Genomic DNA, 250,982 nt, shown 5'->3' with positions numbered 1-250,982 from the left:
ACACTGAGCCATACATCAAGATAGCATGGCTCAGCTGCAGGGATTTTCAGTGTAAGAGAAGGGAAGAGGGGTTATGGGGATTACGTTGATTTAAGATCAAGACTCTGTCCTTATCCCGGAGCTAACCTGTGTCGCTAAAATCTTACTTTACACTGCTGTAGATTCTAGCAAAACTGCCTTTCCTCATGTCATCGTCTCAGCCTATGGTGTCCGCTCCTTTATTTTCTGTTAAGGCAAGACCTGTTCCTATCCCAGGGCTTTGGAACCTTCTCTGAATGCTCCGGCATGATTTCCCCTTCTTCTGAACTATATATAGTGCCTTATATACTTATATTTTAATATACTTCCGTATGTCATAGAGTTGATGAAATGATAGGAGTATGTTTTTGTATGGCGGTTCTATACTGAAGACCTTCAGGGGCTAAATACTGTGGTTACACTTGTTAATAGTGATGCCCAGAATCATTCTGGACTTTGCTCTGGGAAATAGAATAGTAAAAGGTGTGACTTTTGCCCTTAAGAAGTTCAGTAGCTCATATGATTAAAGGGAAGGACATCTCGTGAAACACTTGAAGACCTATTTAAGACGATATGAGTATAATAAGAATCCAAATAAGGGAACGAGGTAGCTAGCAAGGTTTCCTTTAACAAATCTGGTTTTAAAAATTGCAAGGAAGTTGTAACATTTAAACAAATAAGCATTCCCAGTTTGGAGGTTTCTGGGAGTGAGGTGGCAGGAGAAGCAGGAAGAAATGAAGATGAGATGGAATGAGCGTGAAATATTGCAGTTATTACAGGCATGGGCTTTGTGTTGAATATTATGAATTATGTAGCACCTGGCACAGTGCCACCCACATAGTAGACATTTATAGTAATCAGGACTCCTGGTTGCATTTGGCTTGTAACTGATTTAAGAGAGAAAAAAGTAAGTGAATTTATTGACTTGCATAACTAAAAAAGTTCAGGAGTAGTTTAGGTTTCAAGGATATCTGGTTACAGGTGATTACTTCAGGAATCACCTCTTTTTTGGTTTCTTTTCTGACTTGCCTTTTGAGGAGAGTAAGAATGTTTCTGTTTCAGTGATATAAAAAAAACAATTCTGACTGGCTTGAACAAAAAAAAATTTTGCCTATGTAAATCAAATTCAGGGGTTCTACATAATATGAGAACATTCAACAGGACATCGAATAGGCATCCCAAAAGAGAGAAGAGAGGCAAAATTCAAAGCAATAATGGTTTTATTATTCTAAGTCTAAAGCGTATAAAGGTTACTCTTTAGATTGAAAGAACACCAAGTCTTGAAAAATAACATATACATCATGGTGAATTTAAGCAAAGAGAAAAGTTAAACAATCTTAATAGTAATCAAAACATAAACTACTGACAAAGAAATATTTAGCTTGGAAGCCAAGTTTTCAAAAGTAAAAATAGGTGCTGAAGAGAGTAGAATGAATATATATATTACTGAGGAGAAATTACAACCTAGAACGTTATAACCAAGTAAACAATCACTCAAGAATGAAGATGTGATGTAATGCACTATGCCAATCCACATAACATACTGATAACCCCAGCCCCTTTCCATCACATTCAGCTAAGGACTGAAGTCTCAGGGATGTAGAAAGAGAAGTATTTATGACTCAAAAATATAAATGGATTCTGGAAAGATGATAGCACGTGAATTTTGAATCTCCATGGATCCCTACAAAGAAACTGACTAGATAGTGAAACCAAAAATGCATGAAACATTTACAGCAGAACTAACTGACGTATAACACCACAAACCCCAAAATATAAGAGGAGGAAGTCAAACCACAAATGCAAAACATGCAGTGTCAGTGCCAAAAAAATTGGATCAAAATTGTAAAGACGTTACACTGGGTATTATATGCAACTAATGAATCATCGATATTTATATCGGAAACCGGGGATGTACTGTATGGTGACTAACATAATAAAAATCATTTAAAAAAATTGTAAAGACGTTAAAATGATAAGTGAAAGAGCAAAATAAATCAGCGTAAGAAGAACTCAGAAATGAAGTAATAGAACTTGGGGAAGAATTAGAAATTAAAAAAAAAAGATATCTGAAAAGAAAACTAGGAGGAACACAGGTGTAAACAAACACAACAGATAGTGTCCAAAGAGAACTAGACTTTGAAATTGAGATTTTTTTTAAGTCCAAAAGAAATTTAGAGAAAGAAATGATTTTACAGAAATGATGGACATTGAAGATTGGCAAAGAAGATCTGATGTATGGATAAAGAAGCCCTGATAAAGAACATGGAAGGCAGTTAACAGAACAAATACAACACATCATTTAAGGGAACTTTTCCTGAAATACAAACATATTTTTGTATTTGTATATATTCACATATGTACCATAATATATATTCATATGTATATTCACGTATATTTTTAAAACCTCATATTGAAAGAGCATACTCTGAAAACAGTGAATAACAAGGTGTATTCTAGTAAAAATTACTGAACTTTACATTTTGGTCATTTAGGCCAACATTTTTTTTTAAAGGTTTTATTTATTTATTTGACAGAACAAGCAGGGGGAGCAGCATGCAGAGGGAGAGGGAGAAGTAGGTTCCCCGCTGAGCAAGGAGCCTGATGCAAGGTTCAATCCCAGGACCCTGAGATCATGACCTGAGCCGAAAGCAGACGCTGAACCGACTGAGCCACCCAGGCGCCCCTAGGCCAACATTTATGAGAGACAGAAAACTGGATTATCATAGGACTTCAACATTAACACCTCACACAAGAAGAAAATGGTGAAGCATTTTATTCAAAGAAAGAAGATGAGAACCAAGGACATTGTATCCAACAAAACTGACTTTCAAGTACAAACAGACAGTGACAGAAGGACAGTGGTGAGCATTAAATCTTTAATTACGTGTAGCACTAAGACTAAATGAGGGCGTGTTTCAGTCAGGGTACAGGCACGTGAGAGAAGCCACAGAATAATTTGAATGGAGAACGTTTGCTATAGAGTATTGTCGGTGGAATTGGAGTGAAGTGAAGTTGGCGAGTAAGAGGCAAAGAGAACTCCTACCACATAGGAACATAGAGCTGGGGGACAGCCACTGCTCCCAGCACTGCAATGGAGTGGCCAAGGAGGAGCTCCTCACCCCGCCTCACCCCCACACCCACCCCGGGGCTGAGGTCTGGACCTTGTTGGAGAGGACATGACTGTGGCTCACTGTTGGACGTAGAAGCCCACTGAAGTGTGGCCTCAGTGGGACTTGTTAGAAATCCTCGCTGTGGAGTGTGTGAGGAAGCTATCCACAGGGGGCTTATCTCAGGTGCCCAATCTCAGAATTCACTGCAAAATATCCACAGAAACCGCTCACAGGAAGGTGCTTTGCCAGCAGCTCGCCACTCTGAAGCCACCCGAGAAACGGTGTGGTGGGGAAAGCGGCCTGGGAAGCCGCTGCGTGCTTGTTGGCCACCGGGCGGTACTAAAAGGAACCGTGGCCTCTGCAGGAGCCCAGGGAGCTAAGCACATGAAAACCGGAAAGGGAAGCCTCTTCCTCCCCCCATGGCCCTCCAGTGCCTTCTACTAACCAAACCTAACATCTGACCAGCTGGCGTGAAGTATTTACAGAGCATTATTGCGGAGCAAGTGAAGATTCGGAGCTGAGAGTCCATAAACAGACATCTAATACAGGGTTAAAAGAGAGTATCATCTGAGATGGATTTCTACTCCGAAATACTGATACAAAATTACTATATTTTGGGGAGCATGAGGAGAACATAGGCAAAAAATTTTAAACTTTTCAGTATAATGGTGATAATTTTCGTATTTTGAGGATGTATGTGTAATGTTGCATAAAATGAGTGATTACCATTAGCCTGAACTCATCTATCTATTGTCTGGTTTTCTGGTTCTGTTCAGTAACAGTCATTGTTCTTATCGCCTGGACTGTGGTCTTGAAATACCATGTCTCACTAAAAGAAACAAGGGCTTCTTGGAGGGATGGATGATTCTAGATCTAGGGCGGGAACTGCATAGAATGAACATGATATATCTTGTCATACTAGACAGCAGAGGAACCATCAAAGCCTTCTAGGGTCATGTTCAGTGGACCCAGAAGCCAACCTCAGGTGGCTCCCTTTGGCCAAAGATGGGATAATTTGAGTTTCAGTAAGGGTAATAACTAGAATGAACTATAACACATTAAATATGTTTAAATACGTAAATTCATAATAACGTATAGTCTTACCAAAGGGATTAAACTGGAGTCTGATCAAGTGTCTGGATCTAACTGCCAGTTTGTAGGAAACAAAAGACAAAAAAGCATGTTGAAATACACCTTGGTGTGCAATCTGCAAAATCCAGACAGAAGACCTGTACAAGTCAGACCCCTGAGTTCTTTAATAGATACATTGTAGGAAAAAGAAAGAAATGGGGAGAACCATTAGATTAAAGGAGACTTAAAAGGCACCCAACTAAAGAAAGAGCAAGACTAAATTATAATATCTAGGGGGATACACTTAAATACCAAAAAGTTATTAAAGTCAAGGTAGTGATTACTTTTGGGAGAGGGAGTGGCTCGTGATTGGGATGGGGCGCAACAGGCTTCTGGTGTGGCTGACAAAATGCTGTTTCTTGATTTGGGAAGTGATTACAAGGATGTTCCCCTTCTAATAAACTGTCACATGGTTAAAGAAATTGACAGAAATGGAATTTTTTTCATTTACACCTTAAACTCCGAAGGGTATACTTCAGCAAGAAGGAAATGTAACTCAGGAACAAGGAGGGCAGTGTGAAGAAGAAATGGCTTTAAGAAAATTAGATCCTTGCACAGGTCTAATTGCCGAGTTAAATGAGATTGAGAAAAATCGTCTTAAGCGCAGTGAGCTGACCCCATGTACTCATCTCTTTTCCAGAACACCTCTTGAAATGAAACAAAGGAATACAGTTATAAACCTACAAGGTGGATGTGGTTGTGCGGATAGAAGGTCACTGACTTAAGGAGGAGAGGCTTGGAACTGGAGGGCTAAGGTACTTCGCAAACTGGAGGTGAAGCGCAGCGCTGACAGGAGGACGATGAAATAAAAGTCTTTACAGTGACTCCTCACCCCCAATTTTCCCCCCAGCCCACTTCTTGAAATTCCCATCAGCTAAACCCATGCCACCCACGCTAGAGGTGGGAGTATTCTTCTTTTGAGAAATTAAATGGTCCCAGAGAAAGCCTCTCTGTTGCCATTCACGGGTCCAAGAACAAAAAGTTTGGTTTGCCAGCTTATCACTTTACCCTGAAACCTACCAGTAGATAAAAATAAGAGTAGAAGTTTAGGGAAAGAGCTTTCCAAAAACAAAAGTGAAATCTATTAATATGTTAGAGTTGTGGAGAATAATATTGATGAACATTTGACGATGCAAAAAAATCCAGCTGGATAGATATAAAACCAAACATTTTAAAAAGAAAGACCATCTTTAATACCAGGAAAAACAAGCCTTTCCTTGCTACAGAAAGAGGTCCATCTGGTGGTGGTCTGAGTTGCTGTCATAACTTAAAGAGAAACTCTTACGATGTCTGGCGGTCTTGCTGTCCTGCAAAAGAAGGAGATGTCCTCAAATCCCTTGTGGCAGTACAGCTTACGTAACACCGACCTTGACTCCCAAATGGAACGGTTCATCTATGGAGGGAAAAGTGATAGCTACATCATACATCTGAAGAGGACCTGGGAGAAGCTTCTGCTGGCAGCTCCGGTCATTGTTTCCATTGAAAACCTGGCTGATGTCATGTACGCATCCTCTTGGAATCCTGGCTGGCCAGCTGGGCTGAAGTGTGCTGCTGCCACGGGAGCCACTCCTGTTGCTGGCCGCTTCCCTCCTGGGACCCTCCCCAGCTAGATCCGGGTCCCTTCCTGGGAATCACTCCTTCTGGTGGACAGTGATCCCAGGGCTAACCACCAGCCTCTCAGAGAAACGTCTTCTGATAACTTGTCTCCATTGCTCCATGAAACACAGACTCTCCTCTGCGCTGTGTGGATATGGCCATCCCTTGCACCTACAAGGGGCTCCCTCAGCGAGTCTGATGTGGTGGATGCTGGCCCTGGAAGTTCTGTGCATACATCACGCCCGGTCCCTGCTGCTACAGAGATCCTGAAGAGATTGAGAAGAGCTTGAAAATCACATTGCTGCCGAAAAGACTGCGGCCAGGGAGGAAGTCCACGTAAGTGGACTGCTGCAGGTCCCAAGTTTACCGCCACTCTGCCTGAGGTCAGAGGCCGGTGTGCAGCTGAGCTGGGGCCCTCTGTGCCTACCTAGCTGTTCCCTGCCGAAACCTGGAGCGGTCAGGCTGCCGGGCAAGACTGGTCTGCGGCTCCCACTGCCCACACTACCAGATGGGTAGGAATGACCACTGAGTAGTCTCAGGCTGTTCTTCAACAGACTTTTAAGCAGGAAATAGAAATAAGGGTGATGGAAAATGAACAGTTAAAAAAAATACCAGGGGAAAGAAAAGAAAAAAAAAAACAAAGGAAGGAAACATAGTCATAATTGCAACTTGGCTCATCATTGAATAATATTTACAAGAGTCATAATAATATCAATACTATCATTTTAGCCAAAATTGTGACATATTACTTTGAAAGGACGGGAAATAGAGGAGGTAGGGGAAGTTATAAGATCGCTAAGCACTCATCTCCTATATAAAAGAGTCAACAGACACCTAAATGACATGACCTCTAAAGCTGAGATAAAAGAAATTGAAGTAAACATATTATTTAGAAATATGGAAGCCAACGTCAGATGAAACAGCGGAAAGAATTGAAAGTACTCAGGGTCACCTTCAGGGAAATTAAATGAAAGCCCCCCTTTTTCAAGACACATAAGCCTGTTAGGAAGTGAATGGAATATTCTGATTTTGTAAAAGCAAAAACAAAAAACACTGCCACCAGCAAGAAAATAAACAATATCTGTGTTGTGAATACACCTGCTAGAGTTTTGCAGTGCACACCTTGCACCCCAGTGAGCTTGTTTCCAGGGAGCAGGACAGGGTGCCCAGAGTGGGGAAAGGGGGGGCAGAGTATTGCCATTTTCTTTCTACTGTTTGATTAAAAAAAAAAAAACAGAAACAACTGTATCTTTTATTCTGATGGCAAGGAAGGAAGGAAAGATGGACGAGAAAGAAAAAAAAAGAAGGTGGCAGCCGACTTCACGGCTGAATAGAGGGTTCAAATCATGTTCCCAGGATCTGGCTTCTGTGTTAGCAATGCAAGCTCTGCTGTTAGAATTTAAAAAATGGCTTCAGCGTTCACATTCTGTATTCCGAGTCTGGAGGAGGTGCACGCTTTCTATGGGTGAAAAGTCGTGTGCTAATAAAAGTTGTGTGCACATCAGTTAAGGGACAGGAGAGTCAGTGAAAGAAGACAACAATAGTGGGAAAGGACTTTACAGACTCAAATAGGAGTAGAAGGTTAAAAAAGAAAATGTTTAAAATGTAGCAAAAAAGGCTGGGAAAACAGAGATGGAGAAAAGAGCACAGAATTGTGAAGGGGACGTTGCTGACTTTGAGAGAACAGTACCATGGAACAGTGGAAGCCGAGTCAACCTATTGCAGTGGTTTACAAAGTCTGGCTCCTGGACCAGAAATAGCAGCAGCATCTGGGAATGTGCTAGAAATGCAAATACTTCGGTTGCACATTAGACCTTCTGAATCAAAGACTCTGGACCTGAGGGTCTACCAATCTGTATTTTAATAAGACTTCCAGTTGATTCTGAAGGACACTCAAGTTTGCCGGCAGTGTACAATCCCTAGGTGATTGATACTGGAAAAGACTATCCCTTTCCCTGTCCAGAACGTGCATTTGGAAACTCAGTAAAGTCTGCAGTAGCTGCCGGGGTAGAGTTGTGTACATCAAGTGTCAAGGGGGCCGTTTCATTTCTTCTTCTGTAGTTGTTATGAAATGTTTTGGATTTCGGATCCAGACTAGAAAATTTTGCTTTAAACACATTTGATATTTTTGGTTGATACAAGTAACAAGATTGCAGAAAGGTGGCTTTATCTTTATCTGATCCTTACTCTGGCCTCTGAGGTTTGGGAGGACAGCTGGTATCTGGGTGTGTGTGGCAAGAACACTCGACGTGAGATCTATTCTCTTCACAGATTTTTAAGTGTACAGTACAGTATCGGTAACTGTAGGTACCATACTGAACAGTGGATCTCTCGAACTATGCATCTTGCATAACAAACTTTATATCCATTAGCTTTGGGTTTTTACTACCAAGCATCCTTTTCCCCTCTGAGCAGCAGCATCCTGCTTATGATTTGGAAAACTGTCCCACCCCCATTCTTTCGATTCTTGTGGGAATGGGACTGTCAAGCACCATTCTACCAACCTACCCTCTCCTCCCCACAGCTGGGCCAATTGCGTTTCTGTCTCAGTAGAACTTGAATCTTCAGGGGCAGCTGCAGGTGGTTGGATACCCATCAGTCGAAACAGACTGTGAGCTTCTTTACTGGATCCTTAGATTATCCCTGGTTCCTGATCACTTTAGAGTCCTACTCACCTTTCCCTTTGCTTCTGTGAATCACCCATTATTCTTGTAATGCTTCTTTTTCCTTCTTAGCCAAAAGTATATAACCCAAAAACAATAACCATCGCAGGATAATACAAAATTCTGTACCGGTTGAGCCAAACAAAATAGACTCATTTTTCACTATTCAGCATTTCACTGGAGAACTGTGCCTCCTCCCATTCTTAATCTGTGGTTCTGATGAGACTGACCATGGCCGTCTGGCCCTACACATGAGAGTATCCCCTAGCCACAGGTTCAGGGATGGAGTCCTCTCTGGGATTTGCCATCCGAAAGGAGGTACCCGTGGTTCACTAGACTGCCAGCCGCATGCAAGGATGGTATGACCCTGTAGCTGCCAGGGGCCATTTTTGATGTCACATGAATGACTTTGCCTGAAAGTGAAACCAACATAGAGAAAGGTGGAACTGAGAGATGGAGAAACAAAGAAATGCTCTTGTGACCTGTTTCTCTCTTGGATCCAGTGATGTCTGAAACCATCTTGAATTTTAGAGTTGCTTGAGCTAATAAGTCCCTTTTTCCTTTGTGTCTGTTACCCACAACCAAAAGAATCCTAAAACAGGGTGGGCTTCGCATTTCCTTTTTTGTCTTTGTCAGTGAACTAAATAGCTTACAAGTTCTCTCCTGCAACATTTTCCATGAGGAGAAGGAAAGTTGATCACTGTTTATAGCTTTTTACATGTGTTCACTTTCAACAAACTTCCTTAGAGCTGGGTCATAAAATATTCAAGTGGTACCATATGATGTTGCTCTTGAAAGCATTTCTCCTCGTTGATTACAAACCGGTGCCCAGGTCAGAGACCAGTGATGACATGCTTTCCTTGGTGGGTAGCCCTTGGTCACCTGGGCATTCTACTCCTCTTTCTCCTGTAGTCTGGCTGTAGTCATTTCAGGAGTACTGTGCACCAGTGTGTCTCAGATCGGCTGCACACTATAATCTCTGAGGAGCCTTTAAAAACCACCCATGTCTGGGTCCCACCCCTAAAGATTCTAATATAATGGGTCTTGATTAGGGTCTAGCCATCCATGTTTTCTAAAAACTCCAAGGCAATTCTGTGCAACTACACTTGAAAGAGTCACTGACACACACGGCATCTCTAGATTGGCCTAGCTGATTCTAACTAAAATGTGTTGGTGATTCTGTTCTCCCTGGGTTCCTCAAGTGAGTATGTAGGTTTTCTTCACCGCCTCTAGCTAGAAGTTCATTTCCATACCCATCATCCTCAACTTACAATGGGGTTAGGTCCCAAGAAACCCAGCATAAGTGGGGAAAAGACATTTAAGACATATAATCTACAGAACATTGTACTCAGCCTAGCCTACCTTAAACGTGCTCAGAATTACCCCACAGTTGGGCAAAATCATCTAGCATGAAACCTACTTGATAATAAAGTGTGGAAGATCTCATGTAATTGATTGAACACCGTACTGAAAGTGAAACAGAATGGCTATATGGGACAGAGTGGTTGGTTGTCAGTGTGTTGGTGGTTCACCCTTCTGATCACGGGGCTGGCCAGGAGCGGCTGCTGCACTGCATCATGGGAGAGGATCGCACCACGCATTGCTAGCCCCAGAAAGATCCAGATTCAACATTCAAAGTACGGTTTCTTATTGAATGCCTATCACTTCTGCACCGTCAGAAAGTCAAAAACTGTCGAGTCACACCATTGTAAGTCAGGGACTGTTCATAGTCCTTTCCTGAGCATTTTAAGTTATGGATACTGTGGCAGGTGCGTATCAAGTCCAGTCTTTGTAGTTCAGGAGCTACGGCGTCGATGGGAGAGACTGGTAGGTAAATAAGTGGTAGGCCAAAGTGTGAGCCTAAGGAAGGGGTGGCCAGTTCTACTTGCCAGGAGACAGAGGTATGACTAGGGAAGGGCTTTATATAGGAGGCGACTTTGAGCCGAGCTAAGTCTTAAAAGTATTTATTATAAGAACCACTAAGGAAGGCTATTCCAGGGAGAGGGTACAACGTGAACAAAGTTCATGGAAATAGCTAAGCTAGTGTTTATGGTCTGGGATGGACTGAGTAGAGATAAATCTGGAAAAGTAGGGAGGAGCCAGATTAGGAAGGGCTTTTGTCCCATACAAGAGAGTTTGGGACTTTATCTGGTAGACAGCAGAAGGTATTGAAGGGAGATAAACTCAGTTGTATTTGTTTTTTCAGAAACATCTCTCCAATAGCCATGTGGGAGATGGGTTGTGATGGTGTAAGATGGAAAGCAGGGACTCCAGGTAGGAGACTGTCATTTAGATAAGATGGAGCGAGCCTCAGCCATGGCAGCAGCAGGGGGGTGTAAAGGAGAGGAGGCATTTGAGTGACATTAGGAAGCCCAGCTTGCGGAATTTGGTGACTGCATGGATTTGGGGAGCGTGAGAGCGGCAGCACAGTCTCTGGCTTAGATGCCTGAGTGAGTGGACTATGATGCCATTCATGGAAATAGAAGAAGGCAGAAGATGGTGAAGGGGACCCATGAGATGACGGTGGGATGTCCAAGGGGTACTGGCTGTTGACTATATTGTGTCTGTAAAGATACAGATTATGGAGTCAGAAGCATGCAGGTGGTCCTTCAAGTGATGAGTAGGTGGAAAACTCTCTGAAATGACAAGAAAAGAAAGCCAAGAACAGAGGCCAGGCTAATATTGAAGAAGGAAAAAAAAAAAAGACTGAGAAAAAATGGTGAGGTGGGAAGGAAAGTAGGATTGAGCAGGAGAGCCTTTCCTTGAGACGGGAGCTATACCTGATGTCGAAGCCATAAAAAAATCAAGGAGAATGGAAACGGTGGTGGGCCACCCTGCCTCTTTCTCCCTCCTTTGGTAATAGTACCCCAATCTCCTCTTACTCATGACCCCTCTCCCACTATGTGCAGCTCAGGCGAGGCTGTCAGGGCCTTCTGCTGGTGGGGTAGGCACGTCACCCAAACTCAGCCAACTGGGCTCTCCCACCTGGGGCTTGGAAACAAGAGCCAAGTGACAAGGGATGGTATACATTTCATATCAGCATCAATCCCTGATGAGACTGTTGATTAGCTCTTGCTTTCTACACTTCTTCTTTTAATTTTAGAGGCTGTGATAGCCTTCCAGTAAATGGTGTTAAAGATTTTTAAGTGTTCTCCACACCCAACATGGGGCTCAAACCTACAACGCCGAAATCAAGAGTCGCACGCACCCTCCCAATAATTTCTTCTTAAGTGTAGGTTAGCAAGTGCTGGTTTATGATTTTTTTTTAAAGATTTTATTTATTTATTTGATGGAGAGAGAGCCGGCCAGCAAGAGAGAGAACATAGGCAGGGGGAGTGGGAGAGGAAGAAGCAGGCTTCCAGCAGAGCAGGGAGCCCGATGTGGGGCTCGATCCCAGGACCCTGGGATCAGGCCCCGAGCTGAGGCAGACACTTAACAACTGAGCCACCCAGGCGCCCCTGGTTTATGATCTTTCTAACTAAAGAGACTTAACTGGATTTGGCGAGTAGGAGGTCACTGAGGGTTTGCTGGAATAGTTTCATGGGATGAAAGGTGAAAGGTTGGTTGAAGAGAGAAGAGAAGGGAAGGAAAGGAAGTAGAGGTAAGTGCACTCTTCAAGGAGTTTGTTTAGAACAGGGTAGAAGCTAATTACTTTTGCTATGTCTGAATCCATGTTTTGCTAGGACAACAGAAAAGAGCGTTCTTGAAAACCGAGCAGCCACGGATCTGTTTTAGTACTGATTTCTCTCATTTTTAGTGACATTTAGTTTATCAACCTATTTCACCTGTTCATACTAATTGTGTATGACAGAGTCACCCCGTGATGGTCAATTTCTCTTTAAAATGTCTACTTCAGAATAAAAGTTTGCCTGATTTGATACAGGGATAGAAAACAATTTGAAAAAAATAATAAAAACCACCACCAAAGTTTTCTTCCAAAAAGATGTGTAGAGCCCCAAATAAAAGATGACGTTTAAAAATAATTTGATTTCGGGGACACCTAGGTGGTTCAGTCCATTAAGCATCTCTCTCTTGATTTTGGCTCAGGTTATGATTGAGATCGTGAGATCAAGCCCCGGGTCTGGCTCTGCGCTGGGCCTGGGTGTGGAGCCTGCTTAGGATTCTCTCTCTCCTTCTCCCTCTGCCCCTCCCCCCTTAAAATAATAATGATGATAATAATAATAATAGTAATAGTGGTAATAGTAATAATTTGATTTGGGTACTAAATTTTAGAAATACGCATAAAATAAGGTACGTTTTTTCTCTAGCCGAACTCCAGACTTGGAGTGAGTATGATGCTTTTCTGCCCTCCAGTGGTTGTTAAAAGGCATTGAGAAATGTATCATCTGCTTTTAAATATTTTATAAGGATATATTTTCTTTATAACAGAATTTTTGATTTTAGGAATTCAAAGCGATTTATAAATCCATCAGCATTCACAAGACGCACGTGTTCTTAAAAACAGGCAGAAGTCATAAAGCAACCCAAGCCTCATAGAATGTAAACTGGCTTTAGGCAACCAGTAGGTGGAGGAATTTCCAAAGCTAAGAACTCTACCCCACTATCCAAACCCAACTCCAGAACCTGAGGATCTTAAAAATAATTGATCCCGTCTTCATTTGATCCCAAAGGAAGCCAAAGACTGTTGACTAGCTCCACGTTATATTGCATATACACACAGTGCCCATGGAATGCCTCAAAGGAAGGGCTATTTTAGGGTTAGAATTATATTTTACTTGGAAAATATGAGAATTGAGGGTGACATGGAAAGCTTGCAAGGTATGGATAGCATGAGATAAAAAGCTGAAAATAAGTAGATGTGTGAAGAAAGTGACATTGGGAGGAAAGAAGCCAACGGAACAATGCCCCAGCCACATGTCAGAGAGCAGTATGGTGCCCAGAAAGGTCAAGGTGGGAGGCTGAGTGCGGCTCCCACCCCGCCAGCACTGCAAAGCTATTATGACAGACAGAGGGCAAATAGTTCTAATGTCGAAAACATCCATTTGCTTCTGCTTGCTGTGCCTTGCAGCCAGTCCAGGGAAAAGCCACAGGAGGTCTTGGGCAGCCCGCTCAAGTTAGCCCTTTTATGCTCAACTCACAGTCCTCCCCTTGAGTTTCTTCCTTGGCCATTGCACCACTCCTTCCAGATTTCTCCCCGAACTCCCTCTAGGGCAGAGCCAACTAGCCTGGTGCCCCTCTCTCCCTTCTCATTATCATTTACCTTATTTACAGGATTTCCCCCCATTGTACTGTCCTTATCGTTAAGTAGGGTTCCACTGCCAGACGTGAACTGAAACTTCAACCCAACCTCATCTAGTTCCCACTCTGTTCTTGGCCTACTTGCTCTTGAGGTCAAAAGAATGAAAAATTCCACAATTCTGGTTGCTTCTTCATTTTCTCTTCCATCATAGAATTTTGTTGACCTGTACACTCTTCTAGATTTAGTATCCTAGCTCGCTTTATTCTCATCAGGGTAACTTACTCCCTCCCTTCCTTCCTTCCTTCCTTCCTTCCTTCCTTCCTTCCTTCCTTCCTCCCTCCCCCCTCCCCCTCCCCTCCCTCCCCCCTCCCTCCCCCCTTCCTTCCTTCCTTCTTTCCTTCCTTCCTCCCTCCCTCCCCCCTCCCTCCCCCCTTCCTTCCTTCCTTCTTTCCTTCCTTCCTCCCTCCCTCCCCTCCCCTCCCCTCCCCCTCTCCCTCCTTCCTTCCTTCCTTCCTTCCTTCCTTCCTTCCTTCCTTCCTTCCTAAAAGATTTCATTTGGGGGCAGAGGGGCAGAGGGAGAGGGACAAGCAGACTTCCTGCTGATTCTGACTCTGGGCTTGACCCCAGCACCCTGAGATCATGACCTGAGCCACAAGTCAGACACTCAACCAACTGAGCTACCCAGGCGCCCCACTTACCCTTTTTTTATACAATAAGCTTCCCCCCCTCACCTCCAATCAATTTTGTGTACTTAATAGGCCATGTCATGTTTTTGCCTATCAGACTGGAAAAATTACGAAGATTGATGGCACCCAGTGCTGGTGAGGTATAGAGAAATAGGTTCACTCATGCACGGTTGGAGGGAGTGTGAGTTTGCACAACTTTTTTGAAGGATAATTTGGTAGCATCCACCAACATTCGGAATGTCTGCACTTTGACTCATTAATTCCCCTTTTAGGAGTCTGCCTTTCAGAAATATGAGCACTTAAGGTACAAAGATACAAGGCAAACATAGTTCCTGTAGGATTCTTTGTAAAAGTAACACAATGAAAATAAATGAGATGTCCGTCAAAAATTAAAAGCTAGAAATCAGAACGGTAGTGTAATTTGTCAATAAAGTCAATAACTCGTTTTTTGAAGAAAAAACAATACAATAAAATTCTGGCAATGTTAAAAAACTATAGCCACAGACCATTAAGGAAGAACATATAGGGGCGCCTGGGCGGCTCAGTCGTTCAGTGCCTGCCTTCAGCCCAGGACCTGATTCCAGGGTCCTGGGATCGAGTCCGGCATCGGGCTCTGTGCTCTGCTGGGAGTCTGCTTCTTCCTCTCCCACTCCCCCTGCTTGTGTTCCCTCTCTCACTGGCTGTCTCTCTGTCAAATAAATAAATAAATAAAATCTTTGAAAAAAAAAAGGAAGAACATATAATTGAAAACACTAGAACAATTAAAAAAAACACTATATGATATTTAGTTTCATTCCAAATAAACCAAATGGATTTTTTTAAAGATTTTATTTATCTGTTAGAAAGAGAGAGCATGGAGGAGAAGGGCAGAGGGAGAGGGCGAAGCAGACTCCAGGTACCCCTCAAATGGATTATTTTTTAGAAAAAAAAAGTTGCTAAAATTGATTCAAAACCTAAAGATATTTATAACTGAAGAAAGTAAAAAAAGCAAAAAACTGTCTAATAATCTTTCAGTTATTTTTAAATTCTGGTTTTCTAGCCTCATTGTTTTGAGCTCAAAAACAATGCCTGTGTATTTTTTGCATTTTGAAATTTGGCACTAATTTTGAATTAATGATCATTTTTTAAATGTTTCATAAGATACTGGAAAAATCATCAATATAATTGGCACTTTCTAGCTAGCCTGCAAAAGTCAGAATATTCCTTCTTTGCCTACCGCTCATCTAATTTTAATTGCAAATGTAAAATATGCTTCTTATAATGAATTCAAGCCACAAAGAAATATCTTTGCACCCCAAAGGATTATCAAGTTGTCTGTATAGATCTTTCTACATTGTCTTCTTCTTTTTCCCAAACGTAAAAAATATTTTAATTGTTACAGTTCTTTAATATTTGCTTCATTAATTTATTTCTCCACTATTCCTTTAACATGCTTTGTTTCCTTTTCCCAACTTTTTTGCCAGAATGCTAATCGGTCTATAATCTTTCATATTCAGTTTTCTGTTGTCACTAATTTGTTATTGCAGTATTGCTTTCTTCTTTGATTCAAGAATTATTTAAACTTTTTCAGTGGTTGGACTACCTTGCTAAATCTTTTCTTCTCCATTTTAGCTTTACTGTCTTGCCCTCAAATATTCTGGCCCACATAATATTTCCTCTTCAGGCTCTTAAATTTTCATCTTACCCTAATAAGGGATTAAGTCCACAAGACACTGGAAAACAAGTATTTCCTTTATTTTTAGAGTCCTAAAGATCTTTCAAATCAATCTTATTAGTAATATAATTTCGATTTTCTTAATATCAGTATCATAGCTATTTTGCCTGCTCAATCTGTCCAAGACAGAAATACATATTGCCCACTACTTTTATGTTTAAAAAAAATTTATCTTTTTGTGTTTTTAACGGTTATTGCTGAACACGTTTTCATGAAAAACAACTCCACACTGTGGCAGGCAGAACTCCAAGGATGTTTCCAAAATCCCCGCCCCCTGGTGTACATACTGGGTGTAATGTCTCCCCTGGAGTGAGAGAGATCTGTGAATACGGTGAGCGATTACTCCCATGACTAGGTTACATTATATGCAAAGGTGAAGGGATTTTGCAGATAATATTGACGTACCTAATCAGTCAACTTGAATCAAAAGGTAGATTATCCTGAGTGGGCCTGACCAAATCAGGTGAGCCCTGTAAAAGAGAGTTTAAAGGTCAGACATGGAAGCAGTTGAGAGATGCGGAGAGGGGTCCTCACCCTGGCCTTGAAGAGGGAAACAGCCCTATTGGAACCACCTATGGAAGGGGCTCTGAAGCAATGAATTGAGGGCGGCTTCTGGAAGCAAAGAGGGATCCCCAGCAGATATCCAGCAAGGGAACAGAGACTTCAATCCTACAATTTCAAGGAATGGAATCCTGCTAATAATCTGCATGAGCTTAGAAGAGGACCCCAAGCCTTGGACGCGCTCTAGCTGAGAATACAGCTCTACGGCATCTTGTTGTGATCGCAGTTTTTTTAGACTCTGACCGGAGCCCTTACCGGAAGTCGTGGTCCGACTTCCGGCTGCAGAATCTGTGAGATAATGGTTAAGTCTAAGGTAAGGTGTTACGCAGCAATAGAAAACTAATACAACCACAGAAAGACTTCTGAGAGTTGCATTTTCTCCTCTTTCTTTTTTCTTTTTTTAAGATTTATTTATTTTTAGGGGGGAGGGGCAGAGGAAGAGGGAGAAAGAGAATCCACAAGCACACTGGTTGCTGAGTGCCCCCCCCTCCCCCCCAGCCCTTGGGGCTGGATCTCACGATCCTGAGATCGTGACCTGAGCTGAAATCGAGAATCAAGAGTCAGGCACTTAACTGACGTGAGCCACTCAGGTGCCCGGAGATGCTTTGTTTTAGATGTGGCTTTTAAAAAACTGTGTCTATTTGTTGAATCGAGTTTGTGTTCTTGTGCTGTAACGTGTCACATTTGTACCTATTTCTATAATACCTTTGGTCTGAGGTTTCGTCTTGTTCTATTCTCTCTCATTCTTTTATTATCGTTCTTTGGCATATGACTTTTTTGTTTTCTTCTCATGTTTTAGAAAGCATGCATCTATTTTTAAATAAATTTTTTAGAAATTAAAAAAAATTTAAGTTTTTCTAAAGAATCCGTATTTTTCCTCAAGGTAGGGACTGTGACACTTGTCCCCTTGCATCCTCAGTACCAATCACATAGAAGTGTTTAAAACAATGTTTAGGGGCGCCTGGGTGGCTCAGTCGATTAAGTGTCTGCCTTCAGCTCAGGTCATGATCTCAGGGTCCTGGGACTGAGTCCCGCATCGGGCTCCCTGCTCGCAGGGAAACTGCTTCTCCCATTCCTCCCTACTTGTGCTCTCTCTTGCCGTCTCTTTCTCTCTCTCGAATAAATAAAATCTTTAAAAGAATGTTTAATTTGCTGAATTGAAATCACTAGGTTCTAAGCAATTATGCTGGTTAAGTAACTTTTACTCCTTTTATCAAATAAGCACTTAACTATTTGATTTTTCCCTCTGGATTATATTTTTTCATGTTGATTACAAAACATTTTCTTCATATGTGCTCTTGTGAAACAGAAACCTGTAATCTGTAGCAGATAAAAAGAATCGATAAAGCAAAAGGTAATTATCTTCTTTTGAATGTGTTTTAAAAATTACTGGGTGTTTAGGGGCACCCGGCTGGCTCAGTCAGTGGAATGTGTGACTCTTCATCTCAGGGTCGTGAGTTCAAGCCCCCTGTTAGGTGTAGAGATTACTTAAAAATAAAATCTTGAAAAAAATTATTGAGTCTTTAGTAACGGAATTATGGAGATTTTCGTAATCAAATGCATATAATGCTTATTGTGAAAATTCAAACAATAAAGAAGAATAGAAAGGGAAAAGGTACTTCCCCCAGCCCCATACTCCAAAGATAGCCGTTGTTGCCATTTTGATATCTTTCCATATTTTTCTCGATGCTGTAATGATGATGATGATAATATTAACTAACACTTTATAAACTTTATTATGTGCTATATAAATATTAATTTAATCCTCAAAATAATCCGGTGAATAAATACTGTTATTATCATCATCTCTGTATTAAGGTCAATGAACAAACTGACATGCAGAGAAGTGAGTTTTCCCCCCAAATCATGCAGCCTGTGGTAAAATTATGATCCATGTTTTTTTTTTTTTTAAAGATTTTATTTATTTATTCAACAGAGATAGAGACAGCCAGTGAGAGAGGGAACACAAGCAGGGGGAGTGGGAGAGGAAGAAGCAGGCTCATAGCGGAGGAGCCTGATGTGGGGCTCGATCCCAGAACGCCGGGATCACACCCTGAGCCGAAGGCAGACGCTTAATGACTGCGCCACCCAGGCGCCCCATGATCTGTGTTTTAAACACTAAACAATTTCTTGTCAAATATATATTTATATACCTCTCTATAGAAACAAAACATAGTTCTTTTAATGAACATACATTTTATTTTATTTTTAAACATTTTAAAACTGATTTTACATTGTTTAACTGGGCTGTCAAAAGATTCTTTGGGTAAGCTTTATTTTGTTACTTAATTTTTTTTTTAAAAGATTTTTATTTATTTATTTGACAGAGATAGAGACAGCCAGCAAAAGAGGGAACACAAGCAGGGGGAGTGGGAGAGGAAGAAGCAGGCTCCCAGCGGAGGAGCCTGATGTGGGGCTCGATCCCATAACGCCGGGATCACGCTCTGAGCCCAAGGCAGACACTTAACCGCTGTGCCACCCAGGCGCCCCTGTTATTTAATTTTTTTAAAGGAAGTATAATTAACATACAGTGGTATATTAGTTTCAGGTGTACAATAGAATGATTCAACACTTCTATACATTACTCAGTGCTCACTGTAATGGATGTAGTCACTATTTGTCCCCAAACAACCTTTTTACAATACTACTGACTGTATTCCCTGTGCTGTGCTTTTCATCTCTGTGACTTATTTATTTTATAACATTTTAATAAAAATGTTCTTACAATCTGTTTTTCTCACTTAATGTGCACATCTTTCCAAATTACTTGAAGGTATTTCTGGTGATTGAACCAGTAAATCAAAGGGTTCATTAGGTGGCATATTAGTTTTGGTAGGCAAACTTTTGTGATAAGTAAATTCAAATATGTAATAGTTAAGCACAATACAAACATTTCCTTTTTTTAAATGATTGTCAAGAATTATTTTATGCCTTAATTTGCCATATATATATGTTTATATATATATTTAAAATTTTAATTCCAGTAGAGTTAACACACATTGTTGTATTAGTTTCAGGTGTACCATACAGTGATTCAACACTTCTGTACATTACTCAGTGTTCATTGTGGTTAAGTGCTCTCCTTAATCCCCATCATCTATTTTCCCCAAACCCCCACCTACCTCCCCTTGGGTAACATCAGTTTGTTCTCTATAGTTAAGAGTCTGTTTTTTGGTTTGTTTGCTTGTTTCTTTTGTTTCTTAAATTCCACATATGAGTGAAATCATATGGTATTTGTCTTTCTCTGACTGAATTATTTCTCTTAGCATTATACCCTCATTAGATCCATCCATGTTGTTGTAAATAGCAAGAGTTCATTCTTTTTCTGGCTGAGTAATATTCCATTGTATGTATGTGTATATATATATCCATCTATATTCCATCTATATTCCATCTCTATCTCTATCTATCATCTATCTATCTATCATCTATCTATCTATCTATCTATCTATCTATCATCTATCTATCATCTATCTATCTATCTATCTATCTATCTATCTATCTATCTATCACGTCTTCTTTCTCCATTCATCTATCAATGGACACTTGGGCTGAAATTTACTTCTCATTTAACTACCTGAAACAGGTTTGGGTCAGTGAGTGGCTGAATTCCTTATTGTGACTCAGGGACACAACTCTCTAACTTGTTATTTTTGCATATTCAGAGTATATTGTTGCCTGCATTGTTGAGGCCGGTTGCTGTGTCCAGGATCTGACAGGTGGAAGGGAAGGGGAACATGGAGAAAACACGCTGTTTTAAAAAACAGAGTCCTCAAGTGGGATTTGCATGACTCACCTTCCTTCAAGGAGAATCTAGACCGATGACCATTGGACTGCAAAGGAGGCTGGGAAATGTAGTCTACTAATGAAAGAATTGATTTTGGCAGCAAGGGACTCTGTCATAGGCAGTTTTGTTATATAACATTTGTTTAATCATGTCTGAAAAAACGTTAACACTTGATCTCATTTTTAAAGAATGACATGTCATTAAAGGTCACCAGCGTTTGTCAAATGGACAGACCTCAGTTTAGTAGCAGATCCCAAATGGAAACCAGATCTGACTCCCATGCCAAAGTTCCTTCTAATTGGTGTAAGATCTACTTTACTATCTTGGAGAGTTAGTGAAATATGAGCTTTTCCTTCCTTGGAAGATAAGCCCTATTGGAAATATGCCTATCTGGTGAGATGTTGAAGAGAGACTTATTTCTGAAAACTAGAGTATGGAATTAATTTAATTTGATAAAATAGTTGTATAGCCATTTGGTGGAAGCAGCGTGCAGAATGTAGACCATATTGCTGGTGTAGTTATTTTAGATGCTAGCACATGAGAGAACATTTTGATGACTTCTAAAGAACTAGATTTTAGTCGTTAATGATGGGACATCACTCCCTGAATTCCACATCCACTGAATGGGCTTATATTAAAATATTCCTTCTTTATTATTCAAATACCAGCATATCAGCAGTGATTGAGTGTATATGTAGGGAAGTTTTGACCACTTATTTAGTGAATGTGGGCAGATAATTTGGATTACTTAGGTTTTCAAATACTATTTTTTTCAATAGGCTTATACAATTGTGTTTTGCTTCAGTTAGAGAAATATCAAAATTTTTGTTTAAATTTACCATTGCAGTCAGGGCTAAAGAAGCAAGATCCGTAATAGTGGAGGAAAATTCCTGGTTATTCCATCCACTTTTTTTTCTATCCTAGGATACGGAGAATACATATAACTTACAACTCCTATAAATACCATATTGCCGTAAATGTATGTCCTTTTCCTGAAAATATATATCGTACATGGCTCTTGTAAAATATTTCTCTAGATCTCTGTACATTTTTCAGTAATGCTACAGGACTGTGTCTCTAAATATCCATAAAGGATCTAGATTTTATCGTGCTTGATTGCAGAAGCAAGTCGCTTCCCTGGAGCTAGCAGTGGGCACCTGCATAACTGGAATATTTCCTCCATGGTTTTTAAACTGGAGAAGAATGCCTGAAGCAGGGGGTGTCATAATATCGGCTCCCTGCAGGGCAGGCTGCTGGGGGACATGTGTCATTAGCTCACCCCTGCTAGGATATGTGTACCATTCATTATGTGTAAACAGGACGATGCCCCACAGGGACAATGAGCAGGGGAAAAAAAAGGTCTTTCCAAACAAATCTCATTTTCCCAAATAAATCTGCAAAATTGTTATGTTCACGAGAAGGCTTTCCATGATAAGTTTATTGATTTATGAGTTGAAGAAATGAGGCCATGTGGTTATTATTAAAAATAACAAAAAATACTTTTTAAATGCACACCTTCTGATTAGTTTCCAAGACGACTTATTGATATCAATGGAAATTATTAACTGAATTTGAATGAAAGAAACCTTTGTGATATTGGCGAATGGGATTTAAAAATGTACATCATGGTTCATTCAGTAAGTGTGGTCAATGATGCATTTCTTTCATCTGGAGCTTCCTGTCAGTATGTGATACCATTTTTTGATTATGATGGTCTTAAAAGGTATTGACGTAAAGTGGATTTAGAACTCAGATATTCCAAGTTGTACCTTTGGGCAAAAATCATCTTTTTTTACAGATTTTATTTATTTGAGAGAGAGAGTGAGCAGGAGCGAGAGGGAGAGAGCATGCAAAGCCGACTCCAGCGCAGAGCCCAGCTCGGGGCTCGGTCCCACCACTGCGAGATGATGACATGAGCTGAAACCATGAGTAGGACGCTCAAGGAACTGAGCCACCCAGGCGCCTCTAGGCAAAAATCATTTTTAAATATAAAGTGATAGATTGTACCAGAGGGAGCATGAAAGTAACTGTCTACTGACAGGCAAATGTTACCCTTTGTTAGTTGCAGCATATTCTGTGCCAAGTCACTAAACAAACAGTGGAAGAACAAAAAGCATTTGGAGAAATCTGGATGGATGATCACTGGTTAATTTGAGCTGGCTTACTTTTCACTTGTCGCACAGATATAAGCTGCATCATATACAGAAACACCGAAATGGTTAAACTTGCCAAAGAAGTCTGTGAATGCTATTAAATCAACTTGTCTCAGTTGAAGCAATTAAAGCCCTTAAGTTGTATCCGTATCTGAAGTGGTACAGAAAGTGCCAATGGTTTAAAAATAATTGTTTTGAAATGAACATGTTTAATGAAAGTCATTTTTGGAATATGCAACTTAGAAATGCTTCCTAAAGATTTCATGTCAGAGGCAATGGAAAGGACCCATATCCAACTGCGTACTCTTCATTTCCAATTAAATGTCACAAAGATATCCTGAATTAAACACGTTTAAGACTAAACGATGGTTCCTTCCAGATCTGGTTCTCCTTCAGCAGTTCCCATCGAGGGAAATGTCTGGTTGTAGATGTACGGTGACAACTGACCGCAGCTAGACAGGCAGAGGAGGAAAATACGGATACGTAGGGCGGATGTGTATTCATTTTCGCCATGTGGAATGCAGTTGGGACAGGCAGGTAGAAATACTCTCTGGGCAATTGGGAGTTAAGACTCCGGGGAGATGGATTCAGGCTGGGGATGTGGATTTGGCAGTCATCTACATAAGAGTGATAGATGAAGTTAAGGGCGACAAATGAGCATTTGACGGGGAGAAAAAGAAGGGACGGGAGCCAGAGAAGTTTACTGTGTATCACAAAACCAAAAGGAGTTTAACAAGGAAATGGAAGCATCCACAATCTCAGTGGATGAGGAATGACAGAAAGCCACTAGATTTATGTCCTTTGAGAGTTTCAGAAACATGGCGATATTCGAAGCCAAATTAGTTACAAAAAAGGGTGTGTGTGTGTGTGTGTGTGCACGCGCTAGTCCTTGTTTGCTTTAGACAAGTTGCTAATGTGACTAGACCTCAGCTCTGACCTCTTTAAAATGAAGGGATTCTTTAGATAAACTCATCTAGACTCTAAGAAGTTGAAGACATTTTCAGTGAACGAAAGAATAAGTGAATAAAACTATATATATTTCCTACCAGTTCTAGAAAGACTTTCTGTAGATAAGTGGTTAGTAGCCATCCTTCACTTTAAGATGTCTTGTTACTAAAGGAAAACTATCACTAATAGGTTATTTGGTGGAAACTGTATTACCAAGGAAAGGGTTTTCAAAACAACAGATTCTGGGTTATCATTCAATCCTACAAAATGATACTTTGTAACATTGCAAATCAGAGGGATGCAGGAGACCCTTGGCACTTAATGTTCTGACACTTACTTTTTTTTAATATAATTTTTTATTATGTTATGTTAGTTACCATGCAGTATATCCTTAGTTTTTGATGTAAAGTTCCGTGATTCATTATTTGCGTATAACACCCCATGCACCATGCAATACGTGCCCTCCTTTTTATTTTTTTTATTTTAATGTTTTTTTTGTTTTGATTTTCAGTGAATATACATGACACACAGTTCTGCTCCTGTGGGTTTCTTACCCCTTTGACAGTATTTTTTCGGTCATAGCACTGGTAACTTTGGAATTCAATGATGTGCAAGAAGGAAAGCATATTGCAGATGCAGCACCGTCTGGATAATCATTTTCCTATACATTGTCAAAGTTGTTTTTTCCCCACCTTTTTCAACAAATTCAATCTACTCATAAAACCAGTAGGTGACTTAAGGCCCCAGGGCTGATAAAATAATTGAACCTCAAGTCCAGATTTTTAATATCTGCAGTGAAGCATTTTGAAAGCCTGATGCAAGCCCAAGGCCAGTCGACAGAGTCTTTTTGAGTGAACTTTTTCAATATAAAATTATTACTATTTAATGGCTATGTAGCATGTCCTTTTTAGTGTCTTTTCTTCCCACTTACAGTTCTTCCTTCCTCCAGAAGTTTATTTACAAATTTATAATTTATTATTTTATTACATAAATTTATTTATAATTATACATTCAAGTACATGTATATGTATTATTGTATCCTATTAAAAACTAGGGGTGCCTGGGGGGCTCAGTGGTTGAGCGTCTGCCTTCGGCTCAGGTCATCCTAGGGTCTTGAGATGGAGCCCTGAGTCGGGCTCCCTGCTTAGCGGGGAGTCTGCTTCTCCCTCTCTCTCTGCTGCTCACCCTGCTTGTACTCTGTCAAATAAATAAGTAAAATCTTTGAAGAGGACTTGAATTATGCAACTCGATTCTAGAATTTTCTGACTGACAGTCATTCCAACTGCAAATGGCTTTATCTGATATCTATCTTGAAGAAGCCATTCTTCAGGGAAGCTGATGGCATGCTGGATACATTCTCCAAGCCAACCAGAAGGGCTCAGCTGTCTTTCCTGAATGTAACATATCTGACAGACGAGCAAGGGGCAAGTCAAAGCAGAAAAAAATATTTTTAACAATCAGAATTCATCACAGTATTTAAACAATTAAAATTTTACTTTATTTCAGAATAAGTTTACAGTTGAAAAAAAAGATATTTACTAAAGCCACATTATTCATATGAAGAAAACTTTTATAGCAAAACCTTGGTACATGAGCATTAGTAATTTGAATACTATATGGATATAGAAGATATTTAAAAAATGGAAATGACGTATTCCAAAGGCTGTAGTAGGCACAATATATATGCTTGTATTGGGTCTGCAAGCATTATACTAGAATTCATTACATGTGATCCAAGAAGTTGCAGATTTTTCAGCACTGTGTACTGAAAAGATACAAAGGGATATCATAGTTTCTCTTATATTGAAAAAGCATGTCCTTTCAATACTACAAAATAGGAGCAGCCAGTCAAACCAACAAACAATTCTTCAGGTTTTGGAAGAAGTATTACAGCTATGGCTTTTTAACATTCATTTTTTTTTTTTTTTTTTGAGACTGGTTAGAAGTCTGGCAAGTGAAAAAGAAAACAGTCTGTAATACAACATCAACGGCATAATTTACAAGGCATCTGATATTCAACAGGCTCAAAATTGGGAAACAAAAAATTGAGCTTGATCTTCGAGCAAAATTGCGAGGTACTACGCGCATCTGCTTCCTCCCACCAATCTTTTGGCATACAAATCTTTCTGCAGAAAAGTAAAAGTTTTCCATGTGACATGGCAAAAGAACATTTTAAGATAAATCATTAGAATCTACTTGTAGTTTTTAGTAACTGTGAAGAATACAAGTCTTCTAAGGACCAAGTAACTGGATATTGTCCTTAGGATGGAATTTTCTTATGTTTTTAAAAAATGGGTTGAAATATGTATTCATGCTGACGATGTATACGTGCTGATAAAGGTGAACATTTGGTAAAAATGAGAAAAAAAATGTTAGATTTTTCAGAGCATAACTACTACTACATCACATAGAAAATGCCTAAAGGTAAAAATGTACATCTTAGATTCTCAGAGGTTTTATTTTTCAACTAGCAGTTAAACATAAGTGTCAAATTGAATCATGCAGTATTTTTACCTATCAGCTACCATGTTAATGATATTAGGGGGACAGAATACTATTTTTACCCCCTTTAAATGTGTAATGCTCACAAGTCATCATGTGGAACTCAAATCACACACAAAGGCAAATCATGAAGACATGTTTAATACTTCAAAATGCCCACGAACGCATGCCAGAAATGATGCTGTTTCTAGAACAAAGAATTGTTGGAGGCCAAAACTAAAGCCGTAGGTGTTACTGCCACTTCTAGGTGTTTAATGCTGCCTTTTTTTTTTTTTTTAATGGGTTCAGGTCAGGGGGTTCGGTCTCTCCAGAGGTTAGCCCATAATTTCTGCAGGTTCGGTGACCAACTTGGATCCATCCCAGGCTGTCTTGAACTGTTCTGGAACAGGAAATTCTCTCTGGAAAAATGCAGAAGAACAAAGTTACTTAAACAAACAGACATAAGGCTGATTAGGGTCATATGGTGGACAATGACATTTAATGAAACCCAAACCTGTGTTGTAGAGGGGTCTTCTGGGTCCTGTGGAGACTTGCATAGTTGTGTCGCATCTGTGACTATCTGCTAGCATCATCATTAAAGCTAGAACCTACTAAAACCAGGCAGTCTTCTAGGTACTAGATATACGTGGACTCTCTTAGTCTACAGCCCTGTGAGCTAGGTGTTCTTGAGATGCCATCTACAGGGCGCAGGTCTGAGAGGTTGAACAGATGGCCGAAGATGGTATCGCAGTAAGCAGAGCAGCCGGACTTCAAGCCAGATAGCCTCTCTACCCACTCTCCGCCACATGCAAACCTGCACAGGATCACCTGGGGAGCCTGTTAAAATGCAGATTCTGATTCTGTAGATCGGGGGAAGAGAATGACAATCTGCATTTCCAACAAGTTCCGAGGGGACACTGAGGCTGCGGATCCCTAGTCACACCGACTGGCAAGGCTTTGCCCCGGCGTTCTCTGTATACTCTTCGATGAACCACGAAGATGTGCTCTGGGTTATACATCAATGTGTCACCCTGCATCCTGCCACCCTACTCCTCCCATTAGGAAATACACGCACGTGCACCACACAGGGAGAGAGGGCAGGGGTTGGCAGGGGTGGGGGGACACCGTGGGGAGGAGCCAAAATAAAAGTAGTTTGGACTCTCTCCTTTCCCCAGAAAGTGATTCTGCAGTCATTTCAGAAAAGGCTCGACAAGGAAGAAGAGAGGCAGTCCCCTTGGCCCCGGCTTCTGTGCCCTCCCGGGACGTCGTGTGCACACAGCATGGCTGTTAAACCCCAAGTGTCTGATAAGCTGATGCCTCTGCTCCTCCATCAATGAGACGCCATCTTTCAGTGGAACCCACCCATGAGTACATATACTCTTAGATGTGGGATCCACCTGCGTCTTCTGGAAGTAAACAAGGCTTGGTGCTTGCTCTCAAGTACCAGGCCAGGTAGAGAATGTTCCAGAGTGAAGGTGCTTCTTTGATAGTAAACTGTACTATATAGAGCCATCCCACATCTTTTTTGGGAGTGAAGGGATAGTAATATGATGACATTCTTCTCTGGGCATCGGACTTCCTTCGGGATGAATCATTCCCACCATCCATTCCCAGATTACAACATCCGTGGCAGGACCTCCGCCTCTCCCTACCACCTCCCACTAGAAAATGTGCTAAGAGGACCACGGAATGAGGGCACAAGATAACCTACCCATAGGGGTTAGAAGCTCGGGTTTAGCCCTATACTCATGCCTTAGGTCAGTGGATCTCCAGCTTGGCTCCACAGCGGAATCACCGAGAAGCTTTAACAAGTGCAGATGCCAGGTACCACGCCCAGGGATGCTAGCTCACTTAGTCTGGAATGCTGACCCAGACTCACCACTTTTCTTAGCAGATCCAGCTCCCACGCAGTGGAGCCTTCTGCTGGAACAGCTGCAAAGGCCAGGGAGCCCCCTAATTTTTTGGCTCTCCTGTCCCAAGCCGCTCTGTACCAGCTTTAGCTCCTCAGTGGTTTTTAGATAGAGAATGTGAGAGGGCTCTTCTCAAGCTTGGGGCGAGACTAGCCAGAGAGCCGTGAAGCATGGCCTGGTGCTGGCAGACCTTTGTTTTTCAGCCTTCCATGACGGATTCTAGGCTGCATTCTGTAGCACGTAGCTGGGTAGCGCTGAAGAATTTTATTGACAGGTGAGAGGAGAACATTCTGGCACGGTTGCTGTCTGCCTGAGGACACGGCTGGTGACTGACCCACAGGCTGATGGGGTGCCTTCGAAGTTACTTCTTCTCCCATCCTTCCCTGGGTCACTGTCCCCTTGCACAATTAGAATCAGAGGGCATCATCTCTGGATTTATCTGTACCTCCAAAAGCGACAACGAGAAGGAAGCAGTAACTTGCTTCCAAAGGGAAGGAGGTGCGAGTCCGCCACACTGCCTGATGCAGCACGTGTGTTCATCTGGACTTCCTTTTCAACGTGTGAGGATGTCTGCATGCTTCTCTTAGAGGCTGCTTTGTTGGGGGAGAGGAATGGTGGCCGAATCACTTAGGCTGGGTTTCTCGGAAGGGCTGGATGGACTGACCGCATCGGAATCACCCGAGATGCCTGTTAAAATACAGATGCCCCAGACCCCACCCGAAGCCTCCTGAATCCACTGTCCAGGCGCAGACTCTGGGAGCCTGTTCTCATGGAGCTTCTCGGCGGATCCTTCCGCTGGGTCTGAGAACCCCTGACATAAGTATCCCTAACAGCAATAGGTCTACTTATCATCATCCACTTCCCTCCCCCCCCCATTTCTCTCTCCTTTCTGTTTGCCTCCACCAGAGCAAAGGACAATATTTAGTCCTAAATACCATGAACTCAGACGCATGAGGTACTACTTGATAAAAGCTAATGCGTGAAGGTTAATTATTAGTAAACTGCCCACAGAATCACACATCGAAGAATGAGCACAGCCAAGACACGAATAGGGGAGAAGCAAGGCGAAAGGCAACTCTCGGAATTTCTCTCCTGCCTGTGAATTACTCCACAAACGAGCTCCTAGGTTGGGAGTTAATGAATCAATCTCTAAGATAGTTACTAAAGAAGGTTCAAGAAAAATTCTTTACCGTCTTTTGAAAGGTACTTACGTAATCACCATCCTGAGGAACGAGGACATTCATTTCAGACGACTTGGCACTCACGATCTCACAGTCCAGTGCGTCTTCGCTGAGGTATATGTGGCAGCCTTCTGTCTTATTAATGGAAATTGTTGGCACCTTCCCCATTACCTGAAATATTCAAAAGGACAAGCTGGCACCCACATAAATAAAAATTACAATGTCCTCGAATAAAGCACAATCCATGGGCTCCCCCCAGCTTGAGGAAGAGCTGGGTCAGGGCTGGAGAGGCTGGGTAGCGGCACCGTCTCCAGGTGAACCGGTGGGTGTCATCTGGGGACAGAATGAAAGGACCACACAAAGGGATTCAAGCCGCAGGGTCTCTTTTCCTGAGACAGATAAAGGGATGAATGTGAAAACAGCAGCTAAGTGTTCAGACGAAGTCTCACAACCCTCTAGTGGATTTGAAACATATATTTGATTTCACGATAAAAGTAACGAGATGCATTTGCTTTTATTTGCTTAAAATTTTAGTTCTGACAAATCTATGAGTCTTGGGTTAAAACAAATACTAATATTGTCATTTAAAAGTAAATACATGATTCCGTAATTGAGTGGATTTTTTCCTTGAACCTAAATAAGGAACACTACAATTCTTTTCACATAAATCTTTTGCTAGATAAAAATCTCACTGGCTGAACGCGAAGCCTGAGTAAGACAATGAGAGTCTAGGTATTCTGAAATGTATTAATTCCAGGAGCCAAAAGTGGGGACGTGGTTCAGGCCACACACTGTATAGATAAACAGGACCATACACAAGAGGGGGTGATTCTTTATATTGTTTACAAACATCTATGTGCTATAAAAATTCTGCTCAGTTTCAAATTTCTCTTTTAATGGGTTTCAGACATTCCCTCTCCTTCCAAATCTCTATAGGGCAGACTGTTCCCCCAATGACCATATTACAACTCTATAATTTTCCTTCCTGTAATGGTAATTGAAGTGATAAAGACATCTCCTCTTTCACCCTGAAGAAAAGGCTGGATCGCAAACCCAAGGGGCAACTCCCGTTGATGGCGCAGATGATGTAAAGAATTCCTTAGGGGGATTCTAGCCAGGGCACCACACTTCTCTGTTTTCCCCTCTCTCCATAGAAACTGGACACTGAGTTAGAAATGAGCCCCAGTGCCCCACCCCCCAAAAGCAGAGGTAGTTCGAGGTCAGGTAAGCACAGGGCTTTGCCATAAATACCCTACAGTAGTAATAACACATAGAGCTGTACTTCAAGAATGTGTGAGCGGTAATGTCTCGGTAGTTTCTAGATTTGTCTATCTTGGAGTGATGACAAACATCTACACGCTGCCCAGCACGGTATGGGGGGCGAGGCAAGTCGAGAGAAAGGATAAACTCTCAGGGGATCTTCGGTGATTTGTTCGTGAGGTAGAATGGGGACACGTGAGGCAAGCGCGTGGCGCTCATATACTTTATTTATAAGCTGCCATGTTATATTAAAAATGCTTGAATACCGCATGTATCTGAGAGTCTGAAAAAGCAACAGCAGACCTTAAAACATCACCCTGATACGGTAAGAATGGTCTTTTCCACGGTGTTTTGGTCACTGCCGCATTAGAGTAGATTGTCTGCACGCTTTTCCCCTGCAGGTCCGGGAACACTTTGAGAACAGAGACTGTGTCTTATCAAGAGAACAAGGCCAAAGAGTATCTCCTCTGCCGAGTGACAGGTGGTGGGTGACCTTGCCCAAGCCAGTGCTCTAGCATTTAATACGTTCTGGATTAGTTAGGGTTTTTATAAATTTGTTTCTCTATAAAAAGATTTTTAGGAGCGCCTGGGTGGCTCAGTTGGTTAAGCGTCTGCCTTCGGCTCAGGTCATGATCTCAGGGTCCTGGGATCAAGCCCCGCCTTGGGCTCTCTGCTCTGTGGGGAGTCTGCTTCTCCCTCTCCCTCTGCTGCTCCCCCTGCTTGTGCTCTGTCCCTTGCTCTGTGTCAAATAAATAAATAAATCTTTTTTTAAAAAGCGCTTTTAAAATATTTTATTTTTAAGTAATCTTTACACCCCAGTGTGAAGCTCGAACCCACAACCCTGAGATCAGGAGTGGTGTGCTCCATTGACCGAGCCAGCCAGGAGCCCCACTTTCTAAATCACTTTTAAAAATGGTTACATGTCAATTATTTTTGTGCAGAATTCAGCAGTTTAAATTTTTCAGTAGATATATCTTTTTGCATAATTTCTATTACTTCTCAATTTAGAATTATTTCTCCCTCCAAAAATTTCATGAATATTTAAAACTGTTTTCTTCTACTTTTCTATAGCTTCGTGTTTTGTACTTAATTCAACTGGTTTTTCATTTTGAACGTGATGTATTTTCATTGAAAAATGCTAACTCCCGGGGTGCCTGGGTGGCTCAGTCGGTTGAGCGTCCAACTCTTGATTTCAGCTCAGGTCATGATCTCAGGGTGTTGAGATCAAGCCCCACATTGGGCTCTGAGCTCAGTGGGGAGTCTGCTTGGGATTCTCTCCCTCTGCCCCTCCCCCTGCTCCTGTGCTCACTCACTCTCTTTCAAATAAATCCATCTTTTAAAAAATGCTAACTCCTTATATATGGTTTCATCAGTGCTACCCAATCCTATTTCTGTAAGAATAAAAGGACGCTTGAAATAAACTCTCTAAAATTAAGAGGAGATTAGATTAGATTAGATTATTTCCACGATACTTTTCACCTGGCTAAATATGTGTTCTCACCTCAGTCACAGAATATTATTTCTGAGACTTTTGTGGGTTAAAAAGTGGGAGAAAGCCTGGATCTTTATGTAGGAACTTCCACCATCCAAAAGAGTTTAGAAATTATGGTCTCATTGTTAGGTTTCCATGAGCACACTTCTTCTTGAGGAACTGGACTTCGGATGATGGTGAGTGACTTCCTTCTTTAAAATTTTCATGCATAATACTCTGGGAGAAGGAGCATTACTCAATAAACGGATAAATGTGGTTGTCAGAAATGCTAAGTTAGGGGGCGCCTGGGTGGCACAGCGGTTAAGCGTCTGCCTTCAGCTCAGGGCGTGATCCCAGTTAAGGATCGAGCCCCACATCAGGCTCCTCTGCTATGAGCCTGCTTCTTCCTCTCCCACTCCCCCTGCTTGTGTTCCCTCTCTCACTGGCTGTCTCTATCTCTGTTGAATAAATTAATAAAATCTTTAAAAAAAAAAAAGAAATGCAGAATCCTAGACCCACCCCAGCGTACTAGACCTGGTGAATCAGAATCTGCATTTAAAAAAAAAAAAAAGAAATGCTAAGTTAGGAGGTGGTATTACAGAATACAAACTTCGCGAGGGCAAGGATTTTTGTCTCATTTGCTTACTGGCATTAGTAGAGCCGAGAACAGTGCCCAGCATATCAGGTGTGTCCAGTAAACATTCGGCAAACGGATGATCGAGTGCGTGCTCTGTGCTGTGACTCACATTTTAGACCTAAAGTAGGACCCGAGGATGGTCAAGTCTCCCTGTTTATATGGCGAAGACGACCATATAGTAAGTGCCCGGGAGGAGTTGCTTGGCTGCTCTCTCCTGAAGTGATTCTCTATCAAGGAATGGAATTTATGACGCCGTGGAAGCAGAATGGTTAGGGGGAGGGGACGTACACAGACACACTGCAGAGAATACACAGAACTGGAATGTGGAAAAGATACACGGACCCACAGAGCCTATGCGGCAAGAATATTTGGACTTTGGGGTGAGGAGGACTTAGAATCCCTCCAGCTCACCTTGCGTTTCAGGGCAGGGAACTTGGGAGTCAGAGGTGAAGCCAATGGCCCAAGTGCACGTAGCGGGTGAGGACAGAGCCGGGGCTCGTGCCCAGGGCTCGGGTGCCCAGTGCAGGGCTCTTTCCATTAACCGGACACACACACAAAACCAACGTCTTAAATAGCAGTGAGTGAAATGTAAAATGTCCATTCAAATGTACTCTAATTGAAAGTGACAGTAAAAAGCCCAGTAAAACAAGAGAGAAAGATCTATAAAACCAGAATCCAAGGTTCACAAACATTATCAGGAAACATGGGATCATAAGGGGTTAATTAACAATACGAAGACAGGAGCGCCTGGCTGACTCAATGTGTACAGCATGTGACTCTTGACCTCGGGGTTGTGAGTTCGAGTCCCATGTTGAGTATAGAGATTACTTAAAAAAAAGTCTTAAAAAACAATATGACGAGAGTGTAATCAAAGGTGGAAGTTATAATTGGCCAAAGGCAGGAGGTCCTTTAGCTTTTGGCATATTGTAAAATCCCACTGGGTTAAATCAAAACTAATCAAAAGAGTGCATGTTTTTTCCTAGTTTGCAAATTCAATTCCAATCCTACTTTCCAGGTTGTTGGTCTGAATATCTCACTGACTTCAGAAAAATACTTCCTCCTCCTGACTTAGAACCAATGCTCCCTCAGCAAAGAAAATTCTCTTCAGAATGGTGCTGTTAGGCTGGGAGAATCTCTTAGTATCTGTGTTCATTCATTAGTTGATGCCTCCCAGTCACCACTCACCAAACATTTATTGGACACCGACTGTGTGCAGGGGCTGTGCCAGTTTCTGTGGCTGTAAAGACTAATTTGTGGCCCTGAACCAGGCATGGTAAACAGTGACGGCAGTGCCAGATAGGATGTGTTCTAAGAGACCGAAAAGGAGGAATTAACACCGTCCAAGAGAGGAGGGGATGACACAGCTGTGTCTGAAGGAAAGGCAAGAGGCGGTTCTCTAGATGGACATGGCCAGCCCCGTGCAGGCAGCTGGATGGTCTGAGCAAAGCTGCAAAGGGGGCAGAGGGCATGGCTGAAAAGGCGACTTATATGGGGGCACCTGGGTGGCTCAGTCGGTTGAGCATCTGACTCTTGGTTTTGGCTCAGGTCATGATCTCAAGGTCATGAGATCAAGCCCCGCATTGGGCTCATGCTCAGCAGAGAGTCTGCTTAAGAGTCTCTCTCTCTGCCCCTCCCCCAACTTGCTTGCGAGTAAATAAATAAAAAAAATCTTGAAAGAGAGAAAGGAAGGAAGAAAAGAAAAAAAGCAAGAAAAGAAAGGAAAGGAAAGAAAAGAAAAGCAAAGAAAAGAAAAAGGGAAAGAAAAGAAAGACAGGGCCCCTTACCTGCATTTGAATATCTTTGGAATTGATCACTTCCACAATGCCTACCGCGTTGTCAAACACGAGGCCAAACTTCTTACAGTTGTCTAGGAAAAACGAGACAAAGCAAAGCTCCGTGAAACACACCCCGCATGTTTATGCAGAGCAACCGGGCATAGGAAGCCCAGGGCCCCGGCTCTTCCCTACCGATTGTAATGGAATTGATTTTCCCCTTTATCCGTAGAGTGGACTTGTTGCATCTGAAAATGTAAGCCACTTGCTTCAGCTCCGTCTCGGAAATCACCAGGTCATTCCTGTCCTCGTGGTACTCCTACAATTAAAACACACGCAAACACTGACTCCAAGGATGTATGGACGGACGGCATCCATCACGTGCTGAAATCACTACGGGTTTCAACACTCATACAGCTTTTCAATATGTTCTTTCCAAACCACTTTTTTTTTTTTTTTTTTTACAGACCAAGCCCCAGGTCTTCCTCTATTCTTGTAATGATGGGAATGGATGGAACCACTGCCCGGGAGGGCGTCAGGGTCCATTTGCAAACAGTCAAATATCAGGCACCCAGGCTGGTGGGTGGGGGTGGGAGCTTTCTGTCAAGTCTGTATGCTGAATCTGGCCTTCACCCTGCAGCAAAATGTGCTGCATCAAATGCGAGTTGGGCAAATAGGCTGGTGACAATGGTGCTGTAAGCCCATGCGCACTGACAGCCCAACACTACCTCTCTGGGGACCTTGGTCCTGCACCGTTGGGGAAGCTCCCTGGACTGTCAGGAGGCACCAGCTTTCATGCACGTTTGAAGTCCCTTTGTCCTGTTCACACTACGGCTGCACGTGCTGGGTGGCTCGCTTACGTTACGTGGGTGCCTCCGTCAGTGGGACAGAACATCCTACAACCAGAACGGGGCACAGATTAAAAGTTTATGGAAAGAGTGGTCAAGTAGAGACAGCAAGTAGAAAGGTGGATGCCAGGGCTGAGGTGAGGGGGGGATGGGGAGCGGTTCTTTGAGGGGCTCAAGGTTCCAGTGTTCAAGATGGGAGCAGTTCTCTGGACGGATGGGCTGACGGCCACGCAGCAACACAAATGCACTTCTTGTCCGTGAGTCATTACATACACTTGGATGTTAAGATGGTAAATGTTATGTTCTGTGATTTTTACCATGATTTAAAAAAATAATTTTAAAACGTTGAGGAAAACAATGCATAACACGTAGTGAAAAACAGCAGAAGTTGACCGAAGCATTCAGAAATGCCCTGGTTTCTACTCTAAGCAGTGTCTTGTGCCTTTGTCACTTCACTCAGAAACCCTTAAGACCCTGGTAAACGGTTTAGCCTTAGTAACCCTTAGACCTTAGTCAACGGTTGAGCAACGGTCCTTTCACTGGAGCGCGTTGGGAATAAGGAGTAAAGGGCTTCACTCACCACTCTCCATTTCTTTCCCTCCAACTCGAACACAGGAGCGTGTTTCTGAGGAGGGTGGGGAGCCCTGAGGCCTGGAGCATGGCTTTTGGTAGGAGATGGAATTTGTCCTCCTTGAGCCCGTAGGCTGGGATTCTTGTATGTCTTCTGGTCATCTGTGACGTGCCGGAGCCCTGGGAAGGTAACATATAGCCACGTCTCTTTGTATTTTATGCAAAAGGAGATGTCCCTAACTTCTTAGATCAATGTGGTGTAAACAGCACAAGAAATTTTGATAATGCCATTGTCATAACAGTCTAGCGTTCTCTCAAGGTTTACAATAGGCAGAGTGTGAGGCCGTATAAATTTAGTGTTAATTAGAAGCACTGTAAATGTTTTTTAAATTGGAGGAACCTCTTCTTTAAGGAGGTATGATGATAGATAAAAATTCTACAAAAAGCAAAGCACTTGGCCAAAAAGGATCACATGATTTACTTCTTTTCTTGTGGCTATGTCATTCCCCAGGTGCCTACAAAGATACGGCATCCCAGCAAGTCTGTGTCAGAGTATGGAGTCAACGTTAGGGTTATGAATCCATTCCTCTACTTTGCAGATAAGGGGACAGCCCAGCCAGCTGGACCCAGAGAAAAATTTAGAATTTGGGGCTCTTAGCTTCTAGCCCCCAGTGCACAAGGACAACTATACAATAACTCCTATTACCTGTCTAAAGCAAAAATGCATTTGCATAAACTTTATTGTTTAGAATGCATGTACATCCTGATATATTTTAAATATCATATGATTTTAAAAAAACCTGTTCATCGTAAGGACAAAAGTACTTCAATGATATAATTATTTGGCAAGCCTGTACAGTGCTTGAGGACAGAGGTACGTTTGCTTGTCATTTTATTTCACTCAATCTTAATGCCTTGGTTGTAGATGGTGTCAGAGTATCAGAGGCTTAAGTGGTGGTGCAGTGCAGTGGTCCACTTAGAACCCAGAGTCTCTGAGTTCTTCTTGCTGGTCCACACAACAGCCCACTGAGCCCATCTGCCTCAAGATGAAGAACCTTGCAGGCTTCTGCTTTCCCAACAGCAGCTCCCTGTGTGTTGGGGATGGGGATGGAATGATGCATTGTGGGCTCTGGGGGATCTGTGTGCCTGGAACCAGAGGGAGCCAGCATCAAGTTTTCTCACCTTTCGTAATTCCTTCTCCTTGGTTAAGTTGGGCAAATAGAGCAGAGCGTGAAGGGGAGGACTCCTCTCTTTTGCCTTCATTCTCAAAGAGTGGAGGTGGCCCTGGGGGAGGTGGAGGAGGAGGGGGCGGAGGAAGGCCAGGCCCAGGGGAGAGGACGGACAGTGCTGATGCCGTTGATGCTACTGGACCCTGTGCGAGAGAGAAAACGGAAAGCATTGCCTTCAGACTGATGCCCTCACTGAGAGCTGGGATTCTGCTACCGTCACTCAGAACCTGTTACCAATGAGGAAGTAGGGTTCAACACAACGGGCACTGAGGGGGCACACCTGTGCATCACGGGTCTGTTTGGGAGGACCGGGACCGAGGTGGGGCTCGACCTTGGGAATGGGAGTGTGACTGAGCTGTACAGCCCTGTGGGTGGAAACTGGGTTCCTGCCGCCAACTCAGAGGCAAACAAAGCCACATTCACAGGGTCACGTCCAAAGCTCGGGGCTCGAATCAAACCAGCCTTGGCCAGTTGAGAATCATAAGAAAAATGTAGTCCAACTGATAAGAGGATTCGACTTTTTGGGCCCCTGGGAATTGCAACCACCAATGAGAGAGAGAGATGAGTGGAAAACACTCAGCGGTTATTAGGTGTTTTTGAACCTCTTTTGAGAAACTCAAGAAAGAGATACTCGAACTCTTCCTCTGGAACTCATTTTTTAACGCCTCAAACTGACCTCCGAGCAAGGGCCTTGTGTGACCTGGATGCCTGTCAAATCTGAACGTGACCAGAGTCCAGGACCCATCTGATGCTTTCGTTCATCTCATGCTGATGGTGAACCGACTAAAACCTGAATCCTTTCTGAGCAAGATCTATGCTTACGCTTACTTTTGCTGCTATGTGAAATTCAAATTTTTTTTAAAGATACTATTTATTTATTTTAGAGAGAGACAGCATGAGCAGGGGGAGGAGCAGAGGGAGATAATTTCCAGCAGACTCCCTGCTGAGCTCAGAACCCAATGACACAGGACTCGATCCCATGACCCTGACATCACGACCTGAGCCAAAACCAAGAGTTGGATGCTTAGCCGACTGAAAATTTTTAGAGTAATTCTACACTTCATAAGGATTATATAAGTACTTTGAAAATCAAATATTATTTCAGTATGAAGTTCTAACAAATTTATATGACAGTAAAAGGTGCTAGACAATACAGGAGTATCTTTTAAGGTTTTGAGACCCCCCCCAAACTTAAAACTTGTAGGACAGACGCGCACATATGCCACAAACTTGGGTGATATGCTATTTTACTTTAAAACCTGAAGTAGAACTGTATACCTATGATAAGGAATTACAAGTTAGATCAATTAAAAAATAGGAAAATTAGGGGCACCTGGGTGGCTCAGTCAGTTAAGTGTCCGACTTTTTAAAAAAATTTTTTAAAAGATTTATTTATTTGAGGAAGAGAGAGAAAGAGTGCAAGCAGGGGGAGGGACAGAGGGAGAGAGAGAACAAGAATCTCAGGCTGATTTCCCACTGAGCACGGAGCCCAGCGGCTGTTTGATCCCACAACGCAGAGATCCAGAGCGGCCACAAACCGACGGAGCCACCCGGGCGCCCCCAAGCGTCCGACTCTCTCTCTCTCTCAAATAAATAAATAAATCTTTAAAAAATGGTCAGGAAACTTAAAAAAATTTGAGAGTGATGGCAATGTGGTTTAGGCTCAGATATTTCCAATACCAAATACAAAATGTAGAGCATATGCGTGCTAAATATTAACAAAAACAGCAGATTCTCATTTTCAAAAACAACTCAGTGTTCCAAAGTGTCAGTATCGGGAAGTTTTAATCTGCAGTAGTTTCCAGTTGAAATAAAAAAAAAATATGCTATTTTCAAAGTACTTATATAATCCTTATGAAGTGTAGAATTACTCTAAAAATAAAAGATTCTTCTCTTATTCAGAATGCACGTCTTAAAAACGGAGTAGGTTGGCGGTCTCGTCTCCTGAAGCTATAATTTGTGATGGTTTCTTGTTTCTAAGGAAGACCAGCCTGACTCCATCAGGATCCTTGGGTCAAGCAGAGAATCACTGCCCAATTGTTGAGACTGGCCGATTTTTTTTTTTTTAAATATCTTAAATGTTTACTGTTATGCTGCTGGGGTGAAATCTGAGAATTTGCTCGGAATCATCAGTAGCGTATAAGCTAAGCTCTGCACATCAAACAATATTCCGGCGCTCACTTCCAGATGTTCAGAGCCCCAAGTATTACTTTTACCCATAAGCACATAATAACTCACACGGTGAGCGAGAGCCAGACCCCCTCCTCAGATCCGAAACACAGCAGCTTTCTAGTCCTATTTTGTGGAAAGGAGAGAGGATACTGGCTTCTATATCTTGGAATGATTTAGATGGTGCCCCACTCTCAGAATCCAGTCTCTTTCCAAGAGCCCATTAGAGGACAATGAAACCAATAAGCCCCATATTCAACTTTTTGGAACTTTGATCCCTTCAGACGGCTGACCTGGGAACACCAAACAAAGGATGTACTACAACAATGGCTGAATATAAAAGCTAAAAAATAAAGAGAGCTCAGGACCAGCTGAAACTCTCCACTCTTCTTTGTGGCTTTGGCTCACTCTTGCAGCAGCCCCAGAGAGAGCACAAAACTAGGCTCTGGTCTCCAAGCGGACTTGACAGTGAGCGTTCAGGCGCTTTACTGCAGACCTGTCCTCAAAAGCAAACGTGTTAGCCACTCCCTTCACAGGACTGGGGGCCGTCCCTTGTAGTGCAACCTGTCTTTGCCTCTTCCTCCTCTTCTCCTCCCCCTGGATACCACAGCCCAGCATGCATCTTCAGGCGTCCCAGTAGAAAGAGAGGGAAGATGGTCAGGGAAGGGAAGGGAGCCAAGAATTCTGGAAAGTCTCCTGCATGCCAAGTGCTGACTGCTTCCATTCATTTAACAGATATTTAATGCCCAGTAGAGGACAGGCTCTATGCCAGGGGTTCCCAAACCTGTGTGAACATTAGAATCATTCGGGGGATCTGTTCGAAATTCGAAAGCCCAGCCCTCATTCCAGAAACGCGCTCTGGGGAGGTGAGACACGGGCATCTGTATTGTTAGAAGCTCCCGAGGTGATTCCAATAGGCAGACAAGTTTGGGAAGAATCACCCCAGGCTACGTGCTCAGGTTAATCTTAGTTCTCATAATGGTATTACTAGGACTGTCTTGAAATCCCTCTGTAACAGAAAACAAAGCAGGAAATGAGAAAGACTGACCCAATAGTAAATGGCCAGTAAATGGCAGAGACGGAATTCGAGCACATATCTGCTTGATTCTAAAGCCTTCTTCAGTGAAATCTTGTATATTATATTCAGAATTAAAAAAAAAAAGTCACTAGTGTAATGAAAGAACCAGAGATTTGAGTTCCTCAACACATATGCAGTGTTGTTCTCGGGCCTCGGGCTCGAATATACGTGACGGAAGTATGGGGAGGTGGTGTCATACCTGGCTTAATTTGTATCTCCACTATGCCTTGCTCTGTTCCTCTAATGCCCCAGTGGCTGACCAAGCCCCTACAGCCAACTCTGGAACCAGGACCCCTATATCCTATGGAGACATTGGAAGTCTTGGGTTTGAAACCCACACCTCGGCATCAAGTCATTCTTCGTGCTGGTTTGTTGTGACTCTACGCCCCTGGTTCTAGAAACTGGCCTCTTGCCTTATTCATTTTTCCTGAGTACCTGCTGGTTCCAGTAATGGGGACTTTGCACCTGAATCTTGATTCCTTGCCTAGTGTTCAAGTCTTTCTGGGATAGGGACCGCCCGCCACCCGCCCCCCCCCCCCCCCCCCCCCCGGGGACTGGAGATGCAAGGACATCGCCTCTCCATGTGATTTCCTTTTAGAGCTAACGCACCAGGTTGTGTGGACTGAATGAGAAGCAGTGGATCAGCTCAGGGCCTAGAGCCTCCGTCGCTGTTGAGTGAGGCACTACGTCCTCCTGTCACGGGGATGGAGGCCCCGTGGGAAGCAGAGCACAGAGAAGGAAGGAGCACTGGAGGAGGACATGGTGGCTCTGTGAGCTGGGTCACTGCGGGGACAGAGAAGGACGGCTCCCAGATGGGCAAGCTTGCCTGGAATTAGCCTGCAGACCGCATTCATTTCTCTGAATAGAGGGTATGGGGTCAGATGTGCACACGTGGACTGAGATAAAGACATTTAGGGGCACCTGGCTGGCTCAGTCGATTAAGCGTCTGCTTTTATTTTATTTTTCTTTAAGATTTTATTTATTTATTTGAGAGAGCGAGAACAGAGGGAGAGGGAGAAGCAGACTCCAGGCTGAGCAGGGAGCCCAATGTGGGACATGATCCCAGGACCCCGAGATCATGACCTGAGCGGAAGGCAGACGCTTAACTGACTGGGCCACCCAGGCGCCCTGAGAGTCTGACTCTTGATCTCAGTTCAGGTCTTGATCTCAGGGTTGTGAGAGCGTGGAGCTTACTTAAATAAATAAAATAAAATAAAGTAAAATAAAGACATTTAATAAAAGATGTTGTTTATTTGCATATTATCTGAATATTTCTAATCCTTCTAAGAGAATACTCTTCTTAATAAAAAATTCTTTTTTTTTTTTTTAAAGATTTTATTTATTTATCTGACAGAGATAGAGAGACAGCCAGCGAGAGAGGGAACACAAGCAGGGGGAGTGGGAGAGGAAGAAGCGGGCTCATAGCAGAGGAGCCTGATGCGGGGCTCGATCCCAGGACTCTGGGATCACGCCCTGGGCCACAGACACTTAACGACTGAGCCACCCAGGTGCCCCCAAATTCTATTTTTAACCCAAACCTCATTCTTGACCATGACCTGAGCCGAAGGCAGATGCTTAACGACTGAGCCACCCAGGCACCCCAATAAAAAATTCTTTTACAGGGTGTTTTACCCAAATTTTTCTCTCTCCAGTGAAGAATCCTACATCTCAAAGCTCAGGGCCTACAGGACGATGATATCACGTGACTTGCACAAGGTCACACAGACTGGAAGTTGAAGGTGAGGACGGAAACGGAACGTGCTGGGAGAAAGGCTGAAAGTAAGCAGCTGTGACCCCACCACACACAAATGGTTTTAAAAATACTACTTTGAGGGGGGTGCCTGGGCGGCTCAGTCAGTTGAGTGTCCGATTCTTTTTTTTTTTTTTAAGATTTTATTTATTCATTTGAGACAGAGAGAAAAGCGTAAGTGCGGGGGAGGGCAGAAGGACAGGGAGAAACAGACTTCCCGCTGAGCAGGGAGCCAGACGTGGGACTCGATCCCAGGACCCTGGGATTAAGACCTGAGCCGAAGGCTGACACTTAACCAACTGAGCCACCCAGGCACCTGAGCATCTGATTCTTGATTTTAGCTCAGGTCATGATCTTGGGGTTGTGAGATCGAGCCCCAAGTGGGGGGCTCCGTGCTGCATGCTCAGTGGGGAGTCTGCTTGAGATTCTCTCTTTCCCTCTCTCTCTGCCCCCCCACTCGCTCACTCTCTCTCGAAAATAAATAAATAAATAAAATCTTTTAAAAAAAAATACTCCTTTGATATGTTGATGAAACAAGTCTCAAATATCTTAGAGCCCCAGACTGGAAACAACCGAAAAATACATTTTACTAAAGTCATTGTTTTTTTTTTTTTTTTTTTAAAGATTTTTTATTTATTTATTCGACAGAGACAGAGACAGCCAGCGAGAGAGGGAACACAAGCAGGGGGAGTGGGAGAGGAAGAAGCAGGCTCATAGCAGAGGAGCCTGATGTGGGGCTCGAACCCAGAACGCTGGGATCACGCCCTGAGCCGAAGGCAGACACTTAACCGCTGTGCCACCCAGGCGCCCCTACTAAAGTCATTGTTAACAATGACTTGAAACTTAAAGAAAAGCAGCGTATTTATGATTTTAAATGACCACATTCAAGGTGCAAAAAGTTCGCCTATGTTGCAGCAAAAGCACAGCACAAAACCTAGAAATGCTGCTTTTGAGACCCAGTAAGATTAATTTTGAGAGCAGACGTTTGATTATAACTTTTTTGGGGGGGTGGACAAAGACTTAAAAACATCTGCAAATCTCTTCCTCTAAATTAATTTCAACTGTCCTGGGAACAGCCGCCTCCTCTGATTTTAATATATACGAACTATAAAATAATGAAATCACTGTATGTGGCACGTGGAAAGCTTGTAATGTTTCGGTTATATATACTATATATATAACATAATATATGCACGGAAATTTTTTTCATTAAATGTTACTTGAACTAATTACTAACCATATTATTACTTTAGAATTTAGATTTTATTCTTTTTTCTTTTTTAAAATTTTATTTATTTATTTGACAGAGAGAGAGAGAGCGCACAAAAGCAGGGGCAGAGGCAGAGGGAGAAGCAGGCTTCCCACCGAGCAGGGAGCCCGCTGCGGGGCTCGATCCCAGAACGCTGGGATCATGACCTGAGCCGAAGGCAGATGCTTAAAGACTGAGCCACCCAGGCACCCCATAGAATTTAGAATTTATTCCGAAGAAGAAACTACTTCTTGTTCTTAAATGAAACCTCCTCATTGTTCTGCTGGGGTCACTTGCGGATGTAATTAACAACCCACTTCTATCCCTAAGGACAAACACCATTGCCACAGTTATCCAGTTAGTAAGGGTATAGTCTAGCTTTGGATCTAAATAATTTACAAAAAAGACTCCACTCCGATTATCCATTTTGCTGAGTTCGTAGAAAGTGGGTGTAATTGAGGTACTTTTAGACAGAGGTTTTGTATCTTTGTGAAAAATTAAGCAGAAAGTGAAACATAGCTGCTTAAGCAAAAAAAACCCTATCATCTCTGTCTGTCTGTCTGTCTAAGTTTTCCAACTAAGATTTTTCTGCTTAATAACTGATTAGTTTGGGGGTATCTGGGTGGCTCAGTCGCTTAAGCGTCTGCCTTCAGCTCAGGTCGTGGTCTCAGGGTCCTGGGATCAAGTCCTCATCAGGCTCCCTGCCCCTCAGGGAGCCTGCTTCTCCCTCTCCCTCTGTCCCTCCCCCTGCTCATGTTCTCTCTCTCTCTCTCAAATAAATAAACAAAATCTTTAAAAATAAATTAAACGGTTTGTTTGGAAATTTTCAACTCTTACATTTTGAATTCTAAGATTTTTCAAAGCCAACAATAAGGGTAGCAGATGATTTGGTCTCAATAGAACCTAACTCTTTAACAGATAGATTGAAAGTGAATTAGGACGAGTAGACTCATCTGTCAATCCATTCAGCAAACATTGGCCCAGTGCCTCCTTGCAAGGAACTGGATAGACGGTGAAGAAGTCCACATGCGTCCTGTTTGTTAAGAAGCTCGTAATTGGTGTCACATGCACAATAAGTAATCACAGACACAGTTTGTGCCACGTGTAACATGAATGGGGGCATGGAAGGCATAAAGGAGGGCATGACCAGCTCTCCCTAGGAGAGTGGAGTTAGGGGAGCCAGAGAAGAGCTGTTGTGGTCTACGCCTGGGCTGCACCATCCAATGTGTGTAGAGGACAGGGTCCTATAAAGACAGACACTGATGGAGAAATGTACATGCAGAGAACACGAGGCAGGATAACATCCACCTTTAAGAATGGGTCAGCCGACCTGTATCTTGGCCTGTGTTTTTACCAGTTTTTTAAAAAGCAGAGACCAAGAAAATAAAAATATGCAACACGCTCTTGGAACCAGCGGATTGTGTCCCATACAACACAACTTTTGTTACAATATTTCCTCTACGAAACTAGCTTAGTGAGAGTCATAATTTGAGCCACCTGTCTGGCCAAGTATTGGTGAAGATCATACATAAAGCTAAAAAATGAAACATCTGACATGCAGTGGTACTATTTATGGACCCCCACCCCCGCCCCACCCCCAGCCATCCTTCCCTTATGGCCACCACCCCAGCTCCCCTTCACCTGCACACACAGATAGCTGTCTTCTGATTCTTGGTCCGATTCTTTCTCTAGCTGCCCACCTCGGAGCCAACCTGACCCTTCCATCCCCTGGCTTACAGTTATGACCTCTAGGTAGCAGTGATGACGTACACGGGCCTAATAGTTTAAAAATCGCAAAGCCATTTTAATCGTAAATAAGCTTACATTAACATGGTACAGCTGTGTTTTACTAAAATTTTTGGTCAAATGCTTTTGTTAATTTACCCAATATGGCAATGGATAAAATTTGAAGGTGATGGGGGGCCTGGGTGGTTCAGTTGGTTAGGCATCTGACTTCGGCTCTGGTCATGATCTCAGGGTCCTGGGATTGAGCGTCGAGGTGGGCTCCCTGCTCAAGGGGGAGTCTGCTTCTCCCTCTGTCCCTCCCCCCTGCTTGTGCCCTCACTCTCTCTCTCTCCCTCTAAAATAAATAAATAAAATCTTTAAAAATAAAATACGAGGGTGATAAGCCACTCATATAGCACAAAAGGAGAGAGGGATTAAATAAAGGAAATGCCAGCTTCAGAACTAAAGACTTACTATACACATGACCAACTGTTCTCGCTGCAAAAAAACACTTCACAAATTCATGATTTAGGTTTGTTTACATTTTAGAATCAAAACTAATTTCTATTTTTTGCAAGATGTACTTTGATCAAGAACTTAGTGAAATTGATACATTTCCAAATTCGTCAATTTCTATAAGGGCTTGTGAATTTTACTTTCATATTTATACCACGCTTTTATTGGCAGACAACTATAATCAAGAAAAAAGATTGCACATAAACTAACAGATGATCACCCCATACAACATAAGTAGAAGCCAAAGGGAATTATGACTTTCGCCTCTATTTTCTTATTTTTATCACTTCCTATAATTTTGAGGCTTCTTCTGCCAATGAAAACAAAGTTTCTGGGGGCCCTTCCAAGAAAACAGTTAAAAATACTACAATGAAGTGCTGTATAATATTTTAAGCACATGTTTATTAACAATTTTTAAAAAGTCAATTTAGGGACTATTTCCTATTTCATCTTTGGTAACAGAACACTCCTTGGATTTTAGGTTTGAAGTACAAAGATGGTCCCCCGATCATGAAGGAAATGTGGGGCCCATTTTGATCACTTTTCTTCAGAGGCAAGATTCCACACACCCTCATCTCAAGAAGTACAAGAGGAAGGGGCATGAAACTACACCTCATGGTTTTGTCAATGACTTCTGACGGTTTCCATCTTGCCCATCCTTCCAACCTCACGTGATCTCTCGTCATTCCTTTGATGACCTCCTGGGATGTGAGCTATGCAGTAGATGAAGAGACAGAACAACAAAGTCCCTTCAAAGAAGGAATAACAGCGTTGGGTGGGAACACAGCCTGGGCATAAGACGCACAGTGTGTATGAGTTTGTGGAAACCAGTAACTTATGGTTTTTATGCCTGTCTTCTCCTAACTTATATATCCGGATGTGGCCCTTCAAAAAACCTAGGTGATGATTTCTGTTTTACATGTGCCAAGTAGAAATGCTTGGTGAAAGCAGACCAAGCCTTCAGAGCAGCAGATTCTAGAAGGATCTATTGAGCACAATCTAATTTGCTCAAGTGATCCAGCTATTTTGCATAAATTGTCTTGATAAGTAGCCTTAATTATTAGTTTGCCCTTGCTTTGCTACTGCTATCTGGAACAAATCTGGGATTTCCAGATTGTCTTTTCTTCTTGTTTGCCAGCACTGGCAGCTTGAAAATGTAATTTCTCATTAAAAAAAAAAAAAAAAAAAAGGAAAGATAAATTTTCCATGGGAAAATTTTCCAGAGTTAAAGATAGCGGAGTATATCCATCAAGGAGGCAAACTATAGATAGCCAATAGTTATAGGAAGACCAAGAGCCACATGTGGCTTGAATTATCTGGCCAACGACTTCATTTGGCCAGAAAATCCTAGGTCTGAACTGTCCCCGAATTAAAGGGTTTGCTTTTCTTTCAGATGTTAGGGTCTTCATGAAATGATCGCATTTCTTAAATTATCCATACCTGGTAAATGACAGAGGTGGTGGTGAGGGTTTGAGGGAAGTAAGAGTTGTTACAAAGATGCTTTACATTTGGCTCCATGTTATACATATTACTTACTTAAGAAAGATTAAAAAAAACATAGAAACATTAGCATCTCCAGAGCTTTACAGTAGAAACACACGGAGAGTAACTTTTGTCTCAACTGCAGGCTTCAAAATTCACAGGGAAGTTTAATTGGTGCTCAGGTCGGGGAAAGGGTCTGTGGGGAGCTCAGTTTGCATCAGAGATGAACCCCGACCGTGGTCTGCGAGGGGTTCTGTGCTACATTTGCTACATTCCATGCGGGGTTTGTCTTACCTGCAGAACACAGCCTGCACCTTCCTCCCTTCCCTTCCTAAGAAACCCTTCTGGCTTCGTCTAACATTAGCGTGCATTTACTGAGTTTATACCAGCTGGGAATTAGTGGCGAGCAGGTGGCCAGGGACAGGTGCAGGAGAGGCGTTTGTGACCAATATTCCGCTGCCTGTAATAAAATGCATTGTCCGTTTCTGTTACCACCCTCCGAGAGAAGAAGTAAAGAGATATTATTTGTGCGGGTCTTGAACAATGAACACAATCTGTAGCTAATGGAATAACATGCTGGGAATTTCATCCCAAAGAACTGTGCTTACAAATTAATGTGTTCAATTTCGCAAATGCCACTGGGCATGGTGTTTAAGGTCCCACACCAGTCCCTGCTGCGGATTCCAGGCAGAATGGGGAAAGAGCCCTGCTTTTATGAGCTCCCAGCCCCGGGAGAGAGAGAAGACACTTCTGTGTTCCCAGACAACAGGCTCTCTCGGCTCTTGGCCTTCGTGTCTTTGCTCAGGCTGGGCCTTTGTTTGGAAGGCTCTTCCCCAGTTTACAATCTGGAAGACCCTTGTCTATCCTTCAAGGCTCACCTCGAAGGTCTCTTCCCTTCTGTAGGTCGTCTCTCCTGAGCATGGATTTCCTGTTTCTCTGTTGCAAGGACCTGCGGAACCCCCTTCCTAGAACAGCTCATGTTATATCGTAGTTCTCCATCGGTGCATTCGGATTTGGTCATGAGCTGAGCCGTGGAGAGCCACTTATTTCTCATCTTGATGTCCCCGGTACTGTGGCCCAGTGCCAGGAAGGTGCTTCATAAATAGTTACTGAGGGGAATAAGTAGCTGCTTTATAAGGCAGAAATTTTAAGGGGTGCTATGGAGGTTCTGTTGCGGGGGCGGGGGGAGGAGAACTTCCAGCTTGGGGCAGGGCATGGAAATAAGCAGAGGAGACGGGAGAGGTTTTTGGGGAGAAGGCCATTTGAAATAGGCTTTGAAGGCTGGATGGATTGGATTTGGCACAAGGACGCAAGAGGAAGGGGGTTCCAGGAGCAGGGGACATGAGCCTTGTCAATACAACAAATAATTGCAACTGAAGTGTTAGCATCACGGAAGAACTTACAGATTCACGTGAGTAATGTCTTTCTAGATATTACCTCCCCCCCTTTTAAAAAGATTTTACTTATTTAAGAAACAGCAAGTGAGAGAGAGAGAGAGCGAGCAGGGGGAGGAGTGGAGGGGGAAGGAATGAGAATCTGAAGCAGATTCCATGTCAGCGAGGAGGCAGACGTGGGGCTTGATCCCACCATGACCTGAGCTGAAACCAAGAGTCAGACGCTTAACCCACTGAGTCACCCAGGCGCCCCTCTAGGCATTACCTTCTGATGTGACACATTTGTTTAAACAAACTATCTTTGCTCAAAACTATCTCTGAAGATTGCCTTCAGATATTTGTAAAAACATACAAACCAAGTAATCACCCATGCCTCTATCCTCTGTTCCTTTTGATTAAAAATAGTATTACTTGAATTAATCCCTCTCCAAAGAGGGTCTCAATGGCTTTTGGCCATTCAAAAAGATAAGATTCACTTTTAAAAGAAGGAGGATTTGCTACCATTTAATACCCTGAAAAGGATGGGCTGAAGGAAGGCTGTATCTGTCCTTGCCCTTTCTCACTGGGGGCAGGAAGGGCAGGGAGCTGGACAAAGCCATTCAACCATGGCAGTGATTAATAGAGGGCCTGGTCTCAGGAAGCCAGCAAGTCCTTGGGGATCGATGAGGGCTGAGCTTCGACCCAGAGGCGTGGCTCCTCGGTGATGAGTGAGAACCCAGGGGTGCCCAGCATGACTCAGCTCTGGGCTGGACTGACAGCCACGCTCGCTCAACGTCTCCTCCTGTTTGGGCACCCCCCCCACCACCCTGTTCTGGGGAACACCCCTGCCTAAACCGCCACCTTCTGATTTTCCTAAGAGGAGCTGGAGGAGAGGGTGGGGAACAGGACATCGCCAGTTACACCACTGCCTTCAACGTTACACAGGAAAGAATTTTAAATGCACACGCCTTAATTAAAATATTCCCAAAGTGATGGTTTAAATAAATTAGGAAGGTGTATTAACTTGCTGGCCCTCAGGTTAAGAGAGTTCAAAGTTCTTGGTTAGAAAAAAGTACTAATAAATAACATAACCTTTTTAAAAAAAAAAAAAGATTTATTTATTCATTTGAGAGAGAGAGTAAGCATAAGCAGGGGGAGGGGCAGTGGGAGAGCTGAGCAGGGAGCCCGATGTGGGGCTCAATCCCAGAACCCCGGGATCATGACCTGAACTGAAAGCAGATGCTTAGCTGACTGAGCCACTCAGGCATCCCCTAAAATAATCTTCATCATTAAGGTTGGCACTTTTAAAAGCTACTGCTCTTGATTTAGGAAGAGAAAAATTAAAAAACTACAAAACAATTATATATTTTTATCAACCACCAATAAAACTCAAATATATTTATGAGATAAACACTTTTAAATATGAAACACTTAGAGTGTCATAGTGCAGCCAATTCTAAACTATTGTGTATGAAATTGTAGATATTTATTTGTTTTATTTTTTTATTTCAGTAGGCTCCATGACCAGTGCGGAGAGCAATATGGGGCTCGAACGCACCACCATGAGATCAAGACCTGAGCTAAGATCAAGAATCGACGCTTCACTGACGAGCCACCCAGGCGCCCCGGTAGATGTTTATTTTTGACCTACACTTATCCTACCGAAGATACAGCTCAAGTACAAATAAAATCTTCAGATAATCCGCCAGCTTCAAAAGGCAGAAATCAAAGGGATAAGCAGTAACTCACCAAATCAGACACCTGGTCTGTAAATGATCAAGAGATTATTACACAAAGTCAGTCATACTCCCTCCTCCTATAAAGCTGCATCTGCCTCTAACCTCGCCTTCCCCCCGCGCCCCGAAGCTGCTTTCTAGAGGTCACTGATTCACCGCAGCATTCTTACAGCAACCAAGATACGGAAGCAACCTGAGTGTCCACGGGTAGATGAACGGATGAGGCAGGTGTGGTAAACACACACACACACACACACACACACACACACACGCACAAGAATATTACTGAGCCATAAAAAAGAAAAACGAGAGCTTGCCATTTGTGACGACATGGATGGTCCTAGACGGTATTAAACTAAAGGAAATAAGCCAGGCAGAGAGAGACAAATACATGTGAGTTCACTTACAGGCGGAATCTAAAAAACAAAGCAAATGAACAAACCAAACAGCAGAAACAGACTCATAAATACAAAGAAAAAGGAATAAATAAATAAATAAATAAATAAACAGACATACAGAGAACAACCTGATGGGTGTGGGCGTGAGATGAACAGAACGAGGGAAGGGTGAAGGGAACCAGGAGGTACAGGCTTCCAATGAGAAAGCAAGTCAGTCTTGGGAATGAAAAGCACAGCGTAGGGAACATGGTCAATAACGTCATAACTCTGTGTGGTGGCAGGTGGTCACTGGACATGGCGGTGATCACTTCGTAATGTACGTAAACACTGAATCATCACGGTGTCGTACACCCAAAACCAACAGAGTCCTGTGTGTCAACTCCACTTCAATAAAATCATAAAATAAAGACCACCAATACGGTGGATGATGGCGGCCTTCTCCCAGTCCTTACCCTTCTGACGTTGTCACAGCGGATAGTGGCAGCCAGCCCGTCCTCCTTTGAGTTTGGAGACCCTGGACTCTCTGGTTTTCTCCTCCTCCTCTCCTGTCTCCGTGACTGATTGACTCCATTCCCCAGACAACACTGCCCCCCAGGATTTTTTCTTCTACCATGTCCTCTTTATTTTGGTCTCTGTGTCCATTTAACTATGGTCTGTAGGCCTTCCTCTTAGCGACTTTACCTGCCTGCTACACTTCTCCATGCAGAGCGCCTCACCTGCACCCCAAACAAGGCATGGTGAAGGCCCCTTTCAAGGTTGTCTTGCCCCTCCACCGGCTCCTCCTGCGGATTTCCCTGTCTGTACTGATGTTGCCAAGACTCTCCCAGATTTCCAGATTGGACACTTGGTGTTTAGGTTTGAGCTCCCTCCCTCTCTCTCTCTCTCTCTCTCAGCTCTGTCCTCAACTTGGTGTCCACTCCATCTCTTTCTTTGCATTTCCACCTCCACCCTCCAGGTCACATAGTAATCGCCCCAGCTCCAGCCATCCATGAAAGCCTCCCCACATGGATCAGGACCTCCAATCTCCTCTCTTTCCCGTCTATCTTGCTATCTTGCACAATTCCTAAATCACCATCTATGGTGTGCTTGCTTTTTGCTCAAAAACCTATGGTGAAGGAAAAAACCCTGCATACCCCATATGGACCCATCTTGTTAGGGTAAGACATGCAGACAGATTTCACCACCTGGCCCCGGTCTGCCTTTCTGGCCTCAACTCTTGCTACGTTCAGCTTTGCAAAATTCACAGCTTCTCTCTCTCTCTCTTTTTTAAAGATTTTATTCATTTATTTGTCAGAGACAAAGACAGCACAAGCAGGGGGAGCGGCAGGCAGGGGGAGAAGCAGGCTCCCTGCTGAGCAAGGAGCCCGATGTGGGGCTCAATCCCAGGATCCCGGGATCATGACCTGAGCCAAAGGCAGATGCTTAACTGACTGAACCACCCAGGCGTCCCCACAGCTTTTCTCTCGAAGTATTTTGTTCGTATCCTAGGGGCATGCACTGAATTCCTAGCTAAGAACTGCCCTTTCCTTTACTGTCTACCTAGGGCTCTACGAACTCCTATTCATCCTTCACGACCCAAATCAAACATCAGCCCCTTTGTTGCCCATTCCGCCCACCCAGGAAGCTTAATTAGCAAGGTTTAGTTTCCAACAGAGCCTTGTATTATTGTTATTTATTTTCGCATCATAATCAGAACCTGTCACTTGATGGCAGACACTGTAGTGTAAATAGAAAGTCTGGTGTGTGCCTCGTACCTGGTAGGTAGCCAATACACGGCTCTTAAGTAAATGAATTGCTAAATAAATGAAAGAGTAAAAATTAAAGATCTCCCCCGAGCCTCCCTCAAGTTGGACTCTTTGGGTCCAACTCGAATATCCTAGAGCAGTGTTTTTCAAACCTTAACATGCATATAAGCCACTTGGGAAAATCTTGTTAAAAGGCAGGTTCTGATTTGAGAAGGTCTGAGGTGGGGCCTGGATCCTGCATTTCGAGCAATTTCCCAGATTGCTGCTGGCCCAGGAGCCACACTGCGCTGCAGGATTGCGTGCTCCCCCCACATTCCGTGCGAGCACCGTGCTTCATGTTTACTCCTAGCGTGATACCGTGGTATCACGCTGTATTTGTTTATATGTTCTTTAGCAAGAATCTGAGTTTCAGCAGACAGGAACGGTGTCGACTGCGTCTTATATCCATTTCTGCATTCCCGGCACCTTGCCCAGAACCTGGCGCATGGTAGGTGCTTAAGCTATGTTTGTTTAATTACTAGTTTCTTTCAGGCTGTTCAAAGCCAATTCCAAGCTTACTTCATTATCTGTGCATTTGGAACGACTTTGTTAGTCAATGATACTCCTAACTCTCTGAGCAGTCTGGATCTTTTCCATAGGAGAACAAAAGTAATTGGTTACCCAAAGCCCCAAAAGGGAGCTGAAAAGCCAGGAGCAATTAAGTCGACGGAACACAGCTGTGGTCAGGTAGACTGGAGCGAGCCACTCTCCATGGGCCATAGCCCTGTGGACGAGATCAAGGAATTTTTTGACCCAGACAAGCGACACGCCATCTGATCAATAAACCTGAGGCCCAGGTTTGGTACAAGTTCTAAATGAAAATACTGATACAGAAGATTGAGAACAGTTTCCTTCTGCAAAAATCAAGAGGGAGCCAGAGAGGCCAGAAGACAGGCAAACTTACAAGACATACATATTTAATGACACGCGACAGCGCCTACATTATTTATAAGCCAGAATACCCTCCGGCTGAGTTTTAATTTGCTCACAGAGAACTGTTACGCTTCTGCTTTGTCAACGGACATTTGCTCTTTACCCCGAGAAAGAGGCCGAAGGGAAAGATCTGCCCCCAGAAAAGGGAGCGATGAGAAAATGTTCTGCTTTGAGGAAAATAAAACCGCACCTCGCCTATCACTGTAACACTCCCAACTTACTTGTGTTGGGGGTAAGGTGCCTGTCAACCGGGTACCGCACAGCAGTCACGTCCCTGTTGCACAGGACCTCACGCACGGTCGTTTACGTGTACTTTTATTTCTCTCTACAACTCGTTACACCCTTGCGGCACCCAAAGCCAAAGCAACCCAGGACACATGAAAGGGCCAAAAGACGTCAACATGTTTAATACCAGAAAGCTAGGACAACCACCACATTTTATCCGATTCATGGAATCCTTTTCATGACCCTTTCCTGGCCAGAGCCACACAGAACACAGTAACAGCCTGAATGCTGATCTGGCCAGTGCACACACAGAAATCCATTATTTCGGATGATGAGGGCTTGGCCGTTCGGCTCTTGTCTGATCTATAGGAACTGCCAACGAGTATTACAAATCTGACCAACTGCAAGGGATGACAAATAACAGTGTCTCTACTGGGATCCTGCCAAAGGGCGATTTACCCGACAAAGCGCGTTTGGAACGCAGCGCCGAGGAAACCGTGTAAATTACTCTTGTAAAAGGGTCGCCAAGAATTAAACTGAAAACTGCAAGTTACTTCTGACGCAGTGTCCTTCTGGACCACTGTCCTGGTGAAGGAAAGCTTGCAGAAACGAGAAGATCTCATTTCCCACAGTAAGGGTAGCAAGAAGTTCTACAGAGATGACCCCCACAGCTGCTGCCCCCCCGCCCCACCCCCGATGCCCGCACACTTGTGCACAGACCCTCCTCACTCCAGTCTCGGGCCCCAAGAATCGCCAGCTTCCAAGTCTGATGTTTCGCCCCGACAACTGAAGGGAACTGCAGTTGCCTGGCACAGCTGCGGTCTGAGGGCGAATGTCAGGAGGTAGGAGCTGGCAAATCCCATCCCAACCACGAACTCAGGGGGAGCCATCACATCCGAAAGCGGGGAGCCCAGAGCCTCGAGCGGCCTGCTGCTGGTCCCCCAAGCCCTCAGAGGGCTCAAATCTCAACCTCTGATTTGAGAATGGAGAAAACACAAGGGTTACTCAAAATACTTGAGATGTTAAGTCACCATAAGCTTTCTGACTGGGTCCCTTAAAAAGGAATGTGTTTCTTCGACCTTCTGAACGTTGTGGTATCAGTGAACGCCAACACCGCATCGCGCTACATTCTCTCGGATCCTTATCTTCTTATAAATACATTCTGTTTGCATGGTTGTGATCAGTGGGCAAATACACGAAGTTATTTCTATTTACTTTTTCTTCCCCAAGGCCATCGGATCAGAGCATTCTATCAGCCCTTGCAAGAATGCTGTGATTCTGGCTAGAGACGTTTAGGGTTCATTTTGCTGCTACGTCGACAGACCATAGTAAGTGAAGAGAAATCAGTCTGATTTACGATATGGAGTATGTTTTGGAATCTTTTAAATAGTTTTCAGTCATTTAGATTTAAAATTAAAAACTATTTTTTTTAAGATTTATTTATCTGTGAGAGAGAGAGAGAGCGAGAGAGAGCTCACAAGCAGAGGGAGAAGCAGACTCCCCACTGAGCAGGGAGCCCGATGTGAGACTTGATCCCAGGACCCTGGGATCATGACCTGAGCCGAAGGCAGATGCTTAACTGACTGAGCCACCCAGGCGTTCCAAAATCTATGGTTTTCATAATATATCTTGTAATATATATATTTTTTACCCCAAACCTTAGAAGAAGAGGACCAAAATATTAGGAAATATATTTCTGTACATATGTCTTAAAGCTTGTTAAAAGATTTTGCACATAGGATGTTTTCTGAACCAACACTTTCTTACCATAATCCTTCTTCACTTTTAATATCTGGCCAAAACTTTACCATTAAAGAAGTGAAGTAGGTGCTCTGCTTTATAACAATTACCATTTCATTTATTTATTTAGTTAGTTATTTTGAGGGAGAGAAAGAGAGAGCACGCACGCACGCCTATATGAGCAGACAGTGGGGAGGGGCGAAGGGAGAGGGAGAGAGAGAATCTTAAGCAGGCTCCACGCCCAGCATGGAGCCGAAACAGGGCTCAATCTCATGACCCTGAGATCATGACCTGAGCCGAAATCAAGAGGTGGGTGCTTACCTGACTGAGCAACCCTAATATTTGATTCTTTTTTTATTTTTTTTTTCATGATTTTTTATTATATTATGTTAGTCACCATACAGTACATCCCCGGTTTTCGATGCACTAATATTTGATTCTTATATATTCAAAACACCATTACTCTGCTTCATACATTGTGGTAAAAGGTATTGAAACTATTTAAAAATAATTTCCTTTTCCATGGGTGCCATTAGAAAACTAACAGGCTAGCTTTTGTCTACATGATTATTTCCCACAAATGGGTTCTCTTTCCTTTTTCGTTTACCTACCATGAATATAATAATAAGACATCAAAGGACTCTTGCTGTTTAGTTTACTACTCTCTAGAGATGACAATCCCCCTTTATGACACGGCAAACACGTGACAATCCCCCTTTATGACAAACTCATCTATAACAAGACAGCATCTCACTGGAAGTGTATGAAAAATAATTCTAATCCATCCACCCAAACACCCACCGCATCCTTACACATCTTTCCATATTAAAGGCTTCAAGTGTTTACGAACTCATCTCAATATCAGAGGCAGAAGAAAAAAAATCAACTTATTTGTTGTACTTTGCAACTATGCATTTCTGCTTATGGAGAAAATAGGCAAAGCAGAAAATAAGAGGAAGCACCAGTCTATAGGGGTCAATGTTAACATTTGTATACAAGTGTTGAGGAGCAAAGGCAGTGGTTCCACACTCCTTTGAAAAGTCACAAACTTGGCGTTGGTATTAAGTTGACCTCACCGACATCAAAGTTCTGGATGAGGGTTAGGACCTGGATGGAGCATGGCCACCAGGAGAATGAGAGTTCTACCCCTGAATGGAATTCACAAATTCGCCACTTTATTTTCTCAGTATTAACTCCAGTTGGACTATCCACTTTGACCATTTAAAGGTAACATTCATTTCTAACAGAAGGAAGTTTCCATGGGAAGTCTTTCTATAACAAGTGCAGAGACTTAAGAGGGCAAGGAAGAGTCTAGCTTGGAGTCCCCTACCTCACACTTTAAAAAAATATTTTATTTATTTATTTTAGAGAAAGAGTGCGTGTGAGAGAGGGGCAGAGGGAGAAGGAGAGAGAGAATCTCTAGCAGACTGTGCACTGAGTGTGGAGCCCCACTCGGGGCTCGATCTCATGACCCTGAGATCATGACCTGAGCCAAAATCAACAATCAGATGCTTAACTGACTGAGCCACCCAGGCGTCCCCTCCCCAACCTTACAATTTAGTTCAAACCATTTATTCAGTACTTGCTCCGTGCCAGATACTGTGTTAGGGGCTGGAGACAGAGATGAATTTCCAATTGAGCGGGAGAGCCTCCAAAAAACACGCATACAAATGACAAGGGTATGAGCTGAGGCCTACGACTAAGCTATATTCAAGATATGAAGGAAGCACAGAGGAGAAACACCCATTCCAGGGAAGGTCATACAGCATGACATATGTTTGGGACATTGCAAAAAGGGCTAAACCATCTGAGATCTGCAAACTTTGAAACAACAACAATCTGATTTGGTTTGACCTAAACATTGCATGTGTTCAGGATTCCACAAGTAGTTTGGCGGTGCTGGGAAGCAGTGAGAGGTGGGAAGAGAGGACGGAACAGGCTGAAGATGAGGGCAGGGCAAAGGCCATGGTCAACATCTCAAAGGCTGGGATTTTATCCTACGACTAAGATACCATTCAAGGCACTAGGATTGCCCGAGTATTCAAAAATACTGTTAGAAAAATCTTGAACACCAAAAGAGAAATTTAAAACATCTAAAAAGACATTTTTATTAGTAATTCTATCTCCTTGAAATTGTAACTATTTTCAAACCTTCCTGTTTCCTTTAATTTTTATCACAGTTTCTTAATATATATGCCATCTTACTGCTCAAAACCTTTTGCACTCTATCACACTGGCTGGTAAATAATTTTCCATGTAGGCATCATATATGTTAGACGTTAAATATTTATTTACTTTAGTAATCTCTACACCCAACACAGGGCTTGAACACAGGACCCCAAGATCAAGAGTCACAAGTTCTGCGGACTGAGCCAGCCAGGTGTCCCTCATATATGTTACTTTTAACGGCTGAAGAATGTTTCGTTGGGTTCTTACCATGGACAGCTTAGCCATTTTCCTTCTGCATGTCCTACAGGCAATCTCTAGATTGCTCCATGACAAATGACGCTTGCATAAACAGTTTCTACATACCCATTTTATCGTATGCTTTCCTTGAGGTAAATCCTTAAGTGTGAAGTTCCTAGGCTACCGGGAACGAATATTTCTACGGCCTTTCTTTCCCTGGCTGGCAGAGCACTTGATACTTACGGTTTTGCTCCAAGTAAGGCCTGTGGTGTGGTGTTCCTTGATGTATGCCTGCAGCTCACTCCAAATGTTCAAATACGACTTCACCCAGTCCACATGGCGCAAATCGCTTTGTTATAAAAGGGGATGGAAGAAAGGAGAGTTAGGATCAAAAATAAAATTGGAAAAAGATGGGTGGGAACATGATAATCCAGTAACGAAGGCTCTGGATGACCCTGGACCAACTGTCTTTCCAGTTCAGTCACCATGAACCAGTTCTGAAAAGGACCCTGACAGGCCGCTGACCCAGGTCTCTCCTTTAAGGGGCCAAGTGCCCTCCCTGAGCTCCAGGCGTGGGGCAGAGAGGACCACGGGGAGTGGACCCAGCAATCTGGGCCATGTGTCCTCACGCGCTCTCTATCGGGGAGATGAACGTGGAGGGAGACCATTTCTTTCTGTACTGGTTCTGATGCAGAATGAAACACAACATGCTTTCAGAAAGGAGAATGGTATTCGGGGGAAAAGTCCTTTGGCTGGCTTTCTAATAATCTGATCGAATTATGTGGCCGTGAGTGTCATGAAATTAGAGAATTTTCGAGTGATAAGGAGGGTGCTGTTGCAAGGAGAATGCTCCCTACAAACAGGGAACACCCAGTCCCTAACACAGCATGCAGTTGCGGCACTGGGCGCGGTGCTCAACCAAACACACGTTTCCTGAACACAGAACGACTGAACTCTAGGAGGGGAGCTCAGCATTGTGGCTGGGTTTTTTTTGTTTTGTTTTAATGTAATAGCTTTATCGAGATGATAATTCGCGTCCCACACAATTCACGCACTTGAAGTGTATAACCCAATAGATTAGGTCAACAAAGTCATGCAACCATCGCCAGTCAATTTACATTACATCACCCCAAACGAGAAATCTCATATCCGTTAGCAGTTACTCCACATTTTCCTCAAAGCTTCCCCAGCCCCGGACAATTGCTAAGCTCCTTTATGTCTCTATGAATTTGCCTATTCTGGAATTTCATATAAATGGAATAATATAATATGTGGGTTTTTTTTTTTTTTTTTTTTGTATCTGACTTCTTTCTCTTAGGATCTTTCCAAGGTTCATCCGTGTTGCTCTTGTATCAATGTTTCATTTTCTTAATGGCTGAATAACAATACCATCGTGTGGATATATATTTTATCTATCTATTGCAGTTGACGAACATTTGAATTGGTTCCACTTTTTGGCTATTATAAATAATGCTGCTACCAAAATTTGTGTACAAGCTTTTGTGTGAACACGTTTCATTTCTTTTGGAAATATACCTAGGAGCGGAATTGCTGAGCATGTCTGTTTTTTGCAGTAAAAAATACCGGTACATATTTCTTATACTGAGTGGTGGATGTAGGAGTATTTTTTGTGCTGCAATTATATCTTCTATATATTTTATAAGTATTCTTTCATATCTACTCAGTGTTTGTTAAAACAAAAAATAACCTAGAAGAGAAATAGTTATGCAAATTTTGAATACGTAATATTGGTCAATGACCTGGTCCTCAAGTTTCTTTCCAACTGAACAGCCTGGGTCACTGAACGAGATGCGGAGTCCCCTGTATTTGCTGGCTGATGAGCACTTCTGCTTCTGCCACCCAAGGGCTCAGCAAGGGATCCACTCTTGAGCCCCGTGCCCAGGGAACGGAACTTTACTGCTCTTATTTTTGCCACGTCACATTTAGCCAGCTGTCTACAGGGCCAGCCGTGACGTTATCAGAGGGGAAGAAATCCTATGCCATCGCTTGAGTAGTTTAGAGACACTGATGGCATGTCTCCCTCCATTCGGTCCCATTTTCAGTTCCAACACCAGTTTAAGTGCCTCTAGGATCTATTAATTGTACTGTAGAATGTCATGTCTTTTTAAGCTAGTTCTCCAGCTTGGTTTGGACTCATCTGCACTGCTCTTTTTATAGATGTCTCTCTCTATTCACCCCAATTGTATTTCGTCTTAACGTGCTCGCTGGTTTTCCTCCCAGTGGCCTGGTTAATGGTCACATCTCCTTTCTGTTGCTCATTTACGCTTCATTTCCTGATTTCTCTTTTCTTCTCTCTGCTCGCGCAGCAGCTCTGTGTTGGGCAGTGTAAAGAGTTGTGACCCTCTAGGGCGGTCCATCACGAACCATCACAGAGCTCTCCGACTGTCGTGGGAACACATATGGGGCAACATAGACTCAAGTAGGGGGTTTATCATCACAAGAGAACTGAGGCAGATTTTCTAACGCACATACATTATCTGGATAACTGACCTCACTTTCCACTTTGCTTTAGCTGCAAAGGTGGGATAGTTCCTTAACATTGACCGCAACCTAGCCTTTGAAAGGAATCAGGAGTGAACTACATGAAGCTTTGGGACAAATGTCTAACAAGGAAGCAACCGAACATTTGGCTAGTAAAGGAAGATACATACCTGTGCTTGTAGTCCTTTAAGACCCTGTTAGTGTAAAAGGTGGCAGCATCATTCATCTCCTTGACGTAAGGACCGGGTTTGGGGGACTGAGAGAACAGGACCGTCACCCAAGCATAGAAGGAAAAAGAAATAGGATAAGAAAGAAAATGCCTTAAAGATGAAGAAAAGCCAGGGAAATGTTAAGTGAAAGTCGGAGGCAAACATTCTGCTCTGTAAGGGTGGGTGGGACATTCCTACATCTCAGAACACAAAGCCGCAACCCTGAACTGTAAACGGGGTAAGAAAGATCTGGGGCATTCATCCCGAGAGGAATTCCCTGCAGTGTCACAGACAGAGGAAGGAGCCCGAAGGTAGCTAGAAGTTCTCCATAACACTCCAAACAAGTGACAAGGGGCCGGGATGCCAGTCCCTGCAGACAGGACTCACCACAGCTATCCAGCCGAGGGCAGGGATGCTTTCGCTGACAGCCGAGAGATGATTAAACATTTTACTCCCCCGGTTTCTCTCTCGGAAAGTCTGGATTTCCTGAATCTTTTCTGATATTGGTTTCAGAAGCGCAGCCACGTCATTCTGCAAGCAAATATCAAGCACTGTTACTGAGGGCAGACCAGAAGCTCGGGCCTCTATCCAGGTTGGCCTCAGCCGGAGTACTCGGGACCTGTCATCTGTCAGGGGCTTTCAGAATAGGACGGATTGTTGTTGTTGCTGTTATGGTAATACCGTATTTTCATGCTTAGAAGTACGAAAATTGTACATGTTTTTAACATTATTAAAACTGTCCTTTGGAGGCCCGGACAAATCCTAGCCCGTTTTAGAGAACGCTGCAGGGACCACAGGGACACCGAGTGTGGTCAGCTATATTTCCAAATGGAACGCACAGATCACAGGCTGGAACGACCCAGGTCTAAAATCAGAGTGGCTGAGAGGTTAATCAAACCTGTGACCCTCTGTGAGAGAGGGTCCTCGGTTTGACCACGGTTCCCACAATCCCTGCAAAAAAGTGGAAATCTTCCACGGAGGCTCTTTTTACGAAAATGTGATTGTTTCTAATATTTACAGTTACTTTAGTCTGGTTTGGCTTTCTACATCATGGCCCGTGAACTTGGCCAACGACCACTGGTTACTCTCGCTTCCGATTAATTAATTCAACAACTAACGTCTCTAGCCACATAAAAAACGATTTTCAAAATTATGTGAGCTGAGTTAATGAAGTATCAGAGACAGAACCTAGAACACCCCCCCATATCCATCCCTTTAGCAATCTCTACTTTCTTTGGTTTTGACGTAGATACGAGGTTACCTGATTTTTTTTTTTTTTTAATGTGCTCCAAAGAACTAGAAACAGTTTGTACTTCAGCTTTGTAAAAGTAGTTGAAGACGTTTTGGTAATATTTTTACTAAATCTCATTTACTTCCCTGCAGGAAGAAAAATGGAAAAGCCCTTAAAACTCCTTAATTTCTTTAACTGAGACTTTAGAGCAAAGGTTCTCAACCTTGGCCACATTTGAAATTACCTGGGAGCTTTGAAACATAGAGGCCTGGGTCCCACCCCCAGTGATTTAACTGGTCTGGAGGTGGCCTGGGGTTGGGGGGGGGTGGGAAATGCTCCCCAGCTTCAGATTTTAATCACTGGTATAATCATGGTTTAGTATTCCAAAGGACCGTGGTTTCTGCCAGGGACAGGAGACCATTAGGGAAGACACTGCAGTCAGCTACAGCAGTTTCCAGACCTCATTTCTCCTTCTCGACCCCTTGAGACCCCTTCCCCTACAAGAAATGCACATAAGGGCTTTGGAGTTAGAATGACATCAGTTCAAATTTCAGCTCTGCCCCTTAACTACCTATGCGACCTTGAGCAAATTACTTAACCTGAGCCTTGGTCTCCTCATCTGTAAGTCAGAGATAATAATTCCTAGAGCCCGTAGCTACAGGATACACAGCATTTTAAGCCTCTGGCACATGGGAGGGACACAATAAATGGACGTGATTATTACTACTATTATGCAATTAGCTCAGACTGAAGGCAAAAGAGCTGTCCTCTGTAATATGTAATACTCGTTTGCTTCAAATAAATGTCTGTGCATTTAAGAGAGGCTCCAAAGGAACATCCATGTAGGCTAATAGGATTTTAGGATTACAGAAGTCCAAACTGGGGGGTCTAGTTCAGCTTTCGGCCGACTGATTTGAGTAGGTCACAATCCGTGTTTCCAAAAGCGACTGAAAGAGAAGAGAAACTATCAGAGGGCATTCGCTGTATTTCATGTGAGTGTGTGATTCATGAACATTTGTCTTAGTTATGCAACCCATGTATGCATGCATATGTACTGGTGTGTTTGCCTGTGTGTGCCCGTGTGTGTGTGTGTGTACTGGTGTGTGTGCATGTGTGTACTGAACTACACAGTACGATGTATTGCTCATCATGAATTTGCGTCTGAAAGTTTGAGAAGCGTGGATCGAATCCAATTCTCCCAGCTCACTAACTAGGAGACAAGATCAGCTAGTGAGCTTCCCTGAGCTGGGGCTAGAACAACTCTTTGCACTGGGTGCTCAGAAAAATACAGTTACCTCCCCACACAAAGGTTTCCTCCCTGCCAGCAACACTAGGGAAAGGTACGGTGAAGACATTAAGGGTTCAAGTCCTTGCTGGCAATGTACTAAGCCTTTCCATACATTACCAAATGTGTCTGTTTCCATGATCTCATCTGCAAAATAGTGTTGATAACGGTCCCCACTTCACAAGGCTGTTAGGAGTAAATGAGAGGACACATCTGCACTTGGTACAGAGTCAGGTATGTTGGGGTGCTCAACAAATGGGGGGTGATCTCAAGGTATCTGCCAGGGAAGCCTCTCATCGACCAGAGTCACTGACCAGCTCCTTATCACTTACATGCAAACAGGGAGACAGATATTCTACTTGGGATATGCAAAGGACAGAGGTGTGTTTTTGTCCGGGAGAAACAAAAAGAATTACAGGCAAAGAGAGCAAGGTGTTCTCAAAGTTCTCAGTGGACTTTTTAATTCTTCCATATTGAAGGAGGAGAAAAACAAAAAAAGTTGCTGCAGAAGCTGGCCAGGTCTTGTGGAAAATTCAAGAATACATTTCCACCTTCTTACTTCCCCTTAGAACCATTCCAAAGAAAAGGTCTTATAGATTTGTCAGGGAGACCCTGACTCAGGGTTGTGGGCTCAACCGTGTCCTTCACAAATTCAGATGTTGAAGTCCTAACCCCTGATATCTCAGGACACGTTTGTATTTGGAGGTAAGGTCTTGAAAGAGGTAATTAAGTTAAAATGAGGTACTAGGGTGGACCCTAACCCAACAGGACACAGATGTGTACGAGGGAAGATCAGGTGAAGGCACAGGGAGATGCCTGCCTTCTGTAAGCTGAGGAGAGAGGCTTCAGAAGAAATCAACTGCCATCTTGATTTCAGACTTCCAGCCTCCAGAACTGGGAGAAAGTAAATTTCTATTGCTTAAGCCACCCAGGCTGTGGTACTTCTTTCTGGCAGCTCTAGCAAACTAGTATAAGGGTGTAATGGCTTTACAGGAGAGGCAAACAAGCACCTCTGAACCCTCAACAGCAAACAAACCTCTAAATAAAACAACCCTTCCCCTCCCACCAGACATTCCCTGCCCAAACACAATTCTTCCATGTTTGTTTGTTAATGGCTGCCAAAAGTCAGGTTTAAATGCTCTCCTTGGAATTTCACTTTTTATTTATTTATTACAACATTTTTAAAATTAAGTAAAAACTACCCCCAACATGGGGCTCCAACTCACGACCTCAAGATCAAGAGTTGCACACTCTACCGAGTGAGCCATTCAGGCACCCCTAGAATTTCCCTCTTCCAGGGATTCTTTTAAGTCCAAATTCAACACCCGATCGAAGGTGTGTTATAGGTATTTCCAGAAGGCAGTTGATTTTTATTTATGGCAAAACTACTAAAAAACACCCTGATTTTGTCCAATTTGCTAAGCTGTAATATTCTTGCTGCAGTGACATTTTTGAGAAAGGCCAGAATGTCTGAATTGTTGGTGATATCTGGCCTCTTGCCCCAAAGCGAAAAATAACCAGAAACACTGTATTTACAATGTTAGATAGATTTATTAAGGCCGTCTTCATTTATCTCCAACTTCCCAAGAACAAACTCTAAGGTCTGAGGAGACAGGGTATTCTGGAAGATATTTTATATTGGTTATCTGATGAAAGCATCATAAAGATTGAGAAAGTTTTCTTTTGCCTCAGTTTGGCAACTGCACGAAGAATTGTCCTCATTAAAAAGAAAAACAAAGAAAAAGCCAGGCTCAGAGATCTAAGTACAACGGCTATTTGCATAACCGTAATAAACAGTATAGCTTTTATTCTGTGCCAGTGGATTTCTCCTGTACTTCAAACTAGGCTTACATTCTCCAGCTCATCCTGAACTTTCACAGCTGGAATCAAACACAGAGAGAACATTCGGGTGATGGTGTGATTTCTGTCAAGGTGGATGGCGTTGGGATGTCAAAGGAAAGGCAAATGGGAGAGGTGACGAGTTAGAGGTATTTGCACCTGTTTGAGTATTGAGCCTGTATTAGGTACACTCGATAATTGCAGGTTGAAAGGCAGATGTCAATCAACACCACAAAAGGGCTTTCCTCTTGTAGAAGGAGATACATTTACCAGGCCTCCTAGTTTTTCGTTTTTTGTTTTTTTTTAAATGGATGTCCTGGCGATGGCTCCTCAGAAATGTCTAGCAACGACTCTGCTTCAGGCAGACTTCGGATTGGCCAGTTTTACAAAGGTCTCATTCAGATTACTTATTTTAACACTGATCACTCAAGTTTCTTTTATTCTGAGAGACCTGTCCCTGAAAGAAAACCATTTTGCAAGGCTCAGAGGAAGAGTAACTGAACAGTCTTGCCTGCCCTTCCCCCAGGTTCCGTGGGCTTCCGCAGAAGGAGGGAGTATTGCAGGACTTCCATGTCTTTATGACCCTAGTTTCAGCTTTCAAGTAGAAGAATTGAGACCCATTATCAGCTTCATCTCAGTTTAGCTCCAGAAATAATTGTTTTGCAGAAAGTAAAATTAAAGAGCTTTATCAGCAAGCTCTGTAGAAACTTTACCCAAAAAGGAAAACCAAATTTCTACTCATGCTATTTTGTAAGGGATGGAACAAACTCTGGGACTTTGACCTCAAAGATGTGTCACTGAGTGAAAGGAAATAAGCCTACTTCTGGAATTCGGGGTTTTTATGTGGTTCTACATCAGGTAGAGAATGGATCAAGCTATCGTTACTTCTTTTGAAATACTTTTTTTTGGATTATAAAACTAATAGATGCTATTTGTGAAACACTGGGGAAAAAACCATGGGAAAACGTAAATGAACAATAAACATACTTAATTCCACCACATGAAAAAAGACTCTGCTAAATGTTTACTTTTTTTCTTGGTAGATTTGCTTATTAGAGATTTCTTCAAAAATAACAATAATTACTCTAAAAACAATGGCTATTAAGAACATAAAGAAGAGTCCTCAGAGCTGAATTTGAGCAGTTCAATTAAAACAAGCAAGCACACAAACAAATAAAATCCCATCAATATATTCTTGGCAAGTACTGTGAGAACTCTATAATTTTAGAAAGAATGTTTTAAATGTAAATACTATGAAAGCATTACTATTACAACTCAGGCAAACTTAAAAGCATTAAAGAAAAAATGGGATTTTAAATATCTGAATCCCACTTACATTTAAAATTCAAGAAAACTCACATCACCCAGTAATTTGTAGCCAACCGTACTACCAAATATCAGTCATTATTACTTTGGCTAGTGTGTTTTTGTGCAAAGTTTTACCAGGCGATCCCACTTTGATGCATGAGTGTACATGTGTATGAATTACAGCACAGAAGATATATATGGAAAGATACATATCAAAGAGTTAACATAAAATTTTTATTTAATTTTACTGACTTATTCATATATTCTACATTTTCTAATCTGTACACGTATTTCTTTTGTGACTAAGGGAAAAGTTTTAAAACATATTAACCAGTTTTGTACCTTTGGCGGCAGAAAAAATTTCAATAGGTATCATTAAATTTACATATATCAAAAAATATTAAGCCTTGTCCTTACTATCAGGAAAACATTCAGAAATTATCAGAATGAATTATGCAGATGAAGAACAGGCAAAGGTTACAGGCAAAGGTTGTCCAAATTAGGAACAGTATTTGCTTCTAAAAATGTATTATTTGGGCACGTGCTAATAAATGAAGCCATTGTTTTCACCATTTTAAGTCAGGAGCAAATATTTTTTCTCAGAAACATTAATTCAAGTTAACCCGCTTTGGTGCAACTGTAGACATTTCCCGAGGCCAGCTCCCCTTTGTGTTTTCTTACATAAAATTTTTTCCACTGTCCAGAACATTTTGGAGGTTTGAGACTATGCCTCGTGGAAAGACTTTTGCAAACATTTGTACATTTAAAACAACTTGTCAATTTGAAACATTTGCAAAACTGTCACAGAAGTCCATCTAAATAAACCAAACTCACCGAGCCCTGCAAATGTACACGATACCCTATTAGTCGTCATTATATTGCATCATGACGAACTCCTTGGAAAACATTTTTATATGTTCATCAGGATTTACGTTCCACACATATCTCATTTTAGGGTTTGCTAAACTCTCTTTAAAAATCCACTTAAGAATCCCAAAGGCTTTTGCTTACATTTCTTAAAAATCATCTTTAAAGAGTAAATCCATGAAGACTTGGTCTCCTCAGGGGAATGAATTGCTTTGGAGAGTTTCATTGTCCTAACACCTAAGAGAGAAGCTTCTAACATGCAAAAACACCTACTTAAATTTTTAATGCACATCTTTCAACAACCCATTATACTCATCAGCACTTTTCAGTATTTTTTTTTTTTAAAACAAACCATTTCAGACATACATAATAGCATAGAGACTAACAGACAGGCATCCATGTATATGAAACAGAATTTCATATTGCACGGGGCGGGTGCCTGGGTGGCTCAGTCAGTTAAGCGTCTGCCTTCAGCTCAGGTCATGATCCCGGGGTCCTGGGATCAAGCCCCACGCCAGGCTCCCTGCTCAGCAGGAAATCTGCTTCTCCCTCTCCTCCCTGCTCCTGCTCTCTAATAAATAAATAAATAAATAAATAAATACATAACCGAACTTCAGGGAAGGCACTGAAGCTTGATGTCAAACTGTTCCATTGTTCTCATAAAGGTAGAACAGCACACTTGCGGTTGCAAATTGAGCTCTTTCAAAATTGAGGTATAATTGACACGTACCATTATGTCAGTTTCAGGTGTATAACAGTGATTTGATACTTGTGTATATTGCTAAATAATCACCACAAGTCTGGCTCCTAACCACCACTGTACAGAGTCACCAAATATTTTTCTTGTGATGAGAGGTTTTAAGATTTACTCTCCTAGGAAATACGCAATGCAGTATTATTAACTACAGTCACCATGCTTTATGTTACAGGCCCAGAATTTATTTATTTTATAGCTGAAAGTTTGTACCTTTTAATCTCCTTTACCCCTTTTACCCTCCTCCCCTCCTCCCCACAACAGCAACTCCCAATGTATCCTCTCTATGAGCTTAGTGTTTTGGTTTTGGTTTTATGGGTTTTTTTTCTTTTTGATTCTACATATAAGTGAGATCATATGGTATTTGTCTCTGCCTGATTTATTTCGCTTAGCATATGCCCTCAAGGTCCATTCATGTCGTCACAAACGGCAAGATTTCATTCTTGTTTATGGCTGAATAATATTCCATTGTATACGTGTGTGTGTGTGTGTGTGTGTGTGTGTGTGTGTGTGTGTATTCTAATTCATTCATCCATCCTGACTGACACTCAGGCTGTTTGCAAGTCTTGACTATTGTAAATAATGCCACAGTGAACATGGGGGTGAAGATATCTCTTCATGTTAGTGTTTTTGTTTCCTTGGGAAAAACACCCGGAAGTGGGATTGCTGGATCATATGGTAGTTCTGTTTTTCATTTTTTGAGGAACCTCCACACTGTTCAGTGGCTGCACCAATTTACATTCCCACAAATTGGGCGTTTTTAATGTAAAGTCTTTTCTGCCAAAGCATTCAGCAAATCACAGGCTAATGAGCCTTCTTCAAAGTCACCTTTTTCACTGTTCAGATAATAATACAAATACAAATAATAGCTTATACTCTTGTTACCAATATATTTCAAGTTATATATTTTAACACTCAACGCCTTATTTAGGATTTCAGGGCCACTGACACGGAGCGGGTAGATACTTTGTCAATCCCCACTTACAATTTTTGTCTCTGCCACTGTTCATAGGTGTGAGCCTTAGCTCTCATCATCTCTAGTTTCTGTGCTGCAGTAGCTGGAGGAATCCTCACTTTAAAACCTACAATTTATTCATCAGAACAAGAACACAGTTCTGCTGACATGATATGTGGGCCACAATTTTCGCTAAGCTCTCGATGTTTGACACATCTCAGAAGAGGAGGGATGTGATACAGAAAGTGGAGTTCAGTGGAAATCTCAATGTTTACACAATGACCCACAACAGCTTGTGTCCTTATAATACCTTATATCCTGAATCCCGCTGCAAGAGTGGGAGTCAGAAGATGGAAACAACAACGAAAAAACCAAACAAAAACCCCTGTAACAGTAACTGTTCCATCAGGCTGAGATTTATTGTTTTCATTATAGTTGTTCTTTTTTTTTTTTTTTTAAGATTTTATTCATTTGACAGAGAGAAAGACAGCCAGTGAGAGAGGGAACACAAGCAGGGGGAGTGGGAGAGGAAGAAGCAGGCTCCCAGCAGGGGAGCCTGATGCGGGGCTCAATCCCAGGACCCTGGGATCACGCCCAGAGCTGAAGGCAGATGCTTAACGACCGAGCCACCCAGGTGCCCCATCGTTATAGTTGTTCTGATAGGTAGTCTTTCTTTCACTGGTAGTGCAAAAAGAGATTAGTGCAGCCAGAGAAGACACATCTTTTGCACTCACGCATGGGCGTGCAGGCTAACATATGAACGTGGGACACCTACGACGCTCTAGTATATCTCTCCAGTTCGACTGAATTTGACAAAATAGGCTCCTCGAAAATGCTGGGCTCATGGTAGGGACATGTGATTAGCTGGATTATTTGAGATCCAGAAAGAATGCAGTGGGTCAATAATGAGCAATAACAAAGACATGCTAAATCACGGCAGCAGGAAACCAGAAAAAAATATTAAGTTAAAAACCAACAACTTAAGCTGGTTATCCACAGCAAGCATGAGAGAGTAGACTGGGTGGCCGAGAAGGATCTCATCTTGCACTTTGTTATGCTTTCAGCTTATTTTATGGGCCCAGCTGAGAAGATATCAACTCTTAACCTATCTGGGGAGGTATCGCCTGGTTTCTGACAGTGATGAATTTTATAATCACCTACAGTTTTACTTTATGGGATACTGAACATTAAAGCTAACAGCAGATCTCATTTTGTGCTTTACTTAAATGCACAGGGACTTCACTAACAACCTCTAGGGGTATAAATTGGAGAAAATTCCCAAAACTGTCCGAATTCCCCAGCTTTATATAATCTAAAATATACGGTGATCAGAAATCAGTTCTTTGAAATGCAAAAACAAAAACATAAAAACCACACACATCCAATACTGTACTGCCATTAATTTGTTTTTCTACCAACATTTGTTGAGCACTGACTAATGCCACACACCAGTCACCACTTGCGTCCACTTTGTAATGATAAATCTCAGTTTTTAAAAAAATCTTTATTTTTTTTTAAAGATTTTATTTATTCATTTGGCAGAGAGAGCACGAGCAGGCAGAGCAGCAGGCAGAGGGAGAGGGAGAAGCAGGCTCCCTGCTGAGCTGGGAGCCAGATGCGAGGCTGGACCCCAGGACCCTGAGATCATGACCTGAGTGGAAAGCAGAAGCTTAACCGACTGAGCCATCCAGGCGCCCCTAAATCTCAGTCTAAACTACCAAAGCTCCATGTGAAAAATTCCAGCCCGGTCAACTGCATCTACAGGGTTGGATAAGTGGCCCGTGGTAGAAGGACAGCTAGATCTCCCTGAGATTCATTTATGCAGAATGTTGCTGAAATGACATAAATCTGTAGTTTCCATTTCAAACTCAGGAGGTGTGAAGAATTACAACAACTACCCTGTGAGTCTTAAGACAGCCCACAGGGTAGGTGAACCATTACTGTATCAAGCTACTGATGCTTAGCTCCAGTCATTCTTAATTAGAAACCTGCTTTTTCTTTTAAGATTAGCACAATCTCCATTAGATGCCACTGTTTGCTTTTATCAAGAACAATGCTTCCCACTGGGCATCCAACAGAACACCGGCCCCAGTTTGGTGAACAGCTCAGCCCAAATAGTGCTTCCTGGTCAATGGAGGTTGGGTGTATTCTGCATACAGTATCCCCCTTTTGGAGAGTCATGATTCACCTCAGTATTTTAAAGGAGTTACTAAAGAAATCTATTTAGCTTTGTTTAACCTGATGTTTCTGAAGCTTTTTTTTTTTTTTTTTGCCTACGGAACCTTTTCTCTCCCCCATGCCCAGTTTTCTAGGGATCTGATATTCTGTGGGACAGAGCATGGGAAATCCTGCTCCAGGAAGTCTGGGTGGGCGACTTCTGGGACTCCCAGAAGTCTGCGGGCTGCTCACTGGGTATCCATGGTCCCCCTCCTCTCCAGTCAGCCTTGCTCATTACCATGGAAACACTTCCAAGGGCATTTAATGGAAGTGAAGAAGCCTCTTCTCCTTCTCCCCCTCCAGCGTGCGCGTGCATACACACACACACACACACACACACACACACACACACACACGTGCAGTCTTCAGGAGCTATAATCATCTCTGGGAAGGTTGTTGATGCAGCCTGCCCCCTCCGCACTGAGATTGTGTCTTCTACTGCCATCCCCTCTGCCAGTCTTTTTTTGACCAGCCCCGCGCCCACTTCTAATCACTCCCACCATTTGCAGTTCCAGTTCAATTCCTCTCCCTTCTCATCGTCTTTGTTTTCTCTTTCTTCTCTCGCACACCAAACGGTGGTGTGGAAAAGCAGACTATTTAGAAACAACAGCATGCTTTTCCTTCTGCAGAGCAAATGCCTCTGGTCTTCACGTCTTGAGCTCTCTTTTCTCCCTGTGCTGCCCCATGGCCATGGGATGCTTCTTGGTATTCAACACGGATTTCTGGCTACTTCCAGGTCCAGAAAAGTCTCTGAGCTTTTCCTGACTTAAGGTTTCCTTATGCTGCAGATCACATGGGTTCAGTCTTACCCGTGCTTGTAGATTGCTGTGCCTGATTTTTCACACTGATCCCCAAGGGAAAGTGTGGCTGAGAGTGTGTGAAACTAGCATAAAACGTGGTATACACCCAGAATGGCTTTCTATGACGTATGTGCAGGAAGACCATTCTTTTATCTTTGACTCAGTTATTAGATATAAAGCCCATAGCTCTTGACTAGGTAATAAGATGGAGATGATTATGCATTCATTATACCTTTAGAGAGAGTCCTCTTGTTACCTGTTTGTTTCTTCATTTATTCAACAAATGTATACTGAGTCCCATCTATGTGGCCCAGGGCTAGTCAGAGTGCTGGGGTGGGCAGTAGAAAATACAGACAATTTACACAACAAACAATACAGGGACACTTCTGTCCCTGCCCGCTTTTGTTCAAGTGGGGCTGGCTCACACAATTTGGGAGGCTGACAAGTCCCAGATCTGCAGGGTGAGTTGGCAAGTCAGAGACCCAGGAGGACAAATGGCAGAATTCCAGTCTGAAGGCTGATGTTTAGTTCGAGTCCAAAGGCAGGAAAAAGCTGATGTCCCCGTTTGAAGGCCGACAGGGGGAATTCTGCCTGACTCAGGGGAGGGTCAGGCTTTTTGTTCCATTCAAGCCTTCAACTCATCGGATGGGGCCCACCCACACTAGGGTGCTTATTCAACCTACTGATTTAAATGTTAATCTCCTCCAAAAGCATCCTCACAGAAACAGCTCGAATAATGTTTGACCGAATATCTGGGTACCCCAGGGCCTCAGGAAGCTGACATATAAAATTAACCACGACAAGGGGAGCTAGACAACAGTAAACTCTGCAGGGAGCTAATAAATTCTGTGGGAAGCAGATTTCTGATTAACAATGATTGGAGAAAGTATCAATAAGAACAAAGAATAATAAATGACTAAATTATATAGTATGTTAGGTATGAAAAGCCACTGGGGAAAAAAACTGGAGTAGAGTGAGGGGGATCAGAAATACACATGGAGATGGGTTTCAATCTAAAATAGGATGACCAGGGGCACCACCTGGCTCAGTCACTTAGGTGTCTGCCTTCAGTTCAGGTCATGATCTCAGGGTCCTGGGATTGAGACCCACGTCAGGCTCCCTGCTCAGCAAGGCGTCTGCTTCTCCCTCTCTCCCCCTTAGCCCCTCCCCCCACCACTTGTGCTCTCCTGCTCTCTCTCTTCAAATAAATAAATAAATAAAATCTTTAAAAAATAATAGAATAGAATAGAATGACCAGAGTCAGTCTCATAAGGAAGGTGACATTTGAATAAATACTTGGAGAAGGTATTCACCATGGGGCTGTCTGGGGGAAGCAGATACAAGGGCTGCGAAAGGAAACCACAGCTGCAGGGGTCCGAGGCTGGAATGTGGTTCCAGTGTTCAAGGAACAGCCAGCAGCCCAGTGGAGCTGGAGCGAGTGGGAGGAAGGGGTGGGGCAAGAGGCGGAAGAGGAAATGGTGGGGAGCAGCGGAGCAGATCACGCAGGCTGTTGAAAGGACTCTGGCTTCTATCCTGAATGAAATGGAAATCACCACAGAGTTTTGAAGCAGAGGGATGACATGATGTGATTTTCTTTTCTAAGGATCACTCTGGCCGCTGTGCTGAGAATAGATGGGGAGGAGGGGGAAGATAGGAGCAGAGAGATCATATTTGAGGCTTTGCAATAATTTGGATGAGAGAAAGGAAGCAGCTGGGGCCAGGGTGACTGTAGGGAAGGCTGTGAGAACCAGATTCTGGACTGGATGTGGGCTACCCCAGCACAGAAGTAGTCAAGAATAACTCCTTGGTTTTTGACCTCAGCAACTAGGATGGCGTTGTGGTCACTTGAGAAGCGGACACTGAAGAAGGAAAAGATTTTAAGAGGAACACCGGGAGTTCAAATTTGACACATTGTTCAGTCTATCCTTAACCATGTTTTCCCAGGGGTCACAATTCACTGATATTGTCTGTAAAGTGGCTCTTGATGTCCTTAACTTCCCTCCCTGCTCCCAAGCTGGATCCCTGTCTGCTTTCCACTCAGCTTGCCTTTCTTTGCTTGGGAGTATGTTCTCCCATCTCAATACAGTGCAACACAGGGTGTAACTGTGCTGCTGCTCAGACACGAGGACGGTGCCTTTGGCTCCCAGTCAGCAGGTGGTGAGCTCTGTGCCGTTTCTCTCCTGGTGACGGTTCGTGCTGAGTCATCCACTCCGGCCAGCAGCAAGTGCTTGTGAGACAAGTAGCCGGGATAATGGGTACACGCTGTGGTTGGTGGTAAAATTATTTTTATTAATTTCCCAGGTCAATTACTCATTATATCCTGAAACTAGCTGGCCCACAGAGCGATCAAACCTTTGGACTTGGCTACATCAGTACCATATTTTAACTGATCAAAGTAATGGATGGAGACCTAGGGTTTAATATGGTTGATCTGGGGTAGACCCAATCATGTACAAGTGTGGGCTGGCAATCTAGCTTGCTTTCTTTTTTCTTTTTTTATGATTTTATTTTTATGTAATCTCTACACCCAACATGGGGCTCAATCTCACAACCCTGAGATCAACAGGTGCACCCTCTACCAACTGAGCCAGCCAGGCACCCCTAGCTTGCATTTTTATGCTACGGTGCTTGTCACATAACACGTATATGAATGAATAAACAAATTAATGTTGAAGTAGTAAATAAAAATGAACCTTCTGAGAAGTGAGATGTGATCTGGATAGTAGAAATAAACTTATCTACCTAAGATGGCAATAGTTTATCTTGTTTTGATATGCGCTTTTTTTTTTTTTTAAAGATTTTATTTATTTATTTGACATAGAGACAGCCAGCAAGAGAGGGGACACAAGCAGGGGGAGTGGGAGAGGAAGAAGCAGGCTCCCAGCGGAGGAGCCTGATGTGGGGCTCAATCCCAGGACTCCGGGATCACGCCCTGAGCCGAACGCAGACGCTTAAGGACTGAGCCACCCAGGCGCCCCTGGGGGACGCTATTTAAAACTGCAACTGCCTCATGCTGATCAGATCAAGGGAAACTGCTGGATCCCGTGAGCAGAACAGACACGGCACCCTCGGTCCACAGGAGCTCATCCTGCAAGCCAGAAGTGACCGTGACAATACGGCACGCAAGGACTTCCAGACATCCTGGCCTTTCTGCAGACCCGGCATGAGAATTCAAGCCCATCTTGCCTGAATCTTAAGGGGCAGGGTGACTTCAGCTGGCCTCTGGGTTATGGTCAAGAGTTGATAAAAGAAAATGATCCCTAGCCTTTCACGATCCCATGTGATGGAATTTGGGATTTAAAAAAAAAAGATTCTATTTATTTGAGAGAGAGAGCAAGAGCACGAGCAGGGGGAGAGGCAGAGGGAAGGAGAGAGCAGGCTCCCTGCTGAGCAGGAAGCCTGACCGGAGGGGGGCGGGGGGCTTGATCCCAGGACCCTGAGATCATGACCTGAGCCGAAGGCAGATGCTTAACTGACTGAGCCACCCAAACACCCGTTCAATTTGGGATCTTCTATAAGTAGTTCTAAACTGTTTTTATGATATCCTTGGCCATGCTCGAATATTATGTTGTTTACTTGGATTTCTCACCTGAAGAAATTTAAACTATAAACACTCACAAATTCCTCGGGTTTTATTTCCTATTATTTTGCAGGATTTTTTTCTAGTTTTTTGCTTCTTAGAACATGTTTGGCCACAAACATGGGACACTGTTGTAATATGAGGAATGTTTAAGTTCTCAGAACTGGTATACCCCATTTACACTCCTCTTTGAGCAGTGTGGCTCCGTGGATGGTGGGAAGATGCCTAGCTCAACCTCCCCCATTCCTTCTTCCCTTCTCCCTCTTCATCCTCAGAAGCCCTTGCACTATATGGGGGCACAGCAGAGCCTGCCATGGAGGTGGAGTTTGAGGGCTACTTCGGTAGAAGGTTCTAGAAGTCTCAGGTTCCTGACAATGAAGGCAAAGAACATTTGAAACAGGGAACAGGAGGTAAGACTGGGGAGACAATGGCTGCCATTTAGATTTTCCTTTCAAAATAAATATATTTTTTAGAAAAGTATGACTTTATTAATAATTACTAACCCCTTGGGGCGCCTGGGTGACTGAGTCAGTTAAGTGTCCAACTCTTGATTTCAGCTCAGGTCATGAGTCAGGCTCTGAGCTCAGCGAGGAGTCTGCTTGAGATTCTCTCTCTCCTCCTCTCAAATAAATAAATAAATTTTCCTGCCCCTCTCTCCACTCTCTCTCTCTCAAATAAATTAAATCTTTAAAAAAAATTGTTAGCTCTTTAGTTATCAATTAGCCCTTCTTCAGGGTCAGGGCAAACCAATCAAGAGCAACAAAGGAGTTGACAAGAAAAGAGGAAAAGTGATGGGAGGTAGGAGCTTGCATGGCAGGAGAAGGGTGCTGATGATGGGAGCTGCGAGGGGAGACCCACACTCACCATTCTCACTGTACCCCAGGGCTAGCCCTGGACCCTGTTCTCAGGACCAGCTCCCTTGCTGCCTTGCGCCAGAGTGTCACTGGCTATCAAGCCTGGCTGGGGAAAGCTGGTGGCACTGGTAACCAGAAGCGTGCGCCCTAGGCTGGTAAAAGCCTCATCGATCACTGCAGGTCTCTGGCAAGTTCTGTGACAGAACATCTGTGAGCTTTGGTGTCTCCATCTGTGGATGGAGTGTAACATTACCATGCATGCGCTCTGGCGTGACATTATGCAAACTAAGAGGTGATAAAAGGATTTTGAGATCCTTGAATTAAAAGGTTCCTTATAAACAGTCACACAGCAAGCCATCAGTATTTATGTGTTTATATTAGGACTGGGGGAGGGGAATCCCTCAGGCTTGGGAAATCTGTTTATTTTACTATTTCTATTTGCCGTTCTATTTCTCTCCAATTCTCTCGCTGCTGAACTCCCCCACTTCACGGAACAGGTACCGTCCCTGCTATGTCTGTACTCTCATGGTGAGCAGAGATATTGGACAATAGCATTTGGTCTTGCACTTGGGATTCATTTAGAAGAATCTTCACACCAGTAAATCAGAAAGAATGATTTTCAAAGGCAGTGAAAGCGAACCATCTTTGGTTAAGAACAGTCTGTGTCCTGGGGCGCCTGGGTGGCTCAGTCGGTTAAGAGTCTGACTCCTGATCTCAGCTCAGGTCTTGATCTCAGGGTCGGGAGTTCAAGCCCTAAGCTGGGCTCCATGCTGGGCATGGAGCTTACTTAAACAACAACAACAACAACAACAACAAAGAAACAAACAAAAAAAGAACAGTTTGTGTCCAGAGAAGCAACGAGGATGTGGATCCCTAGACAATGACATAATCCTCCTTCACCTGTACTAGGGAAAACTCCCGACGTCTCTAGGCAGCTATGGAGTGGTCTTAGAACCATTTTGTCTACTGAGTTTTCTGACTCGAGACAATTCTACGGTGCTGTCACAGTCAGATTTCCCGGTCAGGCACCTGTGTGTTGCATGCACGGGACCCCGTTCCCCACAGAGCTACCCCCACACTTGACTGATACTCACAACAACACCCCAGCCCCATATGTATTCTGTTTGATTTTTCCTTTGGTAAAACGCCTGGGAACACGTTAGATGCAGATGAAAAGCAAGGTGTTTACAAACTAGTGAAGAAATATGATATTTATCCTGTCAGCTGAAATGAGCCTGACAGATGTATTTTTGGTTAAAATGAAAATTGTGAGCCGGATCACATTACCCCCGGCGATGCCGCCAGATGCACAGCGTGTGTCTGACAAAGAGGCAGCCTGTGGTCATTTGAGCCAGGCTGCGGGTTCCAACAATTCAGGACGGGGGAGCTCATTACACGGGCTTGCCTCAGAGGGAGGCCCCACCCAACGGGCCGAAGGCACAGGAGCCGACTCTTGAAAGTGGTACAGAAAAGACTCTCTTCTATCTTTCCCTGTCTCCAAACCTCTTCACTGTCAGGGAAGAGTTCTGGGAAGAAAACCAATGGAGTCATCCTTTTCGATTTGGGTTTGCAAAAATGGTTCTCATCTGGGACTAGCAGACTAGACATGTCCTCAAGGACATAAACACAGACACGGGTCAGTGCTTCCCACTAGGCTCGCTGGGACTTCTTTTCCCACTGGACTTACACAACTCCAAACAGGAGCAACCTGTATGTGTCCAGAGGGCACAGAGGGGAGACACAGGAAGGAACCCAGAGAGCTATATTCTAGGGCAAGGTCCTCTGGTTCTTCTCAGGGACCCCTCGTCTGTGACAACACCATGAGCTGGTGGTTCCTGACATGAAACCAGTCTTCCTGGCAGTACAGGAAAGATCTCTAACCTGCCTGTAGGGCTGGCCTTCCCGAGGGCTTTGAGTTCTAGGGGCAAGAGCTGGGCATGTGACAAGGGCTGTATCAAAGGGTCCCAGGGCTCCATGCAGGCCCGAATTTCCACCCTTCCATGCCTTCCCTTTACGGAGCAGTATTTGGTTCTTTCGCACAGGGGCCTAAGCCCAACCATATCCATCGTAATAATGAATCCCAGTCAAACTAGATCCTTCATCACTGTGTTACCGACACTCTGTATAGTTAGTCTACTGCGGGCTGTGTCTCCCCGGGGTGTGGCCACCTGCACCCCAGCGAGGTCTCTCCTGCACACTTACAAGTGTTCCATGTGTACACATGACATCTTAGGAGTCACAAAGATTCTTATAGAACTCTCCAGAAAAATTAGAAAGGAAACCATGGAGGGGGAAAAAAATTAAAGAAAAGAGCTGCTTATTATGTATCCTGAACTTTCGAGAAGGAATTTTGAGGATGGTAGCATCCACCCACCCCAATAAAATGATTTGAAATAGAGAAACAAGACACAACAACTGCAATATAACGAGCTTCATAAATAATAAGTCAAACAGATAAAATTCACCAATTAGCAGCCTGAGTCCTATGTAACAGTTTTGCAATTTAAAGGGGGAGTAAGCAAAACTCCACAGACCTGAGGCTATCCGCCGAAACCTGCCTGAGTGAGCTAATGACAACAGCTCCCAGTGAGAGGTAGAAGACAGTTATCACTACAGAGGAATCAGGAGTGATAGGAAGCTTGGCAAAACTTGCAAATATTACGAACAAATAAAAACACAAAGAGGAGAACTGGTGCAGCCCAGATGGTCAGTGTTACCATCTGACATGCCAGAACAACTGGCCCAAATTACAGCTGCATTACACAGATAGTAATATTGGAACAGGACCTAAAAAGCGTTAACCACTGAATTATGTCTCCCCTAAATTCAGATGCTGAAGTTCTAACCAAAAGTACCTCAGAATGTGACCATATCTGGAAACGGGCGGGGTGGGGGGTTGCAGATGTAACTGGTTAAGATGAGGTCACAGTGGAGTAGGGTGGGCTCCTAATCCGTCATGACTGGTGTCCTTCTAAAAAGGGAAAATCTGGATACTGGGAGAATGCCATGTGAACATGAAGACATCAAGGTGATGTGTCGACAAGCTAAGGAATACCAGATCGCCGGCATAGCACCAGAAGCCAGGAGAAAGGTCTGGCAAAGATCCTTCCCTAGTGCCTTCAGAAGGAGCACGGCTCTGCCGACATCTTGATTTTGGACTTCGAGCCTCCAGGACTGTGAGACAATAAATTTCTGCTGTTGAAGACACTCAGCCTGTGGTACTTTATTACGGCGGCCCTGGCAGACTAATACACCCAGCAAATAGAGAGAGAATCTCAAGCTTTGAAGAAAAGGCACAGTCAGGAGGGGATTGTAATGAGCGCAAAATTAGGAGCAGAGATAACAAAATTTCCTGACTGGAAACAGACCTGTGGCATGGATATTATGAGAATCCAGACAAATCTACTCAGTAGTGAGTGACTTGCTGTGCCCAAATTTCCCTTCACGGGCTTGTCTATCACTTAAAAAATGTATGAAGACAAAGGCAAAGTATTAAAGCGACAGCAAATAAGGGAAGTTGGTACTTAGCGCTGTAAGGATAAGAAGCAATTCGATCTCCCGCCTTAGACTTTGGAGGAGAACAGGCTTGGGTGGAGAAACTATGACAAAGCCAAGAAAAAATACTTGACTAGGGTCACCTTGCTCTTTGAGGGCAGAGGAGAGTATTTTAAGATTTGGTGGACTTGAAACAATTGGCCAACTAAAAATAGAAACAGTGGGTCACAAAGACTCATACCCATTATGTCACTGCAGGGGATAATTAAGGCTAGACAGAGATTTAAAGATCTCTTTGAGAAACAAATGAATTAGAGTATTAAGCAAAGATTAATTAACACTCCTTTCACTTAGAATGAAAACAGTTGGTAAGTTAGCAAATAAATTCTTGGAACTATCAGGTATGAGCCGAACCTCAAAAGGATCTCACATAATAACTACAAAGTAGAGGGGGTACAAAAAGACTCCTTCTGGTTCCTAAAAGGGAATCAAAGTTTATTTAGTTAATAGTAGAAATAAATAGAAGCAATTAAAATGGTTTCTCTGAAATGCATTCATGTTAAAATGTTAACAAACCGACCACTTAAGGTTAGCCTTTGGCCTAGCTCAAAAAGAAAGAGTTTAAAATCCACGACAGAAAATGAAGCAAAGAAAAGAGAAAGCAGTAAATGACCAGTGACTTGGGCTTAAGGATACATAATGTCTCAAAGATAAATATGAACAGCCTGAACCTGCTTATGAAAACAAAAAAGTAGTTGATGAGCTCAAAAGATAAAATCCAACGATATGTTGTTGAAAAGAAATATATTTAGCACCAAGTCATTTTGATCAATGGGGTGGGGGAGAACCGCCTGAGATTTAACCCACTTAACCACAAGAGGCCAGATACTTTGGGCTTTTCTATTTGTTAGATGCAATTTCACACACTTGAATCCTGCCTGTCTTGCAAGACTGGGTTCAAGGGTCCCACTTCTCCGTGACCGAATCTCCAACTTCCCCAACCCCTAGGCAGGGCTCAAGTTTGCTCCCGAGGGGCCCCATCACCTCAGCACCACATCTGGACTGATCTTTGGCTCTCACTAGACCTTGAGCTCCTGGAGAAAGCAGCTCCTGGTGTCTCTAAGCAGAGCTAGTCAAATGATGGCTATGATATATCGATCAAAATAAAAACATAAATGGATTAGGAAGAGAAAGATGGACATTTCAGGCCTCTCATTGCTTTAACACAGGCATGAAAGTACACTGTTTTGGAGACCTCTGGTTGCCCAGTGTGATGGGGGTATTAAAATTGCTCGGGGAAGAGGCTTGGGGAGGGGAGGGACTCAGATGCTCGAACAGTAAGTTGCAAAGGGCCCTGAATGTAGTCCTATGGGATTGACTGCAGGATTCCAGACTAGTTTCTTTCCTGTTTGTTGTCTTTGTTTCATCACAGTGCCTGAGATGAAAGAGTGGGGCACAGACAGAGACAGTAGTTAGGAGAGTCCGTTCTTATGCTGTTTGTCAGTGAGCAATGGCATTTCTCTCTTCTTCTCCTGTCCTTTTTTCACAGTTGTTTAAAGAGCAAGCTTGGAATACCTTTATATTAAAATATTTAAAAGCCTCCTCTTTGTAAGCCCCGCCCCCCCCCCTCCTTTCTTCCTCTCTGCATTAGGACAATGGGAATGGAGCAAAGGTTTCAGATCCCGTAAACTCTTGTGGTCAGGGTGTTGTCAGGGCTGAGAGCTTGGTTAGATGTGGGGGCTGAAGGAAAAGGAGGAGAGTCCAAAGGACTTAGGAATTTCTAGTTTGAGGGGCGCCTGGGTGGCACAGCGGTTAAGCGTCTGCCTTTGGCTCAGGGCGTGATCCCGGCGTTATGGGATCGAGCCCCACATCAGGCTCCTCTGCTGGGAGCCTGCTTCTTCCTCTCCCACTCCCCCTGCTTGTGTTCCCTCTCTCGCTATCTCTATCTCTGTCAAATAAATAAATAAAATCTTTAAAAGAAAAAAAAAAGGAATTTCTAGTTTGAGGTTCCATCATTTGAGAGAAAGAATTGGGATGGGGGACAGTTTGGTTGAAGTGTGTATGTGTGGTTCTGGACAAGGTGTATTTGAGGTCCACGTGCAGCATCCAGACCTGGGGTTAAGGAGTAAGGGCCTTAGTTGGCACCATTACCACAGGGGTGACTGGTACCACCATGGAAACTGACGATATTGACCAGGGAGAGACTGGGTTCGAGAAAATCCTCTTCTGGTGATAAAGAATGTAATCTCGAGGGAATATATACAATTCAGGGGTAGAGTTAGAAAGATAAGTCAAAAAAGAAATTAAACGAAGTAGACAACTTACAAAGAATAGAGTTTCATTTGCAAGGGAAGAAAATACTTTGAGGAGGGTGACGGTGAGTGATAAAATTTCCTCAAGGACGTTGAACGGAATGAAGACAATCAGGAAGCTACCAGGGCACTGGGAAAGTCTTTTTTTTGGTAAAATGATAAGGAGGGAAGACAGATGACAGGAGACTGAAGAGTGACAGGGAAGTGAGGACATGAAATGAGGGAGGACAGAGTTCTCAAGAAGTTTGGCAGTGAATTCAGAAAAGGAAAGAGATAGGTGGTCAAGGATTTTGGCGGGGTTTTTTGTTGTTGTTTATTTGTTTTAAAAGAGAAAGAATCCTGATTTGATTTGTAGACCAAACAGAAGGAGTCAGTAGGGAGAAGAGGGGAATGACGGATTAGATAAGGTTCCAGAGAAATTAGGAGGTGGTCACACAAATAGGGTACCTAGGATGTTACCAGATTAAAGAGAGAATTCTGAATAAAAAAAAGGAGTCACTATAGGATTGCCATAGACACAACCTACCTAAAACAGTAAATGTTTATGTCCCAAGCAACATAAAAAAACGCACGTATGAGAAGTGGAGGGGAAAGTGAGAAGAAATAAGTGGATGAATAATTGCATAACAAACTCTATTCAGCACATGCCTGGACAAAGAATAGAGACAAAATCTAAAGTTACAAAAGTTAAGGAAAAACTAACAGACCTATGAAACAACCTAAATGACAGAATTAAAAATACTTCCTTTTCACTAAAATCAGAGCTCTCCCCACCATTTATTAAGTAAGAGAGACAAAGTCACTTTTAATAAACATATACCTACAATATTCTTCAACCATATTAGAAAAACAATATCAACTGAATCCTATTTAAGTAATACCATACAATTAGAAAATTTTTTTCTTAGCAATAATATCAATAAAGAAGCAAGCCACAGCTCAACCCCTGTGCCCTTATCTTTTTTTTTTTCCCCTGTCCCTTACATTTCTTCTAGAACCTGACTCCTTAAATCTTTTTTTTTTTTTTTTTTGGTCCCAATTCTCCAGGATTTCTCCCCAAGCTTGGCTGAGGGTATTGGGTGATGTTTGCTCTTTATAAAGTCTGATTTCTTTGATGGTTTTCTCTATTCAATCTTCTTTAAAAATATAAATATTGTTTTATATATATAGGCTCAAATTTCTTGGAGAATCCAAAAAGAGGATATGGATCATAAGAATTTATGATTAACCAAAAGTAAATCAAAAATAGAATGCCTAATCAAATCATGTCATATGTAATTACTGAATACAGAATGTCTACTACAATGACAAATACATGGATTAGGGTGATAAGAGAAAATGTAAGTATTTCGTTACATTATATACAAAGAGCAGAAAAAGTACTCTGACACAGAACTGAGGAGAATGCGGAATAATGTAAGTCCTTAGAGCATGGTGCTCATTACATTATTTCCTTTCGAATTTTTTCAGTTCACTTTTTTTTTAATAAAACCAAAAATCAGGGACAAAATGGAACAGTGGTCATCCTCTTTGAAGAGACAAGAAAACTGACAGGTTGTAGAAAATGTCAGCAAAAGCACTCTTTTTAAATGAGAGATATCCATCCCCAGGTTTCATCGATAGTAAAATAAATGTTCCACTTAGAAAAACCAAACAAGATTAAAACCACATAAAGCATCTCCGAGCAATTAAACAGCTCACTGGTGAAATTTGTAGTGATGTCTACCAGGGAGATCATATAAGCCAGTTATCTTGATGTTCAGGTGGGAAGAATAAAATTTAATTAGCATTTAAAGAAAAAAAAAAAGGACCAAAAACAAACCACAGGGAGATTGGGATGATACGTTCATGCTCAGAATTGGAAAACCTTGGCTTTCCACTTTTTTGCTCTCATTGAAGGATACCAGACAAATAATCTTTCTGTGCTTCATTTCTGATCTAAATGGGAATAAGTGTAACTTGTTCATAACGAACCCATAGCCAGGGATAATTATGCTAAGGCCTTTTTTTTTTAATAAGAATTTTTTATTATGTTATGTTAGTCACCATACAGTACATCCCAAGTTTCTGATGTAAAGTTCCATGATTCATTACTTGCATATAACACCCAGTGCACCAGCAATACGTGCCCTCCTTAATACCCATCACCGGCCTATCCCAATCCCCCACCCCCCTCCCCTCTAAAGCCCTCAGTTTGCTAAGGCCTTTCATGATGGTCTTGTTGAGTGTGAATCTCTTTTTTGCTAGAAAACACTCATTCCATAAATATGGAAAGAAGAAACTCCTCTTCCAAACTCCCTGATATTCTCCTACTGTAAAAAGTGACTGGGGTTGACTTTCTATGTACTTTTTCCACAAACACAAAGATAAGAGGAGGCTCCCAGAGGCTCATTTAATGGGACAAGGTTTTAATCACCTTGAATATCCGGGGCCTGGCTGGTTTTACATGGTTTACTCTGTTTCTTATTGAGCACCTACTATGGGCACTGGGCACAGGCTGGGCAGTCATTGCTCAGAACCACTGGATAATCACATTCTACTATCTTAGTGCCTCCCTGGGACCAAGCGATTACTCACTACCTATGTCAATAATCAAATGGATCTCGTGCCAGGGACAACATAAGAACATAAAGACTCAATCGATGTAGGGAAAACCACTAAGTGTGGGGTAACCTGACTCAAAAGAAAGACATTAAAAACAAATCAAAGGAAATTACAGTGTTCTGATGACATGTTGGAACAGCAGAGGTAGCCCCGTATTTCACAACTCCACCCCATCACCCCTGCCTTCTCATTGAGAAACACCTACGACTTCCTTTCCCCCATCTTGGAGGCTACAGATAGGGGACAAAGACACAAAGAAGAAAATGAGAGCCAAGTGGTTCAGAGGAATCATGGGCTAAAAAGCTCTAAGGTGTACAGCCATTGCTCGGCTCCTCACTCCCTCCCTGGCTTCTAACTGATCAACCATAGGGATATGGTTGTCTTTCTCTACCCTCTTTCTTCATTTCTTCATGTCCTTCCCATTGCTCTTCTCTGACTCCTTCCCACCCCCCTTAACTCTTTTATTTTAGAATTAAAAAAAAGATTTTATATTTATTTATTTATTTATTTATTTATTTATTTACTTATTTATTTATTTAATTTAGAAAGCATGAGCAGAGGGAGAAGCAGACTCCCCACTGAGCAGGGAGCCTGATGCAGGGCTCGATCCCAGGACCCTGGGATTATGACCTGAGCTGAAGGCAGACGCTTAACCAACTGAGCTAACCAGGTGCCCACCCCCTCTTAAATCTTGGGAGATGAAAGAACAAAGAAACGTTGACTGAGAAAACCAGGGCCAAAAGAACTGTCCCAAATGGACTTCTTGGTAAGGTCTCTGAAGGCTGTGATTCTTTGGTTGCTATTTTTGAAAAGGATACTTCTATCTCAAGTATTGTCCTAGAGAATTACAGAAGGTTTCTGAATGTCTCTGTCAGGGCCAGAAAAATGCTGTCAAGAGGGGAAAAGAAAAGGCAAGAGCTTTCACTTTCCCACAAAAAGTATTTTAAAGACATGGATTATCCAGCATACCAAAAAAAGGCCCTCCGAATTCTAAAAAGTCGAGTAAAATCATCAGTGATGAGTATCTACTCAAGCCGCCGTCAGTTTCAGATAGGTAAGTTATGATATGGACTTTTTTATGAGCGGTCTATGCAGTTAGAATTCATTAGGGGCTTGTAATTAAAGTGAGCAGTATATTTATGACCACTTGACGGGACTTGGAGCCACATTTTCCCTTTTTAAATAATTCTAACGTTTTAGTTGTAGCTTAGCTTTTATGATGTACAGTTTGTCCTGTCTGTGGTTTATTTGCTGTCAAGTTGGTAAAATACGAAGTTGCAAATTATATCCCTGTTCCTATGGGAAAATAGAATCCAATTTATGACTTTCCAAGAGGAATCCTGTACATAGTCAACTATAGGACATCAAGCCAAAGAGAATGATGGGACTCCTGTTGTTCGAATCACTTAAATCCAATTTGTGGGATGTGTGGCCCATTATTCTGTATAGAGAATCCATCTGGTCAGAAATGGGAGAAAGCCGGAAGTTCTTCTGTACCGCAGCCTCTGGTTCCAAATGCATCATTACCAGCTTCAAAGGGTTGAAAGTGGACACTCACGACAATTTCACAGCCTCAAGAAAGGACCGTTTTTCACAATTACATGAAAACTCTGCACAGGGAAGAAGCCATCTAATTGGAACATTTTTCAACAGCATTTAAATATCAGGCCAGCTGGATTTCCACAGCCCATGTGAATTTAATCAGCTCATTCTTCCCAGAACCTATATTCTAGAATCACTGAATGCCTGAGCTACATCTGTCACCCAAATCTGGTTGTGATCATTTCTTGTCATTAAATGCTCCACACACCAGGACGGAACCATTCTATGGTGCACCTCGAAGGCACTCATTTTGTGAAAGGGCACATCAAAGAAAAGGTATCTTTGAAATAAAATGCCTTACCGACACCATATCACCTGTTTTTCCTCTAACCTACCTTCCCCAAATTCCCATTAGGAATACCTTTTTTCAAGGCTAATTCTACATGGCTGACCCATGACTTATATTTTACCAATTATACCCTTCAGTGATATCTCAATCCCTACCAAACAGACCTCTAAATATCGAACTCTTTTTTGGGGAAAGGACAGATGTATCACTAAATGAAAGTGTCATTCCACTCTGTTCCCTCTTGTGCTCGTGCAATCCCTTAATCAAGCTTTTATTCCCCAAACCAAAGTTGATCAGGAGCCCTGAACCTCCCTTCTGAGCAAACTGGACAGCAAATAAAATATAGTTAGGACCACACTGTGTCCTAAAAGCAAAGATGCATCAACTCTAAAGCTCTCTGAAGCTCTTAGAATTTTGTTGAGGTATTAAGGAGGGCACGTGCTGTGATGAGCACTGGGTGTTATATGTAACTAATGAATCACTGAACACTACATCAAAAACTTACGATGTACTATATGCTGGCTAAGTGAACATAATAAAAAAATAAATTTATAAAACACTGCAAAAAATATCCTAAAAAGGCTTTAAAAAAAAGAATCTTGTTGAGGGGATGGAAAACATGCACAAAAAATAACAGGGGAAATGTTTCTGAAATAATACGTAAACAAGTTCCCTACAGGGGCGCCTGGGTGGCACAGCGTCTGCCTTCGGCTCAGGGCGTGATCCCCGCTTTATGGGATCGAGCCCCACATCAGGCTCCTCCCTGTGAGCCTGCTTCTTCCTCTCCCACTCCCCCTGCTTGTGTTCCCTCTCTCACTGGCTGTCTCTATCTCTGTCGAATAAATAAATAAAATCTTAAAAAAAAAACAAATAAAAATAAAACAAGTTCCCTATGCTTGACAAACTACTGTCCAGGTGCTCAGGGAGTTCAGGGCTACGAAGAGACCATCAGAAGGCACAGTTAAGACGTTTCCTAATAGAGAAGAGTGGGCAGAAAAGCTGGAACGGTGGTCATGGTGGGGGCAGGAGTGTGGTTACAGCTAAGACCAGCGCGAAGGACAGGAATCCGTGAATCGTGACAAGCAGACTTTCCGAAGTCTGTTTTCATAGAAAAGAGCTACTGATGGATACAGAAGTCCCAAATGCCATGACGGCTACAGAGCAGACATCCAGTAAACGCTGGGTTAAAAAAAAAAAAAAAAAGCCCAAAGAAATAAAAATTAAAGAAGGCTGGAGTACGGAAGGTGAACAGGCCCTAATGAAGATCGAAAGCAACTACTCAGAGGCCAATGTATGTAATAAGTGATTCCAGATACGAAAACACGAGTTCTCGCAGCAGCCAATCTGCCAAAGATGGACAAGAACATTTTTTCATGTTTAATTTGTACAAAGAAATAATCATCAAAGAAGAACATCCTTTTTTTTTTTTTTTTAAGATTTTTTTATTTATTTGAGAGAGAGAGCAAGCACGAGCATGAGTGGGGAGAGGGGACAGAGGGAGAAGCAGATTCCCCTGCTGAGCAGGGAGCCTGATGCCGGACTTGATCGCAGGACCCCGAGATCATGACCTGAGCCAAAGGCAGACGCTTAACCGACTGAACCACCCGGGCAGCCCCAGAAGAAGTACATTCTCTAGGTGTTTGCCACTGGAAACCCGACTATTTGTTAAACTGCAGTGGGGGAAACAAGGTGGGAAAGAGAAGGAAAAAAAGCCTGTGTGTGTTTTCTTTCTCTCCATAGCTGGGAAATGTATCTCCTTCAAAATAAACTGCCATTCATAAGATGCTCTCTTGCTCAAGTTAGGAGAGGGGCTAGAGGATGTAAACTGGTGAATTTTTAGCTTATGATTCCGGCAGGGTTGACTTGCTCGTGTTCAAAATGTATGTTTTACAACCTCTGGAAGGCACCGGGCACTTCAGCTAGAGTGGGCGGTAACCTGTCTTCTAAGGACAACTCCAACAACTTTATTCTGGATTATTTGTAGCATTAGTATTTAGGGAAGCGCCTGCATTTTCAATTAAGAGCTAACTGTACAAATTAAAAGTACTGCGCAGTGAAGCTGAAATCTAGCCCTCGCTCGTCCGTGCACATAAACACTAATATCAAATGATGGTTTTGTCATGTGACCCGTCCCCCGGCACATACAAATATAGAACATGACCATAAAAAGTAACGGCCCATGCCCTCTGCTAAGTAATTTATGACGGTGCATCCACACTGGAATGCTAGCTGCAGTTACCTTCTCCCTGTCTGTCTGTCCACACATACAGCCTGGCACATGTTGACAGAAGCGGGGTCCTGCAAAGAGGGTCCCCGCTAAGGCTCCCGAAACCCGGGAGCCACAGCAACTCTGAAGGCCGAGACACGTGTGGCTTTTTAAAAGATCTGTTGAATGACTCAACCACTTCTTTTTGAATTAATTTCTGATACAAGTCCTACAAGAAAAGCCTGTGACCTTTTTTTTTTTTTTTTTTTGCAGATTTATGGTGACTAGAAACCAAATATTTAGCTTCTCAATGCAGAATGGTAAATAGTAACTATTTTATTAAAGATGCAAAGTGATCCCGACGCTTGACGGAACGGAGAATGAAACATTTCCCTGGCCACATACAGAGTCCTAGCCTTGATGGGGAATATGCCTTCAAGGCAGTCTGGGATGGAACAAACTTCGTATGAAATAGTTGCTAAAACAAAGGACGTTATCCTTCTTTATTAACCTTTACCCCTCAGATAATCCCCCAAATCCCTTGTGTGTGATAACCACCTCACTTCCTTTGGGCAGCCACTCATTATCTAATTCGTGTCTTACACAAAGAGAGATGAGCTAATGTGCCTTATCAGATTAAAAAAAAAAAAAAGTCACCATGAGTGATGTCCAACCGGACAGGCTCTTAGCAAATCCTTTCTGCCTCCAAAGTCCTGGGTTTCTAAATACCTTTAAAGCTACTAACCCACGGTCACAGCTCACAGGCCCATTCACAGCTTTATGTCGCTAAAACAAACAGTCTGGGCAGAAGAATGACAGAATTACTCTCCTTTCTGATTACCCTCCTCTCTGCATCCTGATAAACGAATGATTAGCTTTCCTGTTGGCATTCAGCACTGACTGGGTAGCTTCAGGCTGTCAACTCAAGCAGACCCTGATGATATCACCCGAACCTCTTCCTCTCCTTCCTTCCCTGGTGCTTTTTTTTTCGTGAACCAGCATCTATATTCAGCCTTCACACGCGCGCGCTGGTGGGGGGAGGGGCGCGTGGGTAATTACCAGGGTAATTTTCTTGCCATGGAAAGGCTCCTATGGAAAGCAAAGGCTTCTTTTTGCCCCCACTTGTCTACCTACAACACGAAATCCAACTCAGAAAGCTGCTGGTTACAAGAAAGCAATCCTGCGGGTATCGGTAGGCAACCAAGTTTTACCCGCTCTTCAGAGTGAATGTAGAGTTAATTTGGAAAAGGCTCTAAAGTGAGCTGCTGGTTAGATTCTAAAGTGCTCCTCCACCCGGGTCACCGGGAGATGCCACTACTCAATGAAAACACAACTGAGGACGATACAAAGGCCAGAAACGTTAGATCTTTTATTTCTCTTCTGTTTTTTTTTTTTTCCTATTTTCAAGATAAATGTAGAATTGCATATTTAAAAGTCCATTTGAAATACTTGCTTGGCACATATTAACAGCGGTTACTCAGAAGAATATTTTCTTGATGTCTTGATTTCTAAATGTCCTCGGGGGAAAAAAACTCGATAGCAATATTTTAAAGCAGGCATTTTACATTAGGGCCAGAATTACTTTATTGCATTATGTTATCTGTCATATGCCCCCTAACAATAGAACTTTGCAGCACTAATCACGGCCAAATCTCTCAAGAAAATCCAGCAACTCTGATTGAGCAACGCGGTGACATTTTCTGGGCATGGATTTAGGGAACACTTGGGAGCTTGGCTTTGTTCACTCGTTTGCTTTTCCTTTACAATTTCCAGACCTGCCACCAGCACCACCTAATTCACCCAAGGCATGCTCTGAGATCAAAGTCACGCAACTGTTTTGTTTGGCATTTTAAAATATCGGACCATAATTTGACATCTTGTTGTTATGGTAAAACACTACAGAGGCAAAAAGGATGAAATCACTCTAATTTAAAAAAAAGCTTTAAGATATTTGTATACATGTATCTACATCTGTATATCTCTCTATATATCCAGGTACAATAAAAACAAATTCAGCTGTTGGATTTGAAGGTTTTCATGTCCTTCTCTGGATGGTTACTGGGGGATTAATTCAGAAAAACCCAAATAAGTGTTTAGAAAAATAATATTTTTCCACTGAGCTAGACCTCACGTTAGCCAAACCAAGTTACCTGTGCTGGCAGATTGGCTAGATGCCCGCCAAACCTGTGAATTCTTCCTTCCTGGCACACAGGCTGATGACATTTCCCAGCATCCCTTGCAGCTAGGAATGGCCATGAAACTGAATGAAGGTGGAGGTGACATATGCCACTTCCAGGCCTGGCCCATCAAACCTTCCCAGGAATGACCCAGCCTTCTCATTCCCAATTCAATGGTGGAGGACCTAGAGGAGGTGGGACCCCAAGATAAAAGAAACCTGGATCCCTGAATGACCGTGTAGAAGACTGTCAGCCAAAACACCAGAGCAGACCTCACATGAACAAGAAAAATATGTCCACTATGGTATGCCTCTGAGGTTTGCAGCTGGACTCTCTTGACTAACATCGAATTCATCTTTTCAGTCACCTGACACTCCCATGCTTTTTCTCATTTAATCTTCACAATACCTTTCTGAAGTAGGAACAATTGTCCTCATTTTATTTTCTATTTTTTTAAGTAGGCTCCACACCCAACGTGGGACTTGAACTCATACCCTGAGATCAAGAGTCCCATGTTCTACCAACAGAGCCAGCCAGGCGCCCCTCCCATTTTAAAGAGAAGGAAACATGGGCTGAGTCTAACTGTGTCTTTCCTCAAGTGGGCAACTTAACATATGGGTTTGGTTAGAATGGCTCAGTGTAAATGTAATGTGGGCTTTACCAGATTAGTTTGCTGGTGGTACTCAGAAAAAGAGAGTAGATTCTCCAATTTAAGGAGACACTGATGAATTTGTTTTTCTTGCATTTGGATTCGTATTGCTAATGAGTAGATCCAAGTCCAAAGTTTCTATTCCTGATGACCCTCACAAATTAATATGTTTTATAAAAGTCTCAACTATATTTATGCCCACTAGCAATCTGGATCTATTATGTGCCATGTAATTATCTAAAATCTTAAGGTTACTGCACTAAGCTTTCTTGCTTAGTTTAAGATGAACAAATTACTAATAAATTAGATTACTGCTCCATGCATTAGGAGGGGCACCTGGGTGGCTCAGTCAGTTAAACGTCTGCCTTCAGCTCTGGTCATGATCTGAGGGTCCTGGGATTGAGCCCCGTGTCAGGCTCCCTGCTGAGTGGGGAGTCTACTTTCCCCTCTCCCTTTGCCCCTCCCCCTGCTCATGCTCACTCTCTCTCAAATAAATAAATAAATAATTTAAAATATAAAAAAAGAAAATCCGTGAAATGAGTGCTTTGAGCAGAGCACCAGGTGGGGGTATGCGTATTCACTCATAGATGGAGGAATGGCCAGAGGAGTCTCTCATTTACCTTTCCTTCTAATTTTCAGACTGTATAAACAATGAAAGGACAAGCAATCAGTTCTAGATTCCTTCTCTATACACAGGAAGGTACTATTTCCTTTTAAAGTGCAAGTCCAAATAGAGATACAAAAGAAGAGCAATTAGAAGAAACTCCCTCTCTCTCTCTCTCTCTATTTCTGGAGGCATAAAAACCCCAGACTTCCTAGTCTTTTCAATAGAATAAAATCCACAGTGGCAGTCAATGACCATAAATCATCTTCCCTGACCTTGGAAACTTAGGGTTAATTTTTTCCTCCATGTACTGAGGTCCATTAATTCCATTTGAACACACACACACACACACACACACACACACACACACACACACATCATTTCATTGTCAGGTCTTGGTAGCATGAAAAACGTTGGAGAAAATAAGGAAAGTATACGGGCGAGGGAACAAGAATGCCAACTGTAATTACCCACAACCGCTGCAGTTAACCATACTGCTGCCTCCCACCTGCTCCTGCAAGTTAACCAGGGCTAGAGGTGGTGGGCCTGGGAGGGAAATCTCCTGGGAACCCCATGGTGATAGCCTTCCTTGGGGGTGATGTCAATACGTGGCTTCGGAGGCACTGGTCTACTGGAGATTACATTTTCAGCTCAGGGCAGAGTTTTGGGGTCACCCCGGCTGGAGATGATTAAAGATCATGTTTCACATCTCTCCCAGGTGATGTGAGATGTTTCAATAAAAAACATGTCTCCCAATTCAAGTGAATGCCTTCTAAGGTTTTATTTTGACTGGCATCTCCTATAAATGACTGCAGGGTGGCTCTTCTTGCATGTGGTGTCTGTGAAAAGGACTTTGCATGGTGAGGAAGGGAACAGGCCCACGTCTAGGTCTGGTGGCCAGGTCATTAAGGTGTCACTGAACTTTATTTTTCATGCTTGTGAGTTAGAAATAACATATTTTCCCTATAACCACCTGTTGTAAAAATAAATAAATAGTTGAGTGTGCCAGGTTCCCCGGAAAAATTCTGCACTTACAGAATGGGGGCTTGGCCATTTTCCATGTGAGAATCCTTCCCTCAACTGGGAAAAGGCAGGGTTGACAAATTGTCACTAAAATTCCTAGACAACAGTACTGTAAGGACTAGGCCATTCTTCTGCGTAAAGGTTATTTTTATAAATTACAACAAGGGGAGAGAAGAAAAGCATAAGATGTTCTGCCCATGTTTTATAACTTGTTCTGTATCATGAATGTTGGAATATATCAATGAGAGGAAGGCTTTCAAAGTGCAAGATGTGATGGTCCTTTACATTAGTCCATCGTGAAATTGGTGCTGTGGATCAAAAGAATGTACTAGAAGAAAAATATCAGAATGCAGTGCACCTGGTAAAGATAACTGTTGTTTTGTGAAACTGGTGGTGAAATAATATACTTTTTCTGTGGGTCATGGTTGAAAACTCTGAAAGCCCTAATGTTAGAGAATATAAGAAACATGTTTCTTAGTCCAAAGTAAGGGAGGGAATTTGAAAATGGATGTCATCATTGTCAATCAGGGCTGCAGACACACCTCTTATCCTGCTTTTCCCAGCAGAGATGGAGGGGTGAGGGTAGAGGTATAGGAGTATGGACAGGGAAGAGAAAGCAAATGGCAGGGAGGCTTCATGCTTTGGTCTGTGGCTCATGGCCTTATTAAAAAACCCAATTAATTATTTTAAAGTCTGGCAAGGAGAAGGGAATGAAGGCAATCCATATTAGTTTTCTATTTCTGTATAACAAATTACCACAAGCTAAGTGGCCTAAAACAACATCCATTTATTACTTCACAGTGTCTGTAGGTCAGAAATCTGGGCAAGGCCAAGCCGGGCTCTCTGCTCAGGGTCTCAGGGCTAAATCAAGGTGTCAGCGGTGTCCCATCTGGAGTTTGGGGTCTCCTCCTGGGCTCACATCGTTGTTGGTGGGATTCAGTTACTTCTGGTTGTAGGACTGAGATCCTTGTTTTATTTCTGGCTGTCGGCAGGAGTCACTGTCAGTGCCTAGAGGCTCTGACAACTTGGTAGCTCAGGTCTTCACAGCCAGCAAGAGAATGTCTCTCCAGCCACCATGACAGTCTTATATGACAGAACAATCACAGGAATGATACCCCATCACCCTGCTCGTAACCTAATCAAGGAATGCTGTTCCACATCTTCACAGGTGCCACTTACACTCAAGGGGAGGGGATTATACTGGGTGTGTCCATTAGGTGATGGGAATCTTAGGGTCATCTTAGAATTTTGATACTGCAGGGGCGCCTGGGTGGCACAGCGGTTAAAGCGTCTGCCTTCGGCTCAGGGCGTGATCCCAGCGTTCTGGGATCGAGTCCCACATCAGGCTCCTCCGCCATGAGCCTGCTTCTTCCTCTCCCACTCCCCCTGCTTGTGTTCCCTCTCTCGCTGGCTGTCTCTATCTCTGTCAAATAAATAAATAAAATCTTTAAAAAAAAAAAAAAAGAATTTTGATACTGCAGCCTCCCAATAGTTATAATCCACCTAAAGCAACAACCATCAAGCATCTCAAACAGCCTAAAAGAAATGTGCACATGCATTTCCCAAGCTGGTGTGTCAGCCTTCTGCAGGACATGAATATATGTTCCTCTTCAAAAAGTCTCCCTGGTCATTTAAGTTTGGGAAAATGTGGGTTTAATAATATTTAACATATTTCATTACCGAACAGAATATGGGATTTCCCCAAACATATTTAACCCAGAAATTTTTTTTGAGTTTGTGCTAAATTCACATTATTAATATTAATATTACTGTAATACTGATATTATATCAGAAGCAGTTCTATTATTGCTTTTGTATTGTATTTTATTTCCTCTGTGATGCCTTTCCTGATCACCTTTGTCTATGAGATCGCTTCTTCTCTGGATTTTGGTAACACCAATGGTTTACCTTGCTTGACTGGCAGTTTGCTTATAATTACTTATAATAAAATACTTTTATTTTCTGACAGTCACCCCCTACTAAATTTAGTCTCTTTGAAGGCTGGCACTCTGGCCACAGTATACAGCACTGGAGACAGATGTGCAGTGTGAAGCATCTGGGGGGGCAACTCATCAGCTTAGGGACTAATGAGCAAACCAGTTATCCTCTCTTTGAACCTCTCCTGGCTCACCTTCAAATTAAAAGTGTTGCAAGAGATGATTTCTAAGGTGTCTTCCCACCAAATAATCTGTATCTGCCTGTCTCCATGCTCTGCCCCAAGTCATGGGTGTCTTTATGGTGCCTGGCCCACGGTATGCACTTAGTCAATATTTGTTAACTGAATGCTTTCAAGCTTGCATTGTTGTGGGTTCCTGTATTTTATCAGTACTGTTCTGTGTTGTAGGAGATAGCTAGCTTCCAGCAGGCCAGGGTACTCACCTCTAATCTTGGGCATCTACCTTACACAATCCCCAGGCTACAACTGACCACTAATATTGCTTTGACCTTGCCTTACGCTTCTGCAACGTAAGTGTGGCCTCTTCATATGGGATAGAAGGCACCCCCCTGGGAGGTCCACCTGCCCCAAAATATCTTCCTTCCCAATGCCTGAAACTCCCATTAAAGATTCATTCTCTACCTTTTTCTCTTAGAGCCCTATTACAACTCTAAGGAAATAAATATAGGAGTCATTATTTAGTAACTCACCCAGTAAAAGTAAGCCACCTTCTAATAGCCACGTAGCGGGGGCAAGAAATAAACCACTGCTATTGTGAGTCACAAGGATTTTGGAGATGTCTGTTACAGCAGCATAACACTGCCCGTTTTGATACAGAAATGTCAGCAGGAAAGAACAGGGGTTTGATATTTGACTACTACAGGATTTTGTGCTTGTGAGGCTGTCTAAATTCTTGCTGCTCAGAGTTTAGCAACAGACCAGCAGCATTCCCATTACCCAGGAGCTGCAGACTCTCGGGCCCTAGCCCAGATCTACTGCACTGGACTCTGCACTCTAACAAGATCTCCAGGTGATTCCAAGGAAGATTAAAGTTTGAGAATCAGTGACCTAGAGGCAACTGGAAATGAGCGCCTGAAGCATCTAAAATAAATCTGAGCTAGAGGTGTAACTGAGTGCAATCCACATTCCGCAGGTTCTCGAGTGTGGTCCCCGGACCAGCGGCATCACCCTCCCATGGGAACTTTTTAAAGAAATGCAGATGCTTGGGACTCAACCAAGAGCTACTGAATCAGAAACTGTAGAAGGGCTCCAGAGATCTGGGTTTGAACAACCCTGGATGTGATTCTCATACACACTAAAGCTTGGGAGCCACTGCCATGAATTGAAATTACAAGAGTTATTCTCCTGAAAGAAGGAAGAGAGGAAGATGTGGATGGTTATAACATTGTTCCTATGAGAAATACCACCTGTTTCACGGCGATTTCCTCTATGCTATATCTTCTAGAACGTACACGAGGAAAATCAAGGCCTGGCTGTAGACTATTTTCACCACTGCACTGATGACCTCTTCAATCTGCTTTTCCATCTAGTGGAAGTACTAGGACAGTGCTGTGGGTAGAGATGTAGGGGACAGAAAGGGAGGTGGACATCCAAAAGCGTCTTTGGGTTGTGCCAATGTGAGCCTGCTGGGGCTTACTATGCTTGGAGCACTGTGATGAGTGCTACAGAAAACATTTCCTGGGTATGAGTCCCCCTTTTATCAAGAATGCAGTAGAGTAAGAAGGGGGAACTACAGTGGCTACACCCAAGAATCTGCCCAGCCACGGGCTAAGCCACACGTGTCCCCAGCTGCAGCTCATTTTGGGATGCCACGGTTCCACTGCATTCATTTGTGTGCTCGCTTGTCCCAATTCACCCAATATTTAATGAGTGTCTCTTATGTGCAAGGCCTGCAAGGCCAATGCAGAGCTCTTTTGTGTTTAAAAAGGGGATTGAGGAGGGCACCAGCCAGGAAAGTCACGGTTCTTGCCTCCATCTAAGACCCCCGGTGATGTGTTGAAGTCACTTCTCCTCCCATTTTAATCACAGAAAAACCAGGCTAAGGCTGTTATCTAGAAAGCATCGCATTGTGATTTTCCAGTTTCACTGCTCTCTTTTGCAAAAGGGGGGAGGGGGAAGCAGAGATTGAGGAGGCCAAAGAGGAAAATGCATCCACAACAGAACACACCATCTCTCCATCCTTACAAAGCTGCCTGCCTGGGCTGGGGGCTAACTCCCCATCTCACACCAGGGAAGTAATACATCCGTGGCAGCTCTGGCTGCAAGTCTGAATTACCTGATAAACCCACAAAACTCTCAAGGCTAAGACCACTCCTCAGACCAATTAAAACAGACCCTCCCGAAGTGACATCCACGCGCTGGTATTTTTTAAAATGTTCTGGGCAATTCCACTGCACGACAGCTGTTCCAGGAAGGGTTGAGGGTCTCAAGTCTTGGCCCTTTATGAAGCAGAGCTGCCTCCCCTGAAAGTCAAAGTCCTAGTTTCTCCAGATTCTTAGCAAAACTTTTTCAATTTCAGGAGTTTGTTTTAGAATTTAAAGTGAGCTATTAAATTTAAGCTATTATATTATAATGAATATCCAATTATCTTTTTTTAATTTATTTTTTTCCAAAGAAGATGTACTAATTTATCACCTATTACCAGCATAGCACGACACTTCCCATTTCCCACATGCTTAACATGTGACAGTGTCAGACTTTTCTGTGCTTGCCATCCTGGTAGGAATGCTGTGGTACTTCCCTGGGGCCTATATTAATTCTCTATTACTGTGCAACAAATAACCACAAACGTAGTGGCTTAATAACAACACAAGCATATTATTTTCCGGTTCTGAAAGACAGAAGTCCAAAATGCGTCTCAAAGCAAGGGGTCAACGGGCTGCATTCCTCTGAGGGGTTCTACAGGTGAATTTGCTTCCCTCTTTTTCTACCTTCTACAGGCTGCCTCATTCTTCGCCTTGTGGTCCCTTCCTCTGTCTTCAAAGTCAGCAGCATGACGTCAGATTTCTTTCTGACTCTACTGCTTGTGCTCTTCCTTGTATAAGGATCCTTATGATTACCTAAGGCCCACTCCAATAATCCAGGGTAATCTCCCCATCTCAAGGTCAGTTGATGAGCAAACTTAATTGCTCCTTTGCCTTGTAAAGGAACATAATTGTGCCTTCTGGGGACTCAAGTTTATCTTTCACATTTATACAGTTGTCACCAAACTTCAGATGCAGATTATTTAGTCAAAAGAACAATTCTTATTTTTTTTTCTTATTTAACCATGTATGCTGGTCGTAGATCTACTTTTTAATGAATAGTTTCATTCACTACACAATCCGCATGGTCAAAATATTGTTACTATTATAGGTAGAGAGCATGACGGTGTTATTTACATAATAAAATGTCTGCCGGGTTTGGGCCGGGTGGGGAGTGGGGGGCGCTGGGTTTAGAAAGTGGGATATTTATGATGGCCTGGGGAATGGGAAGGACTCCTGCCAACCACCACTTTGCTCTGAACATCCACTATTATGTTTATATTAAAGTTTGCCCTGGGCTTTGTGGCAGTGTCATGGTAGGTTAAACGTCGTTAGAAACCGCACTGATGCTCTGAGTGATCCACGTACATAATATATTTACGAAGCACTGACTTAGCCTATCCACGCCAACTACGAAATAGGAGCCCATCAGATTCATACATGCAATTTATAGATGACGACAGATGTGAATATGTTTTGATAACAAAATAGCACAAAATGTGAACTAAAAGTTAGGAGTTAAACGCTACATCAAAAACTAAGGATGTACTGTATGGAGACTAACATAACATAATAAAAAAATTAAAAATAAATAAATAAATAAATAAATAAATACTTTTTTGGTTATAAAATGGTTGTAAGACCAGTAAAAAGAACAGGCTGCATTCTCTTCTATGGCTAATATTCCATGGTGTGTGTCTGCCTGTCTGTCCATCCATCCATCCATCCATCCATCCATCCATCCATCCAGTTACCTATCTGATCACATCTTCTTTATCATGGTGACAGAGGGTAACTATACTTAATCGTGGTGAGTACCGCATATAGAATCGTCGATTCACTTTGTCATGCACCTGAAACTAACATAACATTGTGTATATCAACTATACTTCCATAAAAGGGAAAGAATAGGCTGCAGATGACATAAATAAATTGACCTTTTAAACTGGAGATGTCAACTGTCACAGTATGAATTTGGCCATGATAAGATGAGGAAGCAAAGGAAAGTTGCATCCCACGACCTGGATTAGAGACAGATCAACGTGCTACACATCTCATTTTGGGGATGTCTCTCAGAGTGAATGATTCTGTTGCCTCCTTGTTGTCTGGCTTACACTACCGCCCATTCTCTAGGCAGCTCTGCCTCTCAAAACACACTCTTACCTCTTGGGGTTGTTGGTACTGAGAAGCCATCACAAGGAAAGTCCGCTGGGCCTGGAAAGCGCTATGCACCATCTCCGCCTGCGAACCAAGAAGAAGAGGGAAATTCAGATGTTTGAGCTTCAGAATAAAGAGTGACCATATGATCCAGCGACTCTAGCCCAAGGTACGAACCCCAAATTGAAAACATAAGTCCACACAGAATCTTGCTACTGGATGTTCACAGCAGCATTACTCACAGTAGTCAAGACGTAGAGACAATCAGAATGTTCATCAAGGGGGGAATGGGTAAACAAACTGTGATACATCCATACAATGGGATATTATTCAGCATTAAAAAGAGATGAAGTGCTGATACATGCGACAATGTGGGTGACCCTTGAAAACATGCTGAGTGAAGGAAGCCGGTCAAAAAAAGACCACATGTGTATGATCCCATTGATATGAAATGTTCAGAATAAGCAAATCTACAGAGGCAGAAAGGACACTCGTGGTTGCCTGGGGGCTGGTGGGAGAGAGGAATGGAGTACGAGGTTTCTTTTGGGGGGTGATGCTGGAATCAGATAATGCTGATGGTTTCACAACTTGAGGAATCTACTAAAAAAACCACTGAATTGTTCACATTAAAAGAGCGAATGTTATTCTGTAGAAATGACATCTCAATAAAGTTGTTAAAAAATGTCTGAGCCCCAAATACAATTGTTTTCAAAAGGTATTTCCTTCTGTTTTTGTTTGCAGTGTGCCTAAACCTCTTCTATGATTTCTAGTGGAAAGCTGTCCCTTACGTCGTCCCCATAAACATATGTTCACTGTGAGCCAGTGGCTTCTACCACTATTCATTAAGACAGATCTAGAGATTTCAGCGCTACCTGGACTACAGCCCACTGCCCCACCACAGAAAGGAGTCATGCAGGAGGGAATGTTTCAAATACATGGCATCATATTCTCTATCCTCGCCCTCTACTTAGCCTTCACTATTAATTCTTTACTTTTTCAAATTTAAAAAGTTACAGAAGAGTACCAAGAAGAAAATAATTCCAAATTTTTGTATCACGCACAAATGACCATTTTGGCACACTTTTTCTAGCTCTTAAGAAAATTCACACAGCTGTTTTCATAAGACAAAGCATGATTTAGAATAATTTTTAAATGCAGAAAGTTACAAATATTAAGGTTTAAAAAATGTCTCACAATCTAGAAATAATCTGTATCAACGACGGGTGAACATCACTGTGCCACCTTTTAAGATACATATGCAGAGACTTTTAAAAGATGGGACTATACCCGAGGTACTATTTTTTTTTTTTAAGATTTTATTTATTTATTTGACAGAGATAGAGACAGCCAGCGAGAGAGGGAACACAAGCAGGGGGAGTGGGAGAGGAAGAAGCAGGCTCATAGCAGAGGAGCCTGATGTGGGGCTCGATCCCATAACGCCGGGATCACGCCCTGAGCCGAAGGCAGACGCTTAACCGCTGTGCCACCCAGGCGCCCCACCGAGGTACTATTTTTAAAAATAAAAAGTAAACATTGCAATTATGGTTGAATAGTAGAGATGAAAGAGAAGGAATTGGTAAACTTAAAAGTTTCTGCACTATAATATATTATTACGTTCTTAACGATCATTCTAAAGTAAAAAAATAGATAAAATATTAAGACATTGGAATAATTACGTATTTGCATTTTAAATTACATGGTACCATTTTTAGACAATGTTGATTGGCTCCTTACTGGCAAAGATGAGACTATAAGTACATTCCTACATTTTTTTTCTCTCTCTGACCCCCTATCTTCCATATTTTTTAGTTATTATTTTTACTTTGCTCAATTAATAGCATTCGTATTCAGGCTGTAACATGAATCCACAAACTTTAGGATAGGTTCTATATTTAAACACACCTCATGGTTCTTATCATTTTACCATGATTTCTCCATTTCTGGATTATTCTGATATTTTTTCATTGGCCAAACCTCATTATCAATTCTTTTCTTCAAAAAGATCTCAAAGCCGCTTTTAGTTCTTCAGGGTTGGACACCTCTCCCTGTCGTCTTTCTATTTTAACAGCATCTGGGCTGAATATTAAACTCCTTGAGTAACATTCTTCATCCATTTTCAGATAACATGGCACTAAATGTGCCAACAGAGAAATCTGAAGCCAGCTGGGTTTTTTTTTTTTCTCTTGCAGAAAATTGGCTTTTTCTAGTTTGACACCTGAAGAATTATTTCTTTATCCTTGGGGTTTAACAGCTTAACCAGTATGTGTTTGGGTTTTGAGCATTCTGTATTATATCTGCTGGAGTAGGTTTGGTCCTTCATTCACTTCTAGGAATATTTTCTTGTATCTTTCAAAATCCTTCTGCGCCATTTGTTAGACTCTCTACTCAGGGACTCTATTATCTTCAGATTGTGTAATATTTGAATGTCTTCATATCTTGTAGATTCTCTCTCTGCCTTCAATTTCTTTGTCTTTCATCTGTATTTACTGTGATCATATGAATACTGTTCTCTATTGTGAGTTAACAGATTTTCAACAGGATCTCTTATATACATTCACCTAATTTATATCATTTCTGTATGAATGTTTTTGTTCTTGGTTTGTTAGACCTTCAATTTCCTTTGTATTTCACTCTTATTGTTTTATCACCTTGTCTTTAAGCTATTTAAAAATACTTTTATACTCTTTTTAATTCTGAGAGTGTAAGTTATCCTCTTATTAAGCCATTGTGAAGAATCTGTTTCTGTTCCTTACGTCTCATTTTCTTTGAGTGTGAGTCCATGCCTGCCCTTTGCATGCAATGTTCCTTTCTGACACATTACTTCTAGTTGTCACAAAAGTGATTCCATGAGTCCTTTGTTACCATATTACAAGTTGGTTTATTTTCCCTTTCAATTAAGGGTTTGTGCTCTATCAAACTCTTTAAGAGCCTAATGGAATGGGACAGCAGAGGGACGGCTCAGTGAGGTGTATATCCAGTCTTTATTGAGAATTTGGGTGCTACTCAATCTTCTGGGAATATCTTGAATATCCTAAACCATGATTCGTTTCACATCTTAGCTATTATAAATAACGCTGTGATGAACATAGGGGTGAATATGTCTTTTTGAATTATTGTCTTCATTTCCTTTGGATAAATACCCAGACGTGAAATTTCTGGACCATATGACAGTTCTATTTTTAATTTTTTGAGGAATTGCCATACTGTTTCTCACGGTGGCTGCACCAATTTACATTCCCATCAGCAGTGCACAAGGGTTCCCTTTATATCCACATCCTTGCCAACACCTGTTATATCTTGTTTTTTTGGATAATAGCCATTCTGACAGGTGTGAGGTGGTATCTGGTGGTTTTGATTTGCATTCTACTCATGGCTAGTAATGTTGAGCATCTTTTCATATGCTTGTTGACCATCTGTATTTCTTTGGAAAATGACTATTCAAGACCTCTGCCCATTTTTTAATCAGATTGTTTTTTTGATATTAGGTTGCACAAGTTCTTTATATATTTTGGGTATTAACCCCTTGTTTGATACATCATTTGCAAAAATCTTCTCCCATTCAGTAGGTTGCTTCTCATTTTATTGATGGTTTCCTTCACTGTGCAAACCTTTTGAGTCTGATATAGTCCCACTAGCTTATTTTTACTTTTGTTGTCCTTCCCTGAGGAGACAAATCCAAAAGAATACTGCTACCACTGATGCCAAAGAGTTTACTACCTTTGTTTTCTTCTAGGAGTTTTATGTCCATTAACCCATTCAGTTCATTAATCCATTTTGAGTTTATTTTTGTGTGCAGTGTGAGGAAGTGGTCCAGTTTAATTCTTTTGCATGTAGCTGCCCATTTCCCCAGCACCATTTATTGAAGAGACTGTCTTCTCCCCACGGTATGTTCTTGCTTTCTTTGTCATAGATTAACTGACCATCTAAGTGTGGGTTTATTTCTGGGCTCCCCATTCTTTTCCATTGATCTATGTGTCCGGTTTTGTGTCAGTACCATCCTGTTTTGACTATGATAGCTTTGTGGTATAGTTTGAATTCTGGGGCTGTGATACCTCCATTTATCTCTTCTTTCTCCAGATCACTTTGGTTATTCAGGGTCTTTTGTGGTTCCATATAAATTTTAGAATTATTTGTTCTAGTTCTGTGAAAAATGTCATTGGTATTCTGATAGAAACTGCACTGAATCTGTACATTGCTTGAGATAGTATGGGTATTTTAACAATATTAATTCTTCCAATCCATGAGGACAGTATAGCTTTCCATTTATTCATGTCATCTTCAATTTCTTTCATCAGTGTCTTATAGTTTTCAGAGTACAGGTATTTCACCTCCTTGGTCAAATTTATTCCTGGGTATTTTATTCTTTTTGGTGCAGTTGTAAATGGAATTATTTTCTTAATTTCTCTTTCTGCTACTTCATTATTAGTGTACAGGAATGCAACAGATTTCTGTATATTGATTTTGTGTCCTGCAACTTTACTGAATTCATCTGTTAGATCTAATAGTGTTTTGGTGGAGTCCTTAGAGTTTTCTATGTCTTTCTATTTCTATCATCTGCAAATACTGACAGTTTTACTTCTTTTCAATTTGGATGCCTTTTATTTCTTTTTCTTGCCTAGTTGCTGTGGCTAGGATTTCCAATACTACGTTGAATAAAAGTGAATAAAGTGGGGGGAAGTGACTAGTTTTTTGTCATTCCACTTCATTGACATGTTCTGACATTTGACAAATTTTCCAAAATTTTTACTGAAATGAACACCTTAATCTTGTTTCTAACTTTTCTTATTATTTCTCATTCAAGGAATTTTTTTCTACTGAGAAAAAAAGCTTCAGATCAAACCAAGATCCTTAGACCATTTCAATTTAAAACAACAAATTCAATCATCAACATCATAGAATAAGTTTCATGAATATTTAAATGAGGGTGTATTTTCCACTTTGGTGTATACCATCTCCTTTTATTTGTTCTGGTACCCTGATTCCTAGGATTATATTGCTCAAAATCTCAAATTTTGGATGTTCCTTAGGGAGGAATAGAGGATTTTCAATATTTACTCTCCTGGAGGCCATTATGACCTTATGAATGTAAAGTTCTGAGCTGCGTGAATGTTCATCCATGCTTCAAAATGCGTATTTTCAGTGGTTCAGAAGGACTTTTGTCAGTCTCTAATGACCACATTTCCAAAAAGAAAGCTATGAGATACAACTTTCAACAGCGTGGATATAAACAAAATAACTGCACTTCTCCTGGCCACAATAATATAGAGGTGTTGTCCTCATTTATGATCAGCCTTGCAGAGTTGACTGAATTATAGTTGCTATGGAATAGTAATTTAGGATTTCCTGACTTCTGTAATTAAAACTGCCAGCTCTGAGGGGTATTGACAATATTTTTGTAGTTATCCTAAGATGAACATTATCCATAGCATTTTTTACTTTCCCTAGAAAGAATATTTAGCCTCGTGCTAGTAGAGTAATTCTCTGGTGGTCTGATTAGCAAAATGGCCAATTTCATTAATTAGAGTCCTTCCCCAAACAGCCTTTCACTCAACAAGAAGTGTGGAGGTTGGAGCAGAGATTGGCTCAATACCTAGATACCTGCTTCAACTCTCCCTTTCACTTTGCTTATGTAGACAAATCTACAGAATCTACAGAATCTTCAGAAAGATTTCTCCCTCCAGTTCCCTGGAATTCTGGACCTAATTAGCAGACTGTAAACCACATTCATGTTTAACCTCATAGGTCCATGTTTCAAAGGATTTTCATTCCACACTTGAGATATTCTGATCTACCTGCTTCTACGGGAAAGTGCTGTGAGTCCCCTCAACCAGACAGCATCCTATTTAGAAGCAATTTTACTAAACCTGCTGAGTTCTGATAACTTGAAAGGGAGAATTTGGCTCACTCAGGCAGTTCAAAACATTGTGAAAGAAAAAGCCAAACGTAGGGATTTTCAGTAACAACAAATAATTGACGGTTTTTGCTGAGTTTGTCCATCACATGTATGCAGGGCTCAAAGAGCCTCAGTGACCTTTGTGGGTGTATATGTGCATCTATCTGCCCGCGAGCACGTGTGTGCAGAGAGGAAAGGGAGACTTTGGTAAGAATCAAAGCTACACAGTTTATTTAAACTCGATCAATTATCACTTAGGTAACTGGTATTCTTAGATAGATGGAATGGTGCACCACCTTGTTTTGTGAATTTTGGTAATCAGTTTAAAGCAAACCTCGGGACTAGCAGACACTAGCAAATAGGACTTATTTCCACCTAATCCCCTCAAGAGAGAACTGGCTCCTGGAGGAAGCCCAAGTGATCTCTAAATACTCATCAGATCTTTGCATTGTTTCACTGGGAATGCTACAGGCTGCAAAGTACTATGTGGATGAAAAAATGAACAGGTGCAACTGGGGGAAAAGGTGTAGGAGACATGGAGGAGATGAAAAAGTACCCAGCCAGGGTACCTGTAATGAAGGGATTTCCAGATCTTCTGAAACAGTATCATCCTTCTTCTTGAGACCCAGACAGTGAAGGGAAGGGGGTCCTCCTCTTCTAAGGTTAGGGGAATGGGCATCTGCTCTTTGGGTGCAATATGTTGACTTTGAGAAGCTCATAGTCAATACCATCCCCACATTCCTTCCTAATTAATCTGCCAATGCCCTATACTTTACAATTAGAGATACTGTATTTTTAGATTTTATTCCTTAGGGAACTCTAATCAGAGGCCTCTCACTCTAAAGGAGAAGTTCCTTGAGTTTCTGCCAACGAAGAGATTAAGAGGGACCTGAGAGATGAAAGCAAGACAGGAAAATGGGCTGATGAAAAGAGGTAACAGGATGATGAAGACAAGTATCACCACTTCACAATTTTGCTTAAAACAAACTGAAGATGTCTAGTTTTGTAAAATCGAACATAGGCACCAACTCTATAAAGTCCGATTATGAAAAGCATCTGGGTTGACATAGTAAGAACCATAAAGAAGGTGTATACCAGTGCTTCTCAACCTTAAGTGTGCATTATATTCACCTGGATGGTTTGTTAAAACAGACTGTTGAGCCCTATACCCCAAGTTTCAGATTCAGTAGGTTTGAGTGAGCCTGAGAACTTATATTTATAACAAATTCTCTAACAAATGCTGCCTCCTGTAATTGCTTATTAATTCTAAGAGGTTTTGTGTTGATTCTCTTGGATTTTCTACATAGATGATGATCATGTCATCTGCAATAAAAGACAGTTTTATGTCTCTCTTCCCAATTTGTATACCTTTTTATTTCTTTTCTTGCCTACCTGCATTTCATGGACTTCCAGTCTGATTTGAAAAGTAATGCTGAGAGGGGACATCCTTGCCTTGTACCTGATCTTAGTGGGAAAGCCTTGAGTTTCTCACCATTAAGTATGATGTTAGCTGTTGGATTCTTATAGATAGCCTTTGTTAAGTTGAGAAAGTTCCCCTCTGGTCCTAGTTTATTGAGAGTTTTTATTATGAATGGGTGTGGATTTTGTCAAAAGCTTTATCTGCATCTATTGATATGACCATGTGATGTTTCTTTTTTAGTCTGTGATGGGATAGGTTACATTAATTATTTTTTTTATTTTTTTATTTTTTTATTTTTTTTATTTTTTTTTTTTAAAGATTTTATTTATTTATTCGACAGAGATAGAGACAGCCAGCGAGAGAGAGAACACAAGCAGGGGGAGTGGGAGAGGAAGAAGCAGGCTCATAGCGGAGGAGCCTGATGTGGGGCTCGATCCCATAACGCCAGGATCACGCCCTGAGCCGAAGGCAGACGCTTAACCACTGTGCCACCCAGGCGCCCCATTAATTAATTTTTAAAGATTTATTTATTTTAGAGAGAGTGCATGCACAAGGGGGGAGGGGCAGAGGGAGAGAATCTTCAAGCAGACCCCTGCTGAGTGTGGAGCCCGACATGGGGCTGGATCTCACTATCCTGAGATCATGGCCTGAGCCTAAACCAAGAGTCAGACACTTAACTGACTGAGCCACCCAGGCTCCCACATTAATTGTTTTTTGAATATTGAACCAGCCTTGCATATCTGGGGAAAATTCCACTTGACCATGGTGTATAATTCTTTCTATACTTTTTTGGATTCTATTTATTAATATTTTTTGAGGATCTCTGCACTTATATTCATGAGAGGTATTGGTCTATAGTTTTCTTTTCTTATAATACTTTTATTTAGGTATTAGGGTAGTATTGGGCTCATAGAAGGATTTAGGATGTACTCCCTCTGCTTCGATCTTTTGAGAGAGATTGTAGAAAATTGATATAACTTCTTCATTACTTGTTTGGTGGAATTCACCAATGAACCTACTGGACCTGGTGGTTTCTATTTTTTAAAGGTAATTAGTTATTAACTGAATTTCTTTAACAGATATGGGCCTATTCAAATTATCTGTTCTTGTATGAGTTTTGGCAGATGTGTCTTTCAAGAACTAGTCCACTTCATTTAGGTTATCAAATTTGTGGGCATGGAATTATTCACAGTATGACTTTATTATCCTTAGTTTCCATGGGATCTGCAGTGATATCCCCTCTTTCATTTCTGACATTAGTAATTAGTCTCCTCTATTTTTCCCCTTATTTAGCCTGGATAGAGGCGTTATCAATTTAATTGATCATTAAAAAAAAAACAGCTCTTGGTTTTGTTGATTTTCTTTATTGATTTCCTCTTTTCAATTTCAGCCATTTTCATTCTAATTCTTATTACTTTTGTCTTCTTTTTCTAGTTTCCTAAGGTGGAAACTTAAATTGGTGACTTCAGATCTTTCTTCTCCTCTAATATATTTATTCAATACTATAAATTTCCCTCTAAGCACTGTTTTTACAGTATTCCCCCAAATTTTGATTATGTCTTCATTTTCATTTAGTTCAAAATATTTTTAAGTGAGGTATAATCAACATATAACATGGTATTAGTTTCAAGTTACAACCTAACGATTCGATATTTGTATATATTGTGAAATGATCACCACAATAAATCTAGTTAACATTCGAGTTCAACTTCTTCTGACTATGTGTCATTTAGAAGTGTGTTGTTTAATTTCCATGTATTTGAGGATTTGCCAGTTATCTTTCCGTCATTAATTTCTAGTTTAATTCCACTGTGGTCTAAGAGCAGACGCTGTATGAATTCTATTCTTTTAAATTTGGTAAGGCGTATTTTATGTTTAGAATGTGATCTATTTTGGTGAATGTTACATATGAGCTTGGGAAAAATATGTATTCTGCTGTTGTTGGATAGTTTATAGACGTCTATTATATACAGTTGATTGATGGAGTTGTTGAGCTCAACTATGTCCTTACTGATTTTCTGCCTGCTAGATCTGTCCATTTCTGAGGGAGAGGTGTTAAAGTATCCAACTGTGACAGTGGGTTAACACTCCCATGCATAGTGGCTTTGCAGTTCTGTCAGTTTGATGCTCTGTTGTGCAGTGTGTACTGTTATGCCCTATTAAGAATTGTTATATCTTTGGGGATAATTAACCCTTTTACCATTATGCAATGCCCTTCTTTATTCCTGGTAGCTTTCCTTACTTGGAAATCTGCTCTGTCTGAAATTAATACAGGTACTCTTGCTTTCTTCTGATTAATGTTAGCATGGTATATTTTCTGCATCCATTTATTTTTAATCTGTATGTGTCTTTATGTTTAAAATGGCTTTCTTCAAGGAAACAGTCAAAAAAACTAAGAGGCAGCCCACGGAATGGGAGAATATATTTGCAAATGACACTACAGATAAAAGACTGGTATCCAAGATCTACAAAGAACTTCTCAAACTCAATACACAAGAAACAAATAAACAAATAAAAAAATGGACAGAAGATATGAACAGACACTTTTCCAATGAAGACATACAAATGGCTAACAGACACATGAAAAAATGTTCAAAATCATTAGCCATCAGGGAAATTCAAATCAAAACCACACTGAGATACCACCTTACGCCAGTTAGAATGGCAAAAATAGACAAGGCAAGAAACAACAATTGTTGGAGAGGATGTAGAGAAAGGGGATCCCTCTTACATTGTTGGTGGGAATGCAAGTTGGTACAGCCACTCTGGAAAACAATGTGGAGGTCCCTTAAAAAGTTAAAAATTGAGCTACCCTATGACCCAGCCATTTCACTACTGGGTGTTTACCCCAAAGATACAGACGTAGTGAAGAGAAGGGCCATATGCACCCCAATGTTCATAGCAGCATTGTCCACAATAGCTAAATCATGGAAGGAGCCGAGATGCCCTTCAACAGATGACTGGATTAAGAAGTTGTGGTTCATATATACAATGGAATATTACTCAGCTATCAGAAAGAACGAATTCTCAACATTTGCTGCAACATGGATAGCACTGGAGGAGATAATGCTAAGTGAAATAAGTCAAGCAGAAAAAGACAACTATCATATGATTTCTCTCATCTATGGAACATAAGAACTAGGATGATCGGTAGGGGAAGAAAGGGATAAAGAAAGGGGGGGTAATCAGAAGGGGGAATGAAACATGAGAGACTATGGACTATGAGAAACAAACTGAGGGCCTCAGAGGGGAGGGGGGTGGGGGAATGGGATAGACCAGTGATGGGTAGTAAGGAGGGCACGTATTGCATGGCGCACTGGGTGTTATACACAACTAATGAGTCATCGAACTTTATATCGGAAACCGGGGATGTACTGTATGGTGAATAACATAATATAATAAAAAATCATTAAAAAAAATAAAAAAAGAATAAAATGGCTTTCTTGTAGACAACATGTAGTTGGGTTGTGTTTTTTTAACCACTCTGACAATCTCTATCTTTTAATTGCTGCATTTAGACCACTGACATTCAAAGTGATTATTGCTATAGCTGGATTAATATCTACCATATTCATTACTGTTTTCCATTTGTTGCCCTTGTTATTTGTTCCTATTTTTGTCTTCTCTTTTTCTGCCTTTTGTGGTTTTAATTGAGCATTTTAGATGATTCTACTTTCTCTCCTTTCTAAGCAGATCACTTATAATTTTTTTTCCTTTTTAAGTGGTTGCCCAAGAGTTTGAAATATACAACCAATCCAAGTCCACTTTCAAATAGCATTATACCACTTCACAGTAGCATAAATACCTTATAATAACAAAATAATCTTAATCTCTTCATCTTGTCCTGAGTATCACTGCTGTCATTCATTTCATATATATATATGAACGTATGCATATATATGATATATATGTAAGCACACATAATTCAACACACTGTTTCTATTATTTTGAACAAATTGTTACATTAGATCAATCAAGAATATGTAACATAAGTTTTTATTTTACCTTCATTTATTCCTTGTTTGATGTTCCTCTTTATATAGATACAAGTTTCTGACCTAATTATATTATATTCCTTTTCTCTGAAAAACTTGTTTTAACATTTCCTGCAAGGCAAGTCTACTGGCAACAAGTTCCCTCAATTTTTGTCTGAGAAAGTACTTCTTCACTTTTGAAGGATAATTTTTCAGGGTACAAAATTCTAGGTTGGTAGGTTTTTTCTCTTAACACTTTAAATATTTCCCTCCACTCTCTTCTTGCTTGCATGGTTTCTGAGGAAAGGTCAGATATACCTCTTATCTTTGTTCCCCTACAGAAAATGTGTTTTCTTCTGGCTTCTTGCAGGATTATTTCATAATTTTTGATTTTCTATAATTTGAGAATGATATGCTGGGGTGTAGTTTTTTGGGTATTTATCATACTTGGTATTCCTTAAGCTTCCTGGATCTGTGGTTTGGTTTCTGGTATCAATTTGGAGGAAATTCTTGATTATCATTGTTTCAAATATTTCTCCTATTCCTTTCTCTCTTTAGTCTCCTTCTGGTATTCCCATTATACGTTTGTCATACCTTTTGTAGTTGTCCCACCGTCCTTGGATATTCTGTTCTGTTTTGTTTGGTCTTTGTTCTCTTTGGTTTTTGAAGATTCTACTGATATATCTTTTAGCTCAGAGATTCCTTCCTCAGTGGTGTGCAGTCTACTAATAAGACCATCAAAGTCATTCTTTGCTTCTGTTACAGTATTTTTTAATCTTTAGAATTTCTTTTTGATTCTTTCTTAGGATTTCTGTGTCTCTGCTTATTGTCCTATTTTGCATGTTTTTTCCACTATTGTCCTTTACAAATTAATCATAGTTATTTTAAGTTTGTTCTGATGTTTGCTTTGTCTCTCCAAATTCTGTTTTTTGCCTTTTGGTGTGCCTTGTAATTTTTTTTTTTGATAATTTTTTTTGATAGCCAAATATGATTTACTGAGTGAAAGAATCTGCTGTAAATAGGACTTTAGTAATGTAGTGGTGAGGCAAGATGAGGAAGGGTACTTTAATCCTACAGTTAGGTCTTAGTCTTTCAGTGAGCCTATGCCTCTGGACTGTGAACTTCACAAGTGTCTCTCACTTTTTTTCCTTCCTCCTTGGATGGGACAGGGTGGATACAGTGAGCTGGACTTGATTTCTCTTCCCTGTGTGGAAGATTAGAGCCAGCTGGAGTTGAGGATTTCTCTTTCCAAGGTTAGTAGGGCTCTGATAATACCTTAACAGGTTATGCTCTGGTTAACTAGTTTCCACTGAGGACAGGCCTTGTGAAGAACAGAGTGCTCTGGCTAATTGCATCATGCTTACTTTCCCCCCTCCCCTTTGCCAGAAGTCTGAGGGGACTTTTCTTCCATATTTACTGTGGGAACCTGGTTGAAATGCTATACATTTATCTCCCAATGATGCAGGGGACGCCAACAACTGGGTCCTCCTGGAGTTCTTAACTCTCAGAGCTGTCTGCACTGAGCTTGCAACAATCCATCAGTGACAGTTCAGGTTGTTTTCCTATCTGAGCACTGGTTCCCATGGCAGTTTCACTCTGGAGTCTTTGCTCCAATAGGCTGAAATTCTGTGTATCACCTGTTTCTCTGATCCTGGGGACAGCAGTTTGCCCTGTGTCCTCCCTTCTCTCGTAGATCCAAAAAGAGTTGCTGGTCTTTTAATCTGTTCATCTTTTTACTTGTTGTTAGGATGGTGTGGTGACGTCTAAGCTCCTTACTCACAGAACCAGAAACTAGAAGTCCTTCTTCCACTTTTTTTAAGTAAGAAAAAAATTTATTCTGTTTAAATTTTCAGACATTTTTGAGCTTCCATCCCATCTTCATCCTCTTGGTGACAGAGCATCTCTTCATCACCTGCTGTATTGATATTTACATGGAATTGCAGATATGGTGTGTGTGGGGGGGTTATGAACACAGAGGTGTTATGAACACCTATACGTGAAGGGCTTGGGGGATAGTTATGTGGTGGAAAGGGTGATAGAACGATGATGATGGGGGGTTACTAAGAGACTGGGATAAAAATTGTATTGTACTTGGATTGTTTCTGTTTGTTAAAATAGCAAAGTTTTATGCTTCTATCCTCATTACATGAGATTTTATTCTTTGTGCTTATTATTATTTTCTTTTTCATATTTATCTTGGGGTGCTTGGAGGTGCTTATGGAGATTTTGACACAGGGAACTAAAGCAACACTCAAACCGCCCCTTTATGTTGTCACAGCCAAGAATAAAGCATACAAGGATGGGACGTTTCTTCACTATGACTTCTTTAGTTCCCATGGGCCTTAGGTTATTCTGCATAAGTCTGGGGAACAGCCTTGCCTCTTCCCAATGTGCCATTAGGAAAAAGCATCAAGCAAGCCAGCCGAGTTGCCATTAATAAGGAAACATGTACATCTGTGTTTGTTAAAACCTGTTCTGAGGGCAAATCTGTTTGGCTAGTGATGTAGTTTAAAGCTAAAAATGAAGAATTGAGAAATCAGATTGACTATTTGTTGTTGAACCTCAAATTGCCACAGTGACATGGGAGAAGGGCCAAGCTTTGCTTGGACTATAATTGGCCCCATCATTTCAGTCAACATCCTAATGTCTCACCTGGACTACCTGTGCCATGTCAGTGCCTGGAGTGTGTCATTTGTCCTTACACATATGGCTGTCACAGATTACAGTGTTGATTCTAACTTACCGAGGAGAAAATAGGACTTTGAACAAAGTCCTTATGAAAAAAATATGCCATGATATTGATGGCAGTTATCTCTGAGTAGTGAAATTATGAGTGGCTTTTGTTCTCTTCTTCATACATTTGTTGTCAAATTTTTCTTCAACAAACATTAAAATTTTATTATCAGGAAAAATATGCAAAAGATATAACTGAGTAAAGCAGAAATGTATGAATGAATGTCTCAATCAAAATGTATTTTCTGAGTACCTACTAGGTGCCTGGGTGCTACCAAGTTTAAATGAGGGAAATGGGTCATGAATACACAGAATGATTAATGAACGTGACTGGTAAGCGTTAAGGTGCTAGATGTACAGAACAGACAACAAACATTCAATCCTGAAAGGAATGAATCATTGATATCACCAACCCACGACCAAAAAGGTAAGCTTGACAACAGTTGGCTAGCTTGACAACACACAGAAGCATTCTCACTAAAAGGAAATGTATTCTCTTTTGAAGAAAAGATTTCTTTCTAGAACCCAAGAAGCATACTGCTTCGAACCCACTCATTTCTAGCTATCATTCCCATTCCCCTTAACGTGGCTCTCCAGCCCTTCAAGACAACAGAGTTCCCTAAAGCCTATGACTCAGACACAGCTGCCTTTTTCAAGTATCCAGTGTGCATGCAATAAAATGGAGTCTAAATTTACAGTCTGACCAGGGGAAGGAAGCAGTAATGTCACACTCCACTTATTTAAAAATATGTTTGCAATGCTCCGTTAAATCATAAAGACAAGTTAATTTAAAGACTGGCCCACTCAAATACCAAACAAGTTCAGTCAATTTCAGGCTCTGCCTTTGTCAAAGTATATATCAAAAGGGCAATAATTTTATATTAGATAATTGTTATAAATTAGTATTTTTACTGCCCTTACAGTTGACTAATTTTTCCCCCAATAATTCCACTTTCATTGGCAGAGAAAGAAGGCATGCTTATTGAATAGAGCTAAATAATTTTGCAGTCTGGAAAGCAAAGATGAGTAGGTAGATTAAGAATGTCAATGTTAGACTACCAGGCACAGTTTATAAAAAAAGTAATCATTCAGGCACTGATAATAAAAGAGGTTTATTCTTCATTAATAGGATTGTTGCCTTGGCAACTTCCAACTCACATAAGTATTTACATAAACCCTGGTGCATAGTTCTGACACTAGGGAACAGCTCCAACGTGTCCCTTCTTACATCCATGCCTGAAATCTTTTATTATACGGTTCAGCTGCCTTAGTGGTCTCAGTGAAAGTGACTCAACACTCAACCAGCCCCACCCAAAACACATCATATCCAGTTCCAAAGAAGGAATTGAAATAAATTACTTGGTACGTCAAGTAATATGTAAAAGAACTGATAGATGGTTTTCTTTCGCAAAAAAAGAGATTATTTATATGGGGAAGAATAGCTTTGCTTTTATCTCCCTGCACATCCAGCAGAGGGCAAAGCATTTTTAAAGAGTCAATATCATGAATATTCATGTGCATTCAAATCATGCCTTGTTTCCCTAAAAATTCTTATTTTCCTAGTTCGTAATTATCGCCAAATCGCTTAAAGCACTTTAAGACACCGTGAGAGTATGAATCAGTACCATGTGTGTGTGTGCGGGGTGGGGGGAGAAAGGGCAGGAGGAACAGGAAGTATTAGGCAGTGTTTGCCACTGACCTAGTATCTCCAATTGTAGGAATTTTCTTTCGGAAAATAATTATACAATAATAAAATTATATTTGTATAAGGATATCCACTGAAATTTTGTTTCTAATGGGGAAAAATTGAAAACAAGTCAAATATTACTACTTTTCTAAATGATGATAAATGACACTGGATGCCCAGCCTTGCAGGGATGGGACCAGGGTGATGCTGGTGAGAAGCACAGGCATGCTCCCTCTCAGGGTCACACCCAAGGGTCTTACTTGTATCACCTTAATCTGGGCCCTGCGTTCTTTCTTTTTTTTTTAAGATTTTATTTTTATTTATTCACAGAGATAGAAACAGCCAGTGAGAGAGGGAACACAAGCAGGGGGAGTGGGAGAGGAAGAAGCAGGCTCATAGCGGAGGAGCCTGATGTGGGGCTTGATCCCAGAACGCCGGGATCACGCCCTGAGCCGAAGGCAGACGCTTAACCGCTGTGCCACCCAGGCGCTCCCGGGCCCTGCATTCTTGTATGTACATTATTTCACCTAGATACAATTTTGATTGTTTAAATCAATTATGGTGTAGCCATACAATGAAATACTACGCGGTCATTAAAAAAGACAATGCAGGCCCCAACATACTGACATGGAAAGAGGTCCAGAACATGTGGTCTAAATTAAACAAGCAGTGTACAAAAATAGAATATGCAGAAGACTTTGCAAAATCTCTAATATAAAAACAACCACTGTAGCTTAAGAAAACCCAACAAAAACTCTTCTAAATAATCCACTGTTGCCGTTTATATTAAAAAAGGCTGAAGACTTGAAAGAAAAACATTGAGTATTTCTCAAGGCATGGGAATATGGGAAAAAAGAAAACACTATTGTATGTTTAAATCCATTTGCTTTTCTGACAGGTATGAATATTGTTCCAAGTTTGTATTCTGCCCAAAACTATTCTCCTAAATTAACTTTATTTTCAAATTCAATCATTGTGTAGCTAAAAAATACTTGGCAGATTGGCCCTTCTCCAAATTTTCTAATTTGTTTTTCTAACATTTAAGGAATCTAATGCATTTTATCAACATGTTTAAACCAAATCTTCTGACTTGGTAAGCCAGAACCGCTTCATGGTTAACGAAACTTGGGTCTACACAAGTAAAGGACACTTGGTTGCTCCAAGATCACTCCAAAAAATTAGGGACAACAAGGTTCTCCTTATTCTAGAATGCACTGTGACACTAAGCATTGTTCTCTTACTCCTGTTATGTAAGCCATATTCTTATTTAACTTCCATGCATGAGTATATGCCTTATGTCTCCAAGTGGGTGATATGCTATTGAAGACGAGGCTAGTAGGTACCTACATAAAAAGGGTCTTCATTACAACAGAAGCTCAGTGACTACTGCTTAATAATGAATGACTTAAATTATTGGAAAGTGGGGTGGTATAGTGTAGAGATTGTGAGCTTTAGACCTCAGATAGGCCTGAGATAGAATCCAACTCTATCCTTTCCTAAATGCATGGCCATAAGCAAGTTACCCAACCTTTCTCCAATGTTATCCATCTTAAATGGTTCTCCTACTGACCAAGGAATGTTTGTCAGTCGCTGTGCAAAATGCCCAGCACCTAGCAGGCTCCTAACGAATGCTAGTTCTCGTTCTCCTTCTTTACGATTGCCTCTCTCACTAATATGGAAAATGAAAATAAGGCAGGGAAATAAGATTGATCTCTAGCAACTACAAAATTAGCTAAGAACCAGATTTTGTTCATTCATCGACCATATTCAGCCAACATCAATCCATCTAGACTGAGCTCTTACTATGAACACTCAACCCACGAAAGGTCTTTGATCGACACCTCTTCCCCAACTCCCCACGGATTCCCAGGCACCCTGGACCCTTGACCACAAGGGTGCCCTGCAGCCAAGTACTCAGGATCGGTGTCACCCCCTGGTGCCTGCATTTTCTCTTCATTTGTCTTTTGCGGCTCAGTGAACTTCCTTTCAGGCAAAACCCTGACTCCAAGATTTTTTTCTTCTACTATCAAATATTCCTTTCCCCTCTTTTGATGATAACAGTAACACATACATGATGTAAGAAGTTCAAAAGACATGAATGTTTAGGAAGCAAAAGTTTTCAGTAAGTCCACACCCCCCATCCCAATGACCATTGTCAGCAATTCAATGAATATCCTTTCAGGCATTATTTTTAATAAGGCAAATCTTTCTTAAGTGTATATACCACCTTTTTATTCTCCCCTCAATTTCTGCTTGGTTATCCTCAGAAAATTTCTCTTCCTGCCTTTGGAACTATTAACTATTTTGCAGTTCATGTTATGGTTTTCCTGCTTCATTTAACTAAAAGCACAGTGGAAGAATTTTTTTTCTGGCATTTTGCATTACATAAGTGCCACTCAAAAAACATTTGGTTAAAGGTTTTTCTTTTTAATTTCTCATCTGTCACAGACTGATACTTTTGTAAAATAAAAGAGCTGTACTAGAAAAATGAAATGAAAAACCAAAGTACAAGTCCTAGTTTTTTAAATTACCAGATTTAGCAGACTTAAAATTACTCTGTGGGATTGCTAGCAAAGTTTTCAAATCTTACAATTTCTGCCCTCTCTCATGACAGACCATTAGCAAAGAGCTTGTAGTTCTCAGTGGTCTGTGTACTGCACATGGGATAATGTTCTTCTGTGTCTTTGTGTAGGAATTGAACCCCGTTGGCTTACATTAGGTCTATGGACAAATGTCTCCCAAGTTTCTAGGAACTAATTTACAAGTGAACTTTGGGGTGAGAGTCCGCGTTTCAAAATTTGGGATGGTAAGTGTTTTGATATATCGAGACAATCTACTCAATTTTTTACTTTTCATCCAGATGTTTAAAATCATAAAAATCTGGCTAAAGACTCTTGGAACCCGGGAGAGTTGGTTATTGGAAATACACTATGAAGTCCCATATAAAAATTTAATGTCCCAACTGGCCCCCTCAGACTCCACAAAGTTATTTCTCACCTGATCGCTATCATTTTGAATGTTCATGACCAAAGGGGAAAGTAACGTGCCAAAACCCAACCCAAACAGAGAAAACAAACAAAATTCTATTGTTTTTTAAAATCTGGGCTTCAGTTTAAAATACTTATAGTAAAGTTCACAAAAATATCTTGTCTCAGATACAGCTCATGGTATTTCTATTGGCAGTGACTACAAGTGACCACGTTGATGGATTTTCACATCCTTATAAATTCTCATTTAGACCTTATACTTGTCAGAATAGCTAAAATAAAAAAGACAAGAAATAACAAGTGTTGGCGAGGATGTGCACTGCTGGTGGGAATGTAAATTGGTGCAGCCACTCTGGAAAAGAGCATGGACGTTCTTCAAAAAATTAAAAACAGAAATACTATATGCTTCAATAATTCCACCACTGGGTATTTACCCAAAGAAAACAAAACCACTAATTCGAAACGATACATGCACGCCTATGTTTATTGCAGCATTTACAATAAATAGCCAAGATATGGAAGCAACCTGTGTCTATTGATAGACGAATGGATAAAGAAGGCACACACACGTAGGAATGCTACACAACCATAAAAAAGGATGCGATCTTGCCATTTGTGACACGGATGGACCATGGATGGAAGATATAATGCTAAATGAAATAAGTCAGACTGAGAAAGACAAATACCATATAGGTTCACTCGTAGGTGGAATCCAAAAAGCAAAACAAATGAATACACAAACAGAAAGCAGAATCAGACCTGTAAATGCAGAGAACAAACTGATGGTTGCCAGAAGGAAGGGGGTTGGGGGGATGGGCAAGATGGGTGAAGCGGCGTGGGAGATACAGACTTCCAGTTATGGAATGAGTAAGTCACAGGAATAAAAAGCACAGCACAGGGGACACAGTCAATGATATTACAACATATCAGGACAGACGGTAGCTACACTTGCGGTGAGCACGGCTAACGAGTAGAGACACTGAATCACTAGGCTGTACACCTGAAACTACTGTAACATGTGTGTCCACTGTTCTCAAATAAATTTGAAAAAAGTTCTCATTTAGCTTTTCTGAATGAGAATGAAGAGAATGAGGGAGGTACTAGACAAATTGTCAGGTCTATGAGAAATTCAGGATGTGAGCGTGTGTGTGTGAGATGAACAAAAATCGACAGAGTCTATGTTTCTCCATATTTCACTTGCTAATTCATGATTTAAACTTGGCCTTGATATCTTTTCAACTGTTAGTCTAGGATATTGCTTAATCTAAACTTTCAGCCATGGTATGTTCATCCATTGTTGGTTCAGTAATTCATTAATGATTTGATACATTCACTCAAACATTCATTTTCAATCATTCATTTTTTTTATTCTGAAAATATTTTTATTAGTTTGTCAAAATTTTCACTTTTAACAATTTCATGTTCAGTCAATATAACTGAAAGTGACACCGCTTGCTCTTGGCAAATGCAAATGATTTTTGGTACTTTTTGGTACTTTTTCATTCCGAGTAGGATCTTTCTGCTTAGCAACTATTACTGGAATTGTTAAGAGTATTTTAAAGGCTGTGACAACACTGGGGGTAGAGTCTGATACTTTTTTTTAAATTTAAAATAATGTTTATTTTTAAAAGCAGGATTTGAAATAGTCTACAGATAAATATTTTTCTTAAAATGCACATATAAAAAGATCAGGAAGAAATATGGTAAATTGATAACCATGATTATCTGTGAGCAGAGTGAACATGTGAGGTATTCATTCATTCATTTAGCAAGCACTGATTAGCCACTCACTATGGGCACAGTGCTAGACACTGAGATGGTCAGAGGAAAGCAGCATACCTCTGGAACCTTGTAATAAACCCCAGCACCAATGACTGAGCCCCAAATTATCAGTAAACCACACTACCTTTCCTGTATATTAATCAGTTTTGACAAAATCAACTAACTGAAAGTCAAGTATCAATATTTCAAGTGCCTTAGGAAAGGGTTTTCCTAGGCTGCCTGGCTGGCTCAGTCAGTGGGGCATGTGACTCTTGATCTTGGGGTTATGAGTTTGAGATCCACGTTGGGTGTAGAGACTACTTAAAAATAAAATCTTAAAAAAAAAAAAAAAAAGAAGTGTTTTCTGAAAGGGAAAAGATTTCTACTGCAAACACGTATGAGTGATAAATGACTAATCTTTTGAAGAATAATGGAAATATAATATAGTATTAGTTTCAGGTGTACAACATAGTGATTTGATATCTATATACATGAGGAAATGGTCACTGCAATAAATTAGTTACCATCTGTCACCATATGAAGTTGTGACAATGTTACCGGCTGTATTCCCTATGTTGTACATTATAATCCCGTGTTTTACTTATTTTCTAACTGGAAGTTTGTACCTCTTAATCCCCTTCAACCAGTTTGCCCACCTCCCCAGGCCCCTCCACTCTGGCAACCACCAGTTTGTTCTCTGCATTTATGAGTCTGTTTCTCTTCTGTTTGTTTTGTTTTGTTTTTTAAATTTCACATGTAAGCAAATCATATGGTATTTGTCTTTCTGTCTTATTTCACTTAACATAATAGCCTTTAGGTCCATCTATGTTGTTGCAAATAGCAAGATTTCATTCTTTTTTATGACTGAGTATATATATGTATATGCACATATATATAATGGATTATTATATATATATATGCATCTTCTTTAAGGAACAATAAATTATTAATTCATTGAGTACCCTGTTTTCTTTTACATCACTAAAACTTTTTTTTTTTTATGATTTTTTATTATATTATGTTAGTCACCATACAGTACATCCCCGGTTTCCGATGTAAGGCTCGATGACATCACTAAAACATCTTATACTTGATACATTATAAAGAGTTGGGTTGTAATATGTTATAAAATGTATAAACTCTCGTATTTTGAAACTGACATTGGTAAAGCACAACCTAAATACTAAATACACTAATAAATAATAATCTACATACTACTACTAAAGGCGAGAAAGCATATTTTGTACTTGCCTTCCACACACTGACAAATCTGCAAACATATCTCCTACAATCTGAGCGAGTCTTGGGCCTGACATCCCATATATTTGCCTGAGACTGTTTTTTTTGTTTTGTTTTTTAAAAGATTTTATTTATTTATTTGACAGAGATAGAGACAGCCAGCGAGACAGGGAACACAAGCAGGGGGAGTGGGAGAGGAAGAAGCAGGCTCATAGCGGAAGAGCCTGACGTGGGGCTCGATCCCAGAACGCCAGGATCACGCCCTGAGCCGAAGGCAAACGCCCAACCGCTGTGCCACCCAGGCGCCCCCGAGACTGTTTTGTTTCTTCTGCGTAGCTCGTACAGCGCAATGAGGAATTCTTAGGCACACAGTGGACATGCACGCGTGTGTGTGCACGTGTTTTGTGGGGATGGGCGCATGGACAGAAATAACAAGATAATCTAAATGAAATCAGGCCATTACTTTTAGACAAAGTATTAATTTTCAGATGCTGAAGCAGCCTCCGGGCAGACAATTAAGTTATCCTGACGTCTAGAGAGAAAACAACCAACCAAGGTTTCAAATATTGGCATAGTTTTAGGAAGAAGGAAGGGCAGGAGAAAGAGAAGGGTGAGGACAAGGACACGTATTGTGACGGCGCTGGGTAGCCTGAGTCAATTCTGACATGGCAAGCAATCCTCTGAGAGGGTACTGCCGAGGAGAAAAATGGCCGGAGAGAAGTTGCTGGTTACCCTCGGGAACTCCTGGCACGGCCTGAGAGGCACACTCTTGCTTGGCTTCTACACGGAGCAATGCCGTCCGTGTGAGACTCAATCATCTACTTTGTTCCCAGGTGCAGGCCAAGTGGTGGCAGCTGGTGGGGGACACAGCGGCCCCCAGCCACAGCAGGCCCGGGCACGCTCAGAACGCATCCCTGCTCTTCGTGTGGTTCATACTAGTGAACACAGAACAGAATTCTGTAGTTCTCCTTCAAGAAGAAGAAGAAAAAAAAAAAGCATTCAGGCAAAAGTTTGGTAAAAGCAAATTTACTGTTTACCGTCCAGGAAGGAAAAAAAAAGGCAGAAAAAAAATCTTAACCTGCAAGATTCACGGCACCTAATTCATTGTTTCAGCAAAACATTTTGGTGACATTTTATTTTTGGTAGATGGGGAGATCCTGGGGGCAGGCGATGCCTGGTGGCCCTTCAAGAGATGTTCGGATTCTAGGACCAGTTCCTCAGCGTCTCCAAAGCTCCAAATGCGCCATGAAACGAGAATGTGCAAGGAAAGAGACAGGGATTACATGCTCTAAACCCTTAAGTTAAAAATGCCCTTAAGTTAAAAAGTGGTCCCGGGGAGGTCCCGCTCAGGCTAGCGACCTAGCAGGAAAGGGCTGTGCGTCAGAGCATGGGCTGGGTCGCAAAGTATGTGTCCGTCCGATGCTGAGAATAAAAATTCTTCACATTCTTGGGAAGAAATGATGACAGAGACTGATCTATCTGTGACCTTCTGGAATTCTGCAGATTTGATGCCAACAGCCCGTGAGTGAGGACCAGGCCGAGACAAGGCTGGTGTGATGGGCCAGGAGCCAAGGCCTGTGAGGGACACCGTGCACCAGTCCTGGAGGCCACCATCATCCCCATCATCGCCTCACTCAGCGCTGCTCTGAGGGGACAGTCGAAGCACATGAGCAGTGGTGACGTTCCACGCCCCCCCCCAGCCCTTGTCTGAGCCAGCGGTCCGACTGACCTTTCCTCGCACTGTAGAGATCGGGTAGGGGAAACGGGAACCGCTATGGAGTGCAGAAGCTGGGAGGAAGGTGGCAGTCAGTGCCACTTGCTTCTCACGAGGGATCCAGATCCCCACAAAGGTGATGGGGGACACAGCTGCCCAGAGGGTCAAAGGCAGGTGTCTCCCCACCCAAAGGATCACAGCTGGAGACACCAGACTCCCCCGCTCTGTACTAAGTCATGGTTCATCACTCAACTTGTCACCGATGTCACCTACCCTCTCTAGCGTGTGGAGGGAGAGAGGAAAAAAAGAAGGAAGGGTGAGAACGAGGGAAGGAGAAAGAAAAAGAAAAGGGATTATATTAGAAGGGATGATTTTAACGTATCTCCTTCTCTAATAATTCTGACAATCATAACTGGCTAAGCCAGTAAGAAAGGAAAGTCCTAACTCAAAGTCTGTATGAAATCTAGCGGCAGACTTCTTGCTACGAGTCATTCTGTGGATCTCTGCCATTTGGAGAATGTGAAAGACATACAGATCCTTTGGGCTTGAAATTGCCAAAGTGTTTGTGTACTTATAGTAAAAATAAATGTTTCAGATGAAGCAATTAGCAGGAAACTAGAAGTTAATGGGAGAAACAACTTGGTCGAAGGTGAGTCAGAGAGTGAGAGAGATGTAGGTAGAATGGGGTGTTGAGTCAACCCCAAACCTGTGCTTCTGATTTTTTTTTCTTTCTTTCTTTCTTTTTTTTTTTTTTTTTTTTTTTTTGGTGAGGGCAGGAGGGTCCCTATATGGACCCAGGTTATAAAGCATTTAAAATGCAAGTTTTTAAAAAGTAGGCTTCATGCCCAGTGCGGAGCCCAACATGGGGCTTCAATTCAGGACCCTGAGATCCAGCCCTGAGCTGAGATCAAGAGTCAGACGGCTAACCAACTGAGCCACCCAGGCGCCCCAAAATGATCACTTTTGAAGTGAGTACAAATTCAGGAGAAGAAGGACACAATTAGTAAAATAAATATGCACACATTTCGTGTTATTTTTTCCAAAGCCAGAGTTATTCAATATCTTCAGAGAAAAGGTCCAGAAAAAGGAATACCTGACAACCTCTAAGACAAGAAGGACAGACTCCTGGAGGCCTCGAGGTCTCTCTAAATGAAGGAGTCTGAGTATCTTCTCTATCATAGTAAAGCAGGATGATATTTTATCTGTCCCATGCATCCTTTTCCTGACGTGCTTCCTTCTGCTTGTTTCAGATGTTGAGATGACTGAAGTACTTTCCCTGGCATGGCCCACGATGCTTTTATATTCGTGATGATGCCCTACGACCAGCTCCGTTTGGACACCGACTAGCCCCTCCCTGACGCTCTGCGGACACAACAGGTGATCACTCGACCGGCTGCGAGAAAAGGAAGGCCCCTGCGAGTGAGGTCGTCCGCCTCATTACTGAGGAGGGTAAGGGACAGGCTCCAGGTTATGCTGTAAAAAGTACAGCCAGCTCTAAGGCCCAAATACAAGCTGCGAGTCCTAGTCAGCCACTCTTTGAACTTGTGACTCAAGCAGCATAGCAGAAAATGAACATAACATTTTGTAGGGGATTTAGATCAATGACAAAGGCTGGACACATCTTGAGCAGTGACTGTGACCCAAGAGGGCAGCTACCATAATTGTCTAAAAATGCTCATCCTTTATGAAGGCAGGGAAGGCAAGGTCCAAACACTGTGCAGCGAGAGTTAATCACACGATGCTTAAGTGTGTTATACTTCTTAATTGAATTTTATTGCCTTTTTGTTCAAATTATGGTTCTTTCATTTTTATGAAGCGATGAATAAAAGAGTGTTTCTTTCTTATCCATTTTAATCAAGGGCAGAAAATAAATGTTCCAGACTTCTAGAGACATTTTTAAAATGTAAATTCTATAAATTTCCAAAAAGGGTTTGCATTAAGAGGGGCTATATGATTTATCGCGGTTTCGTGACTGTCAAATCACTTAAAACTAGCCCGAGGTTGGGTCCACAGACCATGAATAACAACAGGACAGCTTTGTAAGAAACAATCACATTAGTCCAGTTAAGGATAAATGATGTCTGACCAAGGGCTTGGTATTACAGATGACCCTTTCCTTTGACATTGAAGACTACATTTAATCTAAACCTGTATTATAAAATCATGCACTGTGGATTCTTTCTTAAAAGGAGTGCAAGCTGCGTCAGTGTTCCCGGGTTGAAGAGTAGTTTAAATAAGCCCTTGGGTTTATGTTGCATCCAAGAAGGCTTTACAAGATCTAATCTTTTCGAAACCTGTTATGCTCTTTGGTTCAACAGAACTTCCTAATTGTAGCTATTAGTTCCCCTTTTTTGTGGTCTGTTCTGTCAATAGACTATTGAGTGATCAGTAAATTAAGCCCAACCAGCAGCCAACACATCGAAGCAGACGTTAAATCATAGCTTGGCTGCCCTTTTTCATTATTAGTATCTGTGAAATAGCTTTTAAACACAGGGCTAGGATTTAACATGATGCACATTTGTGTCATTCTCAAATTTCCATACTGTACGATCAGGTATGTGAGGGTTTTTTTTTTTTTTTTCCAGGCAACAGGTGTGTTCTTGGAACAAAGTTCAACCCCCAATTCTGGCTTATGTGAGACGCAGCAGCTGCAGGCTTAATGTCAATGACACATGCTTCTATAAGAGAGAAAAAATAAACCACTTGTTCAATGTATTAAACTCACGGGCAGATGGACAATAGCTCCCTGTACTCCCTTTGTGTTGCAGAATCAGAGTCTAAACTTTTGGATGACAGGCTTTTTTCTTTTTCTTTTTCTTTCTTTCTTTCTTTCTTTCTTTCTTTCTTTCTTTCCTCTCTTTCCTTCTTCTCCTTTCTTTCTTTCTTTTTTTCTTCTCCTCTCTCTTCCTCTCTCTTTTTTCTTTCCTTCTTTCTCCCCTATCTTCCTTCTTTCACTTTTTAAAAACCCACTAGGGAAAACATAAATTTCTTTAAGCACTGTGCATCTGTTATTGAGAACAGTCCTTCAACTGAGTCATACTATTTTCAGGCTGATGAGTGGAGAGAAGAAAAAACTTAATATAAATGAAGCTACACTTTATTTATAACTTGCTTTGTTCTGAAAAGAATTGAAAGGAACTGTTTACTATGGAATTTGAAGAGACTTACTTAGTATGCAAACTCCACATGTTTTTTTAATGCAAAATTAAATGTCTATTTATAGGCCTCTTTATTCTCTAGTAAAACACTTCTCTACATAGTTCTGTGAGATATTACTAATGGGAGTTATAATGTACTCTGTACCTCAGAAACACAAAGTCAACATTAACAAATAGTAACTATGATGAGGAGCGCCTGGGTGGTGCAGTTAAGCAGTTAAGTGGTTGACTCTTGATTTTGGCTCAGGTCATGATCTCAGGGTCGTGGGACCAAGCCCTGCGTCAGGCTCCCTGCTCAGTGCAGAGTCAGCTTGGGATTCACCCTCTCCCTCTGCCCGTCCCACTTGCTCGCTCTCTCTCTCTCTCAAATAAATAAATAAGATCTTAAAAAACAGTAACAATAATGATCCAATTATAATAGTGTTCAAGACAGTAAATGTTTGTCAATCACTCAAGAATCTCTTTTAGTGTATTGGCAGCAATAGTCCATTTTATGTGCTGGTTTTCAGGTACCATCACGTCTCAGAACAGAAGAAACTCAGCCACTATCTTCCTGTGTACAAAGTTTCTTATGAACAAACACATTAAAGCTCAAGAGCAGGCCAGAGCAATTACTGAGCCCTATGATACATCTGAAGTGACCACGTCTTATTACACAGACTTTTCTAGAACTCACGTACATCAGAGCTTCCCCTCTTTTGCCAATGGGCATTTCAATAGGTATATTTAATAAAAATGGAGGTCCTGGGGAGAATCTTCATTTTTCTCAGATGTGATGAACAAATTGCATTGCAAATGTGATAAGATAAGCACCTATTAATTACAATCCTGGAAACTCTGGTATAACCTGAGTCACCAGATCATGTGGAAGACCGGTATTGGGTGTTGCATGTAATGTCTAATTGGGGGACAAGTAAGAGAGAGTCCCTTTTTATGCTTTTGTTTTCCTTTTACCGCAAACCACAGCTTTATTCAAGAATCAGATTTTCTGTGAATCTACACTGAAAATGGTTTTGCCATTGCTGAGAAATCCGTAAGCAGATGGATTTGGAATTTAATCCTCTGTGAGAAACAAAGGCAAATAAAAAAGGAGAACCTGGTGATAAATTTCTTATAGGTTTTTAATTGGTTTGGCTTTTACATTGAATTTTCACTAAATGTATGCAAGTAATGACTACTCTCAAGGATGACGCTAAACATTTTTATATGTAAAAAAAAAATGTTTGAAACTGGGAGGATAGCGTAGATATCATTAAAGGTCTTTCCTAATCCAAAGATTATCAAATTCTATGGCTTTGCTTTTCCTCAGGCCACACTTTTTCATTGTGATAAAACACACATAAAACAACATTTACCATCTTAACCACTTTTAAGGGTCCAGGTTAGTAGCGTTAATTATATTCTCATTGTTGTGCAACAGATCTTCAGAACTTTTATCTGGAGTTTAGTTTTCATTGCAAAACTAAAACTCTGTGCCCATTAAACAAGTTCCCATTTCTCCCTTCCCCTTCTCCAAATACCTCATATAAATGAGATCATAGATACCTCATGGAAGTAGAATCCTACAATATTTGTTCTTTTGTGACTGGCTTATTTCACTGAGCGGAATAGCCTCAGGGTATATGGTAGCACATGTCAGAATTTCCTTCCTTTTTAAGGCTGAATAATATTCCCTTGTACATATATACCACACTGTGTTTACCCTTCATCCGCCAACAGACACTCGAGTGCTTCCACCTCTTGGCTATTGTGAATAATGCTGTTGTGAACAGGGGTGTACAAATACCTCTTCGAGATCCTGCTTTCAATTCTTCGGGTATCTGCCCAGAAGTGGGATTGTGGGAATTCCATACTTGGCTGCACCATTTTACATTCCCATCAGCAGTGCACCAGGGTCCCAAACTCCCCATATCCTCACCCGCCTCTGTCATTTTGTTTTTTTTAATAGTAGTCATCTTCTCCCCAGAGAACGAGAGAGGAAAGTACTCACGTGAGTCTCCACATCACCAGCAAGGATCCTGCTCTTCTTTAAAAACTCAGCCACCATGCTGTTCATCAGCTTATCAAAGGCTTCCACCGAGGGTGCCACACCTTTGGAAGAAGCACATTTTGTCAGGTCCTGAGAGTTTAATGAAAAGCTGGTATTGCTTGGCCATAGGAACTATGGAAGCTTAATATCACTCATTGTTGTTCTCATTCTTCTCACCAGCGCATTCATTCACTCAGTCAGTATTTATGAAACCCTTCTCAATGGCTCAAGAAAACAATGCTTTGCTATTCTTCATCCGCCTGAGTAAGCACTTTCACCTACATATTTATTTATTTCTGCCCCAAACTCATGAGGTAAGTAGCATCACAGTTTCACTGATGAAGAAGAAACGGAGATGCAATCAGAGCATGTGACTTGACCAAAGCTATAGGTCAAATAAGTGGCAGATCCAAGAACCGACACAAGCTTTATTGATCCAAAGCAGGTGTACTTTCTACTACACTGACCTGCCCAGGTGCTGTATGTCCTTGCAAACAGTTACCAAGATTACCCAGGGCAATTAAAAGGCAATAACAAACTATGGGCAAGTAGGAAGAGAACACCAGTGTCACACACTCTGTTCTGCCCTGTCCTTACTTCCTGAGGGGAGAGAAGTGGGGTTGGGCGGCATGAAAAGGACTGCTGAGCTAACTCAGATGAAGTTTTGATCTGACAACTTACTGTAAAAACCCAAGTGATATCAGCCCAACCTGGCATGCTCTGCCTCTCTTTTCCTGCCTTTTAACTAATAGAAAAACTGTGTCTTAATCCCAGATTTCAGGTCCCTAATATTGAGAAACTCAACCCTACAGAGAATTAAAATTCAAACCAGGCCCACCTGGGTGGCTCAGTCGGCTAAGCGTCTGACTTCAGCTCAGGTCATGATCTCAGGGTCCTGGGATCAAGCCCCACATCAAGCTCCTTGCTCAGTGGGGAGTCTGCTTCTCCCTCCCCCTCTGCCCCGCCCCTCACTCATGCTCTCTTTCTCTCTCTCTCAAATAAATTAATAAATTCTTAAAAAAAAAATCCAATCCCAAACCTAGGATTCCCTTCTCATACTGAAGTATCCATGCTCATGAACTTGTACGATAAAGCTTCCTTCCTTTCCCAGAGGCCTACTGCCACAGGCCCAGAGGGTGAAGGAACAGTTGTTGACAGTGCTGTGCACCTGCAGTCTAACTTCAACGCAGGCTATTGAAGCAGAGTTACCCTAACGTTCAAAATACAATACATGCCAACTTCTGGAACATAAAAGGGGGCAAGCCCAAAGATTCCTTACGGATCCATTTGGAAGCAGATAAACCCATTTGTTGCTGGGGAGACACCTCAGAGGTCTCCGCTACGTGTTTAAAGTGGGAGGGTTTTAGAAATGCCACAAAGCACTCTACATAGCAGAAGGAATGGAGATAAAAGGGAATATTTACCAATTTCCTTTCATCACTCAGCTCTGCTCACACCTCCTCTGGGCAGCCTTTAACGATCTGTCTTTCTCCCCAACCTGCACTTTGTGAGCATCCCTTAATCAAAGCATTTGTGGCCATGAATAGCAATGCATGGAGACCAAAGATTCTGGAAAATTCTGACTGTATATAATTCATCTTAGATTTCCTTGCACCTAACATAGTACTTGTCACTTGGTGGGCATGCAAAAATACTTCTTCAATTTGTTGAGCCAAACTTACCTGATTGTCAGGGGGAAAAAGAAAGAAAACACATTGTAAAACCCAACATAGCCCCAGTCGCATAAGAAGGCAGTTCTCTGATCTGTGCATATTACAGATTTGTAATGGATGGGGCTCCATCTAAAAGTTTCTTTTTACCTTAAAATTTTTTTAAAAACTTAAGTTATAACATCACTGTAATAATGATATTTATGTTTAAGGTAAGAGGTTGTCTTCAAGGATTTGTTAAAAATAGAATTTAGAAGGTCATCAAAGCTCACTAAATTAAGAAGCAATGAAAGCAGCACTGTTTAGGATTAGCAAACTGTGTCAAGGGTGGGTATCATTCAGATATTTTGCTAATTATCCTGCTTACCAATGATTCTACTTCATTTCAAGTAGGATAATAAATTGCTGGCTAAGTTGTTTTGCAAGAACTTACTTTAATAACTGGTTTAGAATGATTTGCTGTATTAGAAAATACCTGTTTAAAACATAAATAATTGAATTATTCACCTTCCAATTCTGTTTAGCCTGTTAATTTTCCCCCCAAATTATTTTTTTTAACAAAGAAAACACAAAGTGCAGTCTAATACCTCTTTTAAGTCTAGTGAGGTTCAAATTATTGAGGGTTTCCCCCCCCTTCATTCATCAACACTACACAGTCTCCTGAGAGCCGGATTTTAACTTTATTTTATGTATTCACAGGCTTTATATTTGTGGACAGCAATCGTACAGAAATGTCTTTCGATCACCTGATGCCGAAGACATAAGGAAACCAAGTTGCTGAAGCGAACGTGAAAAGAGTTTCTTACAAACAAGGTTGAATGAATCTCAGATACCAACTATATAGTTAACAAAAAGAGGCTTAAAACGAAATCATAGCTGTGTCTCAGCTGATGTGGAAGAAACTTACAGGCCCCTGGCAGCCTCCCTTTAAACAACACCCCCTTTCAATTCATTCAAAGCATTTTAATTTTCATTATGTTCCGGGGGGAAAAAAACCCAGCCTGTACATTTGTGCTCACACAGTAATTTTTGTCCCAAGGCATGCAATACAGGCACAGCTCCAAATATGCCTGAAATTCTAGAAGCACCAATGTGGATCTCGCCTGTGAGAGCTTTTTTTTGAAGCCCCCGTTTCCCAAGGCTTTTCCCAGCCCCCAAAGCCTGATAGGATTCAAAATGGGTCAGATAAGGAGGAAATGTACTTGACACAAGAATAGAGCTGCCAGATGAAATGCAGAGCCCCCAGTTACATTTGAATTTCAAATAAACAATGAATACATTTTTAGGATAAGTGTGTACCTTGCAGTATATCCCATGCAGTATTTGGAACCCACTTAAGCCAAAAAAAAAAAAAAAAAAAAAAAAAGTAGTTCATCTGAAATTCAAATGTAACTGGGTGTCCTGTATTTTTATTTTGCTAAATCTACAATCTCCGACAAGAAGGAACTGGGAAAATTTACTGTCGATAACTTAGGGAGTTTGCCATATATGGTATCCTTATAGTTAACTTCTTATGTTGTGTAGTTAACTTTTTATGTTTGAACATATAATATTTTAAAATCATTTTTTTTTTCAGATGTGGCATCAGCATATAATGTGAATGGCACATTTGATTAGAAATAGGCACAGGTAAAACAGTGCAATGTAATCATGTTACTTGAAACCAATGTTTGGCTTCTCATCAGACTCCCTTCCTTCCCAACTGTAGTTCTCAAATTTAATGACTTGTTCTCTTTAAAATTAAAATCTACAGAATGATAATTTCTTTCCATTTACACTGTAATTGAGAATGTGAATTTCTTCTTGATAATTGCTCAGATAATATATTTATAGTCCCTGTGGAATGCCGAACAACAGTATAAACACTAAAACAAAAGAATAATGACATTTGGCAGATAGATTGTGTTCTTAATAGGCACAGATAACTGGTTAATTTTTGTGGATTGTGGGTTGAAACATTTTTCCTTTCCCTTTAAGGGATGTCTTGCATCTGGTTAATGTCACGGTCACATATAAGGGAAGGGGCGCGGGAGCTGAAGAATATTTCTTGAGAACTAAGTGATGGGGACAATATTAAGTGACCCTCACAGAGACCAGCAACGACAACAGTTTGTGTCCCTACCTCCGTTGACACCATTAATCTCCCCGCAGTCCCCAGGAGGCCGGTGGGACCCTGCAGACAGCAACTCCAGTCGGCCGACCACCCGCTCCAGTCTCTCCATCAGTCCCTGCATTTCTGCCATTCTAGAAAAACACAGGCACAAATGGGAGTCCGTGTGAATGTCAGGGAGGATTAGCAAGCTGACACCAGTAAACTTAACAGCAGAAAGAAAGAAGAATTGCTCGGAATGGCTTTAACGACCTAGAGAGTATTTCTACACAGCAGGGAATACGTGAAATTCCAAAAAACATAAAACTTGGAACAACAACAACAACAAAAACCCCACAAAGTACATTGATCTTATTTTCCATTCAATTCAATGGCATTTATAAGCCCCATATGTAAGACACAAGAAATTCACTCCCTACGCCATTAACAAGTGTCTCCTTGGATGCTTCCATGTGCTATGATACAATCTATGTCTAGCATATACTTAAAGCCTGTGAACATATATCTCACAGTTAATATTGCCAACTTTTATCCTACTAAATGGTAGGAACATACTTTAACTATTTCCAAGGACTCTTTCTGTGCAATGTAACTCTCCAGGGGATACTAAACCCACTGATAATTATTGTTTATTTACTCTGTTACCTTAAGCCAAACAGCCCAGCGCGGAACTACGAGTTTATAAAACTACATCATTTACAGCAGGCAATTGGGTTTTTACCTCCAAGAGCTAGCTGTCTTCTCCTTATCACTATCTTTAGTGTTTCTGTTGCTGGATTATTTTAGATTACAATTATTCTGAACAGCGGGGATTTTAATTTAAAATATCAAAAATGTTTATTTTCTTTTGCTGCTGGTTATTTTTGGACAAGATTTGGGTCCAGGGAGGGTGGTTTCTGGAGACAGGGAGCTTTAGTAACCCAGCAGTCTCGGCTGGGATAAATTGAGTTTGACACTGAGTAAGGGAATGGAGGGTAAAAGTGGGGTTGGGTATCTATCTTTCCTGCTTCCAAGCACTCCTTAGAGAGCTACACTGAGTGTACACAGGTAAGTACCTTTAAACTGCTATAATCCTATAATGTAATGTTATGAAGGCAACCCCTGAGGAATGGCACCCAATCTAATTTGGCCAGGCTCATGAGATCCAGCTTAGAGCTACTATAGCTCCCACCGTACCAACCTATGACTGCTTTTGGCAAAATCAGGCTCCTGCCCCAGAGAGAGTAAAACACGCCTCATCTTAACCAGCGTCTGTAGTTCTCACTCTTGCAAACTTTCCAAGCATCATCTTGAGCCAAAGAGGACTGGCACGCTCCCATATCAGAGACAGTGCTGCCCCAGAGGGTGCGTAAATACTATTGCTCTAAGACGGGTAATATTTCTTATTTCTGCAAGGAACCAGGTAATGGTTTTTTTTTTTTTTTTTGCATTTTGTATTTTCATTAGTTTTGACCTTAAACATAATGACTTGCCACTGATATTTTTAAAAGCAAGGTTATAGTTATCAAAACACGTGGACAGCTCTGTAATTCTGCATTCAAATGTCAGATGGTCATCAGATACGGATGGGGGAGTTCACTGTCTATTTTGGAAAGTCATCTCCTCTGAAACTGCCAGCAGCTACTCTTTCAAAATATGGGGCAGTATTCTCTGCACGGCTGAAATCAGCATCTAATCCCAAGGGGATTCAAAATTAGAAGTTTCTCATCTATTCTTTTCCTCTTCACGTCAGAGCTTTTGCTTCTACTGCAACTGAAAAAAAAAAAAAGGAAGAAGAAATTTAATTGAATCCTTTACGTAATCTTGCAAGGAACTGGGTATCCTGTAGGTGGGTGAAGGCCATTTGAGAGATGATAAAAGCCCCTCAAATCTTTTAATAGTTGTCCATCTGTTCACAGTTATCTCTGTTCCCTGTTACTCAACTTGCCAAATGTTACCGCCATAGACCTAGCCCATGCTAGAAAAAAAAATGTGTTTGCTTTGTGAGCAAGCTCCCGATGCCCCAACAGAGAGGCACCCACCACCCCCAGAGGCTCACAGCGCTGCTTTGGAGGGCCTGTTACATTTCACACTTAGGACGACTGTCCCCAACGGTGGCTTAATCAGCCTCCCTGACAAGACTCAAACTCACACTATCTAATAGCGCTCCATATGTTGAGAGACAACAGGAGTTAGTCCACACACTGCAGGGCTGGGCTGACTGGTGTGGAATGCAGTCTAAAAGCGAATCAGATATCGCTTTGTGTAAAATCACCATGGACTGGAGTCCTGTCACAGCCTCTCAAGAGATCAAAATACAGCTCATGCAAGAAAGCTGGAAAGATGCCTCCGGGTTTAAAATTTTAGAACAGTTTCTAAGAGAAACAGAAGAACATATAAATGAAAGAATGCACCAGGATATCAGAAATATACATGATAGCGTTCCCAGGGAGAATGATGGGGCCCAAGATGGCTGTACCCTCTTCTCCCAAAACACACGCACATGCTTCTCCCCACATGTGCCCTCAGCTGCCATCCTGGCTCTCAAGAATGAAGAAAGAACAGAGTAGCAGATTCTCCAAATTCTTCCCAGGCAGTTCCATTTGCCTTGGTTTTTCAAAGTGGATTGAGCCAAGTTTTCATGAAGAGATGGGAGCCAGGAATTAAGAATTAGACTGAGGAAAGGGATAGGGTGGGGGACGGAGACAGCAAGGTGGGTAAGGAATGAGTCAGTGCCAGGTGGACAGACAGATGGGCTTAGACCAGGAAGCCAACAGAAGAGCAGGATACAAGACGGATGGACCTAAGATGTTCTAAGAATCGGATGAGAAGTGGAGAGAAGCCAGACACACAGCTGGACAATCAAGAACCTAGGTCAAGGGCACCTGGGTGGCTCACTTGGTTGAGTGTCTGACTCTTGGTTTTGGCTCAGGATGTGGTTTCAGAGTCTTGAGATAGAGCCCTGTGTTGGGTTCTGTGCTCCTCAGGGAGTCTGCTTGGGATTCTCTCTCCCTCCCTCTCTGTCCTCCCTCTCCCTATTCTCTCTCTCTCAAATAAATGAATTAATTCACAAATAGAACCTAGGAGAGATGACAAGGTTCAAACTTGGCCCCCACTGTCCAGTCCTATTTAGGCAGAAGCCAAACCCAAGATGAGGTCCCCTATAACCTCTGGCTTACAGCAGATAAACATAATCATCTGGCCGGGCACGAGGGTGGGTGGAAAGAAAAAGACAGAGGCACATAAAAGTCCACGACTTTCTCTTTTTAATGATCTGTTTTAGGAAATTACACTGGAGGTGAATCTTAATTCCTTGTTTTGTATTAATTTGGGAGTATTCTTTTTTGAGCTCCTTTATAATAGGAAGTATAACTCATCTTGTCATTTTTTTTTCTCATTTGAAGTCTCCCCTCCCTTTTCCCCTTTTAAAGTTTAGCTCTTTAAACATTCACAGAATTTAAAGAGTCACCAGTTCTACAAAGCTTATTACAAAAACACAATAGTCCCCCCACTGCCCCTTCTATTTTTGTAGTGAGACTCAACCGATTCCCACTAGTTGAGCTACTGCTTTCAGTAATTACCTCATCTGTATGCAACATGCTTCTACCTTTACGTCTTGTTTTCCTTCCATTCTAGGCATTATCCACTGAGTTCCCAGCAAAACCAAGACGGTTCACATTCTGCTTGCCTAATCCCCACCAGCACACGCGCACATGCTTTCTTGTACCCCAGCACTGTTGTGTCACAATGTCTGTGTGACCAATCATCAGTGTCAACACAATTATGACTATTCACAGCTGAGTCATGACGTCTCTTAAGATCAGTCTCCATTTTTTTTTTTTTGTTTGCACAACCCATTTTTCTGCGGCCATGTGGTTCAACTTCTCAGTTTTCTACATACTTAACAATTATTCACCTCCAAACACTTCCCCTGGTTGTGGAAGTCTCCTTGAGAGCTGGCCAAACACATCTGGAATGCCATTAGGTCTTTCTTCTCAGAGATAAGAGTCACTCTGAGAGCACGAGGGCTCTGTAGGCCTGCGGCGCCTCTGAGACCAGACATCTGCCTACACCTTCACCCCTGGGCCGTCTCCCCACTTCCTTTTATGTAGTATCACCTGCTTTTTGGATTCTGTATCCTCCTCTTTCTTGGTGTACTTCCTTAACTGTCTTCTGAATTTCAGAGCACTGTCTTCTGAAAAAGTACATGAAAGGACAATTGTTTTTTGGAGAACGTGCAAGTCAGAAAATATCTTTATTTTGCCTTCACACTTGGGTGGTGGTTTGGCTGAGTGTAGAATTCCAGGCTGGAAGGCTTCCTCAGAATTTTCAAGGCACGGCTCCATAGTGTTCTAGCTTCCTAGGTTACTGTGGACAGGTCCAAAGCCATTCTGATTCTCTGACTCTTCATCCTTTCGACATAACCTTTGTTTTCCCTTCTGGAGGAAGTTTCTGGGGTCTTTGTCCTCAGAGGTTTGGGCTTTCACAGTGATATACTTCGTGGTTGATCAAATGTTTTTTGTTTTTTGGTAGGCTCCATGCCCAACACGGAGACAAATGTGGGCCCCGAACTCATGACCCTGAGATCAAGACCTGAGCCAAAACTGAGTTGGATGCTTAACCGACTGAGCCACCCAGATGCCCCTCAAATGTTTTCTTTAAAAATGATTTTCCAGAGGTGTGGGAAAGATAGGAAAATGGGCATTGCATATTGTATCTCTCGGTGAGTTTAGAAACTACATTTTGGGTTTTTCTTTTTTCAAATAAAGTAGTTAGGATTCTAAACATTTAAACAATTTAAACTCCTTTCACAGCAATTGCACACATTTACAAATATTTCATACACTTCAGTAAGAACATAGCCAGTGAGTATTCTTTCATATGTCGTCTTGAAAGGCTAAGGTGTTCTGGAGGTATCTTCCTAGCAGAAAAGATAGTTGTCATCATTTAAAAATTATTTTTGCCTCACTGGTCATTTTATAAAACCCATCCTTAAAGTACAGATATTCAATTCCAAACACTAACTTTATGTCCAATATTCTGCCCATAGGCAATAACTACTTTAAAACAATAAAAGAAACAGCATTCCTATTCTTTCCCTCAGTAGTTTCTAGAAAGGGAGAGCTCCCCACACTTGCAAACATTGTATAAGGTCTCAATCATTTTGCCCATTTTTTTTTTTTAAGTAGGCTCCATGCCCATCATGGAGCCCAGTGCAGAGCCTGAACCCACGAACAAGACTTGAGCTGAGATCAAGAGTCAGACGTTTAACCAACTGAGCTACCCCCATTTTGTCCATTTTTAACCAGGGCTATTTAGAGGGGCCCTGGTTTTGGAATCACTAGCTGAAGGTCTTTGGGGAAGAGTTTAGTTTTGCTATGCGTTCGTTACTAGGGTTTGTAAGTAGGGTTGCTAGAAGTATGTGTAGGAAGGCATACAAAGTCTGTCACATGGTCAGTGACAAACGTGTTAGCTACTGTTATGAAGCCATTCCATTTGTTTTGCTCTCAGTGGAAACAGATCTATAAACCACTATATCAAGTCTTTGTGTATTTTAAATCCTGAGCAATCATCTAAAAGCCCTGGCCAACAGAGTTGTCGAATCACTAGGTTGGATACCTGAAACTAACTATACATCAATAAAAAATAAAATAATAATAATAAGTAAAATAAAATAACATAAAAAACCTGGCCAATAGAAATGACTAGCCAAAAATTTCAGGTCATACCTTATAATTATACCCTTAAAATTTTTTTTTCAGTGTTTCATTTTCCTCTGTTCACATACTTATTCCATGAAGATTTTTTTTTTCTTTTAGAGAGGGATTAAGAAAGAGAGAGAGGGAGAGAGAGAATCTTCAGCAGGCTCCACACCTAGCTCGGAGCCCAACACAGGCCTTGATCTCACCTCTCTGAGATTCATGACCTCAGCTGAAATCAAGAGTCAGACACTTAACCGACTGAGCCACCCAGGTACACTTCCACCAAGATTTCTAAAAGAGGTTTTCTCAAGTCCATGTGTAATGGTTACTATAAAATGAAAATTTTAGGGGCACCTGGTTGATTCAGTCGGTTAAACATCTGCCTTTGGCTAAGGTCATGATCCCGGGGTCCTGGGATCCAGTCGGGTGTCGGGGGGGGGGGGGTCCCTGCTCAGCGGGGAGTCTGCTTCTCTTTCTCTTTCTGCCCCTCCCCCCTACTGCTCTCTCTCTCTCAAATAAATCAATAAAATCTTAAATAAATAAATAAATAAATAAATAAATAAATAAAATGAAAATTTTGGTACGTAATTAGTAGTTTTGTAGTCACATATGTTTCCCCAAACATTCAAAAATTCAAAAATAATCAACAGATAGTATATTAGTTTTAAGTGCACTGCATAATGATTTGATACATGTATACAGTAGTCCTCCTTTATCCACCAGGGATACATTCAAGACCCTCAGTGGAAGCCTGGAATGGCAGATAGTGCCAAACCTTATCCATACTAGGTTTTTTCCTGTATGTACATACCTATGATGAAGTTTAATTCGTATCTGAGGCATAGTAAGAGATTAACAACAACAATAATAAAATAGAACAATTATAATGATATACTGCACTGTAATAAAAGTTATGTAACTATGACCTTTCTCTCTGAAAATATCTTCCCATATCATACCCACCCTCCCTCCTGCGATGACGTGAGGTGATAAAATGCCGACGTGACGAGATGAAGATGAAATGAGGTGGGTGACGTAGGCGTCGTGACAATGGCATGAGGTTACTACGGACCTTGCGGCATCAGAAAGAGAATCACCTGCTTTCCCACCGCAACTGAATGCAGGTAAACGAAACCGCAGATAAGGGGTGACCCCTGTCCGTTGCAAAATGATTCTCACAATAGGCTCAATGAACCCTCACCACACCTAGTTATAAGTTTTTGTCTTGGCGATAAGAACTTTCAAGATCTCCTCTCTTTCTTTCTTTTTTTTTTAATAATATTTTTTTTATTATATTATGTTAGTCACCATATAGTACATCCCTAGTTTTTGATGTAAAATTCCATGATTCATTACTTGCGTATAACACCCAGTGCTCCATGCAATACGTGCCCTCCTTAATACTCGATCTCCTCTCTTAGCAACTTTCAAATATACAACACCGTATTGTTAACTCCAGTCACCCTGCTGTACGTCACACCCCCCAGGACTTACTTATCTCATGACTGGAGACCCCTATGCATTTTTATAAGGACTTGTTTGCTTTTAAATAGTCCTCTGCTAAGGACATGAACCCAATCTCTGCGGATCACCTTTGGAAGACAACACTCCTTCATCCCCCATATTTTCTCATCCAAAGCATATTGTGCTCCTCGGTAAGGGGTCCGGTAAGACCTAACTACTTCGTCTGACCAGTTATAAAAAGCAGCATTCATAGCTGCTTTGAAAACCGACACCCCAGGGTACGGGGTAAATGGTGATAAGCCCAGAATAACAGCCTATTTGTCTGTGTTACATTCTCGGTATCTCTAAGACGTCCTGCTCAATTAAAATAGTGTCTTGTGCGATGTTTTCTGCTAGCACTGAACACCTTGCCTCCCAAGGAGATGAGTCTGAGCCCCTCATGGGCTGAGGTCCCACCTTTTATTCTTCTTGTATCTCCGGCTGAGCCCTGCCGGCTGCCGCGTACATAGAGAATTCTATAAATATTTTTTGATTGACTAATTAATTGGCTACCACTCACTGCCTTTCCCGTGCCTGCCCACTCACTGGCATAACCCCAATTCAGGTGGCAAGCCAGATTTTCACAGGAGCAGTCTCCATCTCAAAGAAGACACTGGGTTAGCTCTTTCCACTGAAAACCACAGTGGCTTCCTCCCAGGATTCACAAGAGCGCCCTTGTTCTCTGGAATGTGAACCTTGGGTTTTCCGTAATTGCTTTTTTCTTTGGGACTTCAAGAGGTTTAAAACTCCACATTGCCCAAAAGGTTTTGTAAATTCCTCACAGCAAGTTCATGAAACAAGCAAGGAAGAATCCTACTGTGGTAGAATTTGTGTATTCACAACAACTGGGTCTTCCAGGTTCCAGATTGCTGCTCGAGGTTCTCCTCACTACGGCAAAGGTGCAGAAATAATTGTGGTGAGCGTTTCTCCTCTGACTCTACAAGGGAGACCCAGATCCAAGGGCTTCCAAAGATCATGAGTCTAAGCTTACACAGAGATAGATTTGAAGAGACAAGGGGGTAGAAGACTGTCTCGCCTTTTCTTATGGTGAGACTAGGCTGCTGGCTTATAAGTGAGCTCTCTTGAAACTGTAGTCACAATAGACTACTTTCTCTATAAATCTGCCCAAATTAAAATATATATGTATATATTGGTTGAACTATCATCAAACCAAGCCGTCCTAGATGTTAATTTCTCTTTCTTGTGAGTATAACAATTACCTTCTTTCCTTTCTCCAGAAGCTACCAATCACTTGGGGGAAGGAATCGTGTGGTTCACCATTACTAATGGGGTAATAGTTATGTGTAGAAGAAAAAAACCATGGTCTTCACTCCTTCATTCATTGACTGGTTCATTCAAAATGCTGGTTTCATTCATACAGTTAGTTCCCACTATCTGCCAAACACAATGTGCATGGGTAGAAAATCAAGGGGGATTAAAATACATTTCTTGCCCAGCTGTCTTGGGACGGGGCTGGAAGCAGACCCTGCTGAGTCAAGCCAGGGAGTTGTTTTTCTAAGAGATACATTCGCATTGCCAAGGTGCCTTGCGTACTCTCCTACTGAACATTTCTGGGGCCAGCTTCTCACCAAATTGGGGTGGGGGGGGAAGCCATCATTTTGTTTTTATTGTAAAGAAGTTTCAAGAGTCTTTGAAATTTGAAACAGTAAAACCAGAATAGGAAAGATCAGAGAGTTACATAAATAAAAGAACACCTTAAATGTTTCACAAAACTGGAGAAAACGCAAGATCTTAATTCGTTAATGGATTCCTCCAAAGCCTCTAATAAGATCCCAGTGCAGAGAAAAAAAAGCAAACTGTTCAACTGGACTTGGGAAAGGACCTCACCCCAGCCCTCTACACCTTACCCGGTTCCTAAGACCCAGTCACAGGGACAAGTCATGCCTTCCCAAACATGCCCCTCCCCTATACCACCGTTCTGCTGTTCCCACTGCCTCGGGGTCCTTCCCAGCACTGCTGCACCCATACTCTGCATCTCAACTCCTCGAGGCCACCCACTGCTCCACAGGTCAGGGGTAACCTCTCTTTACCGCCTGCCATTTACTTCCCGTCATCACCATCAAATCCAGAGTGGGGTGTAGAAAGGCAAAATAAACAACCACATGTAGAAAGGATCTCCCCTTTCCATTTGCCCTCTGCACTCTGCTGGTATCACTTCTCAGGAGACTCCCTGATCAGTCTTGTGATACAAATATCTCTCCTCGAAGTTGGAATCTCTGAAGATTAGAAGCAAGGACTCATAGCTTTGATATCATGGAAAAAGTATTTTGGCATCAGAGAACCTTAATTTGAGATTCCAGCCCCTTAACTGACAGCCTCCATAACTCTAGACAATGACTTAACCCATGTGAGTCTCAATTTATTCACTTCTAATACATGACTTCATTCCTTCTTCTTCATTCACTGACTTAAGAGAATTGTATGCAACTGTGTTTTGAGATGTGTTCTGTGCCGGCTGCTGGGGCTACACAGATGGATGAGAAAGATTCCTCAGGAGGCCATGATCTCCTTCAGGAATGGATGGTTTGGCTGTCGGGGACAGTCCAGCACTCCAGGACGCCAGGCAGCAGGGAACTGGGCCATTTCGGCAGGAAAGAGCCCAGTGGGAACAGAGGCCATGGGGGAGGTCTAAGTATATCTCGAAGGCTGGCTCTGCGCCCTGACTTGGGGTGGTAGTGCTGGGTAAGGACAGAGCCATAAAATCCTAGGGTCTGAATGCTGAGTGGGACCAGGACAGATCCCTATTTCATTCTCCTATCATGAAGTGTGAACTCTCTGAGCTAAATGTGAGGCAAAGACCCTTCACTGAAAAGAAGTTCCCTCCCCAACTCACTCCACGATCCTTTCTAAGCGCCTATGGTGTTGGGGAAATCTTTCTTTCCTGTGTCTCCATGCTGCCCGTTTGCTCTTGTTTAGGCCATGGAGAAGGTGTAGGGCAAAAGGGTGTTTCTAGGGGCCCCTGGGTGGCTCAGTCGTTAAGCGTCTGCCTTCAGCTCAGGGCGTGATCCCGGAGTTCTGGGATCGAGCCCCACGTCAGGCTCGTCTGCTGGGAGCCTGCTTCTTCCTCTCCCACTCCCCCTGCTTGTGTTCCCTCTCTCACTGGCTATCTCTCTCTCTGTCAAATAAATCAATAAAATCTTAAAAAAAAAAAAAAAAAGGTGTTTCTAGGAGGTCCCCAAGAACCACATCCTGGCACTGGGAAAAGAGGAACCATGGAGACCCCACTAGGCTACCACAGCCTGGCAAGTGTTTCCAGTGACCTTCTGTCCCTCCATAAAATAAATGTATTGCCTTATGTGCAGAATATATAAAGAATTCTCACAACTCAAAAATAAGATAAAAACTCCAACTTAAAAATGGCCAAAATATTCGAATAGACATTTTTCCAAAGAAAATATGCAAATAGCCATTAGTATATGTGAACATGCTTGACATCAATAGTAATCAGGGAAATGCAAATCAAACCCACAATGAGATACCACTTCGCATCCACTAGGATGGCTATGACCAAGAAGACAGATGGTAACAAGTGCCAGCGAGGATGTGGGGAAATCAGAACCTTCCTACACTTCCGGTGGGAATGTAAAATGGTACAGCCACTATGGAAACAGCTTGGAAGTTTCTTAAAAAGTCAACTATACGTTTGCCATATGACCCAGCCATTCCACTCATAGTTACGTACTCAAGAGCAGTGAAAACATATGTCCACACGCACAAAGACTTGTACACAAATGTTCATGGCATCATCGTTCATAACAGCCAACACATGAAAGGAAACAGCCCATATGACCATCAGCTGATGAAGGGATAAGCAAAACGTATCCACACAACAGAATATTATTCAGCAAGAAAAAGGAAAGAAGTACTGGTACGTTCTAAAACATGGGTGAACCTCGAAAACATTATGCTAAGTGAAAGAGCCAGACACGGAAGACCAGGTATTGTACAATTCCACTTCTATGAATTTCCAGAGAAAGCAAATCTCCAGAGATTGAACATAGATTAGTGGTTGCCTAGGGCTTGGTATAGGAATGGGAAGTGAGTACAAACAGGCACAAAGTTTCTATTTGAAGTGAGGGAAATGATTTAAGACAGGGTCATGGTGGCAGGTGCACAATGCTGGAAAGATACTAATAATCACTGAATTGTGCACTTAAAATGGGTGGATTTTATGGTATGCAAGGTTGTACCTGAATAAAGCTTTCTAAAACAAACAAACAAGTACAATTGATCCTTGAACCACGCAGGGGCTAGGGGCACCAACACCTCCATGCAATCAAAAATCACATATAACTTTTGACTCTCCTCAACATTCCACTACTAATAGCCTGCTGTTGACTGGAAGCCTTACCAGTAACAAACACAGTCCATAACCCATATTTTGTATGCTATTTGCATTATATACTATATTCTTATAATCAAATAAGCTAGAGAAAAAAAAATTTTAGAAAATTGTGAAGAGAAACTACATTCACAACAGTGTACCGTATTTATTGAAAAAAAATCCGCGCCCAGTGGTCCTGCGAGGTTCAAACCTGTGCTATTCAATGGTCCGCGGCACCGCTCCTCTTTACAAGATGTAGCTGAAAACCAGTTAAATCTGAGTAACCTTGCTGTTCTCATCTCCCAGCTAAACCTAGGTGGTAATGAACCTTAACCAGAGACTGCTCTGAGAGGCCACAGCCTCGCTCCCGGAACTACCTGTAGGGTCCAGGATAGAGGGCAGAGGAGAGCAGTGGTTCCCACTGCATCAGAATCACTGGGGAGAAAAGGGGGGGGGGGCTCCAAAATGCAGATTCCTGGGCCCTGCACTCAGCAATACTCATTCAGTTGTTCTGGGTGTTCCCAGCGATCTGCATTTCTCAGAGGCACCCTTCAGAGTAAAAGGAGCCACACTTTGAGAAATCCTATAACAGAAGTGCACAGGAATGCTGCGGGAGCATGGGCGCCCGGGGCGAGGGAGGGGGGGTTGAGAAGGGTGGGTACTCAAGAGAGCCCCCGGGAAGTAAGGAGGCTCTTAAAGTTTAGTTAGGCGCTAAGCCGAATCTCAAAGGATGAAGAGACTTTATTGCCTTCTCAAAGCATTATTCGGAAGAAGAGAGGTAAGTAAGGAAAATCCATCCTGAGCCGATGCCCAGCACAGGCCACGGCACGGAGGCAGTACAGCTGGAAAATACCTATGGAGCATTCAGTACATGCCAGAAGTTATGTAAGAGCCCACGGCGGGGGGGGGGGGAGCAGATGAGTGGCTGGCAAGAGCGGCGGGTAAGGCTGAAGGGAGACGTGGGGATTTACTACAAGGTGCCAGAGGGTTGGAGAAGGTCTGGCAATGTCTGGGAATGCCGGAGATCTGAGACAGGACCACAGGGATCAGCAGGGCTGGGAGGGAAAGAGAGAAGGCAGGATGTCTCAGATGCCTTCCTGGGGCGGTGGGGGGGGGGGGGGGCGGTCGGCGTCGTTGGTGCTAACGGAAAGAAGGCTTGCAGGTGGCCGGCAAAGGGGCAGAGCTCAGTTTAGGACGCGGAGTTCAAAGTGCCTATGGGATGACAGCTGGTGGCTGCAGGCAGGGAAGGGAAAAGCCCAGAGGGGAATTGTTAAGTATGACCTACCTAATAATAACGATTGCCGCGGGATTTTTGGAGCTCAGAGGAGATGATGAGGTGGGCTTTGTGAACTAGAAAATGATGCCTGAGTGTCACTGTTACAATTCACCTCTGAATGCTCCCCAGCACTCCTCACAGGGACATGCATCCACTGTGTGTTCACGATTGCACGGGTCACCACGGCTCCGATCCCTGAAACACGATGACTGGGGAGCTCCCACCCACCACACTTCTAAGGCTCTGCCACAGCACATCTAAGCTGCAGAGACCCTTAGTGACTGAAAGCAGAAAAGGCGATACACCATTTCATATGGTCAGTTATTTCTCACAACCCGACTAAAAATATCTCACTTCCCTAAACCCTGTCGTGTCGGTGTTAAGAATACCAGGCCTCTCAGGAGTAATGAAGACCAGAAGGTTTGCTGAAATTCCTTCTGATCTCAAAACTTACTGGCATTCATTGAAAGATTTATAGATGGTTGAAGAAAAGATTCCGCAACTCTCTTCAAAGGAAAACTCCCAAGGATCAGTTCTCAAGAACTGGGCCAGTTTTGGGCATGGACATTTGTAACAAGTTAAGTGAGGGTGGTCATTTGACTTAGAAGAGCCAGGTGATGGATTTGGCCCCAACCCCCTTCTGCTTCTTCACGTGTCTCCAGCCCCGGGGTCTACTTTTATACTTGACTTTGATTTATTACTTGTAACAAATTTGGTGTTTTCAAATAGCGCTGTGGGCCACCAAAAGATTGCAGGTTCTTTCTTCTTTCTTTCTTTCTTTCTTTCTTTCTTTCTTTCTTTCTTTCTTTCTTTCTTCCTTTTCTTTTTCCTTCCTTCCTTCCTTCCTTCCTTCCTTCCTTCCTTCCTTCCTTCCTTCCTTCCTCTTTGGACCAGGAAGGTCAAAGTAAAGGGGATGCAGAGAAAGAGGACGACGCAGAATGAAGAGATGGTGGGGTGTGGGGGCCACGGGAAGGCATCAAAAGGAGGAGGGAAACTACCAGTGTCGGTCAAGAGAGAATCGCCCACTCCAACCTCTCTCTCAACTGCCTTCAACACTCAAAAAGCAGCTCCCTGACTCGGAAAGATCAGTGAGAGCGGGTGTGAATTGAGGAAAGCAATGAAAACCTGAAAAGGAGACTTATTTGGGAATGTGCTTCTGGGGTTGTTTTCTCTTTGTCTCCAGGGTTGACCCAAAGTTGGAACTAGGCAGGGGGATCAGGCAACAAAATTTCCGAAAGAACCCTCCTCTTGGCCAGGAGACCCGGAAAGGAGACCCTGTAATGGAAAGATGTATAGAAAGTCCAGGGGTTTGCAGGGGAATCGAGGGTTCATGTTCCTCTCCTCAGAGTGGCTGCGGGCACAGAGCTGCATCCAGCAGCAGCATAAGCAACTAGAAGCTTCTCTGACCTTACTGCCAGGGGAGGAGAGGAAAGAGGGCCCTGTAATCCAGGGCATGGAGAGAATCCCTATGAGTGCTTTCCTCCTCCTTTCTTCTCCCTGCTCAACCCTGAGGATGGCCCTGGTCTTGGGTAACTATCTTTACCACGGCAGTATGAGCAGCTAAAACCACAAGAGAAACCCAATCTTTCTGGCTAGAAGCTTAGGCAGGGGGCAAAGGCTCTTAGGGGCAGGACCGTGTGAGAGGAATCCCAGAGAAGACGGAGTTGGAGAAGGGGATCCCTTGATCCATGCATGAACCAGCACAAGCCCCAGTCTCGCCCTGGAGCTGCGCAGGTGTGGGAGGGGGCCAAAGGCTTTGAGATCTGAGCTGCAGCAGAAGCCACCGCTCAATTCCCGGACTAAGCCCTAAACAGCACTTCCACGGGACCCAAAGCTGCACAGCAAAGGTTTTTAAAACTGCAATGACGTTGGAACCACTGCCCACAGAATGCAAGACAGAACTGGGCTGATTGCCTGGTAAACAAAATGAAACAAATACACACACACACACACACACACATTTCAAAAGGACCCAGAGTCTCACAATACAATACCCAAAATGCCCAGAATTCAACCCCAAAATACCTGACATGCAAAGGACTGGGGAAATGTGATCAATTCTCAAGAGAAGAGATAATCCACAAATGGCAACCCTTCAATGACACAGGTGTTGGAATTATCAGACAGATTTCTAGGACCTGTTTCAACTATGCTCCAGGAGATAAAGGCAAACCCCCTTAAGATGAATGGGAAGACAGAAGTTCTCAGCAGAGGCACAGAACCTATAAAAAAAAGAAACAAGTGAGTATTTTAGAGCTGAAAAATACAATGCAAAGAACGCACAGGATGAGCCCAACAGCCAAGGGAAGTCACTGTGTACTTGGGGGTATGGGTATTATCCAATCCGAAGAACAGAGAGAAAAGGAATTGAATGAAAAAATGAACAGAGCTTAAGAGGCCTGTGGGACAATATTAAAAGGTTTAATATTAATGTCCTCTGGGATCCCAGGAGAGGACACAGAGACTGAGGCGGGAAATATACCTGAAGAAATAATGGGCACACATTTCCCAAACCTGATGAAGGCTGCACGCTGACAGATCCACACAGTGCTATCTGTCTGGTTATTATACACAGACACTCACACACACACAAGTTACAGCGAGTGTCTCCAAAGGGGAGATCGAGAAAGATGAGTAAAGTGAAGATGTAACTGCTTAAAAAGAAAGAAAATTTGACGGGCTATCATTCCCTTTTGAGAGGTGTCACAAGCATCAAGACCTTTAGTTCTGAAACGTCTTCCCTAAATCTAGCAGAACCAGGAGTTACTAGGACTCTGTCAATCAACAAATTGGTTCCTTCACCAACACTAAACGTGCAGAAAGCGTTTGCCATATTACTGACCCTTGATTTTTGGTCCAAAAACAGAGGAAGGATAAGCTATAAAAGGGATTTCCAAATTTTCACTTGTAAATATCCAGAAAGCATTTTGTAACACCCTCCTGCCCATTTTTGACTGACATGTAAAAAAAAATCTCACCAAAATGTGAATGGCTGCAAAGAATGTAACCGGTAGCATTGTTAATACTAATGCAGAAAAATAAAATTATTTCTCATTCTCATCCACTGAAATTCATACTCATTTCAAAAAATACAAGAACAGGCTGCTTTTTGATAGTTACGAATTTTACATAATTACATTTTCTCCTCATACTTAACGTTTCCATTCTTCTTGCCCTATAGAAATGTATCCTAGTTTTATTTATTTTATGCCTTAATGTCTTTTATTCATTACTCGATCATACTTTTCTGCATCAAAACTATGTTTATAAACTTAAATTTAAATTCAATGGCAAAAAAAATGCTCTTCTGATTGTTACCATCGTAACTCTGAATACCACTTATCAAAACAACACAAATACTACAAATGTTAACAAATAATTACTAAACGTACATAAAAAGTAATTTTTATTGGAAAACCCTCTCTTGAGCACTTTCACTTTTCAACTTTTTCCATGTATATATGGATGAGTATATTTATTACTAGAATGAGTCAAGGTTGAACATGAATTTCTCAATTTTTGTTTTTATTGGGGTAAATGCTGGGAAACTATGTTCACATACATGAGAAGATGGGAATGGGTGACACTTTGTAAGAGAAATGTCACTCCATTCTTTGAAATCCTGGGTATACTAAACATCACATGGTGAAGAAATATCACCAATTATTTGCATCATCAGTGTAAGGAGAAACTGGGAACACTGATTAGTCAGAACCCTACTTACTCACCCATCTGGGCCATTTACAACTCGGGAGATAGAGCAGTTAACGTGTAGAAAACTCATCAGAAAGCAGGTAATTATTGCCTATAAGCACGTAAGTAAGTTTTATCTTGTAGACATTCGATTGACTTTCCTCTCCCGCCGTGGAACAAGCCACTTTAATACCAATTAGGCAAATTCATTTCAACCTTCCTATCAATGGTTTTCTTTGAACTGACTGTAGACCTTTCCAGCTCTCTCATTTTTAAGCATGTTTAAAAATGTTCATTTGGAGGCGCCTGGGTGGCTCAGTCAGTTAAGCATCTGCCTTCGGCTCGGTCGTGATCTCAGGGTCCTGGGACCAGGGTCCAGGGTCCTGCTCAGCGGGGAGTCCGTTTCTTCCTCTCCCTCTGCCCCTTCCCCTGCTTGTGCTCTCTCTCTCTCTAATAAATAAATAAAATCTTTAAAAAATATTCATTTTTCATTTGTATGAGAGTCCTAATTTCATCCCTTTCTAAATATGTCCTTTAATATCAGTTTACAATTTGATTAGATTGTGTGTGTGTGTGTGTGTGTGTGTGTGTGTGTGTGTGTGTGTGTGTGTTTTAACAGAGATTTAGAAAACACGTAATTTGGGCATTGGAATCATTCACTTTCTCACCCCTAAAGCTGATATTCTGAAATGTCCCCCCTCTTCTGCCTTCCCCACTCCCTAGATGTTGATATCCTTGGACAGTGCAGTTTAGTTAAAAAAATGGGTTAGAAAGAGGCCTTTTTAGTAAAATGAATTAGGAAGATGGATTAGAGATACAGGTTTTCCTTCGGTAAAAGGAGAGAAAGGTGCTTATGGAAAAGAAGGTGGGAGAGAGGCCAGAATCTCTGTGGCACGCCTGCTCTCAAGAAGACTGGTCTCTGCAAAAAAGGACACGGGGGAGAGGAGGACTTGAAAATTTACTTTCTCTTTTTTTTTAAAGATTTATTTATTTATTTGACAGAGATAGAGACAGCCAGCGAGAGAGGGAACACAAGCAGGGGGAGTGGGAGAGGAAGAAGCAGGCTCATAGCGGAGGAGCCTGATGCGGGGCTCGATCCCATAACGCCGGGATCACGCCCTGAGCCGAAGGCAGACGCTTAACCGCTGTGCCACCCAGGCGCCCCTGGAAATTTACTTTCTCAAAACACCTGTGTGCATGTACCTTGGGGAAATCTTCAAATACAGTTAAAGTACACAGTTTGAAGACTGTTGGCCTAAAGTAAGAATGAGTTCCACCCCTAATTCTAGCCTACCTAGACTCATCGGTGTGAGCAAACCTCTTTTTCAAAGTTCTCAGTGACTGGAGAACTTTCATTAGATCATCATTCACCTTGCATTCAGAAGACACACTGAGGGAGGAGACGAAGGGAGCGGCGCTTCTAAAGCAGGGCGGAAGAAGGGGGGCTGGAGGGCCGTCCACAGAGGGAACTGTGCACGGCAGAGCGCACCACGAGAGTGCTGAGAAACAGAGAAGCAGCAATGGAAAAGAAGGAGGAATCAGAATCACAACTTTAAAAATTTTGGCTAAATACTTGTGAACCTGTATTGGACCCCTGAAAATCTCCAGCCATAGCTTCCAGCATGTTCGAAGATGGTACCAGGAGAAACTGTGTGTGGTCTACCGAACGCCAAGCAACCAACTGGATGGACTCTTCCCCCATCAACCTACTCGCAAGGCCGGATATCGGCGAGACCTGCAACCGGACGGGCGTGAGCACAAGCCCCAGACCGTGCTCAGTACATGAAAAGACCACCCTCATACCTCACCAATTCCTTACCTACACACTCTGGGCTTCCAACCTGAGAATGCATAGAACAGACAGCCTCCACGACACACCAGACTATCATCAGAGTAAATATGCTTTCACGGCTAGAAGCCTTTTGCGCCTGGTTCTGGAAAATCCAATTGACTGGTTTTCTCAGTGTGGTCCATTTTGACTGCTTCTTATTGCCTTAGAGTAAAATAATCAATTTATCTCATAAAAACCCAGTGATTCTGGAGGCACCAGATGGGCAAGGTTGGTTAAGCGTCTGACTCTTGTTTCAGCTCAGGTCATGACCTCAGGGTTGTGAGGTCGAGCCCCACGTCAGCCTCTATGTTGAGCACGGGGTCTGCTAAAGTTTCTCTCTCTCTCTCTCTCTCTCTCTCTCTCTCTCTCGCTCTGCCCCTCCCTGCACTCGCTTGTGCTCTCTCTCTCTCTAAAATAAATTCAAAAATCTTAAAAAAAAAATCCAGTGATTCTTCTCTGAATAAAATTAAATAGAAACAGGCTAGAGCTAATGGTGACTACAACCTTAGTAGCTCCTTTGAGACCTACGTGCACAACTTGGAGCACCTCCTGTTCCTCGTCTCTTCCTTCACTGATAGTCCTCTTTGCATCCCCAGGGACCTGAACATACAGCAGTCATCCGACATAAGGGAATGAAGAAATAATCAAAGGATCCCAGAGTTTCTCTGGATTTCCACGTGGACTGATACAAAGTAATAAGGGTTATTTTCACATTAGAGTGTGCACAAATATAGACACAAGACAACCAATGTCTCCTAGGCACTATTACAAGGCTTGTCTCTGCGGTCCCCAGCATCTAGCTTCTCTAGGGACCACTCCCCTCTTCAATGCTACCCTGGAGACCACCTGACATTACTTTCCAGACTCCCAGAACCCACCTGCTCTTTCTTTTTTTTTTTAAAGATTTTATTTATTTACTTGAGAGAGAGAGAGAGCACAAGGAGGGGGGAGCAGCAGAGGGAGAGGGAGTAGCAGACTCCCCGCCTAGCAGGGTGCCCGACACAGGGCTCGATCCCAGGACCCTGAGATCATGACCTGAGCTGAAGGCAGGCACGTTCAACCAACTGAGCCACCCAGGTGCCTTTCTCCTGCTCTTTAGTACCCTTTCAAAACTAGAATGATTTTAGATCAGACTTGTATATTGTAAAATGGCCTTTAAATTTTGAGAAGCTGGGAACTACAGGAATCTCAAGGTAACCTAATTTCTCCTTTCATTAGATAGATGTGAGTTTTTATCTTGGGACTACTGCACCTTCTCCAGTTGGTTAAGTGGTCAATGAGAAGCCAGGATTATTAGATGTCTAATTAATGAGAAAGGTCAGGTGAAATTATTATTATTAATCCATAATAATCAGAAGTTCTTCCTCGGGCTTTAGAACACTTGCTATGTCCATTCCTATATAGGGCTGTATCCTGAAAAGGAAACCCTCTCTTTACATAACTGCTCAGTAAAAGATGTTTCCCATAAGTGAGAAAAGGGTCTACTTAAGAAAATCAGAGCAATATGAAATTCCCCTGATATAAAACCTCATGTAAAAAGACAAATATTGTGTGATTTCATGGACATGAGGCCCTGAGAACAGGCAAATCCCTAGAGACAGAAAGTGGAATGGTGGGTGCCAGGGGCTGGGGAGGGAGGAATGGGGGGTTATCATCCGGTGGGGACTGAGTTTCAGTATGAGGTAATTAAAAAGTTCTGGAGATGGATGGTGGTAATGGTCATACAACTTTGTGAATGTACTGAATGCCGCTGAACTGTACGCTTAAAAATGATTAAAACGGTAAATTTTATGTTGTATATTTTACCATAATTAAAACAAAAAAAAAACCACCTTAGAAAATCCCTTATAATGGCCTGCTCTGACCTGACGGCGCTTCCTCTCTTGCTAAATACAAGAAGAAATACCCAGGATGAAGTCCAAAAGCTCGCAGCCTGGGTCAGGGCAGGCTTGGAAAGTGCCCCGGGATAGAATGCCATGTTTCCAACTGGCTCGTTGTTACCAGAATAACCAAACTAAGTCATGTTAGAAATACTGGCCAGCCCGGCAAGGATACACATACAAGGAAAATGTGAGCAAGGTTTAGAAACCACTTATGGACCTCGCAGAAAGTCATGTCCCTCTGACTCAATAAAATGGTTTTCTGTCCCATCCTTAACCCAAGTGACAAAAGGGAATGAAGACGCTCTTGGGGTATGTGGTCTTGCTGTGAAATTCAGCTGTAGAGTTTTAGATTCATGTCTTTGCACACTTCTGGGAACATCACATAATAGGTATTGCAATTAGAATCTTAATGGAACGAGAAGATAGGATCTCAGTTCTATTCACTTGGTTTGGGGGCAATGAAGAAGCTGGAGATACACCTTAATGTGTAAGCCAGAGAAAGAATCAACTTATTCTTTTCTTTTTGTCATTAAAATATATGATACAGTCACATTCACACAGAAGAGCTCTTGCACATCTGTGCCAAGACACGGAAAAAAGTCTTCACAGCAGCATGCTTCATAACAGCAAAACATGGGAACCAACCCAAATGCCCACCAATAAGAGAATGGATAAATACATTGGGGGATATTTGCCAACAAGGGCTATGTAGCCACCTGCTACGATAGGGACAAGCCTTAAAAACTTAATGTTGAGGTTTTTTTAAGTGAGACAATTATATACACCCCTTTTATAAGTCAAAAACCAAGAAAACCTAAACAGTCCATTGTTTAGGAATACATACATATGTCCTAAAATAGTTTTACAATAAAACCAGAGATCAGTTGACACAAAATTCAGAGTTGGAGGGACATGGAGAAGAGCACAACATGCAACAGTTTTTCCTCCTGGTTTCTGTGTATTCTCTTTTTTTTTTTTTTTTTAAGATTTTATTTATTTATTTGACAGAGAGAGAGAGAGAGACAGCCAGCGAGAGAGGGAACACAAGCAGGGGGAGTGGGAGAGGAAGAAGCAGGCTCATAGCGGATGAGCCTGACGTGGGGCTCGATCCCAGAACGCCGGGATCACACCCTGAGCCGAAGGCAGATGCTTAACCGCTGTGCCACCCAGGCGCCCCTCTGCGTATTCTCTTTAACAGCGTTATTGACATACAACACGTAGGAGATAATTCACCCATTTGAAGTGTACAATTCAATGATACGTGCAATTATCACCACGGTCAAACCTAGAACATTTTCACCAGCTCAAAGAAAAACCTTGTAGCCTGTAACTATCACCTCCCTGCCCTCAAACTCCAGCCCTAAGCATCCATTAAGCTACTTCTTGTCTCTATAGATTGCACTGTTTTGTACATTTTCATAGGAGCAGAATTAAACAATTTGTGGTCTACTGTGACTCACTTCTTTCACTTAGAATAATGGTTCATAAAAGGTTTAGCATGGACCGGTACTTCATTTCTTTTTATGGCCAACTACTATCCCATTCTATGGGTAGACCACATTATATGTATCCATTCATCAGTCGATGGACATTTGGATTATTTCCGCCTTTTAGCTATTACGTGCTGGTATAAATATTTGTGTGTAGGTTTTTGTGTAGACATATACTTTCACTTCTCTTGGATACATATACTGTGCGTGAAATTACTCTATCATATGGTAACTCAGTGTTTAACTTTCGAGGAATTGCCAAACTGTTTTCCAAAGCAGCTGCACCATTTGACATTCCACCACCAATGAGTAAGAGTTCCTGTTCCTCCACATCCTCACCAACACTTACCACATGATTTCCTTATTCTAGCCATCCTAGTGGGTGTGAAATGGTATCTCAGTGTGGCTTGATTTGCACTTCTTTGATGAATAATAGCGATGAGCATCTTTTCATTACTTACTGGCTATCTTCTTTGGCGAAATGTCTATTCAGATCCTTTGACAATTTTTATATTGGGTTATTCATCTTTTTATTATTGAGTTGTAAGAGCTCTTTATATATTTTGGATACAAGCCCCTTATCAGATATATAACTCTAAAGTACTTCCTCCCATTCTGTAGGCCATCTTTTCACAATTATTTGGTTCTTTTTTTTTTTTTTTAAGATTTTATTTATTTATTCGACAGAGATAGAGACAGCCAGCGAGAGGGAATACAAGCAGGGGGAGTGGGAGAGGAAGAAGCAGGCTCCCAGCGTAGGAGCCTGATGTGGGGCTCGATCCTGGAACGCTGGGACCACGCCCTGAGCCGAAGGCAGACACTTAACGACTGAGCCACCCAGGCGCCCCACACAATTATCTGGTTCTTAAATCCTAGTTTTTAATGCAGTGATGGTGGCCATTTGAACATAATGGCTATAGCTTACATACACTTAGCATATTATTTTTATGTATAAAGCGTTACATAATTAACAAAAACCAAAACTTAATATATGAAGATGTCCCTTAAGATATTCAAGACAAAATAAAAAGCTACAATACCCAAAGAAATTAATGCTACTTTTGAAGATATGTAACGACTCTTGATAGGACTCAGGCGCTTGGATTATCTGGCCCATTAATCACTTCAAAGGCTCTTCTCCAAACTATCACACTGCAGAGGAAAGTAGCAAAGGTCTACCAACAGGACAAACCTGCCCCATTTCCCTCCTATCTTTATGTCTCCCCCTCCTCTATCCAGCTAAGAATTATTTTTACATTTTTAAATGCCTGAAAAAACAAGAAGAATATTTCTTTACTGGTGAAAATTATATGAACTTCAAATTTGTTGATACAGTGTAAGATTGGGCAAATTTCTTGAGCTGAGGGCTAGAGGGTAAATATGTAGGTTTTGCAGGCCATGTGATCTCTTTAGGAGCTCCTCAACTCTAGTGTTGCAGCTTAAAAGCAGCCATAAACAATACACAAAGGAAAAGTGTGGCTGAAATTTATGGACACTGAAATTTGCAGTTCATACAATTTTCACCACTTCAACAATGAGCACCAAAAACCTATTTCCTACCAGTCACGGCCACTTCGATGGTCACCTTCCTGATTTCTCAATTACTTTTTCTCCTGAATAAATATGACACCTTGATTCTAATTTTATTAAGGATTTTTAGATATGGGAATTCACGGAATAGTCTTTCTTTGCAAAATACACTTTATCTTCAAGAAGTCATGATCTAGCAGGGGCCTGGGTGGCTCAGCCATTAAGCATCTGCCTTTGGCTCAGGTCATGATCCCAGGGTCCTGGGATCCAGCCCTGCATTGGGTTCCCTGCTGGGGGGGGGGGGAGGAGCCTGCTTCTCCCTCTCACACTCCCCTTGCTTGTGTTCCCTCTCTCGCTGTCTCTCTCTGTCAAATAAATAAATAAATAAATAAATAAATAAATAAATAAAATCTTAAAAAAAAAAAAAGAAGTCATGATCTAGCCACAGTCAAGCTATTGAATGAATCACTTTAAAAAGCTTTTACTCCCTGCTCATTACACATTGTAAGTCAAATACTGTTGGGGGCTGAAAGAAGTTCCAAAAACCCCACCCTTGCCCTCAAGTGGCTTATAGTCTGATTAGACTCTGGTAATTATAAGAACAATTTCCCCAAATATCACTCCACTGTCATAATCTTACATTAAGTGAGCTCAGCTATTTTACCAAAAATTCTAAGGCACGTTCCTTAAATTAAAAGAAATCTATATACGCAGTAAAGAAATAGTACCTGCAAACAATTCTGTAAACTATGGTGCCTGAGTCCCATAGGCTTCTGCATTCCCCAGACTTACTGAACCAAAGGTTCTTGATGCTTTGCTAAATGTTCAATCTCCCCTTTGGCCGTGTGGACCCAATCCTAGCCCCACATCCTAAACGCAGTCACCCATATTTCCAATCATTTCACAGAAGGCATCAATTCAAATGTTGCTAAAACTTGCAGCCTGTTTGTGATGCCTGACACCACTCCGATGGGAATAAAGGCAAGGCCATCTGCATAGGCAATTATTAGCCCAGAAAGTGATGATAACTCAGCTACTTGCGCAGACAGCTTTCCACCCAAAGCAGTCAGGGACCCAGCTGTGTGAGAGGCCCTATTTCGGGCTGTCCCTCACTGCCTCAGTTGCCTTTGCATTTTTTCAAAGTGACTCATTGCCTCTAGTCAGGTTCTGCAGAGAAGCCAGGTCCGTTCCTTTCCAGCACTTTCCAATCGAGGTGCCGTGGTCGGATCCAGCCCAGTCGCAGCCCTCCCCCTCTCCCCCCTCCCTACGCAGCCCCGTGGGGTGGGGAGGCTCGGAGCCCGGCGGGCGAGGACCCCCAAAGTTAAGACGGGCCTGGGGCGGCAGCGCGGGGCGGCTAGGCCCCGGCCGGCTCCCGCGCGCAGCCTGCTTCCCCGCGCCGGCCCGGGGCGCCCGCAGCGGGGACGGGGCGGGGGGCAGGGCGCCGCGGCGCTGACCCACACGGGGCGGCCCCCCCCGCCCCGCCCGCGTCCCCGCCCCGGGCCCCGGCCCCCGGCCCCGCAGGCGCCCGCGCCGCCTCCCCCGCTCGCGCGCCGCCGCCGCAGCCGCGTCCCGCCACCCTCCCCACCCCACCCTTTCGGCGCAACTTCCGAGCGGCCGGCCGCGGGGCGCCCCCCGCACCTGCCCCCGGCCCTCCGCAGCCGCGCCCGCCCGCAGCGCCCGCTTACCTGCTGGGGGGCCCGGGGTCCGGTCCCCGGCGCCGCAAATCCGAGTTCGGCCACTCGCACCCTCCTCCCGCTCCCTCCTCCCCCTCGAGTCGGAGCCGGTGTCAGTCACGCTGCTCCTGGGGAGAGTCGCCGGCGGCTTCCGGGAGCTCCAAATACAGACGAGCTGAGGGGGAGAGGGGGGGAGGGAGGGCAAAGCCCCGCGGGTGCCGAGTGGAATAAAGGGGAGCAGAGAGGAGAGGGGGCTGGAGGAAAGGAGGGGCAGATGGGCCGTGGGAGACAAGACTGGGACGCGGGGACGGCAGGGGAAGGGGGAGCGAGCCTGCCAGGCGCCCGGCTGTGAAAGAAATGAATTCACCGCATCAGGCAGCCTTGCAAGGAAGTCTGGAAAGATCCGGCAGACTCCTGGCTGAAAGAGCCACGGATAGGTTGGCTCCTCAAAGACTTCGCAGAGACATGATGGGTCCTTAGGAAGCAAGAGCCGGGCCTGTGTGTCCCCCGACCCCAATATGCGAAGAAGGGCCCTGGAGGGAGAGGGAGGTGGACATCTAACGCATTAGCCAGGCATCAAGCTCAGCAGCTTTCAGATCTTATAAGAACATTTTCTAATGTATTTTTTAAATGTGTCTTACATACAGCATCTTTAAAAGAGACTAAATGCCCAATTATTTAAAAACAAACCTATCCCAAAGCACTCCACTTTAATGTCTGTTTGTGGCCATTTCCCCTTTATATAGTGATTATAATTATAAAATTAGAGGCTTTTTACTGTTTTGTTAACATGCGTAGAAGGAAAACATTGATTTTCAATTTTCATCGTTTATTTCAATCTGAGAAAGTGGACTTGAAACTTTTTATTGAATAAATGCCAGGAAAATAATTACAGAGGAGAGAAGTGGGGGATGGTAATTGATACTTCTTAGAGCAAAATTTTCAAACAAATAAGAGGATGAATGTCTAAAAAGCTAATGGGTTCTGTGCCTTACCAGGCTTATTCTGACCCAATTGTCACAACTTACATGAAAGTCATTGCTATTACACATTGCATTTAGCCAACGAGGGGATGCCTCATTGGTCCCCTTTGTCTGAAAAGAAGGGAAAGAAAATGGCGTAAGCATTGATAAATAGGTGGAGGTCCTGCATTTAGCAGAGAGCCAAGGGCATCCCTATGGCGCCCATGCCTTGCATTTGGTAGGTATCTAATACATTTCTACTGAGTAATGAATAAAGGAATGAGTAGATGGACGAAGTATATATGTATTTAGAACATTTATTTACCAAGAATGTAAAAAGTCATATATCCATAAGAATCAGGCTGTGCAAGTCTGCAGGAAACATCCAAGGTTCCCATCTAGTATGACCTTCCCCCCCTAACATTAACATCAACAAAATACTCACAGAGCATTTCCTTTAGCTGAGTATATTTTGCCTTGGAGTATAAAGTATTATGGAGTATAAAGGTGAATAAGGCACAAATCCTGTCCTTAGGTTTATAAAAGAGTAGGAAGAAGAGAGTATAAAAATAACCACGGTGTAAAGAAGACTGTAAAAAAAAATGTCCCAAAAGAAACATGGTGGAAGGTCTGTGGTCGTGTAGAAGAGAGTGAAGTTGCTTCTAGTCCTGGGATCAGAGATTACATCCTGGTGGAAGTGAGAGTCGAACTTCCCAAGCAGAAATAAAACAATAAAAGTGAAGGGTCCAGGGAAGACACTCACGATGAAAGGAAGAGCAGGGACAAAAGTGAAGAGGTGGTAAAGGACAGGACAGGTCTGAAGGACAGGCAGTGACCTTAGCTGGGATGGAGAGTTGCAGGAGTCAGATAGAGAGGAAGGATAGATTCTCCGTGGTGGTGGCTTTCAGTCTTAACCTAAGATGGTTGACCCCCAAGGGGCAGGCATTGGGGAACTATTCACAGATTTGGAGCCGAGCCATGATAGTGGTTAATTTGGTAGTGTCATCTAGGATTGGAAAGAGATAAGAGGCAGGGAAATCCTCTAAGACGTAATTCACTAATTTGGAAGGAAAAGTAAATGAGCCTTAACCTGTTGCCTGAATTCTTCCTAGAACTAATTTCACCTAACAGAGCATATGTCTGCTGACGGATGCCACAATGGGGCTAACCCCCAGTGAACTCATCTTCCTAAACAACCCCCTAATGTTTGCTGTCCCTAGTGTCCAATTAGACCAGAAAGTTCCAGGAAAGCAAGGATCATGTCTGTTCAAGGTTTAAGGCTATGTCCCCAAAGCTGACACAGAAAGGTCATTGCGTACATATTTGCTGACACGTTTTTCCTTTACAGGAATTGTTCTGAAGGTTGTGGAATTGGAAAGAAGAGGATGGGAGCTAGGCTCTTCTAAATCTTTTCAGTCCTTCCTAAGATTCCAACCCAAACCTGCAGTTGTCCTTAGCCGATGATCTCATTATCTGCTCTAGGAAGAGGCTGATGCCATGTTAGCTTCTATGCCAACCACTTTTCTCCCTTCTGCCCCCAAATTTCTCCTCTCCTCTTCTCTGCTCATTATATTTCATTTGAATTAACTTCCCCTTCCTTGCCAAAGCTAATAATATTCTTTTCTTATTCCACTTTGGGCTCCATACTCTTGTGTCTGAGCTTCCTCCTCTCCATTGGATTTGTCCCCGGGATAAACACTCCTGTTGTCACCAGCCATGTCTGTATCTGAAAGCTGATAACGTGGTAGACACGTGGCGAAGCGGAGGGGCCCGTCGTTAGAATGATTCTACTGTTCTGCTTTTCTGTATATGGTGTCAAACTTTTACATTAATTATTTTAAGTGAAGGGATTTGCTAGAATCTCGATGGTGAGCAGGTGACTCAGAATCTCAAAATGCGTAGTCTATAAAGCTCATAAAATATCAGGCAGAATCCAGACCTCCATGCTCCTCTCCTAGAATCCACTCCCCAGGTCCAAATGTACCTGCATGTCAGTCTGACATGTAGGAGGCTAACCATCTGTGAATTTGATAAAAAGTCTCCCTAAAGTGGTGTTGTGGATGGAAACAAACGAACCCAGAGAGACCCTCTTTCCTGAGCAGCGTCCATGCTGGTGCACGAGAGAAAGAATGGGTGTCTGGATTCCAGGCGGGCCCTTTGTGAAGTTATGCTAGGGCCCCAGGTCTCTGCGAGCCCCACTCCACCCACGTGGCTGCTGAGACCGCTGGGACCAGATTGTTGCCCCCATGCTTATTTTGCCTTCCTCTCCTTACCCTGACTGGCAAATGGAAAGCATCCAGTGAACACCATGTCCTTTTGGGGAGCTTTTCTTGGTCCGTGAAAAGGAAAGGATTTTGAAGGTTGCCTCCCAACACCTGCCTTCTCAGAACTCAGAAGTTCTGAAGACCACATAACCGGGGTACCCCGCGAGTTTGTATTTTGATAACTCCCAAGTTGAAAGTTATCAATGGCAATTTTACCAGGGGTTGATTCACACATTGTGGGTGCTAAGAATGCAACGCTCTATGCAAACAGAGGGTTATCATCATGGCTAACTCTGAACACCTACCACGGACCGAGCTCTGTTCTCAGCATTTTATGCGGACTAACTCCCCAGCCTTGCGAAGTGGGTGCTGTTCTTATCCGCACTTTATAAATAAAGAACCAAGCGCAGAGAGCTTTGGCCATTTGTTCAGGATCAGAGAGGAACATTGGTAGTGGGATTTTGGATCCAGAAGTCTAGCTTTACCTTGTGTACTTAACCACTACGCTTTACATGAATAAATAGGAACAAATAGAAATGAATGGAAAACTACCCGTGGGGAGGTGCCTGGCTGGCTTAGTCAGAAGAGCCTGCAACCCTTGACCTCAGGGTTCTGAGTTTGAGCCCCACATTGGGCATAGAGATTACTAACTAACTAACTAAATAAATAAATAAACTTAAAAAAAAGAAAAGTAACAGTGGATCATAACACAAATGCTTACTGCAAGAGTAGACATCTGTACAGTTGTGATAGAAGTTAATGTCTATGCATCATCAAGAATATCTAGGAATAAAACTGATATCCTGCTTCCACTGAGCTGATGTATCAGGAATGAATAAACCCGACTAAGGAAATGATGGAACTTTATAGTATCACAGAGTGAGCTGTGCAGAGAAAGGGGTAGGTGAGTAATACTCCCTTGCGTTCGTGAGATACGGACAAAGATGAATTATATAAGTTAAATGTCGCCCCATTTCTGTGGCAGAGGTAACAGTGAGTCATCGACTGCTTCGGATGAATGGATTCTTTATCCTTTCTTCTCAAAGAGGAAACCAGGGTAGCTCAACTGTCATCCTGACCTTCTGTCTTTCCATTGGAGCATTGGAAGCTTGTGCCAGAGGAGTAAAAGACCCTGGAAACAAATCTTAAATATTCCAATCTTTTGCCATGTAAAGATCCTTAGTAAGGATTTCTCTCTTATCTACCCACCTATGTCCTGACCCAGCGTCTATGAAAGAGAGAGAACTCTTTGATGGCTATGCTACATGGTCTGATTTTCTCTGACATGGAGGAGTTATACGGAGCTTGGCTTTGATCCAGCAGCTACTGAGTATGGCAGAGCTGGCCACATCACATAGCCTTGGGGACATCACCTCCACGCCACCTTCCCCTCCACCATTAACCACACCCAGCCATCTTTCTTCCAATGTGAGGATTCTTAGTTATTATTTTGATGGTCTGTCCACCCACAGATGCGGGGGTGAGGGAAGGGTGAGCATGAAGTCGAGTGATGAACTATAAATAGAAGAAAGTGAAGGTGAACAGTATCAGTTTCCCTAGCACCACAGGCACCCAAAATGACCCTTGTTATATGTTCAGTGAACAGAGATTTTTTAACCTGGGATCTCTAGACAGGCTTCAGGAATCTGTGAGCTCCATGAACAAGATGTAATGTTTTAGGTTTCTGCATTTATCTGAGAAGACGATCCATAGCTTTTATCATATTTTTTTGGAGTCAGCTCTGAAAAAAATTCAGATCAGTGTCTAAACATTGATCAAAATATCAGTGATTTACAAAAGCGCAAAAGAGAGACAAATGGTTCCTCCCCGCCTTTGCTATCCGAGTCCCACAGCAAAGCCAACATCTCGATGTCAGGTGAACACAGGCTCTGGTTCTCTCCAGAGCCCAGGCCCAAAGCAGCTTCACTTAGCAGAATCATCCAGGCAGATCGTTTTTGGTAGGTTTAACCTTTTGGGAATAACTTCTTTTTTTAAAGAGCATCTTGTGATGGTCATACCTTAACTCAAAAGGATAATTGACTAATCCCAGGCAATGAGGCGGGCATGGGTGAGGTTCAGAGGCATTTGAGAAGGCGAAGGGGGCTGGTAGACGCCACTCCAACCACAGGGCATGCCTCTAATAACCCACTTTGTGGATAAGATGTCCCTGCATGAAAATTTTATGTAACTAGAAATAGAGAAGACCGCTGGTCTTAAACCTAAGGATTCTTTTTATATTCCTCTGACTTGTTGGAGCTATTCCTAAACCCTCCAGTCCATATTAATCTCTTCCTTCATTGAATACCTTTGAAATACGTAGTTTATTCATTAAATTAGAAAGAAATTTCCCTCTTAAATATTTTTTCTGCTGTCTACTTTCCAAGTCTTCTCTATCTGTATTTAAATGCCTAAAAGCAGAACCATACCTATCTCAAATTTATTTTTGTATCATTATGCAATGCTAAGGAAAAGGCTGCCCATAGCCTCTTCCTCTTGGCATGTGTTAACAAATAACCTCTATTTACCTGTTAGCAAGGTACCCTCGTGCCTGGCTCACCTGCGCCGCTATGCGCAGTGGCCCTAACCAAGGGCCGTGCAGTCAGTGGTCAGTACACAAGTTCATTGATCTGCTTACTGACACAAATCCGGACCTAAAATCAGAGCTCAGAGAAATTGACAAGTTTGTCCACGATAGTGTGGGGAAAAAAAAAACAGCAACCAAACTTTTGCAAAAAGTGTTTAGTGTATTTTTTTTAATTACAATTATTGTGAAGAAATAAGATAATGGCTTTGAAAACAGAATAAGAGAAAAGCCCGATTAAAAAGTCTAGAGACAGCCTAAGGGAGAGAGATTACCCAAGAGAACTTAAGAGATCCAGAGGCCCATTTGAACCCAGAGCGAGTAGGAAAAAAGTGCAATATGGTATTTAACTTTATACTCTGAGTAAAGAAGCTTTGAGAAGGTGAAATTGCCAGAGGCCAATGGTTAGAGGAGAGTTTATTAGTAAGAAGGCAAGCTTATTTATTCTTCCTTTTGATGTCATATCTTAAAATAATGAAAATAGAGAATAGATAAAAATAATCACACCATCCTAACACAATATGCAAGTATTTTTGTATTTTTTTCATTTCTTTTCATAACCTCTATGTGATATATGTTGCAGTTTGAAGTTAAAAGCGAAGCCATAATACGTAGCTATAATAGAGAATTAGATTTCAGTTTTTAAAATAAGATTTTGTTTATTAAGTGGCATATTCCTGCCTCTCATTTAATTATGGCAGAAGTAAGTACTTACACTATTGCTACACGATAGGCCAGTAGTGGCAAAGGAAGAAAAACTGAGGCGTCTGGAGAAGTCTAGCTAGAACTTAGCCAAAATTAACAGCCCCCTTTTAAGTAAAAAGAATGCTACATTATCCATCCACCTGGCACGTGGAAGGCTCTCGCTAGATATGGTTGGACTGCAAATTGCAGCGCCCAACACGAAGGGAACAATCTGGAAAGTGTGCATTGTCTAGAAGAAAGTTTCCTTGTTCAAAATAATTTTAAACAAGAAAATAATAATCAATGGTCCTTATGAATTTAATGTGATGTATATGTAATGCATATTTAGTGTGTATGAAATACAAAATATGATTAATACCTACAAAATAAAGAGTGGGTTGACCCACAATCTCATGGAATCTCCAAGTTGGCAAGTGGAAAATTCCAAAACAATAACTTTCCTTCCAAGGAGGCATATTCCTAGTCAGGGCACCTGAAAGCTTTTATTTATTTATTTATTTTTAAGATTTTATTGATTTATTTGAGAGAGAGTGAGCATGAGTGGGGCAGGGTGGGGGAGGGGAGAGAGGCAGAGGAGGAAGCAGACTCCCTGCTGAGTAGGGAGCCAGCAAAGGGGCTCTGATCCCAGGACCCTGAGAACATGACCTGAGCCCAAGGCAGACGCTTAACCGGCTGAGTCTCCCAGGCGCCCCTGAAAACTTTTTACAATGTACGACTGTAGATGTCCAAGTTTCTGCCTGTTTTGGTCCACTCCTCGTCAACAACACAGGAAGGATTAACTTCAAATAATTTTCCTGGCCAGATCTCACACTTGGAAAATAGCGTTCTATTGATTATCATGCATTCTTCAAGTTCTTTTGTATTGGTTTGTTTTTTGAAACAATGCAATCTGGATTAAGTATGTTGTCATGATCTTGAGAAAAATAATAAGGCTGATTTAAAGCCTGATCCTTCTTTCTGACCCCTCAAAGTGTCTGACATCGACAAAAATATGATCCAGTTGTTTCTCATCAGATGTAAGGGGTAGAGTCATGAGTTATTTCGGCATCTGATCTCCACGAAAGGAAGATCTATGAGCCATCTTGCCCAATTCTGCTCGGAGCAGCGAGCACTTGTCTCCTCCTTCTCTCCCCCACACTTCCCATCCTAGATTATCTCCATCATCCTGTGACTGAAGGAGAAAATAACTCCCCAGCTGTCGGCGGCTTTCTCAGCTGCCAACACAAGAGCCTGATCCTACAGAGGGAAATTCCTGAATTAAGGAAACAGTCACCATACACACTTTTGGTTACGCCATCTGGGCTTCTGGTGGTAGTAGTGGGGGCGGGGGGGAGGGGGTACCTCTGCCTGCACCCACCAAGGCTTCCGGAAGGATGTCTGAACCTTCAGGGAAGGCTTGGCTTCCTTAGGTTATTCTTTGAGCTTCCGCATGACTGTTCTTTTGAATGAGATCTTATGTGGGACTAAAACCATCAGCATCTGACTTACATATGATAGAGAGAGAGCATACCTGTTCATCTTACGCCATTTCTGAACTCCTCTGGGTCTTGTCGAATCTGTTAATAGTCAGTGATCTGGTGGTAGGAGGAAGGGGGCAGCTCTAAGTGAGGAGTGGGACCTTGCTTAGCCTTGGTTTTCTCAGCTTCTGCTTTTGAGGCATCAGTGGGGCTGGAGGCTGGAGAAAGTAGAGGTGCGGTGAATGACAGGGGAAGGCTAGGAGACCCATGGATCCATCTGGCAGTGCATGCATGGTGGAAGGCTCCGGAAGAGGCAGCAGGAAAGGGGTGGGGTGCTGTGCGTGGCAGAAGATGGACAGAGCCGGAGCCAGGGCCAGCCCATGCCACCGGCTGCATTGCAGGTGCTGCTGGGGGTGTGGAACCGAGACCTGGCTAGAAGGAACACTTTCCGCTCCCCCGTCTGTGACCACAGGGCAGGTCTCACTGAAAGTTGTCCTGAATTGAAACTGAAGGAACCTAGAGAGGCTACACTTTAGGTTTTCTGTTTTAAGAATAATAAAAGCATGAGTGGGTGAAAGTCTGCGTTTTTGGAACTTTAATAAGTATCTCACAACAATGTTGTGGATTTCTCCCAGTGGTGATGAAATAATAGTGAATGAAAAGAAAAATCAATGTAACCTGTGCAGATGCCATAAATGGGAAGGGAGAGAATTCTACAGTCCAGAGTGGGGCAGAGTTTCTATTTCCAGTTTTCTGACATGATGATGAAGAAGGAGAATACTGGGGTCTTAAATCTAAGTTGACTTTGAAAAAAAAAGTGGTGAACACCTTACTTCTCACAGATGCAGCAATGAAAATTCATCCTTCACTCAACAAAACTTGATCTTCAGACAAGTCTTGCATGATTTACTATAACCTCATAAAAAGTATCAAAGAGATCCATAAAATAAGACCAGGCTGCCCACATTTTTTAAAAAGTAACTACAGAAATTCTGAGTGACTGTGTGGTGCCGTCCAGACATATCTGACGGTTGATAAGCGCTCTGAAATTATAATTAGACACTTGAAATTAGTTTGTTAGGCTTAGGTGCATTTCTTCAGATGATTCAACTACAGAATGAAGCTCTTTTTAGAGGCACGAAAACCCATATTTTAAAATCTGATAACTGTATTTTTCTTTATTCTAACTTATTTAAAAAAAAGATTTATTTATTTATTTTAGAAAGAGCGAGAGTATGCATGTGCGCGTGCCCAGAGGGGAGGGGCAGATGGAGAGGAAGAGAGAGAATCTCAAGCAGATTCCTCACTGGGCACTGAGCCCAAAGTGGGCCTCAACCTCATAAACCCAAGGTCATGACCTGAGTCAAAACCAAGAGTTGGTCACCTAACGGGCTGTGTCTCCCAGGCACCCCTCTTTATTCTAATTTCTATAACTCAGAAGACATTCCTGTGTCTGATTTTTCCTGTATTCAGAAATTCTACATGAAGTCCAACGTGGTCATTAATAAGGATTGCAATGAAAAGTAACTCTAATTATAACTCTCTTACAGTCTAAAAACAATTGATGTCAGGAAGTCGCTGGTTACTGACGTGTTGAGCCATCATCTTCTGGATTACATCTAAACCAGAACCTGAATAAAACTTGCTAAGCACAGCAACACCACAAGCCTTTCATTTATTTTGATCTGATGCCAAATATCCATTGAGAGATCTGTGCCCTCCCACCTCCCCAAAGCCAGAGAACTGGTTGCAAATTGGAGCAAGTCCTGACATAGATTTGCATTTTTCAGGATTCTTCAAAGCACCAGTAAGAGCTCCATGGCCTCCCACAGAGTGGCCAAAAATAGCCAATTTTCCATGGTCCACTGGAAAATTGGCATTTATCAGTGAGGGAAGCTTATTCATTATGTAAGGGTACATTCTGTAGATGGTTTTTCAACCATCCACATAAAATCCAGCTCTAGTGCCAAGGTCCCAGAGCTCATCTTTCCCTCGTGTCTGGAGCAGTGATGACCAGGCTGTGTGCTGAGCCCATTTGACGAAGGCTGATTGACTAGCATTTGCTCTGTGAAGATCTGCAGTCAGTGGAATTCAGGGACTCTCCTCGTGTCTGGCTTTAGAAGCAGGCAGACAGCAAATTTCATTTTGCCTGTGAGTTCAAACCATGTTCAAACAGCTTCAGCAGCTCTCCAGAGAGCAGTGCTGTCCGAAAGAACTTTCTATATTCATGTAGGTGTCCATCTAAGATTGACTTGAGAAGTCTGGGTATTCTTCCCTCCTCTTCTCCTCCTGCTTCAGCTCCCAGAGCAGGAGCCTCCTCGACCACTGGCAGGCATCATCTTTATCAGTTACCTTTTGGTGAGGATGGAAAAATTCAGATGGTGATCAGACAGGGAAAGAATGACAATGAAACAGATCTGGAAGCAGCAAGTGCTGTAGAACCGCTCTGTTCAATATGGTAGCCACGAGACACACGCACTATTATAATTTCAAGTTAACGAAAATTATGAATTAATTAAAATAAAATGTACAATGTAGCTCTTCACTAGACACATTTCAAGTGTTTAATAGCCACATGTGGCTGGGGACTACCACTTTGGACAGTGCAGCACTTGGCCATTCGATAGGGGAGAAAGAGCTGAGAGGAGAAAAGCCATCCCTGATGACTTAAATGGCACGTCTCTGACATTCTTCCTCAACATCATCACCATCATCTGATGCTTCTAGGTCTGAAAATCCACAGGTCTACAGTCTAAACTCACCACCTTGGCTTCTTTTCTACATAATATGTTTATATGATAAGGAGGCTAAATGCTTTTCAGATATTGTTAGGGTAATTTTTTTAACAGCTTTTAAAGAAGGGTAATTGACTCAAAATAAATAGCACAGATTTCAACTGGGTAATTTGATACATTTGGACGTCTCTTTATGCCTGCAAAACCATCACCATAATCAAGATAATGAATGTATCCATCATCCCCAAGAGTTTCCTCTTGCTTCTTGTAATCTCTCTCTCCTGTCCCTCCACGTCACTTCTCTCATTTCCAGGCACCCATTGATTGACTTTCTGTTACTGTTGAGACTAGTCTCCAATTTCTAGAATTTTACATAAGTGAAATCATATACTTTATATATATATATATATATATAATTTTTTTACATAAGTGAAATCATATAGTATATATATAAATAATTTTTTTGGTCGAGCTTTTTTCACTCAGCAAAATTATTTTGAGAATTTTACATAATTGAAATCATATACATATATATATACATAATTTCTTTTGGTCGAGCTTTTTTCACTCAGCAAAATTATTTTGAGATTCATCCTGTTTATTATTTTTTATTGTTGAGTAGTATTCCGTTTTAGGGAAGCTCTCAATTTGTTTATCCATCTACATGTTGATGGACCTGTTTCCAGTCTGGAGCTATTACAAATGAAACCACTATGAATGTGTGCGTGTAGGTCTTCGTATGAACATATGCTTTCCTTTCTCTCAAGTAAACACCTAGAGTGGAATAATTGGGTCATAGGGCACATGTACTTTGAAACTTTTAAAGAAACCGCCAAAATGTTTTCCAGATTGCTTGTGCCATTGCATATTCCCATGAGAAGTGTATATGAATTCTGGGGCTTCTATATCTTCATCAATTCTTGGTATGTTTAGTCTTTCAAATTTGAAACACACTAATAGAGGTGTAGTGGTATCTCATGGTGAGATTTCAACTTTGAAATAAAAAGTCCATAGTGTTCACTTTTCAAGATTTACGTCTTCATTTGTCAGCCATGTTTTGAGTATAAGATACTGATTTCTTGTTACTTTTCTTATTAAATTTATCAAAGTGATGGGTTATTGATTTTTTTGGAAATATATGAAATAAATAACATCAATTTTTACCCCATGGTGAGATCTGAACTAGGGGAATTAAAAAGAAGGAATGGAGAAGAGAGATCTTTTTCTAGATCCAGAAACAATCCTCTTCATGTTCTGGATTACCCTGTGGTGTTTGGGTAATCTACTATCCTTATATTTCACATATGAAGCCCTCTAAGAGGACTCATAAAGCATAATGATGGTTTTGCATAAAGGAAAGAATTTGTTTGAAGTTAACTTTAAAAAGATTTAAAAAAAATAAACACACTCTTGACAAAATTTAAATACTACATAAAGAAGAATAAACATAAAAGTAAAAATCTTATCCCACACCAGCTACTGCAAATCCTTCCTGTTGTGGTACTGTGCATAATAGTGGTTAAGAATGTGTGTCTGGGGGCGCCTGGGTGGCACAGCAGTTAAGCGTCTGCCTTCGGCTCAGGGCGTGATCCCGGCGTTCTGGGATCGAGCCCCACATCAGGCTCCTCCGCTATGAGCCTGCTTCTTCCTCTCCCACTCCCCCTGCTTGTGTTCCCTCTCTCGCTGGCTGTCTCTATCTCTTCAAATAAATAAATAAAAATCTTAAAAAAAAAAAAAAAGAATGTGTGTCTGAATATTTTTCAAAAATGACTATACCTAAAATAAGCACAGCTAAAGATGTTCAATATCAGTCGTTAAGGAAAGTTAAATTGAAAACATAATGAAGCACCATCCCTGAGAATAGTAAAATAATAATAAAAAAATACTGACAATACCAAATCCTGGCAAACATGTGAGGCAGCTAGAACTCACCCATTGGTTATGAGAAAGCAAAACGGCATGGCCATTTTAGAAGTAAAATGTGGCCGTTTCTTATACGGTCAAGCACATACTTATAATATGGCCCATCAATCCTACCCCTAGATAGTCACCCAAATGAGACAAAAACTTACATTTACACAAAAACCTAATCATGGATGTTTCTAATGGTTTTATTTATAATTACTAAAATCTGGAAACATCCAAAGTCCTTCAACTAGAGAACGCATACACAAACTGTGGTCTATCCATATAATGAAATATTACTGAGTGATAAAAAGGAACAAACCACTGATACACCTATCAACACGGATACATCTAAATATGCTATACTCGCTTAAAGGAGCCAGATTCAAGAGGCTGTATAATACATAATTCCATTTGTACAACATTCTGGTGAAGATAAAAGTATATAAGACAAAAAACACATCACTGGTGGCCGGAGGTTAGGGTGAGAATTGGAGTGGACCACATGTGGCACAGGAGAGATTTTTGGACTGATACAGCTATTCTATTTTTCAACTGTGAGAGGATCACACAATTGTATGCATTTGTCAAAAATACTCAGAACTACACACTAAAAAGGGTGGATCTGGGGCGCCTGGGTGGCGCAGTCGTTAAGCGTCTGCCTTCGGCTCAGGGCGTGATCCCGGCGTTATGGGATCGAGCCCCACATCAGCCTCCTCTGCTGTGAGCCTGCTTCTTCCTCTCCCACTCGCTGTGCTTCTGTTCCCTCTCTCGCTGGCTGTCTCTCTCTGTCAAATAAATAAATAAAATCTTTAAAAAAAATAAAATAAAAAAAAATAAAAAGGGTAGATCTTATTTGTATGTAAATTATATTTTAATTTTTTAAATAGTGAAGAATACATTACCAAAAATGCCTATGCATATACAAGTATGTGTATTTATGTGTGTATCTTTTTTTGGTTTTGTTACACAAAATAAAATAATTGTATAAATTTAATCGCGCCACTTGCTTTTTTCATGAAACGGAGTATCTTAGACAGCTTGAGTGGGGGACATTTAGTCTATTTCCAAATTTTTCCTACTTGACAATATTGAAATAAATGTGCCTATATGTATGTCTTTTTTCAGGTGTTTAAGAAAAATTGTGCAATAGATTCTTTTAAACATAATTATTGAGCCAAAGAATATGCACACTAAAATTTATAATAGATACTGCCAATCACCCACCAAAAAAGTGAACCAAGAGATAAACTTTAAAGGAACAACCAATAAAATTAAATTATTATGTACAGAGGGCAAATAGCCAAAGAGATTGAAAACAAAATAAAACGGTGGGTTTTTTCCCCCAGTTTTGAAATCTGAAGGATTGAGAAAATTGTGACACCATTCACAGAAATAGAAAAAGTCATGAGGGCATGGAGGGGGATTAATGACAGGAAGGGAAGGCGATGAGTTGACTTTTAGACCTGTTGGATTTGTGGTGAGTGGAGAATAACCAAATGCACATGTTTGATGGGCGATTAGAAGAGTGTGTCTGAGCTCAGACAAGTGTTCTGGGACAGAAACAAAAGTCCCTTAGCTATTGCTGAATCTGTGATAATTGACATAACACCATATAAGATCTGGGTTTCCAGGATCAATGAGCTCTTCAAGCATAAAGGGAGGAAATGGAAATAACTGAGATTCAAACCTCGAGGAAGTCCCTCATTCAAGTCTGGCAGGTCAAAGAGGTAAAGGAAAAAGAAACACAAAGTTACAAGAGAAAAAGAACCAGGAGAGAATAGCCTTATAGGAACCAAGGACATAGAATTTCAAGGAAAAAGGAAGTGGTCCCCAGTACCTCAGACAGAGCAGCTCTCAGAATGAGAAAGTTGCACAGCATTCTTCTAACTGAACAAACCCTGTGAGGGACGAACGAGTACATTGCTTCACAATAGCATAGGTCTACTGAAAGTTAAGAAGAATGAGGACTGCGTGGGAAAAAGTTCTGTGATTTGTTAATTAATAGGTCACTTAATCACTCCCTGGCAAAGGTGAGATGAGAAGGTGGTGGAATCCAGCCTGTAGGGGGTTATGGAAAGTGACTTGCGAGAAAGTTGTAACAGGAGGCAAAAAGAACTCTGGAAAGAGGAAGGTGGAATGACCACTTGAGTGGTAAAAGGTGGTGATCTCAGAACAGTTATGCCTTTCCCACTGTGAGTCAGTGCAGAGCCTTGGCTTGTCTATGTCTTACTCAGGGAGAAGCCTTGGAGCAGCAGAAGTTGCAGAGGTGAAGGCTAAAACTTGGACTACCGAGATCTAGACACATTAGATGCTAAGTATAATCCCCAGGGTAAGCACAGAAAATAACTAAAAATATATAGTTTAAAAAGTACTAAAATAAAACACAAGAAAATGTCTATCGAATGCAAAAGAAGGCATAATGGATGAATCTAAGAACCAAAAATGGCATAAGACATACTCTGACAAAGGCAAATTGGCAGACATAAATCCTATCTTATCAGTAATTACGTTAAATATATACGGAGCAAAAGACAGATATTGGAAAAAATTTTTTTTTAAAGATTGTATTTATTTATTTGAAAGAGAGAGAGGGAACATGAGCAGAGGGAGGGGCAGAGGGAGAGGGAGAAGCAGACTCCCCACTGAGCAGGGAGCCCAACCGGAGGTCTCGATCCCAGGACCCCGAGATCATGACCTAAGCCAAATGCTGACATTTAAACTACCAAGCCACCCAAGTGCCACTGGAAAAATGGGCTTTAAAAATGATCCAAGTACATGTTTTCTACAAGAGGAACACTTAGATTCAAATACACAAGTACTTTGAAAATAAAAGAATGGAAAAAATAATACTGTGCAAACAGTAACCAAATGAGAGCTGTCATTGCTATACTAATAATAGGTAAAATAGGCTTTAAGACAAAAATAGTTACTAAAGAAAAAGAAGGGAATTTTCTTTTCTTTTAAGATTTTATTTATTCATTTGACAGAGAGAGAGACAGCCAGTGAGAGAGGAAACACAGGCAGGGGAAGAAGCAGGCTCTCAGCGGAAGAGCCCGACGTGGGGCTCGATCCCAGAACTCCAGCATCACACCCTGAGCCAAAGACAGACGCTTAACGACTGAGCCACCCAGGCGCCCCAAGAAGGGAATTTTCTAATGAGGAAGCATCAATCCAGGAAGAAGATAAAACCAAAGGAAACATACACACCTAGCAATAGAGCACCGAAACACGAGAAGCAAAAACTGACATTTTTTTTTAGAATGGAAGGGAGATAAATAACTCAACAATAACAGGTGGAGACTTCAATATTCCATTTTCAGTAAAAGAGAGAACAACTAGAAAACAACAAGGAAATAGAAGACTTGAACTGTACTGTAAACCAACTTCAGGGGCGCCTGGGTGGCTCAGTCAGTTAAGTGTCTGCCTTCAGCTCAGGTCATGATCCCGGGGTCCTGGGATCGGGGCCCATGTCAGGCTCCCCCACTCAGCAGGGAGTCTGATCTCCCTCTCACTCTGACGGCGCCCCCCTGCTTGTGCTCTAGCGTTCTTGCGCTTTGTCTCTCTCTCAAATGAATAAATTAAAAACAAAAACAACTTGATCTAACAAATACCTAAAGGACACTCTACTCCAAAATAGCAGAATAGAATAGACGTTCTTTTCAATTACACTTGGAACATGTTTCTAGAGAAAGCATTTTATCTAGGATAGAACCTATGTTAGGCCAAAAAAACCAAACCTTGATGAATTTAAATGAATTGAAATTATATAAGCTATGTTTTCTGGCCACAATGGAATGAAATTAGAAATTAATAACAGAAGGAATTTGTCACCTGCACATTGAAATTAAACTTTCCACTTCTTTTTTTTTTATTTTTAAGATTTTATTTATTTATTTGACAGAGATAGAGACAGCCAGTGAGAGAGGGAACACAAGCAGGGGGAGTGGGAGAGGAAGAAGCAGGCTCCTAGCAGAGGAGCCTGATGTGGGGCTCGATCCCATAACGCCGGGATCACGCCCTGAGCCGAAGGCAGACACTTAACCGCTGTGCCACCCAGGCGCCCCTAAACTTTCCACTTCTTTATAACCAATGAGTCAAAGAAGAAGTCATGAGGGAAACTAGAAAATACTTTGGGATGAAAGAAAAGAACACAAGACCAAAGTTAAAGGATATGGCCGATGAAGTTCTTAGAAGGAAATTTATAGCTGTACGTGTCCATAGGAAAAAGAAGCCATCAATCAATAACTGAATCTCTTCCTTAAGAAAGTAAAAAAAAAAAAAAAAAAAAAAAATCTTAGTGTAAAATAAGGAGAGAAAAGGAAATAATAAAGATTAGAACAGAAATAAATAAAATAGGGGCATCCGGATGGCACAGTCAATAGAGCATCCAACTCTTGATTGGGGCTCAGGTCATGATCTCAGGGTTGTGATTTTGAGCCCCTTGTGGGGCTCCCCGCTCAGCAGGGAGTCTGCTTGCGATTCCCTCTCTCCCTCTCCCTCTGACCATCCCCCTGCTCTCTCTCTTTTGCTCTCTCTCTGTCGAATAAATAAATAAAATCTTTTTTAAAAAAAGAAAGAAAGAAAAGAAAGAATAGAAAAACAAAAGGGGAAATCAACGAAACCAAAAGTAATTTCCTTGGAAAGATTAAAAAAGACAAGGTTCCAATGACTAAAATTAGGAAGGGAAGGGAGGATCTTATTATCAACCTTACAGAAATAAAACAGGATTATACAGAACTAGTGTGAGCAATTATATACCACCCAAATAAATAACCTAGATGAAATTGACAAGTTCCTAGAAAGACACAAGCAAAGCTGTGTCTAAAAATCTAAATTGATCTATAAAAAGAGATATTGAATTAGTATTTAAAATCTTCCCACAAAGAGAAGTCCAAGTCCTGATGGCTTCAATTGTGAATTTTATCAAATAGTTTTAAATGCAAATACAATATAAATACACACAATATAAATTCTTCACAAACTCTTTAAGAACATAGTGCTAGGTAGAGAACATTGGTCAATTCATTCTATGAGATCAGTATGAATTCGATACCAAAAGCAGAGAAAGACATTCCCCCCAAAAAAGAAAAAACAAAAGCATATGATCCTCTTTAGATGCAGGGGAAAAAATCTGACTAAATCCAACTCCACTGTGATACAAAAAACATTCAACAAACCAGGAATAGAAGAAATCCTTCTCAACCTGATAAAGGGCATCTACAAACAAGCAAACAAACAAAAAAACCACACACACACACCTAGCATCATACCTAATGATGAAGGGCTGAAAGCATTTTCTCTAAGGCCTGAGAAAAGACAAAGCTGTCTATTCTCACCATTTCTGTTCAACATTGTACTGGAGGTAATAACCAGGGCAATAAGACAAAAAGACATCTAGATTGATGGGAAGGAGTAGAAGGAAAGAGGCAAGTAGAAGTATCTCTACTTGAAGTAGAACTATCTCTATCTGAAGATGACATGATCTTGTATATAGAAAATCCTAAGAAAGGCACACACACACAAAAACTATTACAACTAATAAATACGTTCAGCGTGACTGAAGGATACAGTATTAACATACAAAAAATCCATTTTATTTTTAGCACTGGAAATTCTGAAAATGAAATTAAGGAATTAATTCCATTTACAATAGCATCAGAAACAATAAAATATTTAGAAATAAATTTAACTTAAAAAGTGCAAGATATGTACACTGAAAACGACAAAACATTATTTGAAGAATTTACAGAGGATCCAAGGAAATGGAAAGACATCCCATATTCATGGATTAAAAATCTCAATAGTGTTAAGATAACAATACCCCCAAATCAATCGACAGATTTAACATAATGAAACCACTTTGGAAAACAGTTTGGCAGTTCCTCATAATGCTAAATATAGATTTTCTGTATGCCCCAGCCATTCCACATTTAGGTATCTACTCAAGGGATATGAAAGCCCGTGGTCGTATAAAAAGTTGCATGTTAATGTTCATGGCAACAGTATTCATAATACCCCAAAAGTGGAAATGACCTAAATATCCATCAAAGGATGAATGGGTACACAAAATGTTATATATTCATACAACAGAATATTACTCAGCCCTAAAAGGAAATGAAGTATGGATATAGGATAAAATGTGGATAAACCTTGAAGACATTATGCTGAGTGAAAGAAGGCAGACACACAAACCACATAGTGTACAACTGCATTCATAGGAAATCTTCAGAATAGGCAAATCCATAGAGACAGAAATTAGACTGGTGATTGCCAGGGACTAGAGGAGGTCAAAATGGGGAATAATTATGAATGGGTATAGAGTTTATTTTGGGGCTTTCTAAGATTAGATTTTTTTTGAGTTAATTTTTGTATATGGAACAATGCAAAGATTTAACTTCATTTTTTTCTTCTGGATATCCAGTTTTCCCAGCACCCTCTGTTGAAAAGACTCTTCTTTCCCCTTTGAACGGTCTTGGTAACACTTTCTGATGTCGTTTGACCATATATATAATTTATTTCTGGGCTTTCTGTTCTCTTTCTATATACCTATCTTTATGTCAGTACCACCTTATATTTTTTTTAAAGTTTTTTTTAGTAATGTCTACACCCAACATGTGGCTCAAACTCATGACCCTAAGATCAAGAGTCACAGGCTCTCCCAAGTGAGCCAGCCAGGCACTCCCACACTGTTTGGATTACTGCAGCTTTGTAATAAGTTTTGAAACCAGAAAATATGAGATCAACTTTGTGTTTTTCAAGATGATTTTGGCTCTTCTAGCTCTCTTGAGTTTCCATACAAATTTTAAGATGGATTTTTCTATTTCTAGAAAAAATATCATGGGGATTTTGACAGGAATTGCATTGAGTTTTGATAGGAATTGCAAAGATCACTTTGGGTAGTATTGACAACATAAAAATAATAAGTTTTTCAATTCATGAACATAGGATGTGTTTCTATTTATTGGTGTTTTCTCTAATTTCTTTCAACAACATTTTGTAGCTTTTAGTGTACAATTCTTTTGGTTAAGCTTATTCCTGAGTATTTTTTTCTTTTTAATGATTATATACATTGAATTATTTCCTTAATTATCTTTTCAGATTGCCCACTGTTCGTGTATAGAAATATGACTGATTTTTGAGAGTTGATTTTGTATCCTGCAACTTTGCTGAATTTATTTACTCGTTCTAACAGTGTGTGTGTGTGTGTGTGTGTGTGTGTGTGATTGTTAGGGTTTTCTGTATACAAGATCACAATGTCTGTAAACAGGAATAATTTTACTTCTTCCTTTCAAATTTGGATGCCTTTTAATTCTTTTTCTTACCTTATTGCTCTGGCTAGGACTTCCAGTACCATGATGAATAGAAGTGACAAAAGTGGGCATCCTACCTGTGTTCCTGATCTTGGAGGAAAAGCTTTCAATATTTCATCATTGAGTACGATACTAGCTGTGGGTTTTCATAAATGGCCTTTATCATGTTGAGGTAATTTCCTCTTATTCCTAGAATGTTGAGTGTTTTTTTCACAAAAGGTGCTGAGTTTTGCCAAATGCTTTTGCTGTATCAGTTGAGGTGAGTTTTGTTTTTCACTCTATTAATGTGGTATATATAAGTTTTTGGTCGGCAGACTAGCTGATATTGAAGGGTGAGCTAGTACAATATTTACCATAATAAATAATTTAGACTACTTGAGAAATCATTCAGCTCTGTCTGTGTTTTTCTTGCTTATATTTTTTTTCTTGTAAGATTATTTTTAATGATTATGGAAGGCCATTTTTCTCATTTTATAAAACAATGTATTTTGGAAAGGCATAAAATGAACTGGTAATAAAAAACTAGAATGAACTATTTGGAGAAACTACTTATTACTTTAAAGAAAACTCTTGAGATGATTTCAAACTCGTGAAACAATGTAATTATATAACACTTTAATGGATCTATTCAATTGTGTGATAGATATGTAATTTTCTTATTCTGGAAATTTTTAAGCTTTTGATATTTTGAAATTTAACTTTCTCTTTAAAAGTCGTAAAGCTGGCATAGTTGTGTCAAGTGATGTCTTCAACAGTCCAACAAATGGTAGGAACAGTGAAGTGTGTCTTTGGAGCAGCAGTCCTCAAAACAAATACAAGCTAATAGACCCATAACTTACATTTTTCCAGTAGTCATGCTTTTAAAAGTAAAAAAGGGTGAAATTAATTTTAATGTTTTCTTTAAATCAATCTATTCTAAATATTACTTCAACATGTAATCATTTACTTTTCTGTGAAATTTATTTTTGAGGTTCTTATTTGTATGAAATCTTTAAAACACAGTATGCGCTTTACATTACAACACATCTCAAGCTGTACAGCGGCTTCTTGAGTGCTCAATAAAAACACATAGCTTGGGTCGTGGTACAACTTGAAAGTTCTACACTTACTGAATTTGTAATAGCAGAATTTTTGCAACCATGAAATCACATTACGGAATACTTGGCTATATCTTAGCATGATAATTGTGAAGACCCTCCAGGGAGGGCGAGACTGAGAGTCAATGAGAAATGGTTACATCATTATTTGCTTAGTATTTGGGGCCTATTGCCAGCCCTCAGAGTCCTTGGATAGACTGTTTACTTACAATCACAGGGTTTTTTTTCTGATTTTTTTCTTTTTTATCAGAAAAATAGGTTCACTTAGTAGTTGGCACTCATTTCCAATATAATATTTGCCCCAATTAAACACTGTAATTTTTAATAGGTACACAAATGCTCAAATGATAAAAAGGCATACTGTGGAAAGTCTCTCATTTCCAATATAATATTTTCCCCAATTAAACACTGTAATTTTTAATAGGTACACAAATGCTCAAATGATAAAGAGGCATACTGTGGAAAGTCTCTCTCTTACCCCTGTCCCCTCCCATCCCAGTCCCCAATCTCTAGTGCACACTCATTGTTATTTGTCTCTCATTTATCCTATATCATGGAGCTTAAGCTTTAGAACAGTTTTTTGAGTCCTTCCCAAGGCTCTGGGTAGGGTCCCCACAACGTGTTCACAAAGAAACGTATCTTTGTAAATGTTGCGAACATAAGATATTTTCAGCTGTGGCAAGAGCATTGTCTCTTTCCACTCCAACTTTTCCTCCATTACATCTTCCTTCATTTGGGTGGGGATAGAATGGTTGCAGGCAGTTCTGGAATGCAGCCAGAGAGAAGTTGAGTCAGGGATACATTTAATTTAGGTTTAGAAGGATATATTTATGTGGTTTATAACACTTTCATGTAGAGTTATTGATAGCTGCTGTGATATAATTTTAGGAGGATTTCTACTGTTTCATACTGAATCACTCCACTTTATGACACATAGGCGCACGGCCAGAGATTGTATCACTACATGGACACGTCGTAGTTTATACAACACTGGAAAAACATGTATAGTGGAAGAAAAACAAGATCTGAAAAACAAGACACCCAGGGGCGCCTGGGTGTCTCAGTCGGTTAAGCGTCTAAATCTTGGTTTCAACTCAGGTCATGATCTCAGGGTCAGGGATCGAGCGCCGAGTCAGGCTCTGCTCTCAGTGAAGAGTGTGCTTCAGATTCTTTGTCCCTCTCCCTCTGCCCCCCCCCACTTGTTCTCTCTTTCTCCCTCTCAAATAAATAAATAAATAAATAAATAAATAAATAAATAAAACCTTTAAAAAAGAATTTGAAATGTAGTGTCAAAAACAACCTGTGGAAGGGGGACCTGGGTGGCTCAGTTGGTTAAGTGACTGACTCTTGATTTTGGTTCAGCTCATGATCTTAGGGTCATAAGATCAAGCCCACACTGAGCATGGAGACTGCTTAAAACTCTCTCTCCTTCTCCCTCTGCCCCTCCCCACTCTCTCTCTCAAATAAATTAATTAATTAAAAAAAGAGTTTTACACCATCAACGACTGTGATTGTTTCAAGAACGCAAGGTTGATTTAACAATGAAAGTCACTTAATATAGAATATCATCTCAGTAGAATAGTAAGGAACAAAAATAATGTGATTATCTCAATTGTTTCAGAGGAAGCATGTGGAAAACACCAACACTCATTCTTGGTTTAAAAAATTTCAACAAGGGGCGCCTGGGTAGCGCAGTCGTTAAGCGTCTGCCTTTGGCCCAGGGCGTGATCCCAGGGTCCTGGGATCGAGTCCCACATCGGGCTCCTCGGCTGGGAGCCTGCTTCTTCCTCTCCCACTCCCCCTCCTTGTGTTCCCTCTCTCGCTGGCTGTCTCTCTGTCACATAAATAAAATAAAATCTTTAAAAAAATTTTTTTTCAACAAACTAGGAATAGGAAGAAAATTACTCAACCCTGTGAAGATAATCTATGCAAAACTTATAGCTAAAATCATACTTAATGGTGAAAGAGTCAAAGCTTTTCCACATATAAGATCGGGGGAAGAAAGGCAAGATGTCCACTATCAACGCTTTTGCTTAATATCAAATTAGAGGTTCTAATCAGTTTAAAAGTTTGAAAAAAACAAAAAAAAATCTAGTCCAGTTTGAGAAGGAAGAAATAAAATTGTGTTTATTTGCATATATCATGAGCCTACGTGTGGAAAAATTTTAAAAATCCACCAAAACATAAAAGAAGCAATAATTATTTAGCTAGTTCTTAGAATACAAGATCAGTGTGCGAAAATTAATTGTATATCTATATAGTAGCAAAGAAAAGCCCGAAAACGAAAAAAAGAAAACGATTTCATTTATAATAGCATCCCAAATAATAAAATACAGAGAAATACATTTGACAGAAGAAATCAAAGACTCGTATACTGCAAACCTATGGATTGAAAGACCCAATATTGTCAAGATGGTTGCTCTCCAGAAATTGATCTATAATTCAGCACAAGTCCTAGCATGATTTTTCAGAAATTGACAAGCTGATCCTAAAATTTATATGGAAATGCAAAGTACCTAGGGTAGCCAAAACAATTTCTATAAAACAATTTTGATCAATATGAACTAAGTTGGAAGACTTCTACGGTCTGATATCATGACTTACTGTAAAGCTACAGTGACCAAGAACATGGTATTGACATATGGATAGCATGGAGATCAGGGTTTGGCAAATTGTTTTTATAAAGTGCCATCTAGTAAATACTTGGAGACTTTAGGGTCTCTGTTGCAATGACTCAACAGAGCTGTCAATGCGAAAGCAGCTCAAACAAAATGTAAACACATGGGAATGGCTGTGTTCAATAAAACTTTATTAACAAAAAAAAAGGTGGTGGGCTGGATTTGGCTCACAGACCATAGTTTGTGACCCCAGTTATAAATCAGTGGAATAGAATTAAAAGTTTAAAAATTAACCTTAACATTTATGGTAAATTAATTTTCAACAAAGATGCCAAGACAATTAAATAGAGAAAGGATAGTCTTTCCAATAAGTAGTGACGAGGCCACTGGATATCCATATACAAAAAAAGAAAAAATGGAATAAATAAATAATATAAGCCAGTAAACATGGAACCTTACCACACTATGCTGAAAACTTAACTCCAAAGTACTTTTTTTAGTCCTAAAAGAAATGAAAAGGTTAAATGTCTATAGAAACACACAGGAGTTATTCTTCATGCCCTTGGGTCAGCAAAGAATCAGATAGGACACTAACAGCACAAGACATGAAAGAAAAGATGAATAAATTGGACTTCTTTTTTTTTTTTAAGATTTTTTATTTATTTTTCAGAGAGAGAGTGAGTGCACACAAGCAGGGGGAGCAGCAAGCAGGGGGAGAAGCGGGGTCCCCGCTGAGCAAGGAAACCAATGCAGGGCTCTAGCCCAGGACCCTGGGATCATGACCTGAGCCAAAGGTGAATGCTCAACCAACTTAGCCACCCAGGAGTCCCTGGACTTCTTTAAAATTAAAAACTTGTGTTTCAGAAGTGAAGATTAAGCAAAATGAAAAAAAAAAAAAAGCCATAGACTGAAAGAAATGTTTGCAAACCATATATCTGATAAAGAACATGTATGGAGAATTTATTTAAAAAAAAACAAAACTCTTACAACTGAGAAGAAAGATGATAAATAACCTAATTATTGGTGGACAAAAGACTTTAGACATTTTTACCAAAGAAATGAATGGCTTATTAGCATGAGAAAGTGCCCAACATTATTAGTTATTAGAGAAATAAAAGTTAAAGCCACAATAAGACGTCACTATACACTAAGAATGCTTATAATGAAAAATATTTTGGCGAGGATGTAGAGAGATGGGAACTCTTATACATGGCTGGTGGCAATGTAAATGGTACAGTCACTTGCGGAAACAATTTGTTAATTTCTTTAAAAGGGAGACATAAACTTAGTGTGGGACTCCCAGATTTCACTCCTAGGAGAAATGGAAACATAGATCCCCAAAAAGATTTCTATGTAAATGTTCTGATCAGCATTATTTATAATGGCCCCAAACTTAAAACAACCCAATTATCAATCAATAAACAAATGGATAAAAACAAACTGAGGTTTATCTATACACATAGAATGCAATTCAGCATTGACAAAGAATAAAATACCGGTAGGTGCCACGGCATGGCAACTTCAAAAGCATTATTGCAAATGAAAGAAGCCAGACACCAAAGATGGCAGATTGCAGGATTCTATTTATAGGAAATGCCCAGAAAAGGTAAGTTTAGACTCAGACAGTTGATCAGTGTTTGCCCAGGGCTAGTGCTAGGAATGGAGGCTGATCGAAAATAGGTTGAAGGGAAAAGTGGATTGTGATGGGACACCGCTCTGTTCATTTTTACTAACACTCACTGAACTGTGTATTTATGACAGCTGAAATCAATGCTATGTAAATTACGCTTCGGTGAAGCTGTAAAAAAATAATAGGGCCTTTTTCTCATATTAAGACATCAAGATGTAGATATTCCAGGTCCTGTCAGTGGTTCAACCATGTTGTCAAGATTCATCCAATCTCTCCATCCAATCTGCCATCTTTCCCATGTTGGCCTTCATCCTCTTGCGAGCTACCCCATGACATAGGTTGCCACTGATCTAGGCATTATGCTCTCACTCAACTCAGAAAGGAGGGAGGGGGAAGAAACAGAATTCTGGTAGTTGTGTCCGCTCCTTTTTTCCCATATGCTCTAAGTAGGTTTCACTTACACCTTATTGGACAGACCTCCATTGAGCATGGAGTTTTCCAGCCGAGCCACAAGGGAATCTGGGAAAGTGTTCATTTACTTGTCTCCTCTCTCTTCAGGAAGCAGAGGAAGAGGGATATTAGGGTATTCAGCCAAGAATTTCTGAGTCTTCTTTTCCACCAAAGAATATCAACCTTAAAAAATAGATTTCATTACATTGAACAGGATTGAAGCATTTATGTAGCTATTTTGTGGAGGAAAGGGGATATCACTTTAGAACAAATGAATTATTCTAAAGAGCTATAATTATGTTTCTTCTTACAACCACATAGCTTTAATTGTTATTGTTCTTTGATATGAAAATACAGATTAAACTTCACAATGATGGAAAGGACCTCAAGATAAATATTAGAGTAGCTGTAATTCTCGTTCTTAAAATACTTTTTAATAAGAAACAAATTTAGGCAGATGATCAAAACAGTTGGCGTAAGAACAGAAAAAAGAAACAAATCCTGCTTTATTTTCATGTGCCAGGCCCAAGCCAGCCTTAAATATGTCTGTAAGATCTTTCATGAAGAAAGATTCACATCGGGTATCAAATGTTACAGGCATTTGTTGTTTTCCTCTAAATACCCGACAAAATCTCCAGTTGAAGAGGCTTGCTTGACTTATCGGAGTTTATCAGTGTATCTCTTTCTGCGCCCAAGTCCAGTGGTGTCTATGTTGGTAGCTCGAAACCAACCACGGTGGGAGTATTTATACCATAGTAATTGGCTAATGCTACAGGTTAGTGTTTTTCTTCTTCCTGAAGAGCAGTTAAAAAACTCCTAGCATACTTCTGCCCCCCTGCATCAACTTTGGAGCGACAGCAACCCACGCACATACAGAAACAAGCCTCTCCCCTCCTGTAACAGGAAGCGAATCCCCAAATGGATCTATTTGCTTTTTCTTTGAGGGATCATTTTTTTCCTGACAACACTGACACCAACACCAGAATTAAGGTCATCAGGAACAATTTTCTGGCCTAAAAAAATTAAGCCATGAGGGGCTCTTGGGTGGCTCAGTCAGTCGAGTGACGGACTCATGATTTTGGCTCAAGTCGTGATCCCGGGATCATGGGATCGAGCCCCGTGTCTGGCTCCATACTCAGCGGGAGTCTGCTTTAAGATTCTCTCTCTCTCTCCTCCTTCCCCCTACTTTCGTGCTCTCTCTCTCTCTCAAATAAATAAATAAATCTTAAAAAAAAATTAAGCCATGAAAATATTGGGAGAAGTAATTGTGTGTGTGTGTGTGTGTGTGTGTGTGTGTGTGTGTAGGGTATACTTAAAAAATAAATTCATGGCACAGTTGTTTTGTGCAAGGGCAATAGGGAAATCTTTTGGCAGGAAAGCTCTGGTTAGCATTATCAAGTCAGCAGACTAGGCGGCTAGGTCCAGGGCAGAAAATCAGTCTGCAGCTCTGGTCCCCATTGCCTAGCAGTGAGGGATTTTGTTTCCTGAATATCATTAAAAACTACCATCAGAGCATGTAAATATGGTAGAGGAATTGTTCCCGCACTGCTCCTCGTATCTCAAATGGTGGCAGCCCTCGCTAACCCTAGATGCCTTTGACTGATTTGGGCCAGGGTAGAAGCTTGAAGGAGTGCAAAGCAGCTCTACTCATCACCCCTGGGGTGAGGCTGAAGTTGAGCACGGAGGATTCTGTCTACATCAGGCACGCAATTCTAGTTCATGTTCAATGAGATGTTTCTAGACTAGATGCTCCTCGTTTCCTCCAGGTTTGGAATTTAAGGAGGTACTTTTAATAAAGAAGTATGCCCCATATCCAGCAAGGCAGAAACCCCGCGGACCACCCATTATACTTCCTATGCTTATCAAAAGTCTCGTTCTTGGAAGAATGGATCCAATGAATAAAATTCTTTTGTTGGAGATATGATACCATACCCTGTTTTTAAACATTAAAGATCACAAGTTGATTATGACTTCATGTCATAAAAATGTACATTTTTAGAATCCCCGAAGTGGATTTTCAGGTCGTCTGCCTCATTCTTTTCCACTTGTCCAGCAAGACGTAGCTTGGTCCCTGCTGGAACATTTCCACAAATCAGGAATGCAAGATCTCAGGAAGCTATAAGTTCTGTTAGAAGGGCTAAAGGTGGGGCGCCTGGGTGGCACAGCGGTTAAGCGTCTGCCTCCGGCTCAGGGCGTGATCCCGGCGTTACAGGATCGAGCCCCAAGTCAGGCTCCTCCGCTATGAGCCTGCTTCTTCCTCTCCCACTCCCCCTGCTTGTGTTCCCTCTCTCGCTGGCTGTCTCTATCTCTGTCAAATAAATAAATAGAATCTTTAAAAAAAAAAAAAAAAAGAAGAAGAAGGGCTAAAGGTCTTCCTTATGTTGACCTGAAATTTATCTTCATGACTTCCCCTCTTTGGTCCTAGTTTGGATCTTAAGGAACATTTTTTTTTCAACTATCTAATCTTTGTTGTCTGTGACAACCACATTATATTCTCAGCTCATCTGGAGTGGCAATTAGCTAAACGCTCTAGTTTATCAAATGAGATTTGCTTCAGTCACGTTCCTCTCATTTTGCACTTGTGTGGTTGGATTTTTGATCTTAGTGGTAGGACTTCACATTTACCTCAAGTCAATTTCATTCTTTCAGTTTTGATCAATGTTTCCAGCCAGTTGAGATATTTTTGAATTCCTAGTTTTAACTTTCAAAGAATTCTTTTCACCCAGCCATACATCATTTTTGATTAAACGCCGTTTTCCCCTATGCAAGTCATAGGTTGACATTTTAAATGGACCAGAGCAGAGTCCTGGAGAACACCACAAGAGCCCTTTCTTCTTGGTGAATAGGATGTGGATTTGTTTTTTTTTCTAACAATTACAAATCCACTTACTTGTCCTTGAGTCCAATCCATCCATAAGGACATTGTGATGTTGTAATATAATGAGAAATATATATTTGGTTTTTGTCCCCAGATCCTGGCACAGAGAGTCTCAAATCCTTGCCATTTTTCTAAGCATAGAGTGATAAGAGCATCTTTTGTTAAAATATTTGGTTTTTATCCCCAGTTCCTGAAATAGCTCCAAAGCAAGAAAAGAGAAAGGAGTGTCTTTTGTTATTCGAAACAAGCCACACCTGAGTTTATGTTAATGAGGTGACTTTTGGAAAGCCCGTGAGCACGTGGGCTGGTTGCCGGAGGAACCAACCAGGAGATCAGAGGACTTGGAAATTAGAGCCCCACCTCCTGACCTCCAGGGAGGGGAGAGGGGTTGCCGGTTGAGTCAGTCATCAATGGCCAATGATTTAATCAATCACACTTACTTAGTGAATCCTCCATATAAAACCTGACCCGAGGGGTTTGGAGAGCTTCTGGGTTGGTGAACACACTTAGGTGCTGGCAGGGTGATGCCCCCAGAGAAAGCCTGGACGCGTCATACCTCTTCCACATCCCTTGTGCTTTGTACCTCTTACCCATCTGTCTGTTCCGGACACAGAGCCCTTAAAATAAACCAGTAAGAGTAAGTGCATTGTTTAGTAAGTACTGAGTTCTGTAAGTTGTTCCAGCAAATTAGCAAACCTGAGGAGGGGGTCTCGGGAACCCCTGATTTGTAGTCGGGAGTACTGGGGGCCTGTACTTGTGATCGCCAGTCTTGTGGGACTGAGCCCTTCCCCTGTGGGGTCTGATGCCAACTCCAGGCAGTCAGTGTCAGGATTGCTTGGATGGACGACCCACACATTCGGTGTCAGAAGTGGCATGAGGGGAGCCTGGGTGGCTCAGTGAGTTGAGCATCCGACTCTTGATTTTCGCTCAGGTCACGCTCTAGGGTCATGAGATCGACCCCCCACTTTGGACTCTGCATGCAGTGGGAGTCTGTTTCTCTCTCTCTCCCTCTGCCCCCCCTCAAATAAATATATCTTAAAAAAAAAAAGTGGTGCGAGCAGTAGTAGCAGTAGAGAAAACCAGAAGTTTTCTTTTAGACTTCATTCATGAGTATATTTCTAAACCCATGGCCACTTCCATTGCCCATCTCTTGTTTTTCTACTAAAAACAATCACACGGTTGTTAGTGTCGGTGTTAAAGCGTATAAAATACAGAAGGAGAAAGTCTGAAAAGTGAAGGTTTCCTTTTTATTTCCCTGCTCTGGTTTCATGTCTTTATGATGCAGGGAAGATGTTAGGGTTTGGCGCTGACGGCCAAGAAAGAACTCTTGAGATGTCCCTGGTGCAAAAAGGTGGTTTTATTAAAGCATGGGGACAGGACCCGTGGGCAGGAAGGGCTGCACCGTGGTCATGAGGAGGGGCTGATTATCTACTTTCAAGTTGGGAGGGGGTTCAGGAGAGCGTAAGTCTCTAAGGAATTTTGGAAGCAAGGTTTCCAGGACCTTGAGGTCACTAGCTATTGTTAGGAAAAGGTCGTTTATTACTGTCTAATAAAACCTTAGTCATGAGACCCTTCAGATGTATATCAGTGGGTCATATGCTTGGGGGATGGTTGTCAACATGTATGGGGGGGGTGGAGATGAAGTTTCCAAAGGAATTTTTTTTTAAGATTTTATTTATTTATTTGACAGACACAGAGAGAGAGAGAGCACAAGTAGGGGGAGCAGCAAAGGGAGAGAGAGAAAAGCAGCTCCTCGCTGAGCAGAGAGCCTGATGTGGGGCTCCATCCCAGGACCCTGGGATCATGACCTGAGCCGAAGGCAGACGCTTAACTGACTGAGCCACCCAGGCGCCCCTCCAAAGGAATTTTTCTATGTTAAAGTAGACTTACAGGGTCCTGGGGGTCGGACTATGATTGCCTTTGCCCTTAGCAAAGTATTAACAATTGAGTCAGCTGAGTTCCTAGAGGAAGGTCACTCTCTGTTTCAAGGACTTGTCAATGGGTTGTAGATAGTAAGGAAATTTAATTTTTCTTTTGCCTTTGTTTCCCACGTCATTTACTCAGAGGAAACCGCTGCGAAATCAATGTGTATCCTTCTGGATACTTTCTTATATGTTTACAAATATAAGCATTAATATACATGCTTTCTTAAATATATATTGAGTAGTGCTCTATATTACCTCACTTAAGTTCGTGAGGACCTTCCATGACGGTACACATTCTCTTTAATGGCTTCAAAATAGTCCTCAATTTACCACAATTTACTACTCCCCTACTATTGGAAATTTAGGTCGTTGCCAAATTTTTGCTTTAATAAACAGAGCTGCTATGGATACCCTTTTATCTTTAGGCAAATGAGAAAGAAATCGTGAAGTGTAGACTCCTAGAAATGGAATTGGTATCTTAAAAAGCATGCACACTGTATTTATTTTTATTTTATTTTACTTTATTTTATTCTATTTTATTTTTTTTATTATGATGTGTTAGTCACCATACAGTACATCATTAGCTTTTGATGTAGTGTCCATGATTCATTGTTTGCGTATAACACCCAGCACTCCATGCAATACGTGCCCTCCTTAATACCCATCACTGGGCTAGGCCACCCCCCCCACCCCCCTCCCTTCTAAAACCCTGTTTGTTTCCCGGAGTCCATAGTCTCTCATGGTTTGTCTCCCCCTCTGTTCCCCCCCCTTCATTTTTCCCTCCCTTCTCCTAATGATCTCCCTGCTATTCCTTATATTCCACAAATAAGTGAGACCATATGATAATTGCCTTTCTCTGCTCAACTTATTTCACTTAGCATAATCCCCTCCAGTTCTGTCCATGTTGATGCAAATGTTAGGTAATCATTCTTTCTGATGGCTGAGCAATATTCCATTGTATATATGGACCACATCTTCTTTATCCATTCGGTTCTTTCCACAGTTTGGCTATTGTGGACAATGCTGCTATGAGCATTGGGGTGCATATGGCCCTTCTTTTCACTACAACAAAAGCACACACACTTTAAAATCCTAATGAATACTACACATTTTCAACACTTCATATTTGTTTGCAGAGCCTAGCTCTGCAAAGTCTGGTCCTATGGCAAGCAGAATTGGCTGGCCTGGGAGCTTTTGGAAACATAGGCTCTCAGGCATATTGAGTCAGAATCCACCATTTCACCAGGTGACTCATATGGTCATTGAAGTTTGAAAAGCACTGTTCTATGCAGTCTTCTCTTCACTGAAATAAGATATCATCAATCTAGGGGTGCCTGGCTGGTTCAGTCAGGTAAGCGTCTGCCTTCTGCTCAGGTCATGATCCCAGGGCTCTGGGATGGAGCCCCGCATGGGGTTCCCCGCTCAGTGGGGAGTCTGCTTCTCCCTTTCCCTCTGACCCTCCCCCCTTGCTTGTGCTCTGTCTTTTGCAAATGAATAAATTTAAAAATCTTTTTTAAAAATATCATCAATCTCTTTAACTTTTACCTATTCTTCTTTATTTTCCAAGTACTTAAAAACTATTCAATAATATTCTGTAGAATTTTGTCTGGGATCTCTACTCAATGCAAAATTGATAATTTGCTGAATATACCCTTTATCAATATGAAGATAACATTTCCCCTTTCTCTTATCTTTTGGCATGTGTCTCGTTCTCCAAGATAACTTAAGGACAACTGACACTTCTTTAACAAATTCATCTGCTGGTGCCTCTTTTCTGGGACAAAATTGACCCACGTGGGAAGACCTAAGCTTGTGTAGAGCAGTAAGGTGCTCTCTTAAATTTTTCTCACTTGTGCTTAGGGAAGTAAGTTCATGGACCATCTAGAGGATATTTCAGGGTCATCAGAAATAGTGTGCCACCCCTGAGAGCTCCTGCTTCAGGGGAGCCTTTAACAAATACTCACGGGACTACTACCTTCCTTTTATTGGTTGGTTCTTTGGAGGGGTGCCCCCACCTCCCCTTCTACCTTCCACTAAGTCTCAAGGCAAAGAGCTCCTCTCTGCTTCCAGTCTTCTCTGGGAAGGAAGACAGAGCTGGGCTGATTGGAGTGGATTGTTCCTGGATTATTGCCCACAGTGACCTTGCATATACACTTTATGAGTCAGTCTTTGACTTTCATGCTGCTAATAAATGTTTATTGAGTGCTTACTGCATCCCAGATACCATGCTTTACACACATCAATTTTCTTAATCCTCAAAGCAAGCCCTCTAACATAGATACCATTATCAGTCATTTTCCAGAATGGGAATTTGGGGACTGACCAAACAAGAGGAAATGGTGGAATTTAACTTGACTCTAAATATCACCCATACCTCCTGCAGGTGACCCACAGAACTCCCGGTCAGAAAGGGACTCAGCAGGACCAAGCACCTTTCAGGCAAAGCATCATTTTGCTATTAAATAAAGAGTTTTATACAAAGTGTTGTCGTTTACGGCGTTAGTGACTATAACAAAGCAAGATTGCTTTATCTGTAAATGTAAGTCGCATTCTTGGGTCTGTTGGTTCCTACAAATACTCTCTTTCCTGGAGAGCTCAAGGATCAGAGTTGACAACAGTTCCTATTTCTACATTTCCTGAAAGAGCAAGTTAAAGAAAAAAATTAAACTCGTGATTGTCAACCCTTGTAGAGATTACCGTGGCTGCAAGGGGTGTCGGGTTCACTAGTAGGAGCAACTAACCTCCACAGTTGTCCTTGAGTCCCTCCCTCCTATGTCCCTTCAGTTGTAGGTTCCGTAAGACCAGTTTTAAAATGAATATAGAATAAAGATAGATAATGATAGAATAAAGTTCCATCACTACAAACAGCTGGTCTTCTGTCTCCTTCTGAGACTCAAATATTACAGACATGCCCAAAAGTTTCCATTCATTTCAAGGATGGGCTGATTTCAATTTTAGAGGAAGTCTCAGGGTGAAATCAACTTCGGTAAAAAATTCCTATTTCCTTCGCAGTACTTTTGGGATGAGGGCGTAGGTACATGTGACTATCATAATATATAAGATCTTCTGTGATTCTTGCTGAAAGATCTGTGATATTCATTTATTGAGGGATTTCCTGAAAGCTACAGGTCCTATTCTCTGAAATAGCCAATATACTCTCAGCAGTAACTTAGGCACCGGGAGAATCTGAACAAACCATGCAAGGCCTTTATTACTTAGAGGCCTCCTTGGAGACATTTCTTGAATTTGGGCCCCATCATAAACATACCCTCTACATAAATATTAGGTAGGTGCTCTATTGGCTCGGTTGGCTTACATATTGTAAAATAAAAAGAGAAAAGAAAGGGTAGCAATGATATATAAAGTATATGTGAAAAATTAACCCCCTGGGTGCCTGGGTGGCTCAGTCAGTTGAGCGTCCCATTCTTGATTTCGGCTCAAGCGGTGATCTCAGGGTCCTGAGATCTCAGGCTGTGTGCTCAGTGTGGAATTTGCTTGTCCCTCTCCCGCTGCTTCTCACCCCTGCTCACTCACACACTCTTTCTCTCTCTCTCTCAAACAAACAAATATTTTTTTTTAAAGATTTTGTTTATTTATTTGACAGAGATAGAGACAGCCAGTGAGAGAGGGAACACAAGCAGGGGGGAGTGGGAGAGGAAGAAGCAGGCTCACAGCAGAGGAGGCTGATGTGGGGCTCGATCCCATAACGCCGGGATCACGCCCTGAGCTGAAGGCAGACGCTTAACCACTGTGCCACCCGGGCGCCCCTCAAACAAACAAATATTTTTAATAAATAAATAAAAATTATCCCCAAAAAAGGAAAGAAAAAAAAAAAAGGAAAGCTATTTCACTAATGGAATGCCATAATGTTCATTCTTTGATGAGTTTTCCTGGCTTAAGGCCCCAAGGACGTCTGTGAGTGAAACATTTATAAAAGAAACAAAAGATCTTACAAAATTATGCAAGGAAAAATTCACTTGCAAGGTAAGGATGATGAGCAGAGCTGGCGGAAATAATACATTTTCATATTCTGTTCTTGGGGAAGAGAACCTAGAGATTCTCTCGCAAAGTCAAACGATGGCTTGGATAGTTTTAAACATCAATTACATGGGAATATACAGCAGTTTGTTCAATTTTTCAAAACAGTTTTCATAAAATGTAAAATCATGACTTTCTTATGCATATAAAATGCGTAAGTATCAAAGAGTTTACGTCATTAATGAATAAGGGAACCAATAAGATGCTACAACCAGTTCAAAGGAGCATTTAAAAAGTGGAGGCCTAGGTGAACCAAACTGGCTCTTTCTGCTGTCAGGGGAGAGAGAGCAATTGTCTTTCCCTTAACAAAATTTATTTGCAGGTCTACTGACCAAAAATACTTGCATTGTTTGTTACCTCCAACGTACTGAGTTGCAAAATAGCTCAAAGACAATAAAAGACACAAAGCCCAGAGACCTTCTACCCATAACCCAAAAGAATGTGCTCTAAGCAGAATGTAGTTTTCCAATGAAAACACCAGTAAACTCTTGGTATGGTTCAGAATCTTTCAATTATTACCTGCATAGATGATGTAAAACCAAACATAATTATCCCTATTCTTGTCTAAAGTTCTTAGTATTTCTTTTTTTTTTTTTTAAGATTTTTTAATTTATTTATTTGACAGGATAGAGACAGCCAGCGAGAGAGGGAACACAAGCAGGGGGAGTGGGAGAGGAAGAAGCAGGCTCCCAGCGGAGGAGCCTGATGTGGGGCTCGATCCCATAACGCCGGGATCACGCCCTGAGCCGAAGGCAGACGCTTAACCGCTGTGCCACCCAGGCGCCCCTAAAGTTCTTAGTATTTCTGATGTAGGCGTAGATGTAGCCTTGTCAGATTCCTTGTCCTTCCAGAAAGAGCGATGGTGTACATTTATTGTTTGAATGGTGAACATTCATCTATTATTTGCAGAAACAGAAGATTACGATGGCCGTAGGGAGCTCTAATTCCCTGGGGAAGTGTGCCTTGCCTGTGGTGGTATAATGAGATAGTGCTAGAGAGAAGGGAAGGCATCAGAGATGAAGGAGCGTCAGAACTGAGAGATGCAAGTGGGGGGACCCTTGGTGGGTCTAGCCTCTGGGGTCATCAAACGAAATAGCAAGAAGCCATTCAAAGATTTTCAATATTTCTGTAAATTTATCTGTAAATTCTTCTTCTAAACCTTGGAAAATGTGTTATCTTTTTTCCTTTTATCAGATCATTGAATTAATTTGTGTTTCCCAGAGGAGCCATGAATTTTCTGAATTTTTCTCTTTTGACTGCCTGATCCAAGAGTTGCAAATATGTGGCATAAACTCCCTCCCTTCATTGATTCTCTCTAATTTTTTCATCCTGAAGTTCAAATTGCCTGCCTACCACCAATAATAATTGTAAAGAAACTTCCGATGTAGCTTTCCTATTCTGATCAAAGCTAGTTCTCTCAAGGTGATTCGTATTCTCAGACTTTTCAAAAACAGTGCAAACATTTCTGTCATTGCTAATACACAAGCAAAGCTTCAGCTGTACCCAAGACTAGAAATAAAATTAGAGCAGTGAACTAATTAGCATTGTATGCACTAAGAGAAACTGGCAGTTAGTTTTTGTATTTACCACTTGAGAAAGGAAGGGTGGGGTTTGTCAAGTTTAAAACCGAAAGCATTGACAAGGTTCCCCTCAAATCTTGAGATTCAAATCGTATTACTACAGGCAGCGTGCAACATCATCTTTAAGAAATATGAAAATTGGCCCCAGAGAACCAATTGCTCTGCACCTGGGAGGAAGAATTGAGTGCGTTTTGGCTTTTGAGCTTTTCAGAGCAACGGAACCACTTCTCTTCTGACTGAGAAGCTATCATTGTCGCTCTGATAGAAAGATTTCTTGGGACAAATGCTTCTTTTAAAAAGTCTTGATCAGATTGTTTACCTTTCACTTAAAATCATGCACCGCAGTGAAGCTTTGTGCAAAAGCACGTTAGCATCTGTACTATTTTCCCGCAGGATTGAAAAGCTAGGCTCTTTGGGCTGTCGCTTCCCCTCTTGGTTGAAGTGACTTCTCTCTGCAGAGGAATTTATCACTTAGGACCCTTTGGTCTGTGTGCCTTTCAGAAAGCTTTGTAGAGGCCGTTGAGAATGAGCATGGGACAGGGGAACGGAAGAGGCTCTAGAAGCATTTTGTCGTCTATTTTTTCTCTTCTTTCTCATTTTTTTTCACATGCTAATGCTGGCTACTAACAGCATCTTTCACTCCTCATGCCTAGCAACTGATTTACTCCAGGAACAGGCAATGGCATTGAAGCGAAGGAGAGGCATTTCGATTCCCATCGGAGGCTAGCATGGATTCTTGAACCAGAAGAGCCTGGGTTTGAATCCAGCTCTGTCTTCAACAGCCCTGTGACCTGGGACAGGTCACTTCTCACTGTTCTGCTTCCTCATCTGTAAGACGGGGGTCATGACATGAGTGCCTACCTCAATGGGCTGTTTTATCATTTTTTTAATGGGTTATTTTAGAGATTCAATGAGCTGACTTCGGTAAAGCGCTTAGATCATGGTTTGGCACTTGGTCCATGTTATATATTTTGAATTAATTAATAAAGTTAAAATAATTGCTCTCAAGTGTGAAGTCTAGAAACAAGCTAAATGTCCATCAGTAGGATACGGGTTAAATCAGATATACTATGCTCGTACAGGAGTATACAACGAAAAGAGTGTGGCAAGTTCCCTTGTCTAATATGGGAAGATCTCCAAGAAAAAAAAATACCCGCATACATATAATATGTGCATAGAAAATGAGGTCTGGAAGAAGACACAGGTAACCATAATCAACAATTGTTCCTGAGTGGCAAAGAGAGACTTGGAAGGCCGGAAGGCTTCTATTTCATTACATACCCTTCGGTCTACTAAACCAATTTAATCCAGTTTCAGTTATTACTTTTTCAATAAAAATGTAGTTAATTATGATTTTATTCAGGAAAAAAAAGAGTAATTGTGAAAGAACTTAATGTGAACTTAAATTATTCACCTAAAAAAATAAAGACAAATATGTGATTCCAGACTACTTTGCTGGTTTTGTTTGCATTAAACACAACGTTAGTATTTTCTTTGGGAACTGGAAGTTGGCACTGGAAATCCTCAACCCTCATCCTCTTCTCCAAGGGATGATCTGGGGCTATGGCATAGTGAATAACTCACTATAATTGAGGTGCATTTGATTACTTATAAGCATGGAATTGAATGTGTTTCGATCTGTCTATCTTCCCTCAGGAGTTCTGTTCATTTATGCTCGATGTGGATCCTTGTTAAGAGGAAAACAACAGAACCAGAAAGGGAGGGGCTGCAGGGAAAACACATAAAGCTGGTGATTCCTTGTAAATTGATAGCCTGGTTGCTCCAGACATTTTCCCAGTCTATTGAGATGCCCATTAATTCTCACCAATAGTCAGCACTTCGGGTTAAGGCATAGACCCTATAAGCAAGGGTTTTAATGAAGAGGAAACCATTACGCATGGAAGGCAAAAGGTGAAGAAATTGAAGTGAAGGTTTGGGGAGCTACCGTGAGTGTGGACTTCAGAGATAGCAGCAAGCATTTCTGTGGTGAAAATGAGGTTTGGATCTTGGCTCTGACCCTTATCTGTTCACCTGGGGACTTAATTCACATCTTTCAGCCTCATTTTTCTACTCAGCAAGATGAGGATAATACTCGGTTGTATGATAATACAAAATACCTTATTTTGCTATATTTTCCCAGAGCCTAGAAGAGCACCTGGCCCCTAGGTGTTCAAAAATATCTGTTGAATAAACAAGTGAGGTGATATAAATAACAAATAAAAATCTATTTAATATTTTATATTTTATTATATATTTAATATTATATAAATAATACATAAAATACACAAATTTTAAAAAACCCCAAATGTAGGAGGTGACAAGTGTATATTAATTTTCTTTTTTGGCTCCTGTGGGGCATTGGACAAGGTTCTTCCTGATCTGGTCCCCAGGAAGATAGAGGATTATTGGCTGGAGGCAAGGATTATTATCTTCTTCACTGGCTATGATCAAGGGTAGATTAATAGGATACTGCCAGTCTGGAGATGGGTTTCAAGACAGACCGTGGGATTCTGCCCTTTCCACCTTATTAAACATTTTTGTCATTTACTTGAGTAAAAGTATAAAAGGTGTGGTTCATCATATACTTATGTATCTCCAAGCTTGTAAGAAAGGACATAGTAGAGCAAAGAATCAGGAAATTTTGATTGATTAACTTGAGGGACAGAATTAAATGAGATTTGACTGGATATATTTAAGTTCTTGCATTTGGTTCAAAAAAACCCTAACACACATGTACAGGAGGTGGGAGACTGTGTTTAATAGCTGTGTATGTGGACAAGCCACAGGAGTTTTTGTCTTCAATAAACTGGACATGCGGCAACTTCAAATATTGTTTGTATCAAACGCGTCATGCAATGTTGAGTTGCATTGGTGGAAGCACGGTGTCAGCTCAAGTTAGGCGTGGTCCCAATTTCCTCTATGATTCCTGGAAGGCTGCATTCTACTCTCAGAATCCCGGTTTCAAAAGCAACATATGAAAATTAATTTGAGATTAGAGATGAGTGATCAGGACCGTGAAGGGACTTGGCACTATGTGTGTGAGGTTTGATTGAAGAAAAGGAAAATTTAGCCTGAAGGAAAATCTTAAATGTGGGTAAGATATCACTAGGCTGTCATGTGGGAAAGAACTTAGATTTGATCTACAAGGTACTAACAGGTAAACTATCTTTTTTTTTTTTTAAGATTTATTTATTTATTTGAGAGAGAAAGAAAGAGAAAGAGAGTGTGTGTGTGTGTGTGTGTGTGTGCGCGTGCAGGAGCTGGGGGAAGGGCAGAGGAGGAGGGAGAGAAGCAGACTTCCCACTGAGCTCAGAGCCCAGCACAGCTCTGGGGCTGGATCCCAGGACCCTGAGATCATGCTCTCGGCTGAAATCAAGAGTGGGACACTTAACCACTGAGCCACTCTGGCGCCCCCAGGTAAAGTATATTTAATGGGGAGATTTAGCAGAGAGCTTTTTGTCTCAGTCTAAGGAAGAATTTTGATGGGTAAAAGCTAATGGGATAAATAATAGTGTTTTCTTTTTTCACTGTAAAAAGAATGCGTGTCCTTTTAAAAAATCAGAAAACAAAAAATGTTGGAATATAAACATTGTTAATATTTTTAAACCTCACCATCTGTTTAAACTCAAGCATGCTAGTACATTGTTGAAAAACGTTTTGAGTTTAATAGTTCACTAAACTTGGCAGACGTTCATACAGCGGTTGGTCCAGAGGTCCGCAGCGAAGTTAGAGACAGGATGGCACTTAGGTTCAATAACATTTTAGATTCTTTTCCAATCTGCGAGCCTTGTATCTTATTACCTTATAAGTGCGAGAAGCATCGATTCTATTGAGACCTAGCTCTGTCACTGACCTTGGCTCTAGGTCGCCTGTGAATATGGGAGTGTTAGCCCAATTCCTGGATTCTAACAGGCTTTATCCACTGCTGGTTAACTAGAATGGAAAGCTGATGCAGTTGCCAAGCAACCCAGATTTGGAGAAATATGCCTCCTTTCTCTAGTATACCAGATAAGTGGATAAACAAACATGCTTTTGAAATGACTCAATCTTCTCCGATGAGTATAGTTATAAAATGAATGGAAGAACCAAAGCAGATCTTTAGGTAACTCAGGGCAAAAGTTTCTCTAAATAAATAATCTAATAATTTAAATCCTAAATGGCTTGACCTATGGGAATAATTTCCTCAATCTTAACACCTTAACGTGAGAGCAGTAGAACGTCTCGGCAGCTCTGTGTTTCATCCGTGAGCGCACCGTGTATCGTGTAACAACAGACATGCGGAAAGAAGACAATAGAATCAGTGGTTCAGTGTGCAACTGTATTTATTCTATAATTTGGGGCTGGTTTGTGAGTTGGAATGTCTTTTTTTAGAATCTTGGACCACAGTCAGTAGCTGCTAGCAAGACAATGAGGTCAGTTTCTGGCAGCAATGAAATGGTTGCTTCCCCAACTAGACTGTGAGCTCTTTGAGGGCATTTATTTTTGTACCGTACGATGTCCAGAAAGCACAGAGTATTGGACCTTAATTTATTATGATTACAGATTGACAATGTCCTTGCCATAAGGTATACTCACGTTTTCCAAATTTATGGGCACGAAATACACGTCATACTAACCAGATATCCTAAAACACGAACCCATCAAGATACCTGAAATGATTCAAGCGAATCCTCTGAATATATTTACGATACTTGTGATACTTTAAAGCTTAAGCCGAGACAAGCAGTTCTCATGAAACAGTGGTAAAATATTGGGGGGGCGCCTGGGTGGCACAGCGGTTAAGCGTCTGCCTTTGGCTCAGGGCATGATCCCGGTGTTATGGGATCGAGCCCCACATCAGGCTCCTCCGCTATGAGCCTGCTTCTTCCTCTCCCACTCCCCCTGCTTGTGTTCCCTCTCTCGCTGGCTGTCTCTATCTCTGTCAAATAAATAAATAAAATCTTAAAAAAAAAAGATTTAAAAAAATATTAGGATTCATTTATCTAACCTTTTTTAAAAACAATTCACTGCCACCCTTGCGTTAAAAGATGGTAGAGTTTCAAAACATTAAGTGTTTACATATCAACATTTTTCTTTTTCTGTTAAAAATGACATGTATTGGGGCACCTGGGCGGCTCAGTTGGTTGAACCTCTGCCTTCGGCTTGGGTAATGGTTCTGGAGTCACGAAGGGAGCCCCGAGTCAGGCTCCCCACTCAGCCGGGAGGAGTCTGCTTCACCCCCTGCCCCTCCCCCGGCTCGTGCTCTCTCTCTCTCTCTCAAGTAAATAAATAAAATCCAAAATTAAAAAAAGCGACATGTATATTTTTGCAATGAAGACAACTGTCATGATTTTATAATTTAAGAAAACCAAGGAAGATTGCAACTAGTCCCTGTAGAGAGAGCGACATTTGTCTCAATCATGCTAATCTAGCCCCTGTCGGTGCCCACAGGGCAGGGGGAGGGAGTGAAAACCCTGAACACTGCGGCTAAAAGCCCCTCCCTGCTCATCGCCTGCTCTAGAGGTGACCTGGGTTGAAGGGCCCACAGCCCTCCTTCGGTCATGGCCCAGGAGCCTGTGGTGACCACACCACACAACCTGCCGAGCCATGCCCCCTCCCACCCCTACCCCACACTCCACTCTGGTGATTTCTAAGGGTTTTGCATTGCCAACAGCTTTGGAAGTCACCAGATCCCAGAGAAACAAGAGAAAGGGAATGGAGGGAAGTTTTGTCTCCTGGCCCAGAAAAACTAGGTGGGCTCTTTAAGAGCAAGATCGCATCTCAGTCCCTTTTGTATCCTCAGCACCCCAGCACAGTGCCTGAACCCAGCTGAGGGGGAGGAATGTAGCCCATGGGGAGAGGGCCATGGCCCTGTTATCTCCATAAAAGGGTGTGAGGGATTTTCAAGCTTATGAGGATCTGGGATGCAATTTTACTTCTGCCACTGGTTTATGGTCTTGGAAAAGTGAGCGGATCTGTGCTGTGATTCTCTGTGAGACATCTAAATAGGTTGAATTGTGTGTTCTTTCCAGTGCCTTTGCCCTTAACCTTTGGCGTCCACAGGAATCAGGCTTCTGTTTCCAGAGAGAAGAGCAGCATCCTACTGGACTATTCAGTTCATCTCATCAGGAACACCCATCAGGACGTTCAAAGCTCAAATCCGAGTTTCCTAATTTCCCACATGACAGGAACCTCATGGGCTCACGATGAGAAATTCAGGAAAGCACGCAGAAAACAAGGTGGTATCATTGACAAGTCATCCTGGGAACTGGGAAATCAACTTTTAGGTGAAAGTAGCTATTTACTATAATTTGGTGGAAGCCAGCTTGGAGGCCTACTAACAAGGATATAATGGGACTCTGTAATATGTAATAAGTAGCTTTCTCTTCGGAAGAAGGTCCTTTATCATGTTTAAAGGATTCTGCTTACTTACGGAGGTGTGAAAACGTTGCCGTTCAGAATTTAAAGACTGTATAGGTTGCTTTTAGGAAGATGGGCCAAGGCAAAAGGAGAAGCCCAATACCAGCATGGTTTGTGTGTGTGCAGAGAGAGGAGGATTTTAAAAATCCAATTAATTCTTAATTCAAGGCGTTGTCTTAGTAACTCCTATTTCAAGATGCTCAGAGCTTGCAACATAATTCATAGCTTCACCAAGGCAGGAGAAAAATAGAAGAAGACAGAACCTTAAAATACCTTTGCCAATTAAATCCTGAATTATTTTTGACTCGGAGAATAGTCAGTCATTTTATTTAAGCGGTTAAGGATGATAAAGAACACATTGATTCCTCATGCTTCCAGCTTACATTCCCATTACTTCACAATCTTCAATGCCTTTGGGGGTTTCACCTCATCTCTTTTACTTCCAAATCCAAGATGTTAAAAATAGTTACAAAGACCAGCTTACTATTTACCCTCAAGGCTAATGCCACCATAATGGAGTTCGTGACCCCAGTCACCAAATTCCCATAATCCCAGGATATTCTCAAGCAATATATAAGATGTGCAGGGCCAGGGATGTGGTAGGAGCCACAAACCATGCTCCCAAACCACCTAATGCTTTCTCGTTCATTCTCTGTAATGAGAAGTTCATTGTTGAGGGCACAAAGGTCAAGATGACTGCATAGGTTCAGAGCAAACCTCAAAGGCTTATCCAACATTCCAAAACCTACCCTTAATTAAGCCTTGTCTTATATGGCAGGTTCTTTTTCTTTTTCTTTTTAAAGATTTTTATGTATTTATTTGAGAGAGAGAGAGAGTGAGCTCAAGCGGGGGTGGGGCAGAAGGAGAAGCAGACGCCCTGCTGAGGAGGGAGCGTGATGCGGGGCTCCATCCCAGGACCCTGGGATATGACCTGAGCCAAAGGCAGACGCTCAACCGACTAAGCCACCCAAGCGCCCCAGTATGGTAGGTTCTTAGGGAAGGTTCTGTTCATTGGTTATTGAAAAGTTATTCCCAACTCATTTTTCCTGGACATCCCCACTACAGAGGCTTAAAAGCTGAACATTTGCTTTTTGGAGTTTTTGTCTAGCTAGGGATAGTATGATAGCTCAGATCCCATGTGACAAGGAGAATTCTGCTGGCATTTCTAGGTCAAACTTGCTGTCTATTCTTTTAAAGATAGATGTCCTAGCAAGACCTTTCTTCTTTCCCCGTCATTTCTGTCTTGAATGCAGGCATCATGTCCAGATCTTGACTGCTTATGTAGTCACCACGAGGCCACAATCATAAGAAAAGACAAGAAACTTTCAACAACATATGCTACTGGATGAATGCCAGCAGCCACCTATTTCCAGAACTTTAATATGAAAAAAAATTATTTGTTTAAGATACTGTAAATTGGGTTTATGTTGTTTGCAACCAAAGCACCCTTAGCGGATTGAGTGTTTTACATGAATCTTTTGTAATTTCTACAGCACCCTGCAAGAAAGCCATGATTATCCCTGTTTTATAAATGAGGAAACTGAGGTACAAACCGTTTAAATTGCTTGTCCAAGACTACATGATGGCCTCATCACTCTGCTAGTGTTTCCAAATAGATTTCGTTTGCTGACTAAGCATGAATGCTTTCAGGCACTTGTAAGTGTTCCTCTCTTCCTCTCTCTCTTTCTCTGTTGCATTGTTCCTACCAGAAAAATTAGGTTCTAGCCTGGTTCTACCACAGCCTGCCTTCAAGGACTCTCCTCCATTCAGTTTCCTCTTCTGTCAAATGATGGGCTGGCTTCAAGTTTGAAAGTCTCTTCCAGACCTAAAGTCCAGTGACGTGGTCATGTCCCCATATGACTGGGAGCTTCTCAACACCACGGATGGTGTCTTTGTCTGTTTTCAAGCCCGGATTGCTCTGCCCATGGCAGATAGGCAGTCATTTTATTGAGTACAGATGGTTTAATTAAATTCCTCTCTAAAGACCTATAAAAGAAGCATAAAAAGAATGGCCTACTGTACCATGGGGGAATGTTATGAGGAAATATTAATTCAAGCTCATAAACTGGAGACTGGAAACAATCCTTCTTAGAAGAAAGATACCACACGAGTGCAAGATTCATTCGTCTTCTCAAGGGATGTTTGTTGCATATCTCTCATGTGTCTGGTCTCTTATGAGCATGGAGCTGGTTGGGATTTTATAAAAAGGTGGCATTACAGTTGGGGGGATGTGCATAAAAAGTGACAGTGCAGCACAGTGAGTGTGAGGATACAAGGACACGGGGGAAGAGAAAAAACCTAGGCAGCTTCACAGTAGAAGCGGTAGCTAAGCTAAGTTTTGAAGGATAATTATGGATTTCAACAGCAAGCAAGAGGAGATGGGGCAGGGATAACTCTGGCTGAAGAAATGTGTCCAAAGCCACTCAGGCACATACCATGTTTGGGAACTGCAGAATGCTGAAGTATAAGAGCATGGGGGGGTTGGTGTTTGGGGAACAGTTTGGAGAATGAAGATGGTGCCTGGTTCTCAAGGGTGGCACAGCCAGGCTGAGGGGAATGAACTTCTTTTGGTAGGCAATGAAGCACCAGGGATAGGATCAGATTTGAAACTAGAAAGTTCACTTTGTAATATGAATCTTGGAAAATGGCCAAGACACAGTAGCCTCCCTGTTATTTGATGTCCATGAAATGATTCATGTGGGTATAGTCTATGACCGAGGGTGACAGAGGGCGGCAGAAGACCTGAAAGGAGAATGTTGAAGGTTCCAGGAATAAGATGATGAATTAAGACATGGCGATGGGGATAGAAGGGATGCTTGTAAGTGATGCCGAGGTGATAGGAGATAATACTTGATGACCATTTAGGTGAGGAAGCAGGGAAGATGACGCACAATACCATAATTTTGGGGAACTAAGCACAGGGAGGAAGTTTTGTCGAGCAGAGGATGAGATTTGCTTTGGACATGTTAAATTTAGAATGCCATGCCATATCTGAGGGCGAGACGCTTAGTAGAACATTGGACAAATATAGGGCTGGTGCTTAGAGCACAGAGAACCATGAGTACTTAGGACAGTGGTTCTCAATCCTTTGAAAACCAGCATCTCCTTTATACGACAAATAGTAATGTCCTTGCAATAAATAAATAGTATGCTTATATATATATTTCAAGAATCCAAATAATAAGGGTACCTGGGTGGCTCAGTCAGTTGAGCTTCTGACTCTTGGTTTCGGCTCAGGTCATGATCTCAGTTTCATGGGACTGAGCCCCGAGTCGGGATCTGTGTTCAGCCGGAAGACAGCTTCTCTCTTTCTCACCCTCTCCTTTTGCCCCTCCCCCCACTCATGCACTCTCTCTCTCTCTCTCTCTCAAATAAATAAATAAATAAATAAATAAATAAATCTTTTTTTAAAAAAGAATCCAAATAACACCAGGTAAAGGAAAAATAAAAGGAAGTCACTTTATTTTTTGAAATAAAAATTTAATATTTACAGAATCAGGCATGACTACGCTTACAGTGAACATATATATAAAATATGTAGATAAGATTAGTTCCTGCAGAACACATTCATTTGTTCATTCATTTAATAGCTCTTGACTGAGTGTCTCCTAGGTTACAAGCACAGTTTTAAGCACTGGGAAAACAGCAGTGAAACAAAGAGACCCAATCTCTGCTCTTACGGAATTTACATTCTCTCACAGGGCAAGACAGACAAGCAAATATGTAAGTAAATAATAATATGAATTTTTTTGAGAGAGAGAGACAGAGAGACAGAGAGAGAGAGAGTGCAAGCAGGAAGGGGCAGAGGGAGAAGAGTATCTTAAGCAGGAGCCCAACACAGGGCTCGATCTCAGGATCCTGAGAGTATAATCTGAGCTGAAATCAAGAGTCAGATGCTTAACCGAGTGAGCCAACCAGGCGCACTAATAGTAATATGATTTCCTGTGGTGATGAGAGCTATGAGGAAATAAGAGACTACTGGGAGGAAGGGTGATTGGTGGGGGAGGGGGACCACTTCAGATGGCAAAGTCAGGAAGGGTCTCTCTGAAACACTGAAGATGAGAAAGAGGAGGCCAGCGGAAGGTCTCAGGAGTGACCTAAGATGGAGTGAAGCTGGATGTGTTTGAGGACCACAAAGAAGGCCAATGTAGCAGGAATGTCACGTGTTATGGTGAAAACGTGGAAGGAAGCACATGTCATATCATGTAGGGCCCTGAAGGGCAAAATAGGAAGTTGAAGTTTTGTTCTGAGTGCCATACAAAACCACTGGAAAATTTTAATCAGAGGTGTGATGGGATCTGATTCACGTTTGAAAAAGTTATGTTCTGGAGACTTCCAGTTAGTGATAGCATGGCAGAGTTCCTAAATGAAATCTAATCTCATTAAAATGGGAAATGAATCCCTTCCATTAAAAACAACTAAAAATTCTGGATAATTTTATATTTCTAATATTTTAAAATCTTGCAAACAAGCAAGGAATTTGTAGATGCCAAAACGAAACGAAGACAGGAATCCTAGGAGGCACATCCCTGGAACGAGCTTTTATCGGAAGCTTGTTTGCTCAACTGTAATGAACTTTTAATCTTTGTTTTGCTTGATGCTCAAGGCACACAGAAGGAGATGATGTTTAGGGCCCACCCAAGCTGGGAGGGTAACAGGAACTCCCCATATAAAGCTCAGTTCCCAAAAGGATGGATCTTAAAGAATGAATAAGAAAAGAAATCACAATGCAGAAAGAGAAAGTAGGTGTTCCCATAGAATGTCGATGGGAATATAAAACAGTGCCATCACTTTGGATGATGGTCTGGAAGTTTCCTATAAAACTAAACATAATCCTATGCTATGACCCAGAAATTCTATTCCTGAGGTCTTTACCCAAGATAATGAAAACATATGTCCTAAAATTGACTTGTATGGGAATAGTCATAGAAGCTTTATTTATAATAGCCCCAAATTGGAAACAGCTCAAGTGTTCGCCAACACAAGAATGGATAAACAATTTGTGGTGTGTGTATACAATAGAATACTAGCTAGCAATAAAGAAAGAACAAACTACTGATACACTTCACAACACGAATAGATTTCAAAAACATTATGTTAAGTGATAGAAGCCTCCCACAAAGGAGCACAAAATGTATGATCCTATTTATATGAAATTCTAGAATGTCCTAAACTAATCTAAGAAGGAAAAAATCAAAACCACGCTTCTAGTTTTAGAGATAGGGAACATGGACTCATCGAGACGGGTGGAAGATGACTCTGGTGTTATGTTAATATTCTATATCTTGATAAAATGGAAACTCATAAAACAGAAAATTTTTAATCTGTGCATTTCATATAATTTAAACTTTATTCTCCAAAAAGAAAGAACTGCAAACAAATATTGACTCAATTAATAATATCTATGTATGCTGAAAGGTGGCCTGTACTTTCAGATACATCAAAAACATTATGGGGTGATGGACAAGTAAGGGAGTGGATGAGTAGGAAGATATGTAAATAAAACAGAGTGTAATAAAAGTGTTCATAATAAAATAATGGAAGAAGACAAGAAAGTACGAAAATGTGCCCATCTTGACTTTGATGTGCCCATCTTCCCAAGGGAAGAGTTTAATTTAAATGGCCCTAGGTTGTTAGCGTCCATAATACAACTGGGAGAAACAAACGAAGAAGAATCCTAGGTCAACCCAGGACTCAAAGGATTCTCTTAGATAAAGTTTTAAAAATGATGAGCTCATAAACAAAAATCTCTCAGAACACAAGGCCATAAGAGGCCTTGAGTGAGACCCAGCAGAAAAAAAACACATCTCAGAAACAGAGCATTTGACTGATCACATAGAGTATGCTTAATGTTTAATATGTTTAAAGAAGCATGAGAGGCTTACAGTTATGAGGACAGAACTCATAACTGAGTTCTGAGAAACTGTAAGATTTTATCAAGTAGGTTAGATAAAAGGATATCTAGAAATAAAAGGGAAAATAATAGATGGCTAAAACTCAGTGGAAGGAGTGACACAGACTAGGCAGAACTCAAGAGAGTATGAGCTAACCAGAAGGTATCTACATCTCAGCTTAGAAAGACTGAGACACACATAATACATAAAGGCATTAAGAATCAAGGAAGATAGAGAGGGAAGGTCCAACATATATCAAATTTGAGTTTTGTAAAAAGGCAGAGAGAGAACGAGAGGAGGAAATGGTTTGAGACAAATGCTGAGAACTGAGAACAGAATTATTAAAAGAGATCAATCCTTGGACTCAGAATACCCGAAGTATTACATGTAGGATAAATAAAAAGAAACGCTTACTTCACTATATCAAAGTAAAATCGCAGAAAGCCAAAGAGAAGAGGTGGGTTACCACAAAGAAATGGCAGTTAGATTTACAGGTGACTTCTCCACAGCAAGATTAGAAGCCAGGAGACAATAGAAACATACCTTGCATGTTTTTAAAACACAGTCGTAAACCTGAATTAATATATTTCAGGAAGAGCGTAAAATAAATACATTTCCAGCTGTGTCATTCTGCTCGCATTTCACTGACCAGATCAGTTTAGATGATTATGTCTCGGGGCACCTGGGTGGCTCAGTCGTTAAGCATCGGCCTTCGGCTCAGGGTGTGATCCCAGAGTCCTGGGATCGAGCCCCGCATTGGGCTCCCTGCTCTGCAGGGAGCCTGCTTCTTCCTCTCCCACTCCCCCTACTTGTGTTCCCTCTCTCACTGGCTGTCTCTTGCTCTGTCAAATAAATCAACAAAATCTTAAAAAAAAAATGATTATGCCTCATATCAAGGTTTCGGGTGCCCAGCAAGAGAGGAGAACCAGAAATCTTGATGAACGTTAGTTACCATACTATGTAGGGTAAATTACATACGTGGCAAAAACAGCAAAAAGCAAGGCAAATTAGGAACACAAAATTCAAGTGAATGCTACCTTTGGAGGAGAGAAGGGGATATGACTGAGGAAGGGCATATAGGGGGCTTCAAAAGTATTTATTGGTAATATTCTCTTTCCTAAGCTGAGTGACGGGTGCATCTGGTGTTTATTACATATACAATGTATAAATTCTGTGTTAAGAATTGTATATATGTTTATGTAATATTATAATTTATGAAATATAATATATTTATATTATAAATAAAAATATATATACACACACATATATATTTTTTTAAATAGGCTCCATACCCAGTGTGTAGCAACACACGGGACTTGAACTCATAATGCTGAGATCAAGACCTGAGCTGAGATCAAAAGTCAGACACTTGATGGACTGAGTCACCCAGGTACCCCTGGAATGATAAATTCATATTTAACGAGACATAGTAAATATATAAATAGATGACAAAAATATATCCTGAAATAAAATAAATTTAACAATATATAAATAAATATATGAAATATAAAAACAAATATAGTTTGACCAGTAGTATGTGTATATACATATACGGGTATTTGTGTGTTTATTTATTTATTTGGTTGTTTGATAATAAAAACAACACCAGACCACTCTGGCTACTTTGTGCGGTGGAAGCAGGGAAAGTAATGGGAGGCTGTTTCAATAAACCAAATGAAGCATGAGGAGAGCTTTGCCTGCAGCAACAGTAATGGGGATCTGAGAAAGTGGCTGAGTTCGTGATGTAGTCTGGAGCCGGATGAGAAATCAGATTTGAAATTTGAGGAAAAGATAGGACATAGGAAGGACCGCTACTATTTCAGTCTGTACGACTAGGTGGATAGAGATGTCATTAACTGAGAAGAGGTAGACTGGGAAAGGAAAATTGTGATGACTGCAGGCAAGAATTCTCTTTCTGACCACCACGGTTTTGATACCTACTAGATATTCAAAATGGAGATACCAAGTAGACAGGTAGTAGGACAATCTGGGGGAGAGGTCAGGGCTTGAGAGGTATGTTAGGGAGTCCTGAGCAAATAGCGATATTTCATCATTTGTGTTAAAAGATATGGAATGTTTAAATGTACATAATAGCTAGCTGCTTGTATAAGTTATGGTATCCATAATAGAATACCATTTAGCCATTGGACAGGGCACAGCTTCCCACAGATACAAAGGTGTTCAGGTTATAGCATTACATTAAAAAAGCCAATGACACACACATTGTATGATTTGGGTAAAAAATAATCACGTTTTTGTGCACAGGTGGCAAATTTCTGGAAGATACATAAGCAGGTGTCAACAGCGGTTACGTGTCCAGAAGTGGGGTAGAGGCAAGATACCAGGAGAATGGACTTTGCTTATCCTTTTCTATTATTTTAAATTTAACTTTGAATATGTAATTTATAAGTAAATACCTAGGTGGTGATGGTGGCGGTGGCTGTGTTTTCAAAAGGTGCTTCCGTTAATGATAGGAACAGAGCCAAACTGGGGCATGGAGCCCTGAGTTCCTCACTGGCTCTGTGTGTGATGTGGGACCACAGCCCTCTCTCACCCTTTGGCTTTAATTTTCTCATCAACAAAGCATCGTCACTGAGCAAACGGATCTTTGTATTCGAATTCCTATCTAGGCTAATTTCGCCTTACGCTACGTTCTAACCAGGCTTATTTATTTACACCACACATCAACACACGGATTCGAATACTCTGTTCCTCAACGTTCTGATCCAATCCATCTAATTCTGCTCAATTCATCCAATATCATTTAATCAATGGCGTGTCTACTATGTCCCAGGTACCGTGGAAATAACAAGACAATAAAAAGCATCCTAATTTTCACAGGGTCCCTGTAGTTGGGGAGGTAGCCACATGAGCAGTTATTACCCTCTGTGATAATACAGCAGTTCTGGAGGGCAAACAGAGAAAGCAGTGATGAGCCTTACCTGGGGAGACCAAGGAAGGGTTCTTTGGTAGACTCCATTACAGTTTTACCAATAATATCTGCTTGCCCTCCCTGGGGGAAAACTCCACTTTCCCAACTCATCGAAGGCACGCAGGGCCATGAGACTCGCTTCTGTCCCTGGAGTATGAGAAGCTATGTGTATCACATTCATGCAGAAGTTTCAGAACAGTTTGGGCTTTGCTACATTTCCTCCCTCCATCACTGAACATTCCAGAGGGTTTCGACCAGGTTATCCTGGTGTCAGCAGACCACGAGGGCCTTGTAGTTTGAGTGGGATTCAAACTTTGTGATGATAAGTCACTGAGATTTGAGGATCTATCCTCACTGCACACTTGTGAGGGCTGATCAATGATACTGGGCTGAGTCTTCCAAACCAAGAAATGCCAGGCCATAACCTTAATGTATGAGGGGCCAGGAGCACCCAAACCGTAGCCTTCGTGGGCCAGGAGTGTCAAGATAGACACCAGGAAGGAGAGCACATTACACTGGAAGCTCACCTTGGTCCAGGGGACGATGGAGTTCTACTTCAGCAAGTGATGAGGGAACAATTTCAGTCATATTCCCCCTTTTTTAGTTAGTTGCCATTAGCCATACTACAAACAAGACCTCGCCCTGTCGTCGACGTGGCTCCATCCTGAAAGGGGCAAACCCTCCACTTCATACAGAGAGAACCAAAGAGCTGTAAGTAGAGGCAGTGTCCTTCTGCTGTTCAGCCTTTTAAAGTAAGACTGGCAAAGTCTGTTCCTTGGTTCAGACGGTGCCTCTGAATCTCCTAAAAAGAAAACACTCCCATCTAATAGGAAATGGATGATGTGTACGTGGAAATGTATCTGGGAGCAAAGAAGTTAGCTAAGATACTAGGCTTGGGGGCTCTTAGCTTCTGCAACTCCATTTGCATGACAACCCAAAGCGTGTCGTTAGGGGTCTCTTGACTTTTTTCTTCTTACCTTTCCTTCTTTGCTCATGAAACCATTTTTTTTCCCCAGGTAGAAAAGATCATTGTAAATATTGGCATACTTAAGGAAAGATGGAGGGCTTTACATTCATGACACAGGCCTGGACAGATGCCTGGTGGTCCTATTCTGCTTTTCTCAACAATCCCACTCTTCTAGCCTTTTGTTATAGACCTTCTCCTCCTACATAAAGTTTTGGTACTCATGAAGCTTAAATTCTGGGGACACGGAAGGTCAAAAATGAATAAATAGGCAGATATACTTTTTCAGATAGGTAATAGAGGTAATGACGAAGAATAAAGTACGAAAGGGGACAGAGAATGATAGAGGTGGGTAGGAGGAAGCGGTGTTTTTGATTGGCTAGTATAGGAAGTTCCTCTGATAAGATGGCATTTAAGCAAAGAACAGGGGATATAAGGAAATTACCCATGTAGACATGCAAAGGAAGATCATTCTAGGCACAGGGAACTACACGTGCAAAGGTCCTGAGGCAGGAGTGTGCTTGCTGCGTTCAGGGAAGAACAAGGAAGAAAGTGCAGGGGAGAGTGGTAGGAGATGAGGTCAGAGGTGGCAGGGAGCAACCAGAACACAGAGAACTTTGTAGACCACCCTCATCTTCGTTATCCTCACTCTTAACTAATGACTTCACTTCTTACTTCACTGACAAAAATGGAACCAATCAAAAAAGAACTTTTACCTCACCACCCAGCCTACCAGCCTATCTGCATCTGTATCCTTACAGTTCTGCTTCTCTCTTCCTACCTTGGATAACTGCCCATATTCCAGTGTTTCTACTGGAATGCCTGATCCCTACCTCTGCCCGTCAATGATATCGCTCCCGCCGTTGTCCACTGTCCTGCATTGTTAATATTTTCCTATCTACCAGGTTATTCTTTCTTGCTATAATCTTCTATCTTGAAACACCCTCCTTCAACCCCTCCATTCTTTGCTTCTCTTCACAGACATATTTCCCTTGCCTGTCTTGTCTATTCGTCTCCATTCCTTTCATCACATCCATTCCTGAACCCAGAACAAGCTGCCATTTGCTCCCACCCCTTCACAGAATCTCTCCTGTCGGGGCCCCGGTAGCTGCCATGTTGTCAAACCCATTGTTCATTTCCTAAATCTCACCGTTCTTAGCTGATCAATAGCACTTGACATGGTCCATTACTTCCTCCCTCTTGAGGCATTTTCTTCCTGGGATCTCTTAATTCCCCTTAGCAGCTGCTCCTTCTCAGTCTCCTTTCCTGGAACCTCCTTTCCTTCCTCACCTCTCGGTGTCAGGACCCTACAGGGTTCAGCCCTCAGCCCTCGTCGCATTACCATTAACACTCATGCCATGGGTAGTCTTATCCAGTTCCATGGTTTAAAAACATTTTTAGCTTCATGCACAATTCTCAGAATAAGTTAGATTTTTCTGCAAACTACCCTCAAGTCTCGGTGGGTTAGAACAACAAAGATTTCTCTTTCATTGTCAATTTCCATCTTGAGTCAGCAGAGGCGTCTGTCACTCAGGGACCCAGGCTGACACACGTGTGCACAGTCCCCTAGTCAGGGAAAGGGCCACGGTGACTCACACTCGTGAAGCTTAAAGCTTCTGCCTGAAGTGATGTGATCATTTCTGCTCTCAAGTCATTGGCCATATCGAGGCACATGGCTCTGCCAAACTTTAAGGGGACAGAAAGCACGGGGCCACGGTGGGTCTAGGAATATTGGTGCATGGCTCTAATGGTTACAACGCCCCTCACAGTTTTCTCTCAGACCCTGACATCTCTGCTGATCTCTACACTGGTGGATCAAAGCAGCTACCTGACATCTTCTGGAGATACAGGAGACAATTCCAACTTCGTATATCCAAACCACAGTTCTTGGCTTCTCGCTCACCCCCACCTTGTACTGCCGAATTCGTCACTGCCTTTGACCGACTTCTTGATAGCTAACGACCCCATTCTATCTGCTACTCGGGCCAAACCTTGGCGTTTTCTTCGACTGCCTTGTTTCCCATACCCACACTTCATCTGCAAGTTCGTTGGCACTTCAATTAAAACATGTATAGAATATAACTTCTTCTCACCCATTTATTATGGCCATTCTAGTGTGAATTACCATCACCTCTTGTATTAACTGGTTTCCCCATTTCCCTGGTTGCCTCCCTATGTATATCCTGTATCCTTTCTGCAGAAGGGAGAGTAACCCTTCTGAAACAGTGTCTTATCTTGACTCTCCTGCGCTCAGAACCTGCCAGTGGCTCCCTAGCTCATTGCAGTAACATCCAAAGTCATCACGGTCTATAACGTCCGACAGCTGCTTTAGAGAAGATCCATTCAACATCTGACTCTCCTTTCAGGCAGCCTAATTTGTTAGGGTCAAAGTCTGGTCAGAAACACACTTGACCAATTTATCAATTATATGTCAGTTTTTACAAAAGGAAAGAAGGAAGGTCGATAATGTTATGCTTCCTGCCACCTCCCTGACCTCATCTCCTACCGCTGTCCCCTTACCGTCTCCACTCTAGCTGCTCTTCCTTGAACACACCAAGCACACGCTTGCCTCAGGGCCTTTGCACATGCACTTTTCTGTGCGCAGAATGATCTTCCCTCAAACGTCCGTGTGGCTTGCTCCCTTACATCCTCTTTTCCCTGTTAAATGTCCTCTTATCAGAGAAACTGATAATATGCTACTACCCCCCTTCCCACCTCTATTACTCTTAGTCCCCCTTTTTCCTTTATACTTTGTTACTACTTTTTTACCTCCTGGAAAGCTACATTCACTTGACTCTTTCTTTTGGTCTCCCTTGCTCCCAGAATGTAAGCTTCATGAGCACCGAAGCTGTGTCCTCCTATGTCCCCAATGCCTAAAACAATGCCTAGCACATATTAAACACTCAATAAATATTTGTTGGATGAGTAATTAAGAAAAACACCTGAAACATCTAACCTTTATTGAGGGCTTACTCCTTGCCTTGCTTTGGGCTTTACATTGTTGTGCTTCATGGGGCATCATCTCCACTTACAGAGGAGAAGGTAGAGACTTGGCGCAGGTATGTAACTTGCTTAAGGTCACTCAGGGGCACATCAGTCTGCCTCCGAGTCCATGCTCCTAGCTGTCGTAGGCTAATGACCTTGTCCTGCTGTGATTTTGGCAAACCCCCTAGTGAGCAATCTATTAATGCATGCTTAAATTAGAACCTACAAGTAAGGAAGGATTAATAATTAAATGTCACCATAAAAAAGAACTAGACAGACCTAGAAGATTATGAGCTTTAAATGGAATAAAAAATAGATTTGGGAATTCTGTTGATTCTCAGTCTTCATTTTGGATATAAAACCACCCAGATAATGTTTTCATACTTAGTGACCTGACATAAAGCCTAAGGCTCCAAAATAACTCAGGGCCCTTGACCAGTCTTAATGACAAACAAGAAAACTCTGGTCAGGTATCTTCCTTCCTCCCTCCCTCCCTCCCTTCTTAAGGAGGTATAATTGACAAATTGGTCAAGTGTGTTTCTGACCAGGCTTTGACCCTAACAAATTAGGCTGGCCGAAAGGAGAGTCGTATGTTGAATGCATCTTCTAAAATTGCTTCTGATCTAAGCTATCTGGTGATGTAACTGGAAAGTTCAGAGAGTGCTGTGTCAGTCTGAGCATATTCTGTTTCCCTGGAACAAGGGCATCATTGGCTCTGTCTTCTACCAACAGCCAACATTTCTTATTAATAGGGTTCTTTCTCCACAGGGCCATGGATTATTGATAGGGCTCATGGTTAGGCAAGGCCCCTGTCACCGTAGACCAACCTGACACAGCCCTTTAGCCTCAGTTTGGCCGGCACACATGTCCCCTCCCAGCAGCCCACGTGCATGCTCGTCCAAGGCAATGTGAGGGTGGCTGTTGTTCAAGCTACATGTCAACGGAAAAGCACCTTTCCTCTGGCTAAATGAAGAACAGAAAGGGGAGGGGAGGGACACTGGCAATTGTCATTGCCCTAAACAGACATTGTCACTGAACGTCTCTTAAGTTGACCAGGAAGCTCTCTCTGGACCCGGAATCTTAATTGTGACCCATTTGCACCAAAACGCCTTCCTTTCAAGCTCTTAGATCTTTCTTCTCTTAGTTCAGACATTTTTATGTAAATTTTTACATGTGAAAATGCACTGAAACGTGCAAAGTGCATGTAAGATAAAGTTGGTTACCAAAGGAATCGCTCAGTCAATTATTTTCCTATCTTCTTTTCATAGATATTTTAGGAGCTGCTCTGTGAAGAGCACAGTAGGAGGGACTTGAACCACATAGAGTTATTGTAACTGGAAGGAAGGGATCCTGAGGTGACCCAGCCAAATTCTCTACGGATGAGGAAACAAGACAGCGAAGTCAAGGGGCGTGCCCAAGCCCATCATGGTGGCTTGGAAGCCATGGACTGAACTTGCAGCTTCTGGCCTCCCAGGCCCGAGTCCTTCTAACTGGACAGCCTGCTGGCTTCCTCTGGACATGGATTCCTGCCCTCTATTGTTGTGCTCTTTAGGTCTTGCTCTATTTTCTCTGCCCTATATCCTGCCTCTAGGAATTTGGACTCATATCCTAACACCTGCCAAACTGGCTACCAAGTTCAGGAAAAGTGTTGGCCTCCTCAAAAGTTGGGTGATAAATTACATGTGATAACTATTTAACATGTCCTATTGACATCTACGTTTTTATTTTATTATCAAAACTAGTGATAACAGAAGTAACCTCTTAGAACTTTTCTTATATCCCTGGGGATATAAGATGCCGCTTATGACACACCAGTGGCTACTTTCAAAAAATGAACAAATACAGCTACGGGAAAAGGAAGAGAACTTATTATGGTGATTATTAATTTTACACATTAGATATTGGGATGAAAAAGGCATTAAAGATAAATGAATTCACACTGCAAATAAAAATGTTGTTAATGTGGCAGTTTTAAAGATTGCACGAAATACTTCTGATTCCTCCCCGTAGAGGTAGGGTCTAAGTCCCCTGCCACTGAGGCTGGATGGGCCGTCCTGACTCACCAGGAATCCACAGGATGTGGTAGAAGTGATGCTACTTAACTTCTCAGGCTAGGCCAGGAGAGGTCATACGGCCTCCATGTTGTTCACGGCAGTGTGGGGCTGTTGTGTAAGAAGCTAGACAGCCCCAAGACTTCCATGCTGGAGGCGCCATCTTGCAAGTAACCCACCAGGCTCCAGCTGTTGGGGCCAGCAGGCCTTCCAGTTGGCTTGGCCATTCTAATCATGGCTGCTGATTGTAGGGCAGAGAAGGGCTGTCACCGCTGTGCCTTTTCTGAATATCTGACCCATAGGCAGTGAGTATAAACAGACTGCTCTTTTTTATTTTATGCTGCAAAGTTTTTGGCGGGGGGGGGGGGGGGGGGGGCGTTCCTATTATACTGCCATTGGTCCTGAAGCCTTTAAATAGTTCAATGCTTCTCTTTGTTCAAATCCATAGTTCTTCACACTGTGGTGCACATTATTTCTATTTTGCCACCCTTAGAGAATACTGTGCCTCATTCTTCACTGCACTTGCACGCTCCTACAGTCTTTTTATAGCTTTCGTGCTTGGATTCGCGTCTGTGTTAACTGACATCTCCTCTGGGTCTGAAAAATCTATAAACAAGTCCGAGGTGTATGTAACTTGACATAAATGAAATCATGAAGATGATTGAAATGTTATGAGTACCACTGCAAATCATTTCTCTAGAATATTTATGAGGAAGATAATTGATCTATAAAACAGTGAAAAGTTTAATTTTAAGAAACCAGTTCCCACCATTGTAGTTACTCCTACTTTATTCTAGGAGGGATTTTAAAAAGCAATTTATTCAAAGATTCGGTAAAAATAATGTCAAGGGGATGTTAGCTGCTACATACCGGCTATTACCTAGAAACAAAACTGCAGAAACACGGATATTTAACATGCCTTATACATAAGAATGCCCAATAAAGAGTAGATTTTAGTGTTGACATCAGTGGACTAGAACATGAAAATGGAGTTCAATGATGACAAAAAAGAAAAAAAGTAAGAATGACTCCGGAAATGAAAAATAATTACAACTTTTCATTTTTAAATTGCCATTTGTAGCATCCACTACTTTCATGATTTGTCTGCCCAAAGCCTAAGAAGCACTGAGTTGATTCAGTTAAGTTATACATTTTTTGGAAATGCAGGATCCCAATTCATCTTTCAGAGTGATAGAGCTTCTATCCTTCCAACACAAACTATTTCTATCAAGACCCAAACTGTTATCCAGTTAGCACTGGCTAGAAAGAGCTTGCCCTTTGTAACCCGGAGATGTGTGTGTGCACGTGGGTATCAGTTCAACTGTTCTTTCTGGGAGACGATCATCGATGCAGACTTCTACAGAATCCATTCAGACACAGCAACTGATTCTGAAGGAGAAAGCAGTCAAAATGAGTAAAGCCAGCTTGGACAGACGTTGCCTGTTGATTTTCCTCTCACCCAAGAACCTGGACTTAATTAAGTATGTAACGTTCCCGTTTACTTCAGAGCACGGAGGGCATGTATGATCAAGAGATTTTCCTTCCACGCGGGTTGATATCATTCTTTGGAATCATGATCTTCACAGCGTACTTGCAACACAATGATCTTTTTGAAAAATTTGTCCACATTTCCTGGGTTAATGGAGAAGAGAGTGATACTGATTAACCTCAAAGGGAATTAGGGGATTACCCAAGACATCTGCATTTTTTGAGCATTTTTCTGAGTAGGAATAAAGGAGTGTCAAGTGCCAAGTGAGAATCTCCAAGCTGTGCCTAGCAGCGTGGCACCTGGAAGTTGTCCCTCTCTGCTTTGCAGAGGTCCTCAAGCCGTTATCATATAGTTTTAAAAAAAAAAATCCTCCCAAGGGGCACCTGGGTGACACAGTTGGTTAAGTGTCCTACTCTTGATGTCGCCTCAGGTCATGATCTCAGGGTCGTGGGATCGAGCCCCTCGCTGGGCTCCATGCTCGGCATGGAGTTTGCTTGAGTTTCTCTCTCTCTGCCCCTCCACTTCCCACCCCTGGCTCATGCTCTCTCTCTTTCAAAATAAATAAATACATCTTTTAAAAAAAATCCCCCCAAACTAAGATTATATTATCTTTCCTAATGACTCAGAATCCCTCATGTTAAGAAAATTTGGTAGCCCCACAGAACCACTAAAACTCTCTTACAAGGGTTACCCGGAGGAGAGACAATGACATTGATTATACAAGCTTGGAATCAACTAGAGGTGTTGGTAGTTGGCAAGTGAAGCCAAATAGTTTCCAATATGAAATGAAATTTCTCTCCAGCTTGTAGCATTTACACTTCTGTACACAGTGGGGATGCCAGTTAACATTTTATCCAACTGAGAGGGTGTTACATAAACTTGGTGAGGCTGCAGCCACAGAAAGTCTGCATTTCTTAGGGGAGAAATCTCCTGTTTGGGACAATTAAGAGCCCTGTGGTTCTCTCTCGCTTTTCTTTGTGCAATTCCCTGTGGCGTCTCGCATCCTTTCAGAAATGCACAAGTTGATTCATGGAGCACAGGTTGTACGAGAAAGTGGTGATGAAATTTTTTTTTTTCCTGATAGATGGCTGGGCTCATTTTGGAAATGCATTGTTAGGACCGTTTGGTCCCTTCCCCACATCAGCATGCTGAAATGTCTCATTCTGAGAGAACTGGAAGACAACCCCTGTGCCCAAAGTAGCAGCTGGGAAAGATTAAAAAAAACAGGCAGATAAAGGAAGCAAGGGCTGAGAGGTAAGAAAGACAGCTGGGAGATTTAAGGGACCGTGGCCTCGAAGCAGCTGAAAGAGACAGCAGTCCAGAGAGAGACGGTTTGTGAGATAAGAGGCTTTGTGCAAGCTGAAGAAATATGCCAAAGATGATAAGAAATGCAGCTGTTATGAGAGCGTGAATTGTCAAGATTCTCGGTACACCCTGGACATAAAGACGGGTCCCCATGTGCGCTTTTGGGGACAAACACAGTGACTTCTTTGACCAGCCAGCTTCCCCTCTCAAACTCTCTCCAAGTGAGGATGCTGTGCGTTCCTCTCGCTCAGCCATTCCCAAGATGCCCTGGCTCCTGTTTCTGGCACTATTTCCTCTTCAAGTTATCTTTTTCTCCTTCATCTCTTCTCAGTTTTCATTGAGACAGTTAGGCTCTTAATGGCACATGACTTGAACTATACCTGTTTGATAACGACATTCTGCATTGAAATCCAATGTGGTTGTTGTTAAAATTGGCAGTGTTCAAAGTTTGTAATTAATTGACATTCCTTGACATAGACTGTTATTCAATTTTATAGTAGTTCATAATAATAAATCACAGTACAATATCTTTCCCATAAAAGCCTGAGTGGATGGAGGTCAAGATAATAAATACTCAGTACAATCCTTAGCACTATGACTAAACAAATGTTGACCACAGAAATCAAATTTAAAATAGAAGCATGGAGACATTTATGTTCTACGACTCGTATGAAGGGTTTTAATCATGCATATAACTGGTCTTGGGGTCCTGACATTTGGTTTTAGCCCCACAGTCTACTGAACCCAAGGCATGTTCATGAAGCTTCCCTGAGAATTTCTGAGACAACTCCTCCAGACACAGAAAGAGATTGCAAAAATAGTCCAATGGTGGTGAGTTTTGGGCATCATCCAGACGCGGGACTCCTCTCGCAGCGCTATCACCTTCAGTTGTGACTCCTCTCGTAGCGCTATCACCTTCAGTTGTGACTTCGGGCAAATTATATTAGCCTCTTTGTCAAATGAAAATGGTAATGCCAAGCCTACCATGAGGTTGTGAGGAATAAGATAATGTATACAGTGTCTGCTTAAATGGATGGCCAGCCAGAATGCAGACATTTACAGCAAAGAAGTGAATGATGAGAATAAAGAGAAGAGTGTTCCATCTGATGTGGACTGTTACCAGTATTCCTTCTCGAATATGGATCCACGAGATGGAATGCCTCTTTATAAGAGAAAGCAAGGGCTACAGGGAAAGGATCAAACAAAGGTTCCATGCGGTCAAGGCTTTGCCCCCGTGGGACTTCGACACTTGCGTTAGCTTCCCATTTGCCAGTCACACTGTCCCAACACATTCTCTTTCCATCAGGCAGTGGTTTATGCCACCCGCATTGCCACACACGGTCAACGACAGAGCATACGGAGTGCTTTGGAAGTATTACTGATGAAGTAGGCATAGGGTGGAAACCGGGCATCAGAAGATTGTTTTTAATATGGTGCCCCGATGATAAGCAGGGTACACTAAGTACAGTTAGATGTCAGGTTGAAGGTCAAAAGAGCAGATTCAGCTGTGATTGGGAATGAATTAAAATGGGTTCAGGGCAATCCTGAAGGTTTTTTTCAGCTCCTCTGGAATCTTCTGTCCCTTTTGTTTCCAATAATTCATACCTACGTGCAGGGATTTTCCCTCCACTAACTCAGTGGTGGGTTGCTCACATGCAGCTGGAGATTGAGGACAGGGAAGCCGTGGCTCTGTCTCAGGAGCCCTGGGGTCAACGCAAAGGGTTTGCTAGGAAGGGAAGAGTCAGGAAGCAGCACGGTGAGGTGGTGCGCATACAGGACGCAGTTTCGGGCCCCCCCACCTTGAAATCCTGGTTGTGCACCATGCGACATCGTGACCTCGGGCAGGCTTCCTGCCTTTGCACTCTTCTCTTTGTCTGAGAAATGGGGCTGGTACTACCTTGCATTGCTACAAGGATTAAATACAAGTACCTGGTACGTGGTATGTGGTTTGTGCTGCAAGCCTGTTCCCTCGCAACCCCTTGCAAACTTGCCATTATCTCTAGAAAGGTCCACCATCAACGGGTACGGACCTGCATCAGGACGGAAGCAGCACAGCACAAGCAAATATCGACGTTGTGAGCTTGAGTTTCAGCCACATATGATGTTTTATGTTTTTCTAATTTTATTTTTAAGTAATCTCTACACCCAACGTGGGGCTCGAACTCACAGCCCTGAGATCAAGGGTCATACACTCTACTGACTGAGCCAGCCAGACGCCCCACAAATGAGGTTTTAATACATTGGAGGAAAGGATACTGGAGAGCAAGGTAAATACACTTTCTCGGATGTTCCTCCTTTCTCTTCTGACTCGCTTCTCGTCTTAAGGTGGGAAGTGATGACAAATAAAGAATGCCAGTGTTCATGTCTCTGGAGTGCAAGGCCCATGACAAAGCTCCGTCGAACCGTACCAGAGGCACCACATTTGCCTCTTTCTAAAAGTTTTCCGCTACAAAGAATATACTCCACTTTTTTAAATGTCTAAACCTTTCCAAGTTCAAAAACTCAGCTGTTATCCTAAATGTCTTTGATTTAACTAGAAAACAGAAAACCATATATCCAATTATTGTCCTTTTTTTAAGGGGGGGAGGGGCAGATGGAGAGGGAGAGAGAAAACCTTAAGCAGGCTCCACGCCCAGTGCGGAGCCCAGCTTGGGGCTTGATCCCAGGACCCTGAGATCATGCCATGAGTCAAAAACCAAGAGTCCGATGCTTAATGGACTGAGCCACCCACATGCCCCTAATTATTGTCTTTTAAATGATTTCCCCAGTCCCCATCCCCAGATGAAGTGTCCTGCCACCCAGCAAGCCACCTCTCCCTCCCTCCCCTGTGTGGCCCCTTTAGTGGTAAACCCTCGCCTCACGTAATCCAGCCCATGTGACTTGCACTCCATCATCTCATCCCCTTTCAGGGGTGCTTTTAGGAGATGCTTTTGACCTCTGTGCCATTTTTCTTCATTTTTTCCCCCTTCTACATCTTCACATCCCACTTTTCTCCAATGTTAAAATGTACATAGCGGAGTGCAGGATGGATATGCATACCCTAGTGCTCTCCAAAGGCACCCGCGGTACAAGGTGGCATACAGCCAGGGGTCAGAGGACTTAAACAAGTTCTTACCTGGTTGGGACTGTCAGATGAACATGGTTTTAAGAGAGAGCCAAAACACACTTTCTACTTGGCAAAACTGTATTTTTGTGTTTCAAACTCATTTGGGAAGTCAGATTCAGATATTAGCCCTTTTAAGAACACATTATCTGAGCTATTAAATGAGGGGGAAAAAAAGACTGGTACTCAGTCCCTATTGTAATGTAATCAGAATTCCCTCCAAGAGTGGCAAAATGGAAAAAAAGTTCACCCTCCAACTCACTTAAAGTGTATTAATAGCTCAGTGGTAGCATCTTGGATTGAAAGCAATGGCATCCATCTTCCAGGAGACGAGTGGCTGGAAAAGGGGGGGCTTTACAGACTTTCTCCCTGAAGAAGTTGGTCAAGGGTCAAGAATGACCAAATACTGTGCAATAAGACATAACTAATTTATGTTATCAAAGCTATAAATGTATATCACTTTCCTTATCTAAAATTTCTACAGTGCTCATACACGTCTTGTCTGGCTTCCTTCTCATCTTGATTTACAATTGGGGCTTCAAAGCCTGGAATTTAAAGGACTTGGCTAAAAACCATTATTGAACTTCTGAAATTCAACTCGGAACAAATACCCCAAATGAAACCTCTTCTGTACGAAGTGCTTAAGCAAAACAAGTTAGAATTTCCATGGCAACAGCCTGGAACTCTCGAAGGAGAAGAGAGGACAAAAGTAAGCATGAAAATGCATTTATTTATTTTTTGGTTCCTCTTCACCTCTGCCCCTCCAAACCTCGGGCTGTCATCTTAATGAATGCCTTCAAGCCTCAGAGGGAATTAAGAACAATATTTGACAGGAGTGAGGAAGGAGCTAAATATAACTCCCCTGTGAGAGAAATGTATTCCAGAATCTTCTTTTCTCCTCTTCCTTCCCCTGTCTGGGCAATCGTGCCATCGTTCAGTGTTATTTTTGTGCCGTTCCTGTTGCACAGCAATTTTAGCTGCTACTTGGTGGGGACCGAATAAAGATAACATCATGAGATACAATTTTGTCCTCCCTTGGAAGGGCCATTCAGTACGAGATGGCGGGGATCAATTTCCAAATGAATATTGTATATATTCCCTCAGTGTAATTTCCATTTGCCTAACACTTCAGAATTTTTAGAATGCTCTCATATATTTAATTCATTGAATCAACAATCTGAGAAGTAGACAGAGCCACTGTGTTGGCTACTATCAACTCAAATCTTACCAGGATAAAGTGCTTTGAGATCACCCTGACCGTAGGTAGAGGAACCAGGACTTGGCCGGCTCTTTGCTTCTCAGACCCATTGGTTTCTGTACCTTTACAAATATAACCGGCCTGCCTGACCACTGTGGGCGTGAGGCCACGGCTACCCTCCCTTATTAGATATTAACTTTTATGTCTAGAAATAGAGTATTATTATAAAAATCTTGCCCTCTTTCCAACTGCTAATATTGATATTAGTATAGTTCAGAAATACTCCCAAGGAAGGTATAGCCAAGGATGGGTGGGCTTTCGGCTTCCCTGAGTATGGCTATGTTTGACAAGCTTTTCCCAGAACTGTCTGACCTATTCTTCACTGATAAATCATGTTTCATTCTAGAATTCAGCAATCAATATATGCCTTATTGAGGACAAAAGTGACCTTTCGTAAATCTGAAAAATTAAATATAGAATATGTCTTTCGGAGTAAAATAATCCTTGATGCACTGACTGAATTAAGTAGCTTAGAAATTATTTTGCTGATCCAAGATAATACTTTGAAGTGCATAATATTTCTGCCTGGGAATGAGCTTGGTCTCTATTTTTCTTTGGAAAATTAGAGGCAATTAGCATTTGAGATTGTATTGGCTCTAAATAGGATACTGGTTATCTTAAAGTAGAAAGCAGATAGAATGTTATCACACCTTTCTGCTGCTCATAGTTTTTGCAAAGGAATGGAGTTCAATAAAAGACATTATATCACAGGTTTGGTAACTACTAAGACCAAGGGACCAACCAACAATCCATTCCATAACTAACATAACCTACACACTTTAAGACAATCAACGTGCCAGTCAAATGAATTTTGCCATCAAAATGAATCTGATGTTCTAATATGCGCATTATCAGACACTGCCACATCGATGTGCACAAGAATTTAAAAATGAAAACATCCCAAAAGGTGGACTTCCTTTTCGGTTAGCTTTTACTGTAGGAAATTACAACAACTACTACCAGTGATCATTTATCGAGAGCTTACTATATATTTGGCTTTGGGTCAAGTCGTTGATATACTTTAATATCTAAATAACTGTGTGAGACCAGTATTATTGTCCCAATATTATAGATATCAATGAAAACCTCACCCCAAAAGTGGATTACAAAAAGCAACCTACTCCATTCATATGGCTGGAAAGCGGTAGACTTCAACACCTAACCTCAGTTTACCCAACTCCAGCTTCGGATGGACCGGCCCCCTCTGCATCCCACTCTTTTGAGCGACCTTCAGGTAAGCAATTTTCAGTGACATGAATAGTCCTTTAGGGTTCACTGTTGGGGAGGACCTAGATCATTTGCTGAATATAAGAAAGATGGTGGGTTAATGAAATTTACTTAACAGGTATTAAAACAGGGCATCTGGGAAGCTTTCTGCTCACCGAAAATGTTACATTGTAAATCACGGCCATTAATGCGAGTTAAAAGGAGAAGCTGTCCTACCTTGATGACAAAATTAGAAACAATCGATGCAACAGAAGTTTTTAAAAATTATATTTAATACAAGTGAATAGATTAGAAGATCTGAAATGTTATAAAGCAATATACACAATGAATAAATAATTTGCACAGGAGAGTCATGTCTACATTACATAACACTGTCTAGTATGGGAATACTTAAAGTAAATCCAGTGATAATGGAGAAAGTCCATAAAAATGCTAACCTGTCTTCCCTTGTATGAAATTGTTCAAGTATAAAAATCCAATACAGTGTAAAATAGTATTCAATTTAGTTTAAGAATAAAAATTGCAAATATTGCAGTTTCGGAAGAAAAAAGTAAAGCAGCATTGTAAAACTACGTAAGAATAGTGTTGAACTAAGGAAGGACCAATAAATGAGATCTACACGAGCAAAACTTAGAGAAGGAAGCATGAAACTAGCAATACCTCTCGTTTAAAAAAAAAGAAAACCCTAAAAACTAAAATAAATTAAAATGTGTTAATGTAAGAGTATTCTCTTATACAGTGCACATATGAATTTAAATAAATCCAAGTCAACATCTTTCGTTGGATAGGTTAATATTTAATATGCTACATCTAGACCTCCTAAATAATTTATGCCATGAGATGAATACATAATTTTACAGTGTCACATCTAAAGTTCCTTTCTTTAGAGTGCAGCGTAGTAAAACTTAAAAATAAATATCTTAAATAGCATTACTATTAAGGCACAGTATAAACCACATTATCGTTAACCTTTGAAGAACTGTCGTCTCAGTCACCTTGTTGTCTCGTGTAGCGCGTTCACGAATAAATAGTTTTAAATATGACTCTGAAATAGATACTAAAAAGTGTAAAATTATTTTAAAAAGGGGGTGGGGCGGGGTGGGGGTCAAGAAACGTCCTGAAGACAGTTCTTAAGGGTTTAGAGTCTGCAAACTTTGCCTGCCTTTAATCGTAAGCCACGAGTCAACACAATCAATAGAAAGAGAAGGCTGTTGTAGTAAAAGCCTGATCCTATTTCAGAATCAGAACTGCTGACAGCAGCAGATACAAGTTTCCCAAAATTGAAACAGGATGGGGAGAGGGATTAGAATGTGACAAGCTCATCAAACAAGCACAAGTGATGTGTTCTTTCCAGAACCGTGTGTGTTATTGATTGTCTTGTACAGCTGCTGCACCCATTACTTCCACATCACTTGCCCCACAGTCCCGCTCATCCACAGGATAGACGAGAAAATCGCTTTGGTGCCTGTCCGCCATCTTACCCACTGCCACGCTCCCAGGTTGATTGTTCGATGCCCATTTTTTGAGAGAGTAAAGAACGTGATCTTCTTACCTGAAAAAGTTCTAGAGGCCATAGTGGCTGCTAAAAATGACAATCAGTGCTTTCACCATTGTGTGTGTGTGTGTGTGTGTGTGTGTGTATTTTAAAAAATCTGCTTTTAAAGGTAATTCAAGCTACATATTGCTCACTCTGTATTCCCTGGTTCGACTAGATTCAAATAGCATCTCCTAACTTGTAAAAGGCAGTTTGCTTCCCTGATACTATAAAAAGAGCAAAAATAAAAATCCCGTTATAAAAGTGAAGTTCCACTGTTTACTCCCACTTTCCTTGACTCAGGCTCTCTTTGGGATCGATTTCCAAAACTGCGCCCACTCCCCTCTCTCTCTCTCTCATCTACGACACTACCGGAGTATAAAAAAAATAAGAAGAAGAATTCTGCTTCACGATAGCATAGCTTTGCTTTTTTTTTTGCTTTTTTTTTTTTTTTTCTCCTGAAAGCTGTTAAGTCGATGTTAACTCGCCTTACCTACTACACATCGGGCAATGGGGGGGGGGGGGAGGAGGGGGGAACGGTCGACTCTGGTCACGTGGCCGCCCTACTGCATGCGGTCGGTCTGCAGCTGCTGCGGCTGGTACTGGCCGAAGGCGGCGGCCGCGGCGGCGGCGGCGGCGGCGGCGGCGGCCGTCCCGGGGGCGGCGGCGGTGATTGGCTGCTGCACGGCGTAGCCGTAGCCCCCCGCGGTGACGTAGCCGGCGGCGGCCGGCGAGGCCGCGTACGGGTACTGGTCGTAGGCGGCGGCGGCGGCGGCGGCAGCGGCGGCCGCCGAGTACTGCGCGTAGGCGGCGCCCGTGTAGTCGATGTAAGGGGTGGTGGAGGCGGCGGCGGCCGTGGGCTGCACGTGCGGGATGACCACGCCGGGCTGCACGAACGCCTGCGGGTACACGTAGTGGGCGGGGATCCTGCGGAGACACGGGACACCGAGTCAGGCGCCGCCGGCCTCGCGTCCGCAGCGCGGCTCGCTCAGAGATCAGACAGACTCAAATTTAGTGGTTATTACGAGCATAGGGTTGCCACAATATCTCCTCGCCAGGGGACCGTCGGAGCGCTCTGGCGGTAGCCGGAGTCGCGGAGCGCCCCGAAAGGAATTCAGCAACAGAAACGGGGGCATGCCCCCTCCCCCCTGCTGGGAGGTTGGATTTAGGATCGGTGAAGAGAGCCAATGCTTATCATTCAGCAGAAGTTTGGCCGATAAATCGAGGTTCAGGAGGGCCACGCACAGGAGAGGTAGTGAATACACGCTTCATCGATTTTAAGACTTTGGAAAATTTTGCAATGAGTTCATAAAACTGTGTAGCAAAGAGAAAAAATTCTCAGCGGTGAATATAATAGGACTCCGAAGGTAATCTGTGATCGGTCAATTCGGGGGGGGGAGGGGGGGCTGGCCGATTTCCCAAAACTAAAATAAATTTGCACAAAATCCATGTGTTTTATTATCATGGCAACCCTACTTGAAATTGCTATGCAGACTCGGCACACATTAATCTCTCTGCAACCTCAGTCACCCTTATTAAAAATAATGATGATAAAAGAAGCAGGCGACAAAATAAAAAAAAAGGAGTTTAAAAGTTCACAAGTGTGGTAAACACAGCAGAATCACACTTCTCAAACGAACTGTAGTGCACACGCACACTCTCTCACAAGAGGCTGTTGTGGGAAGCTACAGAAATGCTATTAACATTCATGGCAGTGATTCCCAAAGAGATGTGCAGCACGCTTTTTGCCTTTCTTTCTTTCTTTCTCCATAAAATTCATAAGGACACAAGGGTCAACCAAACCTGTTTGACTATCAGGCACCTGAAGGTCAGCCAGCTTGTTTATCTCTATGCAAGACAGACAGAAGGGGTTTTGGGGAAATGATGAGGTTGAGGGAAAAGGTAGGAATAGGAATATTTCTAAAATTCATATAAACTTAAAAGGTTTACATAACAAAATGAGTAAGGAAACATTTTTTTTTTTGGCGCAAATACTCTTGTTTTATCCTCCAAATCAACAAATAGATTATTAGCATGTTTAAGTCGGCCCTACTCATAGATATTTGATACATATCAATTGTATTATGTAAAAGTTCAAGAAACAAAATCAAGTACCTTTAAAAATTATACATTCAGGGATCACATACAAGACATATGCCAATGACCTTACTTAAAAGTTAATTTTGTTAAAAAAAAAAATCACAAGAGGTGTTTTAAAAAAAAAAAACCCATGCACTTCAGTTCTCACTCTTGCGATTCATGACTGCCCCTTTCAAATGCTACCATGAATATCTGATATATTTTCATCTTTCCTTACAGCAATCTCCATCAGAACCCCCTATATTTCTAAAAATATGACACTATAATGCCATCTGGTTGTTGGCAAAGCCAACTTAAAAGGAAGTACAAGCAACAAGTAACGATCCTTATTTTAAAGAATTTTAAAGAACTCAAGACCAAAAACTTCACATTTAGATTTCCGAAAACACAGATCCTTGCTTTGCCTTTTCAGAGTTTTACTGAAAGTCCTTATTAATGAGCACCCATGGAAAAGATGAATTTATCACAGAGGGTAGTGAACTTTGACCCCAATGATAAAAATACACTCGATTTTACTAGACTTGTAGATCTTTCCCAGTGCCAGGAGAAAAGACGTCATCAAGTGTTTCTGAGGACACAGAGCTATGTTCTTAATTGCTTGTCAGAAACCAGACGCGTGGTCATGCACATACTCCAAACTTCTCTCTAGGTCAGGTGACTGACTCACTCACAGCGACAGGTGTGGCTTTACGAAACCCGGTCCCTGGAGGCCGCCGCGTCCACAATGTGCAGACAAGGCAAGAGAGCCTCCACTCAAGCCCGTTTACATGTGGTGATGGACAGCAGGGGCTGCAGCCGGGCTATTTTTGATCCTGTCATGCGACAAGGGTTTCCAGCGGGTAAAATGTCTTTATAAGGCCAAAGTAAAACATCTATCAGCAGCGAAGTCCAGCCAGTATGAATCTCACTGATATGGAAACATTAACCCCTGTCCTCCCAAAGCTCTAAGGACAAGAGGATGGTTACCAGGTTTGTATCTTTGCATGAAGGTTGGTAACTGAAAATAAGTTTAGCCTACAAAAAGGCAGGCTGAGTGTGTGTGTGTGTGTGTGTGTGTAGAGAATGCACTAGAAGATAGGCAGGGCTGCTTACGGGACTCTTGTCTCTGCACTGATTTTACATTAATAGTTTTCATTTGATAATGCCAACCAATGACAGTGTAGAGTTCCCTGGCATATCAGAGAACCCTACATGAAGTCTGGCAAGGGTTAGGAATATGTTTGGAAGGCACATGAAACCTGAGCAGTGTTAGAGGCTCAGGGAAAGGAGAGCCCAGCAGACCATGGACAGCCTAAAATACCTTAGCTCAGGAAGGAAGGCAGGAAAGGACCAAACGCTGCGGTGGCGCTTCTAAAGCCATTCCTGCAACAGGAGGTCTTTTACTAGTTTAAAGAGCCCGTGAAGGCCATCTGGGAATCTGTCCCCTGCCACGAGATACCTACCAGTGTCCCTTCCCTCAATCACATAGGGGGTGTACCTAGCGGTCACAAAAGCACAGGAACAAGGCAGATACCTTGGGCAATTGTCAAAGAGCACTGACCACATTTTCCTTTTCTTTTTCAGGTCCCTCTATCTCTTTGTGACTTTTGACACCCTAACTGGTTTCCTCTTCCAGTCTATCACCAGACAGCTGGCAAAGTCTTCATTTTAGTCGCTTGTTCTAGTAACCTGTAGCCCCTTTGGCATGCGAGGCCTTTTATGCTTCTGGCTCCAAAACATTCCTTCCGGTATTTCTTTCCACCTTTCCTCGAACCCAGGTCAACTGGACTCCTCAGTGCTCCCTGGACAAGCCACACATTTCTAGATCCTCACCTTTGCTCATGCCATCCCTTTGCCAGGGAAGCCAATCCTCATTCCATCTCTACTTGTTGAAATCCCAATCCTATCCACCCTAGCTCTAGCACTCGCTATGCATAGAGCCTTCAGGAGTTTGCTTCACGTTCTGTTCTCACATTTCTCATACGTGACATGAATCCAATATTTCCAACCCTGAATTGCTGTGCGTTAAATAACATTATCTACGCACAGAGCCTACAATGATGACTAAAGTAGGCACCTGATACAAGAGTACCTTATCCTCCGCCATCCTTTAAAATCTAGGTCAGCTTCTACCTCTTTCATGAAGATGTCTTGGGTCCCACAAACCTGATGTCTCTCCTCCCTGTCTGAAGCCACAACCCTTCTGGGGGCATCTCAGTTTTCTTACTAAATTACAAGGGAGAATGGAATTGTGTCTTTCTGGCTATCACCTGACACAGAGGAATGAACATGGCTTTTGAGGTCAGGGAAATCATGACTCTGAACCTAGAATCAGACTCACTTACTAGCCCTGTGGCAAGTTAATTAACCTCTCTGTATCTGTTTTTTCACCATGGAAAGGACATTCACAGGCTGACATGGATAGCCTGAGTCCAATAAGTACTGTGAGAATTACATGATTTATGTAAATTTCTTACTAGCATCGGGCATGTAGGAGATGCTCACTTAATGTTACTGCCCCCCCCCCGCCCTCCTTAGTGGACGGTATGGTATCTAGCACAGTGTTAACACAACTAGCATAAAACTGAGCACTTAAGGGGCGCCTGGGTGGCTCAGTCAGTTAGGCGTCTGCCTTCGGCTCAGGTCATGATCTCCAGGTCCTGGGATAGAGCCCCGCATCGGGCTCCTCACTCAGCAGGGAGTCTGCTTCTTCCTCTCCCTCTGCCCCTCCCCACCGCTCGCTCACTGGCTCTCTCTCTTTGTCTCAAATAAACAAACAAACAAATAAATAAAATCTTTAAAAAAACCCAAAAAACCCCTGAGCACTTAAAGGTATACTGAATAAATGTTTAAGGGTATTTCAACCTGATCTAAACCAGCCTAGAACTTTCTACTCACAGATGCATAGTCTTTCTAAGGTTTCAATAAGAAAATGCTTCTCACAAGCAAAGTATTTCTAAGACACTGTTTAGCAAATGCACACGTATCTATAAACCTGCCCACTGTGTTACATGAGAAATTCCTTCAAGCCAAGATTTTCTCTTGAAAAGCCCAGAGTAATCTGGGGGCCATTTAAGGACCACATAAAAAAAAAACAAAACAAAACAACAACAACAATAACAACAAAAAACAGTTCAGTTACTAGAATTTCAAACAAGTCAAGTAAGATTAAAAATTCTCAAGCTTCTTTCCAGGCCTAAAATAAAAACGTGTGGCCAACAGAATTGAGGAAGACCAGGTGTGATTTGTTAGTACAGATTCTGGGAATTAGAGCAGTGTTAAGAATCCCGTAAAAAAGAAAAGAGAAGGCTCACTTGGTCCACCTGGAATGCTATCTATTTCTAATCAGAACCTCAAGTTCAAACAATTTACGCAAACAGTAATAATCAGCATCCTTTATAAAGACAGCTTAATATTAGCAGGGATGAACCACAAAAAGTTACCATCGAAGCATGCTTGATTTAAAATTTCCATAGGACATTTTTTTCTGGTGGTTCTTATTTTCCTCGTGCTACTTTCTTTCTCAAGGATTGATGCAGACTATCACAGCCTGTCCAAATTTCTATGTCTAACTCTTAGCATCCTCCCATAGACAGTCTGGTTTCTCCATGCACTAAATCTTTTCTCTTCTCTGCCTTTGCTTATGCTCGTCTCATCCTACAGCCCTCAGGCATGTTCCTTTCTCCTCTTACCTGTCCAGGACATACCCACTGGTCTAAGACTAGCTCAAGTCCCATGAAGCCTTGTCCAACCTCTCCAATTCACCTGTTTTCTTGCTATTCTGAATTCCTTTTGTCCTAAATACCACGTATTTTAGCAGTTAATAGTTCTCGATTGGTTTGTGTTAGTTTTGCAATCTCCTTATTTTGTATCACCTACTTAGCACAGAAAAACACTAACACATGCTAATGCCTGTTGATCGATTTAGTTTTATAACTGTTTCAAGATTATTATGTGAGATCATGACTAAGTTCATTGCCACTTTTTAGGATGTATGTTCTCCTCCCCAGTCCCGCCTTACACATGGTCTAGACCAGTGAGGAGAGGACCCACAGAAGTAGCTGGACCCATCAACCCACTCTGTTGTCGGTTCCCAGGATGGTTGGGATGGGGCACTGATGAATAGCTATGGAGAGATGAAGGCCCTTTCTAATCAGATTGGACAGAATACTCTCCACGGTTTAAAAGAGTAAGAGCTGGCGGTAAGTTGAAGAATCCCTATGTTAAAGGGAAGGTTCTAAGAAGGTATTCATGGAAAACAACTTGACCCTTCCAAGTCAAATGATAATTACTTTTTCTGGTCTATCCTTGGAGACACATAGGCAAGATTATCTATCTATCTATCTATCTATCTATCTATCTATCTATCTATCTATCATCGGACTTTCCAGGTTACACAGGTAGATGTTTAGGTGCTAAGCTAGAGAAGAAACTATGGCTGAGGATAAAACACTCCTTGAACAATTAGAATATTTAAAAAGGAAGCTGAATTCTCTGGCACAAGAGTTCTAGCAATGTCAATCAGGTAGCATATAGCCAAAACAGACTCTAAGTGGTCCAAGTCAATTTAGGTGATAGGGATCGCCCACGTATGGTGTCTGAATAGAAGCGAAAGAAGGGCACTCAGAGCAGGAAGGCTGGTAATCACAGAGCCAGCGGGAGCACAAAGATGAGTAGCCCATTCACCTGAGTTAGGTCTGAAAGGTGAAAGTTAGTGCCACTCAACTCAAAAAACTGGCCAGTGTCAGTGAAATCTGATGAGTGTTTGTTGGACTTTTAAATTAGAAGGCCTAAAAGTGGATACACATTGCAAAAGAAAGAACCCCATTCCCAGAAAACTCCCCAGTAAAACAGAAACTTAGGACATGCAAGCAATGAATCTGTATTCTCACAGAGGGAAATCACACAATTTAGCACTCACTACAAAAATATGGTTAAGTGGAAGTCACAGGCTACAGCTTAAAAGCAAGAAAAAAAAAGGCCCTTTGCTTCCCATGGCAAAGTCAAAAGTCAACACTCCTCAACACCACCACCAAAACCAAAAAACACAAAGAGCCCCTTCCCCGAGGAAAAGAAAACACTTTCACTACAGCTCTTTTCAATTAAGTAAAAAGCACACAGTTTAGCTATCAACACCACTTCATTACTGTAATAAATAAAATAAAGCACACGGAGGTCTATTGACTATTGTGAAAAATAAAACACCAACACCAACATCCATGCATCGTTAATCACCATCTGAGCTTGTGTGTCTGAGTCTACTGGTTACAGAGTTTAATTCCAAACAGAACTATTCCACCTCTTATCATCGTATCCTTCTGATCAGTTAGCTTAACTGTATACGAGCCCTGTCAGGTTAGAAAGAGATAAATAACATTGAGTCAAGTTGAACAGTAATCATGGTGCTGGGACACAATCGTCTCGTACACAAGTCATACCTGGTAGTTTTGTTTTGTTTTGTTTTGTTAATCATAAGCTCAAAATTTGTCTGGTTTGGAGGCTGCAAACTTGGTCAGTAACTTGACTCATCTAAAAATATTTATATTATCAGCATCAAAAAGGTACGCACATATATAAATATGTATCACAAGGAACATTCTGTGACATAATGGTCTTGTCTGTATATAACAAAGAGGCAGGTTAAGAGATGAAATCTATCACAACTTAGGAGGGCCTGATGAATTGACTTACCCAAAAGGTCTTTGTATAAGGGCTGGATGAAGTTGTTGAACACCGAAGGCAAAACCTAACAATAAAACACACCACATTCTCTATTTGTGCATGGTTAGGTATATATTACTCCTGCATATAAACTGCAATCACAACTTTCACTTAGAGAAGATCACCATTCTTTTGAGGCTTTGCAGAAAAAATTACAAATATTATATATATTATAAATATATATATTTAAAAGTTCTTTTTACTAATGTTATCATTATAAATCTATATCATAAATATAGATATGTTTCAAAGTTCTTTTTACTAATGTTATCATTGACCCAAGTGAAAATTTTAATAGGCTACAGGTGGAAACTAAAAATTATCTGCAAAGTTTAGTTGACAGTCATACAAGAAGACCTTAGAAAATTAGACCAGGGAAAAGTTCTTGTGGAAAGAAACCAGGAACAACAGGACTTGATAATGAAGTTACATGTCACAAATGTTTCCGCAATTCTGAATCACGATCTATAAAAAGTCTGTGTAATTTGGAACATGCCGGACAATGCTTTGGAAGATTATGGGTTTTACAGATTATGGTATTAAAAATTCACAAAACAAAGTCTCCTTTTCTGGATAGCACACACAAAAACACAAGTTTTTTTAATGTTCACAGATACGGGCACATGCACTCACTCTCTTGACAATCTAGTTTCCCAGTAAATCCACTTGGATGGAAGTGTCTGTCAACCTCTTTCCAAATTTCGGATGGAAACACTTGAGTGAAGAGTACAATGACTTAACAAAACAAAGTTGCTTACCCAAGTGAAAGATTGCCATTTGCTCAACAGTCAACTCTTAATTATTTGTGCTAATGCCAGGGGCAGTGTTGTAAATAATCCAAAAGGTCAAATTTTCATACAGACAAAAGCCTGCTTCCCTTTTGACGACTACTAGCTGCATGACTTTGGAGTAAAGCATTTCCCACCTCTAAGTGTCAGTTTCTTTATCTGACGGCCCAGGTGTACCTGAAATCTCCCCATTTTCTTTAAGGACTAATAGTCTGTGATTTTACATTAAAGCCTTACCATCCAGACACCGCCCCTCCCCCTAGGCTTCTCTTGGGTCAGGGTTCAAGTTGGATTGCCCGCTCTGAGCACAGGGCCACTGGTGGTAGAAGGAGAGACCACAGTATGTAGGGAAGTACAACCAGCGGGAGCTGACACCTTTGGGCCACATAATCAACATGTGAATGATCTACAGGTGGCTAAAAACTGGAAAATAAAAGAGTAGACTGACTGTATGTCATACCTGAAACAGATGAGTCAAGCCTAAGTCTGGGTGGGTACAAATTGTCCAGACCCCCAACATCTACTTTTGCACATAGGTACATTTCAAGTCCTGCAAGAGCCGGTGACAACGCTCATTTAATGTCTTGGTAGAATAACCAGCCATGGTTCAACTTTACTAAACATCTACAATGTCTTCTGATAAGGGATTCATTCTATTCAGATACTGGGGGTGGGGTGGGGGTCTGAAGATGGGGAGTGGGGCAGGTAGGAGAAACATTTCTCACCTGGTTGCATGATCCTTGGTTTTGCTCCCAAGTATGCCAGATTCACATTGGCCTTCCTGCCATCAATGATGGGGTTCGGATCCTTGCAGGCTCTCTCGGCAGCAGCTCGGTCAGCCATGGTGACCTTAGCAACACACACACACACACACACATACATACAAAGCTCTAAATTGGCCCTTGAAGGAAACTGAGAATTACACTGGAGAAGTCATTCATGAGAAAACTAAGTGGGTTCTGAAACTTTTTCTTTCTTTCTTTTCTTTCTTTCTTTCTTTCTCTCTCTCTCTTTCTTCCTTTCTCCTTTTTCTTTTGCTGGAACTTAACTCCTTGATCCCCCGTCAAAAAAAGAAAAGAAAAAACAGAGAGGAAGAAAGAAACAACCCCCTCCCCACACCCCCAAAGTCTTCAGGGCACTAGTTGGGCCTAGCAGGGAGTCGGAAGCCTGAATTCCGTCTTGGAACTCTAGATCCTCCCTCCCCCGACCTTCCCCCCCCCCCCCCCCCCGTCCCTACCCAGCCTAAGAGGCACTGTTTGCTTTAAAGAAAGTCCAGCCTCACATCCGCCCGGTGCTCCCCACCACCAGCAAGCACTCCCTAACGACAATAGCTATTGTCCTACTCTGGAGCTCCCGGCTCTCCGGCAGCTGAATTTGCACGCTTAAATCCCCAGGAGGCTTAATATGCTCTCTTTCAGTTCAGCATAGAGCCAGAGGGTCATCTTTTTAAAGAATCCATCTTTGCAATTTTAAATAAAAGTGTGTGTGTGGGGAGGTGGCATAAGGAGTAGAGCCCTAGACCTCCTGGGGTGTCCCCTCCCCGCCCCAGCCAGAACGCCTCAAGACACGCGCATTTTTACAAAGCAACAGCGCGCTTAACGACCGGCCTCCAACCCGGGAGTGCGATTCCGAGGGGCTGCGGCCCCTCCCTCCCAACCCTGCGCACCCGCAAATCCAGCAGTGGTTACTTCTCTCCTTCCACCCCCGCTCCGCCTGTCCCCCCCCCCCCCCGACACCGCAAGGCGCTGGGTCCCCTCGAAACCCCGCGAGGCAGCAGCCGGCCCTCCCTCCCCCAGCTCCGCCGCGCGCAAACTTTCAGTTCAGCCGGGAGCAAAGGGGCAGCGCCGCCCGCGTCCGCGGGGCTCCTCACGTTGTCACCCCGAGCCCCCCACTGCAAACCCCAACCCCCGAGGCCCTGCGCCGCCCCAAGCCTTCCCGCCCCCGCGGTCCTCGGTTTCCCCTCCGGGCCCTTTGTCGCCCCCACCTCTGCCTCCCCAACCCCACCCCAGCCCCCAGGCGCACGACTTACAAATCCGTAGCCCCGGGACTTGCCCGTCTGCCTGTCGGTGATGACCACCGCCTCCTCGATCTCGCCGAAGACCTCGAAGTACTTGCGCAGGCTGGCGTCGGTGGTGTGGTAGGGCAGCCCCCCGACGAAGATCTTGGTGTACGTCGTGTCCTTCTGGGTCGTGTGCATCTTCGCGCCCGCCCCGCGGCTCGGGCTCCGGCTGCGGCTGCGGCTGCGGCTGCGGCTTGGGCAGCGGCTGCGCCTCCTCCTCCGGCTCCGCGTCTCCCGCACCCTTTCGGGGCCGCTGGGGGCCAAGGGCGAGCCCGGGGGCGGGGGCGAGGGCGGCGGCGCGGCGGGGGCGAGCGGCCGGGGGCGGCCGAGGGCGCGGGGCGCGCGGCTTCCGAAGTCGCCAGCAGCCCCGGAGACTTGACTTCGCTCTCTCCTCCCGCCCCCCCTGCCGGTCACGGTACAAATTCTCCGGATCGTCTGGGTTAGGATCCTGTTCTATAGAATGTGCAAGCGGTTTCCACTCACCCGGCTGGGAGGCCAAAAATGAAAAGAGAGGGTGGTCCTCGAGCGAAGAAGCGGGCGCGTTTAGAGGTAGATTTTTTTTCTTTCTTGGAAATTAGGTAGGTGTCTTGGGTGGGGCGTGGGTAGGGTCGGCGGTGAGCGCGTCCGGGCGCGGAGGTGGGCGGGCGGGGGGCGCGGCGGCGGGGTCGGGGGTGGGAGACTCCGCGCCGCTTGGGCTCCGGTTCTGTCCCTCCCGCCGCGGAAGCTGGAAGACAAGTGGCGAGGACGGCTCTCCACCTCTCTGCTCCCTTCCCCCGCGGGCCGGGGGTCGGCGCCCGGCTGGGGAGGGGGCGGGCCGGACGCCTGCGATTGGCCGCGGCCGCACCTGGGGTGCCCGGCGCCGCCGCCCCCCAGCTGTTGGGAACAGCTGCTTCTCTCCCGGCGCGGCGCTGGGCCGCGGGGCTCGGGCGCTGGAGCCGGCGTTGGGGTAGGGCTGGGGATGGCCCGAGGCGGCCTTGCTCCCGGCGTCGCCTGCTCTAACCCGTCAAAGTCCTAGGGACTCGGCGCGGTCCTTGCCGGGACCCGGGGCGCACAGACTGCGTCCGAGGAGGGAGCAGCGTCGCTTTCCAAAACGACGACGCGAGCTCTTTGCGCTCGGCCACGGTGACAGGGCCGGCGACCTGGACTGACGAGCTGGGGGCCGGGAGGCCAGGGGCGGTTCGTAGAAAAGCCAGTTCCCTCCCGGGTGCGGAGGGCCGGCGAGCTCGGCCAGCGGCACCCGAGTCTGATAGTCTGGGGTCTGGAGAGGGAGAAGGAGGGTCCCCAACCTACCTTGACCCCCAAGAGCCAGTGCTGGGGAGAACCAGCGAGGCAGAGCCAGAAGGAAAAACAAACAAACAAACAAACAAAAACCCAGGTCTAGTGTTTGGGTGTGCTGGGGAAAACCATCAGCTTTAATTGGTCACGGCCCCAGCCAAGCTAAGTAACAGTAGACATCACCTTCTATTTCAGAGGACCATAAATTAGTACTTTAGCCCCTACAGTTATCAAATTTGTGTTTCCTCTCTACTTACTCCTCCTTAACTATTCGGGGAGATTGGTACAGATTTCTCATCATAAATCCTCTCTCTTTTTTTTTTAACCCGAGCAAAGAATTAATCAGTTTCCTTCCGTTTGAATTGCAAGAATGTTTAGTGACTTGACCTCAACTGTTTTACCAGAATGTACTGTAATTGTAAAAGGTGTAATTTTTGAAATCGACTTGTTACATAACCACCGGTTTCTACCAACAGATCTTTAAAACACTTGTAGAAAATACAGACTTTAGTGCAACCCGTATATATTTATTTTTTAATATCAGCTTTTTGCAACTTCTTTTTATCAAGAGTACATTCAATTAAGCATAAAATCCTTGTCATATTTGAGGTTTGGATGAAGATATTTAAAGTGAGTAGAATGTTCCACCCACTCCTGTTGGAGCATGATTTGGTTTTAAGTCATTTCCATCAGTAATGTCTACTGAAGTCCATACATTAATTGCCCCTGGGCTGCACCATTTATTCCCTTTAAAGCAGGTCAGTATGTTAACCTATTAGAGAAGCACACACTTGTGTTTCTCTTTCCAGGGCACCTTTGCAGGCAGCCCGGGAGGATGAGACACATTGCATTTGCCGAAGCAAAGGGGAATGCAAATATCCTCGAGCCTTTCACCTTGTTGCCTTCTGCGTGAAGTTGGCCTTTCGAGGTCATGAGTTTAAGTTTGAGCCCCAGTGGGGAATCTGGAGAAATAAGAAATCTAAAGGTTTTTGGAAAAGGTTTTAAAAATCCAACTGAAGCAAAACAAGGTACTTTATAGGCATATAAGAGCCAGAAAGGGAAATTGTAAATAGCACTCTCTCCTCATTGCTTAAGCAAAGTACAAGTTTAAAAGGGACTCTGTGTACTGGTATGATGAAAGGTAATTTTTAAAACTTAGAAAAACAAAGCAGCCTATGAAACAAAGGAGGCATGTTTTTTAATATTCAACATCCATCTTGCTGGGTCACTGAAGAATTACTATACTCAGATGAGGCTCCGGGCAAAACCTCTTTAGTGAGGGGGAAGCTATTACAGAGAAACCTGAAGGAGAAGAGTGACTTTGGCCATCTCACCTCTCTTCCTACCTGGATGAGGAGCCCACCCCGGAGGGGACTGTGATAATATCAGGGACGGAGGGTGTCTGGGAATGTAGCCAGCAGCTTGGACGTTCACTAAGTAAAGTGGTGAGATCTACAAGGAAATTCTGATCCCAGGTTGGGATAGCTGTGTCATAGAACTCGGCTTCTGGAAACAAGACGCTTCCCGGCCATCGTCCCAGAGAAAATAATGCAGCTACCCTCCCTGCACCCCATGCAGCCCCTGACTGGGGTGCTTTTATTCTTTCCATCGAGTGGTAAATATTTGATAGCTTGGTTTGAAACGTGATTCATTCCGTATGAAAGGATGCCTGAATATTCCCGATTTTGAATTCCACAGATAATTAAAACATTACTAATCATCTGGTGTTATGTGATTGACGGAGAACAAAGGTTAAGAGGAATAGAGATTCCTTATTTTCCATGCCTATTTAAATAGAAGCCGTAACTCATACCCAGTTCAGCCTGACAAACCGCAGAGCGCCCCCCACAGGCGGGCACCGTGCTAGGGCGAGGCATTTTTGATACTGGGTTTTGTCTTCCATGGGCACAAAGGTGGGTTCAGTTACAAAGGCAGGAACGGTTCTGGGTGGATTTGTGAACCTGAGCCATCAGACCATGTAGGCTTGGGGCCGTAAAACCTTCCTGAATTTAAACTCTCAAGGTTATTAAGTACCAAATATTTCTGTATAACTACCCATTACAAAGTCAAGTTTGAAAAACAATACTTGAGTAATCCTTTTGCTTTCTCAGCTGCTTTTGGCAGGGAAGAACACTTGTATATTCACAGACCTTGTGCAATATGATGTGTACTTCTTTGGAAAGAAAGAACCATAAAATACTTTAAAAGTTATAAATAGGTTCCAAGCTTGTCATATCCAAATTAGTACATATGGATGGCCCCGAATCCTTGGTTCCTACTCCATGGCAAGATCGATATTATTTTATTACTTACAGTAAATTATTGTCCACTCTGTTCAAACTCTTTATTTGGCTATTAAGGGGCAGAACCAAATGGACAAGTTTTATATTCTTTTTATCTATTTTCTCCCCCCGTCCCCTTAAATTAATCATGGACCTCAACTCCAGGGCCAAGGCTTATGAAGAATTTTGAGAAAAGAGAGTAATATTTCACAAAGGTAGAGAAGCACTCCTCCGGCTCATAGAGGTGCCTGCTCCAGAGAGAGCATTGCTTTGGATAGTAAGTCACCTGCGGGCAGGGTTGGCCCCTTGGATGTCACCGTATTTCCTGCAGGTCAGTGAGATTCTCCATGGAGTTCTACACATATAAACACAGAAGAAATATTTACTGAAGACACTTTGTATGTTAAAGCTATCTGCCTGCAGTCTTGATGGGGAAAAATACATTTTTTAAAAGAATTTATTTATTTGAGAGAGTGAGAGTGTGCGTGAGCACAAGCAGGGGTGAAGGGGCAGAGGGAGAAACAGACTCCCCGCCGAGCAAGGAGCCCGCCACGGGGTCTCCATTCCAGGACCCCGAGATCATGACCTGAGCTGAGCCAAAGGCAGACACTTAACCGACTGAGCCACCCAGGCGCCCCCAAACACATTCTTGAGTAGAGCTGACCACATGCAGCGTGGTTAGGCCAGATTACTCGTTGTTTTGGAAAAACAAAAATATGGCTTCAATGAGATTTTTCATTTTGGTTGTTTGGAAACATCTATCTTGAGACTGTGTGAGCATTCTGATGTAAAACCAACAGGTTTCCTGCCCTTTCGAGCAGTCCCATGATCAGCTGTATTTCTGTTTCTCTGGGTGGGTTGGTAATTTTCTCTTAGTAACAGATAACAAATGTGGTAATAGGTTATGCTGCTATTTTAGTGTGCAGAAGAATTGGCAGTCAGAAACCTAGTCAGTTCAGCTCACATCCTACCTCTGGGCAAATTCTGTTCATGCTGCATTAAACTACATCTAAGCCGGTAAGTAAAGTGAAATGGAAATTTGTAACTGTTATTCACTCATTAAAGTCATAATGCTTCTTTTACATCAACATCCGGAAGACAGAAAGCAGGATAGAGTTCCTTGGAGAACAAGAGAAGGGGGACAGAAAGAGCTCACTGCCAACTTCTCCTGACCAGCCGTGGCCCTCTGCCCTCCATACAAGTGGCATTAAGTGTATGCACACTTTAAAATCCTATTATAGAAGTCTGCAAGGCAGAGCAGAGAACGCAAACATTTAAAACCCACTCGGTGCTTCTTCACATTTTAAATTCAGGGAGTACTTTGGTTTTAAGTCTTTAAACAGTGAGCCTCAGAGCTGCCAAGTTATTTTTACGGAGCGGATGATACTCTCCAAATGTATTGAATGACTCTCTCTTCATGACAGATTCATTCTAATGATGTTGCTTGTATGCTGAGCAGAGGACTCAGTGTGGTGGAAATAGCCCCGGATCCCCAAACTTAGGAGACCTAGGGCCTAGCCCAGGCAGTCCTGAGCCAGCTTCAAGACCTTGTGTTGCTCACTCCATTAAAAGGTCTGAATGCAGTTAGAAAAACCTGCAACAGTCTTCCCTCCTAGAATGGAGGGCGTTAGTCCGACCCTTTATTTACGGATATGTTTAGAGGGTCACCTTCGATTTATGAGACAGCCCAATGCTACCCCCTCAAGCGTTATTTACTTTTTAGTTTGAACTACTTGAGATCATTTTGTAAGTCTGATGTTTTCTTTGCTAACAAAGGAAAGGCACATTCATGACAGAAAATTATAAAAACACGTAAGACATACGAAGAAGTAAATAAAACCCCCCACAATCCACAATTCTGTTCGGAATAATGTGACATTTTAGAGTGTCTAATATCAGGTCATTTCTTATACATAAATATCCACATATAAGTGTACAAATATGAGCAACCCTTTACATTCTGTTTTACTATAAGCTTTTATCAGATAATAGTCTATGGTGAATATTTCTATTATTAGTTTCTTCAATTCATTTTAAATGCCTAAATAGTGTTTTAGCATGTCAGTGACCCATGGTTTGTTTAAGCAATCCCCTTTTGTTGGGCATTTATGTTGTTTCCAAATTTCCCTCTTCTAAAGGGCTCTGAAATTAACATCTTATAGATAAATCTTTTTTTTTTTTGAAGATTTTATTTATTTATTTATTTGATAGAGAAAGACCAAGCAGGGTGGGGAGGGGCAGAGGGAGAGGGAGAAACAGACTCCCCCCTGAGCAGGGAGCCCGATGCGGGGTTTGATTCCAGGACCCTGAGATCATGACCTGAGCAGAAGTCAGACGCTTAACTGACTGAGCCATCCAGGAGCTCCTAGATAAATCCTTTTTTTTAAAAAAAAGATTATTTATGAGAGAGAGAGAGTGAGAGAGCATGGGGTGGGGAGGAGCAGAGGGAGAGAGAGAATCTCAAGCAGCCTCCACACCCAGTGGAGAGCCAGACAGGGCTTGATCTCATGAGCCTGAGATCATGACCTGAGCCAAAATCAAGAGTTGGATGGCTAACTGACTGAGTCACTCAGGCGCCCCTTTTTACACATTCTTGATGATTATTTCCTAAGGCTGGTTCTAAAGGGACTTTGTTTCGTCCACTGCTAAACCCCTGACTCCTAGAACAGTGTTTGGCGCATAAAGTGCTCAAATCTTTGTTGAACAAATGAATAAATTCTTACAAGTTGTTGTATTAGAGTGAAGGATGTGCCCATAGTTACATCATTTGATACATGTTGCCAAATTGCTTTACAAAAGGTAGTATCAAATTTTATTTCTACTAGCAGCATATTGATGTCAGTGTTCCCAGAATGCTCACTGACACTGCTTTATAAGAAGGAATATTTTTTTTTTTTGCAAGTAAGAAAAATCCTAAGTCATGCTAACTTAAGTAATAAGAAGGAATTTCCTGTCTCATAGAATTGAAAAGTCCAGAGGCAGGGCAGGCTTCAGGTGTGGATTGACCCCATGTCACCAAGACTATGACTCCATTTGTTGAGAGCCTCCTGTCTGGGTGGTCCTCTGGTGGTTGGCTTTAATTTTTAGCTGAAGCCCTCAAGGTAGCAAGTTGGTTGCATGGAGCTCCCGGAGCCATGAGCCTCCTTGTTCACCTGCAGAGGAAAACATATTCTTTTTGCACAGTTACCAAATAAAAGTCTGATCTTCTTTACATTGTCTCATCTGAGGGTGCAAGCTCACCTTTGAACCAATCTTAGAAGCCAAGGAATGTGATTTGCTAACTTGCTTAGGCCTGACTCCATTCTGGTTTCCCATCATGGAACAAATCCCTAGGGCACCGGGGTGAGATGACCCCAATTTGCTCAGATCCATGATGGCCCATCCCTGGAACTGGGGAACCCTGCCAAACCCCATCATTGTGAGATTCTGGGTTTTTTTGGGAAGAAGAAATGGTAGAGTGAATGCTTTGGAAACAATAAAAAATGATCATGAATATTGGCCTTTATTTTTTTAAATGTACGTATTTTCTAGAGTAAAAGTGCTCTTGTCACTTAATTTTTGTCCTCGTGTTTATGGACCATTTATTTTTCTTTTGAGAACTGCCTTTTTTTTAAAAAAAGGCTTTTGTCCTTTTTCTTTCAATTTCTAAGAACATTTTAAAGAGCTGATTTGAGGGGCACCTGGGTGGCTCAGTCGGTTAAGCAGTTAAGCTGTGGGCTCCTTGCCCAGCAGGGAGCCTGCTTCTCCCTCTCCCTCTGTCCCTCCCCCTGCTTGTGCTCTCTCTCTCTCTCTCTCAAATAAATAAATAAAACCTCAGGGGGGAAAAAAAAGAATTGTATTGATAGACCCATGCTATGTAACATTTTGGAATTGTGAGAAATGGCATTTTTTTGGAAAGGAAAGGACTCAACCAGGATTCAAATGAACTCTTTTGTACCTTTGAAAAAAATAGTTGTTAAATTTAGATATAACTTAGATAGAGTCAGTTGCATAAATTGAAATGTACGCATGAATACAGTCAGGTGATCGCTCCCCGGATCAAGACATAGAACATTTTCACCAATTCACCACCCCCACCCTACACACACACGCACACACGCACACACACGCACCATTCTGGCTTCTATCCTCATGGATTAGTTATGCCTGTTCTTGTCTTTCATGTGAGTGAAATGATAGAGTATTTATTCACACTTTTGTGTCTGGCTTCTTTTGCTCAATTCGAAAGCATAGTTGCAGGTGTGAACACTGCTTTCTCAGGAGTTTAGGGAAGCAGGATTCGGCACAGGGGCGGGAGGTGTTGAGCGGCAATGCAGTCTTGACAGAGTTTCAGCGAACCCGGAGTGGAGTTCTGAAGCTGGGGATGACCCTTCAGGGTTGAATGAGCTGGCTTTACACCTTTTCAGTGATTCAGTCATTGCGTGTACCCCCCACCCCCGAGAGGACCCATGACCTTGGGTGAAGCAGTCATCTTTAGCCAATGTATTTTCCTCATATGAGGTTGCCAGTTGGAGACTTCTCGGGGCGGCACTGCCAGTCCCTGGGAAAATGCAGGGAGCACGGGCAGTGCCTCACAGTGTCCTTTGCCGTCGAGCCTGTGCCTCTTGGATTTTCTTCATAGAGGTTATGGGAGCGGCAACTCCAGGCGTCTGGTGCTCCTTTTCCCGAAAGAACTTAGCAGTGGAAGGCTAGTGGGATGAACTACAGCCTCCGTGGCTCCAGGGGACCTTGGAGATGCGACTGATACTCATTTGCACCTTCTTCACTATTCTAGATTCCACTCAGCCTCAACCAGCATCCACGTAGTCGTGGCGGTTTGCTTAGAGTTTTCCGGAGAAACAGAACCAATAGGATATGGATATTGGATATACAGATATATGGGTGTGTGTGTGTGTGTGTGTGTGTGTGTGTGTGTGTGTGTATGCAGAGAAGGTGGGGGGACTTGGGTTATGTAATTAGGTGCAGGCAAGTGTGAAATCTGCAGCGCAGGCCAGCAGGCCATGAACTCAGGCTGGACTCCTGTATTACAGACCTGAGGCGGAATTCCTTCTCCAGGAAACCTCATATTTTGCTGTCTAGGCTTTCAAGTGACTGGATGAAGTCCACACGTGTTATCGAAAATCATCTCCTTTGAGCATATTTATTTATTTATTTTGTTCAGATTTTATTTATTTGAGAGAGAGAGAGAGAGCTCATGTGAGAGAGTGAGAGCGCAAGCTGGGGGTGGGGGAGGGACAGAGGGAGAGGGAGAAGCCGACTCCCCACCCAGCAGGGAGCCTGGTGTAGCTCAATCCCAGGACTCTGAGATCATGACCGGAGCTGAAGGCAGACACTTAACCGACTGAGCCACCCAGGTGCCCCTCCTTTGATCACATTTATAAAACACCGTCACAGCGACATCTAGATTAGTGTTCCACCAACAACTAGGCACCGTTGCTAAGCCAAGTTAACACATAAAAGTCACCATCACGGGGTGTGATCAAGAGCCTCAGTGCCTAAGGGGTTAAACCCCTGGTCACCATGCCCCTCTCGTGATGTGGCTGCTACCTTTGTCCATTCATTGTCCAAGTAAGGCAAGGTGGTATCAGGAGGCATCCAAGTTGATCATGTGCCCCTGTAGTATAAAGCAGTCCCATTTCCTCCTGATGACTACATCAATTACCCCCATCAGGGTGGTGACTTCCCTTCTTGTCTGCTGGTCCCTTGACATAAGGAGCTTAGGTGGCAACAGTTCTATGTGACTCTCGCTGTGTCTCCTGGCATAGGATTTCTCTTTGGAACTGGGACCTCTACACACACAGAGCCCAGAGTTGCAGGGGCAAGAAGGGTAAACCTCCTAGAGAGTCACTGGGGCGTGATGGGAATCGAGGCCCCTCTTGATTTACACGTTGGTTCCCACACTCACCTATTGGAAACTGTGGTAGAGTTAAAAAAAAAAAAAAGTATTTGGTCAGCTCGTAAACCCTTGGAATTTACAGTCTTTTGTATGCTAATGAGATGACCAGGGAAAAGAGACCCTATAGCTTCCAGATGGGGTTTAGTCACTAGAAAAACCTACCCTGTAAGGGTTGGAACTTTCGGCCCCACCCACCCTCCACCTCTGGGGAGGAGAGACGGCTGGAAATTGAGTTCAGTCACCACCAGCCAGTGATTTAACTAATCATGTTTATATAAGGAAACCTCCATAAAATTGTCTAAGCAACACGGTTCAGAGAGCTAGGAGACTGTCGCATCTAGAGAGGACATGAGACGTGGCACCACCGCCCTCCCCATACTTTGCTCCGTGCCTCTCTTCCTTGTGGCTGTTCCTGAGTTGTATCCTTTATAATAAATGAGTGGTCATCAGTAAAGCACTTTCCTGAGTTCTGTGAGCCTGAGGGGGTGATCATGAGAACCCCTGAATTGCAGCCAGTAAGGCAGAAGTGTGGGTCACCGCGGACCTCATTTGCTGCGGCTAAATGAGGTGGGGGCGGTGTTTGTGGAACTAAGACCTTGAACTGTGGGGTCTGCGTTAACTTGCTAGGCACTTACATTACTGATGGATCAATTCTGCCAATGTTTAAATTCAGAATTTTTTTTTAAGTTAGTGGTTTTTAATTATTTTCTTAGTCCAACAAAGTGGTCATCACTCTTCAGCAAGAATTTCTAGAGTCCCACCTGAATGAGGGGATTGTTCATTAAGGTCTTTTCAGTTTGAGTGAAGTAGAATGTTAAGATCTTTGTAGCATTTTGCAACCTCTGAAATCTTTGCTTATCAATTACTGCCCCCCTCGTGCCCCCCGCCCCCAACCAACAGCAGGTCTTTAAAAAAATAGAGCCTGTCTTCCTTTTTAAGCATGTCCATTAGCTTAGACTCCAAGGAGAATTTTTATGGAGATTTTTTAGGCTCTTTATCTTTACTTTTCCCTTATCTGCTACCTACCTCCCAAATCTCCACATTCTTAGCGGACCGAACTCTGATCTCTGTTTCTTCTGCCCAATGAAACTGACACTTAGTGCTTGGGCCCCATTTCCCTGTGCCAAGGACTGGAAAATAACTTCAGGGAGAAATCTGGAGTGAATGTAGGACTTATTTCAGGAATTCCCATTCTCTCGAGATCTGTACGCCTACATTGCTTGCGGTCCAACGCTTTCCAACACTTGTTTTATATATCGTGTTCAGTCTTTCTAGCTCTTACGTAGCGATGTGAGTTTAGTGGTACCAGTTCCTTTGTCATGGCCCACAACAAAATTCCTTTAAATCAATTATAAACATAGATACTTTTGGTGAAAACTCCCTTACACTAAAAATATTTACGTATTTCTTTATCTTTAAATTCATCAAACAAACATGGCTTGAGGCTTGTCTTATAGCAATTAGCATACTGATGTGGAGTTTGCCGCAAACTCTTACCAAAAACGCAAGAGATTTTCCTTTGTCCGTTTGGAAGGTACACATTCATACAGAAAAAATGTATCAGAGTACATAAATGTCTTCTCCACGCTAAACTTTTTGCCTTAGCCAAAAGACAAGAAGCTATGCATTTTCATGATCATGAAATACCAAAGCAATAAGAAAAATCATGGGCGTATCAAAGTCAGCTTCCGGACTGACTTCCTTTATCTATCACCTTCTGGGCAAGTTGTATAAAATTCATTTTCATAGAGCATATTGTTATTAATCACAATGCTCGGGAACAGCGTGGGTGAACTAAGATCAGCAATATAAAGAGACCAAGTTACAAGGCAAATACGTCTTTCAGGGCTCGAAGTGCAAATCTTCAGTGCCTCGGTCGTCTTTCTCCTTTCCGCATAGATACGTCGGTCTGTTCTCTGCCAGTGTAGCTTGTGGCCTCCAAGCACGGGGATTTTAGGCTCAGTGATACGCTGTGCATTTGCAACCTCTGCTTAGGCATACATATGTGAATTTTATAAGACAATGTGGGAGGGAGGGACCCGAAGTGTCTGGCAAGGTCATGTAGACGCCCCCCTCCCTGGTCAGTCAACGCTGAATTGAGGAGGGATACAAACATAGGGATGTATCTGTTTCTGGACATGGGGTTTTGCCAGGGAATGATAGCGCCCTTCCACTGGCTTGACTTTCTCTTTTTAGGGGAAGCTTTGTAGGCTTCGAAGCATCATTCCAGATGTTTTCTCGGACATCGTAATATCCATCTTTCCTCAACCTGCAAAATTCCAGCATAACCACAGGTATATGTCCTCGTGGTGAGAGGCGACTCGAGAAATTTGGAACTTGATGGGGAGAATGAGAAGAGCCGGCACAGCGATCAGTTGACGAGCTGCAGGAGTGTCAGTTAAGGAAAGCGGGCAGTCTCCCTATCTGCTCCAAGTCCTCCAATTAGAAAGTAATTCATCAGGCTGTGACAAAGAGACAGGTGCCAATAAATGAGCGGAAAAGCACGCTGAAGAGTCGAACACAATCAGGGTTTCTGTCAGATTCTCACAGTGATTCTGGGGAGAACCTTGTGCAAATCAAGATGCCTTTCTGCACTGTGCTTTATTTTTTTTTAATGTTTTTTTATTACATTATGTTAGTCACCATACAGTACATCCCTGGTTTCTGATGCAAGGTTCGATGATTCATTAGTTGCGTATAACACCCAGTGCACCATGCAATATGTGCCCTCCTTACTACCCATCATCAGTCTATCCCATTCCCCCATCCCCCTCCTGAGAAACAAACTGAGGGCTTCAGAGGGGAGGGGGGTGGGGGAATGGGATAGATTGCACTGTGCTTTAAATCACATAAACAGTAAAAGTAATGTGATGAAGATTAATATGCATGTATACGTATTTATGGTTATGATTAAGAGATCTCTTGTTTTCTGTGTACAAAGCAAAGCAATTTATCTAAGTATGTTCACAAAAACACAGTGAAATACCCCAAATATTTTATGAAAATAATTTATTTTGGTTTATCCTCTTCTGTGTCTATTTACATTACCGTATGAATGTCCTTGGCCCATTTGTATATGGAACAGTGACGTTTTCAACTTGCACCAAGACTCCATATCAATGTAGGATGTCATAATTAAAACAGTTTTCTTTTCACTTCAGAGGGCAGTTTAAGAGATGAATTGGTGGCATAAAACTTATTTACCTTAAGTAACTAATTACACAGTTGGTTATTTTTCTTATCTCTGGAAGATATTTATAAAATATTTTTCCTCGTGGCTTTAAAAACAGATCTTTTTTTTCTAATTGTATTTCTCTTACAGTTTCAACTTTCCTTTTCTTTTCTTGCGTATTTATGTATGAAACTATCACTATTTATTTATTTTATTTATTTTATTTATTTTTTTTTAAAGATTTTATTTATTTATTTAACAGAGATAGAGACAGCCAGCGAGAGAGGGAACACAAGCAGGGGGAGTGGGAGAGGAAGAAGCAGGCTCCCAGCGGAGGAGCCTGATGTGGGGCTCGATCCCACAACGCTGGGATCACGCCCTGAGCCGAAGGCAGACGCCCAACCGCTGTGCCACCCAGGCGCCCCTATCACTATTTTTTTAATTAGGAAAAAAGGACCAACGAGTAATTTCATGTGAAAAATGCAAATTAACATTTTCTTAGGATGCATTGTACTTTGCAAGCAATATCATAGTACCATGTACCAAAATAAATTAGCCTGGTCCAAATATTATATATATGTATGGGCATTAAATATTTACCGTTTTTTGAAAATATGTTTGTTAGTTATATATATACTTTCTATATACAGTGTACATATTTATATGTTGTAAATATTATATTATTAGTATAAAAACATACACATTTTTCCTGCTGATGTTGAGACATCATTATCTCAGCCATGTTGGTAAGTTTGGGAAGAACAAAATATTTATGACTAGTAAAATATTTCAGGTTTGGAGATTTTTAAAAAAATCTTAGAAAACCTGAATCTACCCTTTATTTTCCTGGAACCACCCTGGATTCTTTCCTCTAACCTCTCTACAGGCCAAAATGCATGAGTTAAGGATTTCCTGAACCACCCTCAAATCATACTGAGCCATAGACAAGATGGGTTAAAAAGATAGGTTACTCTATTTCATTTCTTATTGGTTTAAGGAAAAGAAGAACTTTCCTGAAACTGATTGGTGTGTATGGTTTCTCTGCCACTCTTTTATTAATATTAATTAGGGGTATGCACTTGTGTTATATTATCTCAGCTCAGCAAAACCTTGTTAAACTAGTCTAACCAGGAGGAAAGGGGAGAGAACATGAAGATTTCAAAAGAAATGAAATTTTAATTAACTATAAGTAGCAGCTAAAAAGCAGGAAGAAAGGACTGCTTTTTCCTCACTTTGAAATCAATGAGCTGCTCAGTGTTATCCATTTATACATGTCAGAACGAAAGGATGTGTCCCACATAAAAGGATTCTATCTGGAAAATTTCCTGTGATAGTGTAAAACTATAAAATATGCAAGGTACTAGGAGTGTTCAGAACTTCCTGAATATCATGTGTTTTTCTTGGTCAAGAGGAATCAAAGGGTCAAAACACCTAGTTTCAGAGCATATTCGTGGAGGAAAAGTACTTCAGCAATGGCAGAGTTAAGACCTTTGAAAATATGTTCTCGCGTAAAAGCAATGAGAATATTGGCAAAAAAAAATTCAAAATTAGTGTTTTCAGAATTCTGGAAATTTTCATCTTCTTTCCAGTTTCATAGTAATCTTGAAAACCAATAGTGTTGCGATCACAGCAGGTGTGAGTAATAGCAGCCTAGCAGCTACTGGAAGGGGTAAAATGGTGTTAGAGCATCCCCCCAAAGCACCATTCCCAGAAAATGGTCATTATTTGACCTTCCTGATGGCTCCCTGAAAATCTCCACTCCCAGAGCTTGTCTTGATTTGACCTCACCCAGAACTCACCCAGTGCAAACAGCCTTTTTCCTGGGGCACTTGTCAAAAAATGTCAGTGCCAGTTGTTTAACATGGTAGCTGCCTGAGGTCATGGTAACCAGCAATGACTAAAAAACCTCAAAGAAAAAGCCTCAGAATGAGATGTCCATAGGGAGTTTTGAAAAACTCTGCCATGTTCTTGAGAATCTAGGAGACCACATGCATAGGCAAGATTGTGCACGTGCCCAGGAAAAACCTGTGAAGACCCTAATCTCTCACTTTTTTTTAAAAGGTTTTATTTATTTTATTCGACAGAGATAGAGACAGCCAGTGAGAGAGGGAACACAAGCAGGGGGAGCGGGAGAAGAAGAAGCAGGCTTATAGCGGAGGAGCCTGATGTGGGGCTTGATCCCATAACGCCGAGATCACGCCCTGAGCCGAAGGCAGACGCTTAACCGCTGTGCCACCCAGGCGCCCCCTAATCTCTCACTTTTGGTTGACCTTGTGCAAGCAGGAAGTAAAGGCTAAACAGAGTTTTTGACTCCTGGAGCATTGAATGCCTACCTCAACAGGACACAAAGCTTCTTAGGAAAGGCTGGGAGACTTATTTGTTCAAAGCAGTTTGGGAACTTTGTATCCAATGGGTAGATGACAACAAAGCTAGCCAGACTGAGACTTTGGTTACACACAACAAATAATACACATTTTATGGAATTAGTTCAGCAAGTCACTCAACAAACAGCAGCAACAAAAACAATAATAAGCAACTACAAACACAGAGGTGGGGAAATCTGAATTCCAGAGTTGCTACATTGTATTATTTTAAAAGTCCAGTTTTAACAAATTCTAACAAAAAAATTATGGGTCATGCAAAGAAACAGGAAAGACCATGGGTGGGGGTGGGGTGAGAAGAAAAGCAGTCAAAAGAAACTGTCCCTGAGCAAGCCCACAAGTTGGACTTACTAGACAAAGACTTCAAATAAGCTATTATAAATATTTTCAAAGAATTTGAGGCGCCTGGGTGGCTCAGTCATTAAGCGTCTGCCTTCGGCTCAGGTCACGATCCCAGGGTCCTGGGATTGAGCCCTGCATCGGGCTCCCTGCTCTGCTGGGAGCCTGCCTCTTCCTCTCCCACTCCCCCTGCTTGTGTTCTCTCTCTCACTGGCTGTCTCTCTGTCAAATAAATAAAATCGTTTTTTTAAAAAAAATATTTTCAAAGAACTAAAAGAAGCCACATCTAAAAAAAAAAAAAAAAAAAAGTATGAGACTGACGTCTTACCAAATAGAGATTATCAGTAAAGAGGCAGAAATTATTTTCAAAGCATCAAACAGAAATTCTGGGTTGAAAAATACACTAACGAAAATGAAAAATTTGCGAAGGGGCTCAATAGCAGATTTGAGATGGTAGAAGAAAGAATCGCTGAATTTGAGGAGAGGGTGGAGATTGTCCAGCCTGAGATACAGAAGGAATAGTGAAATTTTTTAAAAAAGGAACACTCAGTGGGGTGCCTGGGTGACTTAGTCGTTAAGCGTCTGCCTTCGGCTCAGGGCGTGATCCCGGCGTTCTGGGATCAAGCCCCGCATCGGCCTCCATGCTCCTCTGGGAGCCTGCCTCTTCCTCTCCCACTCCCCCTGCCTGTGTTCCCTCTCTCGCTGGCTGTCTCTCTCTCTGTTAAATAAATAAATAAAATCTTAAAGAAAAAAAAAAAAGGAACACTCAGAGACCCATGGATACCACAAGCGTACAAATGTATTCCTGATGGGAGTCCCAGAAGGAAGAGAGAAAAAAAAGAATAGGAAGACTATCTAAAGAAATTATGGCTAAGAAGTTCCTAAATTTGTTGAGAAATATCAATCTGCACATCTAAGAAGCTCAATAGACTCCAGGCAGTAAAGCTCAATGACCCCTTAGGTATATGCATGTTGTAGTCAAACCGTCAAGAGCTAAAGCCAATTGTAACACACTACAAATATAACACACAATCAGTTGTGTTTCTATGCACATGCAATGAACTATCCAAGGATAAAATTAAGAACACAATTATATTTATGATAGTGTCAAAAATAAAATTTTTATGAATAAATTTAGCAAAACTAATGGAAGAATTGTACATTGAAAACTGCTAAACATCATTGAAAGAAATTAAGGAAGACTTACATAAGTGGAAAG

General features: G+C 42.0%; 2 protein-coding genes and 1 pseudogene across 3 annotated transcripts; 1 reads left to right on the top strand and 2 right to left on the bottom strand.

The window, feature by feature from the left end:
• The first annotated feature begins 5,548 nt into the window (after positions 1-5,548).
• LOC123001717 (40S ribosomal protein SA-like) lies at positions 5,549-6,341 on the top strand (annotated as a pseudogene).
• An 18,704-nt stretch (positions 6,342-25,045) lies between these two features.
• Positions 25,046-156,882, bottom strand: CAP2 (cyclase associated actin cytoskeleton regulatory protein 2). Its single transcript, XM_026511541.4, has 13 exons — positions 156,505-156,882; positions 131,600-131,721; positions 127,769-127,869; positions 99,219-99,296; positions 60,592-60,735; positions 60,166-60,251; positions 57,737-57,842; positions 36,883-37,072; positions 35,711-35,880; positions 34,478-34,601; positions 34,295-34,377; positions 29,173-29,313; positions 25,046-26,470 (listed from the first exon to the last, which is right to left on the bottom strand). The coding sequence occupies exons 2-13, from the start codon at positions 131,718-131,720 to the stop codon at positions 26,387-26,389; spliced, it is 1,428 nt and encodes a 475-aa protein (XP_026367326.1). The 5' UTR covers position 131,721; positions 156,505-156,882; the 3' UTR covers positions 25,046-26,386.
• A 65,609-nt stretch (positions 156,883-222,491) lies between these two features.
• RBM24 (RNA binding motif protein 24) lies at positions 222,492-234,869 on the bottom strand. Of its 2 annotated transcripts, XM_044388763.3 has the most exons (5): positions 234,389-234,869; positions 233,085-233,208; positions 232,820-232,909; positions 231,542-231,596; positions 222,492-224,698 (listed from the first exon to the last, which is right to left on the bottom strand). In XM_044388763.3, exons 1-5 carry the CDS (start codon positions 234,554-234,556, stop codon positions 224,335-224,337), a joined length of 801 nt encoding a protein of 266 aa, XP_044244698.1. In that variant the 5' UTR covers positions 234,557-234,869; the 3' UTR covers positions 222,492-224,334. The 2 variants fall into 2 exon arrangements, with proteins under 2 accessions (XP_044244698.1, XP_026367325.1); XM_026511540.4 differs by lacking the exon at positions 232,820-232,909 and having other exon boundaries at positions 234,389-234,868.
• Positions 234,870-250,982: the final 16,113 nt, after the last annotated feature.

The sequence above is a fragment of the Ursus arctos genome, unplaced genomic scaffold (assembly GCF_023065955.2).
Source record: "Ursus arctos isolate Adak ecotype North America unplaced genomic scaffold, UrsArc2.0 scaffold_31, whole genome shotgun sequence".
NCBI lineage: Eukaryota > Metazoa > Chordata > Mammalia > Carnivora > Ursidae > Ursus > Ursus arctos.
Note: the sequence above shows the minus strand (reverse complement) of the source record. Positions and strands in the feature narration are given on the sequence as shown.

Bases quoted from the DNA above. Each gene is read 5' to 3' on its own strand.
- CAP2 (XM_026511541.4), bottom strand. From the start codon at position 131,720: ATGGCAGAAATGCAGGGACTGATGGAGAGACTGGAGCGGGTGGTCGGC. The intron at 127,870-131,599 runs GTAGGGACACAA...CTTCTTCCAAAG, and splicing joins GATTAATGGTGTCAACGGAG to GTGTGGCACCCTCGGTGGAA. The intron at 34,602-35,710 runs GTGAGTGAAGCC...TTTTAATTGTAG, and splicing joins AGGGAAAGAAATGGAGAGTG to GAGTACCACGAGGACAGGAA.
- RBM24 (XM_044388763.3), bottom strand. From the start codon at position 234,556: ATGCACACGACCCAGAAGGACACGACGTACACCAAGATCTTCGTCGGG. The intron at 233,209-234,388 runs GTAAGTCGTGCG...TGTGTTGCTAAG, and splicing joins AGTCCCGGGGCTACGGATTT to GTCACCATGGCTGACCGAGC. The intron at 224,699-231,541 runs GTAAGTCAATTC...GTGTCTCCGCAG, and splicing joins CTTATACAAAGACCTTTTGG to GATCCCCGCCCACTACGTGT.